At 40.2% G+C, this 262,152-nt stretch overlaps 8 protein-coding genes and 1 non-coding gene across 16 annotated transcripts; 5 read left to right on the top strand and 4 right to left on the bottom strand.

The window, feature by feature from the left end:
* The first annotated feature begins 3,853 nt into the window (after window positions 1-3,853).
* DYNC1H1 (dynein cytoplasmic 1 heavy chain 1) lies at window positions 3,854-48,881 on the top strand. Its single transcript, XM_059819431.1, has 78 exons — window positions 3,854-4,124; window positions 6,779-6,866; window positions 7,484-7,657; window positions 7,880-8,135; window positions 8,713-8,899; window positions 9,090-9,361; window positions 9,499-9,726; window positions 10,245-11,321; window positions 11,606-11,785; window positions 12,394-12,543; window positions 12,773-12,919; window positions 13,066-13,206; window positions 13,346-13,522; window positions 13,635-13,745; window positions 13,828-13,947; window positions 14,169-14,408; window positions 14,965-15,120; window positions 15,485-15,598; window positions 16,222-16,332; window positions 16,413-16,622; window positions 17,029-17,175; window positions 17,394-17,560; window positions 18,272-18,445; window positions 19,183-19,348; window positions 19,426-19,614; window positions 19,700-19,894; window positions 20,591-20,873; window positions 21,146-21,246; window positions 22,758-22,917; window positions 23,194-23,437; window positions 23,631-23,814; window positions 24,314-24,526; window positions 24,703-24,941; window positions 25,053-25,209; window positions 25,617-25,844; window positions 26,080-26,310; window positions 26,441-26,581; window positions 26,846-27,079; window positions 27,689-27,895; window positions 27,989-28,110; window positions 28,488-28,653; window positions 28,893-29,056; window positions 29,330-29,459; window positions 30,014-30,147; window positions 30,413-30,527; window positions 30,654-30,815; window positions 30,892-31,106; window positions 31,193-31,397; window positions 31,539-31,712; window positions 31,813-31,932; window positions 32,061-32,181; window positions 32,798-32,993; window positions 33,645-33,762; window positions 34,725-34,940; window positions 35,520-35,732; window positions 35,923-36,050; window positions 36,469-36,622; window positions 37,430-37,576; window positions 37,658-37,808; window positions 38,021-38,274; window positions 38,443-38,577; window positions 38,673-38,767; window positions 38,860-39,034; window positions 40,420-40,495; window positions 41,633-41,793; window positions 42,069-42,180; window positions 42,263-42,323; window positions 42,719-42,842; window positions 43,188-43,301; window positions 43,583-43,753; window positions 43,964-44,181; window positions 44,370-44,473; window positions 44,875-45,086; window positions 45,947-46,100; window positions 46,880-47,022; window positions 47,386-47,554; window positions 47,920-48,047; window positions 48,498-48,881. The coding sequence occupies exons 1-78, from the start codon at window positions 3,854-3,856 to the stop codon at window positions 48,624-48,626; spliced, it is 13,956 nt and encodes a 4,651-aa protein (XP_059675414.1). The 3' UTR covers window positions 48,627-48,881.
* Window positions 48,882-66,654: 17,773 nt separating this feature from the next.
* On the bottom strand, window positions 66,655-75,079 carry HSP90AA1 (heat shock protein 90 alpha family class A member 1). Of its 2 annotated transcripts, XM_059819300.1 has the most exons (11): window positions 75,025-75,079; window positions 73,184-73,342; window positions 72,720-73,086; window positions 72,081-72,214; window positions 71,305-71,613; window positions 70,426-70,591; window positions 69,960-70,150; window positions 69,678-69,825; window positions 68,335-68,603; window positions 67,608-67,941; window positions 66,655-67,401 (listed from the first exon to the last, which is right to left on the bottom strand). In XM_059819300.1, the coding sequence occupies exons 2-11, from the start codon at window positions 73,340-73,342 to the stop codon at window positions 67,292-67,294; spliced, it is 2,187 nt and encodes a 728-aa protein (XP_059675283.1). In that variant the 5' UTR covers window positions 75,025-75,079; the 3' UTR covers window positions 66,655-67,291. The 2 variants fall into 2 exon arrangements, with proteins under 2 accessions (XP_059675283.1, XP_009817830.1); XM_009819528.2 differs by lacking the exon at window positions 75,025-75,079 and having other exon boundaries at window positions 73,184-73,372.
* A 17,855-nt stretch (window positions 75,080-92,934) lies between these two features.
* Window positions 92,935-139,742, top strand: WDR20 (WD repeat domain 20). 7 transcript variants are annotated; one of them, XM_059819319.1, is made up of 4 exons: window positions 92,935-93,183; window positions 121,539-121,721; window positions 126,740-128,017; window positions 139,389-139,742. In XM_059819319.1, exons 1-4 carry the CDS (start codon window positions 92,935-92,937, stop codon window positions 139,440-139,442), a joined length of 1,764 nt encoding a protein of 587 aa, XP_059675302.1. In that variant the 3' UTR covers window positions 139,443-139,742. The 7 variants fall into 7 exon arrangements, with proteins under 7 accessions (XP_059675302.1, XP_059675305.1, XP_059675304.1 ...); XM_059819322.1 differs by lacking the exon at window positions 139,389-139,742 and adding an exon at window positions 137,598-137,606; XM_059819321.1 differs by lacking the exon at window positions 139,389-139,742 and adding an exon at window positions 132,958-132,966.
* Window positions 139,743-145,646: 5,904 nt separating this feature from the next.
* MOK (MOK protein kinase) lies at window positions 145,647-164,009 on the bottom strand. Its single transcript, XM_059819863.1, is given in 17 exon segments — window positions 145,647-145,771; window positions 145,774-145,990; window positions 145,992-146,015; window positions 146,984-147,064; window positions 147,066-147,096; window positions 147,331-147,504; window positions 147,930-148,031; window positions 150,432-150,610; window positions 151,538-151,586; window positions 152,097-152,114; window positions 152,116-152,143; window positions 152,146-152,172; window positions 155,904-155,974; window positions 157,575-157,673; window positions 159,558-159,635; window positions 159,637-159,664; window positions 164,003-164,009. Coding segments are annotated over 17 exon segments (1,338 nt in total).
* A 1,482-nt stretch (window positions 164,010-165,491) lies between these two features.
* TRNAI-AAU (transfer RNA isoleucine (anticodon AAU)) lies at window positions 165,492-165,565 on the top strand. The gene has a single exon. It is a non-coding gene; the product is annotated as a tRNA-Ile (tRNA).
* Window positions 165,566-166,258: 693 nt separating this feature from the next.
* ZNF839 (zinc finger protein 839) lies at window positions 166,259-178,550 on the top strand. Its single transcript, XM_059819474.1, has 8 exons — window positions 166,259-166,984; window positions 167,890-168,834; window positions 170,959-171,210; window positions 171,970-172,062; window positions 172,421-172,573; window positions 174,295-174,435; window positions 175,456-175,594; window positions 177,370-178,550. The coding sequence occupies exons 1-8, from the start codon at window positions 166,259-166,261 to the stop codon at window positions 178,359-178,361; spliced, it is 3,441 nt and encodes a 1,146-aa protein (XP_059675457.1). The 3' UTR covers window positions 178,362-178,550.
* A 4,408-nt stretch (window positions 178,551-182,958) lies between these two features.
* Window positions 182,959-189,954, bottom strand: CINP (cyclin dependent kinase 2 interacting protein). Its single transcript, XM_059819806.1, has 5 exons — window positions 189,916-189,954; window positions 189,344-189,512; window positions 188,047-188,173; window positions 185,039-185,168; window positions 182,959-183,566 (listed from the first exon to the last, which is right to left on the bottom strand). Exons 2-5 carry the CDS (start codon window positions 189,418-189,420, stop codon window positions 183,364-183,366), a joined length of 537 nt encoding a protein of 178 aa, XP_059675789.1. The 5' UTR covers window positions 189,421-189,512; window positions 189,916-189,954; the 3' UTR covers window positions 182,959-183,363.
* A 5,507-nt stretch (window positions 189,955-195,461) lies between these two features.
* TECPR2 (tectonin beta-propeller repeat containing 2) lies at window positions 195,462-234,167 on the top strand. Its single transcript, XM_059819341.1, has 19 exons — window positions 195,462-195,722; window positions 195,837-195,965; window positions 196,377-196,508; window positions 197,478-197,635; window positions 198,771-199,083; window positions 199,885-200,017; window positions 201,355-201,819; window positions 202,462-203,456; window positions 204,920-205,103; window positions 207,088-207,261; window positions 209,507-209,687; window positions 211,163-211,304; window positions 212,636-212,876; window positions 213,613-213,702; window positions 214,562-214,795; window positions 218,523-218,671; window positions 231,426-231,567; window positions 232,776-232,925; window positions 233,192-234,167. Exons 1-19 carry the CDS (start codon window positions 195,489-195,491, stop codon window positions 233,347-233,349), a joined length of 4,404 nt encoding a protein of 1,467 aa, XP_059675324.1. The 5' UTR covers window positions 195,462-195,488; the 3' UTR covers window positions 233,350-234,167.
* Window positions 234,168-251,251: 17,084 nt separating this feature from the next.
* Window positions 251,252-252,487, bottom strand: ANKRD9 (ankyrin repeat domain 9). Its single transcript, XM_009819079.2, has one exon. The coding sequence runs from the start codon at window positions 252,458-252,460 to the stop codon at window positions 251,582-251,584; it is 879 nt and encodes a 292-aa protein (XP_009817381.2). The 5' UTR covers window positions 252,461-252,487; the 3' UTR covers window positions 251,252-251,581.
* Between the last annotated feature and the right edge of the window lie 9,665 nt (window positions 252,488-262,152).

Raw genomic sequence — 262,152 nt, 5'->3', positions numbered from 1 at the left:
GGAAAGGAAGGTGCTAGTGTAGCACAAGTATGCCTGTGTTTGGAGGTTTGTTGGTTTGCTTTATGGGAACTATTTTAGTACCTTAGAAATGGTAATAACAGGAGACAGCTACGATTCCACATTGTCCAGAGTATTGTTCTGGATCCCATTATGGACCATCCACCTAAAAGTGGAGCAGTTCTGCTCCTTGAATCTTGTCTTTGACTGTGCATAATGATCGTAGAGACTCAGACTGCATATAGCTAATTAAGAAGTGCCATTCTAATTACCATGTCGCTGTCTCCCTGGATTATAGTTTCTTTTATATGAGACTTGGCTTGAGCTGTCTTTACCTTATGAAATGAAACTTTGATGTAGTTAAAAATTTTGTATGAAAAATTTCCCAAGGGAGAATTTACATTGGAGCTAAAGAAGATAATACATTATTCCTTCCTCACATAACTGAAGAGCAGCATGACTGCAGCTGGCTTTCTCTGAACCCAGTCATACTGGGACTGCATTCACTCCTGCACAAGTGGAGGACTGAACACACAAAATGTCAGGTTTCATAACCATCAACCCTGTGGTATTGAGGGAAGAGGGCTTCCGCTGTTTTGCTACAAGGGCGAGAAGGATACTCACATAGTCTACCTCAAGCTATTTCAGGCATTTTTGTGATCCAGAAGACCACGCTAAGAGGGTTCATGCTAGCATGAAGGCCTTGCCATAGGAATTTTTCTAGTACTCTGGCCGTAGAATTAGAGATGCAAGAGGATTAGAGATGGCAGAGCAAGTGATTTGCTCTGATTGTTGCTTGTTTGGGGTTTTTGCTTTGTTTTTGGTCTCAAATACTACCAAATTATTATTAAATATAGGAAAAAGATACCTTTTTTTTTGCTGAAGTTGTTTATTGAGTAACTTAGGCAAAAGGTTTTCTTTCTACATATGGTGTACGGCATTTGCCAGGAGCAAATCTTGCCTGTCTTGACAAGTCCTAGTTCTCATTCTGATTCTCTGAAATACTTATTTTTAGTTAAATTATAGGGAAAATGTGTCATATTGGCATGGCAATCTTGCCTTTTGGATGGCTGATTTCAGTGGCTTCTTGTATAACTGTGAGAAGGGCCGGGTCCTTTGTGTACCCAGGGGAAGGACATTCAGAATTAACTGGAGGTAGATCAAGGCAAACTATTTTTCACCCTGAGTGAGCAAGCTAAAGCCTTGTCTCTTAATAGGCGTTAACTGAACATGAGAACTTGTGCAAAAAGCTAGTTTATCTTGTCCTTGCTTCGATTTCCTTTAACTTAATTTACATTATCTTCCTCCTGCCCCCTTTGGCACAGTAGATAAGGCTGAAGTAAGTAAAGGAATACAAAGTGTCTTACTTACACTGGCTTTTATTTGCAAGTAGTCTAGCATTTAAATATCAGAATCCTAGACTTGTTCTTTATACCATAAACTCTTGTTGCACATGGAGTATTTCTGTTTTTAAAACCTACAGTAAGATGAGTCTTGCTGGGGTTTTCTGACCCTGCTTTCGCTGCGATTCAGCAGCAATGTACATAAATAATTACTTGAATTCTTATTACCTATCCCTGTCCTACTTTCTTCTCTTTACTTCCTTACTCCCCTTCCCCTTCCCCTGGCAGCAATTTTACAGCAATGAAATATTGTATCCTGCTTTGTAAGCTACAAAAATTCTGTGACATTTTGGTGCAGCAGGTGACAGCTGTTGTAGAAGAATGAGCATGCTAGCACTTTGAAACATAGCTTGAGCTAACTTCCTAAGAGATGCTAAGTTACACTTGAGACGTATCTAGATTGCTTAAGAGTATTATCAACACCCTTTTAATGAACATCCTGAAGGCCAGGATGTTAATTGAACCTGTGTTTTTTGCATGCTTGGCCTGCACTGACACTATGTGGATGTAAGAAGTAGATAATTCTCCCCCCATTGGAAAGCAGTCAGGCAGGACCAGATACGGGGTAGTCTTGGTGGAATTCAGACAGTCTAGTAAAGATAGCTCTCTTTTTCATATTAAATGTAATCTTAAAACATAATCTGCATATAGAAGAATGATAGGGTGTGAGAAAACTAGAAAATGGAAATAGGTGAGGGTTGTATTAAATACTGTCTTAGTAACTATATTCTGTAAACAGAATATTCAGATGAGTATCTACCACTGTTTTTCTTCATCAAAAATAAAATTTACCTTTCTAGTAAGGTTGGCAGGGGGGTGGGGGAGTGAAAATTAAATGGTTTTGATTGGTTTTCAGTGAATCACCTCTATCAGTTCTGGTGCTTGTGGTTGAAACTTTGGTTGCTGAACAGATTATTTTCCTTCCAGACAAGAAGCTTTGACATTTCTGTTGCTTAAGTCAGTGTTTTTTCAAAGTTAAACTGGGCTCCTAAACCCCTCAGGAGCCTGCTTGAGCATAGGCATGCTTTTTTCCCCGGTAGAGACGGAGGAGCTGGGGTATGTGGCTGGGCTTTCTGGATTCCTAGTATCCTACCTGGAAGTACATGCTTTAATGCTGACTTACACTTATGTACTACTGGCTTACCGGTCAGGACTTCGTCAGGCGGGATATCCTACCCCAGCTTCCTTATTTCTTGTGCAATACATCTGAACAGATCCTGGGCCTGAGGGTCTCTTTGCATTTGCCTGTGTATGCACCTGAGGAAATGCACGTGGGGTTCGGAGCAGTTTTGTATGGTTTGCTTGTTTTTCTTTTTTGGGTGACTTCCCCTTCTCCACCTCCATATGAACAAGAACTGGAGTTTTCAGTCTGTGGGTCACCCAGCGGCCCCAGTGTATTTTTTGGGAGTCAGTGGAGTTACTTTGGAACTTTGTGTCTCCCAGGCACATTCAAATACCAGCCAGGGCCAGGTGAAGGAGGGGACCAGTTTGGGCAAGGAGGAACAGGAGTTTCCATCTCCGCAGCGGTGAGCTAAACTCCTCTACTACCTTAGATCAGTCAAACATATGCACTGGAATATGACAGGCATGATGTGGCAGCTGTAAAAGAGCTTTAATTAAATGAGATTCTGAAGGAGAAGTCCCCTTCTCGGTGCTGTCTCCCTCCCATTCTTTATGTCCTATGCTTTTGGGAAACAGTCTCTCAAAAGACTGGGATTAATGGTTCGGGTGCTGGCTTGATTAAACTGTAAACAGCATGGCTCGCTGGATGAGTACCCGCGGCAAAAGGGTCGGGGGTTGCTCTTCACTGACGAGCAGCTGTGTCGAATCTGCCCCGGCTGGTGCCAAGCTGGCCTGCTGCTTTCTTCATGGAAAAATCTCATTTGTAACAACTGTTCTTATGGCTTCCGGGTTTATTTTTAACATGAAATAAACATTTTTCTTCTTCGGACAAATGAGCCCCGGGGCTGATTTATCTTCCAGGTAACGAACACCCGCGTTGCCGGGGAGCTGAGGGCAGGGGGCGGCGGCCTGGGGGGGCTTTTCCCTTTCCTCTGCCGCTCGGCTACCGCGTTCTCCTTCCAGCAGAAATTACTCGAATAAACACTTGTTAATACGGGCGGGGGGGATAAGGCTGCCTGGGCGGGCCCATGCTGCGGCTTCCCGCATTGCCGGGGAGGCACCGCCCTTTCCCCCCCCTCCCCGGCTGCTGCGGGGCCGCGGTCCGAACCCCCTCGCGCCGTCTGGAGGCCGCCGGCAGGCGGGCGGGGCGGCGCAGCGAGCCGGCAGCGGGAGCCGCCCGCTCGGCCCGCTGGCGGGGGGCGTGGCGGACTGTCTTTCCCAGCTTCCCCCGCGGCGGCAAGGCGTCGCTTTCCGCGCGGCGGGCGGGCCAGTCCTGGGGCGGCGGCTGAGCGGGCGGAGCGCGGCGCGCCTGCCGGTGTCCCTGCCTCAGCATGTCTGACTCCGGCGGCGGTGGGGGCAGCGGCCCCGGCGGTGAGGAAGGCGGCATGGAGGTGTCGGGTTCGGCGGTGCAGAACGTGGCCGACGTGTCGGTGCTGCAGAAGCACCTGCGCAAGCTGGTTCCGCTGCTGCTGGAGGACGGCGGCGAAGCCCCGGCGGTGCTGGAGGCGGCGCTGGAGGAGAAGGGCGCCGTGGAGCATATGCGCAAGTTCCTGTCCGACCCGCAGGTCCACACGGTCCTGGTGGAGCGCTCCACCCTCAAAGGTGAGGCGAGAGCCGGGCGGCCGCCGCGCTGTCAAAATGGCGGCGGCGGCCGCTGCCACTGCTCGCCTCGAGCCGCCGCCCTGCCGTGGGGTGGGAGGGACGTGCCGCCGCCGCGCTTCCCCCGCCCGCCACGGGGGTGGCGGGGACTCAACGCCTCGCGTACGGTCCCGGTCGGGGCGGCGCCGGCCTGCCGCACTGCGGCTGCGGCCCGTCTCCGGGGGCGGAGAGCCGGGGAAAGGCGCGCTGCCGCCGCGCCTCTCCGCGGGGCCCGGTGTTGCGCGAGAGCGGTGGCCGCGGCCGCAAGGGCCCGCATCAGCGGGCGGATCCCGCCCTGGCTGCCTCCGCCTGGCCCGACCTCCCCCGGTATTCTTTGTTCTCCGCGTCTGGGGCCGGAGCTGAGGCCGCTCAGCGGTCTCGGGGCAGATGGACGGCGGGGCCGTGGGCTGGGCGCGGGTGCTTTGTGTTGCAGCTGTAGCCTGTCCTGCTTGGAAAGGCACGGAAAGTGCTTCGTCAGTAGGCTGTAGGGACTTCCTACTGCGGCCTCCTTGTTCCTGGGGAAATGACCTCCGTCTTGGCAAGGCGAATAACCGGTCTAAAACAGAACAAAAAAAACCCCCAAACCCTGGAGAAAAGTAAAAAACAAACCTGAATCAGCCTCTAAAAAGCGTTATTCCATGGTTAATTAGCGATGCTCCGCAGTTCATAAGTCAAGATGTAGACTTGAAGTGTCTTTGTTTAGTTAGCAAAGCGTGGTAGCTGTGCTGTTTGTAAACGGTTCTCAGAAACCTCATCAAATGCTGCATTAAATGCTGCAGCTAAGTTGACACTCTGACTTGAGAAACATCTTTAGTATTTACATGCTGCTGTTGCTGACTCTATTTCGAAAATGGCTTTTTATTGTCAACAAATCTGTTGCTAAATAGGCACTTATTGTCACAGAATCCAGCCTAATGAACAATAATGAAATATAACTAGGCTTCATTAATAACACAGACTTTAACTGTTAAACAAGACCTACAGTCTGTATATGGCTACATGCCTGCCAGTCTGAGCTTGCAAAATTTTAATATTAAACTTCTGGACCTCTACTCTAGTGTGCTGTTGGTTCAGTCCCTATGGATATATATCAAATCTTCATGTAGTCATACTTCATATTGCATTATTTAACATGTCAACAGCTGCAGTGTAAGATACTGGGTATATGCCCTGGAGTTGCTGCACGCTGAGGGAAATCTGAAGAAGGTTCTTCCCCTCGCTGTCTGTGAATTTAAGATGTTGCTTAAAATATCCTTTGTCTTATGCCTGTTTATGCTGATTATCCTCCTCCTCCCTTTTCCAAAATTTGAGACTTCTTTTTCAGCAGGGATAACAGTAGAATTTTCTAGAGGTGCAAAAAAAAAAAAGAACAACAATTAGTAGGCTGTGCGGATGATTTCTAGATTTCTCTTATGTCTGGCTCATGATCTTGGTTTTCCTTAGTTCAAGTTGGAAGTAATGAAAGATAGTGGTGATCAGTTAGCTCCAGGCTTGTCATATAGATATTGTTATATAAGTATGGTTAAAAACAAATTGAGACACTTACTACATGTTTTAGAAGCTAAATACTAATTTACTATGTGCAGAAGGCATTTCCATTGATGTCTTCTGGTTTAATAGCAGTTATTTAGGGAGAGTGGATTTTCTGATTGACAGCTGGTCTTCAAACTTAACAGATTCAGAACGTCCAGCAGCACATGGAGATCTTGTTTTCTCTGATGCTATTAAAAACAATATTATTACTGAAACTTGTGCATGGACTAGATAGTATGAAGTAAATTATTAATTACAAATACAATGAAACAGAAGCCATATTTCTGCATAATGAAAACTGCTATGTGGTATCGTAGCTACACAGCCTGCCAACAGCTTTCATGGTTCCCGTGGTGTCTAGGGCAGTGTTGTTCTGTGACTGGGCATCTGGTGCTCAGGATCACAAATGTGACACCTTCAGGCTGTATCTCCTATGAAGGGCCCAATCAGATGAGGACGAGAGTCCACTGTAATGTGTCCAGTCAGAGTGTGTCCCCCAATAGGGAGTAACCTTCTGCACTGAAATCACTGCATTGCAGCACAACTGCCTGCATCCCTAGCAATTACATCATCTGTGGTACGTTGGCTGTGGTAATGTTGGCTGTGGTAATGCCCGAGTGCTTCCCATGACTTGGGTTTTTGTTTTGTCACGAGGTTTTTGTGTTCGGAGGCTTAATTTCCAAAACACTCTCAAAGAAAAAGACTGAAAATACAAAGCAAGCTTTAAAAGAAAAAAAGCAGCTGTTTAACATTCTCACTGAAGTGTAGTTATCCTGGCAGCATATCTCTAGACATAAATGTGCATTCTGTATTGCAGAAGATTTCTCTTTCAGAATGTGAGTTATAATTCACTTACTGTAACTTTTTACCATTTTTTATAGCAACCTAGAAAAGTTAATGGGGTTTTGTTAAAAAATAAATGAAGCCACTCTGAGGGATATTGCAAAGCTAAATTTAATTTAGTTAATTAAGTTGATGTTGAAATTAAAGGTTAGGAAATAGCCTGGTAGTAGCAGAAGATGGTTGAGAGAGAGTGGCAGACGCCTTAGAAATAAAATATTTCTTACATAGCATATTTTTTGCAGAGGATGTGGGAGATGAAGGAGAAGAGGAAAAAGAGTTCATTTCCTACAGTATCAGTACTGACATTCATTATGGAATAAAATCAAACAGGTGAGTTAGTAAAATACATCTTGACATTTCTACCCTATAAATGCAAAACCTACACAAGCAGATTTACGTAGTTTACCTACAAATTTACCTCCAGTTTACCTAGTGCTTCATGCAGTGTTTTTATTCAGGTGGGACAATAGCTTTTCAAGGTGGAGGCTCTGATAAAACAAGAGTGTGTCATGAGGCTGAAAGGAATGGACTCAGGACTTCTAATTCTGATGTTAAAGAAACAAAGTCTTATTAATTTGGCATACGTGCAAATATAACATATACGCAAACAACTTGGGTTCAATAATCTTCCATTATGTTTGACTCTTACGTATTTGTCACTTACCTTAATGCATATTTGACTGCGCAGCTTCGTAAGATATGTGCCTCTTCAGCGTGCCCGTACTGGAAAGTTCTTATTGATAGCTAAGTTTAGCTGATGACTGAAGTATAAAGATGTATGTATTGGAAGGCTTGTGTTCAAGTCTCTTGGAAGAAAGGTTATAAAGTATGATGATGTAAGTTAGCACTTGACTCCTGTGACCTAAACTTGCAGTAACATTAAAGCTATTCTAACTGTCACTTAAGTTTCAAATGTTTAGTTGGTAACTCTCTGCTCTGTTCTGCAGCCTGGCATTCATTAAGCGTACACCAGTGATTGATGCCGACAAACCAGTGTCTTCCCAACTGAGAGTGCTTACTCTCAGTGAAGATTCTCCGTATGAAACATTACACTCTTTCATTAGCAATGCGGTTGCTCCCTTTTTCAAGTCCTATATCAGAGAATCCGGCAAAGCAGACAGGTAATTCAGTATAAATACTGCACTTCTGTGCTAATGAATTAACATAGGTGTTTAATGAAAAAAATAACAGTGACTGTTCAAGGCAAGTCATGTGAAATTTTTTAAGCACACCATTGCATATGGTGCTGTTGCTGACTCTGGGGAAGTAGTTCAGATGGCTTAAATGTGTTGTGTATGGTTTTTGGTTTGGCTTCTTATACTGAAACATCTCTGCTTTTTCAGGGATGGAGATAAGATGGCTCCTTCAGTTGAGAAAAAGATTGCAGAACTTGAAATGGGCCTCTTGCATCTGCAACAGAATATTGAAATTCCAGAGATTAGTCTTCCAATTCATGCAACCATTACTAATGTTGCCAAGCAGTGTTATGAACGTGGAGAAAAACCAAAAGTTACAGATTTTGGTGAGAAGGCTGAGGATCCGTTGTTCCTCAATCAGCTACAATCTGGAGTCAACCGCTGGATTAGAGAGATACAAAAGGTAAAAAATCCCCAAGTACTAGGCTATGTGGTAAGAACTTCTATCTAGTATTGTATGTCTTCTTCACAGTTTAGCTGGTAAAATACTGCTCCATGCACAGTACTCTGAAGATCTGAGACCAGTTTTCTGAGTCACCAGAGACACTAGTCTAAATTAGACTAAGTCTAATTTTAGACTAGACTAAGCCTTGTCTAAATTTAGAGTGGTGCCTTTTCTTACTCCAGAGCATAAAACATTTGTTTTCTTGCCTGGCTAATCTGTCATTAACCAGAATACAGACATTGATGAGGAAAGTGAACAGGTGACCTTTTTAGGCTATGCTGAAGATAGGACCTTACATGAAGGTCCTAAAACCGACTTTTAGGACCACTGGAATTAAACCTTGACTCTCATTGCGCTGCATTTCCTGCACTTCTCACAGAATGAGTGCCAAAACTGTCTGATGTTGGATTATTAAAACCTAGTATATGTTATGTGTTTCAATTATATTTAGTAATAGAGCATGTTTTTACAGTCGAAGCATATAAATTAAATGCTTTTCTCCCTCTCTTCTCTTTCTTTCTCTATTACTTTTAAGGTGACCAAACTAGATAGAGATCCTGCATCAGGCACTGCATTACAGGAGATAAGCTTCTGGTTAAATTTGGAACGGGCTCTGTATCGCATTCAGGAAAAACGTGAAAGTCCAGAAGTTCTTCTGACTCTGGATATTCTAAAACATGGCAAACGTTTTCATGCAACTGTGAGCTTCGATACAGACACAGGTAAAATGTCTGTTCAGTGAGATTTTTTCACAAATGTTCTACAGGACTTAAGCTGTTATGAAACTTGAACGTTGTGGTACGAAGAACAATGCTGTTCAGAGTAACCTCGGTCTAGTTAAAGCTACTGTCTTAAACAGATTTGATCAATGAAATGAAAAGTTATATTCAAAACCTTTTCTATTACATTTAGGTCTAAAACAGGCTCTGGAAACTGTGAATGACTATAATCCACTGATGAAAGACTTTCCACTGAATGACTTGCTGTCTGCTACTGAGCTGGACAAAATAAGGCAGGCCCTTGTTGCAATATTTACCCATTTGAGAAAAATCAGAAACACAAAATACCCAATCCAAAGGGCATTGCGTTTAGTGGAGGCTATTTCAAGAGATCTGAGCTCTCAGCTACTTAAAGTGTTGGGAACCAGAAAACTGATGCATGTTGCCTATGAAGAATTTGAAAAGGTATGTTCATGGTTTTGTGGTACGGGTGTCTGTACTTTTGCATTGTGGCACTGGCGTCTGTATTTTTGCAGTGACTAGTGACTTCCAGGAAGCATTTCATTTGGCAGCTAAAGTTCCTATTCTAAAACTCTCCTCAGGTAATGGTTGCATGCTTTGAAGTTTTCCAAACCTGGGACGATGAATACGAGAAGCTACAGGTTCTGCTGAGAGATATTGTGAAAAGAAAAAGGGAAGAGAACCTGAAGATGGTGTGGCGTATCAATCCTGCTCATAGGAAACTCCAAAGTCGTCTTGATCAAATGAGGAAATTCAGGCGTCAACATGAGCAGCTGAGGGCAGTTATTGTGAGAGTTTTGCGACCTCAGGTAATATTCTTGGTCATTATCAGACAGAAAATCTGAGCAGCTTCTTCAAGAGTGTTCAACTTCAAAAGTGCTCACTGTTGCTTTAAAAAATTACCCACACAAAACTAATGTTACGTTCAATTTTGCTGTCTGCTTCCAAAAACAGTCTAGTTTTGAACCTTAGCTAATAGGCTTAGCTTTGATTCTGACGTACTTCACATGCTGCATGACCATGCTCATGTTAATAGACACAGCAAGTCCAGACTTAACATAGAGGAGATTAATAAGTGTGTAAATGCTTGAGCTTGTCTAAACCACAGTGGAAAATGAGATTATGCTGCACAGCAGCGGAAGTTTTTAAAGTAACTGTGTTGCCCCATTCCTAGTGGAGCTTAAATCTGAAACATGACTGAAAGTTTGTTAAGGATTTGGTACTAATTTGTAGGGTTTTTTGCAATGCTTGTTGGAACAGACTGTGTTTAGCTATTTGTAGGTAAATTTTGAAGCATCCAGCTCACTAAACTGTGATTCTAATGCAGGTAACTGCTGTTGCCCAGCAAAATCAAGGAGAGGTACCTGAACCACAGGATATGAAAGTAGCAGAAGTCCTTTTTGATGCTGCAGATGCTAATGCGATTGAAGAAGTCAATCTTGCTTATGAGAATGTTAAGGAAGTAGATGGGTTAGATGTTTCCAAAGAAGGTACAGAAGCCTGGGAGGCAGCAATGAAACGATATGATGAAAGAATTGATCGAGTTGAAACAAGAATAACTGCCCGTTTGCGAGACCAGCTTGGTACAGCAAAGAATGCTAATGAAATGTTCAGAATCTTCTCTCGGTTTAATGCCTTGTTTGTTAGACCTCACATTCGTGGTGCCATTCGTGAATATCAAACACAATTGATCCAACGTGTAAAAGATGATATTGAGTCTCTTCATGACAAATTTAAAGTGCAGTACCCACAGAGTCAAGCTTGTAAAATGAGTCATGTTCGTGACTTGCCTCCTGTGTCTGGGTCTATAATTTGGGCAAAACAGATTGACAGACAGCTCACTGCTTACATGAAGCGTGTTGAAGATGTCCTTGGCAAAGGTTGGGAGAACCATGTAGAAGGTCAGAAGCTAAAGCAGGATGGAGATAGCTTTCGCATGAAGCTCAACACTCAGGAGATCTTTGATGACTGGGCAAGAAAAGTTCAGCAACGCAATCTTGGTGTGTCTGGTCGTATTTTCACCATTGAAAGCACTCGTGTTAGAGGTCGAACTGGAAATGTCCTAAAACTGAAAGTCAACTTTCTCCCAGAAATAATTACGCTTTCAAAAGAAGTCCGAAACCTGAAGTGGCTTGGTTTCCGTGTTCCACTAGCAATTGTCAACAAAGCTCACCAAGCAAACCAGCTCTATCCATTTGCTATTTCTCTCATTGAAAGTGTCCGTACATATGAACGAACATGTGAGAAAGTAGAAGAGCGTAATACTATCTCACTTCTCGTTGCTGGCTTGAAGAAAGAGGTGCAGGCTTTGATTGCAGAAGGAATTGCACTTGTGTGGGAATCATACAAACTTGATCCATATGTACAGCGCTTAGCTGAGACTGTCTTCAGTTTCCAGGAAAAGGTTTGTTTTATTTTTCAAATTCTGCAAAGTGTTTACATTTATACTTCAGTAGTGTGTGGCTAACAGAGAGAGGAATTGGATAGCTGATAACCCATTCTGTAGCTCTTTGGTTAAGTAGCTGATTGAGTTGGCACAAATTGGCCAGCTGAATGGATCTTTTAGTACTACTAAAATTGATAGACTTGCTGAATCCAAATAAAGAGAAGTGACTATTACTGCGTAAATATTGTTGCCTCTACCTAACCTGTCAAACTAAATGTCCCATTTTTCCTAAACCATTTTAGGTGGATGATCTGCTCATTATTGAAGAGAAAATAGACCTAGAAGTGAGATCACTGGAAACATGCATGTATGATCACAAGACTTTCTCCGAAATCTTGAACAGGGTTCAGAAAGCTGTGGATGACTTAAATCTTCATTCATATTCAAATTTGCCAATCTGGGTCAATAAGTTGGATATGGAGGTAGGTTTGAGGTTAAGGAGTGGTATATATTTAGAGGAAATATTTTAATCATGTGCAAAATATTTTTTTATTATACTCTTCATAGTCACCCAGGGAAAATTTTGTCTCCTCATTCTCTGAAAATTTCAGTGCGTTTTTAGTATGCAGAAGATGCAAGACCTGTTTGTTTTTAGCTGTTAACTTTTGGGATCAATTAGTTCAAGGGGAGTTTTGTCCTTTGAAGAAGAAACTTTAGTACAGCTTGACTGCCTAGAAAGTGCTGGTAGATAACGGGTGGTGAAGATTTGCTACGCTGGTAGCAAAGATTCATTGCCTTCATATTGTTTGGTTCTACCTGTTGAGTTAAGTTTCAGGTTATTGGACACTAGGCCAGCTTCAAAGCAGTTAAAATTGTTTCATTCCGTTAAAGTCCGTGGGGACAGCAGAAGCTTTGAATTGATATTCAGTGAAAATTTACCAAAACTGTTAAATCTGTTTCATGACTTAGTAAAGGAGCACTTGGTTCTTTGAGGCACCATAGTGTGCCTGGTGTCAGAGTATATTGATAGAGGGGATCTTTATGCAGTGTATATGCAGCTTTTTCCTCCAATGTGGCTTATTTTCTTTAGATTGAAAGAATCCTGGGTGTTCGATTGCAAGCTGGACTGAGGGCCTGGACCCAAGTTCTTCTTGGACAAGCAGATGACAAAGCAGAAGTTGACATGGATACAGATGCTCCTCAAGTGAGCCATAAGCCCGGTGGCGAACCGAAGATCAAAGTAAGTTTTGTTCTGGGATTTTTTGTTGGTTTTTTCCTTGTTGTCAGTTACTTAATGCAAGAACTGTATCTGAGGCTTATGTGGGAGATAAATACTTCTTCTGCATCTGATTTTGGAGGAAAACTTGCCTTTAAATGCAAGTTGATTTTTGACTTCTTGAAGTCCAGAATTCTTGTCTGCATGTAGTAGTATCTGCCAGTAAAACTGAGTGTGTTTACTGTTTCTGCAGAACATTGTACATGAACTAAGAATAACCAACCAGGTGATATACTTGAATCCACCCATTGAAGAGTGTAGATACAAACTTTATCAAGAAATGTTTTCTTGGAAGATGGTGATCTTGTCACTGCCAAGAATTCAAAGTCAGAGATATCAGGTAAGTGTAATGAAGCTGTATCTAAGTCTGAGCAATTATTTTCACTTTGCAATTAATTGTGCTCAGTATCTTAGTGTGTTGCTCTAGGACTGAATCTGAGTGCCCTAGAAATTCACGTATATCACATGTATAATTGTGGTTTGTAGGTCGGAGTGCATTATGAGCTGTCTGAAGAAGAAAAATTCTATCGTAATGCATTGACAAGGATGCCTGATGGCCCTGCGGCTCTGGAGGAGTCATACTCTGCTGTAATGGGAATTGTGACTGAAGTGGAGCAGTATGTCAAGGTAGGGGACTGACACCACGTAATGCTACAGCTAAAATGAACATGGACTTTTCTCTCAATTTTCCTGGGGGTTGGGGAGCGACACATGTATTTTGGACTATACTGGAGAAGTTCTGAACATTGTGAAATACCTCAATTAGGTTTGGCTGCAGTACCAGTGTCTGTGGGATATGCAGGCTGAAAACATATACAACCGTCTTGGAGAAGACCTGAATAAGTGGCAAGCCCTTTTAGTTCAGATAAGAAAGGCAAGAGGAACATTTGACAATGCAGAAACCAGAAAGGAATTTGGACCTGTTGTCATAGACTATGGCAAGGTAAGAAATTGTCATTATTGTTTATGATAAATGCATTAAATTTCAGAATAGGTGTGTAACAGAGAATAGCAAGGCTGACAAATTACGATTATGTAACTTTATTCAATTGTAGGTACAATCAAAGGTGAACTTGAAGTACGACTCCTGGCACAAGGAAGTGCTCAGCAAATTTGGCCAAATGCTTGGTCAGAATATGACGGAGTTTCATTCACAAATTTCGAAGGTAAGACAGGTCTAAGTTCCACTTTCTCACTTTCAGATCAACTGTTCTAGACTTCTGAAATACTGTTTTGTGCCCCAAACAGTCCCGTCAAGAACTGGAGCAGCATTCGGTGGACACTGCCAGCACGTCAGATGCAGTGACATTCATCACATATGTGCAGTCCTTGAAACGTAAAATCAAGCAGTTTGAAAAGCAAGTTGAGGTATGTTGTCTTGCTAATGATTCTTACTTCTGGAAATGTCAAACTTCGCTCTTAAGATGCAGCTTCGTGATACTCAAGTTCTCTTGAGAACAGACTTGAACTTCATATCCTGAGGAATCCTGTGAACTCTATAGTGAGCGCTTGTTAAAATACGTTGAGTGTTTAGCCTTGCGACTTAAGTTAGTTTTGTCTTTTTCATTTACAACCACTGTCTCTTGCAGCTTTATCGCAATGGTCAGCGCTTGCTTGAGAAACAAAGGTTCCAGTTTCCATCTTCTTGGCTGTACATTGACAACATTGAAGGAGAATGGGGTGCCTTTAATGACATCATGCGTAGAAAGGATTCTGCCATTCAACAACAAGTAGCAAATTTGCAGATGAAGATAGTGCAAGAGGATCGTGCAGTGGAGAGTCGAACAACTGACTTGCTAACAGACTGGGAGAAAACAAAGCCTGTAACAGTAAGTAGTGATAATTATACTCATTCAGCAAATGAGGTAGATTCTCTGCATTCAATAAGAAGTAGGCAGTTTGTTTTTATGCTTTTTTGTAGTTTTTCGTTTTAGATGATGGTAAAAGTCTTTTTGAGGGTTCTATAATAACTTGCCAATGTGTTGATTTTTCTTTGGGGGGGTGGGGAGGGTGTGGTGGTTGAGGGAAATATACCCTTAAAACATAGGCCTCTGTTAGCTGCAAAAAGACTACTTCAGTTACTAACAACGCTTTGGCTGAAACAAGGGGTATGTCAGAGGCGGCATGCATGTAGGAGGATTCAGAAGCAAGCTGCGTTTTGCCTTCTTTTTTTTTTTTTCTCTAAAGTGATACTTGGTAAAGCCAAAAATTGCATGTGAAAGTGGGATGAGACTTATTCTGGATTAGTATGTAGCCTTATTGTCAGCAAGCTGGAAATGGAAAAATAATGAGACAAACCAACATTTAGTATTTAGTCCTTGCTTTTAACTTGGCTTCAGCTTGATTGTAGGATTTTTGGATTAATGTATCCCATGCAAACTTTAGGGAAACCTGCGTCCAGAAGAGGCTCTTCAAGCTCTTACCATTTACGAAGGAAAATTCGGTAGGCTGAAGGATGATCGTGAGAAGTGTGCGAAGGCCAAGGAAGCTCTGGAACTAACAGATACAGGACTACTCAGTGGCAGTGAAGAGCGTGTCCAGGTACAACTTGCTCACCCAACCTCTTGTCAGTTTCAGATAAAAATGTTTTCAGTTCCGTCTCTCCCTCCCTTAAGAGAGTGACTTGCAGCCTGTGATGTACTAGGGTCAAGACCCAATCTGTACACTCATTCAGTTCTAGCCTTAAGACATGGTCTGTGTTCTCTTCCTTGACTGTCTTATTCTTGTGAAGCTATTCTGTGACCCGAGATGCAAAAGTCTCATCTGGTCACTTGCTATTGCAGTTCTGTTGAATTGGCAAGCTATCTATAGTTTTTGACATATTGAAAGTATTCTATTTAACTCCCCTACAGTAATGACTTTGAAGAAATTAGGAATAACTGCTGATGTTTGATGCATTCTTTAGGTAGCCCTTGAAGAGTTGCAGGATCTCAAAGGAGTCTGGTCTGAACTCTCTAAGGTCTGGGAACAGATTGATCAAATGAAAGAACAACCCTGGGTTTCAGTACAGCCTCGCAAGGTACTTCACTTCTGTATACATAAACAATGTAACTACCACATGTATAAGCAAATTAGGAATTAGACCTCTTGAGATAGACCTGCTCAATTGTCACGTTCCAGATCGTTTTCAGTGTTTGGGTACCTTTTTCAGTATCTTGTGAGCATGTTTCTTCACATGCTAAGCTAAAAAAAATTCCCGGGGTTTGTCACAACTTAAGTAATTTTGCAGGGGATTTATGCGATTCCAGTAGTTTTGAAATTGAGATTGGACTGCATCTACAGAGAAGAAACTGTGCTGTTTTTAAATAGGCTGTTGGACCTCATTAGGGAAACTTCATTATATGGTTAGATGAACAGCATCAGTTTTAGTTCAACGCTCAGGAGGTAGAGCACTGTAGGAACACTAAGCCATAAACCGCCTGTGACAAGTCTATGTCATAAATGTTAATCAGACCAATTACATTCCCAGCTATAGAGTAACCACATGTTATGCAAATATGTATAACACTAAAAGAGCTGTACCATTGGTAATATCTCATTAGGGAGAGGTTTCTGTAAAAATATGTAGACAGCTTTAAATTTGTACAACTACGTGCACAGCACTTGCAAAGAAAGATTTCATTCCTTTTATGTTACTGACAGCTTCGACAAAACTTAGATGGTCTGCTGAACCAACTGAAAAACTTCCCTGCCCGCTTGCGACAGTATGCCTCCTATGAGTACGTTCAGAGACTTCTGAAGGGCTACATGAAAGTAAGTTACACTAATTTCTAAAATGCCTGTATTTTATAGTTCAAGTTCAAGGACGTAACTTGCTTTCTTGTCTTCTGTAGATAAACATGTTAGTTATTGAACTGAAATCCGAGGCACTTAAAGATCGTCACTGGAAACAGCTGATGAAAAGGCTTCACGTTAACTGGGTTGTCTCAGAATTGACCCTGGGTCAGATCTGGGATGTCGATTTACAGAGAAATGAAGCAATCGTCAAAGATGTACTGCTTGTGGCTCAGGGAGAGATGGCTTTGGAAGAGTTCTTGAAACAGGTTAGTATCAGCTCTTGTATGTATGCACATAATAGCAAATCAAAGCCTTGCTGTCAGGTGGCTGACACTTGTGTAGTAAACCTGTCAATCTATGTTGTTGAGACAAGTGCTGAGACTCCATGGAACACTCTGTTTTGGGGAACAGCTTAAAGCTATGTAAGCTTCCTCTGGTGAAACTTGTATTATTTGGGAAAAGCAGTCATTGGTAATGACTGCAAAGACCCCACCTTGTTTAAGTTTTACCTAACTGCATCATATTCTCAGTATTTTTAACAAAAGCTTAAGCATAAACCCAGAATCCTTGGGTAAAAAAAGTAAAATCCAATTACTGTAATACATTTCTACTTTATAACTGTGTTGGAGCAGAAATGATTGATGTCGTATCTTAAACTTTTTTTTTCTTCAGATAAGAGAAGTGTGGAACACTTATGAACTGGACTTGGTCAATTACCAGAACAAATGTCGTTTGATTCGTGGATGGGATGACCTTTTCAACAAAGTAAAAGAGCACATTAACAGCGTGTCCGCTATGAAGCTATCGCCATACTACAAGGTAAAATGGAGAACAAAGCTAAAGAATCTTCATTTAATTCTCCCTTCCCCTCTTGTTTAGTTTATGTATTTGTCAGCAGGGACTATATTTAAGTTGACAGACAATTAATTGCATATGCATACTTTGTAGCTCTCAAACAACTGTTTCCACTAATAATTATTAGCAGTGAAACTCCTGATACTATTAAAATGAATATTGATGCAGTGTTTAAACTTTAGGTGTTTGAGGAAGATGCCCTCAGCTGGGAAGATAAGCTGAACCGTATCATGGCACTCTTTGATGTCTGGATAGATGTCCAAAGGCGATGGGTCTACCTGGAGGGTATCTTTACTGGTAGTGCAGACATCAAGCACTTGCTGCCTGTGGAGACCCAGCGGTTCCAGAGGTAACTTTGTAATTGCTTTGTTCTTTTCTGGCCTCCCTTGGGGCACCACGTGGACAAGCCTGCAACTTCATGACTTCAGTGTAACACACTCTAAGTTGAAATACTAACTGTATTCTTACTTGGTCTGGCTGGATTACAGCCCTACTATAGATGTAAGTTCATCAAGCAAACAAATGTGGCAAGAGATGCATGTAGACAACTATGACAGAAAAAGGTTTATAATAAACAGGCTGACGTACAATTTTTAGAACATGATCGGGATTCAGGTGTTTTTTTCTTGCTAGTTTCAGTCAGCTACCTCAAGGATTTTTCTGGCATTGTGGCTGCAACAAGCAGGCTGATTTCTGTTGCCTTTAGTCTTACCCTTCAAACATCATTTTATTCCTCTGCTTTAAGTTGCTCTGGTCATCCTTACTCATTCTACAGACTTGCAGTCAGATCAAAGAATCAGATTTATGCATCTTTTCACAAAATGAAGAAAGGTAGACCTTTAGTAGTGGAACTGATAGATTGAACATTGCAAAGAAGTTATATTTTGTTGTTGTGGACTTGAGGTAGATGGAGAGCTGTTTTGGGAATTTAGCCTTCTGTTCCCTAGGGCAGCCGCAACAATTAGAGAGGCAGTGGTCATTTAGAGGCAAATAACTCTGATGTCCTGCAGGCCTGTGGTTACTGAGTTTGCACTAATGTGCTGTGTTATTTTACTTGCAGCATCAGCACTGAATTTTTGGCACTCATGAAAAAGGTGTCCAAATCTCCACTTGTGATGGATGTTCTTAACATTCAAGGTGTGCAGAGGTCATTAGAGAGACTGGCAGACTTGCTTGGGAAGATACAGAAGGCCCTGGGAGAATACTTGGAAAGGGAGAGGTCCTCTTTCCCTCGGTAAGAAGTTGACTTTAGTTGACTCTTAGAGTAATTTGATGTTTCTGTGCAGGAATTGGTGTACTGTTCTGTAAAGCCCCTGCCAATTTTTATGTATTGTGCATATATATATATAAAAAAAAAAGATGTTATGACCATTTAAATCTGTGTTGTCTAAATACAGAATTCAGTTACAGCTACTTCTCAGGAAGTGGGACTCCTCTGTGGCTGGTTGTAGGAGTCAGATATTGCTTAAGGAACCATTGCAGCTGATTTCTGTAAACTTACAGGTTCTATTTTGAACTGCTTAATTCTGGCATTTGATTGAAGGACAGTGCCTAAACTGTCACAACCCAGTATTTAAGACATTGACTCTGACTTAACCTGTAGCCCTCAACTAGTTTGTCACTTAGCATGAAAGAGTAGGGGTGAGGGAGGTACTGAGTGGGAGTTCTCCCTGCCTAATAGGCTTAATTAAATCCCAAGCTCTACTGTGGGTATTTCAGGTATGGATAGGTAAAGAAAACAATCCACAGTATGGAGCATTTATAGACTTCTATATGGTACAGACCCAGATGAACTGAGACTTAATCTTAGAACTGAAGTATAACTTCTAGCAAATTTATGGTTCGTGCTCTCTTGCAGTGTTGGGGAAATCAGTGTCCATTACTGCTGTATAGTGGCCATCTATGAAGCATAAATAAATTAAAAGTGATAGTTGGAATTCTGATATATAGCTAATTTTATGTAATTACTAGGTTTTATTTTGTTGGTGATGAAGACTTGCTTGAAATCATTGGAAACAGCAAAAATGTTGCTAAGCTGCAGAAACACTTCAAGAAGATGTTTGCTGGTGTTTCTAGTATTATTCTCAATGAAGATAATTCTGTGGTTCTTGGGATATCCTCACGTGAAGGAGAGGAGGTATAGCTGCAGTGTTTCTTCTAAATAAAATTCTGAAAATAAGTGAACATGGGCTGACTTAAACCTAATTCTTGCAGGTGCTGTTCAAAACACCTGTCTCCATCACAGAACATCCCAAGATCAATGAGTGGCTCACTCTTGTTGAAAAAGAAATGAGAGTGACCCTTGCTAAATTGCTTGCAGAATCCGTTACTGAAGTAGAAATCTTTGGAAAAGCAACTTCAATTGATCCAGCAGTCTACATCTCTTGGATTGACAAATACCAGGTATCAATATGGAACACTTAAGCATACTGCAGCTCGGTTACTTCAGTGAGGAAAACTTAATCTGATTAGAATTTTTGTTACACAGGCTCAGCTTGTTGTCCTGTCAGCTCAGATTGCGTGGTCTGAGAATGTCGAGTCAGCCCTCAGTGGTATGGGTGGAGTTGGAGACAACAGTCCTCTCCACTCTGTGCTGGCTAATGTTGAGGTCACGCTCAATGTCCTGGCAGACTCTGTGTTGATGGAGCAGCCACCTCTTCGCAGAAGGAAACTGGAACACCTGGTAAGTAAAAACCTCCTTTCCTCTTCTGGGTTTGCAGGTGAGGATTTTTAAAAGTTTAGTGAAAAGATTGATTAGTCTAAGACTTATTTTTCTTCTAGGAAAACGTTTCGTGCAATTTAAGCAAATACAGCAAGCCCTGATCCTGTAGGTGGTGGTAGTTTTTTCACTCTGGCCAGCTTAATGCATGACAGCATACTATAGACTAGCTCACTGAATTGATCTTCAAACTAGCTCTTCCAAATATGGAAGTTACTGATTTCTTCATTCAAGCGTAAAATACCTCATTAAGCTGCTTATTATTGCAATTATTACATGCTTTTGTTTCTAGATAAGGATTGGGGGGGGCGGGAGTTAAAATCATCCTGGGTTATTTCTGTAGATTTTTAGAAGGAAATACCTGGTCTGTTTTAGAAGTACTTGTCTTCATAGTTTCTGGCAAGTAAAATATCTAGTTCAGTAGTGTGATGGGTAAAAAGACTAACTGAACTGGAGTGCTTCTCTGAAAGCTAGGGAAGTCCTTAGCAAGAGCAGTCAATGTTGTTAGTTTTGTCTTTGTAGCAAAGATTTTAAGGCAGAGACTGTTGGTAGATCGTGATTTCTAAGTGATGGCAATTTACTATGCTAATCTGAGAAGCTGTAGGCTTTATTAGCAATGGCTTGTATTGCTGTGGTCTAAGGAGTTACTTCAATCTCTAGATCACTGAGTTGGTGCACCAGAGAGATGTTACAAGATCACTGATCAAAAGCAAGATCGACAACTCCAAATCCTTTGAGTGGCTCAGCCAGATGCGGTTCTACTTTGACCCAAAGCAGACAGATGTGTTGCAACAGCTCTCCATTCAGATGGCAAATGCCAAATTCAACTATGGTTTTGAGTACCTTGGTGTTCAGGATAAGCTAGTACAGACTCCTCTTACTGACCGCTGTTATCTGACAATGACACAAGCCTTGGAGGCAAGACTTGGAGGATCACCATTTGGTAAGTTTGTGCTGAAGTACCATAAAAACTTGAGACAAGTATATAAACTTTTATCCTTTCTAATATATAGCTTTAATATAAACGTGCAGAACACTTATAACTAAGATACTGAAGAACAGAACAGTCTTTTGGTGGAAGTTGTAACAGTTTTAGGTTTCACTGAACTCTCTTGTCAGGGACCATCAGAATGAGGATGCTGGCAGATTCCACGAGTAGGCAGTGGTACCTCAGATGATAAACACTAAAACATGTCTGTCCCACTTCAAAAATAGGTCCTGCTGGTACTGGTAAAACAGAATCTGTTAAGGCTCTTGGACATCAGCTTGGCCGCTTTGTGTTGGTTTTCAACTGTGATGAAACGTTTGACTTCCAGGTAAGCTTTTTGATTAAAAAAATGTAGTCTTTGCTAACAAGCAATAGGATTCTCTTCAGAACTCTGAAACAGCCAGCAGTGTTTATTTTCAAGATGATTATCTATAAGTCTTAACTGGGCCGGTATCTGTGGGTCATATAGATGCTCTGTAACAAAAAATGCCTAAAGCAAAAGTGGGGCAGAACATTGCTGGGGGAGGGGTTCTGGTTTTTTAGAACAGGTAGTTCTATAGCAGCAAATGGGGGGAAAGGAAGAGGAAGTACGGGGTGGGGACTTGAGACTGGCTTTAGGAAAGTGACTTAAGCTGTTCAGTTTGCATTGATAGTACTGGTTTAATGGAGAACAAATGAGAGTGTGAGACTGCCAAAGTAGCTGTACTATTACCAAATTATTCTTTGTGACATAACTGTGGAGTTTGCCTCAGCATGTGAAAGATTCTTCAAAACTAAGAAAATTTACCCAGATATTTCAAAATTAATGACAGCTTCAAACTGAGAACCAGATGAAATGCCTCTGTAAACTTGTAACACAGCAAATGTCTCAAAATAAAACCCTTGGTAAGGTGTATATAGAAAAAACAATATAAAACATGGATAAAGAATCATGATACTGCTAGGTTGCCCATCAGGGTTTTCTTCTGTACAGCTGTATTGCGATCAGACCATGGGTCCATGTAGTCAGCATTTGGCCTGTAGTGGTGACTGTAAGAAAATACCTGGGAAGTGGTAAGATCACAGATAGTGCGTGATACTCCTTCCTTGCCCCCAGTCCCCTTTCTACCTCTGACATTTGTGAGGATCAGGAGGTCCCAAGCTGAAATGGGTTACTCTATTCATGCTCCAGTGAACCTTTCTCCAGGTACTCATTTCTCTCCTTAAATGTACATGCACACTTGCTTCTATAGCATTCTCTACCAAAGAGTTCCACTGCATTACTATGCGCTTTATGAAGGAGCACATTTTGTCTTTTTTAATGATTCCTTAGTTCTTGTAGCAGAAAAGACAGTGAACAGTTGATTCCTAGTCATCCTAAACCAGTGGCTTTTAGACCTCTGTCATATTCCCTCATGTTGCCTTTTGTGGAATCCTACCTAAAAGGTTGTTCTTTAGGTGGAAGCCTTATCATACTTTGGCCATCCAATTTGCTCTTCTGAAATGTTTTGTAATTCTAGTATACTCCTTGCGATAAAGGACTAGAACTGCACGTGGTATTGATGGTATCAGCAAACAAAACGATACGCAGTGGACTTATATTGACTGTTTTGTGAGTACACTACAGTACAGTATGTAGTAATAGGAAGCTATGATCATCTTCTATGATTCCATGAGGCAGTGAACATCTGAAAGTCAGTTTTATAACTCTTACAGTACTACAAAGATGGTAACCTACATATAAATACAGCTCCTTCCTGCCTTGGATGCATTGTATAAAGTGCTCTTCTCTGCTCCCTTTGCCTATGCATAGGCAAGAATGATCCTGCAACTTCAGTGAATTTTCCCCTCTACGTGCAGGCAATGGGACGCATCTTTGTGGGACTTTGCCAAGTGGGTGCATGGGGCTGCTTTGATGAGTTCAACAGACTGGAGGAGCGTATGCTCTCTGCCGTTTCACAGCAAGTTCAGTGCATCCAGGAAGCCTTGCGAGAGCATTCCAACCCCAACTATGACAAGAGTACGTAATTATTCGTTCCTAATAGTGTTGTAGAGCATTTCTAATGTCCTTCATGCTGTTTTGTTGCTCAGTTACATTTCTCCCAAACAATCCAAGGATGAAGCCGCATTCTATCAAAACTTAAAAACTTGAAGTAACTTTCAGTTGGTAGAAATTTGTATGTGAGTTGCAGTACTAGAGGACCTGCTGTCCATTACTGTAGGAATGAAGCATGACTTCTGTTCTCAAGGTGATTGATCACTGACTCAGGTGTAACTAAATGCCCTCTCTTTTCAGCTGCAACACCTATTACTTGTGAGCTGCTGAACAAACAAGTCAAAGTGAGCCCTGACATGGCTATCTTCATCACCATGAATCCTGGCTATGCAGGCAGATCAAATCTGCCCGACAATTTGAAGAAGCTGTTCCGTAGCTTGGCAATGACAAAACCAGACCGTCAGTTGATTGCCCAGGTCATGTTGTACTCCCAAGGTTTCCGTACAGCTGAAGTGCTTGCCAACAAGATAGTACCATTCTTCAAGTGAGTAACAAGTTTGGCTCCAGTCAGTAAATTAGAGCTTATTGTTCAAAGCTATACTGTTCTTTGCAACTCACTAAGCACGTTGTACAGCAGTCATTTCAAGCAATCATTTCAAGTAAACAATGACATTTACTGAATGTTGTGTTGGTCCCTATTGAGAATCAAATTGTATTTTGTGTCTTTTGCTTCTTAGGCTTTGTGATGAACAGTTGTCCTCCCAAAGTCATTATGATTTTGGCTTGAGAGCACTGAAGAGTGTACTGGTTAGTGCAGGTAATGTGAAGAGGGAGAGGATTCAGAAGATAAAGCGGGAGAAAGAAGAACGTGGTGAAGTTGTTGATGAGGGAGAAATCGCTGAGAACTTACCAGAACAAGAGGTAATAAGTGTGTGAACTCTTTACTTCTGTGATAAAGTACAGGATGCACACTGAACAAAGCAAATAACCATGCAGTGTTTACCATTTAGTGTTAAGCCATGCAAGCAAAGTAATGTTAGTTACAAAAGGTGCTAAAAAGCTATAAAATTTGATAGCTTAGAAGCACCAAGTTAAACATGTCTTAGTGGTCCCTGAATCGTAGTGAAAGACTTGTTCTTATGAGGTGGTGCATTCATAATGCTTATTGCTGCTCAGTTCCTCAGCAGTTAATACCAAAAGCATAGTGAAGAAGCATAAGAAACTACAGTTGTATAAACTGAAAATCAATAGGAATTCATTGTGTAGTTTCAAAGTTGAAACCCCATCAACAGTTGTTTTTACCAGGACTGCCCTGGCCTGGTGCTTTAATAATAAAGTATTTAGTGAAGTATTCCTTGTCAAACACGTTTGGTATAGCAAACTTAAAAAAATCTTAACCAAAATGTGACTCTGTCTGCAGATCCTTATCCAAAGTGTATGTGAAACTATGGTACCAAAATTGGTTGCAGAAGACATTCCATTGCTGTTCAGTCTCCTTTCTGATGTGTTCCCTGGAGTACAGTATCATCGTGGGGAGATGACAGCCTTGCGAGAGGAGCTTAAGAAAGTGTGTCAGGAAATGTACCTTACCTATGGTGATGGAGAAGAAGTTGGTGGCATGTGGGTTGAAAAGGTAAAATATAAAACTGAAAATGTGGAATTGAAGTTTATGTATAAGACTAAACTTCCTTTTTGTTACGAAAGGTGGAAAGCTTTTTCCTTTTTCTTGTCTTAAATGAGCAATACATAGAAGCTTACGTTGACTACTGAAGTTAAGACTTAATTGGTACATAATTTCTTCTGTCACAGGTTCTTCAGCTATATCAAATTACACAGATAAATCATGGATTGATGATGGTTGGTCCCTCTGGAAGTGGAAAGAGCATGGCTTGGAGAGTACTTTTGAAAGCCCTCGAGCGGCTGGAGGGTGTGGAAGGTGTTGCACATATTATAGATCCAAAAGCAATCAGCAAAGATCACCTCTATGGTACTTTGGATCCAAACACCAGAGAATGGACAGATGGCTTGTTTACACACGTCCTGAGAAAGTGAGTCTTTTAATAGCACAAATGAAAAAGGGCCAGTACATTTGTGCCATGGATAATCTGGCCTTACTGAGTCTTTCTTCTCTACTGCAATAAATATTTCCTTTAATGTAGAATCATAGACAATGTGAGAGGTGAACTACAAAAACGTCAGTGGATTATCTTTGATGGTGATGTAGACCCTGAATGGGTTGAGAACTTGAACTCTGTTTTGGATGACAACAAACTACTGACTCTGCCAAATGGAGAACGTCTCAGCCTTCCACCAAATGTAATGTTACTTTTTTTACTTGATGTTTACATGCTGTCCTATAAACTTGTTGCTTTTACCTTAATCTGTGCTAGTGCTGTCCCTCTTTCTCATCACAAGCAGAGTAATACTGATCTCAGGTAGTGGTTTGCTGGAGTTAGGAGCTTTTGTGGAAACAAACATTTCATGTTATACTTACTCTGACCCTTTAAGGCAAACATTGTGGATTATGTCAAAGTCTAGGGTAACAGTCAATAATGATGAACTTACCGTAGGAGAGTTTAATGCTGCTGTTGATTATTCAGAAGCTAAATACAGATTAACTTATTTTTAAAGGTCTTTGTGTTTTGGGGGGGGGACGACACACGTTTCGTTTCTGGTTGGTTGGTTTTACTTCAAACTCTTTGTTTTGAATTTCTACTCTTTAGGTGCGTATCATGTTTGAGGTACAGGATCTGAAATATGCCACTTTGGCTACCGTGTCAAGGTGTGGTATGGTCTGGTTCAGTGAGGATGTTCTCAGTACAGACATGATATTCAATAATTTCCTGGCCAGACTAAGAAGCATTCCTCTGGATGAAGGTGAGGAGGAAGCTCAGCGAAGGCGAAAGGGCAAAGAAGATGAAGGAGAAGAAGCAGCATCCCCAATGTTGCAGGTATAACTTAAGGTTCATTATGGGATAACGTAGTAAGAACGCTTGTATCGCAAGTAGTATGGTGTACTTAGAATTTATGACAGCCTATCATAGAAAAGCTGACTTCCTCTACATATTTTTTCTTTTTTTCAAAGAATATTAAAATATGAAGCATTTCAAACCTTAAACAAAATCCTGCTGCCTGCTAATCAAATGAGAAGCAAGTGCTTTGAGCAGTGTTTGTCTCCCCCAACAGATTCAGAGAGATGCTGCAACAATAATGCAGCCATATTTCACATCTAACGGCCTGGTAACTAAAGCACTTGAACATGCTTTCAAGTTGGAGCATATTATGGATCTCACCCGCTTGCGCTGTCTTGGTTCTCTGTTCTCCATGTTGCATCAAGCTTGCCGCAACGTAGCCCAGTACAATGCCAATCATCCAGACTTTCCAATGCAGATAGATCAACTAGAGCGTTACATCCAGGTAAATACAATGTGCTGATAAGTGACTGCTGTGTTTGATGTGTCAGTATAGCAGCTAGATTTGATTTATTGTTCGTTAAGTTTTGTTCCGTTACTCTAAAACCAAAAGCTGCTTTTGCTGCTTCTTACAGAGATACCTGGTCTACGCAATACTCTGGTCTCTTTCTGGAGACAGTCGTTTGAAAATGAGAGCAGAGTTGGGAGAATACATTAGGAGAATCACCACTGTGCCGCTGCCAACTGCACCCAACATACCTATAATTGACTATGAGGTAAAACTGTCTTATGCTGGAAGTGTTGCTCTTTTGTGTTCTTAGAACCTCGCTTTAGATTTTGGAGATGAAACTGGAAAATAAAATGCTAGACTATCTTAAATTTTACAGTTTCACAGTTCAGTGAACAAGCTGCCTGTTTAAATAAACACATTCAGTTTGATGCTACAAACTATTTTGTGGTTTAAAAAAAAAATTCTCTTTTAGCTACGGTTGAGCTATATTCCTGTTCTAAATTGTCTGATTATGTTTTTGTGCTCCTAGGTGTCCATTACAGGTGAATGGGTGCCGTGGCAATCCAAGGTTCCTCAAATTGAAGTTGAAACACACAAAGTTGCAGCTCCTGATGTTGTAGTTCCAACCCTAGATACAGTTCGCCATGAAGCGTTGCTGTATACTTGGCTGGCAGAACACAAACCTCTAGTACTGTGTGGCCCACCAGGTTCTGGAAAGACCATGACCCTCTTCAGTGCTCTCAGAGCTCTGCCTGACATGGAGGTACACGAGAGAGAGAGAAAGAGAGAGAGAGGGAGTTGGGGGGGAGGGGGGGGTGCGCGCACGCACGCACATGTGTGTATTACAGAGTAGTAACAAGTCTCTAATCTCCTTAAAGATTAAGCAGTCTTGATTTAGCATGGAAATTACTTGCTAGCCAGAATTCAGTGATACTTCCACCTCAGTAGTGTGTATACATAGCAAAAAATAAAAATTATGTTGAGCAGAATCCAGATTTATGTCTCAAGATCCTTAACCTAAAAGCTGCTTCTGTCTTTTGCCACTTCAGTAATACAGGAGCATTCCTCCATTTAGTATTTAAAAACCTGTGGTAATGTTTAAGAATAGCTCTCATCCTTCAATGTATTTAGGTGGAATAGCAGTTACATGGAGCTGTGATGTTCTAAGTACAAGGTTGGGCAGGAGGTGTTGCTGTGTGATAAAAGGAGAACCTGCAGTGGGAAGCAGTGTACAGTCAGAAACCTGAAATATAGATGGTATATGTACTTCCACCGTGGAAAGTCAAACATACCTGTTTTCAGGACTCTTGATATGCCCTCTTTCAAGCCTTAGTGTATTATAACTATTTCTTTTCACTGTTCTCTTTTTAAGGTGGTTGGACTCAACTTTTCTAGTGCTACCACTCCAGAACTGCTCTTGAAAACTTTTGATCACTACTGCGAGTACAGGCGTACACCTAATGGAGTGGTGCTGGCTCCTGTGCAGTTAGGAAAGTGGCTGGTGCTCTTCTGTGATGAAATCAACTTGCCAGATATGGATAAGTATGGCACACAGAGAGTCATATCCTTCATTAGACAGGTTTGTTTTTCTTTGTAATCAGTCAATCATAACAGTTATTTTCAGGGAAGTACAATGTTCCACTGATGTTACTTCTTCCCCCCCCCGCCCCAGATGGTGGAACATGGAGGATTCTATCGTACATCAGACCAGACATGGGTGAAACTGGAGAGAATTCAGTTTGTTGGTGCATGTAATCCACCTACTGATCCTGGAAGAAAACCTCTCTCACATAGGTAATGTGCCTAGTAAACTCTATATAGCAACAGAATAGGGGTCAAAATTGACGCATGAACTATGTAATCTGTCCTTAATACACTTGCTTAACACCAGCTATGCTGAAATTGTGTTCCTTGCTTTTGAACTAACTGCTCCTTGGTTCTTATCCTGATAGCCAGCCAGTGGACTCACTGTTACACTTGAATAACCTGTCTGAAATGCTGTGGATACTTCAGAATGCTTTTTGGTCCAAGTCACTAAGGAGCAATCAAACCAACTGCAGCTACTGCTGATAATTTTGAATCAAGCAGTTACTTAATTTTGGCAAAAGATAATGAAAATAGTACAGACTATAGTTTAACGTTCTGGGCTATGTAATATGCTAATCTTTCAGATTTTTACGACATGTTCCTGTGGTTTATGTGGACTATCCTGGACCAGCTTCACTTACTCAGATATATGGAACATTCAATCGTGCAATGCTAAGGCTGATCCCATCACTTCGCACATACGCAGAACCTCTCACTGCTGCTATGGTAGAATTCTACACAATGTCTCAGGTAACTTGTTAAATATGACCTCAAACTCTAATTAGAAGTCTTCCTTTTATGCTGAATCATTTAACATGCATTGTTTGCCTTTCCTATGGATAATATGTGTACAAGAATTCAACTAATTACTTGAGTTCTGGCGAAAGCCACTGAATGACACTAGCAAAGTAATATCTTGCAATGCCAAGCCCTGTAAAAAATACAGTGCAACTTTGGGATGAAGTAACTAATTAAGTTTAAATTTTTAGGAGAGATTCACTCAAGACACACAGCCACACTACATCTATTCACCTCGTGAAATGACTCGATGGGTGAGAGGTATATTCGAAGCATTAAGACCGTTAGAAACCTTACCAGTTGAAGGCCTTATCAGGATTTGGGCCCATGAAGCCTTACGTCTCTTCCAAGACAGGTAAAATAAACGTGACATGAGGAGGCAAAAAAAAAGCTCAAAATTAATTTTCCCCACTCCTTGCCCACTTCTTTCATTAGAAGACCAAACTGATGTGTGCTTCATGTTAAATAGCTGGAATACAAATGAGAATATTTCCCTTAACTCTTAACTTGACACTCTTGGGAGTAGTATCTGTGCAAAGCAGAAACATACTTCAGTCATAGCACTGCCATGTGATTATATCCTCCCATTACAGAGGATTTGTAGTCACTGACTTGTTTCTTTATCCAGACTTGTAGAAGATGAGGAGAGACGCTGGACAGATGAGAACATTGATATGGTTGCTCTGAAACACTTCCCCAATATCGACAAAGAAAAAGCTATGAGCAGACCTATCTTATACAGCAACTGGCTGTCGAAGGTAAGTAAAAATTTTTAAAAATTATTAAAAAAAAAATAAAATTGTTTGAGAGCAACTGAGTGATGCAGCTCTTACGACTATATTAATGTGGTAATACCCTTCAACAATACTGATACTGCAGATTTTATGGTGGACTGTTTCTTGCCATCTGAAGTGATCCAGCTGGGCAATGCTGGATCAAGGCAGAAGTCCATCTAGCTTGCTGTCCCTCTCTGTGACCTCTAGCAAGTGGCTAGGAAAGGCTGTAAAAAATAAATTGAGGGAGTGAGGGCGGGGAGAAGTCTGTCATGCTACTTCCCAGTCTCTTTGGTGACTGGCAGCACGGACTCAACCTATGTTAGGTTCAGTAGATAGCAGCACGGGGTTTAAACACTGTTATCTGTGGCATTCTAGGCTGTGGGCATGTTCCTGTGCAAGTTAAATGAGTACAGCATTCTTAAGCTTTTGTAGAGGATTGCTACTTTAATAGTTCTGCTTTCATCTACTCATAAATTGATCCCTAAGCGAAATTCCCTTAATCTTAAATTCCATGCTGTGTTGACTGGGTCTTTCAGGATTATATTCCAGTGGATCAAGAAGAATTAAGAGACTATGTGAAAGCTAGGCTTAAAGTCTTTTATGAAGAAGAACTTGATGTACCACTTGTTCTGTTCAATGAAGTCTTGGATCATGTGTTAAGAATTGACCGGTAAGTTCAGACTTCAGTTGCTGCTCATATAAATAGTATTTAGTGACTTTTTCTAAAACAGAGTAGCCTGAGTACAGAGTAAGAAAGAATGGAGCATGATTCCATTGTTGTCCATAGATAAAATACTGCTGGCCTCCAGATAGCAGGATCCTATCTGGAAAGGTGTGTCAGTTTTGGTACTAACTTGAAGTTTAGGTGTTCAAGGAAAAGCTTCAGTAAGTTGGTAACACTTACCAAACATGCTTGGTGTTACGGTCTTTTTCAGAATCTTCCGTCAGCCACAGGGCCACTTGCTGCTTATTGGAGTCAGTGGAGCGGGGAAAACAACCCTTTCAAGATTTGTTGCCTGGATGAATGGTTTGAGTGTCTACCAAATTAAGGTTGGTGTGCTAGTTTAACTTGAAAAAACCTGTTAGGCAAAACTCACACTTCTTAAATATCGGCCTCTAAAAAATCCCATTAAAAGCTAAACCAAAATGTTAATAACCAATGTTAAATCTTGCTAGGTTCACCGAAAATATACAGGTGAAGATTTTGATGAAGACCTTAGAACAGTATTGAGACGTTCTGGCTGTAAAAATGAAAAAATAGCTTTTATAATGGATGAGTCAAATGTATTGGATTCTGGATTCCTAGAGAGAATGAACACTCTCCTAGCCAATGGAGAGGTAAGAAGACTTTGAGTAAATACTTTAAGCACCTTTTTACAACTATGAGCTACAACAAAACTATCTTTTGAAATAGGTTCCTGGTCTCTTTGAAGGAGATGAATATGCCACCCTCATGACTCAGTGTAAAGAAGGAGCACAGAAAGAAGGTTTAATGTTAGATTCACATGAGGAACTCTACAAATGGTTCACCAGCCAAGTTATTCGCAATCTCCATGTTGTGTTCACTATGAATCCATCTTCTGAGGGCCTGAAGGACAGGGCAGCTACCTCTCCTGCGCTCTTCAACAGGTAATCGCTGTATATTCCAACATTTATTACAAGCACTGTTGAAACAGTACTTTTTGGGAATTCTTCACAAATGCTTTGTATTTCAGGTGTGTCTTGAACTGGTTTGGAGACTGGTCAACTGAGGCACTGTACCAAGTTGGCAAAGAGTTCACAAGCAAAATGGATCTTGAGAAACCAAATTATATTGTGCCCGATTACATGCCAGTTGTCTACGATAAGCTACCGCAACCACCATCACACAGGGAAGCTATTGTTAATAGTTGTGTGTTTGTTCATCAGACTCTTCATCAGGTATGTTATTATTACACTGCTTAACTTATATTGGTCTCTAGGCCACAACATCGTGCACCAGTTCCCTAAAAAGTATGATCTTTGGCATCCAAATAGTTTTTTTCAAACAGTGCATGATCTACCACTTTTTCTTCCCTAAAGGCTAATGCTCGTCTAGCAAAACGAGGAGGCAGAACCATGGCAATCACACCACGCCACTATTTAGACTTCATCAACCATTATGCCAACTTGTTCAATGAGAAACGAAGTGAGTTGGAGGAACAGCAAATGCATTTGAATGTTGGCCTTAGAAAAATCAAGGAAACAGTTGATCAGGTACGTATCTTTAAAACTTTGCCCTCTATAAGACTGGAGTGATTAAACAGATCGCCATGCTTAATATGAATTCTCTTTCCCATCTTACGATATATCTTAGGTGGAAGAGTTGCGGCGTGACCTAAGAATAAAGAGTCAGGAACTGGAAGTGAAGAATGCAGCAGCCAATGACAAGTTGAAAAAGATGGTGAAAGATCAGCAGGAAGCTGAGAAGAAAAAGGTAAAAATCTGTGTTAAATCTCTGTGCATAGTAAATATTTTTATTTACAAAACAGAGCCGGCAGAGAAAGTACTGGAAGAAGATGAACTTCTAAAAAGCAAGTTTTTGTCTCTGAAATTTCCTTCTAGGTCATGAGCCAGGAGATTCAGGAACAGCTACACAAGCAGCAGGAGGTCATTGCAGACAAGCAGATGAGTGTGAAAGAAGATCTTGACAAGGTGGAGCCTGCTGTCATTGAAGCTCAGAACGGTATGTTAGCACCTGAAGAGCTCACACTATGGGCTTGGATCTAAAACTGAAGTTTATGGGAATGTGTTTTGGTGTGGTCTGAGTTGGTCCTGTAACAAAAGTGTAGCCTTTTAGCATGGAGCTGAACAATGTTGAAGAAATTCCTAGTCTTTGCACGGTGATTTTGTGCTGTTTGTAGTACTGATCTGATACTTGATACTCCTTTTATGGCTTGTGGCTTCATTTCTGGCAGACTAGCTCTAGTTAGTTATTCAGTCTATGTATTCATAAAGAATGCTTATAATCAGAAAGACCACTGATGCCTTATTGCTGCACAGACAGCATACAATCAAGCTGTCCATTCATTAAAGTGGTTGGAGGAATCACTGCTTTAAGTGAATCATTTTTAGGCAGCAGACTAAGTTGCCTGTGGCCAGTTGGCAAGTTGACATTCACAGAAGTTTATCTTGTGATACAGCAGTTCGAATGTTATCCGCTAGTATTTGCTTCCTTAATAACCTCAAATTCCTTTTGAGAATCTTGAAGCATTTTTACAAATCCAAGGTACTTTAACAGACTTTGCTAACTGTTCGTTTTCTTCCCAATCAACGTTCATCATATTTCTGGCACTGGTTAGCCGTCAAGTCAATAAAGAAACAGCATCTGGTTGAGGTCCGTTCTATGGCTAATCCACCTGCAGCAGTTAAGCTAGCACTGGAGTCCATCTGCCTACTACTAGGTGAAAGTACAACTGACTGGAAACAAATACGTTCCATCATCATGAGAGAGAACTTCATTCCAACCATTGTTAACTTCTCTGCTGAGGAAATCAGGTAAAGTGCAAGTGTGAGTTGTTTATGTGCATGAACTATTTACAAAGATATGGAAGGTGGTAACTGGACTCTTTTCTGTGTAATTGCTTTGGTAGCACTTGACTTCTTTTAGACTCGTTTACTCCTGCATGTAATGAACGTGTAGGTGGTACAGGAAACGGACTACTGAAACAAAGGTGTATCACGCAAACTGGGACAAAACAGCTGCTGTTGAGTAACTTCAAGGCATGGTTGCAAAGCAGCGTGTTGCTGCCCAAAGCCACGTTACTAGTTGGAAGTAGTTTTGCAGCAATAACAGTCCAGATTGCTGAGGGCATTATCCAGGCTGACCTCCTAGCTGGCTCTGAATCCGAGCGGAAGGTCAGACTAGAGGCACCTGAATTCCCTTCCAACTCCAAATTTTTCTGAGCAGAGTTAAGCAATTTGTGAGTGACTAATCTTAAAATATTGTTAAATCGCTTTTAGCACCCATAAACTGTAATTTCTGAAACAATATCTTGAACTAATTAAAACATCCTAGCTACCAGTCAGCAAAACTGCTAGGAAATGTTCATGTCAACTGTGTAAGGCAGGCCAGATAAAGGGATACTGAACACCTCTGTGCTGACGTACAGTGTACTCATGCTACCTCTAAAAACTTTTCCCTTGCAGTGATGCCATCCGGGAGAAGATGAAGAAAAACTACCTGTCTAACCCAAGTTACAACTATGAAATTGTAAACAGAGCATCATTGGCCTGCGGGCCTATGGTGAAATGGGCAATTGCACAGGTAAAGTCCGTACTGTGGGAAAGCAAACGCAAGGTGAAAAGCGTGAGCCTGAAGGCATATAACAGTGTCTAAAGGCTCTGAATTTGCCTCTATTCAACTAAATATTGCAAGCTATTTTGCTTCAGAGAAATCGGTAGATAGTTCAGATGAATGCTTATGGCCTCTGTAGTACTGTGCCAGCGAATTAATTGCCCGCTGTGATACAGCTTTTGCACCGAGAAACTTTAAGTTTACAGTAAACAATAGCGGATTCTTTCTGTATGTAGTGTCATTCTACAGGACAATGCAATTCTCTTAACGAAATTTATGTAGTCTCTGTCTTGCTTCAGAGTGGGGCACACTCACAGGCAGCTCTGTTAATGTCTTTTAGACAGACTTTAAACACTTGACTAGTTTCCTAAAGGAATAGGCTTTTGGGAAGATGCCCCCAGACTGAGATATCCAAGAATGGTTTTACTTGCCTGTTGGTATTCAATACAGCTGAATGCTTGGCTTGTTAAAACTGCCTGCTACGAATGGCATGATATGTAGAGAATCTGTTTAGTTTTAATCTTGCCAATAGGTCCTATCCTAATTGTTCTGTGGCTTAGTTATATCGATTCTTTACTAAGAAAGGCAGATTAGCACAGTACTGGCATGGACAGCCAGTGAAGTATTTATGCAAAACAGTGCTGTACACTACTTAATGTGGTCTCAACCTTTCAGATGACTTTCTGTATGTCTACAGAGCAGTAAAAGGATCTTGCAAAAATCAATGACTTTTGTGTCTGTGGTTGGTTTAAACAAGAGTTTTAGGGATTGATAAACAATCCTAAGTTTCTATTAAGTAGCTATTAATTCTTACACAGGTTGCAAGTACCTAAGCTTGAAAAGATGCAGTTGATAGTATATACCTGAATGCAGTGCTTCTTGTTAACACATGTCATTTTAGAAAGCATAAAGGGCCTACTTACTGTTTACAGCTGAACTATGCTGATATGTTGAAAAGAGTGGAACCTCTACGCAATGAACTGCAGAAGCTGGAGGATGATGCCAAAGACAACCAACAGAAAGCAAATGAAGTGGAGCAGATGATTCGTGATCTTGAGGCCAGTATTGCCCGTTACAAAGAAGAATATGCAGTACTGATTTCGGAGGCTCAAGCTATTAAGGCAGACTTGGCTGCTGTAGAAGCAAAAGTAAGACTTTTATATATCAGTAATTTTCCATTCTTTACTCTTTCACAGTCGGAAATTGAACCATTCTTCAAACTTGTGAGCAGACTTGGTTGCTTCCCCTGTGCAGTGCATCTCAGTTGTCCATTTCATCCCTGGATCTCATGAAGCTTCTTAAGCTACTGAAACCTGGCTGGAGTTAGAAATATCAACTCATGTTGCTAGCTGATTAACGAGACAGTTCACATAAGGCTTAAAATAAGTGGAAAGCCTTTGGAAACAGGCATGGATGTAGTGTAATTATAATGTCTTAATGGACTTCTTTTCTCTTTTGGGGGGGTGGGAGGGGAGATGTTCTCGATGTATTTGATCTAATCATTAGCATGTCACCACTATGCTGGTACTTAACACTTTTAGTTCATTGAGATAACAGTTAAAACCAACATAATAAATTTAATACTGAAGTGAAGAAACATAAATTTAATTTCGTTCTGAGTTTTTAAATTTAACTTGGGCCTTGAGTCAATATTTAAGTGTCCCGAGAGACTTGTAATACTATAATAATTTGTCATCTAAAGAGACTACTTTACCATTTATTTCTAGGTAAACCGTAGCACAGCTCTTCTGAAGAGTCTTTCTGCTGAACGTGAAAGATGGGAAAAGACAAGTGAAACTTTCAAGAACCAGATGTCTACTATTGCAGGAGACTGCTTACTTTCAGGAGCTTTTATTGCCTATGCAGGCTACTTTGATCAGCAGATGCGGCAGAATCTGTTCACTACGTGGTCTCACCATTTGCAGCAAGCAAATATCCAGGTAAAGATACGGACATGATAAGTTAACCATAAATCAATTTACTGTAACAGTTAAAGAAGCTTTAAGATTGCTAAGTAAAGAACGGAGCTATTGGAAAAGAATATCTTGTAGAGCTGCATTTACTCAAAACATCTTCACCAGCTAGTTGGAGAACCTCTAGTCAAATACTAACTGTATGTACTTCTTGCAGTTCCGTACAGACATTGCAAGGACAGAGTACCTGTCCAACGCAGATGAGAGGCTTCGCTGGCAAGCAAGTTCTCTGCCTGCAGACGACCTGTGCACTGAGAATGCCATCATGCTCAAGCGGTTTAATAGGTATTTCATTCTAAGATGTAGGATTCTAAAGCAATGTTCTCACAGCAGGTCGGGTTCTGTACCTATCAAAGAATCACAGTAGCTCTTTCAAAGCACTGTTTCACTGTTGTGAGAGCTTCTCATGTTTGTAAAAGCTTCTCAATCGTGTAAACAAAAAAACTCTCCCCTTTGCTTGCCTTTTTTGTTAATGCTTAGCTGTTAAAATAAGTTGACTTGAACTGAAGCTATTTTGTTGTCCAAATACAGACTTACCTTCCAAAACTCTGAACTGAAATAAGTCATTGAACCTGGCCAATTTATTCCTTCAATATACAAGCTTTTAGCTTGCATTATTAGTCTCAACTCTAAATTCATAAAACTGCTTGGAGGCTGTCTGCAGTCAAAACCTAAGTAATGAATGTGTTTTATTACAACTTAGGTATCCGTTGATCATCGATCCCTCCGGGCAAGCGACAGAGTTTATCATGAATGAATATAAAGACCGTAAGATAACTCGTACTAGTTTCTTGGATGACGCTTTCAGGAAGAACTTGGAAAGTGCCTTGAGATTTGGTAACCCACTTCTGGTCCAGGTTAGTTGCATGATCACGTAGAAAGTATTTAAAGTTCTGGAATTCTGCCCTATGTACTAGAAAATCTTGCAATTGTTCTGTTAGCAAGATGCAAACAACTGTATTTTCAAACTGTAATTTAACAAGTAAACTAGTACTGAGTGATACGTGAGGTGTTAGTCCTGAGAAAAATATGATTAGTGAGATACACAGTCAAAAGAAGTTATTTCCTTTTTCCACCATTTTAAGATCAAATGCTTTTATTTTCAAATGATCTTTCTTTACTTCCACTCTATAAAATGACTTGCACCCTGTCTGTCTTTTCCTTTGTTCCCATATGCTATCTCTAGTCATAGATAATAGCACCTAATATGGCTAGTTATCTAGAATTGAATCTACTCTAAGTAGCAGGGAAAAGTTTCAGTAATACAAAGAAATAGGCAATTGTAGGAATAGTTGATTTTCACTTGAGATGGATATATTTTTCATTTCTTAATATGGAAATGGGAAAACAAAGGATTAGCTCACAGATTAGATGAGTAACTGTTGCTTGTGCTGCTTAGAATAGGCCTTATTGTGCCTTAGAACTAATACAGTTATGACCATTAGTAATACTCCCCTACTGAGATGTTGTATGGTAATAGCCTAAACTCTGTGCTTTTTTAGCTCAACTACAAATCTAAAGTGGAAATACCTTCTGAATGTGATCCGTATTCAAAACCAACTGCAAATTGATTGCTACCAGAGCTTTAAGCCCTAGTTAGATCAGGATTTTTAGCTTGAGACACTTACAAGAAACAGAATCTCTTAACGCATCTGTGCTTCTAGGATGTGGAGAGCTATGATCCAGTTCTGAATCCTGTTCTGAATCGTGAAGTCCGGAGAACTGGAGGCAGAGTTCTGATTACTCTGGGAGACCAAGATATTGATTTGTCACCGTCCTTTGTTATCTTCCTCTCCACCAGAGATCCAACAGTAAGTAAAACAAAAGGCTCTCCTGTTTGTAGAAATGGTACATCAGAGAGCTGAGAAAGTTTTTCATGTTTCCTGTGATAGGTTGAATTCCCACCGGACCTGTGCTCTCGTGTTACATTTGTGAACTTCACAGTAACTCGCAGCAGCTTACAAAGCCAGTGTCTGAATGAAGTCCTGAAAGCTGAAAGACCAGATGTTGATGAAAAACGCTCTGACCTCCTCAAGCTTCAGGGTACGCTTACCAAAATTAAAGTAACTTCCTCCTGTTCTAAAAGAATACAGTGGTTTTACTGTAGCTGTAGAAATACACAAAGAAATAAATACCTTTATAGCTGACGCTCTTGGTTTTTCATGATGTCCAATGGCAAAGTATACACAATTCATATGATTCTTAAAAACTAACACATCTATACAATATGTAGCCTAATTTTTCTTCTAATTAAGGTGAATTTCAGCTGCGCTTGCGTCAGTTAGAAAAATCCCTCCTACAAGCACTTAATGAAGTGAAGGGACGTATCCTGGATGATGACACCATCATTACTACTCTTGAGAACCTGAAGAAGGAAGCAGCAGAGGTCACTAGAAAAGTAGAAGAGACTGATATTGTCATGCAAGAAGTGGAGACTGTTTCTCAGCAGTACTTGCCTCTTTCTACAGCGTGCAGCAGTATCTACTTTACTATGGAGTCACTGAAACAGGTAGGATGAGCTCTTCTTCATATGAGAAGCTTCACGTATTTACTCTTCAAAGCTAAATAGGCACTGCCTAATCCCAGCCCTGGCTGTCGTGTTGCAATTTTATAGGCATAAGCCATTGACTATCAAACAGCTGGACTCAAGAGAAAACCATACTCTCTTGTCTTTCAGATACATTTCCTGTACCAATACTCTCTCCAGTTTTTCTTGGACATCTATCACAATGTCTTGTATGAGAACCCAAATTTGAAGGGAATTACGGACCATACTCAGCGTCTCTCAATCATCACAAAGGATCTCTTTCAGGTTCAATTTTTTAATTAGTAAATGTACTTTAATCATTTTTGAAGGGTCAGAGTTCAAGGTTTCTTATGCTACTAACTTCACTGTTTTGTTGATAGGTGGCTTTCAATAGAGTGGCACGTGGCATGCTGCATCAAGATCATATAACATTTGCTATGTTGCTGGCCCGGATTAAACTGAAAGGCACTATTGGGTAAACATTTGTTTTCTCGCTTCACTTCAGTTGAAAAAGGGAGGGATGTCTTGAAAGCATCTAGCTAAAGTCTTCTTTGTCCTTAACATTAGGGAGCCTACATATGATGCAGAATTCCAGCATTTCTTGAGAGGAAAGGAAATTGTACTAAACACTGCATCTCTCCCAAAAATCAATGGTTTGACTGTAGAGCAAACAGAAGCAATGATGAGGTTGAGCTGCCTTCCTGCATTTAAGGACCTTGTTTCAAAAGTTCAAGCTGATGAGGTAAGTGTTGGCTAGAGTTTGTTTCTGCGCTAAACTACCTGGTAAAGCTTTTCAGGTGTCTGCTTTAAGAGCTTCATGCTTACAAGTAAGCTCGCCTAGTATGAGAAGGGAAGCCTTACGGATTAACTATTTGTAGTTGTTGTGGAAATGAATGTTCTTACTTCATTTGTAATCGAGCTATGAAACTGGAGTTGTAAATACCAGCATTGTTCCTCACCTTGGAAGCAGCTTCACCATTCATCTAACTTTGCGGTTCCTGTGGTAGCAGAAAGTGTGATACTGCATATCTTTTACTGTATCACTATTGCATGATAATACATAACATCATTATGGTGGGCTTTTGGACATTACTGTTTGGAATAAATTTGGATAGTGCTCAGCTGCTCAACACTTTGCTCCTTCTGATGACCTATGTGTTCTAAGAATACATCTGTGTCCTGACTGTGAAACTGTATGTTCAGAAATATGTCCATATCTTAAATAGTACCTGTTTGGTTGCCCTGCTTAGTTTTTATACTAAAAGCAGAATTATCTTTGCAATGTCTGATTTTCCTCAAACTCTTCAACCTGGGATAAAATAATGTATAGCTTGGGCTGGGACTTGGTAGAGATCTGTAGAATCAGGGGTGCTGAAGGGAATGCAGAATTAGGGGATATCAGTGAAATGATTGGATGCACCTAAAGAAAGCATAATAGACAAAACATAATTTGAGTTTTACATTGAGTGGATTTTTGTTTTTAAAAAAAAAAAAAAAACCAACAGAACTTGGGAGAAGTTCATTGAAGAATTACTGAATGTGCTGGTCAAATTATAGTCTTGCTCAGGGAAGCGTTCAAACCATACCTATCTAGAAGCCTTGGAAAAGACCAAACTATGTTGAGTGTTGGACAATGTTTGGGGCCAAGTTTAATGTTTGACTTAATTTCATTAATGTAATAGCGCTTCTGTTTAACAGTGTTAGTCTTGAGAAATAAGACAGGGCTTACTCGTAGATGGAAACTCAAATGTTTCATCTGATACTCAATCTAAATTTTTGTTCTAGAGACAGATGATAAGATATGAGCATTAAATGGGAAAAATCTTATGAACCTTGTATATTTCACTGTTTAAACGTTTAGCTACTTCGTAGAATTTTTAAAGATCTGTTTGCAAATCCAAAGCTAGTAGAGCTTGGACTGTACCAAGTTCAACCCTACCCTAGCGATCTTTGTTTCCTACTAAAAGTTAGTTAGGTAGCTGAACACTTCTGCAGTACATTAAATTCTAGATTTTAAGACTGCGATTGAACATCCCTGTTGCACCATGAACAGGATCTGCACCTTGCAGCAGATTTTTGATGCCATGAAACTCCATTTCAAGTTTTTTGCATTTTCTTTCAATATAGCAATTCTGTATCTGGCTGGATAGCAGTTCACCAGAGCAGACTGTACCATACCTTTGGACTGAAGAAAAACCTGCAAGTAAGTTAAGTTGCACTATTGTCCACACCCATTCTACTGTACTGACTTTAATCTAAGTAGAATTACTATGATTTTAAAGCAATTCTAAAGTAGAACTTTAATTTGGACCTTAATGCCTGGGAAAATTGTAAAGTTGGGATTGTGGAAGAACCTCAACTCTGGTGGTTTTGTTTTGTTTTTAAAAACCAAACTTTTTTAAGCAGTAGTCACTACACTTGGTTCCTGTACCTTAACCTGTGATTTGGTCTTCCACTGAGGATGAACCGTACTTCCACAATCTCATTAGATTGCATAACATTTTGGATTAACCTCAGTCATTGCAAATCTGGAGGCAGCTCAATTCTCTAAAAAGCTCCAAGACACAGATTTTCTGAGGACAGGACTGGTCTACTAGAATGTTTCCTCCTGCAATTGTATCTAAGCATGAAGTCTTAATTCTTGTTGCATTAGTCGTTAGTGCTAATTTGTTAAGAGTTAGAACTTAAGGATAACTGTTGTCCTTCAGCTCCTCCCCTGTCTGAAAGGTAACATTAGCAAGCGTTTGCTGTCTGTGATCATTCAGGGCTCATTCCGGTAGGTGGCTTTCTAAATTAAGGATTCTAAGCTTGTATTTACTAGCTGCTATAAAGCTGCTTGACCGTTAACTGAAGCAACTCTGGGTTATATATCCTGTCCATGCTAGACAAGTATATAATACTTCAAAATCTAGCAGAATGGCAGATTATTGAATGAGTGAAAAGATGTGAAGAGATCTATTGTCCCTGGAAGTTAAAATCACTTCATGGCGATACTTCTAGGCTGTAGATTTTGTAAACCATTAGCATTTCAGTAGAATCCAAAAGCATCTTGTCAAGGTAGGCTTTTAAAAGGCTCACAACAAGAGCAATTGAGCAGGTAATTAAAATGTCTCAGAAGACAAACCAACTGAAGATGTTAAGTTTCTCTTGACTGTCAAAGTGACGACAGAATGTAAGCATTTCATTAATACATTGCAACAGATCTTTCAAAGGGATAATTAACTCTCTAAATGTCTGGTTTTCAGAACAACATGGGAAAAATTGAATGGAGAATTGAAAAGAAGGTGGTGTTGAGGATTGTTTTCTTACCTGTCCATCTAATCCTGTCTCCCCTTTTCAGCTCCTATTGGACAGGCCATTCATCGCTTGCTTCTGATCCAGGCCTTCCGTCCAGATCGTTTGTTGGCGATGGCACATACCTTTGTTTCGACAAATCTTGGAGAGTCTTTCATGTCCATTATGGAGCAGCCTTTAGATCTGACACACATCGTAGACACAGAGGTAACCTGCTTGTTTATGAAAGGCTGAAATCCTGAGGTACTGCTCAGTGCCACCTTGCATGAGTTCCACAGTGAGTAAAGCTATCCACCAGAATGTTTCTTCCACTTACCCTTCTCCCCAGGGTATGAGGAATGGATTGTTTTCCTGTTTGTTAATGTAAAACTAAGAGTAGCATAATGTCTTTAGCTGGCCAGAGGATAGAAAGACTGAGTTTACTGCATTCTCGTATTCATGTAGTGACTGATTCGTATCCTTTTAAACTTCTCCGACAACAGGTGAAACCTAATACCCCTGTGCTCATGTGTTCAGTGCCTGGTTACGATGCCAGTGGTCATGTTGAAGATCTTGCAGCTGAGCAGAATACACAGATTACTTCTATTGCTATTGGTAAGAACATACCTTATTTCATCATCTAAGCATAAATGAAATTGTTAGCAGTAAGAGCTTTAGCAACTCTTCCGTCTTTTAGGTTCTGCTGAAGGGTTTAACCAAGCAGATAAAGCAATAAACACAGCAGTGAAATCTGGAAGGTAAGTTCTATCTCCTTTTTAGCTAGAATACTGCCTAGTAGAAAGGTAAACAGGGGAGAAGGGGGAAGTAATCTATTGGCTAAATAGACAAAACTGTGAGCAAAAAAAAATCAGAACTATCTTCTGAACTGAAATTTGTAATAACTTAAGCACAGCTGTTCACAACTTCTATTTCATTTAAATATTTTCAAGAGAAGTAGGTTGTATCTTCAAAACGGGAAAGTTAGCCCATTTCTAGTGCACAGTAACTGATTCTATGTAGAAGACAGGTTTAAAAGAGGGAGGAAAATCTGTAGCATTGTTATCATCATATTATACTACTCTTTGTGGTGATTATAGCCAGGATCCATAAGCTGTAGACTAAAAAGCACTCCTTCTGTTTCAAAACTTCACAGATGGGTAATGCTGAAGAATGTTCACCTGGCTCCTGGCTGGCTCATGCAACTAGAAAAGAAGCTACATTCCCTACAACCCCATGCTTGCTTCAGGCTTTTCCTTACCATGGAGATTAATCCAAAGGTAACGTTGATTTGAAATTTGATTTTCCTGTAGAGTAACTGGCTTGCAGAGCCAAGAGTGCTACACGGGGAAGGTTTTCTCATGACTGCCTTTCTGCAGTAAAGAAAAACGAGAATTTATGCCTGTCAGGGTACTTACTACTAGCCTTGGTTTCTGATAACTTCATTGTAGCTGAAAAATTCATACCATTCCTTTTTCTGCTTCCCTTACCTTCCAAAAGAAAGGCAGGACTGACTTTCTGTGCTTACAGTGAGGTTTTGAAGCTAATGTAAACTGTGCTGTTAGAGGGATTTAATTTAGTGAAGGCTAAAGGAAGCGGGATTTGAGTTGATTGATCTTTTCTAGGTGCCAGTCAATTTGTTACGTGCCGGACGAATCTTCGTATTTGAACCTCCTCCTGGCGTAAAGGCAAACATGCTGAGGACTTTCAGTAGCATTCCAGTTTCCAGAATGTGCAAGGTAAGGCTACGGCTTGTGTAGGTGAAAGAAAACGGAAGAATGTGTTCATTAAAATCTTACCTTAGATAATAAAACCTCAGCTTCTAATGTACATAGAATGTGTTTTTGTCATGGGAGGAAAGTAGTAGTTGCTTCTTCTGTTGATAGAATGTATTCAGTTTTGGTAGCAATCTAGCATGAAATCTGGTATTTTCTAGCCTTTTAGCAGGCTTTGATTTTCATCAGTTCACTTGAGTAACAGTTGTGTTTATATATTATTTTTTTTTCTCTCCACTTCCTAGTCTCCAAATGAGCGTGCTCGTTTATATTTCCTTCTTGCCTGGTTCCATGCCATTATCCAAGAGCGCTTGCGCTATGCTCCATTGGGTTGGTCCAAGAAGTATGAATTTGGAGAATCTGATCTGAGATCTGCCTGTGACACAGTAGATACATGGTTGGATGATACAGCGAAGGCAAGTAGTATTGTGTACTTAGGTATAGGTAATACTTAGATTACTTAAGATCTTCAGTAAAACAGTCTGTTCTGGAAACATTTAGTAAGTTAAATGAGTAGGCACAAATAACGTGATGGCAATTTAACTTAGTTCTTGAATTTGATTCCTTGATCAGAGGAGATGTGAAAAGGATTGTTTCCTGCTAATTACCTTGCATTTTACTTATAGGGTCGCCAAAACATTTCACCTGATAAAATCCCCTGGTCTGCATTAAAGACACTGATGGCACAGTCTATCTATGGAGGTCGTATTGATAATGAATTTGATCAACGTTTGTTAAACACTTTCTTGGAACGTCTGTTCACTACTTTAAGTTTTGATAGTGAATTCAAACTGGCTTGCAAAGTTGATGGACACAAAGATATTCAGATGCCAGATGGAATCAGGTATCATTTTTTCCTTATCCTGACCTCTACGTACAACCTCTCTTTTTTTAAGTTCAAAACAAAACAAAAACCTAACCTGTATCTTTGTGCTGGAATTTAGCTGTGTAAACATTTGTCTCAAGCAAAGAATTACCTTTCTATTCTAATAGAGGAAGCCTTCAAATGAATATTAAAACTCTGACTTGCAGGCGTGAAGAATTTGTCCAGTGGGTTGAGATGCTGCCAGATACACAAACGCCGTCATGGCTGGGCCTGCCAAATAACGCAGAGAAAGTTCTTCTCACCACACAAGGTAAAACCAGAACTTTAACAATGTCTTGCATAGATTACCAGGCCACCATTTTAACTAAAAAGCAAAAGAGAAATATGAATCCTGCTAAAGAGCTGATAGCTTCCCCTTCCCCCCCTCAATGCAGTTGGTTTAACTTCTGCAAGGTAAGACACTCGAGTAGTCCAAAAACTGTCCAGAAGCTTGTGAATTAAAAAAGCAGTTACATTCAGCCTTCCAGATGTCAAGCTCCCCTCTTGATTCTGGAAAGCAGTATTGTCAGCGCTGGAGCCAGTTAGAGCTAGGCAGTTCTGAATCTTGGGTCTAGACTAGGGAAGAAGAAAAGTCCTAGTTCTTGCATGTAGTAGGATGTTTTCATCTTGATGCCGCTGCTTCTCGGACTAACAGCATATCTTCTGTTTTAGGCATAGATATGATCAGTAAAATGCTGAAAATGCAGATGCTAGAGGATGAGGATGATCTAGCTTATGCAGAAACTGAGAAGAAGACAAGAACTGATTCTACATCAGATGGTCGCCCAGCCTGGATGAGAACATTGCATACCACAGCCTCTAACTGGCTTCACCTTATCCCACAAACGCTAAACCATCTGAAGCGGACTGTGGAAAACATTAAGGTAAGAACTAAGTTTTATCTAACATGGGCTTAGGAAGTGCACAAGTTCTGGTGTGTTGGAACGAGTGCATTGTGATTTGCAAGTACCAATTAAACTGTTGGGGGGGACAGTGGAACCTGTATTGATGCTGATTCTGACTGCCGTAGCTATGTAATGCCCTGCTGGGTTTCTTGAAATGCTCTTAAAAGTTGTTTTATGTCTTCTGGGCATTATTTGAAGAAATACAATGGCAAACTGTCTATCAAGGGTACCACTTCTGAAGCTTCTCTGTGATGAGGTGAAGAAACAAGTGCTTCCTGTTGTACTTGTAGCAGCACACTGGCTGCTACTTATGATATTGCCTTTACAGCCAGTGCACATGAATTACTGCTAAAATTTAGTGATGGTCAGTGAGGGGAGCTAGGGCAGCAGCTTCTGCTAAGTGGGAACAGAAATTGTAAGGGCTGGAGGAAACCTGAGGTCTGGACAGTAGTACCCTAAGCTCTAACTTGGGAATAAGCTCCCCAGTTGAATATGCCCATGATTGCCTAACTGCTTCTGAAGACTTACTCTGGGATAGTAGGTGAGAACCTTTTGTTGCTGATTAAATCCAGAGTTGATTGGAAGGAGCTGCAGCAGCCAGTCTGTATTAGTTGTTCAACTAAGACTTCTACTTTCTTGCTTCTCCAAGGGAGAGGAGATAGTTGGTTGTAAAGCAGTCTCTGCAATCACTTTCTGCACCACAGACTGCATCTTCATGTTAAATGCTTGTAGTCACAGTGTCACTGGTCAGTCCATCCAGGATTTTGGGGTTGCTTTTTGTAGCAGTTTTCCAGCAAGAACTTTGATCTGCAACTTACTTTCAATGTTTTGACAATCAGGATCCTTTGTTCCGATTCTTTGAGAGAGAGGTGAAAATGGGAGCTAAGCTGCTTCAGGATGTTCGTCAGGACCTCGCAGATGTGGTTCAAGTGTGTGAAGGAAAAAAGAAACAAACCAACTATTTGCGTACACTTATAAATGAACTGGTGAAAGGTATGGTGATTCAAATTAACATCTCTCTGTGCCTCTTGCACTCTGTAAGTTAGAGGCTATTACGCTCAGCAGCTTAAAAAAAATTGCAGGAAAATTGGGTTTGACTTTACCATTTGACATAAGCAATACTTCTGAGTCAAGCATAAAATTCCAGTTATTTTGGTTTGGGATTTCAGGCCAAGGTAGCTAATAGGATTTTTTTGTAGTTTATATCAGCAGCTTGATTTCTAAGCTGAAATCTTACTAAATTCTTTCGGTCTCTGAATTGTGATGGAACAAAGTTATTTATGCTACAAAGTGAGTAATATTGCTCCTGTAAAATCTCCTAGAAAATAGTCAAGTTCTCTTAAACTTCTGTTTTGATATTGTACATAAAAGTGGAATTTTCACAGACATCCTGCTTCTAGTACTACATGAAGATCTGCTGTCTGCTTTTAAGAAAGGTATTTCCTAAAACACAGATACTTGACCTCTTCAGTTTTTTCTAAAGAACTCAATTCTTCACGAAAACTTGAAGATCCGTTACTGCTGTGTGTAGCTGAAGTTGCTGTTGAAAGGTTTCTGCAACTGGATGGCATTTAAATAAATACTAGACCAGGAGGCCATTTGCTTTGTAATATTTGAAAGTGCTTTCACTTACTGAGGAGCCTTTTAAGATAGAGGCTGATATCCTGGTCCAAGTCTTTAACGGTTATTGGGAGAAAAAGTGAAGTGTCAAAATAGTGTGTCATTCCAACTTGTATGCAAACAAAACTTAATTCTAATCACATTTTTCATAGGTATTTTGCCTCGTAGCTGGTCTCATTACACAGTGCCAGCGGGTATGACTGTTATTCAGTGGGTGTCTGACTTCAGTGAGCGCATTAAACAACTGCAGAATATTTCCCAGGCAGCTGCTTCTGGTGGAGCAAAAGAACTAAAGGTATATTTGCTGACTTCTTCTAGAGGTTATTGGCAGAGCTGTCTTCACATCAAGGCTTCTAAATAGGCAAAACAACTTCAGTCAATGTTCTCTGAAATGTGTTTGTAAATACTGTTGAGTATCTCCTGATCTCAAAATGGTGAGGCTTAGCAGGCTAACTGTTCATACAGATAAGAGGGAAACTTAGTATTTTAGAACGACAGAAGACGTAGCCTTCGAGCAAAAAGCAGTTTAGCAGTTACACAGTGTTCCAGTAGCAGCAGGAAAATTTTAATGTAAATACATCGCTGAAGTAATATTTATGATAATCATTAATTAATACTGCAGCTGGTAACTTTTTTAAAATTTTTCCCCCTCAATTAGAACATCCACGTGTGTCTCGGTGGCCTTTTTGTACCAGAGGCATATATTACTGCTACAAGACAGTATGTTGCCCAAGCAAACAGTTGGTCCCTTGAAGAACTCTGTCTTGAGGTCAATGTTACAACTACACAGAATGCAGTACTGGATGCATGCAGTTTTGGAGTCACAGGTAAACTTATCAGAAAGGAGGGGTCCTTGCTCTGAAATATTTTCAGAAGCTTCTGGAATTAAATGGGCTGCATCAAATGAAAAAGATCATATCATTGCAAAAGTTAATACACACTTTCTGAAGTTGTTTAAAGATTAGTTTGATAATAGTTAGTAGGGGAGTACTTAATGCTAATAAATCTCAAGACTCAGGTCAGTATATATTTAAGAGGTATTGGCTAGTGTATCTGCGACAACCTCTTTATTTTACAGTATGAAATATTTACTTCTCATTTAGTGGACTTAGCCCTTAAATGATACAGGGAGACAATCTTTGTCTGGATGTATGAAAGCTCTTAAAACTTTGAAGTATATTTCAATTTACAGGCCTGAAGCTTCAGGGAGCTACATGCAGTAACAACAAGCTGTCGCTTTCGAATGCTATTTCAACGGTACTGCCCATTACACAGCTTCGCTGGATCAAGCAGACAAATGCTGATAAAAAAGCAAATGTTGTAAGTATTGATAAAACCAATTTTAAAAAGGATTCTCATCATTAGATCTACCTAGTAATTTTTTTCCTGAAGCGTTACATATACTTTTATCAGGCACCACAAATCAAATTGTTCTTTTCTAATATTCTCAGTGTCAGTTGGTTACCTAAATTTCAGGCTAGCAGCAAACAGACCTAGTGTTGACTAGGTCTTTCATTTGTAGTTAGATAAGGAGAAGGAGAGGCATCCAAAAATACTAATGGCGGTTCAGGCCAAAACTTGAATTTATACCTATAAAGGCAGCTGTGCTTTAGGTGAATTTATTAGGCCTGGGGTTTTTCTCATATTTTGGGTATTGAGTTATCTGAGACTAAATTCCTATCTCATAAATACCATGTAGTATTATAGAAACGTCTTATGGTCTTCAACTACCTTACATAACTCTTCTTCTATATTCATGTTTTTCCCCAGGTTACTTTACCAGTTTATCTGAACTTCACTCGTGCTGATCTGATTTTCACGGTTGACTTCGAAATAGCTACCAAGGAAGACCCTCGTAGCTTCTATGAACGTGGTGTTGCAGTTCTCTGCACTGAGTGAAAAGACTTGTTTTGACTGGTAACGCTGTAGTAATTGTCAGTCTTCTATGTAGTATTCACCTGTACTTTTGTAACCTGGTTAGGTTAGGTTGTCAGATGGATTTGTGTTAAGTTGACTAGAAAGAAAGGGGGCAGTGTGTTGGAAAGCTGGTAGGCTAGATTTCTTCGAAGGAAAATTGGATGAGATTTTTAGACGGTTATTGGTAGATGTGATATTTGATGGATCATGTTATATGAAATAAAATCTATAGCAAGACTTTTGACTCTCTATTTCCAGAAATATGATTCTTACGGTGTTTTTTTTGGTCTGGAAAAACTATGCCTATGATCTTTTCAGAGAATAACAAACAGCAAGTCGGTATTAAAGCATATTGTTGACCTTCCCACAGCCCACTGAGCAGCTAGTTCAGCCAACCTCCAGTAACAAGAACCTTGGACTGTAAGTCTTCAGTACAGTGATACACAAAGCCTGACATTATGTGCTATGACATCTGATGACATTGCATGAGTTATTTGCAACGATCTGGCTCTTGCTTGAAGTAACCTGCGTTTACACAGCTGCTGGGGTGCATTCAGAAGTTTGAGTATCCTAAACAAGACTTTCTTGTCCTGTTGACCACAGGGCTTCCTCTTTTTAAGCTGCTTTTATGGTGAAATAACCCTCCAGTTTCATGTCTCATTAAGCCCAGGAGGATAGTATTAAATGCTTAAACAAGGAGTTACAATCTTATTTCAGAGACTCACATGTGACCAACTGTTACCAAATTAGGGGAGCTGAGAATTCCTGCTACTGGCTTGGGTTGCTGTAATGGTTGGTTAATTCACTTGCTTTCTCTGATCCTAAGTTCATTGGGTAAGCATGTCTGCCCTTCTGACCAACCTGTCAGAACAACTGTCCTCTCTAACAGTGGCTAATATCAAGCGTTCAGAGAGGCATATGAAGAATACAGGTACATAGCTTTTTCAATCTCAAAACAGAAATCTCAGGAGCCCTTCCTTCCAGTGATTTCTCCTGTGAAAGGGACTTTCTGAAACTGCACCAACTCCAGTGTTTTTTCTGTGATAAGCAGTTCTGCAGCACAGACCTGTGCTGGGAGGAAAATTTGTTACCTCAACCTGCCTCACATGCTTGTTTCAGTTGATACCTACAAGTTACTAAAATAGAGAATTCTTGCTGTCTACCCTCTCCATACTGTTTTGTAGTACCTATAGTTAATAGGTGTAGGTTGAATGGTCCTGTCTGGTTTTAGTCCCTTTATAAAGAATGAATTCCAGACCAGTGCATCATGTAGTCTTTGCTGCTTGTAGTTCTCATCCAATTTTGAGGAACAGAGATGGGAAGTACATGCATCATCCAAGATTAGTTTTAAGCTGTGTCCTTGTTCTCTTCCAGCTTCTATGAGTTGCTATCCTTTCCATCAGCAGAATATTAGTATCTGGAATTTATACTGTCACTTTCTCCAGGATCATTTGAAATATGTTGTACCGTAAGGAAGCAGACCTCCTACTGATAGCAGTGGGCCCTGGATACCAGTTGTAGTGTGGCATATTAGCTAAAATATGTACAAGTTCTAGCTATTAGCAGCTCAGCTGAGCATCCACCTTTCAGCTACTGCTTTTTTTGCATAGCTCAGCACCTGGGCTGTGGTACAGCTTACAGCTACTATAAAAATCTGCAGTTAAACCAATTCCACCTAATACTAATGATGAGATCAAGATAGTCTCAAATATACTTGAAGTAGCTAGAGCTTCCCAAACTATTCAGCTCTTCATATGTTAACTTCTGCATTAAGCCTTAATTAACAAAATACATTTTCAGTTCAGAAGTTAGTTAATCTACAGTTGGATTCTCCCACTGAATAGGCAGACTTTGAATGTCTCAGTAAATGCTGTCCCATGTGGCTTATCCTTCAACTTATGTCTCTCCTGCACATTCCTGTATTTTTTTTTTCTAGTGGATTATTTATTTCAGGATGCTGTGTTAAACAGCTGGTTTAAGTGAAATCCTCACTAGGTGAGTTTAGGGTTCTTGGCTGCAGTTTGAAGGGCAGTAGTTCAGGTTTTTTTAGCCTCAGATGAGGTGGTTGAAGATCATGCAGCAGACAGCTAGTACTTAAAAAGGTAGGACTTCCCTGACATAGGGCTGAAGGGCTTGGCTGCATCACAATGTCATATTTTTAAAGCTTTTCACAGGTCTTAATTCTAGAGAGGTCTGTGGCCTAGCTGCAGTACACACAAATCTATAACTCCAAGGGTTTGTTTTTTTTTTTTTTGCAATTAACTTCACAGCTGTCTTCAAGGAGCTGAGGACTGCATTCACTGTAATAAGTGGCCCCAACTGCAGAATTCTTTGCTGCTGGGGCAAGTCCAAGGGCAAGCACGGTAGCTTGTGTCTTAAGGCAAAGGTCTCTGAATCTTTGTTCTAACCACTTTGTTTCCAGGCTGATTAAAACTATCTCCCTATCTCCAGATTGGGGATAAGGGAGAAAGAAAAGTCACTTTAATAAAATAAATATGCAGCTGTTAGTGAAACAGTACAAGGCTAGAAGTTAAGTAGTATTTTGAGTGGCTTTCCACCTTATGAAAGAAACTGCAAATTACATCTCTGCTAGTCATAGAGAATGAATACTTTCACAAGTAGTTAGTACCAACATATTTCAAGCCATCATTGTACTTTCATAGATAGTAGTTCCCCTTCTTCCACATAAATGGACTACCCAGACTCTAAAGGTGATAAATTACTCCACAGGAGCAGGAAACCAGAGATAACAGATAACTGGCCTCCCATCTGCAGCTTGTAAGCAATTGTCCTCACTAAGGAAGAAGAGTGCTTTCAGCTCATGTGTTCAACTTCGCATTGTAAATTCTAAAAATGGGCAGGTATACTGAGACTGTATTCCTAAAACATTGTTCAAAACAGGTAGGAACAGATACGTTAATAGCACAACTTCTCCCTCTTTGGAAAGAAAAATAAATTAAAAAAAGAGCTAGCTTGCCTTTAGTTGCAATCAGTTCAACTCAATGCAGTTCAGTTACTTGTAGTCAAACCTGTAAGATCGTTCACCATACAGCTACTTCCCTTCTCTCATACAGTAGGTCAGACATACAGCGAGCCAAACAGTGACATGATACAGGTGTGAGGTAAGCTATAGCTATTGAAAACTAATTGCAACCATGCAGTCGTTCTTCCTTCCCTCCTCAACACACCTTTGTAATACTTTTCTGAAATTACAGTGAAACTGAGCAGGTGCCTCCAGGTACCAGACACCAGCATGAGGCTGGTGCTTCAAGAGGCCCAGGCACCAAAGTAGCACCCAGGAATAAAGCTTAGCTGCGATTCTGTGGACACACCTTAGCTAGTTTTCACTTAAATTGCCACACAAGCTTATTTAGTTGATTCTGTCTGTTCAGGTGGCTCTCGAAGCCTGCAGTACGCACTGCAGCTGCTTTCGTAACAGGCTTGAGCTAGGTTGTTTAAAGCTTGTTCAGTTCAGGTACCATCTGAAAAAGAAATCTCTACCAGGTTCATTCTTCAGAATAGTTTGTCCAACGATTTATTCATACCTCAGATTAAGTTGCACGGAATTTCTTTCTTCTTAGTTTTTCACTAGCACCTTCTGGAATGGAAATCCCTTGTTTTCTTTTAACTAGGTGCTGTTTGGCAATTGTGCCATCACAGTCAGCTGCTAGTATGGGTTGTGGAGCACTGTCACCTGGGCTTGCAAGGAGATCTGCAGAGGCTGAAGGGTTAATACTCATCCATAAGGAATGGTCAGGTGTCAACCCCATGGAGGTAAATGCTTCTGTGGCTCTAGTCAGTTCAGATGATGATTGCAACAGGCTTCTCGAGAAATCCTTCTCTTGGCTAGGAGGTTCCAGAGGTGCTTTACAGTCATTTACTGCCTGAATTTCACTGACTTTTGTTTCTGGGCAGAGCCAGTCTGGAGGTTTAGGGAAGGATTCTCCATATTCTGAAGTATCAGTGTCCTCCAAAGCCGTTGCTTTTGGGGCACTGTTCCCCCATGGTGCAACCTTTATACTGTTTAAAGAATTCAAGCTACTGTCAGAATGAACGGATGCATCTTCTGAATCACCATCATAAGGATCTAAAAACTAAAATAAAGGTCTCTCTAAATACGGTGGATGCTTATTTGTCCATATAAAAAAATACAAGAGGCAACATACAGTGGGCTTTAAAACCGCTTTCAACATAAGTCACAGACTTACTATGGAAGTTTTTCTGTTTATCCACACATTTCCAGCTATATTTTAATTTTTGGATGCTACACTGAGAACAAGGCTGCTGCATAATAACCAAACCTACTTGCAGTCCCTTGGAGTCCCTGGCTTTCTTGAGTCCTCCAGCAAGCGGACTAGGCACAACCTATTTAAGAGAAGTTAACATAGGTTTATAAAGCGCCTTCCTATGAATTATTGATCCAAGTAAAAATCCTAGAGAAAAGGAAGCCAGATTGTCCCCTTGCTAAAAGATAGTAAGAAGCATATCTCAGTCTAACTTTTAAACGCCAGGTGAAGTTAGCCTAAAATAGAGGGAATGAGGAGAGCTATGAGAAGTCTTACTGCACTTAAGACATTGCTATAAAGAGAAGGAGTAATTCTATGCCTCACCACCAGAAAAGTGAACTAAATCAGCATTTAACTAGTAGACAAGATATAATTTGGAGTTTAGAGAGCTTCCCTCCCACTCAGGTCCCTTTTTGTTCTTTCACATAAGGGTGATCTGAAATTCTTCCTTATTAGTTGGATTACGAATTTGCTGTCCCTTGCTCTGTAGCTAACTGACACAGTCAAACTGAGTCCTTTCAATCAGTCTCAGTATCACTCCTGCAACACAGAGGTTTCAGGCTTCTTTTCCCCATGTGGTTAAACATGGACTTGTCCAGACCTGGACAAAGAACTTTATTCATTAATTTATACTTGAGAAGTGCATCATTCTGAAAGAGTGCTTATAGTATGGGGCTATTAAAAAAAAGCCACGTAGGGAAACACCCTTTTAAAAGCAAACCACAGGTACAAAACAATCACACAAAGGGAAAAAAGTTTACTGCAAGGAAAGTGCTCCTTTAGAAGGATCCACCACAGCTGCTGGGAGAACGAGCTGCCAGTCATTGCTGTGCCTGCACATCTGTAAACTGCACAGCTGATGCAAAACAGGGCTTGGCAAATCTGAACTCCTCGCAACAGGAACCTGAAGGCTTTAGCAGAGGAGCTGAAGTCCAAGCCCATTTGCAACTGCATTCTTGTGCTAGTTCAAGGGCACAGAGCCAGTGGGTAGTGCTGGGCAATGAAGAAAAGCAGCTTTTCTGCTTCTCCCAAGAGCCCAGAAATCCCCCAGCCCTGGCCTGGCACCTGCCTCAGTACCCTCAGTGAGAGCAACCAGGTCTTTGTCCTCAGGCTGGTACCTTTGCAAGGTCCTCTTCCACCCAGCCCAGCCACCAGCATCCAGCCAGACAGCTGGACTTCCAGCCTTGTTTCTCCCAGAGGGAGACCATGGACAACTCCAGCTTCCCCCTGTGCTTTCTGTAAGGTAAAGTGGTGGCAGGTTCCTGGCAGACAGCTTCTCTAAGCCATGGAGCACAGAGATTCACATGGACTAACTGCAGGCATCAATTCTGAAGACTTTTACCCCAAAAATTAAGTATTTAGTTCTCCACTCCAGAATCAGGTCTTTTTTCATCAACATTAAACACACAGTGTTCAGGAAGTTACCAATATTCATAAGCGACTGCCACAGCAACAGAGCTGCTCTCTTAATCTCATCCAAAATGGACAGTCAGAAGGTAGAGGTTCTCCACCCAGAGCTGTAGAAATCCCGCTGGACCAGAGCTGCTCAAAGTTCACCACCAGAAACAACCGAGTTCAGCTTTAAGCACTTAGCAGAGAAGTGCTTATGCTACATTTGTCTACCTAAACCCTGGCACTTTCCTGTCTCATCACCCCAGAATCAATTTTGCTAAAACTAGTAAGAGTTTTAAGGAAGAGCCTGATGGATAAAATAGTGTTGATGGGGTTTTTTCTCCCCTCCCTTTTCTTTTACAGTCACAAAACCAACAACCCCAGCAACCGCACCTTAGACTCTCCCTGCTGAGACTGAAGGAAGAGTTGGATACTCATCAGGGAATCTCGTCACCATCAAAATGCTTCAGAGAGTCAGTTCTTACCTCCGCACTGGATTCAGACTCGGATTCCGTACTTGACTCTACTATGCACTTCTGCTGCAGAGAAGGAAGGGAAAGAAATGCTACTCAAAGCAGAAGTTACCACAGCTTTGGGTTGAAGCTGAAGTTCTAGTACAAACTGCAGATGCTGTGTTTCTCCAAAGCTTTCCCATCTGAAGCCAGCCTGTCCTTCCAAATATCCCACATCTGTGCTGCTGGTTGGGTTGTGCAAGTGAGACATAAGAGAAAAATAGAGGTCTTCCTCCCTCCCCCCAGAGAAACACAATGGGAAGCTATCCAGAACATGCCTCACATTTGCCAGGAACAGTAATTCCAGGTCTGTAAATAACTTTACAACATGGTTTTTGATTTGCACTGAGGTTTTGTTTGTTTCTTTGCTTTTAGTTGGCCTACATATCAGAAATGTAACTGCAGATAAATGACTAAAACTACATCCTCATTTTTTTCTGAAGCTCTTGCTACAGAGACCTTGCAAACAAATAGCCCCCTTATTCCCCAGGTGGTAGGACAGGAGTGGAATAGCTTCCTCCCTCCCTTCTTGTTTCTTTGCAGGTGACACCATTTGAATTAATTCATTCACACGTGTTCTTCATGCACTCTTTTCCAGCACAGCCAGCTGCACTATCAGGCTAATGACAAAGCAACTAACATTTTCTAAATTATATTTTAATAAGGATATAGAGAAGCAGCAATTAGAAAAAAGTTACCATGTATTTATGTGCCAGTCTTTCTATGTAGTCTGGGCTTTTAACAGAATCCTTCATTTCCTGAGCATCTACTAAAACAGGCAGAGGGTAGGAAAGCACATTAGAGAAAAATCTTCTCATAGATAAATCGCCCAGACATGGTAACTCCCTTTGCACTAGAAAGGTTGATCAGTCCTTCACAAAGTCTGTGTTGAGTTCTCAAAGGCAGCTTCTGTTTAAAAACAAGAAGCTACTGTCTTCTACCAAAACAATGACTTGATTCGCTGGTCCTTCATGCAGCATGAAAAAAAATATAATTTCTTTTTAAAACTAGCTTATACTCTGTAAAGTGGATTTTTTTTCTTTTTTTAAGGCACTACAAGTTTTCTGAACCCTCAGAGAGGTATTTGTAACTCAAGATATCAAACCAGACTAGAGAGGGACAAATGCAAAGACATGCTGAGAGTCAGCCCCCTATCCCAGCCCTCCCACCCTGGCATTCAGTTCAGTCCCAGTACACCACCCCCACCAGGGCTCAGTTACGGGGTGCTCCCTTCTCCCCATACCCTCCATGGGCTGCCCAGACGCACGCCTCTGCCGCCGCCGCCACCTCTTCTCAGTTGAGGCCATCCTGCTCCCAACACCTTCACCCTCCTCCAGCCTTATAGGCTTGGGCCCCTGGCTGCCCCACCTCCGCCCCCACCTCTCACACATGCCCCATTCAGCTCCCTCAGCATGGAGACTTCACCTTTTTGAAAAAGATGGGAGCGAAGCAAAGAAAAAGAGAGTAAAGTGCTCCTGTGAAAGCACTTTGTGCCACTGCTGGAGGCTCCAGACTGCTCTTCATGATGGGTTCACCAGAGCTGACCGTGTGGAGGTCTACAGCAGAAATATGCACAAAATAGCACGGCAGTTTGAGTCCTCTAGTCATTACATTTCTCTAAGTGTATATATATAAAGCACAAGTATACACAGACATGCACACACATCTACAGTTGAGTTCGCAAGGCTTGGTGGCCAGAGATGCAGTGCTCCCCCTCTACTCTCACCAATTTATTGTCTGTAGCCCTATTTCATTCACACAGCCTTCAGGCTGACAGAAGACAGTCCATACTCAAAGGCAAAAGCACCTACCCCCTCCAGAGGCAGCCAGGATATTCAAGGGCATTTCTTCCTGCCATTTGCTGCAGCAGACCATCTCCCCTCTGTTGGATGGACAGTTATGGTTGGACACACAATGTTTTCTAAGCATCTCTCTTAATCACTCACAATCCACTACGTGTGATTTGGAGGGCTTAGATACCATCACCCTTACTTGCCATCCCTCGCTAAGAAATGGAACAACAATTTTGCTATTTTTCAATACAAGGAATAGTATTTCTTCAGACTTACCAGAGAGCTGTGACTCAGGCCCATTTTTCACAAAGAATTAGAGCTGATTTGACCCTTTAAAGGCCACATCTCCATTCCCCTTCTTCTCCTTTTTATAAGGAAATGAGGAAGCAATTCTTTTTACTTTTTCAAATCGAATTCCTCTTCTTCCCATTATTTCCCTCCTATCTGGCTTTCTTGCATCTTCCTGCACAATGCAGAATGAACTATTGTTTTAGATCAATTTTAAAATGAGTATAAAAGCCTCAGTAAAACAAGCACCTCACTCCGGAGCCAGCAGCAGGTTGTCACTCTGAAAAGGCACAGGAGCAAGCCCCTGGGGAGGCGACATTGAGAACAGCTGCACTGGGAGCAGCTCACAAGCTCCACAAGCCTTCCACCTCACTTCTACTACTAGCTGAGCTATGCCCTATCCCATTCACCTCTTTCCTTCCCAGACACCTCCTTTTCCATCTCCTTACCTTCTCGACCCAGGCCAGGACCATCTAATGGCTCTTCCCCCTCTGTGGATTCTCCAACTGCTTTCAAAACAAAACAGAGCAGCCAAAAGTCGCAGCCAACATCCCCCAGTACCTCCCACCCCTAAGGCAGGAGCTAAGAAGCACTGTGCTAGTGCCTGCTGTGCCAGCTGAGTTGAATGAGTGCATACAATCATCATCCTTAACCCAAACACATGGCTTGAAGTCATTTCTCCCACAAAAGCTTGCTCAAAATTAGCTACTGATGCTTTACAGGCAACAGCTGTTAGCAAGAAGGTCCTGGCATCTGGGGCTCAGGAGAATTGTTGGTCTGCAAGGGATTACAGATGAAATGGTGACTGTAAGGTTGAGACCAGGCCAAGGCTTGCACGATTAACCTGCTACCAGCAGCCGTCTGGGCAGGTCGGGCAGCGGAGGTACAGTCAGACAGATTTCCAAGGAAGATGTTGGGTTTCCACTTTCCAAAGCTCACATGTAATGCCATCGTCAAACCAGGGCAGCTTTCAGCCATACCTCGTTGGTGCAGCATGAACAAGGAGGGTGGCCAGAGGGTTACAGAGGCACAGAAATGCCCGCTGGAGCCGTTTATTGCAATCATTTACTGTACTGCTGCTCGGTGTCTTGGCTCTCCTTGTTGCTCTTGGAAAAAGCCCTTGATCCTGCACAGACCTTGTGCCAGCCCCAGATAGCTCTGATTTCCCCCAAGTCCAGGCTTTGTGGCCAGATGAGAACACAGGTAACACACTTCTCTCATTTTGAAAGGCATCGTTGCTCCTTCTCCTCCTGCCCATGGGTGCCCACTGCCTCACGCTGCACAGGGTGCCTCCAGGAGGCCAGTGCTGTGAAAGCCTCTCTGCGCAGATCAGTTCAGCCTCTACGTTATAACCATCCACCTAATAAATCACACACCCATCTCTGCTGTTCTTTAAAAAAATAACACCCCTCCATTTGAAATACAGTTCTATATACAGAGACAAAACATACTAGATGGTCTGCCGTGAAATGTGCTGGAGGAACAACTGTAGAAAACTGATTTGTCCAGGATGAAAAAAACCCTGAAAGCTCTGGGGCTGGGGCTCCACTTCCTATTACAATCAAGATGTGAGCAAAGACATTAAAAGTACAGTTTACAGCTGTTTTGCAGAGCAGAAATTGGCTTTATCCTTTACTTCATATGTACGTGTACATACGGTGCAGTATATGACTGGAAGTATGGCGAAACTACAACTGCTGCTGCAGTATCCTCATTCCCACAGCTTACCTTGTAATAGGTGCTACGGCACCTATTACTGTTAATATATGGCTGTTAATTCTTCACAAAAAATAAAAAGAGAGAATGAAGGCAGCCTTTAAATTCCTGTACTCACAGCTGTTTCCACATAATATCCCGTTCTTATCTTCATGAAGTCTTCTCCCTGTGATGCACGACAGAAGGGTATGGGAGACAAATGTCCTTGGTGTCTCCAGTCTGTGAGTACAGAAGTGCTATATTCAGAGGCAGTCATTCTGAATACTCCCGAGGAACCGTATCCAAAATACTGGATATTACGTGGTACAGAAACCATAAGGAGTCGTTAAGATACTTAGTTTTTTGTTTCACATAAGGGGCAGCATCATCCGGAGACCTGAACTGGAGGTTAGAAAACACAGCTTCAGTTCTTGACTTTTCTTTGTGTGTTGATGCATAGAATCGCTGACCTTGGAAAAATCACTTCACTTCTTTACACCTTGTTTCCCCATTTGCAAAATGTAGGTGTAATGCTGGTTTTCTTTAATCTGCCTTTGGAACATCACAGTTGGCCAGGGAAGGTACCAAATTTTCTCAAAACAAAGATAAAACCAAACATCTCACTGTAGCGGAGTATCAGTAATCCAGGAAGCCATGCTGGCATTTGGAGAGGGAATTTCCTTTTTAAAGTCTGGCTGGACTATTGCTGTTTTACTTCCAAGTTTGTTCATGAATACAGGAAAGGAAATATTTGGCTTTACTTGAAATACCGCTCTTTAGTCACCCATAGATGTCTTTGACAGGCTGATGCTGCTCTGAAGATAAAGTATTTTATAGTAATGTCCCTGGAGCGTCCACATGCCCTTCTTGCCTTTGAGGCTGTAAGAGTAAGGAATTTTGGCTGCCTCTGTTCCCTCAGCCACTTCCTTAGGCACAAGACTGGGGTCTTGTAATTAGGATACTGAGGAGGCAAGGAAGGTGAGCAGTGTGAATATGCAGACTCCCTTTCCTAAAACCCCAGTTACATGCGACTAATAGGCTTTTCTTTTTTTTTTTAATACCCTCTGTACATTCCTCCTCTTAGCTCAGTTTCATCAGTAACTGCATCACCTGAAGAAAGCGGGATGTGGAGTTGAGCTGAAAGCTGACAGACATCACCCCACCTGCCCGATGAGCCGCAGCCTGGCTGCTGGACCAATTTCTCAGTGTGCTCTGCAGGCTGTAACACAGTGAAGTATTTGAATAAAGCAGCTCCAGCATCCCCACACGTTCCTCCACACCAAAGGCATTGCTGTTTCCAATGTGCGATGTGATCTAATCCTAGCAGGTGAAGGACAAAGGTTACTCTGGCGACTTCTCTTAACTACGTTCTGCTCCATTTTAATTTTACTTTAATGTTTTGCCAAACTTTGGGGGCCTATTTAATGCAAGTTGCCTGCCTTCTGACACGTGGAGTTCTTACCTGCCTGGATATGTGCATGGCTTTTGGGGATGAATATTGCTTATTGTAGTTGTTACTTCCAGTCAATTTCAGGCCAACTGAACATCCAGGGATGCATTAGCATCACCTGTGGAATACAATACATCAGTCAGCCACTTGTTTGCAGTTTCAACCTTTTCTGTTAAATATTATGGTGATACTGCTGTTTAGACAGGCAGAGTGGACAGCATTAAAGCTGAACGGGGCTTTGTAAACTGGGCGAGGACTAAGCTGAGCTCTTGCAATAAGCTGTTTCTCTGACTGCTTAGCAAGTTTTAGCAAAGCTTTCAAAGTCCCTTTATCTCAGGAGTGTACACAGCCCTTTCACCAGTGACCACGCTTGGTAAGCATGATACATATGTTCAGTAGAGACTGAAAAGCTCCAGGTGAAGTGTTTGCGCTCAGCCTAGATTCACGCTGGAACTGCCTTGTTACCAGCAGCCCAAATTTGAAAGCTTTTCAGTTTAAAATTACAGCGCTCCCTCACTTTGGCTGGGGTCTGTGGGATCCTACAGGTATAACAGGACTTCAGGGTGACAGCAGTGTTCAGGGAACAAGACGGTACAGACGCGCCCTGTTTCTATCTGGAGGTATCAATATTCCATGGATCCCAAAATTCACCTCTTCTGCCATGCAAAAGTGGCATGAGGCTACAGAACAGACCTATTATCTCATTTTTCAGAAAAAGAAAGCCTGGAAATTGTTTTTGGCCAAACCATGCATGGGAATCACAGATGTTTATAGGGTTTGTCTTGCTTTCTCATTGCTCACTGGAAAGCAGACTGGAGGAAAAGCACAGGAGACTAATGGAGACCTGGGTAGGAAGAAAACTCTTAATTTCATTACTCCGTTCAATGAATGTTACGGTCTGTATCGTCTGCTGCTCTGGACCTAATTTCAGACTGAAATGGCACACCTGGTCACTAGTGCTACAGTACATGCTGACAGTGTTAAGAGTTTAAGTCAGCATCTGCAAGGAATGTCTTCACTGAGGTAGCATGACCCTCCCTTAGGGATTTGCCTTGTGCAATAGCCTTAACACTTGGCTTAGCTTCCCAGAGCGTTTTCATAACGTCCTGGCCCTGGAGTTGCTGAAATCCTGCTTGGCTGAACTGTCGGGAAATGTATCTCGTGCTCTCCTCTCAAGCAGAACAGAAGAGACTGACGGGGCTCCACAGCAGGTGCTTACAAGGACTGGCCCCACTGCATTTGAACCTGGTCCCTTTTCACAGCGTTGTGTCAGGAATGGAGCCTGGCATCTTTAGCTGGAGTGCTGGAAATAATAGTTCGTACGTCAGCTGGGAACTCTTGGGAATGAAGACGCTGTACACATACATATTTGTACAACTTACAGTAGAAAAATAAAAAATGCCTCTCCTTCTCTCAGGGCACTGTCATACGCCAGGTACCTTTTATGACCGCACGGACAGAATACCACGGGACCAAGAGGTGTGTTTCCTAATTCCTTAATGCTTCATTTTCAGATCTGCCTCAACATATATAAGCTCTGACAAAAACTAATTATCTACATTTTAGAAAATCACTAAAATCAAGTATATTGTTCCAAATTGCTAAAACATAGCAAATGCCTTTAAGTTACTAACTCCAGAAGGGATTAGCATGGCAAACTCTCTAGCTCATCTGCTGAAGAACCTGAAGAAAATGAGCAATAGTCAGCACACTGCCTTTACAGTCTCACTCTCAAATGCTTAAGTAACAACCTGGGAGAGAAGGCAACAAGAATATCCCAGTCATACATGTATCGCCACATCATCCCCTGCACTACTCTTAATTTAAAAAAAAAGAGTATTTCCACATCTAGCTGAACCTGTGCTCCTGTTTCCCTAGAAAAACCCCAGGAACTCTGAAGGAGGGGGTGGCTCTTCCCAGCTTTGCCTTTCCAACCCCATCAACCAGCGCTTCTTTTAAGATCCTGAGAGACCGTAATAATTGGGATAGTGAGATGGACTTTGTCCTTCTCAATCATCTAAACTTTTCAAGGCCCTTAGTTGTAGTTGCCTGGGTGTATAGATTCAGCATGGATCTACCACAGGATTTCATGAAGTAAGCAGGACCCAGCCCTATCTGATAACAATGACGATTTTGAAGCTTTAATTCTACTACACAACTTCAACCACTGCACAAAGGAACCTTAGGATAACTTCAGCAATTTCACAGTACATTAATGACAGGACCAAGTATTGTGGCTATTATTATTATTATTGCCATACCTACTTTAGGGCACATGAAGGTTTTTTGTTCCTTAATTTTTCACTGGTGCATTCCAGAATTGGAAGTGTTTGCTCTTTGTTCACACACATCACTGTCCCACTCTGGCAGCAGGGCAGCTGTAATAGAGTTCTCCAGAAATCCCACAGATCCTGAAGGCTCGATCTCCATGGGTGAAGGGCATTCAGACTCCGCAGTAGTTCTAGATTTCTGAGACAGTTCATACGATTCCACGAATTTTGATGGAAAAGCAGCTATGTCCTTACCAATTATTTCCACTGGTGTTTGAAAATCATTTTCCAGTTCCATAAAAATATCACTGTGGGAATCTGTAACTGGCAGGACTGAGTTTCCAGGTGTAAGAAGAAGTTGTGGGTCTTCTAAATGGGAAACATCTCCCACATTTACTGCCTCTGGCATGTTGTGCATCAGTAGAGGTTTAATTCCTTTCTGATGTTTACCACTAGTGAAATTCATACTGCAGTTTGCGGGAAGTGATCCGTCTTCTGAGCAACCACAACAAACATCTAAAAACTAAAATAAAATTACTCCAAATGAGTGAGGTAAGTTCTGTGCTGCCAGGTCCATTTCCCACCAAAGGAATCACTGAGATCTCTGGGTGGGAGGTTTTCCACAGACTTCCAGCACACAAAACCGTCTGCCACAGGGGCCAGCAAAAGCAAAGCAAGAATGCTGGAGAGCATTTTAGCAAGTAAAGCACAACCCTCAGTGGCACTTGGCAGGAGAGACTGCCACAGTTATAATTTCAGAAATCACTCTGCACATCTTTTTATGTAACTTCTACTTTGCAACAGGAGCCTGTTAACAGCTTTTTAAATACTGCTTCAGGAAAAACTAGTGAAACAGTACTTGAAGAGGTCTCTCCTCAGGAAAAAATGAGGGGTTTTTTTGCTTTAAAAAGTATTATGGACTGTGTTTTTCTCTAATACAGAAAGGCAACTCAGCAGTATCATTTACAACCAGTCATAAACAGGTAAGAAAAAAACTACACTGAAATATACTTGGAAACCGTACTTGTGTACTTTTAAAGCGCTAATAATGAAATGCTTGGCTAGTGGTTCAAATGAAGAGAACTCTGTGCAGTGTAAAACCAAACGCCCTCTGTCCCGCACCCTCCTCTTCCTCATCACCCCATCAAAACAGCACCTTGGTATGAAAGAACGCGCATCTCTGTCTCCTCTTCACACCGCTGCTGCTAAGGATGCTGAACGCTCCTCTGATACAATTACATCTGCTCCTCCTCGGACCGGCCATACTTTGGATGGAGTTTTATTCAGCAGTTCTTTTTTTTAGCCTTAATTTTAAAAAAATACAATGATTTCTACAATATGCTAGCATAAAACCAAATCTTTGTCTAAAATCACTTTTCGTTTTCCAGTATGACTTATTCAGATGTTTCCTAGGTAAAGTTTGCTTTGGTGAAAATAAAGAACATTTAAACAAGTTCACTACATAATGAAGTATCAGAAACATACAAACAGATCTGAAGTTCAGGGCACTCTTTCTTTAGGGTGCCCTCACTTTTAAGCAAATCCTGGTATGAGAAAAGTTTAATTTACGCACAGGCAGAAGACCATCTGAAGCGATCTATTTGCCAAGGCTTCTACTGTCAAATTAAGACCTCCAAATACAAATTAAGAACATAAATAAATTAACATTTCATAGTTAGCTGTAAATAAATGCAAAATACCTGAAGAAAACTCATCAGCAAGACACATCGTTGCCCACAAATGCTGTAACAACAGTGTTTATGTATGTGGGCTATCATTAGCACATTCTAGATGCATTGTTTCAAAAACAAATACAGTTCCCCCCCTCATTCATCACCCATGTATTTTTTCTGCTCCTTCCCTTGTTACATTTGGAAATCCATCAGGTTCAATTGACTGTTGCAATTTCTAGGACAATGAAAGCTACTTTTCTTTTCTGCTGCCATCCAAAATTTAGACTGTACTGCATGCAATGGTGGGAGCCTTTCACTAGAGCGACAGGGGCACTAGCCCCCATAGTGGCTAAAGTTCAAAAATCCAAAACACGTATGGAGTAGGTTTCCTTCCAGAGACAGCAGCAGAATCAAGTACCTCTGAGTTCAGTATCCCGATGCCTTAACCCTGGTGTGATTTCAAAAAGGCTGCTATCGATAGGAAAATATTCTGATGAACTTTAATGAAACCTCTGATCGTCAGCCGTACAAGCTCTAAACCAGGAGGCAAGGAGAGAGCGTAACACCAAGCTGCGTCAAGCTTTATTGCAATCCCTTATTCAGAGTGGTTGGCTCCACTGTCCTGCAGCTCAAATAAGGAGAAACCTATTTTAATACCGGTACATTTCTGCTTAGGAGAAATGAACTTGTAAGCCCCCAGCAGTACTGTACTGTGAGCCTCACCGTGGGGTCAAAGAGCCCTGAAAAAAACCAAGTTCTTATCAGGACAGCCAGCCTTTCCTGAACTCCACTGTGGTGCTCTGCAACACTTTATCTACTGTTAAAACAGTAACAAATGTGAGAAACAAAGACTGTGAGCTGCTACAACAGGCAGCTGAGCAAGAGGACTTTTGGTAACAGTGTCCATCCTTCCCAAAATGTATTTCAGCAAAAAGCTAGCAAACAAGGGGAGCTCCACACTCTGTGCCAAAGCAAAAACCTGCAAGTTTCACCTGAATTCTTCTCCTACAGATAAATTAGTTCTCAAGGGAGGTAAAGACTTGAGTCGAAGACTTGAGCCATCACTTCACTGACCAGTTGGAAAAGTCTGCCTTTAGCATCTTTTGTCACTAAATTTTAGATCTCAATGTACTAATCGGAAGATATTTTCACAATGTTTTACGCATTATAAAGGTCTTATAAAACATATTTTAGTCACAGGACATACATCTCTTAAAATCCACCTGCTTTTAAGTCCTTAGTTTTGGTACAATACTACTGAATAAGAGTTTTTGCTAGTGAGGCTCTGGAGAAACTACCTAAAGCAGACTGAAATCTGTCAACCTGACAGCTTTCAACATTAAATCATCACCAGGATGGAAGGGTTTACCTTCTGATCATTGTTTTTGTCATCCATGCACTAAACTGCGAGTCAGTACTGACATACACGCATTTTTAACTGCGCAATTCCTCTCAGAAGCCCAAAGACTGCATCTGTTTCCATGTCATACTCATTACTATAGCAACAGTATACTCATTACTATGGCACAAGAAGGTAACAATGCATGAAAGACATTTCATCCTAGTCATGCTGCTTCAAATGGAATGAATACCGATCGACTAGAAACAGTGACACTGAAGTTTAAGCAGGCTGGGGCATGGGGGATCCTGATCTCTTTTTCTTCACTGCCGAAGAAAATTGTTTTAGCATTGCTTACTTTCAACTTGCTTCTAACTTTTTCTAACATGGTAAGCACCAATCTCTTCTGTAGTCTGACAGTTTCAAATGATGGGTATGTAACAACACAGAAGGACAGGTATGGAAGACAAACACCTCACATGCAGCCACCTATGACTTCAAGCTATTCTGTAGGTGCCAAGGTAATTCCTCTCATCACAAAGAGCTGCCAATGAGCTTGGCACACACTTTGGACACATGGCAGGGCATGTAAAGCAGTGGGAACAGTATTTTTGAAAGGCATGTTTCCTTTCATAAACTTAAGACTCAACAATAGAAGGGAAGTGGCATCTATTTCCTCTCTCAGTATCTCCCTGGCGGAAGTAGAGCAACATGATCTAATGCAAGTGTGGTCTAAAGCACGCAGAGGTTTCAGGGGAGCAGCTGGGGCATAGAAAAAACAGAAGCCTTCCAGCATCTTAGACCTTCAGCAATTGTGTAAGCAGTACTGAAGCAACTTTTTGTTTTCACATCCAATCCCTTAGTTTCATTTTGGAGACAAAATTCAGAATAATTTGCAAGAATGTGAGGTCATCAGTCTACTAGACTGACACACAAGAGCATCAGTTTGAAGTGACTGCCCAAGGCCACTTAACTAATCAGCTAGCAGAACTGCCTTAGTGTATGCACTGCTCTACTCTGAGTAAAGCATGAATTGGACTCTTCCCACCCCCAGGAAAGTGCTGTTTTGACATAAACACATAGTACCCCATAGGAACCCAGAACTACTTTTTCAGATTAAAATTGTCTTGGGATCTTTGAGAACTGCCTGACTTTTCTGCGGTACTAGTTTGTAGTGGCACTGCAGAGCATGCAGTATTAATTACAGATTTAATGACACAGCAGCTACTACTGAAGATTCAAAGCAGCCACTGATGGTAAGAAGAATAGCAGGCTTTGTTCCCCCTGTTAACAGACAAGTCAGTGACACAGCTCATTCTTAACACTTTTATTCTTACAGTTCTAAGTTTGAACTGTACATGCAGAGTTGCATAAGTCACAATAGAGATTTACAGTGGATTCTATTCTATGGTAGAGTGCAATCCAGAATCCTTAAACAGTATAAAAAACAACTTTAAACATCAAGACCTTGTTAGGAGCAAAAGGGTTAAAGCTTCCCCAAGTATTTCAGCTCTCCTAGATACCTAGTTACTAGGTACTGTATGTTAGACATATTTAGAGTTGAAGAGCTGTATAACGCTAAACAAACTTGAACACATCCTGATGTCATACCATCTTTGTTACTTCCCCACATTTCTGGCAATTAAGAATAAGTCAAAAACCCTGCCACCTGCAACCAGCTAATACAGACAAAAATAACTACTCCTTACTTGCCTGTTTAGGGTTGTACAGTGTTAAAGAAAATATTCCCTCAATGGCATTTGTATCTCACATCAGCTGAAAAAGCAATGTAACAAAAATAAAGGTATAACATCTTCGAAAATAAATATAAAGAGGGAATGCAGACAAAGTGTCAAAGATTTTTTTTTTGGCAGGTAACATTCATAATATACAAAATATAACTTATTCATATTAGCCAAGGAAACATTCATGAGTTCCTGTAAACTGTTTTAATCCACCTCCTCCATGCGTGATGTGTCATCATCTCCTTCAAGAGGTGGCATCTCCTCAGTAACTGCTGGACTAGCTTCTTCTGCAGCAGCATCATCTTCATCAATGCCTGTTCAGGAAACACACGTACCATTCATTAATGCTGGTACCAGAACTCAAAGCTTTGTTGTCCTTAGGACTTCAACTCATCTGAGGGCTCCCCCTTTTCCACAACTATAAATAAGGAACACTAAGGTGCTCTCCAGACACCCCATACCCCACCAGGGCATGTAACCACACACAGTTTACTGGAGACAGGACAGATTTCTAACTTACCCAGGCCAAGTTTGATCATTCTATAAATGCGGTTGGCATGTGTCTGAGGATCTTCTAAACTGAAGCCAGAGGACAGGAGTGCTGTCTCATACAGCAAGATGACAAGATCCTTCACAGACTTGTCATTCTTATCAGCCTCTGCCTTCTGCCTCAGTGTTTCAATGATGGAATGATCAGGATTAATCTCCAGGTGTTTCTTTGCTGCCATGTATCCCATTGTGGAGTTGTCTCTTAATGCCTGTGCTTTCATGATCCTCTCCATATTGGCGGTCCAGCCATATGTACTTGTCACAATACAGCATGGAGAAGTAACTAAACGATTGGACACAACCACCTAGAAGAGTGAATACAAAGCAGAAGTTTGTAACTTAACTTGATTTACTATCCCCACTGGTTTCATAGAATCATTTAGGTTGCAAAAGACCTTTAAGGTCATCAAGCCCATAAACCAAGGTTCAACTTTGAAATGCTGCTGCATGTCATAAAGACCTATGATTCATGAGATAAAATTGAAGAATTTGCAATACCAACTCAACAGAACCACTTAGCTTCCCTAAAAAACAAAACAAAGGCACCTTGTATCTAAAGCTGTATCTCACAGAGATTTTTATCTCTTTCAGGACAAGGAATTGCAGCACACAGTATTATCCAGGCCTTCTCTGCAGCAACTTCATTTCAGATCATTAAACAACTTGTTACATGTAGACAAACTGATTACTACTATTACCTTTTCTACTTTCTTTTCAAGGATATCTTTCATTATTTTGCAAAGGTTTTCAAACTTGGCTTTCTTCTCCTCCTGTTTCTTTTTCTCCTCCTCATCTTCCGGAAGCTCCAAACCCTCTTTTGTTACAGAAACCAGGGTCTTGCCTTCAAACTCCTTCAGCTGCTGCACACAGTATTCATCAATCGGCTCAATCATGTATATCACTTCCAGGCCATGTTTGCGGAGACGCTCCACAAAAGCGGAGTTGGCCACCTGATCTTTTGTTTCACCTGCAAGAAGCAAGAATGCTACAGTTGTGGTTTCAGCCTCAGCACTGTAATGTGGCAGCTTGTTAGGCTGGCCTGATGAGACTCAAGCCTTTCAAACTGACATCACAGCTTGTAATACTTCACTGGTTTGAAAAGTTAAGTTTACATCTCCTGGAATGCCAGGTAAGGAATGTTTCCCATTCCTGCCAAGGAGGAAATCAGAGAAGCCCTGTACAGCATTTACATTTGAAAAAAAGTCTTAATATCTGATGCCCAAACAGATAAACTGGTTTGAGCATTAGGTCTTAAAAATTCAGGTAACTCCTGGTCAAATTTATTAGCTAAAGCCTGAACACAAAGCTATCCTAGAGTTAAAGGTACCTCAAAAACTCGAAAGCATACTTTCTGGGCTTATAGGGGAAAAAATGGTGGGCAAGAGAACTGAACAAATGGCACTTTACAACCTTAGATTCTCCCACACCTTCAAGGTGGCAGCAGTGACACTGAACATTAGATTTCAAGAGCAAGAGCAACTATTTTATTACAGCCCATTAAATGGTACATTTCCCAAGGATGGCCATTAGCATGGAAGCAGTCAGACAGTTTCATCAAGAGGGAACACTGTGAGAACTCCCAGTAAGCTTGCAAGGGCAGAGTTTACAGTAATGGAAAAGAATTATCTGTAGCCAATTCTGCTGTCCTCAAGGAAACAGTACTGTATTAAGAAACCGTAACTACAGTTTTATTTTACATGGTTTTAACGCTCTGCAGCACCCACTTATTTCAGAAATACTACAGTACTTTGGTAGAAGTTACACAGGAAGTTCTGTCTTCTCAGGAGACATGCTGAGGTTTCTCGATCATGTACTCAACTGACACCTCAGCTAATGTTCTGAAGAGCAGTGCAACTTAGCGAGAGACTGAAAATGTAGCTTTTTTTTTCCAGAATTTGTTACATTGCCACTTTAAAATTCCAGTTTCTTTCTTTCTAAATTCACCAAGGAAACTGTCATGGTTATTTTCCATTTTCTAACCCCCAAAAGATAACCCTATGTATGTACTTGCTTTTATAGACAATTCCTGTTACCAACTCACCAGTAATGTAGTAGACGTGCTTCTGGTTCTCCTTCATCCGAGTGCAGTAGTCCTTCAGAGAAACCATTTCATCACCAGATGCAGATGTGTAATACCTCAGCAATTCTGAGAGCTTCTTGCGGTTCTGGGAGTCTTCATGTATACCAAGCTACAAAAGTAGAAGAAAAACTACTAAATGATTCCTTTATATAAATACTAATCTGTGGTAGTTTACTATTTCAGGCATAACAAAAAAATCTGCAGCTTCTACTATAAATACTATTAAGCAAAAAGACTACAAACCTTGATGTTCTTGGAGAACTGCTCATAGAACTTTTTGTAATTCTCCTTGTCTTCAGCCAACTCAGTGAAAAGTTCTAAGCACTTCTTCACTAAGTTCTTCCGGATCACTTTCAGGATCTTGCTTTGCTGCAGCATTTCACGAGAAATATTCAAAGGTAAATCCTCAGAGTCTACCACACCTCTCATGAAATCTAGAAGAAGATGGCAAGAATTAGCTTTCCAGGTGTCAAAGAAATAGAAACTTGCATTCAACACCCAAGTGGCTTTGCCCTTTTTGAAATTATGAACTGGTTTCTACAGAATTCTAGACAACACTAACTGCTCAAATACTTCCTGATCAGCTCTGTTTAGGACTCATGTCTTTTCTCCCTCCCAAATTTCTTTAAATATGAAGGGAAACTACAAAATTGCTAAGCAGTTTCTCTAGTATTCTGGGAAACATCTTCCTCAAAAAAAATATACTCACTCAGATATTCAGGGATCAGCTCCTCACAGTTGTCCATGATGAAAACTCTGCGTACATACAGCTTGATGTTGTTCTTCTTCTTCCTGTTTTCAAACAGATCGAAGGGTGCACGCCGTGGGACAAACAGGAGTGCTCTGAATTCCAACTGCCCTTCCACAGAGAAGTGCTGTGAGAAAGCAAGACAATCATTTTAGTCAGTTTGTATGGCTCTCACTTTAGTAACCCTTTAACAGCTCTTCAAATGCAGAAAGGCAAACAGTAACAGATTTCAGGAAAGAATTCAACAGTAAACAAGACACTGGTCAGGAACCAGCACTTCCTCCAGACAGATCTAAGTTATGTTCAGTTGTTACCAGGCAAGCAGACCGATTCAGAAGACATCCTCAGTTCCCTATATTATATACTGAGCTTCAAGAAGCATGTGTATTCTTACAGCACTTTGCACTACAGACACACAAAAAGGACAATTACATCTCACTTACCCATCCCCTTTAGCTGGAGTTATTATCAAAACTAAGGTACAAACCCAAAGAACTGAATTTACATTTATTTGACAGCTGCTTTAAATTTTTCAATTAGATTTGGTAACAACTAAGCAATAAACTGGGAAAGCATCTGCACTTACTTTTATTTACAATGAACTGAGGTATGGATTTGGATTAAGGTTATAAACACAGCCTTAACAGTAGCCAGAATAACTGTAGCACAAAATGTCACCCTCACATAGTGGGACTGTTCTGAACAATCATTTCACTCCAAAAACTAAGCAACTTATCACAGGAAGATCCGAGACAGTAGTTCAGAGCTCAGTAGCATGTTTAGCAAGCTTCCAGCTTTAGTGGCAAAAACAATTCTGCCTGAAGAAGGGCAAGAACTTACTTTGACAGCCAAGTGGTCTTCCCAATCATTAGTTAGACTCTTGTAGAACTCCCCGTATTCCTCATTGGTAATGTCATCTGGATTCCTGGTCCAAATGGGTTTGGTCTTGTTGAGCTCTTCCTGATCAATGTACTTCTCCTTAATCTTCTTTTTCTTCTTCTTATCTCCATCCTTCTTTTCTTCTTCTTCATCAGAACCAACATCCTCAATCTCCGGCTTATCTTCTGTCTTTTCCTCCTTCTCTTCTTTTTCCTCTTCCTTTTCCTCAGCCTCATCATCACTCACCTCCTTATCACGTTCCTTCTCGACCTACAAAAAAAAAATCAGTAGTTGAATTGAGAAACTTAGTTGTTTTATCATTAACAGCCACATGAACGTGGCATCAAGTCTTCCTCCTGGACTCAACTAAGGACTTGCATTCTGGGTGCTGAGACACAAGCAGTGTTTTGTTTCCATGTGCTTATGTGGCAGTCTATGCTATTTAGTTTCATTACACTTAATTTCCACTAATACATCAAGATGTAGTTAGTTACTCACTCAATGGTTTGGAGACTGTGATACTGCTAGCTTGGTAAAATGCATTTTTTGTTACTTCATCTTGTATAAATAAAGTTGTAATTTACAGAATTGCACTTCCAAAGAGCTACATCCATGTAACATCTGTAACAATTTTAATTAACAAAATATACATGGACTGCTCTTTCTTAAATTTAAAAAATTCACTTGTTTTAAGGTGGCAAGATTTAATTATTTAGTATTTCAAGCAAGGTACATACAAAGAGTGTAATAGGATAGCCGATGAACTGAGAATGCTTCTTCACAATCTCCTTGATGCGCCGTTCTTCCAGGTATTCAGTTTGATCTTCTTTAAGATGCAGGATGACTTTTGTTCCACGGCCCAAAGGTTCACCTAGAACAGAGTTTACCAGTTTTACTTGTGCAGGAGCTGACTAGGCTTTGACCAATTCTAAAACATGCCTGTAACAGCAATTTCTTCACCACTAGTAAAACATAAGCTTTGTGTTCAGAAACAGCCTTACAGACACTTCCTCAAGCTTACTGTACCCAGCATGTATTTCAAATAAGCTACAGAGACTTTCACTAATTAGTCTGTTCATGTGTCATCTTTCACATTTCTGGATACAGAGTTGTTGCAGAAGTCTACAGAAGTATTTCCATGTATAAGCTTTGAAAACTTAGTGTTCATTATAATACACCATTTACTTCAAGGCACTAACTTCTCACATATCAACAGTTACTCAAACTGAAATGGTAAGAGAACAGCTGTGCCTGATCTGACACATAATTAGTACTACCCGTTTTATTTGTTTCGGTCTTTTTCAATGCACAGAGCAGCTATCTGAATGCCAAAAATCTTCAGGAAGCATACCTGACCAGAAACATTTTATACTTACCATTATCAAGCCTGACAGTGAAAGATCCTCCAGCTGATGATTCCCAAGCATACTGCTCATCATCATTGTGCTTGGTGATCACTGTCACTTTTTCTGCAACCAGGTAGGCAGAGTAGAAGCCAACACCGAACTGACCTATCATGGATATATCAGCCCCTGCCTGCAGTGCTTCCATGAAAGCCTTGGTACCAGACTTGGCAATAGTACCAAGGTTGTTGACTAGGTCAGCTTTGGTCATCCCTATGCCTGTATCCACAATGGTCAGAGTGCGATCATGCTTGTTTGGAATCAGGTTAATTTTCAGGTCTTTTCCAGAATCCAGCTTGCTTGGGTCAGTCAAGCTCTCATATCTTATCTTGTCCAGAGCCTGCAAGAGAAAAGGCAGGCTTTAACATTGCCTGACTATTCCTAAAAATTTCAGTAGTCCTATTGACACAAAACAGTCTAGGAGTTAAGGTACTTACATCTGATGAATTGGAAATCAGCTCCCTCAGAAAGATTTCCTTATTGGAGTAGAAAGTGTTGATGATCAGAGACATCAACTGGGCAATCTCAGCCTGGAAGGCAAAGGTCTCCACCTCCTCCTCCATTGGCTGGTCTTGAGTTTGCACAGCTTCCGGCATCTGTAAGGAGAGCAGGAGTTGAAATCCCATCCTGAACAGCTAGCTGCACATACCCTTTTACAGGCAGCGACAATGGCCTTCTGAGACAAAGGTATTTAACTACATGGTTTCAAATACAGCACCACAGGAACACAGAAAAAAACAGCTCTTATTTCCTAGCAGTAACAATTCAGGAATTTTGAAGAATGTAGAAACTAGATTTGAGATTTTAACTACAGACTTGCTTTACTTTCACTTTGGTTTGCACCATTTAGGGTAACACAGAACGTTTCCTCTCTCGTCCATTAATTTACAAATGCATGTACGGACCTTACTTCCCCCCCCATCACAGACAAAGCATACATTACAAGAAAAATACAACTGAGAACTTATCCCACATTTGAGAGGTTAGCTGCATTACTCTGTAGTCGATTCTCACAATAAAGTCTCTGTTGGGAATACTTTCCTTTTCACCCATCCACCTCATATTTTGCTCATACAACTGCTATCTTCAGATGCAAACACTACCCACAACCGTAACTCATGCACCAATACGGCCCAGCTGAACTCCTTACTCCGTCCTACACCAACAGATTATCCAAACTTGACCGGCCACCTGCTGCCTATGGTATCCTCTGCATGAGTCAAGGCTCAGAACGACAGACTCGAACTCAAAGAAAACCTCTCCGACCACAACCCCACTTTAACCGCTACGGAATGAACGCAGACCAAGTGCAATACTGTAATCCTTAACCACAATGCTAACGAAGTAAGAACAGAATAAATCAGTCAGCTATCAGACGTGGCTCCAAACGCCCCAGCGAAGCCGGCGCCCGTTAAGCGATTTGGAAGACAGGCTCAGGGCGGGAGCAGCTCCCCACGCGCCGCCGCGCAGCGCCCCCTGCTGGCTGTCCTCAGAAGCATGAAAGATTCTAGAAACTGCCAGAGCCTTCCCCAACGCCCCCCCCCCCCCCCGTCAGCACCGGCCACGCGCAGCGCGTGCGCGCACACCCACGGCCCCCCCTCCCCGCGAGCAGGGTGCATTGCCGAACAGCCCCCTTCCCTCGCTCCTTCCCCACGCTTGCCTTAGCCGCTTTCCCCAACAGGCTCCTCCGCCGCAGTTCCTCCATCTTGCGCTCTCGTGGCCGAGCGCCCATTCATTGAGATCAACGCTCCCTCGGCGCCCTCCCCCTCCCCCCCACGATTACCCCTACGTAACGAAGCGGGGTCGGGTCACCCCCCTTGCACCCCTCTGAGGAAGGCGTGAGTCCTGCACGTACACCCCTCGACAAGAAACCCACCACCTACGCCTCCCACCCCCAGCTCTGCCTGCGGAAACTGCCCCCCGCCCCCCCAGGGGCTGCCCGGCAGGTTTCCCCCCGTCCACCACCTTACTTCACAGACAAAAACAGAAGTAAGTTAAATATGCGGGCTTCGGAAACATCAGCACCTCACCCTCTTTCAGCCATAACCGAACTTCGAGACCCAGGACCCCTTCAAGCCCGCTTCACTTTTACCAGGGACTAAAGGGAGAAAGGGAAAAAGCACGTCCTGCAACACGCGGTTCCCTGTATCACCCCGCCTCACCCCCAGCACCACGCGGAGACATGTACCAACCGCTGGGATTTGAGAGGAAAACGCTCCCTCAGAAGAGCCTCCCTTGTGTACAACCGGCTATCGCTACAGCCGCCTCCACCGCTCACCTTTGCAGGAGGGAAAGGCTGCTGGTCTCCTCACTGAAGCTGCGAACACGCTCTACCCGCACCACCGTACCACCACTAGTGCGCGCTCCCCGCCGCCCGCTTGGCTTATATACCCCCGGCGCCGCCTCCTTCCAGAACCATCGGGAACCTTCACTGACAGGGACGGGGGAGGGGGCGGCGCGGCGGTGGGGGCCGATGGGGGAAAGGGGGTGGAGATTCCCGACCACGCCGCTAAAGGGCGGGGTCGAGCCGCTCGCAGCCAATAGTAGCCGTCCGCGAAAGGCGTCCGTCAGAGCGCGAGTCTCGCGCAGGCGTCTTCCGTTGCCTCAACTGTCAGGGCGGGGGTGGGTCCTGCGCATGAGCCGGCGGCTGAGTGAGCGCGCGCGCTCCCCATTTGTCCAACCGCCGGCTCGGCCGGGGAGGCGAGGTGGCAGGCGGCAGGCGGGCGCATGCGCGTTGGCCGCCCGGGGTGGCCGTTGGGCGCGCGCGCCGCTGAGGGGGAGGGGTTTGGGGGGGGTTGCGCAAGCGGCGGGTGATGTCATTCGCTGCCCTGCGCCTCCCAGAACGTCCTAGAAGCCGGTGGGCCAGTCCGGCTGCCCCCCCCCGTACGTCTCTACCCGCGGGGCGTCCCGCCGCGCTGTTGAGAAGGGCCTAGAAAGCGCAGGGGGCCCCCCGCCCTCACCCGCCGGGAGAAGGGCCCAGAGTCGGGGTGCGGAGCGGGAGCCGCCCTCTGTCCTCTCAGCCCCCTGTCTCCGCTCCGTAGTCGCAGCGGCCGGGCTGTGGTCGCCCAGCCCCGGGCGGGTTTGTCGCGCCGGGCGGCTCCCCGCAGGCCGGTTGTGCAGGTGGCTGCGGCTTTGCTTCCCCTTCAGGCCGGGGCTGCGGGGCGGAATGGGGAGGCTGCGGGAGGGCCGGGCACCGCGTCCCTTCCCTGCTCGCCCGGCAGGACTCGTCGGCTCTGCCCGGCGTGGCTGGATGAATCACAGCTTAGGGATGCTGTGGTAAAGCATTTCGCCTAATCGGGGAAAACAAAATCGCTTCTCACACAGCAAGTATGAGTCTGCAAGTTGGAACAAAACCATGCCTATTAGTCTATATATTTGTTCAGGATAAAAAGAGGCAAGGGATCAAATCCAAGAAGCTCAAAAGACCTATGTAACTATGCAGTTACTTAGGGATTTAAGTGCTAATAGGAGACAGGAGATGGATGCTGATGCTATTCACTTTGTTGACAAACAGCCCAAAGCCTGAAACCCGATGGAGTTTTTAGCCTGGACATGGCCTTTGCCATCTAATCTGCGAGAAATCTCGGTTGATATTCAAAGAGCACAGCTACAGACGTCTTTATACACACATTTATCAAAGCCTTTATGCAAGATGTATAACTACATGTGTCATTATACCCAGTAGCTCTGTGATTATGGCATTTAGCAAGGAGGTTATTTTTATATCCTGAATGACCTGCTTGAGAGGAGGGAGTTAAATGCAGGTCTTCCATGTCTCAGGAGAATGATCTGCATCACGTGTGTTCCAGAGCACGCTTCTAAAACTTTCTGCTTGGAGCTGATCCACTTTTTGGGATATAAATACCAAGTGAAGCTACATGTTACAACTATACACTCATGTAAGCATGAATCTAGACAATCTCCCTGCTCTAAAGAATAGCTATTTATTTCTTTGAGGAATAAAAAGGATGTTGTTTCTGCAGCAAAAAATCACCCCAGGTACAGCTTCTTGCCATTTTCTATTGGCTCTTAGATGTACATCAGACAGCTATCTAGTTCAACATCTGACTGACTTTTGGGAATCCGATTTTTATATGCCTAATCTGCCCTTCTCCCAGTTAAGCATCCTAAATTAGACTGGGTAGCATGCCACATGAATTAGATACTGCAAAGATCCATTAATGTATTTAACCGAAGATCCTTATGCTGAATTTAAGATTCTTAACATCATTTATCCTGCAGTTTGACCTAGACAAGCAAATCTGATTGAACTGGGGCCTACAGACTTGATTTGGTTGCAGCATTATGTCTTTCAGGGAGTTTTCAGTACTTCTCGGTATCTGACAAGAAGATACATTAAGTATGTGTGCAAGACATCATGTAGGACCCGCCAAGGAATTAAAATTACAGCTTGTTTCATTGCAGTTTCTGCAGTATCTAGATCAGTACCTGCATTGGTTCAATGACCTGCAGAACTCTGCCCTTCTAAATACTGGTGTTACAGCTCTGACCCAAGCAGTTGGCCAAAATACAGGATCCTGTGGTTTATTTTTAATTAGAACGAAAAATTAATAGTGGTGTCAACTATAACATAAGAGGGTGTATAGATGAGCTGCTGTTCATCTATACAGCACATGGAAGAAATCAAACTGTAAGAGTGAGGTTATTGGCTCACAGTTCTAAGCCACTGAAAAGGCTGGATTTTAGCCAACGCTCAGCCTAGAAAGTTCCCCAATTCTGTCTGGGTCACCTTTTTGGTGCTCACTTTGGCTGGTGGTTTTCTGTACCTTCTTCAAGTCTGATTATGTGGTGCTTCTCAATGCATTTCTTTTCCTTTCTCTCAAACACACACCCTTCTACAAAATAATAAGCACCAAAATCCTTTCCTGAGTATGACGTGTTCCTTTCTTTATATAGTGACTATGATTTCAATGGTCTAACAGCTGCTTTGGTTGCCGGCTTCCATAAAGCAGCTTAATAGCTTTTTACCACTATCCTAATAAAGTGTGGCGCTTATACCCAAGCATAACGATGTAACTTTCATGTTTTTCTTAGATTAAAAATAGTTGTGGTATAGTACAAATTCTATAGGACATGCCTTCTGGCTGAAACCCTCTTACATTCAGATTGCATTAACTGAAATGTTTTCTAACATTTTTTTGGGTCAAAATAACTTCTGTATTTTAGAGAACTGCTAAATTATTACAATTTATGGAAATCTGTCCAAGTATTTTTTCCCAGTAATATCCTACTAAAATTATTTGTGTGCTCTCCTTTTGAGATGTCCAAAATTTTAAGAGTGCCGTTTTTATCAAAATATTCAAGACGTTTTTCTTAAGAAAATCTTTTCCTTTCTAATCTCTTGATTAATGTGGATTCAGTCATTCAGACTTGGGAATATATGTAATTTTAAGCATGTGAAGACCTGTGGAAGGTTTTGCATATGTCTGCAGGATCACGCGCCTTTATACTGTCTAATGTAGCAGTCATACCTTTCTGTTTCTCTTCTGTGACTGTGTTACTTAGCTTTCAAAAGCAGTCATCAAAAGCAGACTGATTTCTTTTGTCAAAATTGTTTGACGTGTACACTAGGAGAAAGGAATCTTATACCAAACCATCTAAGTTTTCCCAGCTCTGCTTAACCCAAGTTCCTGTGTAAAACAAATATTTTCTTCATGACTTGTGAATAATCTATATTCTTTTTGTTCTGTTGTGCAGTGAGGTCTAGTGAAGATAGGCACTTTGTTCCTATGGTTAGTCTATTTTAACTGATCCCAGTTTTGTATTGCTTCAGTTTTAGCCTAAAAAGACTGGTTCCAGGCTTGGTTTCTGCCAGAGTTAATTTTGGGGGAAAATCTGAGCAAGAGAGTTCCCTTTTTTCAACTAAGAGATTAATATACTTTCATGTTTTAACAAATAGTTCTATTAACGGGGGAAATGCTGAAGCCTGATATTTTCAGCTCCTTCATTCACATACACTTGTTCCTTCCTGTATCCCCTACACACCCCTGACCACTCTCCTCGTCATCCGAAACCCATCTGTCCTTCATCTGCCTTCCTTTAATGTTCTACCTGGGCGAGAAGCAGTATGTACTACGGCTGGTGCACGCAGGTGTGCTCAGTAAAGAGTTAGCCCTTAGGCCAGCCCAACAGGGAGGATAAAGCTGAATTCTCCCTGCCCCTTCCCTCAAAAGGGGCCATAAGAGCACACACCTCTGCTGCCCACCTATTGATTTTTGTAGACCTTAATATCTCTGTGATCTCTATTCCTTTGTTAACTTTGATTGAATTGGTTAAATAGGTCAAAATCATTAGGGATGGATGGACAACAACCGCATTATTGCATGTGCTTCATTTCCTTAGGAAACTAGACTAAAAACATTATTCCATTTTTTTAAACAACTGTTGTAGCCACTGTCTGAGGGATGGTTACATGGGATTTCATTTTTTCTGATTATACGGTATTAAAATGAATAACATGGGGCCATTTATTCAGTAAGATTTACTACTTCAAACATTACTGTAAATGCAAAGGTAAAAAAACCCCAACAACCACAGTATTCAATTCTATTTCAAAATTTGAAGGCCAGGCAGGTAGTTGATTTGCCATTTTCTTGTCAGAATCTGAGCAACTTTTGCTTTCAAAAAATTCAGATTTGATTCAAATGGTGAAGAACCAGGTCTTCTTTAACCGGAAACTGTTCCATACCAACATGTGCTAGGAAGTTAGATACATTGCTGCACAAACTGCATGAGGCTCAATCTTGTATTTGCTGATTTCCTAAGGATTAGTCCCATACTTGTTCCCCATATACATTTGCATCGTAATAGAGTCTTTAATTACGCAGTTCATAGAACTCCTTGCTATATGAAAGTTACGAAATTAAAAAAGAACAAAGTAAAAGATGGGTGGAAGAAAGTTATTTCATGTTCAAAGCATTGAAATAACACCCAGGAAAACTGGGTTTTACTCTTGATTCCATCAAAGGCATCTTCTGTGTTGCTGAATTAAGACTTTTTTATTTTTATAAGCCACAAAGAAATCAAATGACATTTGCATAGAGATTTCTAATTCCAGCATTTAACTAACTTTAAAGTGCTTGGTGTTCTAGCCTTAATGCTTTTATAACATTGCTTTAAAATGAATTCTGAGTTCTGACACAGATTTGTCATGTTGTTATCTCAGTGCTTCAGGGTTTACTTAAGGAAAACAGAACAGCAGCAACTGAAATTACCTGAACAGTAGATTTTAGAAGACTGACATAAGTAGAAAGATGTGGTAATACGTGTCTAGTTTTCTTTAACACATGGGATTATGCATGTAAAATCTGTGTTATCATAATGAAATGTAAAGCTGGCTGGGGATCTCTGACTGAGCAAAGCTTCACGCTTTCTTAAAACTGTTCCTCAGGCTGTCCTGTTTCCTACTTTCTCATGTCTTACTGGAAGACGAAGCGATCATAAGATCTTTAGATCACAAAAAAGGCGATTCATACTAGAAATAGGATCGATAGTCACTTAGAAGGAATATTTTTGCGGTGAAAAGGTACTTAAGAGGCAGAGAACGAAATCGATCTCGTAAAATGTAGTTGTGCTTTTGAACTGTAGGTGGCAGCAATAATTGTATGGACCAAGGGCAATATGTACGCATCTTTCTTTCTGGGAGTTTATGGTTCTTGAAGTATGTGTTAGGGAGTGTGGTAACTGTCAGAGTCATTGCTCTCAGAAGGAATTCTGAAGGGACTTAAACTGTTGAACAAGAATATATTTGTTATAGCAAAAGTCAACAATTCCACTAATAATAAATGTCAATTATAATTTATAATAAAAGTTCAGTTGCATAGGAAGGCTGAGAGAATGAGCATGGAAAGGCCTGGATTCATGGAATGTTAACAAGGCCACAGAATAATGATTTAATCTTATTATAAATTACTTTATATGCTGTTTGTTACAAAATTAATAGATTAGGTTAAGTTTATAACCACTACAATTTGATATTTTAAATTGGTCCTCATCTTAATATTCCCTTGTGACTGGAACAAGGGATACTGTCTTTATAGTTTTATACCTTATATAATGATTTACACTTTTCCCAGAATAAATGCGTAATTATACACCTCTTAGCTGAAATTATATGTAAAAAGCAAGAATTATACCTATGCAAACTTGGCAACATAGGACACTTCGTCTTCCACAGAGTTACAAGTGTTTCTTTCCAGTATCTGGTTCTGCTCTTTGCTTTAAGAGCATTGCAAGATGACTGCAGAACCTGTTTGCTGAAATTTGTGCTGTCTTTGTCTAGCATGGGACCAAAAAACCAGTGCACACGGTTATTTGGTTTGGAGAATAACAGTAGAAAATCTTGCCCATCAGAACACCCTTAAATCAGGAATAGTTACATAAAAATGTTAGCTTTGGAGGAAGAACAATAGGTATGGTGGCAGCTGTAACTTTTATTATCTATAGCTAAGAGCTTTTTTCTGTTCATAGGCATAGGTTTCAATAGATACTAATACAGAAGGAGAAGAAACTTGGAGAAAAAGCTCTTGCAGAGAGCAGAAGGTTCGACTAAAAAGCCCCCAGACAAACAAAATCCTAGACTTCCCATGAAGACATTAAAAATTATAGTGACAGTAAAGTTACATTACTAGAAAAATAACCTAATAGAGCCTCAGCATCAAGAAGTATGGAAATAAACCTGATACTTTTTTCTCTGTATATATTCAGGTTCTAAGAATTAGATTTAGTATAACAGTAAAGGTTGTGGGTTTAGTACATGTAACAGCTATATCCTGTTGCATATTTACTAGCATGTACGGGTATGTATGGAGCACTTACATTCCCATCTTAGCTTAGAAGCTTAGAAGTTTCAAATTTCATCATGAAGCATGTTTCAACAAAGGCTTTAGAAGTTATAGGAATTTAAAAAATCTGCAAGTTCAGGTTCCACGTTTTTCAGGAAGGGAGATCATTAGCATTTAAAATAGATGTCCATGAAGTTGATTCTTCCTAGTATTTCAAACATGGGATATAGTCTTTACTTCGGCAGTCTATACTTTTAAGAAAAGGCAAGAAATTAGTTTAAATCTGTTCTGGGTAGACTTTTTAGGACAGGTTTGATAGATTTTTTTTTTTTTAAATATTTCAGACAGTACTTCCATTTTAGTAGAGAGATACTGTTAAGGAAAAACTAGGTACTAAAATTATGGAGTGCTTTCAGATAATCACAGATTAAGGCTTCACAGCTATCCATGATGAACACTCTGCCTAGGCACAATTGAATGTTATTTTCCTGCTGTGTCATACAGATCATAAGATTCATTTCTTGTGAAAAACCAGGAGAGCTCTGAATCCCAGCTTTCTCTCCACAAAAGAATGCTGAAAAAAGAATAGTAGCAGTAAGATAATTTTGATTAAAGCTGCCTATGAGTAGGTACTTCGAGAAATTTTGTCAAGAGCTGTGTAAGTACTTGATTAATCATATTCAAATCTATCTGTAGGGTACAGTAACCAGGCATAGTGAATTAGAGGGAAAGTCAGTTTTCATTTCTTTCAAAGAGATGCTTCCTGCCATACTGAGGCATATCTCCTAAAGTAACTTGGCTGTTTATACTGAAATCCTGCTTTGCAGTCAGCTGAGCTGAGGGTATTCTTAGTCGGTTAATATGCATGTCAGTATAATGCAGCTGTTGTACAGCGCTTTACATTGTAAAAGTAGGACAGACTAGAGTTACTAGAAGTCATCAGGTTATTTCTTAATCAGACTGGTGCCGGTTAATACTTGCCAGGAGATATTTCTGCCTTTTTTCTCTCATCATTGACAAAACAAAACTGAGAGGAAAAGCCCTCCAGAATAGCTCTTTCAGCTGGGTGGGAGTCGCATTGACTCCCATGATTGACAAAACTGTTTCAGATACTGACAGCCCAGGATATCTGCATCTCCACTTTATTTGGATTAGATATGTCTGGAATAGTGAAAGTACCTTTATTTTGACAAATTCAAGTTACTTTTAAAATGTCTAGTGTTTAAAATAAAAGCACCAAGTTCACTCTAACCAGAAAAGTTCTTTATTATAAAATGAAACTATAAAAAACTGATGACAGAATGCATTTTCTGTGCCTTGTTCTTGCTGTCCTTCACAGTAGATCTACAAAGCCAAGTTGCAGGAAGGAGCTGTAAAAGATTGGGATAGTAAAAGAAGGGATTTTCCAGCTTTTCTTCCTCAGGGCATAGCTGTTCTTTCTAATGACTTATCTAAAATTGCATTTCCTCAGATCATTGGTTCAAAATGAAATATCTCTCTTACCTGTAGTTCTGTAGAACTGTTCCAAGTTTGTTTCATCTGACAGAAATACAGTTATGAATTTATACCAAATATAACCATGATGGCTTCCTTCTCCTTAGTTGTCTGAGACAGAAAATTACAGTGGGCCATTCTTTTCTTTAGAAACCTCTGCATTCACATTCCTGTTATATTCTTTAATTTGCATGTTGTTTCCATCTTGATTGTCTTCCCTGCATGTCACTGCTTTTTTAAGAGTAAAGGTCGTTATGGGCCACATGAGAAGTATTTCCAACTCTGCTGTATAGTTTTGTAGAATTCATTCATAGAATCATAGAATCATTTAGGTTGGAAAAGTCCTTTAAGATCATTGAGTCCAACCATAAAAAATTCATTATATAATACTGATACACCTGGCATTCAAAGTACATTTCTAAATTGCCTTCTGCTCGTCTGTTCTCAGTTTTTGAACTAGAGCCATAATACCTAGTGCTTAAAAGCCAAAATTACTAATTAGTCAGGGCCAACCAGACCTCTTTCAGAAGCATATCTAAATATGTCAGCAGATTTCCAATTCCCCAAATGTACAACTTTAGGATATATCTGTATAAAATACACATTCAGAGTTTATTGCTTCACCTGTTTAATTTAGTATCTTCAGCAACAAACATGCATTTTCATTGTCAAGTAGTCCAGGTTTTAACAAAAGCATGGACTGTGTCTTACTATATTCACTAACATAAATGTTAGCTTTGTAAGACATTCTCTGGGTTGGTGAATGAGAAACTCATCATCTAGATTTGACTGATATGTGGTATAACTCTGTCCTACATAGATGGTATTCTTAAAGAGATCATTAGAGAAATAAACGAAGAAATTATCACACAACGTAATGTGGAGTCCTTGTAAATGTTAATGCTAAAGTACAAAGTCAGCTTGGTTGATGTTGTGCTAATAGCATCTGGGAATGATGCAAGAACATTAGGTATGCAACTAGTGTTTCAAAGCATGTACTATTAGCATCTCAAACAAGGCACTTACAAAGAGTGTAATTGGATAGCTGATGAATTGAGAATGCTTCTTCACAATTTCTTTGATTTGCCTTTCTTCCAAATATTCTCTTTGGTCTTCCTTCAGATTTAGGATAATCTTTGTTCTACAGCCACGGGGTTCCCCCTTGAATGAAATCTGAGAGTTTTAGTGGCAGCACAAGTGGCCAAATAACAAGCTTTTTCTGAAATTAAGAGTTAATATAATTGTAATATGAAATTCTTAATCATCGACTAGCTGATAATGATGAACCGGTGCTTTATACCTATTTTGTGCTCCAACAAATGCAACAACTACAGCAATTATACCATTTCAGTGTATATTTCCCCCAGTTTTCAAACCCCTGATAAAGCGCAGCAGTACACAGCAACATATGAACTGCAAGAAGGAGTTCATAATGCAGAAGTTCATTAAGTTTGACCTTTTTCTTTAAATGTTATGCATACTAAAAATTAAATGCAGCTGTGGTGCTGTGTTGTGTGATACCACCTTCACTCTCTTGCTAAACAAAGTTCAGTCAATAGTTATTACCCAGCCAGGGCAAATTTGCTGCTAATTTTAGAGATACTATTATATCAGACTGTGCACTGGTGCTCTCACTGCTGTTCTGCAATATGTTCACTTGACATTAGCCAGCTACAAGAGAGAGAACAGCAAATTCCATTCACGAACATTTATCATTATCAATGACGGCAAGAGAGCCTTGAATTGAAGGTGTCATATATACTGCATGTCTTTTTGCTTTGTGAGCACAGTCACATTTGCAATCAGGTAGGCAGCGAAGAAGCTGACCCCAAACTGACCATTCCTGGAGACACCAGCACAAGCAATGTTTCTATTAAAGTGCCGCTGCTGGACCTCACAGTAGTAGTGGTCATCCTGTGCCTGAATCCATGATGGTCGGCATGCAATTGTGCTTGTCGGGTCAGTCATTCCCAGGATCCAGCTTGTTTGGATCAGTCACGGCCTCGAGTCTGCTTTTGTCCAGAGACCACAACAGAAGGCTTGAGCATTCTCAGGATATACTTAAGAATTTAGGCAGTGTTTTACTGGCTGAGTCACATTAATAGCTAGATTACTTGCAACCAATGAATTGCAAACTGGCTCCCCCAGAAATATTTTCTTGCTGGAATAGAAAGTGTTGATGAGCAACTATTTCAGCCTGGAAAGCAAGAGTCGTCTTCTCTTCATCCATGGGCTCATCTTCAGTTTGCACAGATTCAGTGTTAATAAGGATAAATAGAGCTGAAACCTTGCTGCATGTATATTTATACACACACACACTTGGCTGTGGCATATGGCTTTTTAAACTGAGTGAAAAAATACAAATAATTTGGATATATGCCTTGAGAGTGAAGGACAGAGAAATGTAATTATTGTTTCAGATGTATCATTAATAGTCCAGTGTATATTTTGGATTTTCACTTTTCTCTGATTTCTAATTTCTTACTTAAGGCAAAGATAGTGTAGGATGAATAACTGTTTAATCAAGACGAATTTAGTAGGCTTTTTAATGTAGTCATGTTAGATTGTATTACAAAGCAAGAAAAGTCATCACAAGATTTCAATTATTATCATTAATTAATTTCCTGTTTACATTCTGGGACATCCCAGTGTTTAAATTTTACAGTTATGACAAAATAACGAAGACTGGAGATTTTCACTCTCCTTTAACTGAAAACGCTACCTGTATAGGAACACTCTGAGGTAATTATTTAGTTTCAAGAATAAGCTTGAAATTTCTCTGGGAGAATGAGAGATATTGGCTTAGTTGGTATAATGATGAGACTAATATGGAGTTGCTCATAATCCATTCTAGTCAGAATAATACTGCAAGGAAACACATTTTATTGAAGGGACATGTTATAGTGTAAAGTCCCTCTTGTTGATCATTTAATGGTAACCAAGTCTGAAACCACCTAAAGATGTAAAGTTCCTGTTTAAGATATGCTATTATTTAATGTTCCTATTTCAGTTAAATAGCCCCCTTTATTCACCTGTTCTGAATAAAGACCATGAGAGCCTTGTGTCTCGCTACTAGTTTTATTTTGCCCGCAGTTCTCTCCTGTCACAGCTGTGGGAACGAAAGCACACAAGAAACAGAATAAATTACAATTTACACTAACTAAAATGATTTAGAAGATTATGACAAGATTAGCTTTGAATTTTCCAAAAGGAATTGATGGAAAAAAACATACTGTAGCCACATTCCAGCTTACCTTAGCAGAGTAACTAATCTTCATCAGCTAAGTCTGGCAGTAAAAGAACCACTGTCATCACTCATCTTTCTGCAGAATTTGCTCTATGCAGGTAACCTTCAAATCACACTTTTTTAAAAAATCACCCCATTACTTGGTTTGGACATGCAGCAGGAGAAGGAGAGTAGAGAGAAACTGAACAAGACTCCTTAGGCATGGAGCAAGTCAAGACAGGCGCTGAGACTGTATTATTCTTACACACCGTGTATCAAAGGCTGATTGGGTTTGCTAACACATACATTAGAGGCAAGCAGCCCCCTCATTTGTTGTTTAGAAACTATGATCCTGATCCTGCACTTCGAAAGAGCTTTTATAATCATTTATTCTTACAGAAGATAAGTAAAATGTTGCCTACTCAAAATAGTGTTAACTATATTGATATTGCACAAATATAAATGATAATGTTAAGAATAAACTTACAGAATCACAGAGTGTTTGAGGTTGGAAGGAACTTCTGGAGGTCATCTTATCCAACCCCTGTGCTCAAGCAGGGCCACCTAGACCAGGTTGCCCATGACTATGTACACTAACAGTTGCTCTGAAAGGAACTCATTGATAGGTGACATCCCTTTGCAATTACACAAAGTGGACCACAGCCCTCTCTCAGAAAGATTTTTAAAGCTAAGCTTTCTACAGGAGCAGCTGATTCCGTGCTGTCACATGTGGCCTCAGCTCAAACGGCACTAAAGAACAGAAATGGAAGATATCTCTATTTGTGAAGGGGGGGGGGTGGTTAAACTGCATTAATGGACTGTTCATGTTTCTGAATGTGAATGAAGATAGTAGCACCCTAACTTGTAAGATTAATCCATTAAAGCAAAAGAGCAGCTTAGAAACTACATTAATAATATACTACTGAGGATTCCTCCTAGGTGCTTGTGCTACTGTGACAGCAAAGGGAGGAATATGGGTCTCTGGGTATGCTCTACTAGCCGTCTAAGAGCCGGGACATGAAGTCTGTCGAGTTTGCAGTGCTGTTAGGATTCACCAGATGGGGCTAATAGAGCAAATATAAATATTCTCTATAGAAGTCATACTGAACAAATACATATAGATAGGTAGAGCAATATGTATTTGTATATATATGCATAGGAGTTTTAACCTTCTAAAAGTATCTCTTTTTTTTTTTAAGTTAACCCTCTCAGTGAGTCCATTATTTATAACAGATACTTTGTTTCAATAATTTTCTATGAATTATATGTTTAACTATTCAACCATTCACCACCACCCCACAAACCAATAGCTGTCTCAGGAAATCTGTAGGTTAGATCAGGCTTGCTTATTTTAAATTTTTTTCAAATCTCTAAACAACTGTAACACGGTATATATAAAAACAGATGGGTATATGTTGTCTTCAATTCCTATATATTATGCTTTTTTCTGTGCTTAAATAAAAATACAAATAAAAGTTGTAAAAATTGGTTTAAGCTTATAAATGTGTACAGCTTTTCCTTTTTATATGGTACACTGATACAGAGACTGATCCTGTCTCCTAAGTCCATCTCCCAGATTTAGTTTCATGTAGAGACTCTGAACGTATTTAGACATTGCAGTAAAGTTTTAGTTAGCTGAAAGCCTGTGTGCTGATCATTTTTTATGATGAATTACATTTTTGTGTGATGAGATTATATGGTACATATGCTAATGACATAAGAATATATACATCATAGCAATAAATCCCCATTCTCCTCAGCCAACCTCTCTTTGTCCTGTAGATGACAAAATCCCTATCTAAAAAAAATTATCCCACTTTAATGGAAAAATTGTATTGGGAGGTTTTGTCTACAGTTACACAGTTCCACTCACCAATCTTCCAGTTCCTAGATATAAGTAAGTTCTGGACACCAGATGGATGGCAAAGACTTGTGCATTTAACTTATGCCCTTCTTGACTTGCAAACAAAAGTCATGAGCATGACCATAATAATGACCATAATGAAGCCAGCACATAATTCAGAGAAATAAGCTCTCCTTTCTTTAAATATGCAATGATTCAGCTAGCACTAAATGAACAGCCTGTGCTATGCAGTATCCAAAGCTCATGTGCTTCAGTGAGCTCATAGAAAAACTCATAAAAAGTCCCATTAGAAGATCATCTATCTAAAACTTCAGTGTTTCATCTAAAACAATTTGGAGACAGTCTTTGAGGCCATGGAACTGAAATTACTCTTTGACACTGATGGAGAATCTCCTCCTATGACTGGACAGAAATCAGATAGCCATTCTTCTTCTGATGCTCTCTGCAACATGTTTGAGATAATATTGCCTCATGTGAGAAAGGTGATAAGGGAGTGTAGAATGTGCTAACAAGTTTTCAGTCCGTCCTTGAGAAATACACTGAAGCAACAAAGAAAGATCTCACCATCAGTTAGGCAGATGACCTGGGGGAGACTGAGGAACCTAGAATAAATTTAAGACATCCACGCACATACGTCTCAAGTGCAAAATGTTCAGACGCTCTTGATTCTGGTCACCTTTTAGAACTTACTCACTTCTTTGTTTTAGGCTGGTAATGCTTACCTTTCCTTGGCTGTTAAAGTCCGTTATTTCCAAGGACACCTTTCTCAGCTTTCCTTATTTCCTGTTCTGCTTAGGGAGTCTTAAATCAAACAATGGCATCCACTTTTCTTGCATGGATGACTGTTAACTGTTGTTCACACCAACTACAGGTTGCTTGGCTGACCTGCAACACCTATCAATAACCATGTATTATCGTAACACGATAACTACAAGCTTCCCAGTGAAAACCAGCTGAATGAAATAGCTGATTCTGATGGAAGAGAAAATCATTTTGAAGCATTTACGTACTGAATCTTTTATTGCTTAAGTTACAAACACACAAGAGTCTATTGCAGACTGCAGTTTAGGAGCGTTCTTGGCCTTCTCGATGGCACTACATTCTCACACTGCTGCACTGATAAGCGTCACGGTCTAGAAATTCCAGTTTTGTAAGAAACTCAGTTGTTGCTGCTGGCCAACAATCAGACCTTACTTATTCACAGGTTTGTCATTCCTCAGCTGGATTACAGCAATACCGTATGTATGGATAAGATGTCTTCCCTATTTAGGGAGTTTTGAGAAGTACACAATGCTATAGCACATCTTAGAAACACAAGCTATTTGTAGGCATATCAAACCAATCTCTTTGGCTTTCCATAGAATTTAAATTAAATTCATTATCTCTGTCTTACCTTCAAAGAACGTAATTTCCAGGACAGCTATGGCTTCAAGATAAGAACTGTTATTGACAAGAACAGCACTCTTCACTACGGAGGTAAGGTAGTCTATTCAGGAGACAACTTACAAAGAGCTGATTGCAAACACCAAAAGACACAATAGAGTTCATTGTCATCCAATCCCAACTGCAAAGCAGATTTCTTTTACCTTGCCTTCTTCAATCCAAATGTTTGTTTTTAAAAATATCCATTTATTTTTAAGTAATAAACCCCCCCAACTATGAAAAAAAATGTTTCACATGCTCCTGCTCTTGAGGAGGGATGAGAGTACAAATAACATACAATGTATTCGAGCATGGGATAAACTTACTTGATAATACCCTTTCACTTTGTAATACATATCATAATGCATTATCTCATGTATTTAGTGTTAAATGAATGTAGTGGTTAAGAAGAGATTCTTAATGCAAATAAGGAGCTATGAAACTATACCATAAACAATATTTTCTCATGATGAAAGCAAGTTAGATGTACTTTAAAGTCCATGTAAGTCATTGGAAACATATTTCCCACACTAATTCTTTTTCTTCTCCCTATATTAAATGGAACTTGCATGCTATTCTCCTCACCAGCATCAATCTTTGGACTAGTTCAGATGTGTTGCTTACATATCTCTGTATGCCTCTGTCTGTTAATAATTCACACACATTCGTAATTTGTTAAAATTTGACACACTGCAGAGCTTTTGACTCTTTTGACTTTTAAGCGAGTCACACACTAAATGCCTAAATTGGTTTTGGCATCAGAAGTCCAAGCAAGACTTGACAGACCTGCTACAGTTAACAGACACTGCGGAGATGGTCTCCTGATTCCTGCCTCATAATCTACAGGCAGTGCACGCTAGAATAGATACTGTTTGTGGAATATGGGTGTAGTCACCATCTTTTTTTCCTTTTTTTTTGTCTCAGAAGAGCTGGTAAAAGCATCACTAATATCAGCTGTTGCACTTTTTGGGAAGTAACAGATGGCATTCAAATTCAAGCATAGAAAAGTTTTGTTGGTAACTGTACATGTATTGCATAAGTTTTAAGGTGGCAGTTTCCTCATAGCCAGCAAAAGCACTATTAATACTACATCCTGAAAAGTTGCAGGACCAATTTATGCCCTGCATAAATCAATCTCAAAAGACCACACTATTTTATTAATGTTAGGGAATTTTGCTCATGTCTGTTTTCCAATTTGCCAAAACATTTGCAAGAAGTAAAGGCATGATACAGCAGTGATTCTGACTGACTTCTATTTATTGGTTGTGCAGTGCACACAAAACAACACATCTAGGGGTGTCCTCATGGGATCATTTCAGAACTATCATCTTTGGTTAGCTTGAAACAGAAGAATTTACAAGTGGTACAGAGACTTTTTTCATAAGGCTTATCTCTGTAATCTCTTTTTTCCCATTCTTTAACCAAGTATTTGATGAGTATTGTTGATGAGCCCATACAATAGTGTTCTTGTGACTTGCAGCTGTGTTTTTCAAATGAATATTTGTCTTGGATTCTCTGTGGAATCTCTCAGCAGCTTTTATTGATGTTTCTTGGTAAATGTTAAACACTACATCAATTCTTTAACTTTCTGCACCATCATGTACAGCTGATAACCAGGTACATGTTAACTTTGTTTATTCTTTGGATCACACTCATTCCATCAGTGGTGGATGGCCTGCTGTGGTTTCAGTATGATTTGCATTCCACGTGGTCCCTCTAGCAAACTTGCCTGCTTTGCTGCTCAAAGTGATCTACCCAATGTTGTCAGAGTGTAAGGAATAAGACATACTGAGTATGCCTGCTTGGGGCAACACTTTTTTTTTTGGTAAAATCCTTGTCTGTTTTGAACATTATTATTATTTAGAGATCCTTGCATTTCCTGCTCTTCTTTTGGTGACTGAAAACATTCTGACCTTCTCTCTGGAAGTCCATTCATGAAATTTCTGCATGAAAGAACAATTTCTGGAAGAAAGACAATGATTCTTAAAATAATTGCAGGTCTGCTCACCTACTTTATGTGCTTTTAGAAGGTCATCAATACCATCTGGCAGGGCTGGCTGATAAGCTGACAAGATCTGTTGGTCATTACTGATGGGCTTTATCTTAAGAATTTCAAGCAAGGCTTCAATACCTGGCCTTTTGGAAGTTTGATTATCTGTATTTATTATTTACTTTGATTGCATGATTACTAGAACTGATGCAAAGGAGGTAATGGAAATAGAGGGGAGGAAGACAGAGGAGAGGTCAAAGCCCTTTTTTACAGTTGGAGATCAGTCTTAGATCAGCTTGAGTCAGTCACGAGGCTGTAGTTAGACAAACTCTTTAAGGTGAAACTGCTGCCAAAGAAACAGTCCTGCCTCCCTGCCCAGTGGAAACAATGCTTTCCAACGCCATGCCACTTCCTTCTGACATCGATCAGGTTCACCGTGCAACACAGCTGGTTGTACAGTTGCATGATGATCAGAACAACGAAGTGAGTTATCTGCCAACGAGTTTTTCAGGTTAACATTTAGGTCAACTCCCCAGCCTGGCTCTGGGTGCAGCGGGCAGTTCAGAGGCTGGTGCAGAGCTGGAGGGATGGTGGTACTGTCTTCTTCAGGGGCAGCGTGGCCTTGACATGAAGCATCGAAGTACAGCTCCACACTTACTTGCTGTCTCTTAACTGACTTACCCCTGGGACTCTCCCCGCAGGGTTTAGCAGCCCCATCTGACCAGGCTTTCAGGAGCTGGCAGGGGCGCTGGCAGTAACCTGTGGACAAAGCTGGCCAGGGCCAAGGCAAACAAGCCTATGAACGTAGCCAGGATGGTGGCACCCCATTTGGGCTGCCCCGCGGAGGCTCTCACCCGGGAGCCGTCACCCCTACAATGGCGCTGCCCCAGCGCACCCCGACAGCTCTTCGAGTCCAATTCGGCACCTCAAGCGGCGGCAGTTACCACCTCACCGCACGCGCTGCCAGGGGCAGACGCCCACGTACTGAGGCGAGGGGTCCCTGTGGGCCCGAAAAGCCTCTCCTCACACCCACCAGCCAGAGCCCGACCCCCTTCTCCCCTCGCCCCCCGCGGCACTCTCCCTGCAGCGCTGCCCGCTGCACTCCGCCGCCATGCCGAGCGACGCCCCCGTCAGCAGGCCGCCACCGCCGCCCCGCCCCCCGGTGCCCCGGCCCCCCGCAGACCCCGCCCCCTCCCCGCGACGGCCCACCCAACGGCAGGCAGTCCGGCGCGTGCGCAGACGCGCAGTAAACAGGCGCCGCCGCTCCTCCCCCTTACGCCGTTTGCGTGGCCGCCTCCGCGCAGGGCCGCGCGAGCGCCGGCGGCGGCGGCGGTTGCGCAGTGGCGCTACATCCGGGCACTGGGGCAGGATGAATGCTCCTTTCCAAGATGGCGGCGGAGGGAGGAGGGAAGGAGATGAACGAGATTAAGACCCAGTTCACCACCCGGGAGGGGCTGTACAAGCTGCTGAGCCACTCGGAGTACAGCCGGCCTAACCGGGTGCCCTTCAACTCGCAGGGCTCCAACCCGGTCCGCGTTTCCTTCGTCAACGTCAACGACCAGAGCGGCAACGGGGACCGGCTCTGCTTCAATGTGGGCCGGGAGCTCTACTTCTACATCTACAAGGGGGTCCGCAAGGTACCGGGGCTCGGCCGCCGGGCTGGGGGGGAGTGGCGGGGGCTCCGCGCCGGCCGCCCGCCGAGGGTCCGCCGGCTGCCAGTGGGGTGTGGGAGCCCCGCCGCGGGGAGCTGCGCCGTGGGCGAGGGGCAGAGGCCGCCCCGCCGGGCCGCCTCTCCTTCGGCCCCCCCGCGGCGGCCTTAGGGCTGCTGGCAGCTTCTCGGTTGGGGCCCGGTTATGGCTGGGGCTTCAGTCGCTTTCTCGATTAACTGGCCTGTGGGGTAGCGGTTAGGGGAGGGGGAGCGTAGGCCTGGGCTGGAGGGCTGTGTGAGGGGACCGGCGCTGGCTCAGTACTAATGGGCTACGTCAAATACGGTGTCACCAACGGTAGGGGGGTGTGTGTGGGCCTTTTGGAGGGATGCAATTGCTTAGGCCCTCCTTGGTGTGCAGGAATGAGGGTTGGCTTTCCATTGGCAAGGCAACCCTGGGCCTCCTTCACTTGCTGCTTCAGGTCTGAGTTTGCTGGATGCTAATGCTGGGCGTGATTATGGTGGTGTCAAATCCCTCGTTCTAGAATCTTTCTAGCTTTGGCTGAATGGCTACAGTATTCACTGTAGTTTTAGGCCTTTATTGTGACTTTGACGCATAGGCAGATTTTAGGATTGTTTCTAAATGGGAGCAGTGCAATGATCTGAGTTCTAAATGTCAGATAATTAACACAGAGAAAGTTGCTTTTACAGGAAAGGACCATTGATACGCTTGAGAGAGACTCCTTACTTGTCATTATTTGATATAGGACTACAGTGCATGCATTTGGTCTCTCAGGTCACCATATTTATGAACAAACCCTTTCTACTTGTTTCTTAAGCCCCTTGATTTTATGGGATTTAGAGAAGGATTCAGAATTTGTCATGCTGAGTGAACGTGTGTCACTCCTACTATATGTAAGCACAGATGTAATCATTGTCAGCTTTCTATTTTATGTTTCAAAAAGTGGGTGTTCATTATCTTACATACTTGGGACTCAGCTGCTGTAATGTAAGTATCTTGAAATCTTCCTGCTCTTAGCCCACCATTCAACATGGGATAAGGGCACAGAGAACTAGTGACGTATGTAAAGCTGTGCAGGAAGCTTGTAGATGAGCAAGGAATTATACCTGAATCTACTATGTCCTAAGCTAGTGCCCATATCACTTCTCTTCTGTACAAAATGTAAGCACCAACTGGAGAATAAAGCCTGCATGGTTATCTGTTGACTGTGACTTAACAGATCTGATATATCCTGTGTAATTATATGGAAAAGTGTGTATGGATTTTAGTTTCACCGTTTAATGAATTTTAATAATCTAGTTATATTTTAAATTATACTTTAAAAATAGTTTCTTTAAGCATGCGATGAGTATTTTGTATCAAACAGTATTTGCTATTTATAAGTAGTTGCTATCTTTACTATTTACAAGGTATTGTGGGTGGCAGTATCTCTGAAAATCTGTATCCTAAATTATTACTATGTTTTGGATTCTGATATCTTATGTTTGTTTTTTCCATACAAAGTAGCTGCAGAGTTCTCTCGCTTGGACTATAGAGCAGGCCTTTATGTAGTTTAGTAATGGTACATGTGATTCTTGCAAGTTGCCTTAGTCATCTCTTGCCACACCTCTGAAAAATAAAAATCTAAAGCATACAAATTCATTGAAAGTAGCAAACTGAATAACTTTTTCAAATTACAAAAATTGTTTTGAGGTGAGTACTTTATTTTTTAGTCGCTAAAAGCTGCTGGTGTGATAACAGTCTGACAAACTAAAATTTTTTCAGTTACTGTGTAACTTGTGAGCTTTGAGGTTGTTACAGTGTTAAATAATTTTTTCTCGAAGTAGTGTAAAACAGACGCGTTGTTAGAACAGAATTAATGTCAATGACCTTTTACAGTGTTAATAATTTAAAATACACTGTATATTCTACATGTATAATACACTAACTTTAGTAAAGTGAACCTAGAGAAGGAGCTGAAATAGATTGAAACACACTTATGGAAAATGCTTTAAATGAGAATGGGGAAGGTGGTCTGTCTTAAACTTGTAGTACTTGCTTCTTTGGAATTTATTTTGAAACTATTCAGCTGGAAGTCATTGTTTTGTCTGTGCACAAAGTTGACATAGGAACAGGCTGACAGTCTTTCAACTGATTAGTTGAGCTTTTCAGAATCAGAAGTTGTATTTTGTGGCTATCATAAAAGGGAGAGAGCTAATGTTACCTAAATTGGCAGTATGTAATTCTGTCTTGAACTGGACAAACTATTAAACTCAAACAGCATGCCTTGCTGTTCTTGGGGGCAGGAGGGGGAGAGGGACTTTATCTTGTTGAAGACCAACCTATTTGTGATCTTCTGCATAGTACAGATGCTAATAATTTCAATTTTGACTGTTAGTTCATAGTTATGTAAGTATCCCTTTAAAACATTTCCCTAATCACTTTAAGACTATAATTTTCATTTTGGCTAAGTTGTATTAGAATATTAGAGTATGAGTTGAATTTAGTGAAGCTGTGCTGTGTGTGTATATCAGGTAGCTATGATTTTGTCTTTTTTAATCTTTTTTTTAAGGTCTGCTTCTTTTCTTGCTAAGAAAGTGCTATATTTTTACTAAAATGAGTGAAAGAACCACCAGGACACTGTTTTAAGTAATCGTGTCTGTTAGATACTGAGATAATTCTTGCATTAATCTATTGCAGATCAGTATGCATCAAGTAAGAGTCACACTTAAGCCATGAATGACACTTAAGAATAAATAATGTAATACTAAGTTAAAGGTACCACTTGAAAGGATATTTCTTGAAATCAACGATGCTAAGCTTTCTTCTTTTAGTTTCCCTTAAATCCTAAATACATAAGAAATAAGAAACTTCGTTGAAAAGTTATGTCTAGTGTCCAGGACAGTGGTGTGGAGACTGGAGTACTAATAGACAATGATAATAGTTTGGTAGAGAAACAAGAGAGTTTTGGACGGCATTTCAAGCTGTCTTCAGAGACTTCTTGAAGCAAAAAGGTATTTTCTCCCAACTTTGTTCTTTGCCCCTTTAAAAAGGAAGCTGAGTTGTTAGTTTCATGTTTCCATGTTACCACTAAACTTTACCATCACCTTGAAACATGTTACTGTGTTTCCATGTTTTCCAGGTCATACAAAGCGCATTGTTGTTTTTATAATGACATTTATGCAGCTCTCTTTGTGTTAATGAGGCAATGCAGGCTTCCAGAAAACTGCTGCTTTCTGATTTGGATCCACTGGAAAATAAAAAAAACCTCAACCTATAGTTTAGTAAGGAGAAATTAAAGTGTGATGGAATGAGAAGTGGTTGCTTTACTTATGTAAGTATATAATTATTCTCAATTGTACGGAGTGTCAATAGGCTTTCCCTTTCAGTCCTCCTTAAATTTGGCTTTAAGGTTAGATGTGTATAGTGATCTCTTGTTAAACAGAAGGGGTAAATTTCCATTAACTCAACTGATCTAGTGACGGCTGAAAATTATGATCTAGCAGTATAGTATCCTCTTGGCAGTGTGATCCTATCTCCTTGCTGTCTTTGGCAGTACTCAGCCTCTGGTTAAGCTAGTTCAGCTTGATAAACCAGCAGCAAAATACGTGCTGTTTTTCTGGGCAGATTTTCTCTTGATTTGGTGAGTTGAACTGTCATCATGGGGTCAGATATTAGCAGGCACAATTAGAGCAACTGGTGCTGTGTGGGAAGGAGCAAGGCTACCCTCTTCAGTGTCCTGGGCTGTCAGATCAGATCTGCTGCCTTGTGAGGTCTCACCTGAATAAAGCTTCAGCCTTAAGTCAAATTCAGAATGATCTGTTCTTGGGGGATTGTTGACTTAATTTTGATTGAGTGAGTTATAGGTGTTAGAGGAAGCCTTTTCTATTATTTTAGGGGTTCGCTGCTTCCTGGAGTAGGGTTATAATATTATAATATATTGTATATAACATTGAGACATATTAATATATTAAAATATCTGTATTAATAGAATATATTAATATAATATTATAATATATTAGCTGTAAGGTAATAATTCAGAAGTTATTGCTCAAACTGTGACGCATTGTTGCTTTGGATGACTTGCCTTTTCCTGCAGCCCCAAATCAGGAGTGAGGGCTGTTACTTGATTCTTGCTTATGAGACGGTCTTGGGGTGCTTTAATATGGTTTGTGGCTAGCTTTGCAAAATGATTTATTAGTTCATTCATTAGTCTTGAAAAGGAGAGCACTATCTCATCTTCCTTGCCTTAGGAATGACTGACAAAACAAGGCTTTCTAGACTGTTGCTGACATTAACTATAAAATTTGTTTCCATTTCTACTAGGAAGCTAGTGCATTTTCTTTTAAAAGGTTGTGTGTATGATAATTAATGTAGTGTTCTCTGTATTTTGTAAAGGTTTCTGGGCAAGTTATTCTGTGACTGTCACTGCAATACAGTCATATACAGGTACATATTAGCAATAGTGTCACAAGGTACACAGTCTTAGTTTTTACGTAACATATTGGGAAGTTATGAAATTTGAATGTGTAGTTCTGCTTATTACATTATGTTAAGCTTTTTGCATTGTATTTAAATTTTGAATACCTATTCTCTTTGTTAATGTGTGGCAGACTTTCCTAACATTGGTTGTTTCATTTTTTTGGAACCTCTTTCTCATGAAAAGAGGCTTTGTCTTCAGTTCTACGTTTTTCTGCAGCTACCTAAAGCAGCAGTCTGTCAATAGCTATAGAATATTACAGTATGTTGTAATGGTATTGGAATAGAAACACGTGTAGATGGTAAGCTCAGGTTGGCAGAGGCATGGAGGGCAGAATCTGTTGACTATCTTTTTAACCTTACGGGGAGCAAGTGGCTTAGAAATAATTATATTTGTACTAAGATTAAAGTAATCTTGTATCTCAACTTCTTTTATGAATAGTTAGCATACTGGCAGTTCCTGGTTATCAGTAAAAATACTGATGACACGTAGGATTCCTTCCTCTGCAGTTCTCTAAATTACCTTTTTTTGTCTGGCTTGATATTGGAGTCTTTGTCCAGTTGAGAAGTGTTATCCTTGGTGTGGTGACTTTCATTCTATAGACTGTTCATCTGGGATCTTGTCTCAATGACAGAATGATAATGGGTGGCATTTGTCACTGTGCTTAATGTATTGCTCTGGGAAGAGTAGTGTGAGACAATTCTGCATTGAAAGCTGGAATCTGTGGAGAAAACCAGCAGATTTTCTCAAGATGTGGTGGGAAGGTGAGTTTATATTGCTGTATATTTAGAGATCACTAAGCTGTGTCAGGCCTCCAAATGCTGATGTTTGTAAAGATCTTTGAAGATACTTCACACTGCTTCAGAGAAAATGTATACCTATGTCTTTGTGACCAGTTCTTAAACGTGCAGTAACAACAATTCCACAGCCCCCCTGAATAACTTGTTTTGGTGCTTAGTTTTCTCCCTTCTCTTCCCACCCCCACCCCAATATCTAACTAAACTTCTTGTTCAATGGAAAAAAAAAAAACAGGCTGAATGCTGTTATTTACTGTGGATGTAGAGAACAGTTGACTATTGCCTTTGGCTTCTGCATGTTTGAAAACTTGTTAGTTTGTCCTCTCATTTTTCCTAAGGTGAATAAATGTAGTTCTTTTAACCTTTACTCTCAGATCTTGAGTTCCAAATGTTTGGTTGCTCTCCTCTATGTTGACTTCTATGAGCTTGCATTTGTGGTACCTAACTAGATATAGTACTTCCACTGTGACTTCACTGCAGATTAAGGGAGAATTATTGCCTGCTGTGTCTGTCTTCTAATATTCTCACTAAAATATTGAATAATATTGGCATTTTTGAATCCTGCTCATAGTGTTGACCCACTTGGATTGTTCCTTATCACATTGCTGCTTTCTCTCCATTTTTATCCATGCTTTGATTTTTTTTTTTGTTGTTTATAAATGCCATGTAGTGTTTTCATTTAATTTTATTCTATTAAGTTTATTAGAGGGTGTTTTCATTTCCAATTCTGTGCTGCACACTGCAAAACATCCTTCCAATCTTGATGTCATTCACAAATTTGATGTGTACTCTCATCCATTAACAAAAGTATCCATAGAACTTAAAAACCACACATTGCATTTGCTGCTGAGCTTTTTCTCTTCTAGTCCAGTTACTTTTTCAGAAGACAATTAGGTTTGTTTGGTGCTTGCTTCTGGCAAGTTTACCTTGTATGCTTTTCCCTCTTTGTTTAGGTGCTTACAGTCTGTTTTGTTTCAGTTCTTTTGTTACCAAAGAAAGGTTTACTACTATGACTATTGGATTCTACTACAAAGTGTTCTGCATTTAAGTATTTATTTATGCCAGAATTAAACATCACTCTTATTGTCAAAGAGAGGACAGGCAAAGGTGGCTAATGGAAGTACCACAGTAAAGATAGCAGAAGTTTTCTCAAAGGTATCTGGTGCCATCCTGCAACTGGGATGATACTCTTTTTCTGTGCTGGAGGAATTTGTGTAGTCCACATTTTTCAGGTGTGCTGGATGTGACCCTCTGTAAATCTATTTTGTCCCTCTTCAAAAGGGTGTTGTAGGTTTGTTTTTTTAAGAAATCCCTTAATTTCTTGCTGAGTTTTTTTCTTCTCTGTCTTGTAGATTATAGTTGTTACATTGGGACTGGATTCACCAGTCCTGTGGAGGTATTGTGGCTAGATCAGTAGTAATTTACCTGTTGATTTGTGCTCGTGAAGGTATTTGAAAGTCTCTTGGAAATTTGTTTCAGGTGTTTAATGTGTGGATATACTTACCAGCTCAATTTTTACGATGTAGATAGATGTTTTCTTTCTTAATTCCAGCTGGGCTGGTCTAAGGACTAAGTCACATTACAAAATGTTCCTGTAGAGTTTTCTGAAGGGTGGGTTGTTTTGGTAACCCCTTTCTTTCAATGACAGTTCTGAAGCAAATAGTGAAGAGCTAATATAGATTACAGGAGTATAGGTAGATTTAAGTGTTTAACTGTGTCGTAAGGCTTATATAGAACAACTGGGACTGGTTCAAGTAAGAGGAAATCTAAAGACTAAAAGGCTGTTTTAAAATTACACTGTTGCAGTGTTAAATGTTTCTTGCTGTCGAAGAGAATGAAATAGCTGCAGTTGATGGAGCTTGCAAGATAATAATTATCTGGGGGCTACTTCTGAGTTGTAGATAGTGGCATTAGTCTGTAGTGCTGTTACCTCTCCTGGTCAGTGCTTCAAGCCTATACCACAACTGTTTGACTTCAGTAAGCTATTGCAGTGTATCCTCTGAAGGATTGCTCTCTGAGGTGATATTCATTTATCTGTGGCTGTCTGTTTGGCTGGCACGTTTGAGAACGAATACTAGGCTATAATGGCCAAACCCCCAAACTGGTGTGCAGTATTTTATAGGCAGTGAATTTGTGTGTGTGTGGTTGGTTGGGGCTTTTTTGCCACTGCAGGTATAATTTGGTTTTTGTTTTGCATTGAAATGTATTCATAGTAATATTGCACTTACATGAATTCAGTTGGGGGAATTTACATTAGTGTAGAACCATTAACTGTGGCACTTATTCTTTGTAGACTGACAAAATTTTAGTCATAATGCCTCACAGATGCAAATAATGGTCATCTGTAACAAATACTTCTGTGTCTGTGGTGAGTTTTGTGGGCCAGCTTTGTCAGAATATTTACAAAAGTGTTGTGCTATGTGCTTAAATTATAAGGAGTTTGCATTATGCTTTGACATCTGATAGTCTGCAAAACAGTTAGTTAACTGTTAATAGTTAAAACGTACATTGAAGATGGTTCAAACTCTATTTAAATGTTGCCTAGATCCATCTCTGAGAGGATTGCAAGCCATAATTATCTTGTTTGACGTTCTAGAATCAAATTTAATGCCCTAGTTTGAAGTATTGTTGTAGTTCGTTGGCTAAAGGAAACCATCTGAAATACTTTATTTTGAAGGACATGTATCCAAAGGCCACTTGCTGTCCAGTTGTCATGACTATGAGTTGACACACTTGGACAAATTATTATTTGAAAATGGTGCCATTTAGTGCCAATAGTGCCTAATAATGCCATTGTCCTCTTAGAAAGCTTAAGGAAACTAAACAGTAACATTAAATGTGTCATAGTGTAAGTTAAAGTAATAATATTTTGTTGTGTCCTTCTCAGAAATCGAGTATTTTTCCTTCCTTACCTCACTCCACTTGTAAGTCCAAATGTATATGCAGTCTATCTTCTAGTATCTACATACCTCCCATTTCTTGTCCCCTGCAACTTAAAATAAAGCAGCTGCTTTTGCTTGTTCCAGCTTCTTTTTAACAGACTGTTGGTAGACTAGGTGTAGCCCTGTAGTCTATGTGGGCAGGACCACCAGCCGCTACAACCAAAATCTTTCTAGTGGCAGTGCCTTAACTTGCATTGGGATTTTTCTCTTGCATTATTCAGTAAAGCTGTTTGTAATGGAATGATAGCTCTCTAATAGATACTTTCTGTAAATTGATTTCAGTTTTGGTTTACAAACTATAATTGGTCTTTAATTTCATGAGTTAATCATGATGTTCTCATGTGGCTGTAATGGTCGAAGAAATAATTTTTTTTTTCATTATTAATTCTGTGTGGATTGGAAGGTAACTGTACTAAGCAGTTCTTGGTTTAATAATACCTAATTTTTGTACACCTAGAGAACGTGAAGTGCTATATTAGACTAAATGCTAGTCTAAGCGAGAACTTTAACTTAAAAATGCCTTGGAGTAGGGAGAAAATATTGGATGTTATGAACAAACTTCATTATCCCCAGTCTCCTAGGAATAACAAAAAAGTAATTCTTATTATCTTATAGGAAGTTTACATACATTTTGTCAGGAAAGCGATACCACATAAAACTTTGAGAGGACTCCAGTTCATAGCTTTAACACTCCCTTTCAACTAAAGGAAGGGGGAGCAGTGACAACAGGATACTGAATGGATGCCAATGTATATTGAAGCTATCTGTTAAAAATCCACGAGTCTGGTGAAATAAACTTTTGGAACGATGCCTTAAGGTCACTTTAGCTTGCATGGTCACAAGGATAACACAGTAAATCTGAGTAACATAAATGTCTTCTCTTCCTGACTCACAAAGGTAACCATAACAAATATGTTATCCTACAAGTCGTAGTCTCATCGGATTTTAACTGTGACAATTTTTTTCTAAGGCATTTTTTTTGGTCACAGTTCTTGTAACTAAGACTTCTACAAAAGTTGTGCGAGTTTTCTTTAGATTTGAGGTGGATATTGGAGCATGACCCTGAGACAAGTTTGAAGCTATCATTGAAATGAAAATTTGGCAGAAGTTGTAAAGTAGTTTTTTTGTTGTTGTCTTGATTTTTCTGGTTTTCTACTAGTTACTGTCCTCAGTATTATAGTTATGCAATGATTTTTTTAAATCATGTTCATAAGATTTAAATTATAGTTTACATATTTGGATTTGTATAATTTAGTGGTCTGAATGGCAAATAGTAGCTTTAAAAATAAATTTTCATACCGTATTGTGAAGCCATAGATAAAGGCTTAGTCTGCATTTTCTTTCAAGTTTCTACCTTTCTTTCCCACTAGGATCTATATGGCAAACAGTTTGATTTATTTTCCAGACTTTCTTTTTAAATGGAAGTATTTTTAGACATTGGGTTTTTTGGATTTTTTTGTTTGTGTTGTTGTTTGGTGTTTCTTGAGCCTTTTTAATAGGAGAGTGGGACAGAGACCTTCAATAGCTGCCTGTTTGCACGTAGGGTGTTAGGAGGGTCTGTCTTTAAAAAATAATTCATGAGGGCAGGAATAGTTGCATGGTTAGGCAATACCACTTTTGAAGTTTGATACCATGTATACTGCAGAATGCAGTATTTCCTACCTGTGTTACAGGTATAGGCCATCTTCCATGTTTTGGTATGTGTCAGTTCAAATTACTACTCTATTGCTTATAAATAACCAAAGTTGTTTGGCTTTTTTGTTGTTTGTTTTTAAGTGTGCCTGTTCAGTGTGATATATCGATCCAGGAGGAGTGGGTTTTTTTTCCCCGAAGACTTTCAGAAATACAGGGTGGAGTTTGTAAAAGAAAGATGCTTGGGTTGACTAGGAAATTATTGCTGTTTAATAGCGTTAGCTATATGTCTCAACAGGTGACTTCTAGCAAAATCTTGCTGTTATTTCAAATGTGATCTTATGCTTTATCCCCTCTAAAGGTAACTGCCCAGTTAAGTTCATATCAGTTTAACACATGGGGATGGCCTGCCTTTCTCACCTTCAGAGATGAAACTGTGGTCCCTTGTATAGAATAACTTATATCTGTGTCATGTACGGTTAGCAAACCCCTGCAAAGTTTTAAGATGCTGTTCTAGATGAAGTTTCTGATCTTCTAACAATGCTGGCAGAATAAACTCTGTGCCAGCGAAGTGACTGTTCAAGTGTAGTTCTGTGTTTTAGACAAAATGCAGCCTCTATTGCCTGTGTAAATGCAGTAGCCTGAACTGGGATGGTTAAGTATGGGCAAATGTTAGCACTTTTGAATTGTAGAGACAGGGCAAACAGCTGTTCTGAACAACTCAAATAGATGCCCAGATGAAGCTCCCTTTAGTGATGCTCAAGATGATTCATACTTTTCTTCGTTGTTGGAGTAACACAGTGCTTGTTGTCAATTAAGTTACTGCAGCAGCCTAGAGGCTGCTTGCTTAGCTGCTTTAACTTTGTTTCGCGCTGTAGCGGCATGCACATGTCTCTTCCCTCTGAGCAATAGGTAACCCCTTTTGCAAAAAAGTATTGGGCTGCCATTGATCTGTGTATTGTTTTTTGTTAGTCCTAAATTGATGGAGGTTTACTTCTACGTAAGAGAGAGCCGAAGAGGAATGCTAGTAAGATCAGTGCTTGGGGAAGTATAGTCTTATGATACTAGAAAATGCTTTTGCTGTGCTTTCTCTTCAGTCATTTGGAAACCCTTTCTTCATTTGTATCACCTCTGATTGGTAGGTGTCTTGCAGCTGTGGCACTTTCAGTACAAGTTGATATAAAGGAGAATTTAGGTTTGGACAGTCTGCTGATATCAGTGCTTGTTAAAGGTATGATTATTTTGGACAGCAGAAATCCCTAGCATGCATAGTATTAGTATACCCATATCAATGGGAGGGATGATTTAATAGCTGGACTGTGTTCTGTCAGTTGCCTGACTGTGTTCAGTTCTGTGCTCTCATATAGGCTTCTGTTAGGTCCTTTAGCAAAACACTTAAGATGTGGGCAGTTGCTGAGTAGCCAGCACTACTGTCTGCAGGAAGATCAGTAGGTGACAATAGACAGTCTGACCGCTCCCTCCTACTCTTGAGACAAAAATCAGCCTGAGGAAAGAGACCATGTTGTGTGACCATTTGGTACATTAAATCCTTTTAGCCTTTTAAAGCTAATTTTTAAAGAAAGTATTAATAATAGGCCAAAGGGTTTTTTCCACACAATATCAATGAAACTGTCAGCACTTAAAGTATCTTGATACTTTGCTTACTTTAAAATAAGACTGTTGGGAAAGCTAGTGCTGGAATTGGGAACCTGCTGCTGCCATTTGCTGTAAAACTTCTGAAGAGGGATTCTGGTTTGCAGACTAAGTGATATCCTAGACCTTGTACGTATGGGGTTGTGGGAAATCTGAGTTCACTGCAGTGTATCTGTGTTAGAGATTTGGTTTTATAGTAGCCTGTGCTCCTATTCTTGTTCTGTCACACTTTTTGCCTAGCTGAGTTGGGTCATTATGAAATGTCTTCAGCCCCAGAAGGAAGATGCATTGCAAATTAACAACTTCAGGACAAGAGTTAAGGCAAATATGTTATTTCATCTGTCTGTTACTAAATATGACCACAAAAAGCATAAACCAATGGCCTCATTCTGGTTTTGGAGCATAGGTTATATATTTGGTCAATAATTTATTCACATAACTTCTGTAGGACTGTTCTGGGGCTCTTGGAATAACAGCCAGTTACAGCTTATTTTTAGTACAAAAGTAATTAGGGCTTTGTTCTACTAATATTTTGTTAACATGCTGCAACACGATGGAGTTATGGGCTTAATAAAAATAGTGTATCAAAAATGTCCAGCATTCCTGTAGGGCTTGCAAAATCCAACCGGTAGCCAGAAAAGACATTATTCTGACTTTCTGGACAGACATTACTGTGTTGTATTTGACTCTTACTGAGCTTTGTAATGAAAAAAAAATATAAATTGATTAACAATTAACTGCTACAGTGAAATAAGTTTCTATAGCAACAGGGCAATGCAGGGTACAATTACTCAGACTGCTTTTTTATAACAGATCATTTGTTCTTACAAGCAGTGAATTTACACTGTTGGACTAAAACATTGTTTTGTTATGGCAGTGGATAATCCTGAGCTCTTTTGCTGCTGCCTTTCACTCCCTCCAAGAAATAACTTTTCCTCTTATGTGCTGAAAAGGGGGTGAGGGAAGCTTTCAAAGATAAATACCAGGGTGGGAGACTGGTGGAAACTCAACCTACTACTACTTGCCTATATGCTATTTAGTATAATGGTGCTCTACTGGATATGTTATTATGCAGTATGAATTTATACTTCATTTCTACCTGTTGAAAAGTCTACATGAAACTGAACTTGCTCTAATTTAATAATAATGATCAAATAGTAGCTTGCAAATTTCAAGTAAATCAATTAATAAAGTTTAGTCCTAATGCTGATTCCCTGAATCAGTCAGGCTTTTGGTTATTTGTTCTTTGTATGTTTAAAGTCTATATTTTGTTTCAATGCTTCTGAATACCCTTAAAGAGAGGAATGTTCTACTTTAAGCTTTGCTATTAAAATTGGAAAAGATTAGTTTATTGTCAAGGGACTGCAGGTGTTGGGTATTTTCGCCATAAAAAACACTAGTAAAGCCAACTTTTGTGTGTTACTTTATTTTTTGATCTTTTTAAAGTTAGAAGAAATTAAATTTTAACAACTTCAGTGATGAAGCTACAGCAGCCTTACAGGGAACTTAATTTTCTGTGATGTATTTTAAGGATACTTTGGATGTTTGATTACTTGAAAGAAAAAACAAAAGCAGCAGTTCTGTCTCTGGCAAGCTGTATATACAGTCAACCTCAAAGGATGCTATTGATAGGTGTGCGTGTGTTGTTAAAGTGCATTTTTCTGATATCGTAATAAAACCATACCAATATTTAGAGAAGAAGAAAAGAAGATTCAAAGCTAAAGTGACAGTAATTGCTTTGAAGGTGTGACTGACTAGAACACTAGTCCAACAGGTCAGGTAACTTTTTTGTGTGTCTATGGGGAGGAGATGAACAACTCGGAGATGACGCTATCATTAAGTCATGCAATGTTTCCAGTCTGTTCCATGTTTTGGGGGCCATCTAAAAGCAGTCTGCCAGCTCTAATTTAAGTAAGTGTTGCCTTTAACAGGTATAATTTTCTAACCAGTTTTACTTACAGAGCTGAGCCAATTTAAACCATTTCCCAGTGAAAGTAATTTACTAAGTGTTTAATAACTATCCCAAGTAAGCCTGTGAACTGAATGAGAACAGTTGCTGATTTGTGCCAGAATGTGTGGTTTTACTTGGAATCCATTTGATATTTACATACCTATTTTCCTTATTTTAATTTGTTTCTTATATTTAGTATATGTATCTTATCTTTGTTCAGCTCATCTGAATCATGCCTCATTCAGCATTAAAAACAGGTGAGAGAGGACTGATTATAGGTGTAGGCAACAGTGTGACTAGACTGTAGGAGTAGGAGGAAATGAAAGGATCCACTGGAGGATAAGGAACAAGGAGATCAGAAAGATAACTATTACTTTTTTACTTTAAAGCTATGAATCTGTTATAACTTACTAGACTGTAACTATTGAGAAAGGAGTTACAGTTAACATAAGTGTAACTCTTAAGTGAATCTTGTAGAACTTAATTATGAAATGTAGTTAAGGAAAGAGATAATTGTTACAGTACACTTCACTTTTGAGGAACTGAGAAAATTACGAGACTAAAATATGTGCTTCAGTGCATTCCAAGCTTTACAGAAGGTGATATATTCTTTATGCAATACGTGACAGTCCATCAGGAGCATTGCAGCATGAACTTTATTCAATGCCTGCAAATATTTGGTATGTTCTCCACTATTCTGAAATCAGTTGCTTTTTAATTCACCATATTCCTAACAGTGAAAACTTTTGCTAAAAGCCTTTTGGTTGCCTGTGACTCCAGTGACAGGCAGGTATTTTCTTAAGGCTTATTCTTGATTGTATTTCCATAGAGAAAAACATTCAAGAGTGCTACTCATTCTTCCTTGTCAAAAAACCCCAAAAAACAAACAACAAAACACTCCACCACAACAATGAAAGAACCTCCGAAGAGCTGTGAAGAATTCTTAACTGCTTCAAGTTACTTTCAGTTTTAGCTTTTGAAATTCTGAAGTAGTAGAATTTTGTGTTAGTTTGTTTTCCTTACAGTAAAACATTGTCTCCCTGCAGTGTAGGCTGAAGGAAAATGTTAATGTATAACATGTGTTATATAAACAGCTTTATTTCTAGTTCAGGTGCTCAGCCTTTCTAGTGTAATACTCTGGTAGTAATGGAGAATTATAACTTAAATTCATGTCCTTGTATGAACTAGCAATTTTAGATTGGTATAATAGTTATTTTAACTTAAGGAGTTGTAGAACCTTAAACTCATTCTGTTCTGAAAGGGGGAGAGAATTAAAATGCTTAGTTCTTGATATGTTTTTATGTATTTTACTGATTACAGGAACTGTGACAACTGTGGAGAAGAGAGCTTCAAGTTGAGGTTTTCTAGGAGTGGTTTTGGAAACAGTTAATATTTTCACTGGTAGTGTTGGGACAAAGAAGTAAGAGCATATACATGATGGCTAAATTCTCATAACAAAGTTGGGAGGCATCACTGTTCATAATCAGAGTATTTTATAAGGAGGAACAAACTGATATCAGAACAGTAACTGAAGTGAAAGTTCATTGAAAAAATACATAGTTAGGGAAATTTTGCTTCAGCCATAAAACTTGGAAAATATGATAACTAGGGTGTAATGTTGATTACAAGCTGAGCCAGCTTGTGATACAGCTGTTGAAGGAGGGAGGAGATAAATACAATTCAAAGATGTATCAAATGAGGTTTGACAACAGAAATAAGGAAGTTTCTTTAGTGCCATTGTACAAAGCACTGAAAAGATGGCTTTAATATTGTGTGATATTCTAGTTGCTTGTGTTGATGAAGGTGATTTTCAACTCGTGCTACTAGGAGAAGATGGTGTCTAATGCAAAACTGGAGAAAGAGCATGATTTTAATTAGCTGAGCAGAGCAATCGCTATTTCTTAAAGCTCTAAAAGGAAGAGAAGAAAGAAGGGAGAGAATAAATAAACAAAACCTTCCCTAGATGTGTGAGAGATGTTGCCAGATCTCCCATGAATCCCAGTCATGCAAAATTCACAATCAATTCAGAAGGATCATGCTCTTTGACTAGCCCTGCTGTAAGCTATTGCTAATAGTTGAACTGAATAATGTGTGTGTGTCATAGGCTACAGACTATGGGAAGTACAGAACAGATTTTTAAGAAGCAGCAGAGCATTCATCCAGAAACTTCTTAGAGAGCTGAGCCACATAAATGGAATGAAGAAAATGTATTTATAGTGATACAAATCCAACTATCTGTGTGGTACCCAGTGAGACTACCTTACTGGCTTTAGATCCAGAAGAGGAAATGAAGTGCAAGATACTGAGGAGCTAGAGACACTAAAGTCCACTGAAAGAATGGAAGTACAGCTGACTTTGCAGATATCGTGGAAAGAGCATGCTATGTTTTATGGTAACAGTATCTCAGTAGTTTTGTAAGGAAGCTTCAGGGGGTTTTGTTTCAGTTTTTAGATTTTCTTGGAGATAGTTCTCTGTATTGTAAGTCTGCATTTATACAGCAGGCATTGAAGGTCAGAAGTATTTCATCGTATTTTTAACTATGAGCAGAGTAAAGGATCAGATTTTCTTGAATAATAACATCAGGTAATAGTGGCTACATTAATTTATTATAAAAAGAGGTGACCAGCCAACCTTTACTTCTCTTTTTTTATCACATGGAGTAGTGAGACTGAAAAAAAAAACAGTAAACCTTTTTTAGTTTCAAGTTTTCCTAATCTGTTCTTTATTTACTTTCATATAGATTTTAGTGTGCTGAGGTATTTGGTATGTTTTCTGGGAATTAGGAAAGATTCCATGTGCTTAAAACAGATGTTTTCTTATTCGTGATCCTGTATTTGAGCTGAATGTTTAAAGAAAGATCTTTCTTCAAAATGGAAACTAAGAAAAGCTAGCAACTGTGCCTTGGCTTTGCCCTGCTAATGTTAACTTCAAGTAAGTTAGCCAGTTACTTGGTCCCTCTTGCACCAGAACAGAATGGTTTTCCACCAGGGTACAGGCTTCTATGTATGGAAACAGTCTTTCTCATTTAACTGCACTCTTGGAACAAATTATCCTTTCTGCTGTGAATGCAAAGTCTTGATTCAGTAGAGAGAAGATAGTGTCAAATAGAGACTCTTTACTGTTCTAGTGTAGCTCCTTATATAGTGAATATACCTTGTTCCTCACAGCTGAGTGCGTTCTCTTTATTTGGTAGCTATTTATGCACATCTTCGGCAATGAAGTTTCCCCATTACCTTCCCATCTTAAACAACAGCAAAAATCCTTTATGGTTTGTAATAGTTAATAAGGTGATTCCTCCAGTATGAGAATTGCTTGCTTCATTCTTTGGAATACATTAGGATGTTAATGTATCTTGATCAATATGCAACACCAAACAGTTAAACAGAATTTCAAGTAGAGGCTCAGGCTGCTTGGTTACCATGGCAAACACAGTAGGAAATTCATGCCAAAGTTTGGAAAATAAGATACACAAAAGAAAACTTGTAAACTGAAATAATCACTTTGGAGAGCAAATGCAGTTGTTTATTCTTTGGAAAAGAGACTAATAAATTACACTATTTTAAAATCCTATTTTATCAAGCAAATCTTAATTGCCAGTATAGAGTTTTACACAAAGCAGGCAATATTCATAGGCAAGGAAGACTGACGTTCTTTGTTGGTTTGCCCTGTAACTGTAAGGGCATTGAGTGAATAGAATAGCCTCTTGGAGACAGCTAAATTACTTAAGTACTGTAATCAAGGTTGACATATTTTCAGTATGCCATGTCTTGTTTAACAGATGTCACCAGGATAGTGTGTGTATATATATATAAAATTATTTGTTTATGTTAATGATTATGTGTATGTTAGGTCATAATCTTATGATTTATATATATTTAACGATCTGTCTGTGTTGTAGAATCATTTAGGTTGGAAAAGACCTTTAATATCATCGAGTCCAACTGTTAACCTCACACTGACAAGTCCACCACTAAACCATGTCCCAAAGTCATGATTATGTATATTATATTTTTTAATGATTTGTGTATGTTAAATATCTTGAAGTATTTAATTCACTTCCCGCAGTTGTTTGTCTTAAGTCCTGGTAACTGTAACAAAGATCTGTAAGTTGGTGTTTTAATGGGGTGATTTTCAGTTTGATAGGTTCTCTGTTTAATCAACTGTCTTTTGAACTGTCTGTGAACACAGTATTTCATATTGCAGTCCTGTCAGTCTATTGTGGCAAAATCTGATATTATTGCATGTGACTTGCTGTACCATTTTCCATAGGTGTGGTCACATGCAAATCATGCAGTTACTTTTCTCTTTCTGAGTGTAAATTAGTATGTGTATTTACATGCATCTTTTCCAAAATATCATCCTGCAAAGGGGAAGCTGTTGTATAGAAAGACCAGTCTGTGGCTTGAGAGAGACAGTACTTCTAAAAACTTCCTGAAGATCAAGGCTAGAGTCGTAGTGAGACATTGAGATTGTGTGCACCTACCTTGACATGTGACTCATCCTCATCACTTTATGCATTGCATAATCTGGATTGGAGATTATGTTAGATAGTTGGAGGCTAAGGGAAAGCAGTTTAGGTTATTATTGAGAAACTATGATTAATTTGCCTCTGCCTTTATAGCACATAGTGTCTTGGGAAGGAAGGCTTGATGTTGTGATAGCTAGGAAGTGGTGTTACTAGAACATGAAGTGTTGGAGGTGATGGAACAAGCAGTTTAGTGTTAGGCTGAAATGGTGTTCAGGAGTTCTCATGAGTTTTAAGTGTAAATAGGCTGAGCTGCAGACTTGTTACAAATAGTGACTTATATTGAATTACAGGTTAGTCTGTGCTTTTTGCTGAGCTCTTTAAAAAGAACTTACTGATCACTTCATAATTAAAACAAAAGTAGAATGTGAAAACATCTGGAAGGTTGTACTAGGGTTTAACTCAAAGGAAAGTAAGAACTTGGAGGCCACAGGAAGTGATGAACTGTGCCATTGATTAGCCACAGTAAATAAAACTTTAAATAGCTTTCATCCCACTAAGTTTAACATATGGTAATTTGTCGTTCTGTGGTAGATCTGTAACTTCAGGAAAAGAAATAAAGGAGAAAAGCAGCAGAAATTGAAGGTGGACTAATTTGACTAACTGTCAAGGCAACAGGCAATTAAGAAACTTGGGAGATGCAGTTATGCTAGGTGAATGAGCAAGAGTGTTTGTTCCCACTAATCTTTTGGTGGAACACACTGGAGGAAAAAACTTGACAGTTTGGAACCACTACACAAAAAGAAGAGGGGATTGCTATAGATGACTGCCTTAATTGATCAATACTTGAGTCCTGATTTTTCTTTATTGTAAGAAATGTATGGGGAAGAATATTAGAAAAAAAGAATGGAGTAAATCATATTGCATTGTATAAATCAGTAGATCCATCTATAAGCGTTCATACAGGTCTTAAAAAAAAAAAAAAAGGATTATTACAAAGAGATTCAATGAAATTGTGAAAATTGTGATAGGTGAAAAACTTCTGTGGAAATACCGAGAAGGATGGGACTGCTTATTCTAGTAAGCAATGTAAGTGCTGTGTATATAAGGAATGTTAGACATCATTGTCTCTTCCTGGGAACAAGAAGGTATTCACTAAAATCAGAGGGGAACAAAATTCAGAACTCACACTTTTTTCCCCCATATTTAACTTTATCAGGATGTGTTGCTTCAGTCGTCTAAGTAAATAATGAACAGAAAGTGTGTTTTAAAACAAAATCTGGTGATATTCGCAACTCCATGCAGTAGTTAATGCAAAATAATCCTGTAAAGAGTTATTAAACTTCTATATTTGCAATTTAAATGGCTTCCTGAAAGAAATCTAGGATGGGCAATAATCCATTAATGCAGCAACTTCTTGAACTTACTTCTGGAACATGTATCTGCTCGCTGTTGAAGAAGCGGTATTGGAGTAAAAAGACTTGGTTTGTGCTCCAGTTCTGCAGTCCATGATTATGAAGTATGTATGTGCCATGACTTGTTAAGTCTGTGTCTTAATTCTTAAGCCAGTGAGGGAGAGACCAGTATAAAAATGTGACCTGTCACCCATGGTTTATTAATACCCTGAGAGATCTTTTGTTTTGAACTTAAAATTGCACAGTGAGATCTTTATTACATATCCTTAAAAAGAGCTGAGTAGGGGGAGAAGAGGAGGAAGGTGTCTGCATTGCATGCAGAACATACGTGATTCTGAATTAGGTTTCTGTTGGAGACATTTTTATCCAGCAGGCTGAGCTACAGTTGAGCCAAAATTCTGTAGACCAGCCACTGGGGAGAGACAATAATACTGATATCGCGCCTTCTTTTCCCATCTTCCTATTAAAAAAAAAAAGCAGCTAATTGCTTAAACCAAAATAGAATATCTAATTCAGTTCATGTCTGTTGGGAGTGTGTGATACAGTGACTATATTCAGAGCTGTTTGAGTTTAACCAGCCTGTTTACAGATTAAGTGTGGCCAAATGCATAACATTGAAGTCAAAGTCTCAATTTTTATCTGAATTGATCATGTCATTAACTGTCACCCACAATAAGGTGAACTTTGCAAAAGGAACTGTGAAATACTGCTTTTGTTAGCTGTTTCTGAGTGATTGGTTAGATGCTCAAGAACAAGTTAAAGCTCTTGTGCTGTTTCTGTATCACAGTAAAGCAGTATTGTGCAAAGTGTAATTTAAAGAATTGGAGTGTTTCTAGAGAGGAGAGGGACAGGTTTTCTTCTGCAGGTATAATAAAAACTAGCTTTGTTGAATATGTAGAGACAAACAGCTTTTGAAAAGTTAAGTTACAATGTCATGTCATTTCCCTGAAGTTTTAGTGATTTGATCATAGTGCAGATGAAGATTACTCGAGTTACTTGGAGTGCTTCCAGTCTACTTTGTGGAGTGAGCAGGCTGTTCGGTTTCTTTTGGAGACGCTAAGCACTGCTCACAGATCTTTTCAGAACTAACCAGGACTTGCTCTGGAGAGCTGCACTGAGGGTTGTGGTCAGTTCATTAGAACACTTTGAGTCTGACCTGACTCTTTGAACAGCACTGTCACAGGTTGTACATTTTGGTCTTCCACTCAGAAGGAGTAGTGTCGGCATGGGTGTAGATTTTACCAAATGAGTAACACATTGAATTGAAAATGTTTTAAGTTCCTAAAGGAACAATTTCAGTGACTTAAGACCTCTGTTGCATTGTGACAGATGGAGGCAGCAGCAGTGTTCTCTGCTCAGAAGACAGAGGAAGTATTTTTTGTGTGGAGGGGTTCAAAACCTTGTTTCAATTTCCCTCAACCTCCCTGGCCTACAGTAGTTCAAATGTGTTAACATTCCTGTTGTACTTTAATGCCCTTTGCCCAGTCTTATAGAGAAACAAAGGGTAAGTTGATTCTGTATGCACCTATGAAGTGAATGGGGATTTGCAAACAAAAAAGGATTTTTCTTTTTGGGGTAGTCTACTGTTCTGGGTTTTTGAACTTTCTTTAAATAAAAATGTCTACTTTTTCTAGAGTTATTGGTAAACTGGTGCTTTCACCTTAGATAACTTCCAATAGGATGTGCTTATCTATACTGTAACCAGATAAATGTTTTGGTTTATAGCCTTACTGAAATGGAGTTAACATTGTTACGGTAAGTTGTAAATCAAACCATCCTTTATGCATGTTCTTTATGGTGTTCACAACCACTTTCTTAATCTTGCCAATTATATAACCATTGCTTCAGTTAATATCACGTAGATGTATTTCAAACCAGTGTGTGCTTTTTCTCTGGAATCAGAATATGATTATTTTATTGGATGTTTTGGAAAACTAAACTGATCTTTGCCTGAATATGGATTTATGTCCAGTTGTCTGGACTAGAGCTTTTATCTTAATGTATGCGGTCATAGTTGTCTGCTGTATGAATAAATGCTGAAATCTTGTTAAGTAATGCTTTTCTCCTTTCAAAATTCATGTGTCTTGTATGGCCCCAAGTGGAAGTTAAACCTAGGTGGGAGAAGAATATCAAGTAGATTCCTAAATTTGCAAGTGGCTTTGTACAAAATCGATCTTTAAGACATTGTTATGGATGAATTGTGTGGAACACTTGAAAAAATTAGGTTAAATAAAATTACTTGGTGTCCCTGTTTTACTAACAGAGCTGCTCTTATACAGTATCCTAGAAACTCTGTCACATGCCTTAAGTGTTCCTGTTCAGCATTTAATCAAGTGCTTTGTAACTTATAAAAAACCTTCTGCAAAGATACAGGAACCCATTTATGAGGAACAGTGTTGTTCAGGAGAGTAAATGTTCTGTTGACTGGAAATAAATCTTGAAATGCTTTTGTTGGGAGTGGGTATAAATGCAAATTATTTTAAACTTTAAGTGAGATCATTTAAAATATTTATGATTAGGAAAAAGTACATCAGAAGATATGCCACTGAAGCCAAATTAATAATGATCATGTCTTGAAGATCAGGATCTTAAGATTTATGAAAGTCAAAATGGCACAAATTGGCAGCTACACTTTCTGGAGACTTTCTAGAGAAAGGAAGCTATAGAGAAATACCTTAATGGAAAGTCTTTGAGGCAGTATGTTAAAAGTAGCAGATTCTTTTTCCTGCCTGCTAATTGTTTTTGTCCCAGTTTCTTAGTTTTTAATTTTCAAAATTCATGTTGTCCAGTGCAACTTTCATCCCTTTCTCATAGGTTTTCTTGCCTTCAATTAGAGAGGAATAACGGAAAGTGAATGCGTGTGCTTACTTTTAGTATTAGTTCATACTTGCTCTTATATTAATTGGCAGCAAATCCAGCATTGGTTGTGCTGTTGCGAGTGTTAAGCTATTGGTGCTTCAATTCATAGAGTTGAACGTTCAGCCAAATTTTAAAAGCAAAACTAAAAACGAAATAATAGTTTTCTTGAGGTTTACAAATGTGACTTTAATATAAAGCAGGTGCGTTGAATGCAATGTTGCAAAATAAAGACCTAAAATCTCCCTCGCATTAATGGCTTTGCAAGGCTTAGGAGACACTTAAAACGATTCTGTGTGTACACACAAAACACCCATTATGCAACCCTTAAAGCTAAGCACATCACTCGGGTATGGAAAAAGCAGCTCTTACTTACTTAAGAACCTGTCCTTACATTTAAGAAACCTATTGTAGCTATGTATAAACAGGGTAACTTGACAAATGGTGATTGTCTGCTGGCTTTTTATAGAATCCTAAAGAGAATTTATACCTTTTTTTTTTTTTTTTAGTTTATAAGTGTTCCCAGAAGCTTTCAAACTAGTGTTTAAGTTTTTTGCGGGCTTCTGGAGTGGCCCTGAATGTGTGTTCACTTGTACACTACCTGAAAGGTTTGTGCTGTTGAATCTGAAGAGATCCTGGGACTTGCCAGACTTTAAACTTTCTACCGAGAAAGCTGAGGCCATTAGTCAGCAGTCTGTCAGCTTACATGCAGTTATATTTGTAGAAGCCATTTTATTACTGATTGGCTATGGCACTGTCAGCTGCACTGAAGAGTGTTTTATTAGGGCTTTATAGTTGCAGGAAACATTGCCTGTTGTGTATCTGATATAAATTAAGCAGAACTTTTGCTCTACATCAATGTTCATTATAGGGAAAGGCAACTAACTTGTTCCTGTAATTTTCTTCCTGTGTGAAGTTCCTTAAAGACATAAACCAGACCTGTTAAGTAGGCTGGGAGTGGCCATCTTGATGCTGCTTTGGTTGATCCTACGCTTAGGATCTCAGGGTCATTCAGGTTGGAAGGGACCTCTGAGAGTCTTTAGTCTAACCTTCTGCCCAAAGCAGGTCAGCTATGAGACCAGACCATCTTGAAGCAACAGTTGAAGTAATTACAAATTTTTCTATTGCTAATATTAAGTGAGCTGTATTTGGGCTCTACAAAAAAAAATCTGGAAATCTACTCCTTTGATAATAAAGTAGTTAGAGGGATTGCCAGTGTGAAGTATTGAAGCTAGTATTTCTGGCAGAAACGCTTGTGTACAGAAACAATGAACAGTTTGCCAGGAAATTCTACAAAAGTGCCTAGGATAACTCCACTTTCTTGATGTGTTCCTCAACTTTCTCTGTCCTTCAGCTAGCTCTGCAGGAAGGAGGGAGACCAGCAGAGACATGGAGGAAGAATAAACAAGCTGTAAGGGGCCTCCTGGTTTAGGTTTTCCCTGTCCTTGCTAATACAGTGAGCAAGTCTGTCCTGGAAGACCCTGCCCTGTTCACTAAGGGATGCTGTAAGGCAAAGTGCTGCAGCCAGGGTTACCTTGCCTCTTTTTTTCAGCTAGGGTTTAAAGAGCATCTGTGAAGTTCAATAAAATTCACTTAATAATTCTAAGAGTTGATTTCTCATGTTACTTGTATAGCATTATAACAAGCACAGCTTTCTCAAATTGTTCTGTTTATAGATCAGGGACCATTAAATCCCTGGACAGCAAGGTATTGAAGAGGTATCAAGCTACAGGTAATAAGTTGTGAATTCCAAGCTCCAGAAATGCTGAGGAAATTGTTTTCAAAAGTGTAATATCTTGGTTCTTTGTGTCTTCTCTTTTATTTTGCATTAGAGCTCTACATACATAGCCAATCTGTAATCTGCAATTCAAGATCAATTAATTCTCTGGACAAGAGATATTTCCTTAAGAGAATTTTTAGAAGTAAAATTTTTGTTAAATGTTTGCCCTTTCTTCCAGGCTTAAAGACCTAATATTCTGTCTTGATCTCACTTAGAGCTATGACCCATTGAAAGCCAGTCTTCTGGCAAATGATGTTAAATACTATTAAGTATCTAAAGGAAGCATTTTGATGACTGCAGTTGAAATAATCTGAGATAAATGAATAAGTAACTCCTTTTCTTTCTGATCTCTGAGATGTTTTTTAGCTTGGAAGGAAATGTAGTATCTATGATACATTTAATTCAACTAAAATTTGCAGAAAGCAGCAGATGTAAATTAGGAAAAGAAAAGATACAGGAAGAAATCACATCTGTCAAGGAGCTTGATTAAATGCTGACTTGAAATAATGTGATTCACTGGGAAATCTTAGTATGAAAGCTCTAAGTTTCGGATCAATAGTACATAAAAAGAATAAATCTCGGACAGATATTAATCTGGCTTTGACCTTGGAATTACATACAGCTACAGAACCAAGGTTATTGATGCCCATCTTAATCAGACATTTCAAACATCAGAATCTGAAAACTTAAATATTTGCTTCAGACTGAGGTAACTGATTCTGAGTTTTTTCCATTTTCTTCCTAGTGTTTAGATATTTAAAGCTGTGGTTAAGTTGTTCAATTTGACTGCCTTTCTGCTGGAAGTCATGATTCAGGGTGAACGGACTACTATTAGACTGTTAGATTTTTTGGGTTTTTTTGAACTCTCTACACCAGCAGAAGGGGGGTAATGTTACTAAGATAGCATGCTGTGAGCTTTAACTAAATGGGACTAGGAGTCCCCAAAACAGTTATATGGTTCATGTTTTATTATTAATATGAATTCATCACAAAGAACTAAATGGCAAAGTTGGTCAATTTTTCTTCTGTAAGTAATTTTACGTAAAGTTCTCCAGAGAGTTTTAATCTGTTCAAAGACAGGACTTGAAAGCTGTTGATGTGCAAGGTACACCAATTTTGTTCAGCTGTATCACTGACTTTAGACAGGTGTGTGAGATTCCTCTTGTTCTTGTTGCGTGATAACCTTCCTTGTTCCTTTGCCCAAGGCATACTTGAAATACCACTGTATGTTGGAAGGGACAGACTTATAATGCAGGTATCAGTTGGCCAAGGTGCCAATACCAGAGTCTTGATTAGCTAAGATGTACTTCAATGGCTTGCACAGATTTTTATTCAAAGGGAGGATGGTATTGATTCTTAGCCTTGCATTAGATGCCCCAACCTTCTTTCAGTCGTGATTACGAAGTGTTGCTGTCATGAGTCGTACACAATAGGGTAAGTTTCTCCAAGTGGACAGGCTGGAATAGTGCTGAGTGTTTTTCAGAAGAAAATCTTAAAGGAACTGGGACAGGAAGCATGCAAATAGCTTGCTACCAGCTCAAGCAGAGGTGATGGTGCCTGATCCTGTGCTTTTAACCTCCATGTTTGGTAACACTTAATCCCAAGATCTTTCTATTCTCTTTCAAAGTATGTCACCATTCTTCTGAGAGGGGGGCAGTTCACATTATCCTGTTCAGTAAATAGTGATATATCCTAGGATTTGACAGTTATGGACTCAGATCTCATGTAAAACCTCTTTTCTGAGAATCAGATCTTCCACAAAATAGGTATAGCAAATGGTCTTAGTTGTGAGGTAATGAAATGCTGAGTCACAGGCATGATTGAATTTTATGAGTAAGCACTTTTCTTGTTCTTATCAAAAATCCAATAGCAACCTTCAACTGTGCAGAAATAAAGAAAACATCTCCTAGTTCTTATGCTCATTGATTCTATACTGTCTTTCAATTAAGAGAGATCAAGACCAAAAGAGTACTTTTGTGCTTGTAGATTTGACTTATCTCCATGAGACAACTATATTATAACTGAAAACACTAGCTGCATGTAAATAAAAGGTGGGGCATCCGTGTCAGTAGAAGCCTGGTTAATTATTGGTTGAATTAGTTTATACTCCATTTAAGTTCAAACAGATTGTCACTGCCATCTGGTTCCCAGAGAACAGCTAGAACAAGCACAGTGAAGTCTGTGCTTATGTTTAATTTATCAGAATTTCATGTCTTGCTAGATCTGTTATCACACAATTGCAGAAGGCAGGGAACTTGAGTCATACCAAATTTGTCGGACAACAAAACCAAAAGCTAGTGATATAAAACCTCAACCAGACAAAAGACCGAGGTATAGTTCCAATCTGAAAATAGCCATCTATTGATTCTTTGCTGCTTGAAAAGATAGTGAGGATTCAGAAGGAGAAAAACCTGCAAACACCCATGTTTTCTGCTGGCTGGGAGAGTCTACGGTTCCCTGATGATTCAGTATGATTCAGGCTGAGTTCTATTTATTTTAAAAGGGATCTTCCTTAGGCATTGGGTCCTGTTGGAACTTTTGTCCAGAGGACACAACCTTGAGTCGCATGGGTTAACCTTGTTAACTCTGCATTTCTTTGAGGTATGGAGGGATGCATCTATATGTTTCTGTAGAGTGGTCTTCCAGATAGAAATGCTACCTCAATTTTGAGAGCCATCTCTTGATATCACTTATTTTGTAGTGATACAGGACAAGGGAATCTTGCACAATATGAGAGGTAACTGCATGGCCTCTGGGATTTGATCTTTCAACTTCAAATTACAGACTTAGTTTGTCTGTGAATGCTCTTTGGTAGCCATGCGCCTTATCCTATGATCTCCCAGTAGAGCTAGTATTCTATTTAAGTTCTCCTTGAAGAGGTATTGCTAATATTCTTTTTTAGCAATCTGAATCTCTTGCATCTCTGGGCTCTGGAGAATAACTTTTTAATCTGCGGACTTTAGAAGTTGGAATGCATCATCTTATTTTGGAGTTTTCAACCAGGAGGCCATACACCTGATTTAACTGGTTTATAATATATGCTGCAAAACATAAGTGCAACTTCAATACTATTGCACATATATGCTTATCATGCATATCTGGTAGTTAGATTTGCTTTGGAAATTGCTCACCTGACATGATTCACTGTGTAGCTAGTTACAATTTTTCCCTAACGACAGGTCTAGTTTCTGTCTGTGTAGCTCCATGCACACCAAGGATTTGCTGCCCTTTAGACCTCATCCTCGAAGGTTTAATACACTGGAGCAATTTTCTTTTATGTGAAGCTTGTCCTCTTCCCCAAAGAAGTTTTATTTCTTACATTGCTGGCCTGATTTCCTCTGACTAAAAATACTGAAAAAGTATGTATCAAAATTAGAATCTGAGTCCCAAATCACAGCTACGTCTCAGGTCTGTAATATTGTTGACGATGTGCAGCTTTCTAATTACAGACTCTGAACCTAGTAAATAGGGAGCTTTAAAAAAAAAAAGTTAGAACCTGATATATGATCTTGCATATTAAATGGGTGGGTTTTAATCTCTGGATGATGAAAGATTAGGTTGTCTGTTCAAAAGTGATATAGGGATAAACATGGGTTATACAACTGAGAGAGCATTTTAAATTGCTTTTCTGTTTCTTTTGATTCTTCTGACGCTTCACTACCAGTTCTTCAGTTGTTTATATTGAAGTTCCTCAGTTTTGTTACCACTTACTTTGTCTGAGCTATATTTGAATTCTGTGTTCAGTGTCAGAAGCACAATTACTTTATAGCTTAATGGCTTAAAATGTATTTTATAATCACAGTATTAGCATCTTGAATCAGTGCTCCTAGAAAATGCTCTCCTAGGATCTACTTGACCATTTTTTTAATTATTGAGACCAGTATCATATGTTTGCCTGTTCTAAAAGGATAGACTTACAGTACAAGAATCAGGTGACTGAGAATATGCTATTTTTAATCCAAAACTAGTTGTACTCAATATTGAGAAAGCTCCTACTAAGAAAGTAGAAGATATCTTGTCTCTGTGATGGAATGCCTCTTCTGGCAGAAGAGAAGTCTTCTGGGAATAGGTTGGTCTTGAGAACTCACCAGAGTCTTTGTGTTACTGAATGGTTGTCATTGGTTTGTCACATGATGTAGTTGCAAAGGCTAGGGTAGGTATAGTGTTCAGCAAAATTGAACGAGTATTGCATTATATGAAAAGATAAACCTTTTCACAACATCTTGGATGTCTTTGATAAATACAAAGCTGCTTTTTAAAGTAGCGTTTTGTGACTGCATAAATTGTTGCTTAGTATAAACATTATTTGCAAATAGAACTGGTTATATGCACACATTGTGATAAACTGTCTTAATTCTGTTTGCTCTCTTTGCAGGCTGCGGACTTGAGTAAACCAATAGACAAAAGGATATACAAAGGAACACAACCTACATGCCATGACTTCAATCACTTAACAGCCACAGCAGAAAGTGTGTCTCTTCTAGTGGGCTTCTCTGCAGGCCAGGTCCAACTTATAGACCCTATTAAAAAAGAAACTAGCAAATTATTTAATGAGGAAGTAAGTAGAAATCTTAACATTGTTGCATGCGATGTATTTGTGATATTAAAGATCCTAGATTCTCAAAGTTCTGTAGATGGCTCTGTTTGCCTATATAGCTTATCATTCAGTCACTACCTTTGTTTTTCAGCTGTTCATTAGCTTGAATACCTACACAAATGTTATTTGTGAAGGAATCTTTTGGGGTTTAAGATTAAAAATTAGGACTGTCTAGTATGGGTAATACTGTAACTAGAGTTAATGACAGTTAAGTGATGGAAAAAAAGTCTACAGATCTAAATGTTGCTCTGTGTACTCTGCAGTCAGTTGTTTCTGAGGCTTCTGGTTCTGAATGAAGAAGAAAACATTTAAGCCCCTATTTAATATATTATGGTCAAAATATTAAATAAGGTAAAAATACCAATTTTTATGGTCAGGATGTTACAGCAGAAACTGTCTATATCAAGGATTCCTGAAAGCTTGCTTGGGGAAGACTAGCATATCAAGCTGAAAGCTGCACAGAAAAAGCTGAAGGTTTATGAGGTCTTGGCCATGTGATGTTCTTGAAAGAAAGTCTCCGTCTGCTTTCTCTGCTACTGTGCAATAAGGAAAGAAAGATAGAAGGCAGTACTATGGGGGGTACGATGGTGGGGGGGACTAATGCCAAGTTACAAGACCACTGGCTCTGATTATCTGGTAGTATTGGTAAGTGTGTCTCTGGCTGCTAACAAGGAAAGAAATCTGGTAACTGGTACAACTTTTGACTATTTTCTGCAGAGGATAAAGTATGGGAATTTGGGTGGTTTAGGGGGATGATTTTTTTTTTTAGGGTGTTTTTTTCCTCCTTTTTGTGTTTTAATCCAGCTGCAGGTGAATTGTGGGGGGGTAATAGCAAAGACCTTTGCAGGTCTCTTTTTTTTAAAAAAAAAAAAAAGAGATTTCAAATCTGGATAAGAGCTTTGCAGATGAAGTTAAGCCTTGCTCAGCTTTCAAACTGAGCAAGCATATCTTTCCCACGTCAGAGACATGTGTTGCCTTGCTCTGTCTTTGTGCAAAGAAGACTGAAGTATTGTTCTCAATGGGCATGTTTTATAATTAGAACTGTCTAATTCCTCCTCAGCTTTCTAAAAGTAGCTACATCTAGATCAGAAGAGGGGTGTTTTTCTTCTTACCTAGCCTTTTCCCACCTGCTCTGTGTCTCTGCTTGTGTTGAGTGGGAAACAGTGCTGGAGAATCTCTTAATGTTGCAGAGTCCTCTGTTTAGTAGAAACCTCTGTATAAGTAGTTGAAGTGTTCATTTTAGCATTGTCCTAACACCCCTCCCCCTGCACTACTGTGCCCCTCTGCCCCCTAACCACAATCCACCCCAAATCAAAAAACCCCAAACTTTGTCATTGGTCCAACTTCACCACTGGGAGTGCTAGTCTGGATGTGAACAAGTTACTTGTGTAAGTACAGCTTTGATTTAATCTTGTATGATAATAGTGTAAGTATTACAAATGGCAGTAGAAATGCTATAAACAGCTAGAGTTTCATATCACAGAGCAGTTCTTACTCTTGTAGCTGAGCTATAGTTGCTTTGAGAAAAATTTCTGCTGAAATACTTACATAAAGGTCTAATGCATGTTTACATGCCTTGATGTTGTTTAATGTCTAGTGTCTACAGTGCAAAGCTGCCTTGCAGGCTGAATAGTTTTTGTGGTAGTCCACAAATGATGGAAGCACTGAAGCCACTTTCTATTAGACAGTATTGTCTTTTCTCTGTGCTATAACCAGCATTACTTCAGTGTGGTGGGAATACATCCTTTGACAGTTTGGTGGAAATTAAATGAGATTATCTATTTTCTACGAAGCTTACATAAAGATTTGCTCAGGCTACCAAAACTACCCGCACAGTAGGCTGGAGTTAAATGACAAATTCTTGTTTCCTACACTGATCTTATCTGCAGTTACAACCAATTCTAAAACTTTTTTATGTATTTTTGATCTGTCAGTTACAGTATTGAAGTTTGCCTTGGATGTGTTTGGAAGTTCTGGCTTGTATCTAAAAGCCATTTGAGAGAAACATCAGTGAGCATTGGTGTTTGAGCCAGTTCGTTTGCTTCAAGATGAAGGTGCCTGTTGGTTTTTGAATATATTTAGAGTTTAGATAGTGTTTGAGAATAAACATGCCTTCATAGGCAGAAGGTGGTCTAAATGAGTGTTTACATCCTTTGACAGATTTAGCACTAGTGCTAGAATAATAGAGGTAATAGAATTCACCACCTGTCCTGTTAGTAATTTGGTGATTCAGGTAGCCCAAAGCTCTGTTTTGACTTCATCACCTGTGATAAAGCACTTAGGGTAGCACTTAATTGTATGTGATATGTGAAATAACTTAACCACAGAAGGTTATGTTGAACTTAAAATGCAATAACCTTAATGCATTTTAGCTTGTTACTTTTTTTTTAATTTCTATTGATGTAGAAGACAATAGGGACTTGAAAGGCTGAGGTGAGTGATACTATGTAGCTTGTGGCTGCCTACCTAAACCAATCTGTATCAACAGTGGTATTCCTTCTAGCTGCATCAGAATTAAATTAGTGATATTTTCTTGTTCCCAAAACCAACCAGGTATACCTCACAGATTCAGTTGTTTCTAGGTGACAGTTGGTTATTCTCAAGCTAGCCAATTGAATTATGTTTTTCATCTTTTTTTATTTTTATTTGAACTAAAGCCTTAAGCTGCATTTTTTTCTAATAAACTTTTCCTGTACCTGTGTACCAAAGCTCTTTGTCACACCTTAATGCATATTTCTTGATTGCTTCAGTTTTTTCACTCCTTTATGGCCTATGCCTATAATTTTGTCCCTTCAAGCCTGTTCAAAACATGGCTACCAGGATAATCTTACTTGGCTTGTCTTCCTGACTGGTGACTGAAGTTCCTTCACTTACTATTCTTCCACCAAACTGAACGTAAGCTCCGTATCCCAGCTACTCCACTGATTTGCTTGATACTGCGTTGTCTGTTCTTGTAATGCATCTGCCAGTCATACTGACTTCAGGTCTTGTGTTGTGCTGCAGAAGTGTGTGAGCCCAGTGGAAAGCTTTCAAAACTTCAGAAAGTCATAACTTCAGAGTTTTTAATCTTCCTGCTGAATTTAAAGCTCTGCTAGTTGAAAAGGAGATGTGTTGTAGTCACTTGCTACATATCAGCTTAAAGTCTCTCTGCATCTTGTCTCTTTGAGCTAATCTGTTCTCATTGCAGATTGCAATCTTTTGTTTTGTTCATAGCCTCCTTGAGGTAAAGATCAGGTTGGCAGGATTTCTGTACAACATTTAAGATCGGGTAGCTCAATATGATCATGGACTTCAAATACCATTTCTAGTACAAAAGTTGAGCAACTGCTCTTACGAGTAGATGTTGTATGTCAGATTGAGCTGCTCTAGTGGAGGAGAGCAAGAAATTTCGCTTTGTTGCCGTATTCGCAGTAGTTTCATAATGAGAAGACTATTGCCTATAGCAAGACCGTTGGGCTGGTGTTCCCTGTCCCTATTCTCTTGGTGTGTACCAGTAACTTTCTGTCTAATATTTCTGACATCATCATTACTGAGACATGAATGATATATATCAATGAACACATGACAAACTATTTAAAATCTCGCAACAGAAGCTAAGAATATGTTATTTTAAAGATACTGCATTTGAGGAAAAGTTCCCAGATTAAGTTACATCTCTCAGCTCTTGAGTACAAAATGGCTAATTTAACCAATGAGAAATTGCAGAAGAGAGGCTTCGTGGTCTTACACTGAGGTCGATAGCAGCAAAAGTATGTGCAGAAGTATAATCTAAAATGACCACGTGCTGCTTTCCAGTGATAGTTACAGGCCCAGAATGGATAACAGTCAATGTATTGTCCATAAGTTTGGTTTTTTTGTTTGTGGTAAACAGCATAGCAAGGTTTTTTGGGGTTTTTTTTTCTGCTTTGTTTTTTAATGCTTTTGTAACTTGTTCTGGTATTTCCTTAGGCTCTTTGTATTTGCATTCTTGCCTTTTGTGTAGCTCAGCTCTTCTTTCAGCCTATAATCAATCTATGCCAAATACAAATCTTGAATGTGCATGTAAAGAATTGTCTCCAAGTTGCAGTTGAATAATGCCATGGGTGACTTGGTAAGTTCTAGAAGTCCACCAGAACTGCACTAGCAAACTCATGAAGTCAAACTTTATCTCTCAGTTCTTACAACTTTGAAGGCACTAGGATCAGGAATGTTTGTTTAATATGTGTGTTTATTCTTTTGCAATGATGGACTCTATTAAAATGTTTTTCTTTAAAAGAAACTTCTTAGTCAGGTGGTAAGTGAGAGTATTGACAGGTCCTTGACTAATAAATGAAAAGTAATTGGAAGGTGGGGATTCCAAGGTGAAGAGTATGTGGTGCCTTCTGAATTCACTCAATCGCGTGCATTTAACTACTAACTTTCCAGCCACATGATAACAGGGTCACTGTGTATGTAGCTCTTGCTCCCTGTATCAGTAAAAGCTGGTGAAGACTCATAAGCCTCTTTTTTTTTTCTTCTTTCAGAGGATGGATTTTATTTGTGATTTCAGATAAAGCCAGAGTCTAAATTTACTGCTGTTGATTTGTAAGCTGTTTGCTATGTAGTACAGATGAGTAACTGCCTTTTTTAGCTCTAGCTCATTCTGTGTTTTCTTGATTGTTTCCTTTTCATGCTCTTCAACCTACACAGAGAAAAATAAGCCTAAGAACATTACCTTTAGATTCATAACAACAGATTGGCTTGATTGAAGTATGTTCTTTGCGGAATGTGACTGGACCATAATAACCTTTGGTAGCACTTTGTCTAAAAATAATTTCCTCTTTACTGCCTGATAAAGTGATAAGTTTTTGCAAATACAGTAACATAGCTCCTTTCTAGAAAGTTGAGTTCACTTTGGTTAAGTATTGTTCCCCATCCCCCCAGAAAGCTCAGATTTACAGTTAATCATTAAAACTTTAATTTTCAGACTTTCTGATGTGTATCTTCTTTGTTTTTCACAGAGACTAATAGACAAGTCCAGAGTAACCTGTGTAAAATGGGTACCAGGTTCGGAAAGCCTTTTCCTAGTAGCTCATTCCAGTGGCAATATGTACTTGTATAACGTGGAGCACACTTGTGGTACCACAGCCCCGCACTACCAGCTACTTAAACAAGGAGAAAGTTTTGCAGTTCACACTTGCAAGAGTAAATCCACAAGAAACCCTCTGCTTAAATGGACAGTAGGTGAGGGTGCCCTGAATGAATTTGCCTTTTCCCCAGATGGGAAGTTCTTGGCATGTGTGAGCCAGGATGGTTTTCTTCGTGTGTTTAACTTTGATTCAGTGGAATTGCATGGTACAATGAAAAGCTACTTTGGAGGACTGCTGTGTGTGTGTTGGAGTCCCGATGGGAAATACATAGTGACAGGTGGAGAGGATGACTTGGTAACAGTTTGGTCTTTCGTGGACTGTCGAGTAATAGCGAGAGGCCACGGACATAAATCGTGGGTCAGTGTTGTTGCATTTGATCCATATACCACTAGTGTAGAAGAGAGTGACCCAATGGAATTTAGCGGAAGTGATGAGGATTTCCAAGACCTTCATTTTGGCAGAGATCGAGCAAATAGTACGCAATCTAGGCTATCCAAAAGGAACTCTACAGACAGTCGTCCAGTAAGTGTTACGTATAGATTTGGTTCAGTAGGCCAGGACACACAGCTCTGTTTGTGGGATCTTACAGAAGATATCCTCTTCCCCCACCAACCTCTCTCAAGAGCAAGGACACATACAAACGTCATGAATGCCACAAGTCCACCTGCTGGAAGTGGTGGAACTAACCCAGGAAGTAATGGAAACAGTATCACAACACCTGGAAACTCTGTACCCCCTCCTCTTCCACGGTCAAACAGCCTTCCACACTCTGCAGTCTCAAATGCTGGCAGTAAAAGCAGTGTCATGGATGGTGCCATTGCTTCTGGTGTTAGTAAATTTGCAACCTTATCGCTACATGATCGGAAGGAAAGACACCATGAAAAAGATCACAAGAGAAATCATAGCATGGGACATATATCTAGCAAGAGCAGTGACAAACTGAACCTAGTTACTAAAACCAAAACGGACCCAGCTAAAACTTTGGGAACACCTCTCTGTCCCCGAATGGAAGATGTTCCCTTGTTAGAGCCTCTTATCTGTAAAAAGATAGCACATGAAAGACTGACTGTGTTAATTTTTCTTGAAGACTGTATAGTCACTGCTTGTCAGGAGGGATTTATTTGCACATGGGCAAGGCCTGGTAAAGTGGTAAGTTTTAATCCTTAATGCTGCATCAAAGAACTAGAACTCTGAATAGGTAGTTTTCTTGAAATATAAATGAATGTTGAATATAAAATTTCTTTATGCTTAATGTAAAAAAAAAATCCTCAGAGCCATACTTTTGGATACTGCATGCCATATTTCTGAATGATTTGAAGTGTCTTGGATACAATTATTAAGTATAGTTGCCTTCCAGCAGAAGAAATAAATACTGTGCATCTGAACTATTGATCAATGTTCTATACTTAAGCATAACCACAATATGGTGAAAGCTATTTATGTAAAAATTGAAGTAAAACCTGTCAATCACTAAAATAATTATAATCCTTCTAATGTTTTCTACAAAATACAGCACTCCCAATGAGTAGCTTATGAAAAGCTGCTGCTTTTAAGTCGAATGAGAAATGTGAGCCTCTGAAAAAAATTAAAACCAAAGTGTTTTGTTCCTCCATACTTTTCTGTGGTGGCCTGCCATTAATGTAAACCCACTTCGTATTAAAAAGTCAGCCATTTTATGCACAGATTTGTGAGCCCTTTACTGACTGTAGTTTATGCTCTTGAAATTGTGAATCAGTATTACCAAGGAACTCTATAATTTTTTATTTATGTATTTGTTAAGTTAGGGAAAATCATGCAAGCTTTCCCTCAGTAGTTTCAGTGTTATTTTACTGCCAGTTTTGTTAGGCAAGTTGATCATCGACAAGTTCGTACTTTTCGATGGCACCTGTTCTATCAGTTGAACCTTCATTAAAATATATTACTAGTTTAAACTCTTGTTGTTAATGTACTTGAACACAGGTAAAACTTTATTTTTCTTCTGTCCAATGTGTAGCAAGCTAAATTTTGAATGAAGCTAAACATGGTGATTATTTTATTAGAAATTACTTTGTGCTACAATAGCTTTGTTTGCCAGCAACATTTAAAGGAATACAGCTATGAAAACATTACCAGAGATGATCTAGCAAAAAGGACCATTATTTTTGTGAAAAAGGCTGAAAGGGGATGTAGGTTATCACCTGAAGAAAAAGAAATAATTTGGTAATGCTTGAATATTGCCACGTTGGGCAACCTAAATGAAAATCTGATGTTGATTAGGTCTTAACAATTTCGTTCATAAATCTGACTTTTGAAGTGGAGGTACTGTATATATTTATATACCATCTCTTCATTGCTATAAACTTTTAAGTAAAACTCAGTAATTTTTCTTAAAACTGTTTGTATAATGTAAGTTTCTTTGAGGTGCTATCAAATTTGTCGCAACATAGGTATGTGTAGAGAGCTATGTCCACTCTGCATCTTAATGCATATTTAAAGGTTGAATTTAAAGCTAAAAATTGTAAATCCTTTTCTGGGAAGAAGGGAGGGGGGTGTTACCTAAAAGTATTTTTTTACCTAAAAACTACAGATCCAGCATTAGCTTAAAAAAAAAAAAAAATAGCACCCCCCAAAACACTAAACTGTTTAAAATGTTTGTCCTAAATGAAAATACTAAAGCAGTTATCACTTTTGTGACTCGATGCAATTCACATCTTATGAATTAACTTTATACATGTACAGCAGTGCCTCAGATAACTATTGTGACCTATCTTTTCTTTTCGTTCTAAAACTCCTTTGCATACTTCTAAACACTACACTGTTAAATTTCTTTTCAGTGGCTGAGATGGGTTTTGTTAGACTGGGTGTAACTTAAATATTTTTGTGTATTGACTTTGATTTGGAATATGACATTTCAAATATTTCAGAGATAAAGTATGCAGTACCAAAAAATCAGGATTTATGTATTGGCCAATATGGAAAACTTTAATTACAGGTAAGTAATTTTCATGCTAAAGTTATCACTTTCAAAATTAATATATTGCACACTGATGTAAATGCCATATTGTTTAGGAAGTATTTACTTAGAAATTTTCAAATGAATTTGTTTTTCTGATTTCACTTGCATTTCTAGTGAGCTCACTCTGCTGGTAAAAACTAAATTTTGGTGGCATGTTTACAGGGCTTTGATAGGAAAATATTTGTGCCAGAAGGACGTTATGAGCATCCGTTTTGTTTATAGGAAAGCACTTAATAATTTTATTTAATGACAATTGTCAAAGTATAAAACACTCATGGTAATGTCTTTCTTACTGGGTTATATACCATTCATTTTTGTTTTGCCAGCTGTTTCATCCTAGGCTATCCCATTACTCTGGGGTTTAAAGCTGCTATTTCTAGTCTTCCTTTTGAAATATTGGGTCCCCAAGTGATCTTAAAACTCTGCCATGTTTTTGTCTGCCAACTCTAGAGTGACAGCCTCTGAACCTTGCTGCTTCTTCCATCATTGCCTCAAAAGGCCTTCATTAAATTCATGCCACTGCCAGCCTAAAGAAAGAATTGGATGGAAAACTGAAGCAGGCTTGCAGTGTTTAATGTAATTTCCATTGAGCCAGTGCCACCTTTCCCTCTCATTTTTAATAGCCATCAAAAGACATGCTGGGTAATTGGACAGTGTATAACAAGTTCTCTTCATTTTTCTGGTTGGGCTGGTGCTGCCCTTAGTGAAAAAAAAAATCCAGAAATGTCTCTTCAGCCCTAATCCTTATGATAGTTGATAGGCTGTACAGTGCTTACAGAGTGTCCTAACTGTTTATAAACTTTCCAAATTACTACTTCAGTGTATACATAATCAATCATACCTTGAGCTTCCTCGCTGGATATACCATTCTTGCATTGTACTTCCAGAACTGTTGAACTAACTCCCAACCAGAGTGAAGTCAAGTGAATGGCAAAATTCAGTAAGAAACAAGTTGAATGAGGCTCAGGATTCGTTAGTTTCAATTTTTTACTCTAACTTTTTGTTAGCATCTTTCTGAGGAAGAAGGTTCAGGGTGGTGAGAAAAATACGTTGCCTTAATAAGAGTATGAACTTTCTTCTCAACATGGTGACAGTTAGCTGTCTCCTCTCCTCCCCCCCCCGGTCTTTCCCAACCCCTGATGGGAAACCTAAATGGGACTATAGAACTGTGTATTAATCTGAAAACGTAGAAAAAGAATTTTAAAGAAACCAGGGTAAACTTCCTGTGTTGTCTTTATAGCTACTTCAAATTGAGTTACAGGGCCTGCAGAAGCAATTAAAAAAAAACCAAAACACAAAAAACCAACCCAACAAAACCCAAAAAAACCAAAGTGGTACCTGAATATGCAAAACAAGTTTTCTCTGAACTTAGTGGTCAGAGAAACTATATGATTTCTGTGTTTGACTTTAGAATTAACTATTCACCATCTTGTACAGTGACTCCATTTTATCTAAGTAAAAGTTGCTGATTAGTTGTTTCCTTTGTGAGAAAGCTCAAGGTAAGATTAGCCAGAAGTATGAGCAGGTGAAATGGCAGTGTATAACCTAGCAAGATAAACATGCTACCATTTTGTAAAACAAATGCACATGGAATTTATTTATTTGACTTATTGTACAGGAAAACTTAGACTTAAATTATAACATCCTTGAATTTTCTAGTTAACTACAATTGTAGTACAGTATCATGTTTTAGTATGACTTCTGTTTTAGTGAAAGTACTTAAACATTCATGTACTATATTTGAGTGAGATGAGCAGCTATACATACTAATTCTTCCTCAATGGAAAGGAGCATTTCATCATTACAATTGAAGTTCAATTGCTGGTATTTAAGTACTATCAAATAGATTTCTTTCAACGTGATACGGTATCTGTATAAACTTCAGGGATGATTATAGTAAAACTGAAACACAGCTATATGACTTCAGGTTACCATGCTGAAATTTGAAGCTTTCTGTAATGTGCATAATAGCCAAGTTGCACATAGCATACCCGCGTTATCAGGGTGAATTTAAACCTAGTACACTGGTGTGGTATTTATAGCAAGGTATGTGTGTTTGCGCGTGTGCGTGTGTGAGAAGGTGTGACTAGTGGCTCCAGTAAAGCCAGGAGACATCATAACCCTGTAAAGGCTTTATGATGAGGACGTCTGGATTAGGAAATAACATGACTTTTACTAAACACTTTTTAGAAAACCCATGTTCTGAATTATCACCTCTTAAAATTTGATTATGTACTTGGAATGACTGTATATGTCTGCCCCTTTAACAACATAAAGCTACTAAATTAATATTAAAAATGCTGGCCTGCTTATGTTACAATAATAAAATTTGTGTCAGTTAATTTACTGTCAATTTACATGTAAAGATTAAACAATATTTTTTCTGCATTTTATGAATTCTGTATACTGGAGTTTGTTAAAGATTGACATGTTAGGTGATACTGTACAAAATTGTATTGACTACCTTTAGTGAAAATCAAAAGTAAAATTCATATGTATTTCCTTTTTACACTTCCATCTAATTTCTTGACAACTTGAATAAATTTCATAGAGCCTTTCTAACATGAACTATTGTTAATTTAACTGTTGCAATAATTAAGCTTTAAGAAGTATTGTTGGTATATTTATAATTTTAAGAAGATCATGTTTGTTTCATACTGCTTATTTTTAGCTGTTCTATTGTCACTGTTACAGCTGAAGAACTTTACTAAATACTTGACATTACAAAATAACTTGCTGGGGTTGTCCTCTGTATACTGATGTTAAATAAAAATGTGTGATTGAACTGTAAATGTAGATAACTTTCAATAGTCCTTTCCACATTTGAGTTTTAATTTATCTTGCAGTCCTTAGGTGGTCTTATGCTATTATACTGTGCTGAACAAATGGCCACAATGAAAGCTGTTGACTTGCCATATTTTAAATTAAGAAGTTGATCGCATCCTGCTCTGAGTAAATGTTTCGCTTCATCTGAAGATGATGCATACATTTTTAATGTTTAAATCTTGCTGATAAGGCTGTGTCTCATGATATTTATTTTTTTAAGACTAGACTAATACAAAATAGAATACTTATCAAACTTGTTTAAACTCAGATTCAGTAAAACACAGACACGGATGTCTCTAGATTCCCTCTGCCTACCTGTCAAATAGGAGCTGGGGCAGAGCATTGTCATTCCTTCTGGGACTCTACAGGAGCTCTTTCCTCTGTGGACTCTGGTGCAGGGTATGTTCTTTATTCCAGCTTTAGATCTTGACGTTTACCTAATGAATGCTGAATTTACAGCCCTGAGGATAATGCTCTCAGGTGATTCAAGCGTTCTCTGTCTATAGAAACTGTGGCTAGTCTAGAACTAAACTCGTCTAAACTAGAACTAAACTAGTCTAAAACTTTGGCTGCAAAACTTCTTGGAATCAGTTTAGGCGATGACTTAAGACATTGCCCTTCCATCTAAGTGGACTAGGGCTTGCATCACCCTTGCAGCAGTGGTTCTGTATTAACTGATGCAGGAGCCAAACAAATGATATTTACCGAAGTGTTTCAAAGGCACTCCTGAGAAATTTAAGTGAAAAAGTTAGTTACTTTGGGCCCAGTCTAACTGAGGTAGGACTCTCTTTGTCTCTTAGGCGAAAATGCTGTGTAGACTAAAGCTGAGGAAATCATCTTTCTTGTGTGAACTTGAGAACCTTCTGGTACTTCAGAAAGTATTGATTGACCACTATGGTGGTCTATATATATAACATACATGTATATTTAAGAACAGGTGCCAGTGGAGGAACAAAATTAAATCCGTCCTGGAAGCTTCTGGGAACAGCCAGTTACATCAAATGATGCAAGAACTGGTTGGTCAAACCAGTTTCTCTACAGTCAGCGTGAAACAAATTGTAACTTCCACAAGTTGTGTGGTCATATAAGATACTTTGGCAAAAGATGTCTTGGAACATGAAAGTGTTGTCTTGCTTGTCTTTAATGTTGCACAAAATTCTCAAGGAAATGCCTTGTATGATCACATTCTTTTCTGGTTTTTGAAGCTGGATTTTAGGTAGGTGCTGATCACCCATAGCAAATTCATTTGGGTCATTTCTTCTCCTGCTAAGATCACACTTACTTTACAGCTAACCAAAACAGGGTTGCCTTAAGTCATATCCTTTTCCCTGAGGTTTTCCCTGGTTTATCTCCATTTCATTATTTTCCTAATCTGAAAATTTTAAACCTTACAGACTTTTGTAGCTTGAGGAAGCTAGAGAAACAACTGTTCATAAGCATGTGAGCCCTTGCTACCTAAATGAAGCTTAAGGTCCTATTGCTCGAGCCAAATCAGGTTTCTGCTGGCAAAAGCCTTTTTTGCTTTTCCCAGCACACAAGTAGTTGCATCTTTTTTGTTTTTTTTTTTTTTTTCTTGGACGTGCATATCTTCCATTTGCCTGTTATTATATTAGTCTTGGAGTAATCTTGCCTAATACCACTACACAAATTTTCAGTTAGTCTTAGCCTGCTGGTTTTCTAGCAGCCTTGACTTTTTTCTTTTTGTTGACAATGAGTAAAATGGTGATACACCTCTGTTAAGAGAAAAACTCCTTTATGTACACAGAAAAGAAGTTGCAAGTGAAACCTCCTTGATGCTACTACATGCTTTTACAAGATCTGGTGTCAAATGGTTTAAGCTTTTATACTTTCCTGTAACACTACTAGAACAAAGGGGAAAAAGCAAACAGGAGACAAATAATATATTTAAAACTCTGTTTAGTGAACATATAGACTGTGTAAAGATAGGTATCCCCCTAAATCCCATACAAAATATTTCTCTGTAGTATGTTATGTGAATGTTCAGCATGTGCTTTCTTGAATGTTCTCAGTTAATTAATTTTATGACTCCATTAGAGATTAACATCTGATTTAGTAAGTATATGCAGTTCAGAGACTTATGCTAATAAATGGTGATTCATTTGGATAAGAAACTGTTCATGCAAACTGTTCATGGTTTTGTTCATGCAAATCTTAAAACAAATTCAGCTGATTTGACTACAGAATTTCAAACAAATGTGAAAAATCTCATTCTGTTTTGGTATATTATTATTGCTCAAATACTGTATTGGACCATGGGCTCTTTTGTCAAGCAAAGGTCTCAGTCCAGATTACTTTTTCAAATTACTTCAGGAATATCACAGTTCTGGACAAGAATAAACTACCTGTGTGTGGAATGTTCTTCAAAGAATAAATTCCCATTATTTCATATACTCGCAGTAGCAGAAATAGTTTAACAAATTAATGCCACTTTTGTATGGGTATTCATTAATTCAGCCATTTTTTTAAATTGGTTTAATTGCATTAGTGAAGTGTACTGTGAGACCTTTTAAACTATATATGCCCAAAAGGGTTTTTTTTACATTGTTTGTTTGTTACATTGCACCCTTTGCTTTTTTTTCTACCTCTCAATTTCAAAACATAAAGTAGGAAAGACATGCAGAGTTCTGACACCAGCAAGTTACCAAGAGTCAGGTGAGCTGTTTTACAGAAGGAGCGTGGTCTTGTCCAGCGCGAAGGCTGAGCTTGTGCCAAGAGCATTGTGAAGTAGCGCATAGATGTTGCCTTCACACTAATGTGCTCATGTGTCCAAACTTGCAGTTTATTATCTAGATTAGTGAAACTACATACGATTGCATCTTTGGCTCCAATTAATCCCGTTCTGATTTAGATGAAGAAAATATTAACTCAGTAGTTACTGATGGCTTTTTTCCTACTTAGTATCTTCCTGATTTCTTTTTTTTTTAAATACAGCAATTACATGCTAATCTTTCATATAATTAGTTTCTGTTGTGAAACCTTGTGTTTCATATCTTTGGAAAAAACCCAGACTTTTGGCTGGAGCATATGTGGAATTTTTTAAAAAAATACACCCCCCCCCCCCCGCAATCTCATGAATTGTGAGGAGGGTTAGTCTTAACACTGCTGCAGGTATTTCTGAATAGACCACAGCTATGAGTGCCATGAACCTTGGGTGGAAATGACCTTACTGATCGTGTTTGTTATGGCTTTTCATTCCTACCCATGCAAGCCTGTTTTTACCAAATATACAAAATCCTGTGTGTTCTGGGAAGTCAGAGAATGCATAGATAAGCGTGGAGTAGCCCTAGCAACTAGTGCCAAAATGGTCTGTGTTCAATACTCTCATATTGCTAACTGACATAAGAAAAATGACACCATCCCCTGCAAAAGAAGCACATTTCAGCCATAAAGTATTCAGTTAAGATGGCAGGTGATGTGGAGGACCCTCTCTGAGGTTGTGATGAAGATTGCTTTATCAAATTCCTGACTTGGTTCTCATAACTGTTCCATTTCCCACCCCCTGCTAGACCCACATGCTGACAAAATAATACTACTAATAAAAGACTACATTTATTTTCAAAACTTTTTTGAACAGTCTCTTAATTTGTTTTTGCTGCTTGCTCAGTATGATCTGTTTGTCCTTAAACTTGAAGCTGATGCACTGTCCCGCACGGCAGATCTGCAGTTGTTGCATCTTAATTCTTTTGTGTTTTCTGTCACTGCTATTAAACTGCACCTTTGCTGTTGCACTAATAAGTTGCTGTAGCTTTTGTTCAATCTTTCACCACCTGGTTGACTAGATTGGATGGTTTAATCACAAAAAGCACTGTGGTCTAATTTCTTTATTCTTTCTTTACAGGCAGAAGCTTTCTATATTTTTTTTTAATAAACTTACCTATCATATTCTTCCCAGAGAATACAATTGCAAATATTCTAGTTTCACACCCTTTGTATTACTCTTTTAGGGAAACTTTTGTATCAAAACTGTAACTTTTTTTTGAGCCCTCACTTGCTTTTCTAAGGAAGCTTTAGAAAGCCACATGTGTTACACCCAACTTAACTTCTTAAATGGCCTTGCTTGAAAGGCTCTGATATAATGGCAAAATTCTATAGAATCTTTATTGTTACTTGGGACCCACCAAGAACACTCACCACTTCAGTAAAACTTCCATGCCTAAAACCAAATTCTTACTCTTGCTTTTCTTGTATGAAGATGTCTTCTGAAATTAAGTACTTGGAAGAACTCACAAAATTCCTGATCTCTGTCACAGAAGTGACGTTCTGGAAATGCCATCGTAGCCCAGTCAAGTTTTAAGGCAGTACTTGTGAAGTTTTTGAAATGTCTGTCTGCAGTGGCACAAGGATATTGATCTTGAGATTCTTTCCACTTTGGTGCTCCTCTGGCTTGCCTGCTCAGAATGCAGAATTAATTCAGAGCAAGGATTGAAATATAAAGAGTTCCTAGTACTCACTTACTCAGAGCCACCTGCACTGTGCTTCTGCTCTCTAAAGCAGGGAGTATTCACGGCCTGGGAGATGGAAACCAGGACTGAGTGACTCCTTGTTCCTAGTCATGGAACTTGAATTCCAGAGTGTCTGGTAGTTCACAGGGAACAAGGCACTGAATTTCAGTATGTGCTGCCTGTCTCTAGAGGAGTTGTAGGAAAATGAATGACTCTTCATTTTGTTTCCCAACAATTGGTTGCATTACAGTGTAAATCTGGTATTAGAACAGAGCATATTTCTCTTCATCTGTATAGCATGGTTATGAGCTTGTTGAAAAAGACTTCATGTTATGGCATCCCTAGTACTTTCTATGTGCTTATAAAGCACATACTCGCATATGAACAGTTTTGATCACTGATTTATTAAAGACTGAAAATAATACCTTTGGACATCTTTTTCCAGGGTACTTGAAAGTTGATTAGTGGATGTAATCTTCTGGCAAGAAAGGCCTTCCAGTTGCTGCTGGATTTAATAGACTTCTGAAGAATGCTTTGGTAATGAACTATTGAGTTCTGATTCATCTTCATCATTTTTGAACAAAACTTTCTCGCTAAAAATTTTCAGAAGTGCTTCAGTTGTTTGCTCTAAAATTCTGCCTTTTTTCACCATCTATTCCTTAACTGATAACTAGGAAACTTTTTGTTCTCTTCTTGTGAAATATGCAATATCTTTGCGCATCCTGAATGTCCATCAAGTTTAAAGACCAACCCACTTCAGTCTACCTCAACAGTGTTTGAATCAGATATCCACTACATAAACAAGTAAAAATAAAGTGATGTAGTTCCTGCAGGTGTGATCTATGGAAGGCACCAAATTAAGCACCACATAATTTTACATAAATGTAATATATAATGTGTGCATGTGTATATACATGCACGCATGCACACACACTGTCTGCTCCAAGTCCTACAAAGGCATCCGGATTCATAATGTGTCTGAACTGGTAGATTAGATGTTTTTTAAAAGGAAGGGCTATGGTTTTAGTACAAACTTGATGACTTGGATCCAGCCAGTCCTGCCCTCCTTCCACCTCTTTGTCTGTGGTCAGGGTTTTCTTCCATTAGTCATGACCTTTCAGTTCTTGGATCCAAGCAAGAAAGAGCTCCTGTAGATTCTGAAGATGTGACCTAATTCTACATTGTGTGCTAATTGCTGCCTGAGCTTGTCTAGTTTGATGGATCTGAGTCACAGGATCTTAATTTTGAGGTAAGAACCTAAGCTGGTAGTTGTTTAGAGGAATTGCTAAAAGTGCATTTATTGTGCCTACATAGTAAGGAGTTGCACAGTGATACTCATTGGTGTGCTTCCAGCTTAGCTGCCATTGTGCTCCTCAGCCTGCTGGCACTTGTAACTAAATAACGACCTTGCAAGAAGACTAAATTGTACTTCGATAATAAGCTTTTCATAAACAAGTCTGATATACAGTTACTTCTATGTGATTGATCAAAAAGGGGCTACCGTACATAAGTCTGGAATGGAATCTATCCATTGATACCCATCTGTAAGGTATAGTTGCCTTAATCTGGAACAGTAGCCTCTGTCTAGCAAGGGGTGCCACGCAGTCACGGGATTATGTCTGAAATTAAGTAAATCTCATTTTATTTGAATGGTGATGTAGTTAAACAAGCTGGTAAAAAAGTTTTCCTGAATGCAAGCTTAAATTGTAATGGGAAACCTTTACTGAACTCTTGCTCAGTGTTTCATGCTCTTCTAAAATAACCAAAATAAATATTTGGTTAGATAATCTATTTTTCTATTCAAAGCTTGTAATATTCAATAGCATATAAGAGATTGAGCATTTCCCTGTATCAGGTTAGGTGTCAAACTTGTTAATATTGCAATAGGTTTGTTTGTTTGCTACCCTAATAAAATGCTGATTGGTTTTTTGGTGTATGATTTTTAAAGTGTCACAGTTCACAATGACTCAAAATGCAAGGTAGATTAAATCAAATGCTGGGATCAGATTTATTGTGTGTCATAAATGCACATGCTTTCTTACTGAAAGCTCTTTTGTGTGCTGCTTGACGGATACGATAGTGGCTTAGATTCTTTTGTAGGAAAGAAGGTGCTGATGGCTAAAGTAAGCAAGTGGTGGTAAAAATAAATTGTACTCATTTTAGCTTCAGGATAAGAACTTTATAAAATTAATGTCAGGTTCTCTTGCTGGATTAATGTAAACTGCTTTGTTTGCAGGGTTTATTATCATCCCAAACCCAGGCCAATTCTCCAAGTGGAACTGTAGTATAGCCATCACACTACTGCTAGCAAATCTCTGAACACAGGACAAGAAGTAATGACAGTGGAACCAGGAGCTGTTCTTCAGGCAAAGAGCATCACAAATTATAATGTGGCAGAGTGTAAACATGGAATTATGTGAATCACATAGTAATTTGCAAAGTAATAATGTAATGAGTTCTTATTACAGCTAATACTGCTAGGCTGCTCACCTAAGGAAGAGTTTTCATTAAAAAAAAAAAAGCAGCTTCCTTTGGTGCTGCAGGAAAAAATAGTTACATTTTTGGTTTTCTTTATACTTTTCAAGTCCAGTGTAATTTAATCTCTCTCTATAAATATATAAATAAAAGATATATATATAGTGTAAAATGAAGTATGTTTCTTAAATTCAAGTAAGTTCAATGGTTAAACTAGTACTTCACCATTGTTTATTTTGCACTGATTTTTTTAACTAGAGATGGCTAGAAGACAGCCTGGAATGCACTCATGGAAAATGAAAGTCATTACTTTCTGGCTTCAAAATGTTATTCAGGAAGATGGATGCTGCAATCATAGATTTTTAAAACAAAATTGTTTTGCACTTAAATAGTTTAATGCTAATAGAGAATTACTTTAAAATTGGTGTCCAAACACCAGAAAAACTATGTTGTGGAGAAAAGATCCTTTGTATATATTAAACATTTATTTTAATATTGTTGTTTCCAACTGCAATCGGCTCTGTATTATATGTATAAATAATGTAATTCAGTGGTGGGAGAGGGGAGTAATGGATGATTACACTAGAAATTCTCATTCATTTAAGAAAGTGATATTTCTAATTCAGAAAATACGTATTAAACTATCTTGAATATGCATTTTTGTTTACTTTCTGTTCAAATTCGATCACTTTTGATGTAATCAATCGTTTGTTGAATTAAATGTTTGGTACAGAAATATCATCTAAACTTTGTAGAACAAATTCCTTTCAAAAATGTCTATATTTAATATAGTTGATTTTGAATTAGGAAAGTGAAATAACATTGTTCTGTTCTTATTCTTAATGCTTTATCTCTAAATACGTCATAGAGCAGAAATCTTGCAGACAGACAACTTTATGGGCTAAGGATTTTGTAGTCACATAGTCCCATGTATTTGTCTTGAGAGTTGTGAAGTGAAAGATCCAGCAGTAGTAGACATACTCTTCTTGACTTGGCAATCTAAAATTAGCCCAACATACTGGAGTACATGCGTTTCTGAGACAACTTTTTTGTCTTAAATCAGGCATCTCATTTATAATTCAATGCTCTTAAAATCGTGTTATGGAGATAAACGTATCCATGTATTTGTATAGTTTAATGCTGCTTGTCTGAACACACATTATTTTTAATCGGTCAGCAACAGAACACTTGAATTGTTTTCAGTAGTTCTTGCAAAGATTAACCCCCCTGCAAGAGACGTTGCTCCATGTCAAGCCCCAGAATGAGAGAAGATAGAAGTATCCACCGTATCTTTCCGTTTATACCATGTAGCAATATTCACAGTTAGGCTTTTGCTGAATCTTGCAGAACGGAGGCAGCAAGGCTGGGAATGAGGAATTCCCCGAGTATGCACACGCTGTATCTGAGGGTACACATTTATGCCCTTCCTGTTCTCCCAACTATAAAGCTGGGTATAATTTTTTAAATTGCAAGTAAACTTGTGGCATTTTCAGGCATGAGAAGTTAATGTTTTTCAGGAAATGAATGAAAATTTGGGGAGAAGCAACTGCAGTAGCTACTTGTAACTAGGTCTTACTCTTGTAATACAGCTAGCACGTAGATACATTTATAAGCTGGCATTTAGCTTGTCTATTAAAGATGGAGCTGTACTTTACAATTCTTACCTACTTACATTCTTCTAAATTATGAGGAGTGGGGAAAATACTGAAACTGAGCAGGATTATTGTTCAGAAGTTTTGTTTTATTAACATAGTGGGTTTAACTGTTAAAATACAGATAAACCTCATCACTGAAAACTAGTGTAGTTGTCTCTCTGTAGACTTTTATATAAGTGCTTCATATGGTCTGAGTCAAAATGAAACAGTTGAGAAAATACGTAATAACTTTAAAAGACTTTTTCCTTCCGCTGGAAAAACATAGAACCAGTACAGAAAGGACCGTAGTGTCCAACTTTGGGGTAATAGGAGCAGCTACTTGCATATGCATTTGCAGAGTACGTCCCTGCTACAGATCATAGTCGAAGAGCATACAAGGACTGTATGTGGATTTTCTTTTTTCAGCCTCTTCTTTACTATTAGGCAATCATCTAGAAGCTTGAACTGCCCATCCCACCCTTTATTCCATATGGAAAAAATACTTCAGGAAGAAAAGGGATACTAATAACTTACCTGGAAAGAACTTAAGAGTTCTACTATAGATACAGCTCTTAAAAAATAACTTTTTCCTACTACGTTAAAAAAAAATTAAAAGTGAGTGGAACACAGATCACCTCAATATGGAATTTTAGCTGAAAAAATGAGGATAGGAACAGTACTTGCCAGTTTGTAGTTTAAAGTTGAGTGTATTTTAACTATAAAGCAGGTGGGAAAACTCAAGTTTGCGTACTGATCCAACAGCCAGAGAAGTGTAAGCTGTCTCCAGAGGTATAACAGCAAATAAGTAACTTGCTATGAAATAAATACCCATGAAGCACCATATGTGCCAAACTGTGTAAGATCTGCCTGAAAGCATAAAACAAATGAAGAAAACATTCCAATGTGGTCCTTCACTTGAAATCCCCAATTTTCATAGCAAAAACAATCTGCTGAATGTGAAATCGCCTTTTTCATTACAAGAAGAGCCTGAAAGCCTCAGATACAGAGTATGTGAGAGAGAATTACTGGTAACATACAAGATATTACTGTAATAGCCTTTTCTCTCCCAAGTTAAACTTATCAAAAATTCTGAGTGCATCTATTTCAAAAAAACAACCACTTTCCTGGTGTATGAATAATTACTTACCTGATGTATTAATTACAGAAGCAAACAGTTGCAATAACACTTTTGAAAACAGGAAAGTATCTTGTGCTTACACGATCTGAGGGAATATTTTTTTTTAGTTGAAATGTTGGAATATTTAAACTTCAGCATCTGTGGTTTGAGGTTTCCAGAAAAAGATTATGGGAAGGTACCAATACAATTAAACATATCTCCATCAGGAACATAGTCTTGATAATATGAGCCTTGGCCTACTGTATAATGCTAGGTAAGAGAGCTCTGAGTCTGAATGATCAGTCAAATTTGGGTAGTAGAATTTGTCTTTGCTTTGTTTTAATCTTGTAAGAAATTAATAGGTAGAGAGCAAGATCCCTCGGATACAGTAAGTAAGTTACCTGGTTTTAGACAATCATTTTTACTGCTGCACACCATGCTCAACTCCAAATATATTAGCACCAAGCAACTCACCATCTTCCTCTCTGGAAAAAAAAACAGAACAATCTCATGGCACCTTTTGCTTGGAGTTCCAAAGGTAAGAAGTCAGAGGTTACTGTTACACTGTGTTGCCTGTACAGCTGCAGTCCTTAATTGCATTTCCTAAGCTTAGCATCACACCTTTCTTTTTTTAATATTTTTTTATATATATATATAAACCTATGCTAGGTATTCAAACAAATATTGGATTGCCTTATGTTGAAGTTCTCTATCTGTTCTATCAGTATGAGCTGCTAACATGAAAGCATGACGAAGTGGGGAGATGATTAACTGTAACAGAGCAGTAAAGCTCAGCCAGTCACTTTGTCTTTATGTACCCGCCCCCACCGCACTTTGAGATACCATGGTCAGGAGCACATTTTCTGCTTAGAACTGGAGGAAAGACAGCATCCATCCAGTGTGAGTTTCAATAAAATGAGAAAGAGCAGTTAGCTTTACCATCGTGTTCTGCTGGTTGGACTTGATGATCTTAGAGGTCTTTTCCAACCTTAGTGATTCTGTGATTTAATTCTCCCTTTATTATGATGTTCTCATTCTACTGGTGTAGAACACTTCCTCCACTAAAACTCTTATGCTTATGTATTTGTTCAGTCCTAGTAAGAGAAGTCTGCTATTCCTCTGGCATACCTAGGACAAGTAGCCACAATACAGGTTTCTGTGCAGAGCCTTGTTCATGTGCTATAGCCTTATTTTACAAGAATACTTGCCAGGGGTGGGATGTTTCTCCGTTCTTCCTATCGAGATTCTGAAAGTTTGCTATAAAGAAATGGCATAAAATGAGCAAAGGTACAGTAAGCCATGATGCAGGTGCAAGATATTCAACTTGGATAGTCAAATCTATACCAAAAAATTACTCCCATAGTATGCACCACAAACATTTAGCCTGCTGTTTTCATATTTTACAAAATCTGCTAGTAAATGTCATGTTGATAGTACAGTATGTGAAAGTAATACCTTCTTCAAAACGTGAAGATAAACATAAGATAGATAGGTGCTTTTAAGCAGCAGATCTCAAAAGAATTCATAAAGAACTTGAGTCTCATGAGATTCCCCACACTGAAAAGCTAAAATGTGGAATCTGGACATGCTTGAAGTTCTCCAGAAGCTGAATGGCAGAACAAGGAATAGGATCTAATGCAGTCACAACAGAATCCTCCCAGTGTTGAGACACCAATTCTTAAAAAAGCACCAACCAAAACACAACAAAAAAGCCACCTACTGGAAAACCTCTAACTGAGTGAGAACAATTGTTATTTTCACAAAAGCATAGCCTAGTAAAATCTCAGGAGAGCTGAAAGCATAATGGGTGTAACTTTTATTCTAGATGAGTAGTATTTTTACAAAATCTTAATGTGTATTTTATTGCACTGTTTGAGCAGCATCCTAACTGATTAGAATAAATAGTGTCGGGATTTCAAGCATCAATCTCAAATTGATGCTTAAGGGTTAGCTTAGTAACTTTAATGTGATCTGCTACCCAATGCATTTTTTCATAGTGCCTCATGCGCAGCAGCGACTTCTAATACAACAGGCCCCTTGCCTGCCTTCTCTCATCAACCATTGCTTGGTTTTCACTTTTTTGTTGCACAGAAAATTTTGAACAGCAGCAGCAGCAGTCTCAGAGGTGTTTAATTACTGGAAAAAAAGCTGATCATTCCCAGTTATGTGCAGAGTAACTTTTAGAACTATTAAAAAACCAAAAAAAAGTTATTTGCAAACCCTGTCTTGCATGCATACTTGGTAGGCAGAAGATTTTGAAACCCCCCAGCTAAGTATGACTTGCACAAACTTTTTTTTTTTTAATAGCAAAACTGTTTTGTAACACATCACCAAATTTAAGTATTGCAAATTAATTAGTGCAAATTTTTAGGCCATCTTGGGAGTTTTAAAATCAATGATATCAAATTGCAATAACTGCTCTTTGCAAGTAAGATAAAAATGCTGCCTTTTAACTATCACCTTTTATAGCACGAGGAGGCAGTAACATTATATATATGTTACTGATGATCTGCATGCAAAATTTCTGAAACACAATTATGTTCCTTTACTGCTCTTTTAAGCAACTAGCTGCAATATCAGTCACTGTTAAAACTTTTGTTCAAGATCAATGGCTTGAAGAAAACTATGACTAAATTTTATTTGCTTTTGAACCAGATAAAACATTGCTTTAGCTTTTAGCTAGATTATAGTTATATAAAAATATTCAGCAGTTACAGAAACTGCATCAAAATCAAGTATCTCATATGATCACATAATCTGCACATTCTCAGTAAAACTTGACGTTGAAGTTACTGAATACAGGAAGTGACTACTTTCCAGGATTGACTGAAAAATAAAAATTTTTTACATCTAAAAAATACACAAAATTTAGCTGTCATTTATAACATAATATGAAAACTTCTGTTTTGTAGATAACATTCCATTCCTAATTCTGAAGCTCAAAGTATCCTTTCATGTTCTTTTTAACCAACCTCCTCCTCCATCAGGTTCTAAAAGGAAAAAATACTTAGAAAGTTCAATTCAGAGTGCTCACTCAGCTCTGCCAGAACAATGCTTTAATTAAATATTGATACCCTTCAGGAACAGAATACCAAACTGGTAGGTAAGCAGCCCTTCATAACCTTGTGGGGTTTTCCTACCAATTGTCAGAGAAACGCAAAATAAGGCACTGCTGTTCTTGTCAGATCTCTAACAACAGAAGCATGATTGGCTCTCTCTCACTGCAAAGTCATGCTTTTCCTCGCACTCCAAATACTTCACAAGGTGGTCAGTAACCCCCTCCTCTTCGTTCTATAGCAGGTAAGTGGAAACGTTTCAGGGAAGACTTAAGTGCCTTCTGTTTCTCAGACTGTTGAGGAAACAACAGAAGTTTGAAATATGCTCTGTAAAACACATTTTGCTATTACACTTTAATGAGCAAGTTAGAGTCTATACCTCAATATTTCATCCAATAAAACTAACCGACTGTAACATAGGGGTTTCACCACTTCCCTTAGGTGCCCAGAAAACTGAATGCAATGTATGAGTAGGACAGGAAGTCAATTTGGCTACTCCAGAAAGATTTAATTTTGGTAAATCTCCATGAGGAGGTCCATGTTGTTCTTTCATTTTTCTCCTGGACTTTCCTAAGAGAATGCTTTTAAAATTAATAAACAAGATTTGATTTCTTTCTGAGAACATCTTAAGGAATACAATTAAAAGAGAAAAATCCAAATAATCACAAAAAAAATAACAGCCAAATACTACTTCAGCTAATTCTTTTTTAAAAATTACTACCTCACTTGATGTTTCTTGCTATTTTTCCTCAAGGAACTTCTTACAAAGCCCACATGGATGAACTCCGGAACTAAATCAGTGGAAAAAGTGGCTGCTTCTATGGAAGGAGAGTTCATGTTTTCAAGGTTAAATGCACAGCGGAAAATAATTTATAATATTTTTTGCTACCGTAATTTGCTTTTTTGAGAAAAACCGGTATATGAGGGTTTTTCACGTCGTACTAAGTTCTATCTGACCTTGCAGATATAGTGAACCCTTAACAGTGAGCTGAGTATTTTTCACATATCTTGAATATAAACAAAATTTTAGTTTGCCAAAATTTTTAATCATATTTTAATTTTTTGATTTCCAGTGCCAAATACAAGTTTAGGATTTTCCCAGATATCATCTAAATACAGGATAATTAAGTTGTAAAAAAAAAACAAAAATTTTTTTTCAAAATGTAGATTGAAGCCTGAAAAGGCAAAAACACACTTTCTGTCTCTGCTACAACTTCATCTGTACTACTTTTTAACTCAAAGGCAGCCAGCAAAAGAAGAGGATGAAGATATTTTAAAAAAACGTGGAACTGACCCTCTAAGTGATAGCAACTACTACAACCGTCTGCTGAAAGGATTATGTGGTATCACAGTGTCTAAATTCTAACTCATGATTTTCAGGGCTTACAGGGGGTGGAACTGCATCAGACTCAATAAAGATCAGTGTTTAGGCAGACTGAATAAAACCAAGTAATCAGCTTAAGTAAAACATTTGTTTCTAGCTAACAAGCTCAGTGTCACAAATTACTTTCTCTAAATGGGCTGACAATTCTTCCACTTAAATATTAACTTGTCTTTGACTTTCCTTTGAAATTTGCCACAAACGCAGAGGTACTTGCCCTGCTGTATTTCCTAGCAATCTTATTTTTTTTGTGCATGGCCAAAGCTTGTGTATCAGCTGCCCTAAAAAGTTTGGGGGGAAAAAGAAAAAAAGATAAAAACAACAGCTGTGCTTTAGGTGAAGTGTGGACTCAATGCAAAGAATTATGTTACCTGACTTATGTTAATTGTATTGCAAGCTAAGCACTAGCACTGTAAGTAAACCTCATTTCAGTCCACTTTAAATAATAAGCACACAGCGCTCCCCCCACTTTTTAATTTTAGTCTTCAAGACTGAAGTGATTTGAAGTCACTTGCCAGAGTTCTTGAAAATAAGGGTGCTGTAATGCTTGACGGGCAGCAATTCTCTCATCAGGATCATATTTTATCATTGCATACAGGAGAAAGAAGCCTTTAGGAGACAAATTGTGCACAAGAGGAGGTATTCCTTTTCCTTTTTTAAAGGGGAAATCAAAACTCGCAATGCTTGACCTGTGTTAAGCAAGTTGAGAACAAACAGTTATTCATCCATATTCAGAAAGAATTACAATTTACTGTAAAAAATTATTCTCATCTGATTTAGATAATTATTTATTTGGGACAAGCAAGTAATACTTGGGGAAAAAAAAAATGTTTTCTTTCCTAACAAGTTATGTCATTGGCCTTAAAGATACTATGGAAATAAAAGGCCAAATAAGATTGATGTAGGCTCAGATTTCCTCTGCTCTGCCTCCAAGGATCACGAATGCATGACTGTCTCCGGGTAGGGATAGAAGACACTGCCTTTTGGTCAGCAGCAGTAACAACAGTATTAGATTTCTGTGGTGGTTCCCTGAGCAGAAATTGCACACAGATATACTAGTTATATTGTGGATATTTAAACAGTGAGATTAAGAACTATGGGAGTGCATACTTACTGCTTGAACTTGTTGAGAGTTTTGTTAGCAGGAGTGCCTATAACGTCATGGATTTTTGAAATTTGGTCCAGCTCATTAGATCCAGGAAAGAGAGGCTGAAAACTACAAGTTAAGAGAAGGTATTAGCACTAAAAAAGACACAATTAAACTAGTTTAAGTGGCATAGCTGCCACTTCAGTTAAAAAAATTTCATTTACGAGGAAGATGATACATTTTAGAATTGCTCATTTATGGACAGTTTAATACCAACCAACAATTGAAGGATAACATGTGAGGAGCAGATTAATACAACTGCAAGTTTGGATGGAAAGAGTAGTTTGGGTAATTAAACAGAAACCTGTAGCTGCCCTCTCCTCACAGGTTTGGGGTAAAATATGTAAAGAGAACAGCCCTCCTGGTGAAAGGCAATGGATGTGGGATTGTGTTTTCTTCTAGTGAAGCGGCAGACCCCAGAAAACAATGTATTTTCCTCATTTTAAGTCAGCAGAGTCAAGCAGCCCCTCTTCTTGTGTATGCACATCGAAATACATATTTATAAGAAATATTCCATTCCTAACACACAGGTTCTTTACAAGCAACAATACTGGAAAGATGGTAATTTAAACTTCATTCCTGAGCTTGAGCCTCAGTTAATATGAAACTTCCAGAGTCCCTGAAACATTGTTATCAATAGAGCAATCTGACTTAACAAGTTAGGTCCACTAACATTTATTTCTTGCACATGTTGCCTTTTTCCATGCTAGCAGAGCATTTCCTTGTAATTTACACTTCAGTAGCACCACATGATTCTTGAAAGCAATACATTCAGCCTTCTTTGTAGGAGGAAACTTCTTTTAACTGTTTGCAAATTCAATCAAACAGCTGGCTGCACACTTCTCTGAATGTCTTTATAAAGCTTTGAGTAGAGGAAGGAGAGAAAAGAGATCTGATTTATGTTGTGCAGCTATATCAAGACAAGCAGTTGGGAGTAGCTTTTGTGTGAACTACAAAAATGTGCTGTCTCTAAATGTAAAACTATAACTTAGGAAAGAACAACCGTGCAATCCACAAAAAAATGTAATCCAAGAACCATGATTTGTAAGCAACAGAAAGAGGGAGACCAAGATTTGAAAGATAAGCATGGCTGAGTAAAAGACTAAAAATTCTTACACAATGTGCTGTAAAGCATAAAGGCTTATGCAAATGTTCAACAGCAAAAACTGCAAGATGCACTTAAAAAGAAACAAATCTGTCCATAACTTTCTTTAGCTTGGCAAGGCTGTATCTTTTTTTAATTTCATAATTTCCAAAAAACATCCCTCATTTCTCTCTGAACACATCTATCGGGTCTCTGAAAATGTGCAGCAGTTGCAAAGAGTGAAATTTATTACGTTAAGCTAAAATTATGAGGAAATATCTGTAAGGTTTTTTGCCCTAAGAAAACTTAAGTTTGCAGCATGTAATTTTCTTGCCAAACTTCAAAGACCACCTAATTCAAATTGAAATGGAAACACATGGCATTTTTAAAGCTTTTGGTCCCAATTTACTTTGCAAGAGAACTGCCACGTTTGGGATTTTTCTGTTAACAGTTTTCTGACCGAAGTAGAACTGTTTCTACAAGCTAGCAGGCAAAGCATAAGGGTTGTCATTTAATGTGATGGTGATGGCAGCAGCTGCACTTGCCATGTGGAGGAGGAGGAAAGAAGCAAAGCAAATGTTAACACTCCTGGTTGCATATCAGAGACAGCAGTGTGGGAGGAAAATAAAGAACTGCTGCTGTTGCTAGGGCATAAAGATACTGGAGAAATACTCATGGTGGTTATTTTTCCTTTTTTCTTGAAGACCAGTGACAAATTTTTTGAGTTATAGTTTCATCATCATCAAAAAGCTTAAAGGACTTTAATCTGGGTTTTCCTGAACTCTTCCTTCATCAGATACCGACTTCAAAATATTCCAGGACATAAGGTCCTGGCACAAGGGTCTTAAACACACTATATTATAAATCAAAGTGGTAAATCAGAGGGAGTGTCTTCTCTAATCTCCTCTGTTTTTGCAGAACAGTAAGTTAAAAAAAGAGGGAAAAATTTTACCATCAAGTGCATTAACAAAACAACATTGAGGATCGTTAGCAATGCTCATGACAGGAAATGGGCCATACTCTATTCAGAGATAAAGCAGAGAAAACACATTTTTACCAAACTCAAATATGAAGCCAATGGAAAAAAAACCCAAAAAACAAACCAACCAACTGCTCAAAAATGTTATTGTACTTGTAAATATTTGTTGGTACTATATTCTCTTGAACATCCCACTGCTTTATTACTAACCTGCCATAGGGTGAAGAGAGTGCCAGACAAGACAGGATTACTGCCTCATGAACCCTGCAGACTAATCACAGAGGAAGCTTCCACTAAACCATGGAAACAAAGATCATATTATCCATACCACGTGCTCCTTATTTGAGTTATTTACCTTTTATTTTCTTGATTAATAATAAGTAAGACCCTCCAGTGAACACTGTACCTTGTGATTTCATAGAAAACACAGCCAGCACTCCACATACTAATTTTGTAACTATAGTAGCCATTTGTAAGTAAGCGTTCAGGTGCTCTGTACCAGCGTGTAGAGATATATTCTCTATGTGGCTGCTTTAAATAGATACTCGTACAAGATCCAAAATCTCCTAACTTCAGGGTATTCTGCTGCAAAAAATAGAGTATTTTGACAAATTAGAAACACTGAAATATTCAAGCAAAGATTTTCCTTAAACGTGTGAAGTAGTCATCATAAAAGAAATTACAGATTACTTTAAGAATAAACTTTCAGAAATCCCAGGGGTAGTATTATAGCAGTAAAACTGCATTTAAATAGCAAGTAGCTCCAGGCTTGAAGATATCTGTGTCCCATAATATGTGCAAATACCATTCTGTACATCATTAAAAGAAAGAGCTAAGAGTTAATTGAAAAGCATATGGACTATTACTGAAGGGAAGACTCCTAAACAGGAGATCTAGATTAAGTTATTTTCTTAGAGTTCTTGTGTTTAGCAGTGATATAATAGATGGCTTTGGCTTCTTTTTGTAATGGCTTCTCCTGTACACTTCCAAGACTTAGAAGAAAAATTTATCTCCAGAAAATAAGACTTCATAAACTGAATTTTGAAATCCTTGCTTTTCAGACATTAGCAAAATCACATTCTGAAACTCTCAGGAGAATAGATTTCAATGAAGAAATCTTCTGTAAGCTAATACATTCTACTTTCTTTTGTATGAATAACTTCCACTGAACGTAAGAATTGAATTTAGAAAGAAGGGCTGCAGAACTGAACTCTATCACTTGTTTCTAGGTTAACACAGAAAGGAAATTATAAATTAATACAGCATAAAGAACAGGTTTTTAGATTGGAACATATGCAGGCTGTAATGCATCTGATTCATTTCAGGTTTTAGCCAATAACAAACGTGCTTGTTCATTCCTCTAGATCAGGAATATGGTATTAGAAGTAACGGTCTATATCTTTTTTAAAAACTGTACTTTTATTCATAAATAGGCATTACCTTCTCAGAGAAAAGAGAAAAATACTGATATACTTCACTTTCAGTTAAATATTGTCACATAAAATTAATTACCTTTATTAATATGTTTTCTGGTTTCACATCTCTGTGAAATATCCCATTTCTGTACCAATATAAACACACCAGAGAGAAGAGTTCAGTAAAAAGGTAAACATTATCAGTGCTTCCAGTTATTTGTAAAAACATACTTAAAGAAACTAACAATTTCTTCAAACTTATCAACAGCATAGTAAAAAAATTGGATTTTGCCACCATGGTGAGAGAGCAGCTACAGGTATGGGAATGGGGAAAGGGCAAGTCCGGGAAGGGGAGGCCAGGCTTTCTGCTTTTGCTCTCACCAGGATTACCAAAGGGTTGCAAGGGCCACCCCCCTCCCAGGGGGGCTTCCTGCAGCAGGTACTAGAGCTCCTTCGGGGTGCTGGCAGCAGCATGGGCTGCCTGCTTGCTGCCTTCCAGGGCTCTGCTATAGGCAAAGATGCATCTGGGCAATGGCCTTTTTCCTCCCTGCAGCACTCTGCTGCCCCAGACAATTGTATGTCTCTGCTTAGAGATGATCCTGAAATAAATGTATGACACATTTACTGTAAAGCTGTTGCTGAAACAGGTCTCTTACCTATGTATGTAATTGAGATTTGCATAACTGGTACATGTAGTTCTGAATTTTTTTTCAGGTAATGGCTTTCTCCTTCCTAGAATTAAATTTCAAGTTGTACAAGTCCTTTTTAGCAAAGAACAGAGTACAAAAAAATTACTCTTCAGCTTCCAATAGTGCATTGATGTTACCTTTTTCAATTATACTACTTCTGTCACTTATAGCTAGCTTTGAAATCCATTTTCCACTCAACTTTAGACATAATTTAGATTTCAGTATGCACCAGAATAGCTCAGCTAACAACTGTCAATTCAATAGTCTGGAATCCGCCTTAGCTTTTACTGCATGTTTTTCTTGCAGTATCTGTTTCCCCAGAACTGCAATATTTCACTTCTAAACATCTAATTTCCTCTCTAAACAAAGTAACCGTCCTTAAGGTTCAAGATTCATATCAGTCACCTCAAATTACTGCAATGCTTGAATGACTGTGATTCACATTTGACTTGCAAATTAAAGGTTAACCTATGTAGTGTAGCTTGCTATTCTGTAGTGTAGCTTGCTATTCCGTTGCACAATAATGACAGTTATAAAATTTATCTATTTTTCAGAGCCGTTCAGTAACTACTCAGCTTTTTTCTTTTAGAGGCTCCAAAGGCCTCTTAATCTTGCTTTAATGCCTTTATGTAATGCTGCAAAGTCATCAACGGAGGCAGAAATGATCACATTTTCAAAAAACAAAGCAGGTACTGATCTGCCCGATGACAGTAGTATGAGTAATTGGCTGGGGAGGAGGAGGGAGATTATCAGGACACTAACTCATTGAGGCTGCAAGTCCTAGCAGCCAGCGGGACTTGTGTTCCTAACTGATTACAGTACTCCTCCAATCAGCCACATAATCCACTGAGCAGGATTAGATAACAAAGCACTTGAAATGGAGTACCATTTACTTTGGGAATTGTACTATTATTACCCCAGTAAAGATAAATGGTGTTTCCAACATCAGGATTTTTGTTATTTATAGTAGAAAAGATTTTCTAAAATGCAGCTATTCAAACCAACTCAGATTGTTACTAGTATTTAAAAAAACAGGCCTTCATAAAAAGAAGTCATGCTCAATTGTTTTTTCACTACAGGTCACTAGTAAATCTGGAGCAGATGCTCTTCTACTTCCAGATTTATCATTAGAGAAACCTTAGTTGGAAGTAATGATGAAGCAAATCATAAGGCGGTGGCACTTGAGGCTGTTTTCGCTTGAGGCATCTTCCCCACCTCTCTCTGAGCCTTATTTTTTTTTGCTTTAAATGACCAAACTGTTCTTGATTAAACAAAAGGCAAGACTGTTTTACAGTTATTAAATGACTTGTGATACCACTATAAATTAATAGCGAGAGTATTATGACTTTGTGTAAAGACAAATAGCCTTGTCTTGATGGAAATAACACGAATCTGTTGGTTTATTAAGGAAAAAAATGAAAGGATCAACTTTCTACATTAGTAGCATTACAATGATCTGTTCTCCTTACAGAAGTGTCTCCATATATCTTGTGAAATTATAAATGAATTTTCAGTCAACCCCTGCTTCAAGTTCTTCTTCATTACAAAATTTCGTACAAACCATGCTTGCCTCTAAATTTTTCTAACTTAAAGCTTTTTGAAGTTGTTCTGCACCTATATTAAACTTAATTTTGCAATATTCAGAGTAGTCAGAAAATTATAAGCATTCACATTACTATACGCTGTAGAAATTTACAAAAGACTAGAAATAATCTGAAATGTAATTACTTTTGAGCACTCTGAAAACTGTTTTGTGACAGAGCATTGCTAATGAACACAATTTAATTGTTCTACAAATTAGTAATGCACTCCTCCAAATCACAATGCTGAAAATTCAAAAGGAGCTCCTTCTACTTGCCATTGTTATCTAAATAATCTCAGTGAGTAAGTGTTCTGGCTCAGAACGAAGATTAATTTTCCAATTTAATTGCATACTCAGAATTTTTGCGATATTTATTGTTTGAAATGACTGCCACATGTTAAATTTCTTGACTTTGCAATAAGCCACAAGTAGAGTAGTTTGGGGGAGAATACAAATAAAAAACTATTTCTGCCGCATAGGAAACTGTGGTATTGACATGTCTACTTTGAAACTCCAGAATTAATTTCTGAAAAATGCAAAACACTTGACACAAATTAAATACTTTAATACTTCAAAATATCAAAATCCTTTTTTTTATTTATTATAATCTCCATAGAAATCTGTTGTTCATTTTCCCATTTTATTCTATGATTTGACAAGCTCCACCGCATGTGCCACCACCTTGTACAGGCGAAAAAAAGACACTGTATCAAGGGAAACACAGTCCAGACACAAAATCCAGACCATAAAGAAGAACCAGCAATTTATAGAAGTTCAGGTAGACCCACATTAACGTTTAGATAACCCCTAACTGCAGCATTTCAGATTACAACTGAACACAGACCTCACTTTCAACTAATTCACCATGCTGTAAAAAGGAGTTTTTTAAAACTAAGTGGCAGAAAAACAATCTTCTTATGGAAAACTTGAATCTGATAACAACTGTATTTTAAAATAAAAAACCATAGCAGAACATACTGAAACTATTAGACTAATTTCCAACTGTTTGCAATGCTTATTATAGCAGGCTTGCTCACACGAAAAGAATGAGAGAAACAGTGAGAAATGTAACCAAATACTTTGAAGTAAAAAAAGGCAGTTAAAGAACAAACCTACACATTCTGATTTTTCATAACTGAAGTACAGTATCTTTCCTGGAAGGAGAAGATGCAGGATTGTTTTTAATGCACTGGACTAACTTACTATCCAATGAGGACTCCTTCCTATATGCTATTACTCTGACTTTACAACTTAACAAATTTATCCTGGAAAAATAAAATTTCGTCTTAAGAACAGCAAATATTGATGTCTGCTTCAGTGATCAGCAAACAACTGTATTTTAACCTCAAATTCTTATCTAGGTCAGGAACAGGGTTACTCCTTTTGTTAGAGACCTGAATACTCAGTGTCACTAATGTAATGTTTGGGAGCAAGTCTTTCATCTATTCTATTACACTGAATGACAGCTCTATGCTCAGTTATTTAAATGAATCTCCCAGCTGTTAAGACATTACAAATTTTTAATTATTCAGAAAAAAATCCTCTTTTAATATTGAATTATAAGTAAGTGTCCCTTCATTTGCTGTATCCAACTCCTTTGCTGTCTATGAGGTCTGGTTTAAAATCAGCTTTTGTTGTAAACCTTTTTGTAGGAAGTCTCCTTAAGCTTTATGGTCTCCCATTTGCTTTGAGAAACAGCTCCAGAATTTTTAAATATAGGAGGTTTCAGGGAACAATGTTATTTTATGGAGAAAACTTGGTAAAAGGCATTTTTACTAGATATAAAAAATGAAAGTCATTATTCATATAGCTTTTGAAACAAATGGGAATAATTTTCTTGTTATATCATTACAGTCCTGACCTAATAAAGAACCTATTTAAGTTGTACTTTTTGTTACATAAAGCAATTATTTTGTGTTTTGCAGTCAAGATTGTTTCCCTGTTTTCACGAAAAGTTTGACTGTAGAAATAGATGGCCGTTGACGTGACTCATTAGAAACCTGCATGCATCCATGCCTTAAACAAGTGGGTATATTGCACTGGAAAGAAATAAAGAGTAAAGCAGTATGGCACAAATTTCCCTGTGAATTTTATAATATGTAACGGTGAACAACCAAGTGAAAAATAATTAATTCCACTTTTGTGATCTATACAAGAAGGGTTTGTGTGTTTCTTAAGCATATGCTACGTACCTTTTATCAGCTCATAAATATTCATGTCCGTAAGTTCACCTGTCAGTGAAAAGGAGCCAGCTTTTTTATCACTGAAGAAACAAATAAGGAGACTTTAAGTTACAAATGTTGATTTGTACACAGCGTAGAAGAAAGTGCTTATTTAACCAGTATTTAAATGAACATTTTCATTTTTAACTGATAATTTCTCATAGAAGTTTTTCAGCTTAGGGTCTGAAGTATCATAGTTTTAGTTTATACTATCCAAAGTGTCCAGTGCAAAAGTTAACTGATTTACTCCGTGAAGTTATTTGCAGGCATGTTTTCTGGGCATATCACACTGTTCAGTATCAAGAAATTTCCAGTAAATTAAATGATACAATCTTACAATAAAAGATAGGAAAGCCATTATGCCATATATATGAAAATACTTTCTAGTTAGGTCACCAGTAATGTTCTGTTGCATGGAAATGAGTATCTGACTGGAATCTGCGTTCTGCTGACAACGGCAGTTTTAAGTATTATCACGATATGATAATACATCTGACACTTTGTTTTCCATTTCACTGCCCTGCAAAGGCAGGTGTCTTTAGGTCTTCAGTCTTTCTTACACAATAATTGCATTAAAGTACACCCCCTCTGCAATGTTCCATTAACCCAGACAGCAAAAGGTTGAGGGTACAATCCGCAAATCAGCTTGCAGACAGACTGTGAAAGCTGGCTAGGCGAGCTGGCTGGCCATCTGGGTTACACTTCGTTAACAACACAGCGGCTGAAGCTGAGAATTCCAGAAAGCTGAGCTGCTGACACCATTACCGGCTTTCCATGTATTTGTAGAAAACAGGCCTGTCAATAACAGTATAGTATCAGAGCCTTGGGCAGAGGAATAAGACAGCCTGAAGAGCAAGAAAAAAATATTTTAGAACAGTCAACAAGTTTTGTGTCAAGTATTTGAATAATGAAGTATAGGTCTGCTGTTGCATAGTGATGAAGTGTAATGCACAGTAATGGAGTAAATGCTGTCATAAAACCTGATCTGTTTGTGAGAGAGAATATGTCCCCAGAAGACACTTAAATGCCTAATGAGGCTAAGGAACACCAACTTCATCACTGTCTGATCTCTTTCCAAATTCATAGCTCAGCTGCTGCCTAATTCAGAGATCTAAACGTCTATTATTTGCAAAGCAGTGTCTGTAAAGTTGCCTATGAAATGATATTGCCAAACAGTTTGCTTGGATCCCTAGTTCAAATTGACAAGTCAGACCAAGATCCTTGAAGTACCAGAGCCTGTTCCAGCAGATAAACTCTAAGTGTGCCTAACCAAAATACTCTCTGTGGTAGATGATGTTGTGCAGTTAAAGCACTGATTGCATATGGGACATGGGTTGAAATCACCAGCAAGTATTATGTATTATGATACAAAGTTTAGCTATGCTTAAAATATATCTAGTCTGTAATTTAACACTGATGTTGAAATATTTTTAGTCTGCTGCAAAAGAGCCAGAGAAAGTGAGAGCTACATCAGATTTTCTTAACAAAAAAGGCATGAAGACTTCAGAATTTGTCAAATTTGTTGTTTTTTAGTTTCTGTTGGAATAAAAAGCTGGTTAAGTGCCTACAGGTTGCCTCTAGACCCAAAAGTTACTGGGTATCATTCAAATAAAGGAATAAGGAAGAAAGAAATGAATGCACCATACTTAAAAAACAACTTCATGTAATGTAAGGATATTAGGATGCGGACTTAGCCTCCCTAGTGCCTATATTTCTCTCGGAGTATGCACTTGTTCTGTGCTAAAGTTGAATTAAAAATAAAAGAGGAAGACTGACTTGCAGTCAGGGACTGGGTTGTAATTGTCTGTCTTCCCTGCCATGAGACTGTCAGAACCTACTCCACTTTAGTCTGTAATTGAACTTTCAAATGCAGGACCTGATAAATTGTCGCCTGCTTTGTTTCTTTATAGAGCAAATCAGTAATCAGAAGAATGGCTTTATTCTTTCTTGCAGTCTGGAGTAGCTGGACTTACTTACCCAGACAAGGTAAGTAGTAATGTATTGTGCTCCAGACACTAGTTACCATGCCAAGGAGCTATCTGGGAGAAATTTTGTGTTGTGTAATAGTATGTATGATACTGTTTATTCTGCGCTGGTGTAGCATACATTCCAACTACTGCTCAGCATGATGCTGAAAGTGACAATCTAGCCCTGCCAAATTTAACATTTAAAATTAAGTTTTGATGGTAACCTCTTCCATGAAAAATAGACACTATTCAACTGTTGTTTAATTATTATGTTGCCCTCCTAGATGTTAATAAACAACAAAACTACATGCTACAGCAAGTCTGGGGAGGAAGCAGGAAACAAATGGCTTTGCACACTATTTAATGGATCAGAACAGGACACATACGCCTTTTTCACAGTCTGACTTAAAGCTAAACACCAAACCAATATTTTCCAATTTGAAACTAGAAAAATTCCTTGTACAGGCAGGTTCTGTTTAAAACACTGTTATCTGTTGCTAAAAGAATTCATTTCATCAAAAGAATGTCAGTCAATTTATTAAAGGGGTAAAGGCCTAAAAGATGTTTTAGACATGCCACATGAAAAGAGTCTGCTTGTCATGCCCTATCGTTATGCCCTACCACTGAATTGTATACAGTCTGCCCTTGATGTAGCTAAGCAGTTAGTGTAAATACTCTTTTGATCATAAATTGTACAATTTGGTCAGTTGTAGGTAAAGTATAAATAGGCCAACAGTTCTCTAACACCACAATAGAGAATCAAATGGACTAACAGTTCTCTTAACAACACAATAGAGAATCAGAAGCCATATTACTTGAAGATATTTGAGTTCTCTTCTTTTTTTTAATTTAAGAGTAATTTTTTCAGAGTTCCGCTTTTCCTTAGTCTTTGAAGCTCTGAGTTACATTGTGAAATCTCACCTAAGAGCAAAATGTCCCATTTTACTTCTTACATACAAATGTGTCACTCGCACTGATTTCTCTAGGAAATTAATATATTTAACTGAGAATACAAAGTCAGTGACCCAGAAGGTATTGTTTGGTGCTTATATATTTGGAGGAGAATGTCAAGTCTATGTCTACTTCCACACAGCCCTCTCCTCTATTTTCCTAACTGATAAAAAGCACCTATGTTGTGACCAAATAGCATCTTGCTGATGGATGTAATTAAATATAAATGCAAATATGAAGTAGAACTAATGCTATACATGGACTAAGGACAAATACAGTGTTTTTAACCTGCATTAAAACAGTATTTAGAGTAAGACTGAAAAAAAGTATTGTCCAGGGGGAGGACTGACACATTTCCTCCTCCTTTTATTATTTACAGCAAAAAGAAAAACAGCGCAAGTATATTCAGTGCATTTGGAAAAGTACGAATCAACTATTTAGTCCTCATTCTTCTCGTTTCACCCTCAACCCAGTGGCCAGGCAGTATTTAGAACAGTGGATGACATCAGTTAGAGTACTCAAGGAAATAACCCCAATGCCAAATGGGAAGGCGCCCTGCATAATTAGCAGCAGAGTTCCCTTTCTGTACTATGTGCAAACCTATTTAATACATGTGTATTCAAAAAACTTCACTTACTCTTAATTTCACATTTCCCCACCAAATTTAAATAAGATTTTCTGTAGTACTATGATTAATTATGCACACCTTTCGAAATGTTGCTTCGTGTGTTTACATGCATAGTACCTTCCATCCCTAACACTCAGTGTCTTCAGAACATCAGAACTCTCCTGTCTTACCAACTGGTTTATATTCTAAAAACAAAATTATACTCTTTCAGTATGTTTAAAATAGAAATTGTTATGAAGACTGCATATTAATCCATTTGTTCAATCCTAATGGAAATTTTAAAAATAAAATTTTAATATTTTTTTTTGTTAACATAAATGAGTAACAGCAAATAAAATTTTGCTGCCCATATTACAGAAATCTGTATTCCTGAAAGGAAAATACAGTAATTCAATCTTAGACAATGAACTACTACCTCCTTGCTCAGAGACCTGATGCCTCTGCACACAGCACTTCATACCTTTTTGCTGCTGCAGCACGTTAGCAATTCATACCTGAATTTATTCTTTGCTTCTTTCACACCCCCCCCCCCTTTTTTTAAATTGTACAGGAAACATAAAATTAACTTGAAAAGCAAGTGCATCTTGTCATTGGTCCAACATGAGTTTTTTGGTGGTTTTGGTCGTTTTTTTTTTTTGTTTTGGGATGGGTTTTTTGTTTGGTTTTGCCTTTTTTTTTTTTTTTTACGCAAAGCTGTTGCTGATTTTAAAGCTTTATTCCTATATTAAATTCAGATATGAGCTTTGCACTAGGCAAAAAATAATGCTTGGCTTTAATAATGAAGTGCACCAAACAAAAGGATGTGAAAATCAGTCAATTCGAGTTCTGCAGAATTTTAAGAGATGAAGCAGACAACATAAGGGTTATGAAGAAAGCTTTATTTATATTAATTTCTGAGTCTTTTCCTAATTTCCTTCAGAATTGATGTTTCTTTTCTTTCCTCCCCTCCTTTATTCTCCTTCAGCTTTGTGATTAACTGTTCCTTACCAATCCCATTGCCTGGTTCCTTTCACCCACTTTGTCCTCCTGTTTCCCTTTATTTTTAGCACCTACAGATTCTATCCTTGAAAATTCTTCCAGTAATTTCATCTGAGCAAAAACCCATTCTGGTTAGCTTTATACTGCTGTTGCTTTTGACAGAGTATTATTATTTAAGAAAGATCTAAACCCAGTCATTTTGAGGGAGGCAGAGCAAGAAACCTCTTTTATCATATTCAATCCTTTATGGGAGTCAGAATAACCGTAGGAGTCTTAAGCTATGTCAATAGCAGTAAATTCAATGAAGTGTAGTTGTCTGTATTAGTTACTGTGACAACAGTCCCTGGCATGGATTTGGGCTGTGACAACCACCACCAACCTCCTAGGCACCTTCCCAGCCTGATGCGAGGACTCCTTCTAAGGTCATTCCTCAAGCAGTTCTGTCCTACTGCCTTGTTTTGGAAGGTAAGAGAATTTACTAGCACAGATATGGGCCATTTCATGCCAGTTGCTCTTCGTGTCCAAGAAGATTTCCAGATATGTTTAATTTACAAGTATAAATACAGCCTCAGAGTGGAGAAAGCCTGCCAAGAAATTTTACGGAGGGAAAAGTTACTTAGGCAGGGACATTCTAATGCTGTCTTCCAACCAGCAATCAATTTGTGTTGTCTTCATCTCTTTTCTCCTCCCCCATTTTCACGCTTACTCCCATTAAAAAAATTACTCCTTTCCTTGCGATCCAAATGCCTGTATTTTAACTAGTAGAAACCTTCCCCTTGCAAATCCCTCTTTTTCCAATATAGTAGCAGCACTTCTGTGAGAATTGTCAGTTGCTCTTCTCATTTTTATCACCTGCTGCTTAGGTTTTCTGATCATTATCCATCATGCTGGATCATAAACTAAATAATTAGTCCATTTAAATTTGAAAAATAGGAAAAAGCAGAGTAATTTAAAATCAATGACACCGTCTAATGCACTCTATACAGACAGCTTACATAGAGAACTATTTTAAAAGCAGAAACAGAATTTGAAAATCATTATTGGTAAAGGAGGCAATCCCTAAGAAAGACTCCAGAATAGGGAAGAGACCATCAGACTGTTTAATTCCTGTGGCTGTTATCTGATAACTGGTCAATTAGTGCTTTAAGCAAGGTGATCCCTAGCCTTCGGTGTTCACTAAGAAACGTGACTGAGCAAGTGACATGCTTTGTCAGCAAAAAGATCACACTTTCCCATATTTTTCTTTTCTCAAAATGCAAGTAATTGATTCTCTGGCATAAAAAAAAAAATTCAGATCATATGATCTGAAAATAAGATATGAATATCTATGGTATACCAGCCATAGCTGTTAATGAAGTGAAGTACTAAGGCAGAGAAACACAGGGAAATCATTATTGTACAAATTTATTGACAATATGTTTAGATATATAAAGAAGACAGATAGTATATGTTTATATAATTTGTGTTTGTTTATATTTTCTTCTAGACATGTAATTTTCTGCTACAAGAGAAGTCCAGATGGCAGTGGAGGGCTCAAAATAATTTGATTTTTTTTTATTTTATTTTAAACTGAGGAGTTCTAATAGTGTAAGAAGAGTTAATTCTTTATACACTTTAAAACATTCTTACAGCACTAAAGATGTTTTTCATGTAAGCATGTAAGGTTTGTTATTTTAGTTTTTTACATTAGTATGCTATACATACAAAATACAAAACTCACACATAACAAACAACTGAGGCTTTAACCTGGCGCTTGAGAGAGCCATTCAGTGAAAAGAATGACAGCAAAGACGCGACTAATTTCAATTGATTGAATAACGTGCAGAATCAGGAATGAAAATGGCATTATTTGAAATGTCTCTTTGATGCATAGAATCAAATGTGTAAACTCTCAACAAAACAGATCACTGAAGATGAGAGAGCTTTTCTCCTAGGGAGAAGGTGAGAACGATCATGTGACAAGTTAGTTACCGTCTAATGAGAAGCTGAAAGGAACTCAGACATTGTAAGAATAATAAACATAAAAGTTGATACAGAATAAGAAGAAATAAAATTTAGACTTCAAATGTATTAAAAATTTAATACAAATTTTGAATTTGTGTCCAGAAGCCAAGATTTCTGGAGATTCTTAAAAATCCACTTCAGCACCACATAACTGATCCTTCAAAAGTGAGCAGGTGGCAAAAAAACCCTAGCAAAACAACGGACTTCAAACACACACACACCGAAGAGAACAGTCAGGTCAAAGCATGTCAATTTTAAGCTATGAAACTTACTACAGCTACAAAACAAAACAAATTACCAGTTAGTTTACTTGAATTTGAGGTACTAAAAGATGAAGAATGACAGAAATGTTTAAAATTTTATCAGCATTTTAAGACTGAAAGCTTTGAGGATGAAATTAAATAAACAGTGTTTTAATTACACTTGCATATAACATTAAAGAATAAAGAAGACCTAATCACTGGTTAACAATTATTTTCACGGCATCTATAACAAGCTAGATATTACCTAACCTCTTCCTTCCCTCCCCTCTGTTTCACCACACACAGATGTTCAGGGTTAGAATGGTTAGCGGAAAGGCAGATAAAGGTTAGGAAGAATAAGTTGTAGCAATCTGAACTAGTCTAACAGCAAAAAAGTGGCCATGAGAATGGCAGAGGGGTAATCATTCAACAGAAGGACGGTTTAATGTGCAAGAGGTTACAGGACCCAGGAAATTAAGAACAATGTAAATTAAAATGATGGGCAAGTGATGGAATTCAAAGACTACACCCGTATTACTGTAACTAGAGAGCACAGAAAATCAATCATCACTTGAAATTAAAGAATCCAATGCACAATGATAGAAAAGATAGCATTACAATAGTCAAAACAGGATACTATAAAAACCTAAAGCAGATATTTTGTTGCGAAGATGCTGATATGCTGAGGAAGAAAAAGCCATGACATTTAAATATGACATTGATGTATGTGGGAAAAGAGAAATAACCGAAAAAATGAAGAAAGCAACAAGAAGTTCAGCTTCAGCCACAGTCACAAGGCCATGGCACATAGTTATTGCATTCAGAAGCATGCTGAATATGTAGGATGTGAGATGGGATGATTTGAAGAAGGACGCTAAGTAATGGAAGGAAAGACTTGCAGAACAAAGAATGAGAAAACTTAGCAATTTATGAGAAAGTACTTAGAGAAAACAGAAGACAGACAGGCTACTGCTTCACAGGAGTGGGAGAAAGATTTATTAGCACCCTGCTGGAGGAGGACTGGCATGCAGAGAGAGACCAGCGTTTACATGTGCGGTCTAGGTAGGGAGATCTAGGAGCTGGTAGCGGGCTGCAGTGACGGCGGTTACCAGGGACTACAAAAGCACCTAAGACCACCTCACCCCGGGTGCTCCCCGCGCGGCCCGGTCCCCTCAGGCCAGGGTCGCCGGTGACGGCCGGCCTCCTCAGAGGCGTCCGGGCCCACTCCACCCCTAAGGGCCCTCTGCCCGCGGCCTCCACACCGAGCAGGGCCCGCTGCTTTCCCCCGCACCCCCTTACTGTTCATCCTGCGCTCGCCTGCAGGTCTCGGGGTGAGCGAGAGAGCGGCCGGGCCCCCTCCCGACCGGCGACCAACTCCCGGCCCAGCCCTCAGCGCGCCATGTTGTATTCCCGTCACCCTGGCAACCGCGCAGGCCCCGGCCCCGCCCCCGCGGCGTCCCGTCCCGTTCCCCTGCACCACGACACGCCGGGGCACGCAGGCGCAGTGCAGCCTCCCGGCCGGAGGGAAGGAAGGTGCGCACGCGCAGTGGGCACCGCGTTAATTGCCCCGCCTCTGCTCACTGAGAGCACTGCGCATGCTCTGGTGGGGGAGCGGCGCAGCGGGCGGGCCGCCGTTTCCGTTAGCAGGGGGGGCCTTTGCGCGGTGCCGCTGGCTGAGGCGAGGCGAGGCGAGGCGCGGCGCGGGGTGGGCGGGTGTCGGCGGCGGGTGTCCCTTTCGGCCACGGAGCGTGTGGCGGCCTAGCGCGTGCGCCCTGCCGCCGCCACGGCGCTTCGTACCTCCGCGTGTTTGTGTGGACCGATTCTTCTCGGCGCGCTCCGCGGGCCTGTCGTTCCTGGGGCGGTGGCGTTGAGCCTTCCATTGGTAAGGGGTTGGCGTGGGCAGCCCTCGGTCCGAGTCGATGAGCGCTCCATAAAACCAGCGGTGGCCCTGTCTCGTGTCACTCAGTTGGACACAGGCGGCCGGTGCCGGCGCTCGGTCCCGGCAGCGCTCCGGCGAGCTCAAGTTTATCTTTGGTGATCTCCTGGTCCCTCGTGGTTCCCATGTGCCACTGCAGGTGTGAGTCATGCGGGCTTGGCTTCTGGCTTGGTTAGGCGAGTGCAGTGCGTGTCCCCAGTTCCCAGCGTGCACGAGGAGTAAATGGAGAGATGAGGATCTGGACGGCAGCCCCGCGCCCTGTTAACCCTGTTCTCCTCACCGAGCTGTAGGGAGCTGGACTCGGAAAAACTGCATTTTGGAGAGGTGTCCCCACCGCCCCCTTCATGGTGTTTACCTTTTGGTAAATGGGTATGATGTGTTCTAACAGGCTTCAAAGCTGAGAGGAAAAGGTGTCTTTTAAATGCTGCATATGTAGTAAAAAGCAAAATACGAGGAAAAGATGAATCATTTGTTCATGCAAGCTTAAGATCCTAACAGTGCATTAAACAGCCAGAAGAGTAAATGCTTTAAAAGCCCCAAATAAATGTTTTGATTAATTAAATGAAACTGGAATAATATCCTAGAGAACCTGGGGGAGGTATTAACCTATTGACTGAGGTGAAGTCGCCCCATGAACGTGTCCTGTGGTTGTTACCTCCCAGGAGCTGCAGCTCTATAGGCGAGGCCGAGTGCTTTCTGGTTGAGCTGATCAGTTAACCGTGTGTTCCCATCTGCGCGGGCCCGGCTCCGGCGCTCCCGGGGGACGAAGAAGACCCCCCGCTCCAGCCGGGATGGGGGCGGTAGGGCCGGCGTGGCATTATCCACCCCCAGAGGGCAGCGTCATTATCGGCTGGCCGGTTAGCTCAGTTGGTTAGAGCGTGGTGCTAATAACGCCAAGGTCGCGGGTTCGATCCCCGTACGGGCCAGACAGAGCCTGTTTTTTTCTCCTCCAGCGACTGCCTTTCCTTCCGCCGCACCCATTTCTGCCGCGACGCGCACGTGTCCCTGCACAAGGACACAGCCGCGGGGCGCTCAGCGCTGGGGGGAGGGGGTGCTCACCCAGCGCCGCTGCAGCACTGACCGCGCTCCGTGCGGCTGATGGGGCCCGGGCCGACGCCGGCAGAGCGTGGGTTCCCGTCTGCGAGGGCGGCTGCCACGCCGGCCGGCCTGCAGCCTGCTCGGGGCACGCCCTCAGGCGCGTTTTCTTCCCTGAGAATTTCACTCCACGCGTGATGCTCGCTCGCTCGCTGCTTACTTATTGTTCTTACTCCCCGTGGGGGTACAAAACTCTACCGAGCGAGTGACGATTCGCGAAGTGCATACTTTGTTTTCAGAAAGGGAAGCCGAACTCGCGTTAACTCCCTCCAGCCGGTTTATATCACTCGTGGGTCCCACCTCCAACCCCACCTGCGGCCACGCGCTTCCGGCGCCGCACCTCCGAAGGTTTTTGCCCCCGCGAGGCCGCCGTCGGTGCCGGGCAGCCCCGCCCCAGGGGCGCGGCGGGCCCCTGCCGGGGGCGCCATTGGCCCGCGTGCGGCCGGTGCCCCTCGCTTCGCCCCGCGCCTCCGAGATCTCCCCGGGGGGGTCGATGAGGCTCCTGCCCGCTGACGCCTGCCAAGATGGCGGCTCCCGAGGAGGGGGGCACCGAGGCGCCGCCGCCCCCTCCTCCCGCTGAAGACGAGCCGCCCGGAGGGGCGGCCGCCGCCTGCGGGGCTCCCCTCAGCGTGGCGGCGGGCAGGGCCGCCGGGCCGGCGGCGGCGACGGAGGAGGGTGGGGGCGCGGTGGGGCCCGCCGGCCCGCCGCCCCCTGCAGAGGGCCCGGAGTTGCTGGCGGTGACGGAGGAGCTGGCGCAGAGCTTAGCCGCCCTGGAAGCCGGCGCGGCGGCGGCCGGCACCGTCCTCTACCTGCAGGCGGACGGGAGCCTGGTGGAGGGCGCGGGGCTGAGCGCCGAGGAGCAGCGGCGGCTGCTGGAGCAGCTGCTGGCCGCTGCCGAGAGCTCGGGGCCAGGCACGGCGGAGCCGCTGCCGCCTCGGCACGCCGCCACGCCCCTGGCCCCCGCCGAGCTCCAGCGGGTCATCGAGCAAGTGAGCAAGGCCCAGGAGCAGCAGAAGCCGCCGCCGCCGGCAGCCGCCCCGCTGGAGCCCTGCCCGGGGCCGCCGCCCTGCCGCGGCGGGGGGTGCCCGCCGCCCCGGGACGCTGGCCCGCTGCCGCCGCAGGCCTGCGGGGCCGCCCCGCCGCTGGCCAGCATCATGCACAACGCCGCCCAGCAGCTGCAGAGCGTGGCCCAGCAGGTCGCCCTGCAGCAGGGCAAATCCATGGCGGCCGCCCGGCTCCTCCCGCAGAAGGTAACCGAGGTGGGGGCTGGTGAGGGAGGGGGCCTGCGGCGCCCGTTTGGTGATGAAATCCACCGCCCGAGGGCAGGTCTCGGGGGCTTTTTGTTATTTTTTTAAACATCTGGTTTGCTTTTTTCCTCAGTCACACCTGCCCTTGGGTGTAGACTCGAGTCTCGCAGCTGCAAGACAGAACTTTCAACGTAGTTTAGGAAAATCCACGTTTGAATGTCAATGGTAGCTGCTGTGGTCAGTATTCCGGTCTGACTACACGTGCAGCTGGAACGGCTTAGAAGAGCTGTTTTATAGTAGTTAAGTGGTGATGCACAGGTAGATAATGTGTGCCCCTCTTGCGGAAGGTGACAGTGCCTGGGCTTTCAGCCTATGTTTTGGGGTGCAGGGGGTGTCCAGTGATTGGTTTGAGCTGAGGCAGTAAATTTGGATGAGGAGGAGAGACTATGAGGGAGATGAACAGTAACACTTACCTCCTCTTAATCACCGTCACAAATCTTTTTTGGAATTGAGCACTTTACAGTATGTCATGGATCTGGCATTTGGCCTGTGTCATTTAGCAGACTGTAGTTATCTTGCATTTGGTTTGCTGAAGGTTGTGAATCTGCCTAGGTGATGGCATTGACTCTGCTATTCCGGAACAGGCCTGCTAGCAGGAAACAAAGCTGTGATATGCCTAAGAGCAAACTTTACATGCTTTAGTTAAACAGCAGTCGCATCAGTAAATGCACCAGAAAGCCCGTAGCTTGAAGGAAGGGGGTCTGTGCTTTGATATTAAATCTGTGCTTTGATGCATTAAAATGGAAAACTAATGATGTGCATTGGTTTCTTCGTGCTTTGCTTTAAAGGCCTGTGTGTATAAATACCGTATTTGTATAATCTCAACTCTTCCTTTTTTTCCACAAAAGCAGCTGGAAGCCATTTGTGTCCAAGTTCAGCCAGGACAGATGAAGGAAACTGAAAGGCCAATGCCATCACTGGCACCAATCCAGTCCAAAACTGTAACGCTGAGTCAGTCGGTTGGTAGAAATTCTAGCATACCAGGACTTGGCATTATTAATCCCCAGATAATTAGGATACAGCCTGTTACAGGAACTGAGCAGCAGCAGCAGCAGCTATTCCTGCATAGTTCTTCCGAGTCTAGAATTCAGTTGCTTATGCAGAGACCTTTACCATCTCATGGATCAGTGTCTGTGAACAAGATTCCCACACCTAAGACGCTAAATGGACAGAAAACTACATGTGCCACAGTATCGGCTACAAGGTCTCCAAATATTACCGTGGTTGCAGCCAGTTCAGCAAATACTCTGATACCATGCCTTGAAAAAAAACAAAAAGATGACAAGTTAAAAAAATCCTTGAAAGTGAAAACTCGTTCTGGACGGATTTCACGCCCCCCAAAATACAAAGCTAAAGATTATAAATTCATTAAAATGGAGGATTTGGCTGATGGTCATCAGTCTGATTCTGATGACTATTCTGAGCTGAGTATAGAAGATGATGAAGAAGGAAAGGTGAAGGGAAAGGATGCATTATTCAGTTCTTCGAATTATAATCTGAAACCCAAAATGTTTAAATGTCAGACTTGTGAAAAATCTTATATAGGAAAAGGAGGATTAGCAAGACATTATAAACTTAACCCAGGCCATGGACAGCTGGAGTCTTCACCTCAAAAAATACCTTTAAATAAGCCTAATGGAAGTATATTTGTGGACAATGCCTGTGGAATAAGAGAGGAAGCAATGAGTCCAGCACATTTGGATTCAATTGCTGTCACTTTAAATAATGAAAATGCACTAGCTACCAGTCTGGGAGAAGCTGTTGATTCGAAGGCTGGAGAACAGGTAAAGTGTGTTACTTGGAAGAGCTGTCAGTTCTGTAGAAAGTAGAATGGCAATTTTGTAGCTGCATACTGTACTCATTCATCTGAGTTCCTGTTGACAACAGTGTAAGTATTTTTGAAAAGACTGAAGGTAGGGATTTAAACACACATCAGTTCCGTAGGGCATGTCATTAGTAAAATGTAGAAGTCTTTCACTGCTCAGAAATATCCACTGATAACACTAAATTAAACAAATTTCCCACTGAAGTGCTTTAAAAATCAAATTATTGTCTCTTGCAATGTTGCAGGAATAGTATTCTTGCACAGGCACATAAAATATTCACTGAGTGTTCATTTCTTACTGGTTTTCTGACATACAGGTTTTGGCTTGAAAAAAACTTGTCTGTGTAAACAGCATTCTTCTCTGCATTTGGATAAGAATACTGTGTTGTTCAGTTACAGCCTTTAGCATGATAGACAGCAAGACATCATCTGCTTTATCAATTTCTGTTACTGAAATAGAGATTTTTCTGTGATGACACTTGTTTGGAGTCCAACAGTGGACCACAGCTTTTCCTAGAGCAGGCTTTAAAAGTGTGGCTTAGCTGCCCCTGCAAACCAAAGACTTTGGTGAAACTTGATTCTCTGGGTTGGAAGCTACTTTAGCTGCAAATTTTTTTCTGTGATGTTTTAAGCTGGTCACTTCAAAGTAAAGTTTCTCTTTTAATACTAAAATGACACTACTGTCTTGCAGCAAGAGCTGATACAGCTGCTGCCTAGGAAAAAATACTCCTTTAGATGTAGCAGTGTCACGTTTATTACTTTTATTTGTAAATGTCAAGTTGTTCTCAGAAACATGAAAATTTGCAGCTTAAGACGCCAATGCAGCAAACAAACCTCCCCCATCCTCTACACTCTTCTGTCATCTGTGAAAAAGAGAATTGCGGAATACTGAAGTCTGCTCGCTGTATTATTATAGAGTTGTAGCACTTATTTTACCCAGGATGATGGGAATTTAGAATCATTTCAGACAGTCTCATATGTAATACTACTGCTAACTGCTAGATTACTATTGTACCTGCTACTTTTAACTAGCAAATACAGATTCTACAAATACACACTTTAACTCATTGATTTGTTACAGTTTTTGGCCAGGTAAATACTTTCTAGAAAGAATAGCAGGATTATTAAAACTGGTGCATTGATACAGACAGGAAGGCAATCAAGATCCCCATGCTCAACTTAATCTTATGTCATATTTAGAACTAATTTAGTAATTTAATCCCTGGATAGAACTGACATAAATTTGCCCTTTTTAGAGCTTTCCTAATCACTAGAATAGTAGGGAGCTACTGAACGTTGGGATGAAAATGTACTGATTATGAAAAGAAGCCTGGTATACCTCAGTACTATTGTAAACTCCTCTCAAAAAATACTGGGGCATTCTTAGAAATTCCAGCTTGGAAGGGAAGACAACACGTGTTCAGTAAGAAAACACTGCTTTGATCACTAAAAAAATTTTGCACTGAAATCACAATGATAACAAAGAAAAATTTACTTTGAGTTTGCCATGTGGTTTTATAACAGAAGCTACTTCTTAGCTGTGTTCTTAGGGAAGACTAAGGATTTTTAAATGTGGAAACTGGGCAATATATTTTGATTTTTAGTTACCAAGTTTGTCGCTGTTCATGGTTGTTCAGAGTTTTTGTCTTTCATATAAAGTCTTCATGTTTTGACATAGCTACAGTGAAACGCAAATTTTTCTTTGGGTATGTTTTACTATGAATTAAAATCTATTTCTACAACCTTTTTATTTGAGGAGGACATATTTATTTCAAAAATATTAAACATATTTAACTGATGTAAACAGCTGTCTAATTATATTCCCTTAATCTCTCTATTTTGTGTGACATTTTGTGGATCAAAAATGCTAACTTTGCAAATAATGGCATATATGTGTTGCAGAAGTAGCAGTCTTAGTAATGTGTTGGATTTATTCCACAACTTACTTTGCAGTTATGCTTGTATCCAGCTTTGCATTTATTTAATATGCTATTTATTGTTTGCATAGATGAAGAACTTAATTATAAAATTGTCTTCCTCAAAACACTGTTTAAAATGGTGAATAAATACTTTTCTCTTTCTTTTGATTAAGACTTGTAAGTCTGCAGAAAGCAGACACTTGTTGGCAGAACAACAGCACGAAACCAGTTCAGGACGCCGCGGACCCCTAACACCAAAAGGGCCTGGAAGACCCAGACGACCAAAGAGACGTGGTCGACCAAGGATGGGTGGAAGATCTAGGTGTTCTGGAAGGCTTAGCAGACCTGGTCAGTCCCCTTCAAAGTCACTTAGTAGTGTGTCAGCAGAACACAATGTATTCAGAAGAAAAGCTAGGTTAAAAGAGGTATGGTTCTCTTCTGCAATTACTTCACAAGTATCTTCCCCCCGCCCTTTTTTTTTTTTTATCACTTATTTTCAAGGAATCATTTTCAAAAAGCCTGATTTTTTTTTTAATTTTTTTTTTGTGTGTTTTTTACATCCTTGTGTACTGACAAGATGAAAGCCTAAGACGTTAAGTTGTGTTTAAGGAAAAAAATACTTACAGCAGAAGACTGGACAAAGGGAAAATGGGAACTCAGTCTGGAAAGGGACTTCTGACATGTAGCTATCCTCTTGCTATCCTTTTTCTGGAGAAGGAAGGTTACTAGCTACTATTACGTATCTCCTCCAACACAGTAAAAAGAAATAAACCCAACTGAAGTTGGGCAACATAAAATAACCAAAACCCACAACCCACAAAGAAGCTCTTGGGGGAGGATAGAATGGGGATTAAAATCCATGCAACTAACACTTTTTTTTTTTTTTTTTTTTGTTTCCTGTATGTTGTGGAAGATCCTTTATGGCTACTAAATCTACTGATGTTGCTCTTCTTTCTATGAGTTGGCAACATTTGTGGGACTGAGTTTTGTCTGTATATGGGTAGTAACTGTTTTGAGGTTTTCTAATTTATGTCCTCTTTTGGTGTTATATTTGCGTCTATTATCAAAGCTGCTTAAACATAAAGTATCTTTCAAAGAAGTAGTGATATTTTATGTTCTCAATGTGGGATGCATAACCTCTCCAGGCTGCTTTGCTCTAATAAACTCATTCTGGCTTTTGACAGCTAATACAACAATGTGATAATGAAGATTTAATGGAGCTGGCTCTCCCACGTCTTACAAAGCTTGTTACTGTGTATGAATTTCTGTTGATGAAGGTGAGGTTTTTTTTTTAATGTAAAAATGTTAAATTATTTTAGGGAGACTTCCATTAGTATACATAAAAAGATTCCTTTAGAGATGTATTTGAATTTCTTAAGTTAGAATTGTGCAGAATGTAGATGTTCTACACATCACAACTCAGTCTTACACAGGCAAAACTCTGGTAGGTCTCTTGATTGAAAATCTTGCTTTTTGCTGCCTGGTTCAGTGGCATTTTTGAATAGTCCATAATCTTTTGACTTGAATGTTTCTGTTTTAAAATGTCGAACAAAACAAACTGACAGATTTTAATTTCATCTTTTTTAAAATATAGGGAGGAGGAAACAAATCTTTTTTTCTCCCTCTCATTTCTAGGTTGAAAAAGGGTATCCAGCCAAAGCTTACTTCCCAGATGTGTATAGGGAATTTGAAGACTTGCATAATATGGTAAAGAAAATGGCTTATGATCACCTCAGTAATTCTGATTTGCTGAGTTGCCAGCAGCCTGTTGAAATAAAAGATGCTAAGGTAATAAAGCAGTCTATTTGGAACTGTGATATTTTATTTTTGTTTTGGTTTTATTTATTTTAGATGCTTTGCGTTTTTATTTTTCTCCGATAAGCTTTGTCAGCCTGGTAAAGTTATTTGAAGAAAAAATGTTTTTTGATGAGCAAAAATATACATTATTGTAAAAAGTCCAACAACTAACTGAAGAGAAAAAGAAATCCGTAATAAAACTACAATTCAAGTTTATGGCAGTAGATATAACGAGAAATATAAAAAGATAAAAAAAATTCTAGCAGTGCTGATATCTGTCTTGCATATCTAGAGTAGTATAAAGCTGCTTGTTACTGCAAGGTGTATTTAGCATTAACTCCTAATAAAAGTACATCTTGATGTTTGATTAGGAAGGGGGGCTATATTTAAAATGAGTGGCCTTGATTTAAGGGGATAAGTGGTTTCATTGCAAAATGAGGACAAACTGAATGCATCTGTGCAGTTCACAGTTGTACTAACAAATATGAAAGGTAGTGAATACATTAATAAAACTGCGAACTATTATTTCAGTGACTCTTCAGATTCATTGTTTATGCAGCTGTATCTAGAAAGACAATGTAGGTTTGGTTTTCTGGTGGTGGGTTTTTTTTTTTTTAATGTGGATCTGTTTATCCTTATGGATCCTTACAGATCTATGTTCCCCTTGCTTAGAATAAAACAGCCCATACAGAACATATTTCTTGTTTTCCCTTCTCTGTTTCCAGTAGTGAAAGCACTATTTTGTATACTACCTCCAACAAAACTTCTAAACGATGTGCTCATTAAGGTACATCAGCACTGAACTTGCAACTACTATGAGAGGGGAGCATACTGGAAAACTCAGAGTAGAGATGGTGGAAATGAGATTCTGGTTTTTATAATAATCCTGGTTTAAAAAAATTAAGTCCTATATGGACTGTTAGCAGTGGTTAATATTTATTTTTCAGAAGAAATGATGTTCACTGTATGTACTAAAAAACTTTCTAGAATTACTGCATGCTTATCTGGCTATTTTGTAATTAACACAGATGTTTCTCTTTGGAGAAATGAAGTTGCACTAAGTAAAGGGATGCTGTTGATACTGGCAGTCCCAAAATGGAACCTCTTTCTTGCTTTTCTTCAGTGTTAATGTGCCTTCTTAATATAGAAATATGCTCTTTAAAAAAAAAAAAAAACACAAACCCACAAAAAAAACCCCAAACCCACCAACAAAAACCAAAACCAACCCAAAACTCAAAACAGACAGACAAACAAAACCAACCCAGCCTGGAGAAGTTGTATAGTAGCACACCTACATGAGGATGAAGCACAGAAGTGGAATGCAGTTGGGGGAATCCTTAACTACTAAGAGATACTCTTAAACAGGAAGACCTAAATGTTTTTTTTAAATAATGGAGAGCCTTGACAGTGTTCTTTATTAAACTCTGTTCTTACTAACTGTCTCTGGATTCTATATATAATCATTGTACTCCTAATTCTTTTGAGTTTGCCTGTTAATATTCACCTTCAAATGAAGGTTGTGTTCTATTAATATGGAGGCTAGTAGAAAACATGGGCGTCTAAATACTTCATTGAGCTGTGATGATTGATTGTTAGACTAGACCCCGTGTAGTTCTAGTTCAGTTCTAAGAAAACGAATGAGTATTTCAGCATTTATGTATTCAGATTGGAGAGGCTAACTTTTACTTTTTTTCCTATAACTGTTTTTAAAGGTTGCTGAATCACTAGGAATTACAGAAATACTCACTGGAGAACGAAAGATGCAAGGTGTAGACTCTTGTTCACAACATATAATTAAAATGGTTAGTGAGCAAGTGCCTGTGGAGATACTGGGACAAAAACGGTTAGCTGAGGTATGGAATACCTTTGTGAAAATTAAAAATGAAACTAAGATAAATTAAAACTTGTTAAAACAGATAATACTAGTATGATTTTGTAAGGAATAATTATCTGACTTGTGTTAAAGTAAGGCTTTAATGGTGTTTGGAGTTCGGAAATACTTAAGTACTCTCTACTGTGGGACCATAGCAGAGCATATGAACTAGCACACTAAAGATGTACTTTGGGAAGACACTTGGTAGTGTTCAGGACAGAATTTCAAAGGTTAACAGGTAATCTCATGATACAAAGAAGAAATAATTTTGTTGAGGCGCTAGTAAATGGGGGCCCCACAGTGAGAAGGATCCTCAGATTCTAATAACTTGTGGTGGAGTAAATGGGCTAACCTACAGCAGGCTCAGACGTTGGAGAAGTGGTTGTCCTGCTAATTGGTGGTAGGTAGAGCTACATGAAAACAGTTCCTTTCTTTTTAACAAGTCAGTTGACCAGATTTAGTCTGTTTACAGCTATAAGCAGGGAGGTGTTTCCTCTTCTTTAAAGTCACATCTCTGTGGTCCATCCCCTTAACTGTTCTACTTTTTATTTAACCCAGAGTTGTTTCTGGTGGTGGATAAATGAGACTAGTGCTTTTCCATTTTCTGCCTGTGGTTAAATTTAAAGAGCTGATCAGTCTTTCTTCATTAACCAAACAATGCTGGGCAGGCTATTCAGAGCCCTTTATTACTGAAGTTGGAGAGAGAGCTTATAGCAGATTTCATGGCATACAGCTAATCACAAAGGCTCAGAGAGAAGCTTTGATGTTGAAGCAATGGCAGATTCTTTCAACCAAACATCAAAAGCAATCAGTGGCATTTTGGTGAAGTGTGAGGGCTGTGTTTAAATCCTTAACGTTTAGGAAGACCTTTAGTGTAAAATCCTATTTTCAAGGAGAGTATCAGTTCACTGCCATGAAGTGCCCACAGTTAGTTTGTGATCTTTTCCAATATTGTCAGCTGTTATGGTGGCAGCCAGTTAATTGTCTCTTGTATTGACAGAGCTCAGGGGAGGAACTGTTGCCGTCAGCCAAAAGGACCAAATTAGAAGACGTAATGGAGGATGCGAATAATGCTTATGCCAGTCAAGATGAAGTGAAAGAAAAGAGTGGGAATTTGTGTACACTGTTTGAAAAAGATGGTAACCTCTTCAGATTTTCCAATTCTGTTCTGTTCGTGGAGGAGCTGAACAAATCTGTCTGTTCTTCAAGCTACTGTGGTTTTCGTGTTAAGGTTTCGCTTCTTAACTTGCTTCCGAGGTCCTTCAAAAGCAGCTGTTTAGCTGGAAAGGCCTCATGGAAGGGGATAAAAGTTATGGATGATGCAGACCACAGCAGTATCTCAATCTGAATGCATGATAATCCAGTTACCGATACTAGTGCAGTACTATGAGCATAGTACTGTCCTCTACTGTGTGCTTCCTGAGTATTTCCCATCCTCCCTATCCCTTATGGCGGAGATGGTGCATGACCTTTGTGCCAGCAGTGGGAGAGCAAAGGAAGAGGAAGCAGTGTGTGTGGCCTTCCTCTTTGCCCCAGCAGGCTGCAACAGCAGAATCGTCAGAGCTTTGTGGATCCTGGGGGAGGGGGAAGAGCTGGTGTAGGCTGTCCTGTATCCCAGGGGAGATGCAGGACCTGAAGATTGGAACTGAGGCACCATTTTGCACCACAGTCTTTGGACTGTTGCCTTTATTTTTATCCCTTCTTTGTTTTTATTCCCCCTGCCCCTCAGATTGGTAGGGTAACAGTGGATTAGAAAGTGAGATGGGTCCCCACCTGTAATCTCCCAAAACTCCACTGGTCTTTTATGTAAAAGTGTTGCAGTAATTCAGAGGTGTTATGATCACTGTTGTGAAAGATTCCAGCTCTTCTCCATCTATAGTAAGATGTGTATATCAGTACTGTCCTCTTGCTTTGTAAATATATTTTTTGGTGTTGCTGTAAGACCCTTTGCACATCTTTCTGTCAATGGTTGTGTTTTTACTTTCCCCCGTAGTTTATTTTTTCTGTCTCTGAAAGGCTCTCTGCATGACCATGCTTATTCCTTGTTGTATTATGATTTTCTTCTGGGCTATGAGTTTTTTAAATTTTGTTTCACTTGTACCTGCTAATAGGGCTTTTGCTAGTCTACAGTACAAAAAGTTAAAAATGGTCCCTTCTGCAGTGCTAGGCCTCCTTTATTGTGCAGTGATATCTTTCATAACAAAAAAACCCCAACCAACCAACTTGTTTCTTTTGATCTTCAATAATAAAAACTGACAGCTCATGCTACTGCAGCTTAGTAGTTATTGTTCAACTACCTACCGGGTTTGTGACCTGGCTCTTGGTCCAGGTCAAATAACTGGTGAAACACACTACATTTCTAGGGGTTTTCACCTTTTCTGTCACAGAATGAAAGTGCTCCTGGGGTTGTTAGCACAGCTAATTAGATATGTAGTAACTTGATGATGTGTCGGAGTCCAGGATGAGCTTGATATATCAAAAGAAATTTTATCAAGTTTAAATGCTTCTGCCAATTTACTAATGGTAGTGGGGATGAGGAGCTGACAACTTTGTGCCTAGTAAATTCTTTATCTTTTAATGTTACCAGCTGTATGCCAGATGGAAAAAATTGAGTTTGACTTCCAGCCCATGTTGTTTTCAGGATTAACAGAAAAATGCTGCTTCTAATGTAAGGTCCCTTGGTATGGAAATATTCAATAATATTTCACTATCCAAAAATTCCTTAAGTATTTTTATACTGGCTTTCTTATTGGGAAGTGCTGTGAAACTTGTAAGGTGCTTCACGTTTGCTTATTTGGGGAAAGAAAGCAGGGAAGTAGTCTAGCTTTTCCTCCAAAATTATTGCTGAAAAATGAATTTTTGGACATGCAATATTAGATTGCCCAACAAAATGATATTTCTTTCACCGTTTCAGGTTTCAATCCATTAAATGGAGAAATCCTGCTTTCGGAAGATAGGCGTATCACTTGTTGCACAACTGGAAGTACATTGCCGACAGCAGAGGAACATAATTCACTTGCTGATTCAGGAGTTAGAATCGGTGATGAAAATTCAGGTACCTTCTCCCAGACTGTGAAAATGAGGATAGAGTATTCCCAACCTGTGAACATACAGGGACCAGATATGGCAGGTGATGCATCTCTGCTACATACTGAAGTTGTATTGCCTGTTGAAGCAGATGGCTCACCTGAATTAGTTCAAGCGCACTTTGTGAGTGAGAATACAGCAGGTGGGCTGTCAGCTCCTGAACTTTGCAACTCTGTGTCGGAGAGTGCAGTGGGCAGTCAGAGCACTGACTTACCAATGAGTGAAGAAAATGGTCACAATCAAAAATACCGGAAACTGCAAGAAGAAAACCATAATTTTGCAATTAAAGAGCATTCTGAAGAACTTCATAATGCTGGTATGACTGATGAGATGCAGGAACTTGAAAAAGTTTTTTCAACAAACATGGTGCCAATAAACTACCCACACGGTGCTCAGACTGAGTCACATGAGAACCCTGTCCAGGAAGCCTCCCTGTCTGCTCATGGGAACCATGAAAACTCTTCTAAAAACATGAATGAATTTTCTTGTGGGACAGAGGAACAACATGAGCTGGAGAATACAGTTACTGTAGATGAAACTGTAGCCTTTGAGATTACTGATGAGAGCCATGATTTTTTGTCTCAGGGACATGAACAGATTTTTATTCAGACTTCAGATGGGCTTATCCTGTCTCATCCAGATGCTGCTGTTTTGTCTCAGGCAGAAGGTATTGTTATCGTAACCGATTCAAATGGTACTACAATGCACATTCGCACACCTGAGGGGATACCTTTGGAAACTGTGGAAGCACTACTAGCAATGGAAGCAGATGGCCAAAGTGAAGATATTTTGCTCTCACAAAGTGAATTGGAGCCATAAATTAGAAAACTGTATATGCTTTCTTCTGGAAAAGACTGACTATAAAATGTATATTTTTCTAATGTGAATACTGAAATAATTGAAATTTAACTTATTTGTAAACTGTTTCTATGCCCTGTACTTTTTATAACTTATGTTTATATAAATCTAGCAGCATTGCAACCAAAAATTCTAGAATTAACATCGTTCTATTTGCTTTATATGTTGGGGGTGGGTGGCAAGTGGAAATCTGTCAACCCTGTAACTGTTGCACTATTCCCTTCTGTTACATAATTCCTTTTCTCTCTAGCCATCTAAAAATGCAGTAAGCTGTACTGCTGTGCAGCAGTGATGTGCTGTGTACTGGCAAGCTGTGTATGGATAAAATAAAAACTATATTAAAAAGTGCGTTTTCTGTGCCATTGAGACTACAAAACACTTTGTTATTGCACTTTCTTAAAGTTAGCTTGAATATTCATTAGCATCTAGACTTGATGTACATAAATCTGCCTGGAAAAATGGGCAGTTTTAAATATAATCCACACTTGTGCATTCCGGGAACAATGTGACAGCCTAGCTGATCCTTATTTAAATAAGCATCCACTGAGTTAGAGACAAAAATAGCCTCAAACAAGATCTGATTTGTACTGAACTGTTGGAAATATATTTAAATATGGTTGTCTAATGTTCAGCCACACCTTTAAAAATTGCTGTTACTTAGAAGTGGGAAGGTGCATAAGTAGTGATCTGATTTTCCTTAATGAGATACCAAATTCTGTTGTTTTTTTTTTTACTTTAGTCCGTGATGGTCTATTTTTGTTAACTTGTATTATACTTTTTTTCTTTCTGATGATGCATCCTTTATCAGTTCCAAGCTTTGACCTTCCTAGTAACTCTACACTGCCCTGGACTATTTAATCATAATAAAAAGATACCCTTGACTATAATCCCAGTTTCTCTATGCAGACAGAAAACTTACCAAATTACTTATCTACTGTGTTCTATTTTTGTCACAATTTCAGTATGTTGCTTGGATGATATTTTTGCGGAGCAGCTTCTTGTCCAAGGCACTGTCTGTTCTTTCAAGAAGCTTAGCAGATAAAAAAGAACAGCCTTAAATGACCAGTATCTTTATTTTGTTCATGAGCTATTGTAGACATTACTGAAAACTGGTAATACACCTTTTAAATGCATGAGGCTACCGAGGTAATTTCACTGGGTAAAAAACTGGCTGGATGGCTGAGCCCAGAGAGTCGTCGTGAATGGAGTGAAATCCAGTTGGTGTCCGGTCACAAGCGGAGTCCCCCAGGGCTCAGTTTTGGGGCCGGTCTTGTTTAATATATTTACCGATGATCTGGATGAGGGGATTGAGCGCTCCCTCAGCAAGTTTGCAGATGACACCAAGTTGGGAGGGAGTGTTGATCTGCTGGAGGGTCGGAAGGCTCTGCAGAGGGATCTGGACAGGCTGGATCGATGGGCCGAGGCCAATTGTATGAGGTTCAACAAGGCCAAGTGCTGGGTCCTACAATGGGGTCACAACAACCCCATGCAACGCTACAGGCTTGGGGACGAGTGGCTGGAAAGCTGCCTGGCGGAAAAGGACCTGGGGGTGTTGGTTGACAGCCGGCTGAATATGAGCCAGCAGTGTGCCCAGGTGGCCAAGAAGGCCAACAGCATCCTGGCCTGTTTCAGACATAGTGTGGCCAGCAGGACTAGGAAAGTGATTGTCCCCCTGTACTCAACACTGGTGAGGCCGCACCTCTAATCCTGTGTTCAGTTTTGGGCCCCTCGCTACAAGAAGGACATTGAGGTGCTGGAGCGTGTCCAGAGAAGGGCGACGAAGCTGGTGAGGGGTCTGGAGCACAAGTCTGATGAGGAGCGGCTGAGGGAACTGGGGTTATTCAGTCTGGAGAAGAGGAGGCTGAGGGGAGACCTTATCACTCTCTACAATTACCTGAAAGGGGGTTGCAGAGAGGTGGGTGTTGGTCTCTTCTCTCAAGTCACTAGTGATAGGACAAGGGGTAATGGCCTCAAGTTGCGCCAGGGGAGGTTTAGGCTGGATATTAGGAAAAACTTCTTCACTGAAAGGGTTGTCAGACATTGGAACAGGCTGCCCAGGGAAGTGGTGGAGTCACCATCCCTGGAGGTGTTCAAGGAACGTGTGGACGAGGCATTGTGGGACATGGTTTAATGGGCATGGTGGTGTTAGTTGATGGTTGGACTTGATGATCTTACAGGTCTTTTCCAACCTTAGTGAATCTGTGATTCTGTAACTGGACAAATCAGCTGAAAAGACCTGTAATATGCAGGAGAACTGTTCTTAAGTATGAACATTGATTTTTCATGGTCTTGTTACTGAGGAAAAACTTAGACTAAAACTGAATCTAAACAAGAGAGAGGGCAATTTAGAGATGAAACAACCTGCTCTACTGTATCTATCTCTTTAACATAGTTGGTGTTGTTTGGTTGGTTTTTGCTAGTTTTTTTTGGTTGCCTAACTAGAAGAGTAATTTGATTAGCCAAAACACTACATTTCATGTGTGGATGTGAAAGAAGTCATCATATTTTACTGAGCTCCTGTCTGGTGGTTGGGTTTATGGTGTAGTTTTTGTTTGGGGCTTTTTCTCCTCTTTTTTAAGGAGGTGGTAACAGTCAGAGGATACAGGCCTACCTTATAAATGAAGATACCGTACAAAGCAAGGTTCTGCTGGTCTTTCAGTTTTCAACTGCAGTGAGCAATTCTTTATTACACTCTTTTGTACTGACTGTCTAATAGCTACATTTGAGGACTTCAAATATAACAATCAACTGCTTAGAGCTATAATGGCAAAACATTTCTGCAATGATTTTGCAGTAATCTTCCTGTGTCTGATAGCAGTCAATGAGCAAGGGGGTCTGTGAATATGAAGACTCCTTCCTGAAGAGCTTATTTCTTCTAAAAACAAGAACAAACCACACTTTCCACCTGTGCAGAAAATGAAAATTTGTTTCAATTCTGCCTTCCCTATTGATTTGCACATGCTGGGAAATACAATACACCTACTCTCATCTTAAAAGAACAATTCTATAAGTGAACCAACCTTTTCTCCCTGGAAAATATTTTTCAAGTATGAAGGTGTTTCCATAGTGACAAGGGTCTGGCCCTACTCAGATAAATTAAGGTGGCTGTTAAACTAGGCGGAACGCTTGCACAGAAAAATAATAAAACCCAACAAAGCTATTCATAACTGATTGTATTCTCCTTCAGCTACAGCAGAATTTCTTTTTAGATGCTAGAAATTTGGGGTAAGAATAGAATGCTATTAAGCTGTCAGAAACAACCTAGTTGTTGAACAGAGCAACATGTTGAGAAAACTTTTCCAGTTCTGTTCCATTATTACAGGAAGCTCATATATTTCCCTTACCAAGCTTATGGGGTTTCAGATTGGAACTAGTTAAGCAAGTGACCCTTCTTTTCCTATCAGAAATCTGTTCCAGAATCTCTCACTGTTTTAGATTTTTCTAGTGTCAAACCACAGCCATTATGGCCATTTCACAGCAGTGTGCATTTCGTGTTACTGTCTTTTAGTTCAAATAGTTGTTTCAAGGAGCATCAAAGGTAAACATCTGTCAGGGCACAACAATGAGTCAACGGCACTTAGAAACTACATAACTGTGTGAAATAGGAGATCTAAATCAACAGTTTATAAAGGAACGGGTCATACAGGCAATCAGTAAGTGGGAGGAATTTAGATTATTAACCCTAATGAAGTAAGCAGAAGGCCTAAATTCACTACACATTAGGAATTTAACTAAAAATTTGATGACACAGCTGCAAAGTTTCCACATTGTAATACACTTTTCTGAAAAGTGATAGTTTGCAATAGCAGCTAACAGTTATTAAAGGCTGGGTAAGTGTAACAGCCTTTCCATGCTACCCAGGTTTGACATAACAGTATGCTGCAGTGACTGTTATGTCTTTAGGCATGAAAGCAAATAAGGGTATTGAATTCCACTTCAGCATTTAGCTTGTGCATTAACTGTTTCTCCTGCACACACTCTCTACTCTCTTTTCCAAGAAAGCAGCATGAAAAAGACAACCAAGAATTTGAGCCACCAATTCTTGTCAGGTAAACTGCTAACCAAAAATACAGAAGGGGCACACCTTTAAACCGAAACCACTTGACATCAGAAACAGTAATCCAAGGAAAAACTCACTGAGCCCTATGACAGGAAGCAAACAATATGGGATAAGGACATGACTGAAGCAGGTCTTGTTTTTATTCAACAGATGCTTTCGTGAAACATCTCTAAAAGAAAAAAGTTACAATGAATTAAAAGAGACAAGATCTCCCCATATAATGACTATGGAACGGTGAGTTGTACTAAACCTTCCCACTGTGTTAGTTCAGGCTTAGATCACTCTTGAAGGGTGATGTACCTAACCACAATATAATCAAAACCAAACCAGAATTTACACCAGTGTCTGCAATAGCATTTCAGAACCACATACCCAACTATATGGATCCTTTTGGATCCACTTTTGGATCCTGCCTTTTGTGCTTTCCTTTCCTTTTCCCCATTTATAAAGCAAGTACAAAAGCACTAGCCCTGTTAAGTCATGTAAAAAAAAAAAAAAAACCAACCACGAAAGATCAAGAAGTGATGAATTTCTATGGTGAAAGGGACAATGTAGGTATTTTAGACTGTCAAGACTTGGAAAGCAGTTAAATTCTTTGCTGTAGGTGTCTATGTGCATTTAATCCCCCCAGACCACCAAGTAGTGCTTACCTCCTTCTGCTTATAGGGGACTTGGCCTCCTACCTGTAGCCTCTCTATTGCAATTAAAACGGATAAAGCAACCAAAACCAGATTGTCCCATGAAGACAAAGGACTATCAGCTGACACAAAATAATAAACTCAAACAGAGAAAAATATTTTTACTAAGTTTTACAAAAATTCAGCTTACTTGGTAAGCCTTGCAATTTGCCATTTCAATTTCATGTAAGCATCATTAGAAGCAAGCCATGTAACATTTGAAATTCTAGCACTGTCTGTGTCCTGTTTCCAGCAGCATGGCTTCAAGTAGTAGTTTGCTGCTGTTCTCAATGTAAGGCTGGTATAACCATGATGATAAGTAGACCATCATCAGGTCCTGGTCAGCAGAATGAGCAATTTCTTGTACAATTGTTTCCTTGAGTTGTAGCTCCTTCTTGTACATTTCAGAGAGCTTCAGAGAAACCTCATCTGAAATGGATTGAAAAACCAAGCACATTGACCAGACGATTTCAGCAATTCTCTAAAAGTTAAATTATACTTGTAATATTTTGACCATTAAAAACCCCCTACCTTACATAAGCTATTCCCCATATTTAGACACCTTGTTTTTTACAGCATTAATAATGTTTTTACGCTAGAATATAAAATGCTAAACAATTTCCTCAGCTTTTGGATGTATTTTATACACTTGTGATTTTGACATGAATCCCCTTTTCATTCTAGAATAAGCAGTGGTATTGATTCTCAGGACCCACTGTAAAATTAGCAATTATAGCTATTCTTTCCAATAATTGCTACCTTGAAATAAAGCTTCACATTTTAGAGTCACTGTTGATTTTAGCTAATCTAAAGGATGTCCTCACATGCTGTCAGGCACTTTAGCAATGCATGACCACCAATAAGTGATACCAATAGTGAAAAAGAACTGTAAAACAAAACAACAGACCAAAACTGAAGCACATAATGTAAAAACTAATATTGTTACTAGTTATGTTAGTAATACTGGTAGGGGGGTTAAAATATATTTATGTAATAATCTTTAATTGTTTGACTTTCTAAAAAATAGCCACATAAATTATTTTTAAAGAGACTGATCTTGTGTTTCTAACTTAGCCTGAACTATCACTACCTTCAGGAGGACTTCATCTTTCATGGAGTAGAGAGCATCACTAAATGATTCAGTCACAACGAGTGTTTTGACAGCAGTTGTCTTTGTCATTCTTACCCTTTTAAGCTGGCAGAAACTAATACATAAGATTCCCGCGAACTTGTGGTAGTGAAGTAAGAAGCAGGGCTTCACAAAGGTATGACTTTCACTTCACAAAGAAGGCAGTTAGTTTGCATGCAATCAGGCTTCTCTTGAATTCAAACAGTTTTAAAACTGTGGTAATACCAGTTGGGAGGCAGTACCTTTTGCCTTCAAGTGAATGCTAAGAGGATTGATATTAACGGTAGGCAGTAACTGAACATTTCTTTACTTGTCTTGACTGACATTGAGATCAGAGGAATTTTTCTTCGGCTGCCTGAGAATTAACTGAGGTATAGCTTGTTCTTTGCATTCAAGGATTTCATTTCAACGTCAAATAACAAGTCAAGTCAGTTAAGCCTACGGCTTAACACTACCAAGTTGCAAATATGTCTCTCTCTACAAAGGATGTGGCTGTTGCAGCTTGGACACTGTAAGCTGCTGACAAGCTTAGTTTTATGCTGTAATTGTTGCATGTCAGACAACGTTTGGCAGCTCATACAAGCAGTCATCAGCAGTAACCCTAAGCCAAGTGGTGCATTCATGTGTTTATTGATTAGTCAATTATAAAGGAGACAGATACACTCTCTCTCTAAGGCAAGACACCCAGACAAAAGAGTTTATTTTTCAGTCCTAAATTAGATGTCATCAAAGACACAAAGCAATTAGCTAAGATAATCAATATTTTACTTACAGAAGTAAGGTGTGGGCCATGTATGAAAGAAGGGTGCTGTGCAATTACCAGCTCTGTGGTGGAATGTTTCCAAGTCACAAATTGCTTTAGTAGTCGAAGTAAGCTTTTCCATTTTCAGTTGTATTTTTGTCTGAAAACGATTAACATGTAATGTTAATGAACATCTCAGGAACATTAGGCTACTATAGTCTTAAACATTTTTTTAAAACACACTATTTCTGAAGACTATTTAGTCTTAATACTTCTAACTCACTTTTTTTAACTCCAGACAGGAATCAAAGCTAGAATTTATAGACAGATTTAATATGAAATACCCTAGAATTCTGAACACTGCAGATATGACTTACTGACTCTGATCTTGCATAATTGTTTTGTTTCTCCCATGTAGATATATATTAAAGCACCCTCTCATTTTTTCACCTCTCTCTAGGTTTCTCCTATAGCAATTTACTACTGGGGAAAAACATCAGGCTGACTATGAACAAGCGTGGCACAAGCCCTATAAACACACGCTTTCGTACATTACCATGTCAAGATGACTTAAATTTGATTTCAAAAGATCAGCAGCAGGTGAGAAAAGCAGCTGAAGCTATGACTGACAGTATATCTAGGCTGATTTAACAGCTTGCTTTGAAAAACAGGTCATTCCATCATGTTCACCTGACTTTGTTCATTACTGATGGGGACTAATATTTACAAAAAAATGGAGCTTGCAGACAGTATCTTTAAGTCAAGAAGCTAAAATACCGATATTTCTATAAACCTGTAAGCTGGTACAGACTCATAAGGACTGAAAAATAAAATATGTCTGTAGTAGCTATGTTTAGTATCCAATCTAACACTGGCTGCTTAGACTCCTGTTACGCAGGAGTAATACAAATTGCATCAACACACTTGGTAGTCTGCATGCAAAACTACCTCAAGGGAAAAAAAAAACCCAACAAATTACTGTTACTTCTTCCCACAGAACAAAATCTGAGGAAAATCTAGCTGCTCTCCTGCTTATTCTAAATACTGGACTGGTATCCTGTCTATATAAAAGAATAGATCTATCATCTTTTTAATGGGCCTCCACTATGGCAGAAGGCTGGAAAAATTATTTTTAATAAGAATTTTAAATGAAAGTATCAGGCAAAAAAAAATTATTTTTGTTTCCTGACAAACTGACAGGTGACATTAATTCCTAGCAATGTATCCAGAAAAAAGGTGGGTTACATAATAATTATCTTACTCTACTCTCTAGAGAAGGAGTTCTGCACAGAGAATGCAGGTAGGCAGACGAAAAATATAACTGCATTATGTCTGATCAAAGATAGCTGCAAGGATACGATGGCAGGTAAAGCACTGCTTTGTTATTTGTTTTGTTCTAAACAGAGGGAGTATTCAGTATGAGAAAACAGAAAACAGGTGCCGTTCTAGAATGCTTTTTTTGTACAACTCATTTTCAGAGGATCACTTTATAAAGGAAGGAGTAGAATTATAAGCAGAAGGCAGATGTAAAGCCAACTTTCAAATTTACCAATCAAGCAAATAAATGGTGCACACTGGATTTATAATCATTTAGGTTCAAAGCCAAAGAACTATGAATAAAAATGGAGCAGATCCTCCTGGAAACTATGCTAAGGCACATGGAAAACAAGGAGGTGATTGGTGACAGCCAACATGGCTTCACTAAGGGCAAATCGTGCCTGACAAATTTGGTGGCCTTCTGCCACGGGGTCACAGTGTTGGTGGATATGGGAAGAGCAACTGACATCATCTGCCTGGACTTGTGCAAAGCATTTGACACTGTCCCACACATCCTTGTCTGTAAATTGGAGAGACATGGATTTGATGGCTGGACCACTCAGTGGATAAGGAATTGGCTGGATGGTCGCACTCAAAGAGTTGTGGTCAGCGACTCGATGTCCAAGTGGTGACCAGTGGTGTTCCTTGGGGATCAGTATTGGGACCGGTGCTGTTTAACATCTTTGTCGGCGACATGGACAGCGGGATTGAGTGCACCCTCAGCAAATTTGCCAATGACACCAAGCTGTGTGGTGCAGTCGACACTGGAGGGGAGGGATGCCATCCATAGGGACCTTGACAGGCTCAAGAGGTGGGCCCGTACGAACCTCATGAAGTTCAACGAGGTCAAGTGCAAGGTCCTGCACACAGGTTGGGGCAATCCCAAGCACAAAAACACACTGGGCAGAGAATGAATTGAGAGCAGCCCTGATGAGGACTTGGGCGTGCTGGTTGACAAGAAGCTCAACATGAGCTAGCAGTGCGCGCTTGCAGCCCAGAAAGCCGACTGTATCCTGGGCTGCATCAAAAGAAGCATGACCAGCAGATCGAGAGAGGTGATTCTCCCCCTCTACTCCGCTCTCATGAGACCCCATCTGGAATACTGCGTCCAGCTCTGGGGCCCCCAACATAAGGAGGACATGGACCTGTTGGAGTGAGTCCAGAGGAGGGCCACAAAAATGATCAGAGGTCTGGAGCACCTCTCCTGGGAGGACAGGCTGAGAGAGTTGGGGTTGTTCAGCCTGGAGAAAAAAAGGCTCTGGGGAGACCTTACAGCAGCCTTCCAGTACCTGAAGGGGCCTATGAGAAAGCTGAAGAGGGACTTTTTACAAGGGCATGTAGTGATAGGACAAGGGGTAATGGCTCTAAACTGAAAGAGGGAAGATTTAGATAAGACATAAGGAAGAAATTCTTCACCATGAGTGTGGTGAGGCACTGGAACATGTTGCCCAGAGAAGTTGTGGATGCCCCAACCCTGACAGTGTTCAAGGCCAGGTTGGACGGGGCTTTGAGCAACCTGGGCTAGTGGAAGGTGTCCCTGCCCATGGCAGGGGGGTTGGAACTAGATGATCTTTGAGGTCCATTCCAACCCAAACCATTCTGTGATTCTATGAAATCCGAATTTTCTGTTTACAACAAACACTTGAGGACATTTCCTTATGTCATACTTGAACACACTTGGAATTGATTCATATTGACTAAGATTGAAAAATGAGCATTACCATATGCTTTAAAGTCTCAAGTAATTCTGCACAGCAATCGTCCAGTTCTTCATTGTATTTTGGAGTTGGCTTTTCAGATTCTGTGGCACTGTTATCACATGCTATCTCCAGTTTGTTGTCTTGAAATCTAAAATAGAAACATAAGGCAGAGTAAACAACTGCATGTAGGTTTACTCAAGCTGTGCAGATTTAAAATCCATGTGGTCTGATCCTACAAAATCCCTCTCTCACAGGCTGTTCACAAGAATTCCTACATAAAAATAGTACAAGACATAGCTAGCCATGTGAGCAATTGGGGCTGGTACCATGATCTTCAGAGGAACATAAAATTACTCTACCTTAGAGCATGTGCTTGAAAAAACAGTTGCAGGTGTTAAAGTAACACTTCTTCCCATTTTATCTTGCCCCTGCGTTGGAGGTTATTCTCTCATAATGGACAAGGTATGCCCGGGCTTCAGCTGCTCCATCTGACAATCTGGTGCCCCACCACAAACTTACCTTCATGCACAATTTAATCTAAGACATTTAACTGTGAACCCAGGGCAGCTAACGTGCAGACGCCTGTCCTGTCTTGCTGACTTTCACACAGAAGCTGTAAACTTAGACAGGGAAGAGGGAGTTGCGAGAGAGTGAAAGCAGCATCTGACACCATTACAGCAAAATAGTCCTGAGCTTGTACCTGTCAGAGCCCTGTCAGGCAAACCCTGTTCAGCTATCAGGACTCTGGAGAAGTTTCTTCTCAAAATTCTGTTAGTTATAGGTTCTTCTTTACAGCATGAAGATAATAGCTCTACCGAAGTGGGGGTTTTGTTTGTTTGTTTCTAAATCATCACTATTATAACTGTCTATATAAATCACTGTTTCTTTCTTAAAATCTGCTGAACTTTTGACTTGACTGAAATTTGGTAATACCATCCTCAGTGTAAATATGCAAGAGAGTAAGGGAACTCACATGGGCTGAGATCTATAGGATTAGATTCTAACTTTGTACATGCTGTAAGTATTTTAAATATGCATTATGCTTGACTACGTATAATAAACATGTTCCATTTCCTGCAAATATCATTACTTTGTGAGACTATTTTAATCTTTATGAGACATTTATTATTTGAATGTAAACAGTTTATGTGACCAAAAAGCGCAACTGCTGAGGTTGATCTAAGAGTTAGCTTATCCACTCTGACATGTTCTTTCCTCCATGTCCAAAAAGAACCTTCTAATGAAGAAAACAGATTAATTTCTCAATAAAGGCAATCTTTATGCTGTCTTTACTTGTCTGTGTTATTAGCATACTTACTGCTCACTGATCTTCATGTTGACTATCTTGTTTGCCGTGGTAAATCCATTATCATTCAGTCTCTCCCATTTCATCATTAAATTATGCCAATCTGCTGCATTATCTTTAATTTTTCTTGCACTGACAGATAAAACAGGTCTTCTTGCAGTACCATCAGCAGGACTTTTTGCTATATGAGAAAATAAAGAAATTCAAGCCACTTAAAGCATGCAGAAACAAATCAGCGTGCTGTCCAGCAGCTGTTTGTGTGAATGATTTCCTTGCTTTACTGCTGAATATTGGTTGAAGTAAAACGGAATTTACATTAACTGTCTTCAGTCATGAAGTCTAATTCCTCATCTGTCAGCCTTATTACTATTTACAAGAAAACCATGTTATTAAAAAAATGCAAGCATGTTCTGAGATGTGATAATGTAAAATGGACAGTAGTGGCTTTGCAGTACTGACCAACCTAGCAGTCTTCTGTCAATGTACGATAGGCAAATGCTAATCCAGCGTATGATGGTAAGAAATCGTGTAAGAATTCCTGCATGCATGCAGTGCTCATGTCATGAACGTCTGAATTAACTCACATCTACATCTGAGCTTGGAGTGTTTGGGAGAAAGCTGGGTCCTACTGAAGACGGTGGGTGCTTTACCGCTGGCCGTAAAGCCCACGTTTCACGACGTGTCCTTAGAGGACCACGCAGCAACGGGAACCTGGTAGACATTCCTCCACGTACACACGAGCATCACCTCCGGGGAGGGCTGCGAGCTGCTGTCCCTGCCAGCACCTGCAGCCCAGCCCGCCCTTCACGCCCGCGGTCCCGCCCCAGGAAGCAAGGGGGCTGCCAGCCCGGCTCGAGGGGGAGTGGGAACACCGCCGCCCTGCCCGCACGTTTGCCGGTTTTAACTTTTATCCACAGGGGCGCTTGAAAAGCGGTCACGAACGTGAAGCCCACACACATGGCAAGGCACGGGGCTCACCCGCACCTCCTGGGGGCACAAGCGAGGCGCTGGCCACATCCGTATCTGAAAGCAAGACGCCGGCGGGCTGGCAGGGCACAACAGGCGCAAACACCTTACTCATTTAGGCAGCGCCAGGGCCAGGACCGGGCCTCTGGCTGCTCCCCACTGCCCCAGGCCCGGCCCTGGCCCCCCACCGCCTCCCGCTCCCACCCAGAGGCAGCAGCCGGCCCCAGGGCCCAGCTGGGGTCGCGGCCCGGCAGCCCCCAGACCGCCCGCACTCACCCGCCATGGCGGCGCCCCGCCGCCCGCGGAAGTGCGCTCACGTCCGGCCCCGCCCAGGCCCGGCCCCGCCGAGCGGCGCAGGCAGCCGGGGCCGCCGCCGCTGCCTCGGGGCCTGGGTGACGCCGCGCTCGCTCCCTCCACCCCCATTCCCCCCGGCAGCTATGGCCGCCCCGCGCTCCTGAGGAGGTGAGAACGAGCCGCGTCTCCGCGGAGATGGGCGGGAGCTTGCTTGAGGGTCTAGCCCGGCTCTCGCACCCCTCCCCAGCCGCCGCAAGCGGGGCCTGCCGCGGGCCGCCTGTTGCGGCCGGGCTGAGCGGGTGAGCCCGGCGCGGCGAGGGAGAGAGGGCCGGCTCTCCCGCTCGTCTCCTGGAGGCTCCCCTTCGGAGAGCGCTGGCGTGAGGGTGCGATGTGGCCTCTGGGGAGGGCGGCGGGCCCCGGCGCGGGGCGAGGCGGCCGTTACGTGCCCGCGGAGCGGCTGGAGGGGCTTCGCCTCCCTCCCCGGCCCGGCTGGGGCTCCGGCTCTAGGTAGTAAATCCGGTGTAAGCTGAGGTAAAGCCAGCGGGAAAGCGAGGCGGTGTTGCCGGCTGTCCGTCCGGGAGCCCCCGGCTGTGTTCTTCCTCCCCTGTCAGGTGCCGCAGCCCCTCACGTGCTAGAAAGCAGCGTGTTAGGAAGGAATGGTTTGAGACATCTGCTAGAATATAGAAATACATTTAAGGAAGGTTTCCTAGAGAAACTGGGTGTCCCAAACCACCGGAGTAAAGCCTGGTTTCCACTGCCCCCCGTGGCTTACCTGCATGCACAGTGACCCCAGGTGCTCTTTTTTCTATTATTTCCATCTCTGTCACCTAGGTTTGGTGGTGTTGTTTTTTTTTTCTTTCAAAAGAAACTCTTCTGAGCCAAAAAAAGTAATATTTCATGAGTCGTGTAAAGCGACGTGTGTGTTAATCGGGTAATCGCGACCTGTGTGCTGGCTGGTCCTCTGCCTGCGAACAGGATGCATGAAAGCAGAGCTCCTCGTTTCAGTGGGGTGTGAATTTGTGTTCTCCCCTCTGCTTGGCAGCTGTTTGCTGTGAAAAGCTCTGGAGATGTGGCAGTCGGGTAGCCTGCTCCTTAGGCTTAAAATCTGAGAAGTATTAGAAAATAAAACTGCTTTTCTTTTTAGTTGGCAGGGTGTAGCTGAGATCAGAGACTGTTGTTTAGCTGTGGTCATATATATGAGTTTGTCCATACTCTGATGAGCTTAACTTTATGCCGAAGAATAAAAAAGCCAGAGCTGTTGTCTGTCTTGTAGAGGCAGGATACCTGGGCTCAGAGAAATGCAGTGACAGCTTTAGCCTCCTGCAGTCAATCTGTGGCATAACCTGGCACTGAACCTTTCGCCACTGCCTATCTGTTTAACCATAGGATTCTCTCTCACTTTAGTTGCCTCTGTTAGGCAGCATTGAGCCTTATTCCTGTTTCTGAGACCAGAGAAAATGAAAAAAAGTTTGCTTTTCAAAACATGGCCTTGAATGCAATATTTAAAAACTTGTTGTGAACTTTGTGAGTTGAGAAGGAAGGAGTCTCTTTGTCTGGAGATTGTTTTTGATGTGCAACATAAGGTATTTTTCTCTACTTTATCTCTGCTGCAGGATAGCTGCTTAGCACAAGCTGATTTGCCCTATACAGCTGTTACATACTTCAGAGTAACTGTGACTGACACAGTGAACATGGAAATCCAATTCCAGAATCTGTCTGAGGAAATAGATTATATCCACGGTTTGCCTTTGATTAATAAAGTAGGAAAACCAGATAACATATAATCTTAAAGTTGTTAATAAAGAGAAAGAGACTACACAATTGTGATTAGGGGGATGGCGAAGAATTTAGGCTCAAAAGCAGAAAATTGTGTTTGTGCAGAGTTTTTGAATATATAGGCCATATTGCAATTCTCTAGTCCTTTATACGTTTTTTTGTGTAGATAAAATTACTTAATTAGCAGTATTTTTAGTAAAGTGATGATTTGAGCTTTCAGTTTTATGTTTGCACACAAGCAGTGAAAGTGTTTTCTTAGTCTGTAAACGACTCAAGATGAAACCAATTTGTGTATGATGGCAAGAAATTATGGTTTATTAATACAAGTTTTGATTGTACAGGGTGAATGGGTTATAGAGAACAAAACTTAATTTCTTTTTTTACAACTTTGTCATCAGAGAAGATTGAAATAAGATTGTATATAAATTTTATGAAGAGCGAGAACCCTAACCTGACAGCAGGTTTTTTTTTTAATTTAACTTAGTATATGTCAAGAAATAATTCCTCCCAGTGTTGGGGGGGGGGGGGGGGGCAGGAAACCCCTCTCAAACACTCTCTTTTTTTTCTCTTTTTAAATTAAGTGTAAACTTACAAAACATCATCAGGTTGCAGATAGGGCTGTTGTAGAGGAAAGAGTAATAGTCTTTTTCTGGATAATAGAAATTTCCATAATCCGATAGTCTGTAATGACTTATTATGTATTTAACAGTTTAGTTGAGCTGGAAGGATAGGTGATAGAAACTAAGAGAGAGAATGAATTTGATGACTTGCAAGGTCCTTTGGCAACTGGGGAGTGTGAGCTGGTTCCAGCTATGAGAGCAGCTTGGGATGATGACAGATGTGAATTGTAGGAGTGACAAGGGGGACTTAAAAACCAAAATATGTGAAATTCATGAGGCAGTAGCTGGGAAGTGGTAGAAGTTGAGATTAGACAGAAGAAGATTTGTACATGTGAGACTCAGGACAAAGAATGGATTTTATTTTATTTTAAAAAAAGGAAAAAAAAGATCAGCAGCTAGTTAAATTACTAAACTGGCAAAGCACCATGTTTAGAACAGCACACAAGAGACTTTAGTAGTGGGTTCTCTTCTTATTTAGTTGACGGTAGATAGAAGGTAGTAAATGCTGAAGGAAAGGGCAGGAGACCTAAAATATAGGATAGGAAAAAGATGGTGTGTGAAAATATTGCAAAAGAGTGGTGATGCACTGAGGTTATCTATTAATTTAGTAAACAACTCTGAAAAGAGTTCTTCATTCAAAAATAGTTTGGATGCATTAATCAGCTAATCCTTGTGATATTTTATGAAATAGGTGTCATGAGAGGTAGTAAACACTGGAGGAGAGTGGAATTAATTTCTAAGCTCTAGCAAGCAGTAAAATTTATCACAATTAAGAACACGTAATAACTGCTGCTAGCCTAGTTACTGGCAGTTTTTGTAACACAGATAAAATATGGGTCCAGTAACCATTCTTTATTCCTGTGGTCTTGTCTAACATGGGCTTGAATGGGTAATATCATGCAAGTAATCCCTTTGGATTTAGTGGAACTGTATGTTGACAGCAAGTGTTGCAGGGCCCAAAGCCAGTGTGCTCAATCCTCTTGCACAATGACTGAAATAGTTTGAAAATTGAGACATCAGAGCTTTTCACAGTAATGGAGTTATTAAACTAGAGCAGCTATATTTTTTCTTATTTAGTTGATATACACCATAAGCAATGTGTGAAGCTGCCAAACACCACCCTTAGAGAAATAAAAACTAGGCACAATAGGACATACCACACAAATTGCAGTAGGAGTGTTTTACAGAATAATTTTGAGCATTTAGAAGTGTTTCTATCTTCAATTGGCATGTTTCTGTTTTTAATTTCTCTAAGGAAGTTATAACTCTGCTGAAGCTTATGAAAAACTTCAATGTTACGTGCTTAAACAACCATAGAAAACTCTTCTTTATAGAAATCCAAAATCCTTGTCTTGGAAAACTGCAGGTATTTTTGGCATTCTGTTAATCAGACTTGCTCGGGGCAAAATAAAATTCAAGAAGTGAAGGTTTCTTTCCTTTTCTGTGTTCCGAAGTCATCCGTGAGGAGAACAGCTACTGCTGCGAAATGTTCTTGTCAAGGCTGTCGCCACATGATGAGAAAAATTACTGGGTTTAATTAAAGTTTTGAAATATTTTTACGTATGTCGTGGTCATATCAGCTTTTTCTGAAGAGCCCAGTGATGAGCTCTGACTGAATTTTTTTTCTTGAAGAAGGCAAACAGAATCTTTGTTCTGTTTTTCTTAGAAAGATACCAGAATTGTCCCCTAGGTATACATACAGTGTCACTCAACAGCATGAAATTACTTGCTTAACCATAAAGGGAAACACAGGCATATGGTACTTTTTTCTGTTTGCTCCTTACCTTTCTAAATTCAGTTGCTACATGGATATTTTCCTGTGTTTGTCAAACTGGGATTTCTTTCATTTTTGCATTGCCCCTTTCTTCCCACACTATTCTTTTTTTTTTTTTTTAATTATTTGATTATATAGCAGATGTAGCTCTAACTGAATTGTTTCTCTCAACCATGTTTTCTTTTGGGGTGCGGGGCATTAAGGACTTGAGCATAGGTACTAGTTTGACACTCTGATCTTACTGTGGTCTCTAACACAGAGAATATCCCATGCTTTCAACACTGGCAGCATCGAGGGTGGAGTTAGATAGATGAAGAAATATACTGCATGGATTGTTCAGTGTCAGAGCCCTCACGGTTCTTTCACTAGGCAGATGAGAAGAAATACTGCATTTGAACTCAACTTTGACAAGCTCATAGCTGCAAGAAAAAGTGGTTATCTCCTATTTAGTGGTTCCTGTATATCCTTCAATGTGGGCTGAACCTAAGAAATAAGCTTGTTATTAAGAAAAAGGTTCTTCTGAAAAGAACTTACATTCACTAGAAGAGTTTAACTTTTTTTTTCTTCATATAAAACAAAAACTGAGAATTTCTGCATCCCTACTTGCTAAATGGTGGGTTTCTGTTAACCATTTACTCTTTCCAAGAAGTTAATGACATGTCTTTTTGTCTTTCAGATTTCCTTATGTGGTCAAGTAGATGTGTTTATTTCAGCCTTAAAATTGCTAATGCCAATGCTTGCTATGGCATCTGTGGCTTCACCGGTTATATTTAAGGAGTTCTGTCCTTTATATTATCTTCTCAATGCCATTCCTACAAAGGTCCAAAAAGGCTTTCGCTCTATTGTGGTATACCTCACAGCACTTGATACCAATGGAGACTATATTGCTGTGGGGAGCAGCATTGGAATGCTGTATCTCTACTGCAGACATTTAAACCAGATGAAAAAATACAATTTTGAGGTAAACACTAACTTTTACTCTTCTCTTCTTCTAGTGAAGCTGAGTTGCTCAGAATTGAGCTGCTGTTTGTCTCTCATTAACTTTGTAAGTTTTATATATGGTTTGTTTCAACAGGGGAAGTGTGAATCTATTACTTTTGTAAAGCTGTTGAGTTGTTTCGATGATCTAGTTGCTCTTGGTACAGCCTCAGGTCGGGTTGCAGTTTTTCAGCTTGTGTCTTCATTACCTGGAAGAAACAAACAGGTAAATCTTTGCATTTGGCTAAACTTCTGTGAGGTTTAGTGTGGCAAATCCTTGTAGAGTGTTACTGTGATTTGTTATAATAGTGAAAACCAAAGAATTTTGCCTGATGAAGTATCTGTGAATATGTTTTAGGCTTCATATGTTAAACTTATAAAAGCAATGATCTTAAAGCATGCTTTTCATTACAAATCAAAAATGCTTTTGAGACATTCCTGTTTTGTAATAACTGGCTGAGATATTTGATGGTGGAATTTTTGATTGTTTGTTTAGGTTTTTTGTACTAAATAAAAATAAGAATGACCTGCACTTTTGTACTTGATCTCTGATTTATCAGTCAGAATCACTGAATAGGCTTAGTGTCTCTATTTTTTTTTCTTCCCCTCCTTGTAATGCTTTGGTATTGTTTCACAGCTTCGGAGATTTGATGTTGCTGGTATCCACAAAAGTAGCATTACAGCTTTAGCTTGGAGTCCCAATGGAATGAAATTATTCTCTGGAGATGACAAAGGGAAGATTGTCTACTCTGCCTTAGACCTAGACCAGGTGAGCATTTATTATAGAGACCTTAATTCCCATTTACAATTTTCTGAAAAAATGCTTGTGTGTTTAAATACTTAGCAGTTAGTCAGTTGCTTAGTATCATGTATTTAGTTGGACTGTTTTATTGGTATGCGTACACTTGGACAGATGTGCACACACCCAGCAAGACAATCATTGGGTATCCTTCACGACTGCCTTTTTTTTTTTTTACTTATTTATTAAAAAAGGTAAGTGGTGTTCCTTCCCGTTTTACCACGTTTCTGTCTAAAATAACTATCCACATCTCCCTTCAGATTTCAGCCGGTACTTTCTCCTTGTTTGTTTGGAAAGGGTACACTTGAATGATGCGACATTGCTGAATCACTATATTGATGAAGTACTTTTTTTCAGAATTGTTCAGCGTCTTGGTCTAGAATATAGAATGAAAATAATGCTTGGGCTCTGCTGGGTGACTCTAGCATGTTGCCAGTAAATGGAATTTTTCTAATGGTTTGTTAATTAAAACAGACCTGGGACGTCAACAAAATAAATGCTAACTTGAATTTATATATGGGAGAAAAGTTTAAACAACGGCCATCCTGATTTACCTATGACTGTCCCTCATTCGATTTGACAAAAAGGTTTAACATCTCCAAGTGCAACAATTGTCTCAGCATTATATGACCTGGCAGTGGAGAAGAAGGAAGAAAATGTGTTGTAGGGCTTCTCTTGACTTCAAGTGAAATATGCTAGCTAATATTCCAAGAGAAATTGAATTTCTTAATGTGCCACTGTAGTACACGCAATCTGACTCCCCACTTGTCTGCGTAAAGGAACTCCACATTCATTAAGTGAACTTTGTGCAACAGTAGTTCAAAAGCTTTTGTCTGTTTGTTTTCTCTTTCTTGGGCATATTAATTTCTTTGAAGTGTTAGCTATTACTTTATATTTTTAGAAAGGTTGACTCTTGTTAATTGCATGTATCTTTAAAAGGGTATTTGCAACTCCAGCCTGGTGTTGGAAGAGCCATCTTCAATTGTCCAGTTGGATTACAACCAGAAAGTGCTGCTTGTCTCTACTTTACAACGGACTCTACTTTTTTACACAGAGGAGAAATCTGTCAAGCAAGTTGGAACACAGCCCAGAAAAAAGTAACTCTCATAAAATTTTGATGCAGGCACATCTGTTAATTCTAACTTTTCAAAGTGGATTACAGAAAGAGTGATCTAAGCAGTGAAATTAATACAACACAGCAGTCCGCTGATAAAAAGTTAGTTACAGTAGCTATGTGTGCTCAAACATGAAATGACAATTCTGCCTACTTAGAAAGTACATGGTTGGCAATATGTTACAATCCTATTTTCAGGGCACTATTATGCAAAAATATTTAAAATGTTTTCTCATTTAAACTGAAAGTACTGCCAGACTTCCTCTGTGGTCCCTCTTGGTTTACTGTGACTTGGTGTGAGCAAGCATTGTAATCAGGTCCATCTAATGGGTGATGTAATATCTAATGCAAAAAGCAAGTCAGCATGCCAATTTTTCTTATACACTGAAGTGAATTAAAAGGGAAAATGTATAAAAAGCACTTAAAGTTGACTTGAAGGCTAGGAACTTCTTGTATGACCTTCTGGCATCTTCTATTGTGTAATCTCTTTCAGATATGAAGGAGGAGGGTACTCAGTCTTAGAACAGCATGACTGATTATATCTGGAAGTAGAGGAAATTGGCTCTTGAAAGAAGGTTTATAATGTATGTTTCAGTGATATGAATAGTAGGAGGAATACCAAGGACCATCTTATGTATGAAGTGTGTTCTTGGGTGATAGTAATGGTGTTTTTATGCACGAGAGATGAAGATTTTAACAGTTGAAGTCTGTTCCTTGCTTCTTGCTAGTAGAGGTTGTTAGTTTCTGAGCATTAGTTCGTAGTGTTTTGCTTGTTTTTAATAATTCTGGGACAAGGGTGACTGCATAGTAGGATCTTTCTGAGATGGACAAAGAGTTCCGTTAGGGCTATGAAGCTTATTAGGAGGAGTTATTTAACTTGCCTAACAGATGTAGTGTCTGACATCTAAAGCTGAGGGAAGACTTTTGTTATTTGGAAGCACTGTTCTTGTCATAATGTAACCAAATTTGTACTTCAGACTTTTGACTGAATACTTTAATCAAAGAACAAAACTTTTATTTTTGGTAACTTGCAGTTGTAAATTTGTGCCATTAGTTTTAGAAATTGTTTTCAAGTTGAGTATGTAACCTTCTAAATAAATTCTTATTTTGCATTTTAGCACTGGCAAATTTGGAGCATGTTTTATACCTGGCCTATGTAAACAGAGTGACCTGACATTATTTGCTGCCAGACCTGGGCTTCGTCTCTGGAAGTCTGATGTTCACGGAACTGTTCAGGCCACGTTCATATTGAAAGATGTATTTGCTGGAGGAATAAAAACTTTTGAACTGTATCCTCGTTTGGAACCACCTGACAGAGGAAGTTACAGCTCCCCAGAGAAACACCTTGGGCTTGTTTCATGCTTTTTCCGAGAAGGATGGGTGCTGACCTGGAATGAATACAGCATCTACTTACTAGACACTGTGAACCAGGTAGATAAATCTTGTGGGTGCATATTTTGTTTCTTGTTTTTGTTCGTGCTATGCCATGAGACTCTCTTTGGGTTATCCATTACACTTCTATGATTTAAATCCATATTTAAACCTTTAAAAGACTACTTTCTTCTCTCCCTCTTCAAGTTGTCGTTGCAATGATATACTCAGAAACAAACTAGATATATTACATATAAAAATTAAATATATTTAAAGCTTTCAGTCCAGGTGTTAACATCATAATCAATTCTGATACTTAGCAAAGCATGTATAAATCTAAATTCTAGTAATTAATGTAAAAAAAGTTTTAGACCTATAAAATGTGCCTGGAACTATTTATTCTTCCCCTTCTACTACTGTTGATGTCTGCAAAAACGCAAGTGTTGCTTTTTTTTTTTTTTGGTATAGAGAGAGCTGTTAGCTATTTTGTCTTTTTAAAAGTGCATATGAAAGTCAATACGAGCTAATATCTTCTTGTCTAAATGGTATAAAACATTTGTACTGTGGCTCTTTTCTGCCACCAAATTGTATATTGTTTAAGTAATTGGTTGCTGCTCGTTTGGACAGAGAAAATGAATAGACCTATGGAATTAAAATTAGTACAAATATGAGCTTACATCATGATTAAAGGGTGCTTTCCTGTTTCTTCTATTTGTTTTCTTTTTGATAAGATAAAATCTTTATTCTGTAACTATATATGTTGTTTAAATTCCAGTAAATACTTCTGTTAAAAGCACTGTCTTGTCCAAAGAGCATGTTAATCTGATGCCAATAACTTCCTTCTGTGTTGACTCTTTATAGGCTTTGATTGGTGGCTTGGAAGTATACGGTGATATTGTGTCTGTGTCCTGTACCAACAATGAGATTTTTCTCTTAAAGGGAGATAGAGACATAATAAGAATTTCAAGTAGACCTGAAGGACTGTCATCAATAGGTTTGTATAGATTAGCAAACTTCAGTATGTACCTCATGGAACATGATGTCTATTGTACCTTTTTTAATATGAAAAAAAACCCCCAAACAATCCAAACCCCCCAGAAAAACCTTCAGGTTATTGCAAAAACCTGCCAGGTTCTGTAGAGTTACTTATCTGTGTCTACAGATTATATTTAGGGATCTCATTTATCTGCTTATCTGAGCTGCTGTTTTGGCTGCAGTAAGAATGGGGGCATAAAGAAATTAATTATGGTTCCCTTTTTTTGAGAGTGGATCAACATTATCCTAGCCAGGCATCTCTAATCTGTGCATTTGAGACCTTATTCTAAACAATGATGCTGAAGCAATCTGGATTCATGATCATGGTTATCTCTTCACTGATCAATCTCAATTGTCTGGGTTGGAGATACCTGAATATGTTGATTCTGTACCACCTGTCACCACCTACATTCCAGAGGAAATCTCAGCCCTCCCAGCAATGAAAAATAACTGGCAAAACACCCAGAGAGTACTTGCTAAAATTCCAAGAATTTGAGAGCTTATTTTCTTATTTGCCATCAGAGTTCAGCATCTATGTTACTAAAACTCTCTAAAAGGGATTAATGATACTTCCTTAATGATGGTGCTGGCCGATTTCTCAATCATAAAGATTGTAAACACCATTATCCAGTATCTTACACTCTCAGAAGGACTACTTACGCATTTAAAATACTCCATCTTAGCTTTGTATTAGCAAAATGCTAGTACGTATGCTATGAAGTCTCACTGAATGCCAGAGAACTTTCTTATCATTGCATATTAGCGATAGCTGTAGTCATTTAAGCAGTCAGTTCTTTACTCAAAAACTTGTAGGGGATGTTTACTATTTTAATCTTAACTTCCAAGTATAGTTTGAAAGAAGCCTTCCTGAGGTATATATTCTTCTAATTACCACAGTGGTTTATCTGGTAAGTTTTCTTTTATTTTTTCAAGATACTGAATGTTTGAATGAAGAGATTGAAGATACAGGGTGGAACTTCAGTATGTGATACAGTTGGGTCTTCCAAGCTAAAGACCTGTACCATTCTTCATACATAAACATAAATTCAGAATTTTGCTAATAGAAGTTTGATACAGGCTTTGGGGGATTGATTTTACTAAAATGATTTAATACAGATTTACTTACATGAAATTTACTTTGTGTGTGTGCATATATATATATTTGAAATGTTGCGAACTTAGAATAGTTTTCCATTGCATAAAGCTTCTTTTTGTTCAATACTGTCTAAGAACTATGCTCCTACTCACTTGACACACTGGTATTTATACTTTTATTTTTCTTTTGGTCAGTTTCAGATGTGAATTCAAAATTGCCGAATCCTTTAACAGATACGAGTCCTAAATTGCTGACCCCATTATCAGTAGTTACATCTGTATCATCTAGCCCTTCAGTGGAAACAGATAAAAAATTGGTTACTTCCCCTTCAGTTATTGGTGATAAAAATGACTCTTACCCTTTAGTGAAAGATGATCTGGAAACTCCATCGCTATCAGAGAAAAGTTTTGATAGAGTGGGTGACTTGAACAATGAAACAAGAAAAAGGGGCTGCTCTGTAGTAAGTGAATCAAGAAGCAGGAGCAGTTCAGTAAATTCTGTGGACAGTAGCTCTAGCTTTATGGTATGTACAGACCAACTTTCAGAAGCTCAGAGAGAAGGTCAACTTTCTTCACAACGGTTCAGCACAATCAGCTCTGAAGATTTTGATCAAGAACTCATTGTAAAGCCAATTAAAGTGAAAAAGAAAAAAAAGAAGAAACAAGGTAAGTCTAGCAGAACTTTTCCTGCCACTGCTTGTTATTAGAACATGTCACTTTCAATGTTTCACACAAGAGAGTGTGTGTGTTTGACATGCTTTGTTTGTATTATATTGTCATGCTCTTGAGATCTTTGAGTGGTTTTGGTGGGCCATTTATGTTTAAGGTGTAAGCCTGTTTTGAAATTGATAAATTTTAGATCTATTTGTTTTATTCTTTTAACTTTGTTTTGCTTTATGCAAACATGCTTACAGTTGTAAAGTATGGGTTAATAATAACATATAGTGGAGTCTGCTTCCAGTTTTATGTTGGAATTGTATATCTATTCATCGTATTTAGAGTATTTGACAATATTTTTCTTAGCCATGCTTTTTAGTCTGTTAAAATAGTGTGAGTACTTGATTATTCTATTTGTTTACTATATTGGTATTACAACTTTAAAATGTTTTGCTATGAAGACTTTTTTGGCTTTATATGTGTCATTTAGTGTTGAAGTTGAAGAAAATCAGTATGTCAAAATTTAGATTTAACTGTATTCTTTCCCTAGTGATTTTAATTTCTTACTTTGCATCAAAACATAACAGTTTTTATTATGATTATTCCCCCTCCTGTTTTTTTTTGTTTGTTTGTTTTGTTTTGTGAGAACAGAAAGTGGAACCAGGAAAAGCCACAGCTCTCTGGAAGGTACACCAATTTATGAGCGTCAGCTTTCTGGTGATAGTCCACATTCATTGAATGCAGACTCCTTTTCCATGACTTCCAGCCTAATGAGTGGCAGCATTGATCATTTGAGTACTGGATCTCCAGATCAGGAAAGCATGTTCAGTGTGGAGTCCCATACTATCTTGCAAGAAGATAATGGTTCAGAAACTTTCAGCGTCCTACAGTCTCCTGAGTCTGCGACTGTACTAATTAATGAAGAAAATGGAGATATGGTTGATTTACAGAAACTTCCAAACAGTGACAGTGGCATGGGTACTTCGACTGTTATAGATACTTTGACATCTGTCTCTCCTCTAATCCTCACAGAAGACTTGACATGCAGTGTTGATGGTGAATATAATGGTAGTGTGGTTTCTGCAAGCAATGAATGCTGTCTTGGAAAGCTGAGCCAAGAGGAGGAGGACAATTTTCCTACACTGTGTGAAATAGATGAAAATTTAGATAAAATGAAGCTGCAGGATACTGAAAAATCTTTTGAAGAGCCAGACCTTACAGACCAAATGTTTTTGGAATGTGATAGTGTACTTGGTGTTCAGACATCACTGACACCGAAGGAAAGTGAGGAAACTGGCAGGGAAGACCAACAGCAGCTCTCTCTGATACACAGTGCTCTGTCAGATCCTTCTGTGCTCCACTTTGACATTTCCAACGATGTTTATTCAGATAACACTTCCATTTCTGGATGGAATTTTGAAAGTGCAATCAAAGCTAAATCTAGTACTAGCACTGCTGAATGGGTAACAGACACTCATGAAAGTAAGACTGAGAAATCTGCCTCAAGTGATGAAGAGGATATTTATGGACATGGATTACCGTGTTCATCCTCAGAGACTAGCATGCCTGAAGCTGGTGCTGGGCCTGGTTCCCAGGATGTGGCCAAGATAAGCCTAGATGAAATGGTGCTGTTAAAATCTGATCAGGTATATGTTTTCAATTTAGTTAAAATACTTAATTGCAGCATTTCAAAAGAAACATTCATGTAATTACTAGCCTTTACTTCTTTAGGAAAGCAATTTTTTTCTTACTTGATTCGAGTAAACAAATAAAGCATAAAGCCAAACAGCAATATGTGTTGTAACTCTTATGAAATATGATGTATCAGACTTCCAATAGTCAATGTGTGCTTACAACGTGAAGAAGCTGCAGTGCCTGTATTATGCCCAGCTCAACAAAAATGCTGTCATAAACCCATCCGTTAAAGAGTGAACAGTAAAACCAAGTCATTCTCAAAGGCTGCTCCTTGTTTGGATCTCCAGTAGCCCAAATTCTGCACGATGCTGTTCCCAACTTCAACTGACTTCACGGGCAATTAATGCTGATTATCTCACATGGCTGGCCTCTGTTTAAGGATCATTTTACCTGTAAATAGTCAGAATAAGGATTAGACTTTCTTTGTGTCCTAGAAAGCAGTTAGTACTATTTAAAATGTTGACATTTTTCCTTTTTCTGTCATCCCTCTTTACTTCATTGTTATTTTATGGGTGAACATTTCCAGAAATAGTAACTCTCATATAGACTATAGAAAAGAAGTATGAAAATTAATTGTAAAATCTGCAAAATTGCCAAAATCACCGGGGTTTTAGCAGAAGTCTTAAGAAGGAAATACAGTTCTTCTAGGTTGGGGATTTTGTTTTTTTAAAATCTGTAACAGCCTTGTATTGAGATCAAGCGAATATTTGTTGATAAATGTTTAGTTATAAGTTGATGGTGTCCTGTTTAGAAACAACTGCAGCCCTAAGCATAGAAGACTTCTAGTTTCAGGTTATGATATTCTTACACTCCAGAATGTTTAGAAAAGCTCCACAGCTCCACATGACCTTACATTATAGGTCATGTATGCAGTGCTTGGGTTCACCTCATGCAAGCTGTCAAAATTTAAGATAGCAATCTGTAAACCCGATTTCTGCAATACATGGCTCCTGTACCATACAGAGAGTATTGGAGTTGGATATTTAGCTGTCTCTGCACTCCAGGCATCTTGTTCCCTATGCTCCTCACTTCATAGACAATAAATAATTTCCTGTACTATGTACATTTTTATGTATTCCTTTTTGCATCTGCCATTTCCTTTAATTATGTGCTCTTTAATTTCTAAGAGAAGATTTTTCCACTCTTTGGAGGTAGACGACAGTGTGGCGGTTTTTTGGGTTTTTTTGCTAAACCTTTTGTCCTAGCAGTCTTATTTTGCAGTATATACTATCTTAGAGAACACTGACAGATGTAGTTTTATTTTACACAAGGCAAATTTATTCATTGATTAAGGTACTTAAGAACCTGAAGTTTAGCTTTTTTTAATCAAAATGTGGGAGCTGCTGTGCTTATATAGCCATTTGCTTGTGTAGTTTGAAGACCCCTGACACTGTTCTGACTCTACAGTTTTTAGTTTGCAGAGAGCTGGATGGGATACTCTGGCCCTGGTTATGGCATACTGAGCCTGGTTGTCTCAGAAAAGTATATTTGGTGCCTGGACTACAGAGGCAGCCTGTACTGCAGCGCTCTCCCCGCTGCTGGACTGCGGTGGCAGAAGTTTGAAGACAGTGTTCAGCAGGTGGCAGTTTCCCCCTCAGGTTGGTTGGCTTCTGCTTCCCTGTAACCTTGTAAATAGGAGACTTACATAGACTTGCACGTTTTCTTTGCTTTCTTATTTTTTTTAATAATGGCTATTATTTAATGAAGTGAAGCTTCTCATTTTTCTGAGATCACAAATACAGTTCAGTGCATATGTAATTTCCATGTAGGCAGTTTCTTGTGGGGGGGTTTGGTTTTTTTTTTATACAGCACTTCTAGAAACTTGGTTGTTTGGGGCTTGTTTCATGGAAAAGTAGTGTGGGTTTTTTTGTTTTTTTGTTTTTTTTTTAAATCATAATGAGTGGTATGACTGCATCTTCACTACCTCTGCATACCATGTTCTAGTTTAAGTGGCTGTCTTTCTAACAGGTTCACATTGCATTTTGGGAGGTTTTCAACATGCATCTGCCTGATTAAAGTGAACTTCAGAAGCAGCAGTTCAGTGATAGGTGGAAATGAATGAAGAGGTCCTTGTCTATACAAAACCTTGGTTTCTGATACAGAACTGCTTATGATTCCCAAATTTAAAATTCTTGTAGATGTAGAATTGTTTTTGTGTATGGATTTGTCTGTTGATTTTTTTTTTTTTTAAATTTATTTTATTTTTAATACTAAAGAAAAAAAACCTTCTAATTTCTGGTGCATTTGCATATGAGTTTGTTCTGGATGGTTGGGAATGAGGATTATGTTGGATTAAAATTAAACGGGTTTTGGCTATCAACTTGTGTCACTTTTGGCCTTCCAGATTGTTCCAGGACTGGTATGAAAATACAAGTTTCTCAGACTTTTTTTTAGTCCCCTGCCTTGCCACTACTTTTCTTCCCCTGTCATCTCTAAAAGCACATGTCAATCTTCCCTTCTCTCCATAGGGGAAGATTTGCTACCTGTTTTAAGAAAGGTGATTTATTTGATCTGTAGCTGAGCTTTGTTATGGACAAAAAAATTTAAGAGTGGCTGTAGTAGGTGAGATCATAGGTTCATCCAGCTCAGTATCTTGTCCTTAACAGTGGTTAAAAGCAGACGCCTGCAGAAAAGTAAATGGGCTAGTATGTATGGTGTTTGCCCTTGGTGATTGTTGGTGGCTCAGAGATTTCCTGGGCAAAAGGTTGTTTCTCTGCATTTATTATCCCTCAGTTCCAGGTTCTCACCCAGTTTTTCATTGAATCCATACAAATTTCTAGCATCCACAGTTTCCCATGGATGTATTAACACAAGAGCATGTTAAAACCACAAATGTAAAAATGGAATCAAATGATACTTTGTGGAATTATTCAAAGTTAATATGACAAAGTAGTTCTCTGGTACAAACCAACATGGATGCCAATCAGCAGTTAAGTTTGGAATTCCATTTGGTTTTCTTTTTCTAAGCTATCCTTGCTAATTCGAGTGAGGGAGAAAGTTCTCAAGATGGATTTGTGCAGTTGCGTTTCTGAGTTTTGTCTACTTGTGGCATGCTACGTAACAAGCAAGTAATAGCACTGCCCACTGCAGTGTGGGACAGCACACCTGTTCAGGTGTTTGTCACTCATGACTGGTCCACAAAAGTTATGATTTATCTTATTAATACTACTAGTATTTGTAAAAAGTGAAAGTACTACAATTAACCCATTTTCCTTTATGTACTGAGGATGTACCAAACTAGTACAGAAGCAAGCCATGAACTGCAGTCTCTTAATAGTAGGCTTATTTGGCCCTGACATGGAACTTGTTTTGTTTGTTAGTTTGAGTGTACATTGATGCAAGTGTGACTTGCATTTGAATACTTAAAAATTGCACATACTGTAACTGTAAATGCATTTCAGCAATTCCTAGAGAAGTTGGCCACTGTTCTGGTCTTGCTTTTTTTAAAATAACTTATAAGCATTTTTGTTTAATGCTACTGGTTTGCCTTTCCCCTCACATTAGTTTAGGTGTAGGTAGGACAAATCAGCTGTCTCTGCCACAGTAATTGCCAAGTGATATTATGTTCTCTCCCTCGTACAGGGGCTCTTCTCTGGAAGATTGAACAGAAGACTAACAAAGCATTTGCTTGTGGAAAAGTTACTATAAAAGGAAAACGCCACTGGTATGAGGCTTTACCCCAGGCTGTATTTGTAGCTTTAAGTGATGACACTGCCTGGATTATCAGAACAAATGGAGATCTGTATCTGCAAACAGGTACCTGAATTAATTTCAGGCTCTTTGAATTTTTGCAGGCTAAGATCATTAGAGTTCAAGTCTACGGATTGATCACTATTTGTTTCAACCTTTTATTCACAGCCAGGTCATAGGGAAACCTTTTTATCCTGAGAAATGGTTAGAAACAGTTGTGGTGAGATTCTGTGTAATTAGGAGGCTGGAAAAGCAAGTTCATAGCCACTTGGGTTTTTTTGTGCCACATGGAGTACATAGAGTATAGAGAATGTATGACATGGGAAGGATATTGGATGGATGCAGATAAATGGAAAAGGATTGCAGAAAATATTGAAATAATATCCTTGCCTTGAAAATGGTATGGTGCACTGAAATAACTGAACCTTAAGTGAGTTTTCTTTTCTTGCTTTAAGGATTTTTAACAAAGTTTTAAGGACTTTGAAAGGTGATGAGATAGTGTGTGGCTGTTCAGAAGAAATTTGGGTACGGGGGGAAGAATAGGGGGAAGTAGAAGCTGTTTGTTTTGAAAAGCACAGATCTGTTGGAGGTAGGAGTTACCACTTGATAATGAAAGGAAGGTATTCTGAGACAGATCATAAAGTGCTTTGGAAGTATAGGCAAGTGGTTTGTATTTTATGCGATAGAGAAAGCAGTGCCAGTGGAGGAATGGAACAGGCTGTGGAGCAGCAATCTTTACCGCTGCCTTCTCACTGGATGTGAATGAGGCAAGAATCAGAAAAAGGGATAGTGCAGTGGCAACTTTGAAGTCGTGGCCTTAGTTTTATCTGCTTCAGTGGATAGAAGAGGATGCATTTGGAAGGTGTTATACAAACAATATTCAGGCAAAATACAAGGAGCTAGGATGAACGATGGAGCTCCAAGTTTTAGAGTTAAGGGAGAAGAGTGTCAAGGACTCCTGGGCCTGTGGGCTTTCAACAGACAGCTGAGTTGGTAAGGAAAAATTACAAATCTCATGATGAAGGAATTACTGGAGAAGTAAGAGGAGGACCGAATAAGGGGAAACATTAAGACACACTAAAGCAGGACAACATTTCAGAGTGGCTATCAAAATTCTTATTTACCTTCCATTTAATTCTGGTACTCTCCTAATTTCTCTTGTAGATTTAATTGCTGTAGCACAATATAGAAATTCTTCATGATTAAGAAAACTGTTTAAATGCACAGCATTGTTTCAAAGATACTCTACTCTTAAATGATTTTCTTTTTATTAAATGTAGTAGTTACAGAGAAATTGAGTGGCCTGCCCAAGGTCACATGCATATTGCCAACAAGTGTGGATAGTGGTGATAAAGAGTGAACTTTTGATGCCAATCACACAGGGCTCTGTGGAGGTTTGAATCAATATTTTTCTTCCCTGTGAGAGATTGGTTTGATTACATCAGCTTACATTCTGCTGTTCTTAGGTTTCTAAATTTGTCTTTGATACCGAAAATAAATTCTCAGTATATCTGTCTTGTTAATGTGAGGCAATCAGTGATAGTGATAGTTGTTTCCCCAGGATCTTTTCATTCCCTCTGCTGTCCTGTCTAACTTTTATAACAAAAGTGTGTGCTCAGAGGTTTGGAAATAAGCATTCTTCTTGTTATTTTAAAATATCATACAGATGAGTCTGTTCATACTTGCTTTGGCAGTATGATAAGATTAGCTTTGTCTCTTGAGGTGTTTCACATGCAGCCATGCAAATCAAGCTTCACTGTAACTGTGAAGAAGACATGTTCCTCTAAATTATATGTATAAATGTGTGCAAACTGCCTGTAAATCTACCAGAACCACTCTCCTTTTAGTACTACACACTGTGGCATCCTCTTCTGTAATAGCTCTGCTGCCACTATTCAGATCAGGTTGCCTCTCTCCCTGGCATGTTTTGGGCAAAAGTTCTTCCATTACTGCCTTTTTCTTTGATGCTTCTGTCACGTCTAATACAGGTTTTGTAAATGGAGATTCCTGATATTGACACTAGAGGGAGAAAAGGAACAGAAATGACAGGACAGGACTTGTGCGCTCTGCAGGATGTTGAAGGGGATAGACAGTGTTCTATTTCTTAAAATATAAATTCAGCTGTATTAGAGGAAATAATTAATAGTTTATAGAAAGAACAGTCAGTCAAGGAAATAGTGATCAAATGAAAAGTGTTAGCATGTCAGGCATATTCCCCTCCTCATTTTCTTTTGTTGGGTCGCTGTGTCTCTTCTCTTTTAGTTGCAAAATGCCGAAGTTTGTAAAGCAATGCTCCTTTTTTGATTTCTAGGCCTGAGTGTGGATCGCCCCTGTGCCCGAGCAGTAAAGGTTGACTGCCCTTATCCACTGTCGCAGGTTACATCCAGAAATAACGTTGTGTGGGCATTGAGTGAACAGCGGACCCTGCTATACCGGGAGGGAGTACGCAGCTTTTGTCCTGAAGGAGAGCAATGGAAGAGTGATATTGTCAGGTAATGACACTGTGGTGGGACAGCGTCATAACCAGAATGACACAAATAATTGTTTTCAGTGATGGAACTCCCTGATGTGTGAAAAAGCGTTACCTGAACTCACGTGTATACATATATATGTGTGTGTGTGTCTGTGTGTATATATGTCCTTTAGTCTTTGTCCAGCCATATTCAGAGTAACAGGTGTTTTTCTGTCTGATGAATGACTGCTATGTAATGAAAGAAATTACTGTAAACAGAATTGGTAACACAGGTAAAGCAAGTTTAAGAAAATGAGAACAATTTAAAAAATATCTTTATAATATCTGTCAATATGACTTTTTTGATTAAATACTGTTTCTTTAATCTTTGCCATAATGGCTTTAATGAGCTGTTCAGATATTTGAGTGACTTTTCTGAGATTAAATCTTGGCATTTTCTTGGTCATTCACACAGCTGGATACTACTTTTCCACTTCCCAGTCACAGATTTTTATAAATATTCTGGGTAATTAGCATTTAGCTTTGTAGTTGATCCTACACTCACCATAGTTAGTTTGCGATAAAGTTAAAAGTACTGACTGTTTACTGCTGGCTTTGAGAATCTAGAATATAGTCTCTCTGGTGACATCAGCTGAAGCAAGTATAGGAAGAAATTCCAGTTCTTGTCGTCATACGGTTTTATCTTCTGAATGTCCTGTTGTGAAACTTTTAACTTGTGTTACCTCTCAGCCTGGTATTTGGCTGAGAAAAATCTAAGGAAATATTCAGTGTCTTATTCAAATCTGAAATTTGCATGTACTTCAATTGGTTTATTTAATGAAAATATCTGCTTGACCTACGCCTTAGGTACACTTAATGTTCTTGGGCTTTGTACTAAAATTGCAGAAGGCAATCTGTGTTTGTTCTTAAATTGTTGAGAAAGGTCCTCTGAAAGAAATAGCATTGTTGGCTACCTTTTAAATGTCTGATATGATCACCTGATCCTGTTGACTTTTCTGAGCCTGAAAATTGTTTACTTATACAGGAAACTTATAGTCCTAAACTCAACATTTATCTTTGCCATATAGTTAAGTTGAGTTTTCTATTTATGGTCAGCGAGCTGCTAGTATTGTTCTCAGAACAGGTCAAGGAAGCTGGAGGAGATATGTTTATGAAGCTGCTTCATCAAAAACTTAAAGAACACAGATCTTTATTTCTTATTTACTGAACAAAATAGTTTTTGTTTAGTTTTATCGTTATGTATCCAAGTTTCAAATCTCGAGTGATCTTTGAAGGACTCATTTTTTTTGTTGTTGAATGGTTTTTACTTATGTAAACTAACAAAATTTGAATTACTGGATAATTGTGCAAATTTGAAATCAAATGTTTTTGAGCTTGGCCACACTGAGTTCAATCATTTTGAACTGCTGTTAGCATTGTAACAGCTTCCTTAAAATACCATAAGCATAAATTTGAAGTAAGGTTTTTAATTTTTTTACTTGTTTGCATTTCCAGTGAAATGCAAGCTTTGGAACCAGTGTGCATAACCCTTGGAGATCAGCAGACATTATGGGCTTTGGATATCCATGGAAATCTGTGGTTCAGAACTGGTATAGTTTCAAAGAAACCACAAGGAGATGATAACCATTGGTGGCAAGTAGGCATTTTTTTATTTTGCTTTCAGTTTAGTCTTTTACCTTGGGTTTATTATTCGCATTGTTTTCCCATGAGATTCTAAGATAAAATTCAATTAATTGTTTGATATATTATAGCACTGTTTCGTCAATATATTAAAACTGCAGTGTGGCTATGGCTGAAATCCCTTTTCATGTCTGCTATAGAAAAGGGGGGGAAAAAACCATTCCGTGGTCATCCAGAGCAGCATCAGAACGGTTTTCAAGAACGCAAGCAATGCTCTACCAGGTCATATCAATGATGCATGTAGCTTGGTATCTTAACAGTGGCAATAGGACATGCTGTTTAGGCAGAGTGTTCAAGTCTGGCTGCTGAATGCAGTCTCTTCTCTTGTCTTCCAGTACCCATCCTTTCCCTTAGTTAGATGAAATAATAAGTAACCTTACAAAAATGCTTTTATTACGCATTTTCCATTCAGTTGAGGTTTCTTCGAACCATGTGGGGCTGCTTGCTTCAGTCACAGATCATGTGGGTAAAATCAAAGTTACTGCAAGTACTCCCTGGTATTGGTTTAGAATTCCTGACTCCCTGTTTTCCCCAGCTTTTCTTATTTTCCCCAGAGATAGGTGTGGGGGAGAAGGGGGTACAAAAACAGTTGTATAGAAAATCTGTTTGTCTGCATGTCTACCTAAGTTAAAAGGATTTCAGTTTACGTATATATATAATCTATTCTTGCATATGGGCATTATGAATAGCTTGGCTTTGAGGTTATTGGCAAACTGCTTTTCTTTTTGTGCTTTTAAGCATTTCCTTCCTTTCTAGGAGTATCCCAGAGTGTTGCCAACCTCGTTGTCTGTGACGGAACTTGGGCAATTGCTTATTTAGGCCTCCTCCTGCCTTACGAATTAAAATGTCCATGAGGCTCTTGTAAAGGAGTTTTACATATAAGTTCTTGCAATGTGATTTAAATTGGTACACTATGCAAGTTTCTCTCTTCCTTTGGGAAACTGAAAATTCATCTTTTAGTTTGCAGAGTTCAACATGTTTTTAGGGGGAGAGGAGTCATCCCAAAACAAAGGGCTTTCTTAAAATGCAGAATTCAAAGTGGATTGTTGGGTAGGGGGGAGTTGTAAGCTGATGTTTAATATTAGTTCTGGTTTATTGTCAAGACTTTTAAATACTCAAAAAAGTACAGTTTTTATTTTTCCCTTCCTACAATTTGAAAGTTTCTAAACTCTTGGTAGATTTCCTGTACGTAAAGCACACACACGCACAAAAAAGCTTCTGATGAAAGATTCTGCAGTTCACCCAAAAGCTTATCTAATTATCAAGAACACTTTGGTTTTTTTCCAGGTAAGCATCACTGATTATGTAGTGTTTGACCAGTGCAGCCTGTTCCAGACGATAATCCAGGCAACTCATACAGTGGCAACAGCAGCTCAGGCACCTGTGGAGAAGGTGGCCGATAAACTTCGAATGGCATTTTGGTCACAGCAGCTTCAATGTCAACCCAGCCTCCTTGGAGTTAATGGCAGTGGAGTCTGGATCTCTTCAGGCAAAAATGAATTCCATGTGGCAAAGGGAAACTTAATAGGTTGGTGTGCTTTTACATCTAATATTCTTAAGTTAAGAAAAACAAATAGGAGAAAGTAACTAACTATAGTTCTATCACCACAAAATTTATCCATGGTGAGTCAGGGCAGCTTTAACAAACAATTCCATGTTTAAAAATTAAATGATTCGTTGGCATTTGGAATTCCTTAGCATTTCTGTTTAAAGGGAAGTATTTTTCATGGAAAATTCATTGTCCACAAGTGAACCATGTGCATGTTACTCCTTTTAGTACCTACACTTGTCTCTTCTCTGGGGTGAGAAGGCAATCTTAAACTATTGTACCTGTTATATCTAGCACAACGGAGCCTGGTTCATGATCGGTGTGACTATGTATGTTATGGTTTTACAGTGATAATAGAGGAATTGCTTTATTTATTTTTCTTGCTATATTTCTCAAAATAGAATTTTGATTCGGTACATTTCTTTGATCAGGTAAACACATTTTCTGTTTAACCTCATCACCAAATTGGTCTCCTATTGAAGACCATTAATCTTCGCCCTTCTCCTCCTTTTCTGCATTCCCAATTTTCTCTCTAAGAGGCTTCCCCCCAAATCCCCCCCAGTTTCTTGAAAGATTTACATAGAAAATCTTGTCTGGATTATATTTAATAATTGATTGCAATAGAATTTCTTTAAAATGGTAACATTTTAAATAATAACAAATTTTAATAGAAAACTAAGCTTCATACTAATAACACTCTCTTCTTTCTTTCAAGGCACTTACTGGAATAATATTGTCCCTCGTGGTACTGCTTCTGCCACAAAATGGATTTTTGTGCTGGCTTCCACAGCTTCATCTAAAGAAGGTTAGTGAATCAACAGTGCAGGCATATAATACCTGGTTTTTAAACAGAGTGGAATTGATGGTGTAAGTAATTAAATATCCTGAGTTACTTCAGATTTTGGGTGCCTTTTCTGTATGCAGGGATCTAAAATATTTGAAGTAAGGTGGAAATACGTCTATAAAACTACTGGAGATTAAAAAAAAGCATATCATTCACTCTGCCACCTTTGGTGTGGAGTGGCATCCAACAGAGAAATGGGTAGTCCTTTAGGAGCTGTAACTTCCTAAATTGCCGCAGTATGAATTGCCAGAATTTGTAATATGAAATCTTGGAGCATGCTTTGCTGGAATGCCTATACTAACCAAGTACTTTTCCTGTCAGTGCAGTTATTGCAGCAAAATTGCATGTTTTATTGGCAAAAGTGCGACCACGCTAAGGAATTCAACTGCTAGTTAAAATAGTTAACAATTGCATTATCTAAGTACATTAGCTTTATTGGCAAAAATGTGTGATTTAGAGCGGAAAAGGAATACTGTTTTTCGAAGGCAATTATCAAGGATAAAGAAGAGCAAAAGAATAAAGGGAAGTGATAGTGCACTGTTATGTATGTCTTCTCTCTATTAGTTTCTTCAAATTAGATGTTTCTTCAAATGAGATCACTTGCTACTTAATTGATTTGAGAAGGGGGGTATTTTGGTGCCTAAATAAGGGCTTAGGATGTGTATTTGTACTTCAGAATCTTACCCTATGAACATAGATAGCCAAGAAGCTTTAGTTTTGTCTTCAAATGTACTGATAATTTTTTGAGAAGAAATAGATGTGTAAGCTTTCTCAGAGTGGATTAGCAATTATTTTAATAACAGAAATGTCCTTTCTGTAGGAAGCTTTCTATGGCTGTGCCAAAGCAACAAGGATCTGTTTTGTGTCAGTGATCAGAATCCTCAGTTTCATCCTTCTACGGTGCAGCTGCCACCAGAAGCCGAAATGGTGCACTACTCTGCCTGCCAGGATGCCATTTGGGGTTTGGATAGTCTTGGGCAGATATTTATCAGAACGCTTTCATCCAGCTGTCCAACAGGGATGCATTGGACAAAACTGGATCTCTCTCAACTAGGTACGGCATTTTTATTCAGTAGACTATCTCTTAACTCTTAGTTAAGAGTAACTTAGTGGACAGTCAATGTTTTCCTTCAGAAGCATCTTTTGGTTTACTGATATGGAATGTTGCATTTACTGGATTAAATAGTACCTTACAATAATGGGCCTCACAGCAGAGGACTGTAAAACATCAGGAACAACTATGGCATTCAAACAATGTTTCCTTTAGCCTTTTGCTGGAGATGGCATGTTTACTGTTTGCAAGATACTTTAAATGTGTATGTGCTTCTTACAGTTTGTCAGGCTGAGACAACTCGGCCTGACACAGTGCTGTGCAGGTGTACAAGTAGCTTTAACTAGTCTAGTTCTTGTACTACAGTGTAACCATAATCGTGTGGTCCTGGGCAGTTCCATACACAAGGCCCTGAATTTTGTGGTTAAACACGATCTTAACAGAATGGTCAAAGCTTCATTAGGATCCTGTCACGGAAAAATTATGCTCTCAGAGTTGCATCATCCATAAGCGATGCATCTGATAACACTCTTACATGCAGGTTTATACCAATCTAATGATTCAGCATAATGTTAAGAACGTGCTGCTGGTTAACTGCTCTTTTTATTTGGTTAGGCATAAGACCAAGGTTGTTGACCATGTTTTGATCATTAAAACATCCTCCCAGTTTGGCTCTGGGGTAATCAGGCCATTTGTCAGCTTCATCAGTAATACTCCAATTAGATTTTTTTATTTGATAGTCTGACTGTTAGAACATTCTTATCTTCATGCTAACCTGCATTCCTGTTTCAAGAGAAGATAAAACAAATTAAGGCTATGCAACATTCTCACACCATTTTAAAAATAAGTCAACAGTTTTGCAGTTTTTCCATTTTCAATGGCAATGTTCATGAGTCGTCTGAGAACAGACGAACAATTTTAACTGCAGGGTTAAGGAAACGCAGACAAAACTGGCAGACTTTAAGCCTCGCATACAATTTTAGTGTACAATTTGTAATGCTTCATGCAAAACTTTTTTAAAAGTGTCTTTTAATTTGTTTGCCAGTTATATACCAGGTTTTCCAGACCTGATGAATTGGTTCCAAATCACTAATCATACCATAGTTTAAGCACTTACTTGATGCTTTTTACCTTCACTGACCTACAGGACCGGTTTGTCTACACTCTCTTTCTCATCTTGCTTAGTAGAGTTTGAAACTTTTTTCATGATACCATTGCTTTCCAGCAGTTTAGATAATAACTGTTTAACAGAAACAATAGATAACATCTTGCTATTGTCTGAAAAGCTCAAAGTATTCATAAAGGAAATCAGTGTAATTGGTGCTAGCTGACTGTGATACCTGGCTTGTGAATTTCAGCAGTTCAGAGGTTCCACCGTTACATTCAGCTGTTCCTGTTAGCTCTGTGGCACTCTGTGGTGGTACCACAGAAATCTGGGATTAGGAGATACTTCAGACACTCTACTTCACCTGTCACTGCAGGTTAATAATTGTGAAAAGTTTTAGGCTTTTTTCCTCCAGTTAAGTGTGTATGGTAGATCACTGCTGACAAAATAATACATATCCACAGTTATAATATAAGAGCATTTATTTGCTCTAATGGGACCGAAGAAATAAGACAACTATTGTTGCTGTTCAAGTGTACATTTAACTTTACTTCTGAAGCATTAGGACTGTAGTTTGGAAAAAAACCCCAAAAACAAATTGCTGTAAAACAAAATTCAGACTTCTATATGGAAGTGATGGGGTTGCCAGCATTAATGTTGAAATATTCATATTATGTTGGTAGTATCTTCCTCTTGCCTCTACATTATGTACTGGGAGTAGTATCTAGTAAATTATTTTGATTAGGGTTCCACTACCAGTATCAAGGTTTCTAAACACAGTAGAATGACCTTTAGGTTTCAACAATAAACAATGCCTCTGAATCACACTACTTTTTCTGAACAGTGGATGAATGTGATTAGCATGACCTTCTCCTAAGATAAAAACAGCAAGTGGGAGGAGGGAGAGACCCCAAAACATTTACATAAGGGCTGCATTTTTAAATATCAAATTGTACTGTAGATGTAAATAATATCAGCTATGCCAAGTAGGTGATATGTGATTCCATGTTTGAGTGCTCTGATGCTTGTCTGGATCAGAACATTTCAACAGCTGAGGCGTCATGTGACACAGCCGTTACTTGCAGTCATACTTTATGTTAGAAGGAGTAATGAAGTTTTAAGTAGGATTTTGACTTTCTAGCTGAATGTCAAGCCCCTGCCTGCAATTGAAAGTCGTTCTGGATGTTCTTATCCCAAGCAGTGGAAGTTTTTATGTATAGTTTTGTCATTTGTTTTTAATATGAAGCTGCATGATTAAGGAAATTTTGGGGTGAGATGAATTAATTCAGGTTCCTTTGATTCAGAAAGTTAAATAGTTTTGTTTAATGAGGGGACCTGTTTACTATTACAGATAACTAAAAGATAAAGCTGTGTAGTCCTGTTGTTCCCTGTTCTTTCTCCCAGCAAGCCTTAACAACAGGAAATATTGCCTGCTGCAGAAATAAATGCTTTAAACTTGCACTCTGTGGGATAAAATTGCACCCCTCTCTTTAAGGAATGCTGCATTTGATGCGCTTTACAAGGATTTGTTGCCAGATACTGCATCACTGAAGAGAGAACTGTTACCAAGAATGGGATATGCCAAGCAGCACTGGCATGTTCAATCAACCAGTGAGGCCTATTTTTAGAGTCTTTAGTTTGGAATCTGACCAGAGCATTCCTTCTCTAGTATATCTGTATTGATTGGGTCCCTCTTTCTGCAGAATATGTTTTCCATTACATAGCATTGTGTTGTCCCAGCACTGGGAGGAAAAAAAAAAAAATCCAAATGGTACGTATATTACATCACATGGCTATTTTAAAATAAATGTGAAAGGGTAAGAGTTCCAGCTGATGGCTAACTAGCAGTTCTTTTTAGTCTAAAAAACCAGGTATGCTTCTCTACTATCTTTGCAGACTTCTAATAGCAAGATTGATGGGTGTCATTGGGTATTAAAAAAAAAAAAAAACAAACCCAAAATTCCAAAACATACTTATTTGGCAGCTTTGTTTTCATTGTGCTGACTTACATAGGGTTAAAATACTGCTGCACTCTTGAGATAGGTGTAATAAATATGTACACTGTTGAATATAAATCCATTTGAAAATCAGCTCCTTTATTTACAGATGTGACACTGGTATGTTAACACTGAAATGCATAATCCATATACTCTTGTATTTTTAAAGTGCTGGTAGCATTAAGAATGTTCTTTGCTGAATGTATTAGCAGATCAACACCTTTTAAAAGTCTACAAGCATGGCCAGCTGCAGAGAAAAGTTCACATTAGGTCATGTGAAAGTTTGTCTACGCCTTGATAACATTTGTCACAGAATGTTTCCCTGCTTGAATTTGGTTATTTTAATAACATATTTTTAGTGTGCTTTAGAAATTTCAGTATCCTATGGCTAAAACTTTTTTATTTTTAGATTTAAAAGTTAAATACCTCACATATGCTACCTGTTGGTTTTATTCATTGTATCCAGTGATTTTTTTTTTTTGTCTCATAAGTTGTAATAACTTTTAATTGGTTTTATGTGACTGTGGTTTAAAGCTAGTTTGATACAATCAAGTCCAAATAAAAGTTCTTGTTATTAGCTGAATTTGAAAGAAAAATGCCAGGTTGCTAATAGTTGCTTTGTTATTAGGTGCTGTAAAGCTGATCAGCTTGACCTGTGGAAATCAGCATGTTTGGGCCTGTGACACCAGTGGTGGCATTTATTTCCGTGTAGGAACTCAACCTCTTAACCCAAGTTTGATGCTTCCTGCTTGGATAATGATTGAGCCACCTATACAGGTAAAATGTTGATTACAAGTCTTTGTAACCTAGTGGTTTAGCTCTGTGCATTTGAAAAAGAATAATTTTAACACTGATGGAAAACAGTAGAGCCAGATTTTAAATGTGTAGCTTAAAACTTTGTCCCACATTTTTGAATGCTACAGGATTTCTCTCAAAAAAAAAAAAAAAAAAAAAAGATAAAAGTTCCCCAGTACTCCGAATATGCTGCTTTATCACCATAAGTCATCCCAAATTCATCTAATCGTTACAAATAACTTCAATTTATTTTTTTTTCAAAAGTGGAAGGTTTTGTTTTCCTTTCTATCCTTAATGATTAAGTTTACTCTTCTCCTAACACAGCAGCTTTATAGGCATGTAGTAGAATGCAGCCTTGAACCATATACTGAATACCTGCTGTATGCTAGCCAAGAGGCTGTGAACTGGCAAACAGCACCAAGCAGAGGGTGTGGGAAGGCTCTGCTCAAGTGGCATGGTGCTGAAGTGCCTGCCTCCCTCTTCCTTTATCCTCACCCTTGTGAGTCTGGGATGCTTGCCAGGGTGCTATGCCGGATTTAGGGACTTCCTTATCATCCAATGCTTAGTAAGCGTGCAGTACAATTGCAGCTCTTCTCCCTTGTTCCTGGAATGGGCAAACTTTATATCCTTTCTAGCTGCCATCCGGGAGGATCAGAGTAGAAAGAAGCCTCCTAAAGTACCCTGGGGGCATCTTTTCTGAATATAGGGAATGGACAAAATATGTTTCTCCAGCGTCTTTTTTTTTTTTAATCTCTCCTTAAACCTCAGTGCTTGCTTTCATTGCTGCTCTAATACTTTGCAAGTTAAACTATGAAATGGATGTAATTTCTGTGTTGTGGGTCAGGACTGCTGTAATGGAGCTGACCTCTGACTACTGATTTCATTCTTTGCTCCTTGGCACCAAATCACTTGAACTGTCTGCTGATCTAGCATGGTAGCACTGGATGTGTTTGCATACTTGATTTACATTTTATAATGTTACAGAATTTCTCTTGAAGATTTTGAAATGTGTGGTACTTTTGAAAGGACATATTAAGAAATAAAAGTAAATCTCTGGCAGTGGAGTTGCAATAGTTTATTTGTTTTTTACATAATTCGCTTTTAGTTCTGCTTATCTCTCAGCCAATTATTAGCTCTTTCTGTGAATCTCGGGGTGTAGCAGCAAAGAAGGGCAGGGAAACAGGGAAATGAAACTGCAGGTTTACATCCCATCAGTTAGCACAGCACTGGTTAGACTTGTTCTTCTGTGCTGGGAATGTGGTCAGACAGACCCGGAGAAGTGGCACCTTGTTTTGCAGAATAGCAGAACAAACCGATAAACAAGTACCAATACCACTTGCAACAAGGGCTAGATTACACTGCTCATTCTTTGTGTGCTGCAAGTGGGTCTTCCTCATGTAATCTACAAGAGAGCGATTTTTCGTCCTAACAGGGGTAGGGCAGCGGGAAGAGGAGACTGAGGATATCAGTGGTGATGTCTTCCATAAATGGTAGTATTCTTAAAAAGGGGGGAAAACACATTCCAGGATGTGTTCCACTTAAACGGAGTTTGCCAAGAGACAGAGACTTAAACTTGTGTAGTGTCTTCTCACCAAAGATTTGTCTATCCAGGAAAATAGCCGGAAAAGCTGTTTCTCTACACTGATACTATTTTGTCTGTGCTAAGTGCATTCTCCACTCTTCCATTGACATGGATTAAACTACTCAATACAAAGGTGTTTACAAGAAATTGGGATTTGCTGTGGCTCATTATTTAGCAATGACTTCCTTATGTAGAAAGTCTTTAATTGGACGAGGTTAAAAATCAAATTACTTCCTATTAGCTTGTCGAGGAAGCTGGATGATGTTGCCTTCCAAAGTGATAACCTTCTGATACCCAGAGCAGTGTCATACTCTTTCCTGTTATCTTGCCAACACCTGACATTGCAAATTTAATGAGTCAATATGAAAGGGCAAAAATTCAAACATTGCTTGCAGAGAAGATGAAAACTCGTGGGTTACATGCTTATTTTGAGACAATTCCAGCATGTTAAAACAAGTCATTACAGTACTGAAGGAGCAGCCATTCATGCTTTTACAAAGTCTTAATGCAAAATAAGAAAATATGTGAACTTTAAAATGATTTCCAAATGCTAGCTTAGTGATTGGATAACAAATATAACAGATGATGGCTGAAAAGTGGACTATTCAGTGAAAAATATTTGCTTATTAGCAACACCTTACTGTTATCTGTCCTTTAATTGACTTAAGACGCAGTTCATGCTGCATCACTTTATCTTCAGAACAACAGAAATATTGTAAAAAGTATTTATGAACAATTTGGTCATTTTCTGTTTGAAGAAGGAAATCAAAATTGCCTTTCACTTGCTTTAACTACAGGAGCATTCTCAAATAACGTAATTTAAAACCAACTATGGATATTCCATTCCCTAGTAAATGTCAGAGCCAATATGACTTGGCATATCCCAGATCTCATGACTCATGAGCAGCCTGTGAGAAGCTACAGACTCTGCTTTTATGGTGCCACTTCTCATTAAAGGAGTGCTGCAATTGCACAGCATCCATCTTTGCACAATTTCAAAGGTATTCAGAGACAGTAGTTTTAATGAGATTTTATTCATGGTAAAATCAGTAAATACAAGTTCAGTCTTTGCTCTGTGATGCTGTATGGTTTGGGTTTTTAATCTAGACTAAAACCATTCTCATTTATTACTCTTCCCTTTGTAATTCCCTACTGCAGTATCTCTTTTGAGATGAAAAATAACATTTTATGTTCTCTGCCCTCCCTGTATTTTATCCAACACTTCAGAAGTGGTTGATAATATCATTACAGTATCTTGAGCAGTAGTAGTAGTTTATATGTAGATGTTTTCTGTGCTTCACCTATTCTGTTCTGCAGTCTTAGAAGTTAAAATAATTATGTAGTTAAGCAGCTTTTTGGAAGCTGCTTTAAGGACATTGACAAAGCTGATCAAAATTCTTTGAAATTATTTCAGTCCAGGAAATAGAAAGTGTTTTTCATTAATAGAGTCAATAAGACTAATTTGGATGATTATGGAGTAGAATTTGATCAAAAGTTACAAATAATCAAATTGCTTTAAAAGGTCCACAGGAGTTGAATGCTTGTTTGAAAAGAATTCTTTCAACATCTCAGCTTTGATTTTTGGCACTTCCTGAAAAAGATCCAGAGGCAAAATCTGATCTTGAGAAATGCTCACTTCCTACAAATACTACTTAACATAAAAACTGGCCTTAAGAACCACCTTCTCAGATTTACATTAAGGGAATCTGTCAGATAAGCAGAGCTTTATTTAAGAGGATTAAAGGAAACAAAGATCAGGACAAGTATTTGTAATGAGTGACCAATCATCTATTGCTTGTAAACAATCAATCTTACTCTAAAAATAGATTAAATGTTTTATTAGTTCCCATTTGCTTAATTGCTACTCTTTGCTTTTTTGTAACCAAATTTCATAGAGAATAGGATTGGAAAAGCAATTTTATTAAATTGAGAGGTTCATTTAAATATCCACATAGCTTGTCCTAACTGTGGAGTAAAAAGGGTTTGTTAAAGGTGATGTTTGCTATTTGGCTACTGTATAAAGCTTTCTTTGTTCCTTTGTAGTTCCTAGGGTCTCAGCAGAATAATACCACTTAACTTAGTTTGCCATAAAATGGTCTCTTGCATTTCAAGTTAGAGGAAAATTTTGATTTACTAGTCTTTCCATAAACTACCTACTAATTGTCTCTTTGTATTTTATGCTTGATATTGTTTGTAAGAGAAGATAGTCGAAATTCTTATTGATCTAGGAGGAACTTTGGCATTGTGGGATGTAGCTTGATGGACATGGTGCTGTGTGGTGTTGGGTGGGTTGTGGCTTGTTATTGTTGTTGTGTGGCGTGGGTTTTGTGGGGTTTTTTTTGTGGGTTTTTTGGTGTTGTGTTTTTTTTTTTGCTGGTTTTTTTTTTTTTTCTTTTTTTTTTCAGGTTGGACTCGATGATCTTACAGGTCTTTTTCAACCGTACTGATTCTGTGATTCTGTGATTCTGTGAACTATATTTTTCTTACACACACAAACAAAAATTAAGGCTGTTCACAGTTTCACTGTCATTCAAAAACTGTTAAAACTACGAAGCAAATGGTAGTTAAAAATATCACTTGCATTTAGGAAACTTCTCTGTAATTCTCCAAAATCAATACATGCTAAAGTTAATTTCTTTTTAGTACATTTCTTTTTCTTAATCTACATTCAGTGTAAGGAGGTTGGATGTCCTTTATGGATGAGTGGTGACTTGTTGGAAATGGTTGTCATGATCTTTGTTTCTATTCCTCTCTTTAAATAAAATTCTGCTTACCTTACGGAATACTTAAATGCAAGTCTGAAGACTTTCTTCCTCTGCCATCTGCCTTGCTTTTGCATTTTTCAGTGAGGTTTCTATTATTGTTAAGGCCAGTTTAGTTAAGTGGTAACTTACAGGAGGAAGCGGTGAGCACTCCTCAAGATCAAATTTTGCCATTACATCTTTTTGGTTGGTGCCAAAATCAAAGCTGAAATGTAGGAAGGGTTTGTTTGATCTTCAAGGATTGGATATTTGGAGGGAGAGGGATTTTTCTGTTGAAAACGCTTCATAACCTTTACTTCAGAATCATCTGTGCTGCTTTTCAAAGTACTTGCTGTGGAAAACTCTGTTCTTTCTAATGCATAATCCACATCATTGTTCTTTTCAAGTCCGATTGTTTTCACTAGCACAGACTAGCTTGCATTACCTAGCTGTTGCACAGATATCTCTCCAAGTTGCTATGAGTTCTACTTTGGAGGACTAAGACAAGATGCAGAGGAAGCGTCTTTTATTAGACCAATTCTACTTAGGCTGGAAAAGTAATACACTCATTGAACCTTCTGGTTATCTATAGACCAGACTAGCTAGTCTATTGTTCCATATATCTTTACTCATGTGAGGCCTCCTGAAGACATTCATAGCGAGAGGATTTTCCTGGAGGACTGCACTTTTCAAGATGATGTAGGGAAAAACTATGTTTGGCAGTAGTCAGAGTAGCTGTATCAAGGTGGTTTGCAGATAAGTATAGGAGATCAAAGCTCCTGCTGCAGTGTGTTTTGTTTAGCTAATTTAGAATGCCATAATGTTTAAGTTCAAATGTGTATTATTCTTCACAGGCATGCCTTTCTTAAGAAATTTTAAGTTACATAAACGGTGCTTTAGATACTGAAAAAATGCTGTTCCAGCATTTTTACTGAAGTTGCATCACGCCAATTCCATTGCTCAGTTTAGTGCTTATTATCTTCCTTTTTGTTGTTAGTTAAGAAAACTGCTGTCACTATATTTCACTGTATTTTTCTGCTTTGGAGTTTTAGCCTTCTGATATTTGTTCTAAGGCATTGCTATCGCCATGTTCAGAAAAGCGTGCATGTAGCCTGTCATATTAGATAGCAATTATTATCAGTACCAGAAGTTACAGATCACCAAAAGTGTACAAAATGAGAAACACCCAGAAAACTGAGTAGGCGATCCTTCTGTATCCCTTTAAAATATGATCTCAAGGTGGTATATTTGCTTTTTGACAAGACTAGCTTACACTGAAAACAAAAATTGTGGGAAGGAGAACCTTCCGTTTTTATACTTTCAGTACTAGAAACATCCTTACATCTGCAGTCTTCCAATGTGCCCATATTTTGATTAGCTAACACAGAATTAGATATTTAATTATTTTTCAGAGAGATTAAGAAATATATTTAACATTCAGTTGGGTAAATGAAGTAACTACAATTATCATTGTTGAGTTTTGAGGGTTTTTCAGAATTATTCTATTTAAAAATAAAAACATAATGGTGTAAAAATTAATGGGTAAAGGATATGCGTCTTGATTTAGCAAGCATGTGCCTTGGTGTCAGTGGAACTGTTCATGTGCTTGCAGGTAGTGATAGCCTGAAGTATTTAATAAACAGGAGTCCTGGAAAAGTCATTTTGAGAGACAGTCATTAAAAATTACTTGTGCTAGTATAAACTAAGATATTGGGGGATATTTTTTGTTTTGTTTCATTTTCATTAAAGCTACATCTGAAGTTTCTGAATTCTGGTTAGAGCAGTTTTTATTGTTGGTTTTTTGTGTGTCTGAACTTCAGGTTGCTTGGTTTTAAAAGCTGTGGCGGGCTGGATCCAGCTGACAGGTTTGTAATTGGGGGCTTAGCTTTTGTGAAGTAAATTGGGGCAGCAAAGGTGGGTGCTAAGCTCAGAGCATATGGTCAGTGAAGAGAACTTCAGTGAGCCAACAAGTCCGGACAGAGTAAGGAGACACCCTGGGATAACTGGTGGGCACATCAGACCCTTTGACCTTGAATTAGGAACTTGGAGGCCCCTCCCCATGATGTACTACTGTCTCCCTATTTTATGATGATGTTGTAAGCAGATGAGGTGCTGACGACCTCTCTTTGCAGACCGGCCTGGCCATCAGTTGCCTTCCCAGGGAGGTGGAGGGCTGGGTTGTGGTGTATCTCCTGCTCAGATGGCCCTTCCTACAGAACTGCCAAATAGTCTGGTCTATAGCAAGACCCTGTCTAGTGAATCCAAGTCTAATGAAGCTAAGAAGTAAGCAAGGCAGAGTAGGTTGGACCTATGTAGCCTAGTAAATGGATCATATATCTGGGAGGCAGTGACTTCATTTATGATCCCTGAGCCCTGGAGTACTCTTGGTTTTATCCAGTAGCGTTAACACATTGCGTAGCCTTGTATTTAGGGGCCACGCTTCACCTGGGTCAGAACTTAGTCCAGAGCTTTAGCACTGGATGAGTACTACTACACGAGTAGTAATTGTATCCTGAGTGCATTTCCAGTGTTCCTGTGGCTTACAGGATGTATTCTGCATCCTGACAGATTGTAACTTTTCAGAATTGGTAAACATTTGTTGATTTAATTTTTTTAATTATTTTGTTTAATCCCCTCCCTGAGTTTGTGGGGTTTTCTTTTACAGGTGCTTTGTTGTTGTTTTTTTTCCCCTCTGGATATGTAAATGAATTGTAACATATAAAGGTTATATGCATCTGTTCATAAAGCAGTGCGGTAATGAAATAGAATTTCTGTTACAATCAAAGGTGTGTGGCTTTTTATCACAAACATGTTAAATAACATGGACAAACTTTAAAAAGCAAAATGACAGAAAAAGCAACAGTTTAATAACTGCTTAAAATTGTCAGAGCAAAGCAGAGCTGACGCTGAACTTAAAAATGCATGGCTGTTTTTACCTTACAAAAATGCTTTACTTTCCTTGGTAAGGTATTTAAGTTTCAAAACCTGGAGGTGCACTTTACTGGCATAGCCTGTGTGAGAGGGTGTTTTACTGATGCTCGTTAAAGGTGTGTTTTTAAAAAACAAAACAAAAAAATGCCTTGGTTACTCAGAGCCTTGCTTATACAAGGTTTTTATTACATCCTACTAAATTATGTTGTGTTTCATGGGAAGTCGTTGCACGTAGTGTTTACTTAACATACGTTTCTGTAAAAACTTAGTTGTTCTTGTCCTAATAGTTCAATTTTTCAGTGTGTTATTAAAAATACCTGTAGTGGTAATTACAGGCAGCTTATCTCCTACGCTACAGTTTATAATCGTAGGTATAAGACAGTGTGACTGCAAGACAGTTGGGCAAACCTGAGCAGGCCTGTAGTTTGTGTGGTCTTTAAAGTGATTGCATTAAATTTTTTTTAATTATTTTTTAATTGCTTGTAAGGAACAGTTGTACCAAATATTTTGGAAGTATTTTATGGTTCTGTTGAGCTTTATCATGTTGAATAGTCACATGGGTTTGATATGACCTTTTATAGGATTTGATGCCATATGTTGTAGTCTTTCCCATGTTTCTCTGAGAAGAACCTTTGGAATAAAAAATTCAGAGTTGACAAAGGAGAGGTCAAGGAATTGAATCCTTGGCTTTGCCTTTTCTTCCTGATTGTGCTAACCATAGGCTGGAGATACCCAACTAAGGCCCTTGTCTGTTTATTCACTAAAGGGGAAAGGGTCATGTTGTTGTTCTAAGGCTTCTGAGGAAAATAGTGCTCCATCTTTTCAGTCAATAAATAATAATCTTTCTCTGACAATTCAATGGCAGCGTTACTGAAGAACATGTGGCTTCCAGGAAGACTAAACATAGATTCATCTTTCCTGCTCTTGTACATTGCCTTGACCTTCTCTGCAGAGAAAAAAAGAGCACTTAATTTAGCAAGTTGTTCTCTTCAAAAGTCTGAATGCAAAGCATTCTGGTCAATACTGCTTTTATGTTGCTCATGCTTTCTTGATATCTTTAATGCTAAAAGTGCTTTACAACATTCATTCAAATGGAGCTTAGAAAATAATATGCAAATAGTTAGGCCTATGTTAGGGAAGGGTCTCTCTAAGTTGCATTCTTTGTTTGTTATGCTAGTTAATAGGGTCTGGGTGTCTCTTAGCCATGAAAATAGTCAGATTAGTCTGATACACAGATAAAGCTCAACAGTGTGAGAAGTATCTCTGATCGGACCTTCCTACAGACTGGCCTGGACCAGCTGACAGTGCTTCTGATTTGTCTTCTGAAGGTGAGGAGAACATTTGTGCTCCTTGTAGCCACCAACCTGTTATAAAAAGTACTGGGCTTGGACAGACTGACAGTGTTTATGTTTAGTCTTCCTATATTTGCAGCAGAACAGAGATAGTGGAGGTCTGCTGATACATGGACTCTGTGCTCCTGAAAAGTGACGTGGAGACTGTTCTGATGCCTTTATTGTGTGTGTGTTTGTCCTTTCCTCCTTGACAAGGAAGTTGAACCACTGTGTTTTGGGTTCAGCTATGACTGAAGTAGTTACAGTAAGACAAAACTTTTGAGCAGTAGGGAGGGGGAGGGCGGGGAACTGCATTAGTTTTTACTTCGGATGTTGTTTGATACTATTGTTTAAATGAAGTTCTTCATGCTGAAGCTTATTTCTCCGTGGTTTGCAGAAAGAAAGGAAATTACTTGCACAGAATTATAAAGCTAATGAACAACTTTATGACTTAAATATGTTTAGCACAGACACTATTTCTTGATACCATTTAAAAATTTGTTGGTTAAGTGCTTCCTTCAAATTTACTTTGTTTTATCAGCACTGTTTTCTCATCAGACATGTGGGTGCTAGAAAACTATTTTTCATTGGTTTTATATGTAGCAGACAATAAAGGTATTCACAGCTCTTAGTATGCAGTTTTAAATGTTGAAAAGTATGTAGTTGGCATGTGTTGCAGTCCACGGTTGTAGTGGGAAATCCTCAAAAGACAGAGCGCAATTGGGGTTTTCGTAGCTGACGTAAAAGACCAGAGGGCAGGAGGATCTGTGTTCTGTTCTTGACTAAAATAGTCGGTGTCCTGAGATTTTTTGAGTTTAGAAATCTTTGGCACCAGAAGTAAAAGGAAAACAATGTTCCACCATTTTTTATCAGATAACACTGAATCCATTAATGCTCCATAACAAGTCAATCTCTCACAGTGATGAGTATTGTGGATAAATCTATAAACAGAGTTTGGTGTGTCAGTGTCTGAGGAGGAAGGCTGAGAGACTGGTGAGAGACTTTTAAAATTCCAAACTCTTCAGTAAATTACAAATACAACATATTTAATGGTCAAGGTATATAAATCTTGTGAATGCTATTGGAAGTTAAACCAGCTGAGAAAAGGCTACGCTGAAATAATTTATGAATTTTCATGGTTATCAGTCTCTGAAATATTATCAGCAGATTTATAAGTTTGCACAGATACCTCTCTTTACTGCTATGAGAGAACTCTATTTAATCTTCAACTGCAGCTGTAGAGATCTGTTTCTTGTTACATAGACTATACAATACTTAAAGCATGCTTATGATAATTAAAACTTAGTGAAAGTGATGGATATCTGAGATGTTGTCAGTATGTTTGTTCCAAAAAATAGTGTATTATGTCAAGAAAATTTTAAATTAATTTTATGCACCCTACTGTGGTAGCCATGAGAACACCTTTTTGTTGTAGATGTCTGCTTTCTGGTTAAAAAAAAAAAACCAAACCCAGAGGTAAAACCTCTGCAACAGGCTCTAAGAATTGCCTGTACTTGTTTCCCAATGTCTTGTCACTGTTTTGTGCCAAAAACTGCTGTATATAATCATATCACTAGCTGTCCTGTCAGTTCTGTCCTTTACTGTCTGTTTCACAGCAGAAAGCTGCAGTGGAGGGGGTGGTTCTGTTAAGAGCGTTGGATGCTGTCATCAGTGTATTGCCTGGATCCTTTATGATGAGAGTGAGTAGAAGGATTGTTTTATTGATGCGAGTTTATCAGAAAGAACTAAGTAGCCTGAAAAAGGAAGAGAAGCCAAAACTGAAATACCCAGAGAGGCAGGGAAACTTGAGGAGGAAACAGGAGCTGACTTAGAAAAACAAAGAATGAGAAGAATTTTTGGCCAAGCTTGTAGAGATGTTACTTTGAACTTGATAATTTCCATTTGTTTCTTGGATAATGTTGGTGTTGCAGAATAGGGTAGAAGTAATTGCTTTGCTTATACCTGAACCTGCAGTGGTATCAGAAACAATCTAGCTGAGCATCATGCAGCTTCTTTCATGCTACCCTTTTGGGGTGTTTTGTCTGCTTTTCTTAGCTTCCACTATCTATAAACCTGTAGTGATGCACAGGTTTAGGTACTAGGTGTAAGCGCTCAGTAAGTCTTTCTAGATGGAAATACTCCTCCAGTTCTTTCTCAGGGAATTCTTTTCTAGACATATGACAGAGGAAGAGAGGAATGGGATCCTGACATGGAATAGTGGGGAGCAAGGTGGACAAATCCCAACAGTTCAGTAACAAGGGTTACACCAAGCTGTTTGTCACAGTTTATAAAGGACTGTAGTTAGAACATGAAGTGTATTGCAGAGGTGAAGCATAGACAGACACACTGGCAATTCGTGGTGTGAAGGAGATGGGGGGAAGAGTGGCAGAAAGTCCTAAATCTGAGGAAGAGATGACTGTGGTAGAACAACATTGCAGGGAGAAGGAGATAGTGGATTTAAAAAAAAAAAAGGAAAGAAAAAAGGCACAGATTTCCTGTTATGTGCAGTAATTCAGTCTGCACAAGCTATTAATTGCACAGCTACCTTACTTGAAAACATGGGACTACAAGAACAGGAATATGGAGAGCTGAGGATAACTTCCAGTGAAGAGGCAGCAAGATCAGAGCGGAGAGTTGTGTAGGGTTTTGGGGTGTTTCATTTTTGTTGTGGTTTAGGGTTTTTTTGGTTGGTTGGTTTTGGATTTGGTTGGGGGTGGTTTTTTTTTTTTTTGCGATACAGTACTTTAGTTTATTTGTAATACGGCAGAATACCAATTTGGAAGTAGCTAGGCAGTTATATAGTCTATGTAGTCAACACTCTTTAAGACAATTTGTGTCTTACTGTAACTGTTCAAACTGTTCAAATGTGACCAGAGGTAAACATTTCATCAAGCCTCTAGCATCCTCAAGCTTCCAACGGAGGGCAAGTACCTAATGAGAGCACAAACATAAGATAGGCTGTCAAAGGCCTTGCAGCCTGAATAGACAGTATTGCTTTGGTGATGCAAGTCGAACTTGGTTATAGCTGGGACAGACACATGTCAGCACCAGAATTTTAAAAGCAAAACCAAAGCAGGTAACTGTTACGTACACAGAAGGCCCATATGGGACTGGGTTGTGTGCTTATATACACATGCAGATTATGCTTCTGTATTCCTGGTCACATACATGCAAAATGCTACTTGTTCTTGTATTTATCACACTGGAAATTCAGCTGATGCCTATGAGGCTAAAGCAAGAAATGCAGTGCTGCTTTGTGAGGTGATGACATATTTCAGGGCATCTTACTGTCTTCTTCAATGCCTTTATTAGGGTGATGTGGAGAAAAACTTTTTTTCCTGTTAGTACATGTTTTGCAGGATATTTGTGTTCACTAAACCTGTTGGCTGTTACATTTTGCTACAAAATCACCCTCTTTGATGTCGCTAGAATGTTTTGGTCAGTAACACTGATTTTGAACAGTTGTTAAGGCAAATCTCTATAGAAGCAGATAGAGTAAGGACTTGTGTGGGAGCAGAATGGGAAGTGCGTTTCACTTGGGTTCGCCAACAGATAGTGTTGTGGATCCTCTCCTGCAGGTGTGGCTGCTCCAGTACTGCGGCGGTCTGCAATGAGTTCCATGGTTGTATTCCTCTAGAATGGAGTACAGGGAAGACAGCAGATCACCATTTCATTGCAAAGAGGAGACATTCAGACTGTAAAAATGTACTGCTCGTATATTTTTAGAAATAAAGTGCAGATTTAGTTATGTTAAGAAGACTGTCAGGAAAGCAAGAGGAAAATACTGCACTTTGTGCATTTTAGTGGAGGAGTTCCCTCTTCAACTTCCGATTGAAACTGTACCTCATTGGAATAACAGTGGTTAAGTAAATGCTAATATTATTAGACTTGGATGCTGAACACTAAATATGAGTATCTTCATCAGTAACTTTGGGTGACATTCATGTTCCTTTTCTATTTAGGAAGGGATTGACTTTTTGGAAAATGGGTAATTTTGTACAATGACAAATAAAATGTCAGTTAAATGTCTTCCTGTCTTTAGGATCTGGTAAATATTTTACTTGTCTTGCATACTTCTGTGAATAACAAGTGATACAATGGTACAAAGATACCGTAGTACAAAGTTTAAATACTGTGCTTAATTTTTATAGCCAGTGGGAATCAACTTGGTCAGCATTCATTCAAGTCCCAATGATCAGATGTTGTGGGCAATTGATAGCAAATGGAATGTCCACGTACGAGTTGGAATTACAGATGAAATGCCTGTAGGCACTGACTGGGAACATGTACCAGGTAAAAATTAATGCATCAGTTCCTTGTTCTTTCTGCCATTTTCTCAGTGTTGTTTTTTTGGGTTGTTTTTTTTTCCTGTTGCTTTTTAAATTGGATAGCAGTGCTTAAATCAAATATTTTTCTCAGTAATCAAGTGTGCTTATTTGTAGGAACATAGTAAAGTATTTGATGAGGTTTATCTTCTAAAGAGGACCTTGGTTTTACTTAAAAACACTAAGTAGTTAACTGAAGAGAAATCTGATTTTTTTGATGAATTTCTGTTGTGTGTTATTTCAGGCTGCTGCCACTGAATAAGTGGTACAGTTCCCTTTCTGTTAGAGCTAAAGCAGTATTCCTAAGCAATAGAAGACTACTGTGCTGTGGGAAGTTCTATATTTATATATGATACAACATGGGGTTCCTATCTAGATGTGTCTAACAAAAACCTAATGCTATTTTGCACATCTTTCTATTAATCCTGCAAGCTGGATACATTCTAGATTAGGTAATTACATTTTTGCCCTGACAGTAAATAAAGCCGAATTTTAGTTGTTTCTTTCTAAATAACTGTATTGATGCTGTCTGCTTTGTAAAGATTTTTCACTGCATAAATGCATGGCACTTAGTTGTGGAGTACTTGTGATCTTGTGAAGAGGAAGAAAAGTCCACAATGTCTATAATGTTAACCATTTTTATACAAACTAGAGTTATTCACTTTGTGGTAGTAAATACAGCAGAGGCTCCAAAAGTATGTTTTGAAGATCCTCTAATTGGTTGTTGCTTGTGGCTGTGGCCACATAACAAAATATATCCACAGTGTGATATTATTATGGTCAATAGATGTAGTGAGTATAAAGTCTGCAATTAAAAAGCTTTTTTATTCACCAGTGCTTCATGTGCTGCAAGTGGCCTACTTTCTGATATTCTGCTTACACAGGGCCAGAAGCTGAGATTTAAATAGCATCTACTCTGTTCAACGCCCTAAAGTCAGTGAAAGGAAATATGTAGTCCTAAATTGTCATCTTGCCAATCCTTTCTTAGAAAGCCTCTTGGAAAACTAGGCATTTCTTTGTGCCTTTTATAATGGAAAGTTCTTCTCTAGTATTAATGTAAGAGTATATAAAGACTGTTATAGTCTTGCCATCGTCTCTTAATGAACTTTTCTGCAAGTGTATTTAGTATATAAGAAAGTATGTGATTATTCCTTCTTCATGTCCAATTACCTTTAGGTTTGCAGGCTTGTCAGCTGGCTGTAAGTACAAGGACTGTTTGGGCACGCTGTCCAAATGGAGATGTAGCTCGTCGATATGGCATTACTGACAAGAATCCTGCAGGAGACTACTGGAAAAAGATTCCTGGAAATGTCTCACGGTTAACAGGCAAGTTGGTTCTGCATGACGGTCCAAAACATTGTGATGCCTGCTTTGACTTCTGCCTGATGGTGCTCAAGCTGACCATATACAGGGAGAGCTGCATACTCTAAATGCTTTGTTGACTGTGAGAGTTTCACCAAGGGTGCTTTTATGAGACGAGTAAAAACTTTCTCTGGGTATAGTTAGGAAAATAGATCCAAATATTATTTATTTAATGTTTATAATTGGAACCTGCTACCTTAATTAAAAGATGGATAATTTATGCTTTGCAGTGACCCCTCTAGATGAACTGTGGGCGATCAGTACTTCAGGATCTCTTCTCCAGCGCCTCACTAAGACCTTTAGCCACTCCCATAGTTTGCAGAAAAATAATGACACTTCTGTTCTGCTTCACCCTGATGATTTTGAAGACGAATGGGAAGTGATATGAAGTCTTTGAAGCTTGAGAAGCCATGAAAAAAATAGGACAGAATTCCTGTGATGTATGTACAGAATGTTGGATCTAAAAGCCACTCATATTGGACCTGTGATATTAGCACTTTTGTATTGAAAAACTGACCTGTTAAATAGTCCCCAAGCTGTGAGTTCTGATGTTTGTTCCATTATCTCTTGGGAGACTCTTTTAGGTGTGGCATACTGCAATTGTTATACTGTACTACTGTAGAAGCTCCTTTGGAAATGTAACTCTTCAATTAATCTTACTAGCAATGAGAGTGACTATTTCACAACAGCATGCAGACTAATACATGTGTACTTATTTTGAGAAGGAATTCTGTTGCATTAAATATTTCTCTACAGCAGAAACATTAAGCATTTCTCAATTTCTTCCTGTACTTGCAACTCCAAACTGATGGGAACGCTCTCTGACTATTGTACATATATTTAGAATTATTTTCCCTTGCAGCATGGAAGAAAATCTGGCAAAGTATTTCTTAGTGAGATCTCAGAACATCGTGATTACACAGCATTGGTGTTGAAATGAACTTAGTTTGATCCATTTCCATACAAATACCTGCAAGGCTATACTAACCTTCCATTTCTAGAAATTTGGTTTATAATCTGGCTTCATTCACAAGGGAGAAGTTTGGATTACACCTAATATCAGGGGGACTTTTGCCAATTTCACACAGCCATCAGGAAGCTGACAGATTTTGGGGGGTAAGTCCCACTTTGGAATAGGAAGAAGTTGCATGTTGGGTTTGTAGTACAAAGCAGGAATGTACAAGGCAGCTTTCATAATTCCTGTTGTGCTGTATTTGTGCCTCCAGCCAGTGCTTTAACATTTGGACTCAAATTGTTTTGAGTACCAAACTTAGATATATTGAAAGGAAAAATGGTAATTGATAGAATTACCTATATATCCCATTAAAAATTGCCATATTGTGAGAAAATACTTAACAATATTCTGATTTTTAGCTATGTTAGCTAAATTTTGAAGTGTCTTAACAGATGTTGCAGCAGAGGTATGTGATGAACTGGGAAGTAACTTAAGTTAATCATTGCAGTTTATTTTTCTTTAAACTCTAAATCTTCTTTAAAAGATACCTCATCTTTTTTAAGCAATAGAACTATAGATGAGAGAACTTGAGTTCAGTATGTAGGTGGGAGAGTTATTTTGTGTTCGTTCTAAGCTTACAAATCATCAGAATGTTTTAAGCAGCTGCTAACTAATACTGTAAAAGAGCCAGCTTCAGAAAAGGCCAGGAGTTGAAAAGTGGGGATGTTTCTGTTTTGAGAACTTAATACATACGGAAAAGGATGTGTTTTCTTTTTAACCTCTGTTCTCTTTCAGAATAATTCATGTGTGTACTGCACTAAACTTGGAACAAACATGGTGCAAGGTGAGAACGTGAATTGGTGGAGAGAGAACCAAGTTATGTAACTTTTTTTTTTTAGTAGCACTTGTGATACTGGCTGTCAGTTCTCAGTTTGATCTTTCAGTCTTACAGGGAGGACAGATTTGTTTTCCTTTTACAGATGATATGTTTGCTTCATTGCTATCTCATCCGTATATGGAGATTACCCCAGAGGGTTTTTTTAGCCTGTCTGGCAGTGGATTGTAATGGAATCAGCTTGTGAAGTAACCCAGTCTGTTTTATGCAAGCATAGCTTGGTATCTTGAGGACCCCAACGAAGCTGAAATTCAACTTAAAAGTATCTTGTCGCAGCTCCCGAGTCAATCACTTTGGAGAAGGGACATGAGTCTGTGCCCTGCCAAGCGCCAGATGCTTAAGTACAATAGCATTATTTAATGGTGACACTTTTGTATTACATTTTTCAAAGTCATCTTAGTAATGGCTTGAGCTTGCTAGTTGTTTGTTTACTGTATAATATTGTACCTCGCTATGGTCATTAATATTAAATTGGTGTCAAGAGCTCTTACCAGACTACTTTTTAGGGTAGTTTTAATGAAATTAGGATGGGTTTTTTACTTTTATTTCTGTATTTAGGTTTTTTGGGTTTGTTTGTGCTTTGAGACAAGTGCAATAAACTAGATTTTTAAGAAATAAATTACTGTGGTAAGACTCATCTGTTGTATGATTCACAAGAGAGTTCTCTGTGTCTGGAAATTGTCTTGATGTGGAAGACAGACATGCCTATGAAACCCCTCCCCTATTATTACCTCAGACAATACGGTAATGACAATGTAAGGACCTGGATATTGTAAAGTTTATTTCATATATTTTTTTAATTGTGACAGGTATGCCAAACCAGCAAAACAGTCATCTTCCAGGCAAAGACAATTAAACACTTCTCATATTTGAATATTAAGCTTATTGCCTCCATATTAAGATAGTCTTGCTGTAGTAGAAGTAAACAAGTTTCTTTTCCTTACATGCTAAACAAAAACTGCACTTGCATTTTAAATATTTTAGCTTTCAGTGAAGAATATGCATGTGCGGTCACAGCTAGAAAACGTTCAAGCAGAAAATAGGTGATTGTACACGTGCTGTAACTGCACCCTTCCTTGCATTTTAAATATCTGAGCTCATCTGAAGACTTCCTGTGTTTCTGGCCTTTAACTGTAACTGCAGCGGGGGCTTCAAGAGAGCACCTCAGCTTCGCTTCCCAGAGGGGAGAACTGCCCTGATGGAGTTGTGACCTGGGTAACTTCCCACAAGAAAGCACAGCAATGATTAATGAGCTTCTGACACTTAAACCCACTCCAGCTACAGGAATCCTGTTCAGATTCAGATGGCAATGTCCTTGCTAATTATCATAGCTTTTATCTTGACAAACTGCTTCAGCTGCTTCTGCTGGCTCCTGCAGGGAAATGCTAGTCTCCTCACAGCACCAGCCCGTTGCTATTATGCAGGGGTAATCCTTATGTCACAGCTTAAGGAAGTTCAGGTGACTGTGATGAGTTGGTGTGAAACAGCCATCTTAGATATCTAAGTAACTCTTTGTTTTTCTTTGTCTTGCAGCAATAAAAAGAAATAGGATCATGTTAAATGGTACAAAGAAAATCTTTCACTAACAAGTGTCAAAATACGTTAATTGCTTAAGTAAGATGGTAGAACTATTGTTAGAAAATACTGTGACTGCTAAGAAAATAATGAGGAACACTTAATTATGGGCTTGCGTCATTGTCTAAACGTAGCTTTATTTATACAGGTACAAAGAGATACATTTATTGCAAACTCTTCATACTTGTACAAAGAGCGTCTTTGGTGCGATGGACAAGAATCCCCCCTTCTTCCCCACACACACATGAACATCAGAAGGTCTGAACCCTGTTAACTCCTCTACATTACTTCTCAATAGATGAGTCCTGTCAAGTATCTCGAAGGCACTTGTGGGTTATTTCAGACTAGCATGGCATTCTGGCTTATCTTTTTGCTTCTGTCTTAAAACTCCCTTTAATGAGTGAGCTGTTGCTAGTTGTTTCTGCTAGAGTTCTGGATAGATTTCAAGGAACAACCTTGAGACAACTTTTCAGTAAATGCTGTTCTGAGTGTAAAGGCTTAACATCCAAGTGCCTATATGCCTATGGCTTTGCCTGGTTAATTAGCAATTAGAAAAGTATAAATCATATCTGAAGATACGGAGATCTCCTCATTACCTTAGTGAAAAATCTGGTCTTCAGTTTTTACATTAACCATGCCTGTCCACATCCCATCCCTACCGTCAGGAGTGTGAGATAAGATCTGGATTGAGGATTTCTAGCGGTAAAACGTGAGATGCAGGCAATATTCCTCTTACAGCCTTCCTGAAAGTGAAAGTTGCCTGTTGGAAATAGTATTATGGTGGCAAGTAGCCAGCAAAGAAAGCTGATGTATCCCTTGCCAAAGTAGATCACCCTGATTGTTTGATAATGAGTTATTGTAGTTAAAAATAACCACTCTCACATCAGCAGAACAGAAGGGAACTTGTAATATAGAGGACTAGATTTTAATTACTGGGAAGTGAAAGTTGAGTTGCAGTCATTATCTTTTGTGAATTATTACAGCCAGAGCTCCACTGATAAAGATTAAAATATCTGGATAAATGAAATTATCTCCTTAGACTGCTGAATGGCGATATCTAGGTTTATCACATAAGTAGCTATGGATTTCTCATCACTTGATTTCAAGATAGGAAGTGAGGTTTTGGGTGCAGGAAATGTTGTAGATAACACTGTGGCTGGTATCATACTGGAAGCTAGGTGAAATTACCGTTACGATTCCTTTTGTCTTTGGGTTTATCTGACTAGAAATCTATTTGAATAGGCCTGTCAAAGTTGTTACATTAGCCATAAAGTTAAAATCCTGCGGGGGGGGGGGGGAATGCTGCAGAAAAAGTAAAGATCTGTTTGAGAAACTTCATGTTCTTATGGAATGTGGACTCTGTCTCTATATACACATATATAAAAGCTTTGATTTCTGTTCTCTAAAAGCTAATACAATAATAATAAAATACTAAAAAATACTAAATCCTCCAAACTGAAAAACGCCCTTTCTATCTTGGCCCTCAGAAATGACTAACATACATTGATTTTTATAGCCTGTGATTCTCTGTAACAGGCACCAGAGAGTGCACAACTGAATAGCACTGAGTGGAGCTGTAGTTATGAATTAATCTTTCAAACATTATTCACTATTTCTGTCCAATATAGAAGAAACCAGTAACTTACTTCTCCTTTTTAATACACTTTTCTCATAACCTCAACTGAGATTCACTTATAGCAGATAAAGGAAGGAGACTTCAATTTACAACGCTTGTGTTTTGAATCTCATACCCAGAGAAAATACACCTAAAGATGTGTACAGAATTGTATTAACCTCCTGTACCTACCATCCTGAATTTGCACAAGTTCACTGCATGCTTTATTTGTATTCAGTGGACCTGTAGTCTAACCAGTATAGTGAGCCTTTGCCAGGAGGAGGTCCCTATTGTTAAGAGTGTGCATAGGTATCTTGTATATAGAATGGAGAAGTGGCATAGGTGTTATGTCTGTTAAAGCATGAAATAAGAATACTCAATAGGTGACTCCTTGCTGAAGTTGTTACGCTGCTGGATTTTGCCTAACCATGGGCTGGATGAATTTAGCAAAGCTCCACTGGGTGAGGTGAAATATCAAGCTAATTAGACCTCTCCCAAAAAAACAAAAAAAGGGAGGAAAGTTCCAGGGAAGCCCCCAGCAGACTGCCTGGCACATGTGCCTGGCTACGCAGCAAGGGGATGTACAAAAAAGAATGAGTTTGCTTGAGCTGCAGGGGGGAAAAATGCAACTGCCAGCAAGAAACCCCACAATCCCTGGTTGTTATAGGGGACAGACCAGCCAGCTGATCATGGGAAGTGCAAAGTAAGTAGCGTAATTGCTAGGATGACTGAGATTTTACTTGCTCAGCTCCCACGCTTGTCTTGCTAAATCCATTCTCTGCCTCAACAGATGGGCTATAGTCAGTTCCCTCCATGAGCCACACCCAGCACTCCAAACTGGGAATAACAAACATGTGAAGCAGCGGATCTGCACTTCGTTCCATGGTGCTATGGTGACAGTCAGTCCTTTTAAGTTAAGGAGAACATGGTAAATGATCAGTGTAACACTTTGAAATAACAGGTTTAACACTGTTAATTCACTTTATAATTACTGTAATAATAATGCTGACCTTGTTAAATATTAACATTGATGCCATAGGTACTTGTGTAGGAGATCTATTGGGCTTCAGGTCTAATTAGCGGGTAACTTAAAATACTATCAGCATGGGGTGTGTGTTTAAAACAACAACAAAAAAATCTGGAATACGTGTTTGTCTGTACTAAGAACAGATACATTGGAGAGCTGAATCCTGTTGCTTTTAAGGCCTGCTGACTTCTTTTCAGACTGTTCTTTGCTTAGTGGAGAGATCTTTCTCCTGTCCTTCCATGCACAACTACATGATCACATGGCACCCATATAGAGCGTTCCTGGGAGGAAAACACAGGACTGTGTAGAGGCAATTCTGAATGGTTGGTATGTCACCTTCTTTCCTTCCTCCCCATCTTGCCACTTCTAATTGTTCTAGGTCAGGAGTTGAGGTCCAGGGAGGTAGCAAAGCAGCTCCTTCTACTTAAGCTTTGGTATTTTATTAAAGTGGAAGTTAAAGCCAGCAGGTTTTTGCATTACCTTTAACCTTGTCCATAGTCCTTTGCAGCATGTTTTTCACCATTGCTGGCTGCTTTCCAATATGGTAACAACTTAAACCTGATTTTAATAGAAGACTTTCAAGATGGAAGGTGACAGATGGTTAGTTGTTTTGTTTTTTTTAATGGGCAAGAGATGCTGTATCTTGCCAGATGAGTTTTCAAAGCATACTGAGCAAGGTGAGCTCAGCTTTCACTTAAAAGGCCATGCTTCATTCAATCCCTAAGTTTCGCAATCATACATCCAGTGATTTCTCAAAGCTAGTTTTAGGAGCAGGCTGGCATCTATCTTACTGTCAGGTTCAGAGACCTAAAGAAGAATATTGTCTCTGCAGATCTGTACTGCTAAGAGCTAGACTTCAGTGTCTCCTATAGGACATTTGTTCTGGGCAGCATAGACAGGCTCATAGCCTACATACGATTCCCTACCTTGTGAGTTTTGCCAGTTTCCATGGTGGATAATAGGAATCTTTTGCGGATCTTGGCAAACGTGTGGTTTCTTAGGTGTGTCTCTAAGGATTCTTGCTTTAGGTCTAGGGTTTCCTGCTACAGTTCCTGAAGTCAGCCAAGGTGGAATACGTCAGCATAACACAGACATAAATCACATCCTCAATCAAGTGTTACAAATGAAAACTTCCTTCATGCTGAATTTCACCAAATTTCATGTAGTTTTTCATTTTAAAAGTTAGCGTTGTGGGGAGTACCACAGCTCTTGTTGTATCTACCATCTATGATTTTTGGAGGACCTTAATGGGTCACAGTGACTTTCAGCTTGAGCTGGGTATTTTTGAACTTCAGTGTCTAATGGACCCAACATTAGACCTGACTCTGTGTACCCAGATGATTTGCATGTCATTATCCTACTTGCTTTCTGCATTCAAGATTCTCATCTTTAATTACTGATCTGTTAGTTTTACAAGTACCAACTTTGTACAGAGTGAGTAAATTTAAAATAGTGATTCCCCAAATTCTTGAGTGGGTTGACCTTGGTCACTGCTAAAACTTCCTTGCAGATTTTCCTGTGCTTTTTCCATCAGGTTTTTAATAAAAAGCACTGCAGAAGTTGTACAATTTTGTAAACCGAATATGGTCCAGTTGTCAGCGCCTTATGGACCATCATTTTGAGAATCACTGCTCCAGAAACACTGCTGCAGTAGAAATGTGTACGTATTCTTGCTTTCCCCAAAAGAATAAATAATATGACAACTATTGAAAATGAGTTTATTTTTGTTTATGAACATTGGTATCATTGATCTCTTGGCTTCTTTTTAGCTGTTTCCCCAGTAGCAGATTTACAATATTTAAATTCAGTTGTCATGTTAAGCTCAAGAAATTCTGGTAACAGTTATAACCATATCGTGGTGACTAGGAAAAAAATATTTTATTATTTTGAAAAATTATTTTGTGAAAACACAGCCAGGCAAGTAGGGAATACTGGAATGCTTGTCTTTCATACTTAGTCCTATATAAATCCATGGCAAAGCTTTCACTACAATGGATCTGGATACGGCTTCAGGAGTATCATTAGTAGGATCTAAGGCTTCACCATATGACATCTCTAGAGGCAACTCTGCTTCTGTTCAGCCAAGTAAGGGATGTTTTTGGAAGCCATCCCAGGCAAGTGATTTTGCAAAATAAATGCATCTACTTGGTATGAAGTGATAGCCAGGTAGTGAGAGTCTGTCTTCCTTGGCAGTGACTCATAAAGTTTTAACATGGATGACACTTGGGGAAGGAACCATCTTTTTTTCCCCCTCTTTATCGCAGTGTCTCTGCTGTAGTCCAGAGAAGTAAGGAGTATCTTTGGAAGCCATTCTGTGCCACTAGTTGGGGAACAGGAGTGTATCTTTTCAAAAAATAGTCAAGTCCCAGGGGGACCTGTGTAGTAGGTTTTATATATTTGCAGTTTTGGTCCTGGTTCAGGGTGAAGCTCTTTTGCATTGCATAGTGCTAACATAGTTTCTTTGCCCTCTGATATTGATGTGTTCACATCTAGGTTACTACAAACAGCTGGAAGTGCCTGAATTTCAGAGAAGTAGTTCTGAGAAAACCAGTATTAATAATTAACTGAGCAGAGATAAGGGGCGGGGGGGGGAACGGACACAGGATTAAAAATCAAAGAGCCTTTAAAGAATACCTGCTTTAATCCGTAGTTGCTAGGGTGAGTAGAGGTAATATGATGGTTTCAGGTAATGCTGAAGAGAATAATCCTGACCTATGGAAGAAGAATGAGGAAAGGAGAATCAGGCTTAATGGCAGGAAACATTTCCTCACAATAAGGCTTATTAGGTTGTGCCATTGTCAGGAAATAGTGGCAGTCCCGTTCTGTAAAGCATTTAAGACTGGACAAGGGGAACAATCCCTGTAATGATATAAGGGGACCAGAACATCCATCAGAGCCATTTAATGTTTTGTTGCTTTGCTTGATTCTTTCATGTAGGTGGTATCACCTTGTTTTCACTTCTTTAAGTATTCCTATGTCTTTTTGTGTTCTGTTTGGTAGATTTGAATGGCATTAGCAGAAAGTCAGGGCTTTAGAAAGTGCAGAACATCTTTCTCCCCAGAGGTGATCCCTCCACAAGTGGATGCTCACGTTTAGTATCTGCCTTTGTCTTCAACAGGTCTCAGGTGTGTGGTATAACCCTTTTTTTTTTTTTTTACCTTGTAATTTTTCACCAAAGCCAGCCGTCTCATGTATTTCTCCATGTTTTCTTGTGGTAGCAGCACTTTCTGAAGGGATGATCAGCAGTAAATTTGTCTTTACGTGTAGGCAGATGAAGCAGGAGTTGAAGGTTTGCTGCTGACAGACTTACTGTGCTCGGGAGCAGTTTCCAAACGCTGCTCAGAAAGGAGTGAACCTGAGTGGTGAGCTGGGTGCGGTGACCCTCGCTAACCAGAAGTTCAGCAGGTCATCAAACTTGGAGTTTACAATGAGAGCGTGGGCTTGAGAGTAGCATGATGGTCAGGGCAAGTACATCCTACAGTAATAGAAAAGTGAGCAACAAACCAATAAAGAATTATGTTTTCCCACTGCAGAGGTTGAGGAACTAGGAAGGTGGGCAAAAATGCCATGGTCATTGTGCTAGAGTTTCATGTTTTGATACCACAAAGAATACAGGTTTTCCATAGGCTCTGAGCTCAAGACTTGCTATCACAGTGCCTGCAGCCCTTTTGCCAGCTGAGCTAAAGCCGTCAGCTCAAATAGCCAAACTGGCTTTTTTTCTTCACAGACGCTAGCTAATACAGAGAAAGGTAGGATGCACATCTTTCTGCTGCACTATATTTAATGCCTAGGTCATCGAGGCTACTTGTGGTCAACATCTCATTAAAACAGCATGTTTGGTATGTGTCCCATCAGGAAGGGTGTCTCCTACAGAGTCAGCTGCATCAGTGTCAGGTTTGGATCTGAGTAAAGCTTCAGTGTAGCCCAATTAATGAATAGAGCCTGGTAAGGTCCCAGTCTGAAGCAGGGATTTGGTTGCATAAATTTCTAGGCTTTTGTTTTAACAGGGAGTCTACACAAGATTTGTTTGGTATCTGAGCAACCAGTTTCTAAAGTATCAAATCCCAAGCAGGAGGCAGGAAAGGCTTCTTTTGGTTCTGGAACAAAAGACTTCCGAATACCCTCCCAGCTCGGTATCCTTGGTTCGGTACAGTACAGTGCCACTTCTCCATACATGAACTGCAAATGCTGAAAAGGTGAATAGATGCAGATCCAGACTACCAGCTGGGACTTGACATCTCCCAAAGTGAGTACTCAGTGCTGCTTAGCACCCTCTGAAAGGCACAGCATTTGCTAAGCAGAGCTTTTCCTTTTGAGTTGGAGGTGGGCAGAGCCAAGCTCTGTGTTACTCCTCCCCTCTTCTGCCTGTCTCTAGCTTGGAAAGTTACTCCCTCGCTATCAGGGGCAGCGAGGCAATTCTCTCCCCCTTTTTTCTCCTCCCATCGTTCAGCAAAAGTGGAAAGAGGATGGGAACATAGCAGAGTCCTGCTGTTTGAGCAGACTGTAGAGGATTGTGGTTCTCTTTTTGGCCCCAGCAGGTTTAGCTGCGCAGTAGAGAGAAACATTGGCCTGATAATTCCCTGGCTTGTACAAGCAAAAATGCTGTTTGCAGGTGCAGCCTGGACTACTGCTGGACAAGGTCTGCTCTAGCTGGCTTGTGTTGAGTGTGTGTCTGTGAGACTTCAGGAGGTAGAAGCCACTGCTGTGGCCACTGCAGAGCAATATTGAGCCAGGGACCTCTGCTGGTAAGTATTTGCAGATATCACGTGAGAAAAAGTCCAGCTCAGGAGCTAGGATTGTAACTGCTCTATGTCTCTCTAAACTGATAAGGGAAGGAGGTGTGATGTGAGTTGGCTGTTCATCGTGTGGGCAATGCATCAGTACCACAGGCATATCGTTGCTAGGCATATCTAAGCACGTATGTAAGCATAGCTGATACCACGTGTTACCAAAGAGTTAGGACCTCAAGTTCTCACAGCATTCGTGATACAAGCGTTGTGGTGCTTGGCCCTACTGTCTGCCTGGCTGTGCTGTCCTCCCCGACCCCCAGGTGCCTCCTACTCTCTGCTTCCCCAGGGGTCTGATCTCACTGGGGAGCCAGGACTTACCAAGTCTCTTCAACAGCAAAGCATAGCTTGGATGCTGGCCATGCTCTTCGCCCATCACCATGCTGGTAGTGCTTCCCCTGCACCCTAAGAGCAGGGGTGTAAGCAGTGCTGGAACAGGCCAGTGGCAGACAAGAGTCTCAGGACAGGCTGTGCTGGGGGAGAGGGCTTTCTTCCTCAGAGAAGGAATGGAAGGTGGAGTGTCTCCCACTGCACACCCAATCCAGGGTGAATCCTCAGGAGAAGCCATAGTCTCCCAAGAGATCAGGCTGGCTGGAGCAAAGGGTTATAAGGAGATACACCTTGAGTCTTTCCCCTAGAGCTTGGTACCATGGGCCTGGCTGATGGGGTGATAGCTTGTTGACCTGTCAGGAAGGTTGGGATGATACTCCTGGATGTGAACTGGCCATCTCTGGCCAGCACACTGTACAGAGCTCCAGCACCACAGCCAGTGTTCTCCATAGTGGAGGCAACCTGGGCAATATGTACACTACCTTCGCTGTGCAGCCTGCATTTCACTTTGAAGGAAATGATCTGGTTTCATCCTTCAAAATATTCCACCTGACGAGTGACTCAGCGAGTGACTCACCCAGCCTGCCCCCCCCAGCAGCTCTTACCTCAGGGCTCTCTCAGGAGGTGTTTTTCTGCCAGGGCGTTCTCCGTCTAACCACAGCCCTGGTGCTGCTACTGGCAGGGAAGATGAGGTGGCAGCAAAGCTGAGTTAAACCTTGGGCATCTGAAGGAGGAGGCAAACTTGAGGGAGTGCCACGCTCTTCCTGCTGGCATGTGAGTGTTTCCCCTTGCTGGCTCCGAGAGCTCTGTGGTGGCTCTTTGTCAGACTGCTGTGGCCCTACGGTGCTCTCAGTAGTTTTCCTAAGCTCTGTGGTCCCTCAGATCCCAGCATCCCTCCTGCTGGGCAAGCCTGAAAATACGTTGTAAGTGAGAGAAGCAATGTGCCCCTCTCCTCACAGAAGCAGTGGACAAGCAGTCGCTCCGGTCACCTCTGTTACTAGTTCAAGACTTTTGTCCAGCCTGCCTTTGGCCATAGCCCTGTCTGTGCGTGTCATTAACAAAGGACTGAAATCAGTTGGAGAGTCTGCATCCTTCTGTCTTGTCACTTTGAGTCACTAACCATCAATAGCTTTCCTTATTGCAGGAGTGGGAGAGAGCGGGAGAGCACTAGCAGATGGTTTTGGAGGAAAGGACGTTCAAAAACTCAGCTCCTCAAGGGACTTCATTCTCTCTCTTACTGTGAGTTAGAAAATACTTATCCTTTTAGGCTTTGCTCTAAAATGCTGCCTCAAACATTGTCAGGGAAGTGACACCACATTAAAAATATGAATGTGATGTAGTATAATGTGTTTACTGTAATTTACTTGCACCATTAAAAAGAACCCTAATAATTATAAAATTAAGCCTGAATATTAAGAGCACGATGCCAAAAAAACACCCTTACATCAAAACAGTAATTACCACTGGGCTGGAACAAAGGAGCAGAGGGACAATTTTGGGCAGGGGAGCTTTTGCTGGCTGAGGCAGGAGATGGGGCTGCCCAGTCTTCCAAACAGAGTCAGGGCCTGCGGACCCTGCCTGCTGACGGGTGTGGGAGGTGGGAGGACAGACAATTTGCCCTCAAAGCTGCGAGGCTGCGGGAGAGGAGCCGTGGTGCTGGTGGCAAATGGGGCAGGAATTAGGGAGCCAAGCGGCAGGGAGGATGCTGGCCTCCTCGGAGCTGGAAGCTGCTCTCTGTCCTGGCTGAGGCGTGCAGCCAAGTGCTTTCTGCCTGCAAGCCTCTCTGTCATCCCTTGGCCTCCTTCCATTGCTTTCCACCGAGGAGCCTAAGGGAAGGGCTTGGCTGGCCCCATGCCTTGCTCGCCTCCCTGTTGAGATCCGTGGAGATTCCTGCCCTCGTGTTTGCCTTAGGTGGGGAGTTGCAGGGGAGTTGCAGACCATGGGCCGGTCTCCCCTCATACTCCCGGCATGCACGTGCCTCACCGTGGCTCAGAATGGGTTGCATCAGGCCTGAATTTGGGAATTGAACTTTTTGGGCCTAATATGGCCCTGAAGGAGAAGGGTTGATTTGCACTGTATTTCCCATTAGACTTGTAGTCCAGTGAACATAACCTTATGATGGCTGGTGTGACTGGAGCTCACCCAGGGCCCTGAATTAACTGGCTCAGACCCTTCCCGAAACCTTGCTCACAGAGATGAAGCCCAAGTGTGGGACAGATCGAGCCACCTTCTGTCTTCCCTGCTTCTCTGAAGTGGGTCTCTGCCTCCCTCCTTACTGACTCAGATCCATTCTGGTCAATTCTCGCATTTGCATTAGGAAGTGATTAATTTTTCCTACAGAAGAAGGAGGCAGGGGTGACGGCAGGGGATGCTTTGTGGTTTAGGGACAGACAAGAGATTGAGGTGATCTGGATGGGACCTTTGCTTGGCTCAGCCACAAGTTCCTCAGAGAACCTTGGATGCCGTACTGTTTAGAAAAATCTATAAAATAAGGTTGGACTTAAAGCAGATGCTGCAAATCAATCAGAAGTGATAGGCTCAACATGGGAATTGCTGGCCTGTGTCATACAGGATTTAGACTAGATGACTAGACTCTTCTGACTTCAGCAACAATTCCTAAGCATGAGTTTCTCATCGTTTGAGGCTTCTGAAGATTTGCTTTGTTGATTTATGTGGTCTTTTAATTTATCAACTAAACCACTGGGCAAAGAGATTCTCGTCCTTTCAGAGGCCATCAGGGCAAGCGGGGGGAACCTTTTTATCCCAGCTGAACTTGGATCCATTTCTTTTAGCAGCAGTGAGGTATCTTTGGTGTTTTTGCAAACTGTATTTCTGTTTTCTGCTATGACAGATGAGTTATGTTTTGCAAGAGAGTTCTGCTCCTTCCATTCTTGTGCTACACATGCATGTGTACCTGCTTGGTGGAAAGAGCGGGAGTAAATCAGTGCAAGCAGCAGCCTTGCAACACCATAGAAGTGATTCTTGTGTGTGATAATAGGGGACAGTTTGATGTGGTCTGAGCAAGTAATAGGCAGAGTTTCTTTTTCCCGTGTTGTAGGTGGAAGAGAGACCATTGAAGCCAGGCTGGGAATTAATGGTGATCTAACCTCAGAGAGCTGCTGACACCAACCAGTGATGGAAGTACTGTTATTAACATAGGTGTTATGAAAGTTGGTTTGTAAGGATTTACAGTGCTGTTTAAATATTAAGCACATGGCATGGGTGCCTTGTTTGCCTGGTTGGGAGCGTTGATCTGAAGATGGGGTGATGCAATGTACAATGATCTGCTGATGTCAATAGATCCATTATATTGCAAGTCAAAAACCATTAGGACTTGAACAGTAGACAAAGGACAAACAGGGATTAGGAAACAAACCTAGCACCCTGGCCTGTTTCTAGTCTCTGTCTTTCCATGCCTCTGTGCTGGATCTTTGTCCTTGCTATTTTTAACTTCACTTTCAAACCAGCCTGTACTTGCAGCCCTACCTATAGCCAAGGCCTCGTCTCCCGGCAGGTCTTGCTCTCAGTGGTTTCCCGCTTCCTTTTCTCCTTTTCTTAATGCCTGCCTTAGTTTGCAAGACTTGTCCATGCAGAGGAGCCTGTTCATTAAGAGCCCTGTTTCTCTCCCTCTGAAACTGTATGAAACCCTTACCTATTTGCAGCAGATATTATTTGTGCGGTGCTGAGTGTTAAGCTGATGTTAGGCTTGATATTCCATATCTATGCATATTCATGAAGCGAGTGATTTTCAGGTGTGCTTAATATCTGCATCTTCTGCCAAATTTAAGGTGCCCACCTCTGGCAACGCTCATACCAGGCTGTGACCATGGCAAGAACAAGGATGCAGCTTTTATGGCAGGACAGTACGTCAGAGAGCAAGACTGAGACAAATGTTACAGCAAGGGATTTTTTTAGACTACTTAAACCACCTAGTTTTGTGTTCATGTCAATTTAAATTCTTTAACTACTTAATACTTTGGGTAAAAGAAGGCTGTTAAAGATCCCAAATCCATCTTTTAAATGAGCTACTCAAAATTGCAATAGACCTCAGCTCCTTCAGCAGATTCTAGACAGGCTAAACTTTGTAACTCCTGAAATATTTAAGGGAGCTGCAGAGATGAGTCAATTGCAAAGAGTCAAAAATAAAAGTAACCCAGTACTTCCTCTCTCCCTTTCCGAATGAAAGTGTTTCAGGCCTTTTTTACCTGTCACAGCAAATAAAACCCCTTTGTACTAAAAGGTGGGTAGTATATGAATATTTTGTTTTGAAAGTGCTTGAGCAACATGTGGGAAATATTCATTATATTTCATCACTGTTTCATGATAGAAAGTAGTTTTTTAGAGGAACTGGCTGTAACTAAGCTTTTCAGGAATGCTGGCTCTATATACTGCCTTATATGCTTTTGAAAGCATTTCCTACAGATGAGTAATTTGCCTTGTGTGACTAGATTAACCTGTGCAGGTAAGACAGAAGCTTTTAAGTATATATCTTTACCCCTGTGCTCTCATGGTGTTAGGACTTGGTGAATCTTCTTTCCCCCCCCTTTTTGGCCAGCTTTCTGACTCTAGCACTGGCAGTCCTTTTCTGCAGAGACATAATGACTGTCCATGTTTGCTTTATTAAGCTTGTCAGTGGTGTTGCAACTGGCACTAATCGGCATTTTTGCTGGCAGTCTTCGCCAAGAGACGGAGAACTGAACGAGCTGTGGAGCCTGCACTCCACTGTGCTCCAAAGGTGGCAGAGGACAGAGACATGCTGGTAAGTCAGTCTGAGGAAAGCTGGTGCCACTATTGCTTGGTCTATAAACAAAGGACTTCTGTTTCCAAAGCCGAGAAGCTCCAGCCTTCTTCCACGCTGTGACTCTGAAAAACAAACCCGGACCCAGTTGGGTGAGTGATCTGTGTAGTCACCGGTGTAGTTTGCCCACAGTTCCTCTCAGCCTCTCCAGATTAAGCATCCCAGACACATCAACGAGCCACACGTAGCGAGGTCTGTCGGTGACCTTCAGCAGAGTGATCCCAGCATGGGCTCGGCAATAGGCTTGACTTCTCTCCTAGAATAACAGGATGGGCACAGCAGTTAGCTACTTTGGACCCATCACAACATACGGAGGGGACCCTTTCTGTTTGTTAAAGTGAATTACCCGAGAGCTGGTGGGAGTGCTGTAGGGAACCGCAGGGGCGGCTTTGGCCTTGAATTCTTGTTTTGTTAACGGGCTCATTTTAAGGTGTAGGATGTCCTGCCCAGCCTGTCATGCTGTTCCAATGTGTAATTACCCTCGCAGCTTGGGAGCAGGAGTGTCTTCCAGCGCTCAGTTCAACTAACCAACTCCCTGCTGCTGAATCTCATTATGTCTTTGTCAGCAAGGCTGATAAACCTTTCCTCCCGCCCCCAGCTCTGTCTCTTCAGCCACCTCAAGACACTTTGTCATGTGCAAGTTAGACCCAACTGCTTTACTTCTTGGCTGTTTTGGAAGATGCTTCCACACCATTATTACAGAAGCAATGGGGAACATGTACTCAAATAAAGAATTTAGCAACATAGATTTTTTAAATTATTTTTTTAAGTGGCTAAGCGAGGGATTAGTTCTTTGGATTTCTGTGTTTTTATTATCAACAAGGTAGCTGAAGAGAACAGTTAGACTTGCTCTTTGCTTTCCAGCAAGGGCCCTAAATTTCCCGTGGTAATTAGTTTGAGCATGTATCAGCTTGGTTTCTTGGGAAAAAGGAACATTTGCTCTTCTAGGAAACATTTTCAGTGCCATCAGTCTAAGAATAGCAATCTTCTTTCTGTTAGATCTCAAATTTCAGAAGTATGGCTTATCTTTTATTGTGCGTGCAGTATGGAGATTATTTTAGATGAAATACCACTCTGTTCTGCTGAAGCATGAATGGCTTATAGTGCCTCGTTCTGTGGTGGTTTTTTTCCTGACCAAAATTAATTCACGAATAAAGAAATCTGTGCCTTGAATACTGCCTCTTCTCTCTGAGCACATCAGTTCCTTGATGACCCCAAAGGGAACAACAGTGCTGAAACAGTTCAAGTGGCAAACAACTAGCTGGCTACAAATTTAAGCACTGAAACAAAACCCTGCAGTTTCACCGACAACTTCCAACAACAGAGGCAAAGCTACAGCGCTGTGGCCTAGGCGGTTTCTACCATTGTAATCCTGGTGGAGCCGGCACAGCTCGCTCCCTGCGGAGCAGGCAGGGGCAATGCCAGTTTTACAGGGAAGTAGGCAGCGTGACTGCCCAGAATGCTGTAGAGTAAAGGTTGCAGAGCAAAGAACTGAAGCTGTAGCCTTTGCTCAGGACTTTGATGTGTCTAACACAAGTCCTGGAGGCAGAACATTAACCCTAAGGGGCTTTTTGATGTGGAGCAGCTGTGAAGATGTTTTGTGTACCTTGGAGCATCTCAGAAGGGAGAGTAGTTGGGGGAAGGCTGGATACCTAAGCTACTCCTCTGGTACCCAGAGTGGACACCAAGACGGGCACAGTTCTCTCAGCTGAACCTAAGCCATCACATCCTGCTGGGGACTGGCAGTGGAGGGGCCACAATCCACTGAAGAAAGCTGCTCTAGGGTCCTGGGTCACTGCCATACCTACATAAATGCCTCCGGGCATAGCAGAGGGCAGGCACAAGCAGGCTGGCCCTCCTGCTCTGTGCTACCCTCCTCACCCTGCAGCCATCACACAGAGGGGCTGCAGGGTCCCTTCCTGCCTCCTGCCAGGGCAGGAACATTTTTGGCCAGAGCAATGTGGGTACTCCTGCCCTCCTCTGCCTGACAACAAGCACCTTGGCTTTCCTAAGGGGAAGAAAGATAACTTTGCAAGGAAACCAACTGTTATTTATGCATCTTTTAAAATATATTTTGTTCAGCTGCATGTCCCTGCCAGCCTTTTTTAGGGAAGCTTTAATAGTATCTGGCTTCTTTTTGGTCTTGTGTACAAGATGAGGAAGTTTTCATCTGTGCCTTTAAAAAAACCCCACATCCCTGCCAAGATGTATTAGGAGAGCTGTAAAAAAACAAGTCATCCTGTTCCAGGACCACGAGGCTTATGTAACAGGGAAATCCTAACAAAAAGATACTCCCCCACCCCGTGCATGCTTTTCCAAGGTACAGGCCACTTTGGGGTTTGCATTTTGATTACATCTGCCACTGGTTTATTCAGATGTATTTACAAATATATTCTCCCACATACCCTCATTTGCACATGCCATAGAACATTTTTATAAAATGCAGTGCGGACCTCACCTCACCACAAGGATCTTTAAATAAAATATATCGTAAAGTGCCAGATACAATTATTTTAAAAAATACAGTTCTAATTAAAACGGATACTTGGCTGCCACATTAGCAGCTTCGTATACCCATATATTTTTAGCACAACAGTCTATTTCTGTCAGGTGAGCGAGAGGCTCTCATACCACCCCTCTAGCTCTCCAGTTTCAAGTCCAAAGGCTTCAGAAAATGAGGCAGAGGCAGATTGTCCAGAGCCTCCGGGAAATGCTCAGGTGAAATGGTCCTGATCAAGACACGCATGGCTCCGACAAACAGCGACGGGGGAGCTAAGCCCAGCAGGCACTGGAGCCTGTTCTCCCCCAGGAGGTCCTGCCACCGCTGCCGGTTGTCCAACAGTTGCTGTTTCATCGTGAACTGGAGGTCCTGAGGCACGAAGAAGAAGAGGCAGTCGAGGCAGAGGAGCTTGGCACGCATGTTAGCTGCCGGCGTGTGGGAAATCTGCTGCAGCAAGGTGTCGAGGGGGGTATTCCCGGCACTGTCCTGCAAGCAGGGCGACGCGCCGTGCCCGAGCAGCAGGAGCAAGCACTCGGGTCGCACCAGTTCGCAGGCCACGTGCAAGGCTGTCTTGCCGCCCTCCACGCGGCTGCAGCCCCGGCGGTCCAGGTGGCCGGCTCTGTCGCTCGGCGGGAAGGCTTGGATGGCCTTGAGGATTCGGAAGAGGATGCGGACCCGGTTGTAGCGGACGGCCATGGCCAGGTGCGGGGCCGAGGACTGGCAGCAGCTGAAGCTTTGGCTGGGCACAGCCAGGGCGCTCTGGGGGAACTTAGTCAGCAGGTGCCGGGCGTAGGGCTGGTGATCGTGCACCAGCGCGTAGAGCAGGGCCTCCGAGGGCGAGTACACGCTCACCTTGCCCCCATCCTCCCAGTGGAAGACCTCCATGGTCCGCATGTCCTCCAGGAACCAGACGGGCAGCAGGTCCCTCACCGCCTGGTAGAAGGCGAAGGAGGATTTCTTGCACTGCTTCTGGGACTGGGCGCCGCGGCCGCCGACCCACCGGACGCTCCAGGGCATGGCGGGCGGCCGGGCTCCGCCGGGGGCTGCCTCCCACCCCGGCGCGCAGAGGCCGCATCGGGCCCGGACCTGCGGGAGCGGAAGGGCGGTCAGCACCGCGCGGACGGGGCTCCCCGGGCTGCGCCCGCCTCCCCGCCCGCCTGTCCGCCCCTCCGGCCGCCGGCGCGGGGAGGGCTGCGAGCCGCGGCGGCCCCGCTGCACCGGACAACCGCCGCCCCCGGTGCAGGGGACACCCATAGCGCGGTGCGCGGCAGCTCCCGTCCCCCGGTGCACGGGACCCGCCTCCCCTCGGTGCACAGGACGCCCGTATCCCCGGTGCACGGGAACGGCCTCCACTCAGTGCACAGGACGTCCATCTCGCCGGTGCACGGGAGGGAACCCCTCCCCGCTTGCTGCACGGCAACCCGCCGCTGCCCCACCCCGGCTCCTTCCCGCACCCCGGCTCCTTCCCGCCCCCGCCGGCCGCTCACCTCTCCGCTGGCCCCGCGCTGCCGCCGGCCGCTGCCCGTGACCGCCGCAGCCGCAGTGGAGGGGCGGGGGGCGGGAGCGCGGCGCGCTGCCGCGAGGCCCTTTTATCCCCACCCCCCGCCCCGGGCGTGAAGGTCGGTCAGGACCGGGGAACTGTCCAGCCGCCGCCGATTGGCGGCCGCCCCGGTTCCCCCCGGCGCCCATTGGCTGCGCCGAGGGGACGGGGCCCTGCACCATCGTGTGCGTCACGGGAGGCAAAGTTCCAAGAAACTTGGCTGCCGGCTCGGAGTCCCGGCGGGGCGGGGACTGCCGGGGGCGGGGTGGCCCGGGGGCATGGGGGCCCGGGGGTACGGGGTCCTGGGACCCAGGCGGTATGGGGTCCTGGGGGCACGGGCTCCCGGGTGCATAGGGTCCTGGGAGCATGGGATCCAGGGCATGTGGGGTCCCGGGTGCATGGGGTCATGGTGTCCGGGGGGCGCGGGGTCCTGGGGGTATGGGGTGCAGAGAGCATCGGGTCCGGGGGGGAGTGGGGTCCTGAGTCCGGGGCACACAGGGGCCTGGACGCATGGGGTGCCGCGCGTTCGGGGTCTGGGCAGAGGGAGACCTGTGCGCAGGGGCTTTGGGCTCCTGGGCGTAGGAGGCTGCAGACACGCCGTGCCCCGGGCACACGGGGGCCGCGCCGGCGGCGTCACACCTCCCTGCCGGCCCCGGCAGAGCCCAGCCCGGCCCACGCCAGGTCTCGGCTCGTCCTCTCCCGCCCCCCGCGGGTGGCTCTGGCCGGAGACTGGCGCTGCCCTTCGGCCGGCGCCGGCGGTGGGCTCCCGTGCGCGCGCGCACGTGCTTGCTGCCAAAGTCCCGGCGCTCGCTCGCCCGCCCGCCGGGCGGTGAGAGGGGCCGGCGGCCCTGCCCGCGGGGGGTCACCCGCCAGGTTTTTGGCTCGGGCGTGGGGTGAGCCCGGCACTGCCGGCGGCCCTGCGCCAGGGGCTCCCTCCCTCGGGCGCCTGCAGTCCCTTGGCCCTAAAATGCGTGTGTGGGGGTAGCAGCCACACACTGGTAAAGCAAGTGCTGTCATTGCTGGGATCTGCTCTCGCAAAGGGCCTCCTTACTGACAGCAAATCCTGGGATCTGCTCCATCCTTCCGCCCCCAAGCAGGTTCAGAGCATTTCCCTCTTTCGCACTGTGTGTTTGGCCCCCAGCGTCTCCCCCACTTGCAGCCGTTGCCCTCTCAACCAGGAAGGTGTGATCAGACTCTCCGCAGGGGAGCAATGCAAGTTGCTGTTGGGTTCACGGCCGACGGCTCTGGTTTCTCCACCCTTGGGGTTCTCCAGCCTTCCCCTGGCCAGGGCGGGAGTGCAGTTTCTGCTGATTGCTACTGGAACGGGCAACGTTTTCCACGTGTCCCAGCACAACACACGTGCGTGCACACTGGGGGGGATCACCAAGCATCTGCTGAAATACCCGGCTTCCTTGCAGGCCTCTCTGCGAAGCTGCTCAGGGCGGCGGAGAAGGAGCCCGCGGCACACTGCCAACCCTCCCCTTGACCCTGATGAGAACGAAGCTGGCGAGGACAACCACCCCCTTTGTTGTGACTCTTCTGAACCACCATTCAGCCAGGGAAACAATGCTTAAACTGTGCTTGGTTTGCTTTGTAACTTCTTCCCTGCCACGCGGTGCTCACCCCAAAACCCAGTGGTCCGTGCGAAGGGATGCGGGCAGGTGGGCGAGCTGGGCAGGACGCTGCACACCACTGTCACGCTCAGAAACTCTTGGTGACCGCACCCCAGGGAAGACAAATCAGGGTAATGTGTGCTGAGCTGCTTTGCAGCAGAGAATTACGTCCAGCACTTGTCAGTGCTATTCGTCATCTGTGGATCCCCGCGGATCCCCCACAGCTCCTGGCATCTCAGATGTCAGCCGCAGCACAGGAAATCCTCTTTCATAGCTCGTGTCCAATTCCAGATGAAAACTCATTAAAGGCAGCCACTTCCGCCACTCCCTGCTATCGCCGGGGCACTCGCCTGTCAGTCGCATCCTATTACTGCAAGCAAGGGATAATTTGTACCAAAGCGCAGGATCAAAAGAAATGGTTTAAAAATAGCTAATTCTATAGCTCTTCCTTTGTGTCCAGCACCTCACCTCACCTGCCTGTGCCTCGACACCCATCGCTGACGGCAGTGGTACCCACTGCATCTCTGCGTGCCACCTGCCCTGGGAGACGGCCGTGTCCAACTATGAATCCCAAATCCTTTCCCTGCTGTCACTGGGACATTGCCATCGATTTGGATGTCCAGTACGGTGACGAGCCAGGTTGCCCAGCCCTTTCTGTTCACCTTCCACACATGCCTGGGTAAGCCAAGTGGTATTGGAGGCCAAAGGCAGGGGATTAGCGTAGTTGCAAAGGCAAATTGGCTTTTGCATAGGAAATTCATGTCTTTGGCATGGAAGCAGGACTGTTTTTCACTGGCCAAGGTCTTCTGTGGAGGTGGGGGGACCAGCTATAACCATAGGGTGCTGTGGGCCCCAGCACTGGCTTAAAAATAGGTCAGAGCATGCTGAGTCCTCGCAGCCTCACAGCCAGTGGGTAACCCCGAGGCTGGCCCCTGTTTGCAAAATGTATTTGTCACACACAGTCAAACCAGGAGCCTGCCTATAGGAAAGGCAGCCTGTTTGTGGGCTGCACTGGAGAAAAAATATTGCATTTGCCCCCAAAATTGTTCACAGTGTGCCCAGCACTAGTGACAAAACACAATATCCCAGGAAGGTTTTATTTTTGCGATTATATGTATTCTACGCGCAGACCCATGGCCATGACTTGTTTGTTTGCAGTCCAGCCTGGTTTTAATCACTTTGAATTAAGTAACTGATCTTATTACTGATCCGACTATGAGAGGGCTTATCACAGGTTCCTTGGCACATGATGAAGATTATTCCGTCAGTGCAACCACGTCCAAGTAATGTGACGTGTTCTCTCAGAGCTATTTTTTTCTTCAGCCTCCTCCAGGACGTTGATCCTTTGGTTTCTCCAGCCAGTGATCAAGTAAAACCCGCTTAACGCTACTGAAACCCAGCCACGTAATAGGACAAAGGGAAAAGCTCTGCTGTTTCTTGTAGCAGACGTCATTTGTTTCCTGAGCTTTTCATTAAATTGAGGGCAGGATCATACTGACTTAATGGACATGATTGTGGGTATAATTAAAAGCAGTATGAAAATAGGCAGTATCAGTGAGTGTGTTGAACACAGTTAATGTTTAGCGCTGGTTTTGAGCCTGAGATAAAAGACAGGGAAATAGTGCATCGCTCATTTTTGAAAAGGGCTGAAAGATATAGGTTGTACTCCAGTCCTTGCAAGGATTTTGTGTGCGGGTTTGACTCTGAACATTTACCGGTCTCCTCTCTCGAAAGCAGGCTCGGGACCAAAGGTCAGCAGAGTTTGGACAACAGCCCCAGACCCGTGGTGGGCTGGAGCAGCAGAGCTGCCACTTTGCTTTAAGCCTCCAGCTCTGGGGTCTTTGCAAACAAGTCGGATAGAAATGCCTAATGTCCCGTTGAGCTAAAATTAAACATCTTCCGAGAGAAGTAATAAACGAGGAGACTCAGGGGTTTGCAGCAGAGGCACTGGGCTAGAACATACACGCTGTATGACCCCCTTCCACCGCGGGTACGTCACTGACATCCAGTCTAACCTTGCTGTGCCCCCAGCATCCCGTCTGCAGAAGGAGAGCATAACACCGCTTTGACCACCCTGTTTTAGCTGGTGAGCTCTTTAGGTCAGGGATAACATGCAAGTATACCAATTTGGTCCTTGGGGTCCTGGCCCTGCATGGGGACCCCTCTGCTCTGCTGTCATTAGACAGGGCACATAGGTTGGTCATGTGGTGCTGGCCTGCGGGGAGACAAGAAGGCAGAGCTGCTGGCAGGACATGTTCTCCTTCCGCCAGGACCTGCCGGGCGAAGAGGCGATGGCAGTCCCAGGCGCCTCTGTTTGGCTGTGATGAAGAACAGCTGTTGCTGACACCTTGTGGAAGCCTTAGATAAACATTTTCTCAGGAAACCTTTCTGTTTCGTTTCCTCCGCTGCTGCTGGTTCCCCATCTGAGGAGCTCCCCCTTTGTTTCCACCATCTCCAGAGCCCCCCGCCAGGAAGCAGGCAGCGGGGCCCTTGGCTGCCTGCAGGACCAGGGATGGGAGCGCAGCCGAGGAAGGCTGCCCGGGGACTGTCCTTTCCCTCCCGGAGAAGGAGGAGAGCAGGCATCCTCCCTGCATGATGGTGAGGGCAACTCACCATGGACGCGTGTTGCACATCAGGTGAGGTGAGGAGAGCATCCCCCTCAGTCTGTAACGTCCACCACGTACATGCCTTTTGGGTGCCTGTTTTGCCCAGCTCCATTTTTCGATGGCAAGCGGCTGTTACAAATCACTCTGTCCTTTAGCTTCAGAATCTCAAATTGCTTTGGAAAAAAGACACAGAAGTTTTCCTGGGAAGTGGGAGAATATTTCCATTTGAGAAACAAGACTGCTGAAGATACTGCAGTGAATCAGTGGTAATCTGGGTTGGGGCATTGCTCCCGGATCCCTTGCTGAAACCATCGGACAACATCCAGCTGCCCAGGGGAGGAGTTGTGGCCCTGAAACCTGTTCTCACTGCTCACCCCGGCACAGTCTCTCTCAGCACCCACCTCTTCTTCCTCCTCAGTCTTCTTTTGTATTATAGGCACTCTCTACTTGCCTGACTTTGTATGAGTCGTCACTTCACATCCAGCCTGAGCTGCCCGTAACCCTGGCTACTTTGTTTTCTCCGCTGCGTTATAGGGTCAGCTCCATCCTGACCCACAGCGTGAAAGAAAAGCTGCTTTGGAAACAGCAAAGTGAACAAGTCGCCTCTTGTTACTCTTGTTTCCTGGCTGCTGCTGAGGAAATGTGACACCCTTTCAAAAATCTGCATCCCAAATGACGCTTGGGAGCCAAATGAAGCTCTGAAACACTTCCTTTTGGAAAGGAAATCTCTCCACCAGCTCTTGAGGAAGTACGTAACGTGAGGGTTGACTGTTGCCGAATGTCAGTGCCGGCTGATGGGAGGCTGAATAAATGTCTCAACTGGTGTCATGGATCTGTTGAGTTTGTCAGTGTCCACTGGTGGGATAACCCGATTTTTAAAGCTTTGAAACTTATTTTTTATTCTGGTTCCTTGACAGAGAAAAGCGGTCTGGCAGAAGTGAGGTGGGCGGCGAGGTGACACGGTCCTTCAGCTGTAGGTATCTCACAAGCCCTCAGGGGTGGTCACAGACTATCATCAGTGTCGTCTTTATTTTGTCTAGGTTCGCAGGCCACCCCTCATTAAGCCTTGATTTTGGCACCTGTGATAAATGAGCTACATTTACCCTTTTGGAAACCTAGGGAAACTCCCAGAGCTGCAGCAGAAATTAAATTTGATCCAGTATGTTACAGGGGGAAGCAGAAAAGTCTACTTGTCCCTTAAAAGATTAAAAGGTACCTTTTGGGGAGCCTTTCTGTTTCATAAGCAAGTGGATGAGAGGGGTCAGAGAGCTCCTGGCACCGGCAGATGACTGTGGCCTTCAGCTTGATGTTGGTTGTTAAAAATATTATCCCAGATGTATTAATACGACCAGACTGGATTGCATCTGAGCTGAACATTGTGAGCCTAAGGCAGGACATAAATATAGAAGCAAAACAGCCTGATATAAGAGTCATCTGTCCTCTTATACCCAAGAAGTGAAGGGGAAAGAGAGGGAACTTACTCTGTTGCAATATTTAGATGCTTCCAGGCATTAGCCTGAGCTTCAGAGAGTGCCTGCACCAGGGTCCTGGGGCATGGAAGACCCCTACATATCCCTCGCTCAGCCCTAGAGTGCTGTGCCACAGGACTGTGTACTCAGCACATTTTTCACCCGGGGTTAGATTTGCCTAGACAAGGTCTGCAATCGGGAATGACTATTTGTTTGATGTGTTTGCCTAACAGGATTACCCTTATCATAATGATATAGCAAGCTGGCCTTGGCAGAGCAAACCCCAAGGGCTTGAGGGGTCAAACCCTCGCCTCCCTTGCCCCAAATATGCACAGTGTAGCTTGTCTCTGTTATCATGCAATACCCAGCCGGTGCTTTGGTTGGCATTCACTGCTCCGCTTTTGGAAAGAGCGGTTGTGCCATGTACCGCTGCCTGCTGACATCACGCGTGGCATTTCTCTCTCCGCATCTGAAAAAAAATAATCAATAATATTCAAAGGTTAGAAAAATGATGTGGTGTTTTACAATTAGAGAATGAGATGCCTTCCCTGTTGGGAATTGCTCTGAGCAGGTGCATGATTCAATTCAGTGTGAATTTGTTGCCCTCTGGCTCCCTAAGAATAGAGCTATAGGTAATGAACCAATGAGTTGTCTGCTTTTTGCATTGTATATCGTAAGCATGCCTGAAATTGTTACAAAAGCATCTGTTTGTCTATAAATTATGTCTGTGATTATTAAAATTTGCTGATTTAAAAGACTCGAGGAAGGCGTAGGATGAAAGCTCCATTTTCCTGCAGATAAGTAGGATAAAGGTTTGCTAAAGCAGAGCCTGACTCTGCTGGTGATCAGCGCCCAGACTTGTCCACCCCAATTTCTGGCCAGAGCGGGAGGTACCTTCTTGCTCCCTGGCAGTGTCATTTTAACCCCAGCACTTCTCAGGCCAGCTGACGTGAGCCTGGCCCTACCAGCTCCCCGGGCTATTTGTGGAAGCAGAACCTGCTGCTCGCTCTTTGCCGGTTCCAAAACAAGCAGGATCCTCTATTTATAATGCACTATAATTGGCTTGAATGAAACTTGTGGTTGTCCGGGCTTTAGGGCCCCAGGTCTGCTGATGCACCAGCACCCTAATTCCTGGGGATGCTGCTGAGGATGCTGAGATTGCTCTGCACAAAGCCAAGGGATGTGTCGGTACATAGTGTGAGCTGTACATTCACAGGCTCCTGGTTTCTGGAGCAGGCTGTACTTGTCAGGGCTGTGTAAATGCCCATCTCTAGATGAGGTCTGGGGGAACAGAGCCTCTTCGGAGCAAGGCAGAGAGAAATCATCCCGCTGCAGCAACATCACCGTGGAGATGCTTGGGTTGCTGCAGGGAGCATTACCCTAAGCATCACTTTTTCCCCCAAGGCATTTATAGCTGGGATGTGAGCAGGGCTCTGCGACTCAGAAATGACCTACTCAACCATTGGGCCTAAACAATTCAAGTTCACCTGTGATTAGTGTATATTTAATTTTGGGGGCGCATACGGCTGTTCAGACCCCGCTGTTCAGAGTGAAACTCTTCTGACCTTGTAGCTCATCGCAGGGCAAACTCCTCCTATCTAAGAAAAAGCAAAGCAGCCACTTCACTTTTATTCAGAAGCAGGAACATACAGTATAATGCTTACCCGAGGGCTGTATTTGATCTGGGTTTGCTGTATAAATCCCTCTGCCATTTGAATCGTACAACACGGTAGATACATGGCCAAGCAGAAAGATTAAAAAAAAATTGGCTAAAGCTTTGCATGTCTTTGAGGACCTATTTTTATTCCCATTTGTTCGTTCTCTCTGCCCTTGGCTGCTGCTAGGTCTGTTGAAATAACAAACAGGGATGAGGAAAGAGGGCAGCCCTGTCATGAGCTTCCTTTGGTGGGAAGCGGCTGTGTTACAGCAGTTAACTCTAACGGCAACTGCCGCCTCAATAGGCAGATGTTTAACTGTTGTGTGCATCCTAATAGGAAAACTTTTTTTTTTCCTGAAAAAGATCTGTTCGTCAGTCAAAAGCCTTTTCGCTGTGAAGCCCTGTTTAGAAAAAGCCTGTCTTTCCCTTTCGTTTTGTAAAAAAATAGTCAGAAGTCTTCTAGTGCTGCCTGAAGCTGTTCTGCTGCCAAGAAAACCTCCTGGGTCTGATGATGAGGCCTCCGTAATATTTCCGGTTTCTCTGTAATTATTTTCTAATGAAATTTTCAAATCCAAGCATAATCAGGAGGTTAGACCATAGCAAGTTCATAGTAGGGTTTTTCAGTTTGCTTTTCTTTTTTCTAACTCAGTAGCTATCTTCCAGTTAGGGGCAATAAGATCATTCTGTGCATGTAAAGGCACCAAAAATCAGGGTGGCAATACCTTTTACCTGCAGGATTTGGCACTAGCATCATTTTATGCAATTCTCCATTTGGAAGCGTTGCTTTTGCCACTGAAATTTTTGTTACTGCCCGATCAGATTTGTCTGTTAGTATGTCTTTTCATGGCTTAGTAAGTGGCTGGGGGATGAGGGTGCAGCTCTGCTTGCCAGGATTTCCCTCTGCTCCTGCACATGCAATTTAGGGAAATGGGAGGGCTGATGTTTCAAAGATGTTGCCAGTATTTTGTGATGCCTCCAGCCCAGAAAACAGAAATAAAAAAGGGCTAAAAAGATGATGTAAGGTAACAGGGAGATGAGATGCATGAAAAACACAAGCCAGGTATAAATAGTGAGGCTGGTATAAATAGTGGGACTGAGAAACACCCGAGCCCAGCTGCTGAGCATGTCAGAAAGGTCGGCTTGCTCCCTGCCGCCACCTGAGCTGCCCGAGGCAAGCGCAGGGTCCCCAGTGAGCTGCTCCCCCTCGGCTCTGCTCCCTGGACCTCTCCTGTGGCCCCACTTGGGTGCTGGAACCGGGATGAGCTCACCAGGCTCACCATTGCCTTCTATCTTGGCAGCGAGTCTGCCCGCGGCAGAGCTGGAGCAGCAGCCACCGTTGACGTGAACAGCATGTTTGGAGCACACACGGGTTTTTTATTGCAGAAAGGTGTGAAGCGCACTTGGACAAGGTCTTGGGCTCCTTCAGACATTTTCCCAGAGCCCAGTGCTGCTGGGGCCATGGAGCATGGCATGCCGTGGAGGCTGGGCAGGGCCAGTGCCCATGCTGGCCACACAGCCCATCTGCGTGCCCTGCACATGCCAACATGGTCTGTTGCAGAAGGGGATTGTTTGATGGGCTCTTGGGAGTGCTGCCGTTTGGCACCTCACCTGGAGCTGGGTACAGCAGCATCTCTTGAAGCGTCTGACAATGCGGGTGGGAATTTCACTTCAGTAAAATGGGAATTTTTACTAAATCCAGTAGGAAGGTGTGGTGGGTTGACCCTGGCTGGATGCTAGGTGCCCACCAAAGCCACTCTGTCACTCCCCTCCTCAGCTGGATGGGGGAGACAAAATATAACAAAAGGCTCGGAGAGATCACTCACC

This window comes from Gavia stellata, chromosome 7, assembly GCF_030936135.1.
Source record: "Gavia stellata isolate bGavSte3 chromosome 7, bGavSte3.hap2, whole genome shotgun sequence".
In the NCBI taxonomy this organism is placed as follows: domain Eukaryota; kingdom Metazoa; phylum Chordata; class Aves; order Gaviiformes; family Gaviidae; genus Gavia; species Gavia stellata.
Note: the sequence above shows the minus strand (reverse complement) of the source record. Positions and strands in the feature narration are given on the sequence as shown.

What these genes read in the sequence shown, in the direction of transcription:
- DYNC1H1 (XM_059819431.1), top strand. Translation starts at nt 3,854, where the DNA reads ATGTCTGACTCCGGCGGCGGTGGGGGCAGCGGCCCCGGCGGTGAGGAA. An exon ending in TGAGAGTTTTGCGACCTCAG is followed by an intron (nt 9,727 to 10,244) that starts GTAATATTCTTG and finishes ATTCTAATGCAG; the next exon opens with GTAACTGCTGTTGCCCAGCA. An exon ending in CATGTGTTAAGAATTGACCG is followed by an intron (nt 30,148 to 30,412) that starts GTAAGTTCAGAC and finishes GGTCTTTTTCAG; the next exon opens with AATCTTCCGTCAGCCACAGG.
- HSP90AA1 (XM_009819528.2), bottom strand. Translation starts at nt 73,372, where the DNA reads ATGGGATTTCAACTCCTGCTCTCCTTACAGATGCCGGAAGCTGTGCAA. An exon ending in GCTGATCCCTGAATATCTGA is followed by an intron (nt 70,151 to 70,425) that starts GTGAGTATATTT and finishes ATCTTCTTCTAG; the next exon opens with ATTTCATGAGAGGTGTGGTA. An exon ending in GCACGTCTACTACATTACTG is followed by an intron (nt 68,604 to 69,677) that starts GTGAGTTGGTAA and finishes TGCTTCTTGCAG; the next exon opens with GTGAAACAAAAGATCAGGTG.
- WDR20 (XM_059819320.1), top strand. Translation starts at nt 92,935, where the DNA reads ATGGCGGCGGAGGGAGGAGGGAAGGAGATGAACGAGATTAAGACCCAG. An exon ending in GCAAATTATTTAATGAGGAA is followed by an intron (nt 121,722 to 126,739) that starts GTAAGTAGAAAT and finishes TGTTTTTCACAG; the next exon opens with AGACTAATAGACAAGTCCAG.
- ZNF839 (XM_059819474.1), top strand. Translation starts at nt 166,259, where the DNA reads ATGGCGGCTCCCGAGGAGGGGGGCACCGAGGCGCCGCCGCCCCCTCCT. An exon ending in CCCGGCTCCTCCCGCAGAAG is followed by an intron (nt 166,985 to 167,889) that starts GTAACCGAGGTG and finishes TTTCCACAAAAG; the next exon opens with CAGCTGGAAGCCATTTGTGT. An exon ending in TACACTGTTTGAAAAAGATG is followed by an intron (nt 175,595 to 177,369) that starts GTAACCTCTTCA and finishes TCACCGTTTCAG; the next exon opens with GTTTCAATCCATTAAATGGA.
- CINP (XM_059819806.1), bottom strand. Translation starts at nt 189,420, where the DNA reads ATGATGAAATGGGAGAGACTGAATGATAATGGATTTACCACGGCAAAC. An exon ending in AACATGAAGATCAGTGAGCA is followed by an intron (nt 188,174 to 189,343) that starts GTAAGTATGCTA and finishes TTTCTATTTTAG; the next exon opens with ATTTCAAGACAACAAACTGG. An exon ending in ATGGCCCACACCTTACTTCT is followed by an intron (nt 183,567 to 185,038) that starts GTAAGTAAAATA and finishes AATCCATTTCAG; the next exon opens with ATGAGGTTTCTCTGAAGCTC.
- TECPR2 (XM_059819341.1), top strand. Translation starts at nt 195,489, where the DNA reads ATGCCAATGCTTGCTATGGCATCTGTGGCTTCACCGGTTATATTTAAG. An exon ending in TGAAGGACTGTCATCAATAG is followed by an intron (nt 200,018 to 201,354) that starts GTTTGTATAGAT and finishes GGTCAGTTTCAG; the next exon opens with ATGTGAATTCAAAATTGCCG. An exon ending in TGGAAGAGTGATATTGTCAG is followed by an intron (nt 209,688 to 211,162) that starts GTAATGACACTG and finishes TTGCATTTCCAG; the next exon opens with TGAAATGCAAGCTTTGGAAC.
- ANKRD9 (XM_009819079.2), bottom strand. Translation starts at nt 252,460, where the DNA reads ATGCCCTGGAGCGTCCGGTGGGTCGGCGGCCGCGGCGCCCAGTCCCAG.